Genomic DNA, 288,358 nt, shown 5'->3' with positions numbered 1-288,358 from the left:
CATGAAATTTTAACACAGGACATAAACATCACATGGATAATGCCAAAATCGTGTAGTGTAGAAATCATGAATTCATAGGCTATTAAAATAAATTTAATTTAAAAAAACATATCTAATAATAATATGAAGAAAACCATATATTTGTGTATACCAAGAAAGCTTTCACCTATATGGAAAAATAATTCATGAACTCAAGAATAGATATATAGATGGTGGATAGAATTTGGGGGGAAAATGAAACAAGCTTGGTAAGAGCATTATAATTCTACCCAGTAGACAAGAAATGTGGAGGGAGATATGGCTTAATACTTCCATGGTTTGAATTCATATGTAAGGAAAGTACTGAGAGAAACTGCTGTTCTGAACTAAAATTGAATGAAAAAGTAAGAAAGAGTTATTGATTTAGACATACAGAAAATATGAGAAGAATGGGAGAATGTACTCCTGGAGTTGAATTTAATAAAGGAAAGAAAAATTGTACATAGTCAATATAACTATGACATTAGTAGATAGCATTTTAAAATGCAGAAGTTATGCCACCTTTTATTTAGAAAATAATAGGTTTAGTGGAGGGGGAGGTGGGAAGGGACAGACTGGGAGTTCGAAATTTGTAGATACTGACAGGCATATCTAATACAGATAAACAAGATTATACTGTATAGCACAGGGAAATATATACAAGATCTTGTGGTAGCTCACAATAAAAAAAAATGTGACAATGAATATATGTATGTTCATGTATAATTGAAAAATTGTGTTCTACACTGGAAATTGAAACAACATTGTACACGGACTATAACGCAATAAAAAAATTTTTTTTAATTAAAAAATAAATAAAATAGGCTTATCATTCAAAGAAAAGAAAAGAATAGGTTTATTTATTTAAAATTTTGAAAATTATATTAGGTTAAATTTTATAAAATTTTTACATTTGTATTTCAAAAATAGTCAAACATCAACAATTTTATTTTTCAATTTTTTTACTGAAGTATAGTTGACTTACAATGTTGTGTTAGTTTGTGGTGTATAGCATAATAATTCAGTTATATATATATATATATATATATATATATATATTCTTTTTAATTATAGGTTATTTCAAGATATTGAATGTAGTTCCCTGTGCTATATATTAGGACCTTGTTGTTAGGACCCATAGATATATAGATATATAGATATTTTATATGTAGTAGTTTGTATCTGCTAATCCTGAACTCTTAATTTATCCTTCTCTTCTTCTTTCCTCTTTGGTAACCATAAGTTTGTTTATGTCTAAGTCTTTTTCTGATTCATAAATAGTTTATTTGTATCATCTTTTTTAGATTCCATATATATGTGATATATGATATTTTTCTTTCTCTGACTTACTTCATTTAGTATGATTATCTGATTTTCAAAGAAATGCAAATAAACCTACAATGATGTATCACCTCACACTGGTCAGAATGGCCATCATTTAAAGAAATCTACAAACAATAAATGCTGGAGAGGGTGTGGACCAAAGGGAACCCTCCCTATGTTGTTGGTGGGAATGTGACTTGGTGCGGCCACTATGGAAAACAGTATGGAGATTCATTTAAAAACTAGAAATATCAACAAGTTAAAATGGTTCAACAAAATACCTATGGTATGGAAATTAATGAGACAAATAGATCCAAATTTGAGATGTTTCAAATATTAATGAGTTCTCAAAAAGAAGTTTTCAAAAAACAGTCCTACTCGGCTGTCCCTGGTCTCCTGTCCTTCATGTGATACCTCAAGACCCAGGAACAGAGCTGCTTCTACTCTGTAGCTCTCTCCTTTCCTACTGCTTCACCGTGGGATGTGTCCTGTGCCCTAAAAGGGAAAGAAAGCGTGAAGGATCCTACCTGCCTGTTGTAAGCTTTGGCCCAGAAGCAACACATGCCACTTGTCGCATTTCATTGGAAAGAACTAGACCCTCACTCTGTGCTCAAGGAGAGTAAATATATTTTTGGCAGCACCTCGTACTCTCTCTGTCTCTCTCTGTCTCTCTGTCTCTGTCTCTCTGTCTCTGTCTCTCTCTCTCTCTCACACACACACACACACACACACACACACACACCCCTAGGAACTTTTTAAATGAGAATTCCATTTTCATATATAACACTTTGATGTTTTTATCTTTGCTTATTTATACATGGAGCTCAAAAATACAATCCATGCATTGGCATGGACTGTATTTCAAGTATTATGTAGTTGAATGGGTTGCTTAGTTGTTCTGGCTTAATTAAAAGTTCTCGAATTATTTTTGCTTATGAAAATGAGTTAAATGAGACTTTAAAGATGGTTTATTATTCCTACACTGCAAAATTACTTGTTTGATATTATCAATAAATGTGTCCCACCTACCAAAGTAGAATAGCAGATATATTTTTTAATATCTGCCCACCACCAACAACATAATGAAAATAAAAGAGTTGATATGTTTTTGTGAAAACAGTAGAAAACTTCAGTTCTATTCCAACTACTTAAGTAATTTTAGAAGAACTTCTTTTTTTTCTCTTTGTTTTTTTTTTCATTCACCTATGAAATGTTATTATTTGAACTAAATGATCTAAAATATTCCTGCCAACTCAAGTTTTTTTATTACAGATTTTAAAAATATGCAACATGCTTCACTTGTAGGAAACAACATGAAGACCTTGGGGGAAAAGGAGCTTTCGGAAAAACAAAATGCAACCTGAGAGGTCTATGTACAATGCAATTACAGTTAGAACTTATTTGGTTATTGAAATGAAAAGGCAAACAACAACTGTATGTATATGACACTAGCCCATTTCTAGAGCCAATTCTTTACTCTACAATTATCTAATGTATAACTCTCCAAGTGTTAAGTCTCCAAAAGTTAAGAATGAGGATTATTTGTACCATTAGCTCTCTTCAAGATAGCCACAGTCAAAAATTACATTTCCTCAAAGCAAATGCAAAGCGAATTCATGTTGCAAGTAATATAATTAATTTCATTTTACTAAAGCACATTCTCTTATCACAAATATAATAGCAAGCTAGAGAGATCACAGATAACACAGTATCTGTGCAACACTTAAAAATGTAAAAAAGTTCATGGAAATCTATTAATAAGCTACTCTATTTGGCTGCAGATGGGACCTCTAAGATACAGATACTGTTCTTTATTTGCCTCTGTTTTCTCTCTTTTAATAAAAAAAGTATGAGAAAATAAATTCCATTTCTAATTTTAAACCATATTTTAGTGAGACTATCCAGTGACTTTCCTTCATATATAATTGCAGAGTTTGAAGTCGCTAACTGGCAAACCAAAAAACTGTCTGCTTCATTTACACACTACTGAGAATTTGTTCATCTTCAGTTGAAAAGGAAATATTGAGCATAGTACTTTTGAAGCTTGATGACTTCTCTTTTAGAAATGATTTATACACTAAAAAGAAATATCTCATATGTCATCAGTCATGGCATATATCTGCATTTTTAAATTATACTAGAACAGAAGCACAAGAGTAGAAAGGAATTTCTATGTCAAGTTCAAACATACTTATGCATATCAAGAGAGTTATATTGAGTCCAAGAGTTTAGATCTATAACCAGAAGATGTTTTGAGAATCTTAGAGATCATGCAATCAATTATTTGATTTCTTTTCCACTTTCAGTAATTTTGATTTATATTTAAGAAAAATAAGGATCAAATCAGAGACTATAAATGGAAAGCATGTTTAAGTAATAATGCTCATCCATTCATTCAGTAAACACGTATTTATTGAGTACATAACACCAGTCATGTATTTAACATTGGAATGAAAGGAGGAATGCTAATTTAAAACATTTCTGTGGAATAAAAATACATTTATATGGTTGCCAGAATTTTTAAATCAAATTTGTCAGTATGGACACACTGAGTACACTATATATGGATCAATTTCATCTGTAAGAAATTCAGAAACTGGTCAAGAGACTCCTGCACATTGGGTAACTGAGAAAATACCTCCATCATAACGGGTAGGAAAAGTTGACAGATAATCTTGCCATAAGCCCCCCTCCTAGCACAATGCCGTACAATCAGAAGGGAACACCTAACTTTCAGATTTTCCCTGAGGACAGAATGTTTTGGAACACACGTCTAGTGACCACCCCTACAAGGGTTTTTTTTGTCTGAAGACAATCTATTTTTCCAATCTAGGAAGTAGTGATGATCCTACACTACTTGTTTTCTGTTTCTGAGAAGAGCAACATATGGGTGTGAGTTTTAAAACATGCATCATGTGTATTAAGCTACACTAGACTAATAACTTCAATTTTCTAGAATTAGATAGCCTATATTTTTTGAATAATAGTGAAAATAGATTGCTTTTTCCCCTTACTAAGAATAATGCTAAATATATTCTTAATTCTGTGAATTCAAGTGAAAAAAATGAGCTGAGGGGCTAGAGAATGACTCCAGAAGAAGACTGGGTCAGGTCTGATCATACACAAATAATCAGACTTTGCTCTGCCTTCCTTGAGCTATGTCCTCTTGTCCATCCTGATAAGCACGGGATGATGCCAAAGACTGCAGTGGAAAGAACACTGGACTTAGGTCCGGATACAGTCACAGCTTTTATGTGATCTTGGGCAAGTCATTTCTGCTCTCTGGGCTTCAGATTTGGAATCTTCAAAATGAGGAACCAGGTCTGAGGTCTCTTTCAGCTTTAACTATCTTTGCAGCTGAGTATGGTATGGTAGCTCTGGAATTTCAGGTGACAGAAGGTATGGTAGATTCAATTATTGGCCACAGTCCTTCATCCCTTCCTGCATCCTTACTCTTGCCAAAGCTTCATTGTAAGCAGAGAGTATTCCTCTTCCTCTTGGTGTTGGGCTTGGCCATGATGACTTCCTTTGACCAAGGGGTTAGAGTAGACATGACACAAGTAGTGACTCAAAATGTGTATTATTTCTTATTCCCTTTTAGTTAATTAGGACATCTTATAATGTTTAGTTAACTTAGAACATTTTATAAAATAAATGTTTACAACAGAGCTCTCTAATAACTAGGTCATAACTGGGATAGCCCTACATCCCAGTTTTCCTAGGTTAATCCTTGTTTACATCTGTTCTTCTGGTGCAATGATTTATCTCTCTTCACTCTCAAAAGTGGGGAGATTTAGGTTATAAATTATATAGTCACCATAGAAAAACCCATCAGTTCATCTTGAAAACTCTCCTGGTTAATCCACAAGTTTGCTACAACAACAGGGCTACCTTCTTGCCCAGCAGCCATCCCCACAGGGCCTTCTTTGGATCACGAGGATTCCCAGGGTGAGGAAAGGACAGCCTGTATCCCTTCTTACTCTTCAAGTGGTGGACCTTCCAAGGACCCCCTTTTCCCTCAAAATCTGAGAAACCTTTTTGCCCTAACTTTTTTGACTGCTGCCCAAGGGAATGACTCCATCTCTCCTGACTCTGGAAGCTAGTGGCCCAGCATGCACTAGACTCCGGGGGCCACAGAGAGAAAAGAAGGGGTTTTAAACGGGTGCACTAGCACGTCCTCCGTCTCCTCACCCTGGTCAGCAGAGAGCAGTAAAGTCCAGCTCCTGGGCGCTTCCTAAAAGAACTACACTGCACATCCACTGACCCAGCTCTCTAGCTGCTGCCCAAGAGTCTGGCGTCTAACTAACCTGTCTTCGGGAGTTGACAGGGCAGGTGAGCACAAGTTCCCTGGGAGTCTGCATGAACATGTGGGTTCCCCATGGCTTCTTCCCCCAGCTCACGCTAGAGATAAAACTAAGACTCCAGCTTTTCTTGGAAGGAGTTAGACTACACATCTGGCACCTTGACTTTCCCAGCTTTTGCCTGAGGTCTGGCTTCTGACTCTACTGTCTCTGGGAGCTGATGGGGCCTGGCATTCACTAGTGTCCTTGGGTCTACAGAGAACAAAGCAATGGTTTTGAACAGCCCTGTGGGTTCTTCCCGTGACTCCTCTCTTCACTCACTGCAACAGTAAAGCCCAGCTCCGGCTTCTTCCTGGAAGCAGTTAGACTGCACATTTAGCGCACCAGCTTCTCTGGCTGCTGCCCAAGGGAGTGACTTCTTACTTAGATGTTAGAAGATGATGGGAGATGATGAACAGACAATCACTAGTCCATCCCAAGGCCCCTCTCCTTGGTTTACTCCAACAATAAAACCACAGCTCCAGCTTCTCCCTACATGGGGTTGGACACACATTTATAGACTACCAACTTCTCTGGCTGCTACCCAAGGAACTGGCTTCTACCACACCTGTCTCCAAGATTTGATGGAGCCCAGCATTTACCAGGCCCCTAAGGGTGATAGAGAGTGAAGCAACAGTTTGGAAGATCATGTGATCTGAATGGGTGTGCAAACATTTGCCACAACTCTTCTCCCCAGCTCAATGAAGAGTGAGCAGGTGATAAGCTCCACTTCCCAGCTTCCTCCTGAGGAGGGAAGGAATTGGACCATATAACTAGGACCCCACATCTGGCTTCTATTGAAAAATGGGCTGTTATCTTACCTGTCTCAGGGGCCGACAAGACTTGGCACACTCTAGTCTCCCGGGAACTGCTAAGAACAAAGACAGTGATTTGGATGAGCACACAGGTTTGAGATGCACCCAGAATCTCTGGCCTATCTGATAGGTGAGGGCTATCTCCTGTACAAGTGCAGTTTGTGGAGACTGCAGAAGTGGCTGTTTCATCTAATGTGCAGAAACCAACACAGAGAGTCAAGGAAAATAATGAAACAAATAAATATGTTCCAAATAAAAGAATAAGACAAGTCTCCAGAAACTGATCCTAGTTATATGGAGGTATATGATTTACTAGACAGAAAATTAAAAATTACAGTCATAAAGATGCCCACTGAGATCAGGAGAGCCATAGCTGAACAAAGTTGTGCACCTTGAATATACACAATTCACATATATCAATTATACATCAATAAAGCGGAAAAAAATTATCAATGTAAATATTTTTAGGGAGATTCCACTGTAATGTCCTCTAGTATAAAGCTAGTTATTGAAGAGTCAAATCACAAGTGAAGTAGGCTATTATTTACATTGTTCACTAAATACGTACTGCTCAAGACATGATTTCCTTCATCTAATGGACATGTCTTTATATTAGTGCCTGGTTAATATCTTTAGCTTTGCAGGCAGCTAAAAAAAAGTTAAATAATCATCATCACCGTAGAATCACAGCAGCAATATTTTTCCTTCTTTAATAAATAATTTATGTTTCTGCTGTAATCCTTACCAAATAATAGTCTAAAGTAGATTATGATGATGTATTTCTCACAGAAACCAGCTTAGCTAAAAATACCCGTGATACACTAAAGCCGTGCAGAGAAATCGGGTCAATTTACTCTCAGTAAACAGAAGACCACCACTGCTTTCCGCAAGAGCTGAAAGCTCCTAAAGCATTTAGTTAACAGTTAGGTCATTCTTCTATTGACCCTATTAAGGTTACACTGATGCAACCTATTTTAAATACCATCTATTACTACACCAAATATATCTTTTTATACAAATTATTTAGCTATGACTCTTATAAAAGGAATGTTCCTTCCCACATGGGCCCAAAATAATAGTACAATTCCATATTTTAAAAAGCACACATGGTTAGTACAGTTAACTACACTGATTTGTGTTTTGAGCAATTTTTATTCACTGAGATATCAAAGTGCTTTGAAATTCAGCAAATTTTTATACAAAACATATTTAAAAGTACTTCACACTTCAGTGAACTTCCCTCAGCTTCAGGCTAAATATAGAAACCTAACAGTCTACCACACTCGTGTCAAAGCTGGTTAAGTGGGGGAAGTGGAAAAGGTAATCCATTCAGTCAAAATCTCCAGGGAAATAGAACATGCGTGGAACACACACTGGCCCTTCTGGCACACTGCTGCTATTATTTTATTTACATTTTATGGAAACTTCTTTCTTTATAAACTATCCTGGAAAAGAATAACATGCTTTTTAAATGACTTGAGCCTTGTGTGTTCATTGATTAAATAGCAAGACTGAGCTACAGAGGGATTTCAGCTTCTCTGACTGGCCTTGCAGTATAAGAAATTTATGTCTTTTCTATTTTAAATTCCTAAATGGAAGTACACTTTTTAGGTTGTGACTTAATACAAATAATAGTTCAAGAAATATAATCTAGTGGTTGTAAAAATGGGTGGTAGACCATTTGAGGGTCATTTCAACTAAAATAATCTTTGATTTAAAAGGAAAAAAAAACAGGCTAGGCAGGGAAGTTTTCACTCTCTTCTAAGAAGCTGGAAAGTACTCCCTTTGGGGTGTGTTACTTCATGTATTCTGAATAGTGTCCTGGCTCTCCTGACTAACCTGCCATGAATCTCATCTAATTATCCAGTTTAGCAATCATTTTTAAATGAGGATGAGTCCAAAGTACAAAGTATGATAACGTGGTTTCCAGTCTCGGCTCCTCACTCACAAATAGTGCAGCATTGGTAAATTATTTTACCTTCTTCTGCCTCATTTTTCCTTATCTGTTAAATGTGTATAGTATTGGTTGCTGTTCTCAGAAGTATTTTGGGATTAATAAAACAGTACCCGGAGGCTCTTACTATTGCCTGGCCCAGACTACACGCTCAGCCGAAGGATGGTAGCTACAATGATCTCTGTTTCTTTTCTACATTAGGTTATGCATTTCCAGCTATTTTTAAGAATTCTTCATTTCAGTTGTGTCACCAGTAGTGCATACTTAAAAAAGATCAACATTGAGTACAAAATGGAGCAAAATACATCTCTTGCCACAAACTGTCTTTGTAATGTCACAACTAGAGTCTCATTCACCCAGGATGGAAATGTGAAGTTATCTTTGTCTTCCCTGTTTCTACATGTGCAATTATTATATCCTCTGTATTTTCCTTCCCCAGAATCCTTTTCAAAGGTTATTCACAAATACTAGTTGTCTTCATATGTCTTACCTACACTATTACCTCCCAGACTTACAGTCTTCATGCTGCCGCCAGTTATTTCTACTCCATAAGATCTAATTTTTGTGTTACATTGATCTTTCTAAAGCATACTTCTTGTCGTATTACGCCTCTGGCCAGGAACTTTCAGTGGCACTCCGAAGCAAAACAAGTCCAAATTTCCTCTTCTATCATTCAGTACCAACCTACTGCAGAAGCCAATACTGTGTGCAACTTCTTTACCCACATCCTTAACAAGCTTATGACTGTTTCCAATAAATACTCTCTTTTCCAGTCTTTTGCCATTTCTCACAATTTCTCAGCAGTTTTCCTTGAATACAGTAGACAGTCATTTTTATTGAATGAAAGCAAAGTTTACAATATAGTGCAAAATAAGGACTGAATATCAAATAAAATAAAATTCTAAGAAAGAGGATGTCTGGAAAGTATACTAGTTTCTTAGGACTGCTGTAACAAGTACAACAAACTGGGTGACTTAAAAGAATCGAAATTTATTCTCTCACAGTTACAGAGGCTAGAAATAAAAAATCAGGATGCTAATAAGGTTGGTTCCTCCGGGAGGATTTTGTGAGAGAGGCTAGTCCATGCTTCTAGCTTCTGGTGGTTTTCCTGGGCTTATAGATACATCACTCCAATTTGTGATCCATTGTTGTCACATGGACATCTTCTTCGTGTGCGTCTTCACATGGTGTTCTCCTTTGTCTCTTTCTTTTTCTTATATGAACATCATTCATATTGGATTAAGGGCCCACTGTTCTCAGCATAACCCCATCTTACCTTTACTAATTATATCTGCAATGACCCTATTTCTAAAAAAAAGTTTACATTCTGAGGTATTGAGAGTTAAGATTTTGACCTATCTTTTTAGGGGACATGATTCAACCCATATCAAAAGGAGAATTAAAAATCATGGATGCTGGATGCTGGATGCTGGAGCTAGACTCTCTGAGTTGGTTTCATCTTCCTGAGTTGGTCTCTCACTACCTGGGTTTTTCCCTCACCCCCACTACTTACAGAGCTCTGTGGGGTTTAGCATCTACTCAACTTCCTTGCACTGCAAGTTCCTCATCTGGAACATAAAACTAATAGTAGTTCCCACCTCAAGGCATTTTTGTGAAGATTAAAGGATGTTGCCATTGAAAACAGTGCCTGCAACATAGCAATCAGTGCATGTGTTGTTCTGTTTATTATTGCAGGCACCTAGGAGGTGGTAGCCCCAGCGCTGGCACGGAGGGTTGGACTTCTCTTTTTAATTCTTTTAAATGCAAACTCCACTTGATGCCTGCCTCTTTCTCTGACTTCTTTTCTTGATCTCTTCTGGTTTTTTTTTTTTTTTAAACCTTCCTCCATTAAGTAAGGTTGCTGTAAGAACATTCATAAAATGTTTTAATTAAAGGTATGATGAAGGTACCAAGTCTTATCTGCCTGAGGCAAATGAAGTCATGGAGGAGGAAATGATTGACTGCTTTACCCCTAAAGGTTGGAATGCCCCAAGAATGAACAAGGTGCCTCAGCTCTTCACTATCTATAGCCCTCACCTTCAGAGTGACTTCTAGTCCCATGTCTTTATATACCATCTATATTACAATGAACTCCATTAAAAACAACTGTACATATTATGAATTAAGCATTACAGCTACACAAAATTTTCTAATACCTTATTAAAACTGTTAAAGCCTGAAAGAGTCAAACTCTCACTAAATGAAAAAAAAATTTAAATCAATTTTATAACACAAAATAATTACAGAGGAAGAATTATTCTAATACTTTAGATAGTTCCTTACCACCCACCCCCATCCAAATTTTAACTGTGTATGCTCTCTGATACCTGGTTTGGGAGATATTTGGTTTGAAATTTGCAATTATAGACTATCTTTTCTTTTATAATTTATTTTTTGCCAATTCTGCATATGTATACAAATTATGAATGAAAGTATGGTTCTAGTATAAGTAGACTAATTCCCATTGACGAGCCACCATACCAGCAAGCCTAGTTTTAGTTCAAAATGAGAATCTATATGTAAATTCAATTCCATAGATGTTCAAGAAATTGTAATCATTCCCTATCACATACTTAGTTTTACACTTAGGGGACTTTCTAAAGAAAAAGCCATATTAGATGGTAATATTAAACTAATTAGCAGTACATAGAATATTATACAATTCTTCATGACCAGGTATAGAAAGCTAATGTATCTGCATTAAGAGTTTATGTAAATCCCAGTAGTTCATAACCTGAAATATCTCCAAAAATTACCTACATGTTTATTGTAAAGTAAATGTTAGTTTTTACAGTGGATTTAAATTTCTATGTTTTATTTTATAGTTGACATGATGGAAGAATATTTCTAATTTACATAAAGCTCAGTTTTCTGGATTGCACTGGTATTTTCAAAATTACTTTGAATCAAGTATATTGTGATTTTTACAATCACCTTAAATATAAAATAACATTGAGGATTTCCCATAGAATATATGTAATACCTTTAATAATTAAAAGGATGTCAGGCAAAAGTAAGTTCTATACAAATGTTTATTAAATATTAAATGCAATGACTGCATTTCTATACATTCTACTGATGGAAAATAATATGTACTAGCTTGTGGACACTGGATCAAAAGAAGTAAAACCTGAAATAGGGAGCTGAGAAAAATTTGTTGAAAATCTTAATGGCTATTTTGTAGAGAGCTTTAAATAGTTTCTGAGGGTGTATGAAGTTGAAATAGACTCCACTCTTAGAAAACTGCTCTACAAAAGAAAATTAGACTTATTTGTAAGTCATTATTTAATATAATATTAAATATAAGAGTAATGGGAAAAGAACAAAAGTGATTATGCAGTTTTAGAAGATCAGCTTTCAAGGAGGGTAAATTAGGAAATGTTTTGATGTGGGGCTTTCATAAACATAAAATGGAAAAGTGGAGTAACTCAAGTAGTGTATAGTGAAGAGTTTAATTGGTTTGCAGTTTGAAGCAAAATAAAACAGAGATCATGTAACAAGAAATATGATTTGACAAAATTGAAAAGTCAGCTTGGGGACAGATAATTCTGGGCTTCACATTAAAAAATTAAGGTACATTTCATTTGGTAAGTAATGAAGACTCTTTAAAAGATTTTATGCAAAAATGTTAACACAATCAGAGTGGCTTTAAAAAAATTAGTCTGAAATGTTGTGCCATGTGGATTGGAACAGGGGTTAAGAAGTCCATCAAAGTTTAATGCAGTAGTCCAGGGAGGTGGAATGAGTGTAAAGACAGTTGAAATAGGGCATTAGTTATAAAGTTGGAGGAAAAAAAAGAAGAGGATAGTGAGTATAAAGATGTTATTAAAGGCATAAGAAATAGAGACAAAAAAAGGATGCTTTGGAGACTGATGACTCCATTTTGGACATGTTATATTAATATGCTGTGAAAACAGCCAGATCTAAGATGCTAGGCAGTTATTGGAAATGCCAAATGATAATCAGGCAGATGTCCTAAAATCTACATCTTTTGTTATGATTTTCTCTCAGTGAGTTGCTTGGTCAGAATTTTGGAAGTAAGTATTTTGACCGCCTATATTGAGTGAGATGCTCACTCAAATGCAGATTCCAAAGCCACTGCCCAGACTACTAAATCAAAATATGTATTTAAATTCATTAACCTTATAACCTTACTGTATATCTTTATACCATGACCTATCATTGACTTATAAATATTAATTTGGGCTTAAATACCATTCAGATAAACCTTGAATTATAATGAACAGTAAATTATGAGAATAAAGGCATACTTCTGGACACTTCTGTTTAACCTTGATGCGTCAAGGGGAGACTTCACTTTAAGTTAATGAGTTACAATAATCTATAGAGACTGCAATAATACTTAAATTAATTTTAAATCACAATGCAATATTGTTGATTAATGGATACAGGAATAGCATTTTTATCTGAAATTGTTTAATTATAGTCAGTGCTCTAAATGGCCATGTTTTATTTCAAAGCAAAAGTAATGTAGATAATTAGCTTTTATTATTGTCTATTTCGCTACTCATCTTTTGGTGTGTATTTTACTCATATTTTTATGAACTTATCTTCTGTTTTGATTAAATGAGAAGCCCTTTGAATTCATAGTGCATTAATTTTCTATTCCTATCACCTAATACGTGGCATTAAATTGTGTAGAACCATCAAAATGGTTGTGAAACTTTTTAGTTTATTAAGCAAAATACTGGTAGAGAAACTGTCTCTTATTAGTTAAGAAACATTTCGTCATAAAAAATAAAGACAAAAATTCTAACAAAAAGCTATATTTCTTCCTTGGCCAGTTCCTCAACTATTTATGTGTGGTTTTAGGTGAAGAATATAAAATATTGAGAAAATTTGGAGAAATTTAATTACTTGTATTTGGGATCTAAACTTTCTACCTTTACATACCTCAAAGAGCAGACAATTTTATAAAAATAGTCTGAAATTCTTTTCAGAATCAATATTAATGTTATTATATAGAATTAGAATAAGAAAACCAGATTCCATGTATGCAGATATAGAAGACAACACTAAACCTGGTGCAATGATAAATTCTTTCTGATTGGTCAGGAGTTTGATAGCACTGAGGAAGAAGTTGATTGCAGACAAGGTCACTAGAAATGCAATAATGTTACAGAGTAGAATCATGTAAGTGTGACTCAGTAAGACTTCACGCCTAGAGATTCATTAGAAGACTAGAGGGTCACAAATGAACAATGGGTAAATAAGATTACATTAAAATGAAAAATTTTTGTGCATCAAAGAACAAAATCAAATTGAAAAGGCGACCTATGGAAAGGGAGAAAATATTTGCAAATTATATATCTAACAAAGAGTTAATATCCAGGATACATAAAGAACCACTACAACTTAAAATCAAAAAATCAAATAGCCCAATTTTCAAAATGCGCTAAGGCCTTAAGTAAACATTTCTCCAAAAAATGATTGTGAATGGCCAGCAAGCATACGAGAAGACTCATACCATCACTAATCATCAAATCAAAACCACAGGAAAACATAAATATAAACCACAGTGAGATATCAGCTCACACCCATTAGGATGGTTATTATTTAAAAAGATAAAAAATAACAATAGAAATAACACTTGTTATTCCAGATATTGGGATTCTTGATCACTGCTGGTGGAGTTTTGACATGGTGCACCTGAACTAGAAGACAGTGTGGGGTTCCTCAAAAGTCTTAAAAATAGAACTACTTTATGATCCAAAAATCCCACTTGTGGGTACATATCCAGAATAATTGAAATCAGAAACTCTAAGAGATACCTGTGCTCCTGTGTTCATAGTAGCACTATTCAAAATAGCTGTTTTATTCAGCCTTAAAAAATAGAAATAAAAAAATCCTGTTATTTGCAACAACGTGGATGAACCTGGAGGACATTATGTTAAGTGAAATAAGCCAGTCACAAAAAGACAAATACTGTATGATGCCACTTGTGTGACGCAAATAAATGAGTCAAATTCATAGAAACAGAAGGCAGAATGGTGGAAAGCAGCAGTTGTTTAATTGGTTTAGAGTTTTAGATTTGCAATATGAAAAAGCTCTGGAGATTTATTTTATGACAATGTGAATATATTTAACACTACTGAACTGTACATTTAAAAATAGTTTAGATGGTAAATTTTATGTTATATGTTTCTACTATAATAAAAAAAAAAAGCCCTCTTTGAAAAGGCAGAAGACCATGAGGAGCCAACAGATAAATATTTATATGCATATGTATATATATATACATATAAACATATATATATAATAGCATGAGATTAAAGAAAATTCATGATATAAGAAATCTGCAACAAAACTAAGACCACAAAAAATAAAAATAAACCTACACTGGAGGAAGTAAATGCAAGTTTTATTTTGTAGAAAATGGAATCAGATGTGCGAAAAAAGAGAGGGAGAAACCGTCTCAGATTACAGATGAGAAAACCAAAGAGATTTACAAGATAAAAGGATAACATGATGGAGGACAGTAGGTAGACAGCTAGCCTTCAGATAATTGATGCTAATAGAACAATGGAATGAAAGAGAAAAACAGAGTCCAGAATTAAAGTTTTCATGAAATAATACTTCCCTGTGGCAAAGCCAGTATATGTAAATTTCTAGAACAGAATGAAAGAGGGTCATAGCTTAGAAATAACTACAAATTATTCTGACAATAATAGAATTTGAAAAACCTCTTTAGGAAACCTGAAAAGAAATAAAAATTGGAGTTTTAAACTTATGCTTCCTCACGTGTGCTGGGCATACAGAACAAAAAAATTGCATTGGAAGAACAGCACACCTCTTCCGGTTCTTTCCTAAGTGAAGGTTAAATAAAAGCTTTTGCAAATATGCAGTTGTTCTGCCAAAGTTTCACTCATGTAGCTCTTCTTGAAAAATATTTCTGAACATTTCAAATTACCCTTTGAATTTTTCCAAATTTAGGGCTTCATCCCACACACAGTCCAGACTATAATTTAAATTCTGTTAGCTCTTGGTAAGGTGAGAAAGAAAAATTTTAAAGATACAGATTTGTCATGTGTTTTCCCATAGGCTTCTTATATTATCAAGTTCAGGGGCAGAGTATATGCAAATGTCACCCTCTGCTTCAAGCCCTCTCCCTGAAGTGGGATTGTCCAGTCATCACATAGTCTTGACACAAAGAACTGGCCTTTCTTACTTGAAAAAGTAGAGCAGAAGTTGAAGAAGTTATGTCTGTGGGCAACAGTGGAGTTTTGGAAAAAGTATATTATGAAACTTATTTCCAAGTAAGGCTTTCAGGGGAAAGAGAGAGTTGTTCTTACACTTTTTCTATTTTCCTTCAAGGTTAGTCATTCCATACCAATTCTCTCACATACAAAAGACATAAAAGGGTGGTTTCTTCTTATTCTTTTATGGAAGTATGAAAAATAGGCTAGTATGATTTTAACATAAAAAAGGATTATAAAAGGAGATTTGTAGGCATTGTGTAGTCTTGCTTTCATTACAGAATACAGGCTTATATTTTGGTAAGAGCCCAGAGACCTTTGTATCTTGCTTAAGACAAACAGAACCTATTAAATCTGTCTTTCTATTCTGCTTTCCATGAAAAAAGGAAGAAAATGATCATTTTTAGTGATGTTAAGGAATCTTAGATCTGGTTTGGGAGGGGTTTTTTTTGTTTTTGTTTTTTGTTTTTTTTTTCTTTTCTTGAGGGTCTTTATAAGCCAGAAGGGATCACACAAAATGAAAAAGTAATGAACATGGCAATAGTATAAGGAAAAGACCGTGAGGAGTAAAGCCTGTAAACCAGAGAAGTCTAAATTAAAAGACTTTTAAAAACAGGTTTATTGAGGTACCATCTACATACCATTAAAATCCATTTAATCATACAGTTTAATAATTCAAGCAAATTCACAGAATTGTGCAACCATCATCACAGTCCAGGTTTAGAAAATTCCCTCACTCCAAAAAAATTTCCTTTTGCCCATTTGCAATCATTCCCTTTTTCCATACTCAGCTCCAGGCAATCACTAATTTATTCTCTTATTCTATAGATTTGAATTTTCTAGGAAAAAAACTCTATTCCAAAAGTGAATACAGTATGTTTTAAAAAATATTTTAGGGAAATGTTGACTGAACTTCATATTCCTGATTCTATTGTCCAGAATTCCAAATCTTTGAATTATCATGAGAAGCAGCCCTGTCTGTGTTCCCAGGGAAAAAAAAAAATCTGTAAACATACTAACTAGTTGTTGTAAAGGCCTAGCCTCATTTGTTGTTCTTAGAATCATCTAACTCTCAGCACTGGGCTACAAAGAATTGAAATTTTTATTTCTACAATGTTGCATTGCTGCTTATCAGACATGATTCCAGTGCCACAAAAACCCTTTCTATGTAGCTATTTGCCCTGCAGTTGTTGATTGATTTTTCACCCAACTCTGGCTGGGCTTTATTCGTATTCATTCACTCTGATCTTATCCACAATCCCAGGGCTTCACTATTTGAGATACTGTAGGTGGACTCAGTCTAAGGGACTAAGGTCTCTTTCTTACGAAATGTCACATGCTTACCTTCATGAATGGACAGCTGTAAGTGACTAGGTCTTTTTTTCTTGTGGATACATGTCCTACATGTCAAATGCTCACTGTCATCAATGGACAGCCATTGATGGCTCAGGGTAGTAAATGCACACCCTGGTTATAATCCTGACAGCTCACCATCACCACCCTAGGTTTCTCTGGTAGGCATGTCAATGAATTATATGTGAGAAATCTTTATCCCCTCCATACTGTTTTAGCTGGTCAATATCTACTCTGCATTCATTCCTTCAGAACCTTCTGGGAAGCTCTCACACCAGGTTCTAGATTTGTCTTCTGGCCTTGCAGCCTTCATTGCAGTGCAGTTAAATTTGTATGTTTTAACTTACATCCAAGATATGCCAAGGAAGTTTATTTACACTTCCTTAAAATGAGGACAAGCAAATATTCTGTACCCTAGCTTAAATGAACCACACTCATTTTCAATTTCAACAAATCATCTGGTAGAGGAGAAATTGGAGTCATTCAAAAGCCACCTGCAAGAGACCTGGTGATTCAAACAAGTAATCATGACATTTTGCACAGATGAGGAACTGTACCCTAAAAAAAATTGTCAATATCTTTCTGTTTTGTCAGAAGACAGAGAAATATACAAGCTGTTGTTCAAGAGAACTCAGCATTACCGGGGAGTGCAGTGACAGAATGACAAGGTTATGAAGGGATCCATGTGGACTGTTTTCAATTTCTCTCTCTCTCTTTTCAAAAAAATTTTAGTTAAGTTGCAAGTCATCAGATCCTGAACTCGCATGAAAGAAAATACCAACTGGTAAATCAAACTCACTGTTGAGAACATCTGGTACTGATATGACTAGTTGTTTTGAGGTCACTGAGAGTTCAAATGAATCAAAATGTGAAATATGTTTCTCCTTCATCCTAGATTTTTTAAAAAAAGGTTTAAGCTAAAAATGATAGATAATTGTTGATTCTTTTCTACTGATGCTTTTTGATATACTATTCTATAATAATTTTCCTTAACTTCTATGGTATGCAATTCTTCCTTAAGAGAAAAATCACAGTAGGAGACAATATGATCTAAGGAAAAACTGTGGGCTTTAGAATTGGACACAGATCTGATTTCCAGATATGTGCTCAATATGCATTGGAACTTTTACATTAAAAAGAATCAAGTACCTAATAGTTATTACCTAAATATTTATTTTGCACCATGAGTAGTTTGGTCATTGTTCTTAATCTTTAAAGCAATTTTATAATGTAGGTGGTCCAGACTCATTTCCCCATCCAAAACTTGAAAACAACTTAAAGTAAAACTAATGATACATTTGGACCTAAACCTAAATGACTCCAAAATATATTTTACTTTCATTTAGCATTTTTTGGGTTAACTGAAATTTCAGTATAGATTTCAAAACAAAGTTCACAAATCATAAATGTACAATTACATTTTTTAACTAAAACTTAGATTAAGACGCAAAATTACCAGTCAAAATTATCCCCTCAAACCTCCCCTTCTAATGACTTCCTCTGCCAAAGTAACCACTATCCTAACCCCAAACCCCAAAGTAGTTTTCTTTGTTTTTGAAATTTATATGAAAAGATTCATATAGCATAAATTTTTTTGTGTCTGCCTTCTTTAAGTGCAACATTATGTTTTTGAGATATTTTTCTTTTATTACACATAAGTCTATTTTGTTCATTAGCATTACTGTGTAATATTCCATTGAATGAACTTACCCAATTTTACATATATATGTATATGCATACATACAGATCCTGCAGTTGTGTTCAGGTTTGGATATCATGAGTAAGTCTATGGACATTTTTGCATATAAATTTTGGTGAATATTAGTATATGTTTATGTTGAGTATACATCTAGGAACAAAATTGTGGATCAAGGAGTATACAGATGTTCAAATTTGATGTTCAAATGCCAAAAAAGTATTTTTGGTGTGCATTTTAGTTTTTTGTGCTAACATGTCCTAATTCTCTGCTTTCTCCTCTACCAAGATATTTAACCTATCTGAATATTAAGTTGCATATCTGAAAAAAAAAAAGAATAACCTTTTGAGCATGAGAGTTAAATACTGTGGCATATTAAGAGTCATCCATTTTGGCCTACTGGAAGTAATTGGCCCACAGAAAATAGCTTACCCAGTTGGATTTTCTCCTTTTTCATACAATATCAATTATTTCAAATATTCCATCTGTTGTTATTAATTCTAATGCTTCAAAAACTCATATATTTACGTGTTTGAAGAGTATTTACAGGAATAAAAATTATATGTAAAATATGTATGGGAAATACCTTTGATTTTTCATATGTGAAGACGTCAACATGATGCCAAAAGGGCAAACATACCATTTAAGATCTAGGGAGACGATTTCAAATAGCATTATATTATTGCTCCTGGCTCAGCGTAGTAAACAAAACACACTCCTTGCTTTCATTAAGCATCTTTATCTTCATGTGTTTATCTTCATGTGATAGGTTTATTGATAATTACCAATTTACATCTTTCTTCTCTTTTAATTTGCTGCAGAATCATGCTCAGTACTAGAGCTATGAGTGAGCTAATTATGATTGGTGTGTACACCTCTGACTTAAAATGAAGAGGCATTATTTTGGGATAGAAAGTAGAGATAAACACTATAATCTTAGGATCTTGAGAACTATAGTTCAATAAATATTTATTGAGCAACTAACTCAGAACTCTGATTGATTATGTAAAAGTATACTAAAACATGATCACCCCTAAAATAAATTCACAAATTATCTCAGAATTAAAGAGCTGCACTGTGAGTACAAGTGTAATTCATATTCATGTCCAACTGAAGTTTTTGTTATTTGGTTTTTGTTTGTTTGTTTATTATGGATAGTCTGATGGTTTTAAATTTGAATGACAAAGATACTGGCCTAATGATTTAATTGTATTTTAAAGCTACTAAAACAATAAAACAAATCATAATTTTTTCAAAGTTTTCAGAAGGCACATTTCAATTTTAAATACACTCAAAACAATATTTCTTGGCCTTTTACTATAAAATAAAAAAAATGGTTATTGATAGATAAGCTTTAAATTGTCTTAGTCAAACTCAAATAAAAGGATTAAAAAAAAATAAAACATGAACTAAAAAGAGTTTTACCAGAATATTGAACTCTTCTTGATATTCAGAGAAATCAGTACAATGTCCATTAGTGCAGAATAAAAGGCATAAAACAATTCAGTGTTAAAAAAAACACCCTGCATTAATGGAACATTAAAGTTATGATTTCAACCCACAAAATTCAGGAAATTCAGAATTAGAACTCCCAAGGTAACCTTAACTGTGACCTGTTGTGCACGTACACTGTTTAGAATGTTGAAATTTTTGCCTCTTCCTGATCACGTCTCACTGTGAAGAGCAATTTTGAAGGAGAAAAAACAAGTGCTTTTCCTTAGAACCGCTATGTATGTTTAAAGTTTTATACCAACTTGGAAAATCAAATGATCAATCATATGCTACCATATGAGCTAATTATGGAATAAGAAAAAATTTTTAAATATACTATAGAAAGCTTATAAGCTACGACATTACGCACATCCACTTGAAACATGATTTGAGCTTTCTTTTCGATACAGCCGTTAAGTGCCTACCATAGAAAAACACACTCACACTGCAGAAAGACAGTAGGGAACATTATTAAAATTGAATAGCACATAAGGAAGAAGGGTCAGGGAAATAATTGAGCAGAGAGTCAAAAGTAACATCCTTCGTATTTTTAAATCCACACTTTCCTGGGAAGATACTTTATCTCTTCAACTATGGCTTCTCCAACTTTAAAAGGAGAGAATTGAATGAAGAGACATAGTTTCTTTGAACTCCAAAAATATATGACTTCATATAAATTAATATTCTAGAGGAGAATCATAAATTTGACACCATATTATTCCTTAAGTAATCTGTATCAGAGCTTAGTGAGATAGGCCAAGAAGGACAATGATGTTGATAAACCACTGGGCTTCTCTTACATCTGATCAGCCTGTCTCGTTGATCCTGCTTTTTTTTTTTTTTTTTTTTTGGATCGTTTAGTCAAAAAAATGTTAACTCATCCATCCATCCAAATGTTAGTCCAGTCTCTGTGACTGGGGCTATTGGTAAATATCTTCTAGTAAATTGAAAAACATCAGCCGGCCTCATGAGATACAGTTCTCAATATCATGGCTGTGAGATCAAAAGGGACTGTGGAGAAAGGCAGTCATGTAAGAAGGCTCCATCAGTGTCACAATGGTATGTGGCTCTTCCAAGCAAAGTCACTGTGGACTTTTTTTTTTAATAAGGAAATACAGTTATTGGAAAGACGACTGAAAAAACATACATGCCTCAAATATATAAACTGTGGCATAACAGACATTATCACAGTGCCTCTGCTCTCCCAGCTGCCAGGACTTGCGTCTCTGTCGCAGGGCTGCTCCCAGATTGTCCCAGCCTTGTTTGCCTACCTGCACAGAGAATACGTACATCCCAGAAGTGTCTGAGAATTTAGAAATACTCCCTCGTTTCCTATGCTGTGATGTGAGCCATCTTCACAGTTTCCCTGCAGGGCTGAGGCAAAGTTATCTACCCTTCAGAGGATTTACTTGAATTCACATCTAGTCCTAATATGCAGCTGGGTTAATTTGGGGAATCCTGGAATAAAAAGAGGCCCAGTTTTTCATGATGTGTGAATGCCTTGGAAGAATGTTGAGGAAACCAAAAGGCTAAGAGAAGTGGACATGTGAGAAAAGAACTGTTATGTACAAGCAGGGAAACTCTTGCTGGGAAATCAGCTGAAGTGAGAGTGGCATCCTGCTGGCCCGGTTCTACGTGAATGAGTCCTATGGGCCCTGCACCTGCTGGCCACCAGCACCACCTCTCCCTGAATCAGCCTGAAGGATCTCTGGACCTGACGCCAATGCACTCCAGCCTCCAGGAGTTCAGCCGGAACATGGGCAGCGTATTCCTCTTGCAATTCACTTTAACATATAAGTTAGTCTGATGCCTTATCTGTTAAAGGCCTATTAACTAAACAATCCATTTCTAAAAGCAAGCAGCAACAGCAACAGCAAAACATTCGTGACTTTTAGTTCTATTTAGATCAAAGGAAACAATTGCACTTTGTTTTTAATTGCGTGTGTTTGAACCCTTTGTTGAGTGAAAATACAATTAGTTCCAAATATAGAGTAACACAGAGCAACATAAGGATTCTGTCTCAGGGCAACTCAAGTCTAATAACCATCTGTGAAGTTGGACTTTGTGCCCAACAATTCCTTCACCCAAGAGCAGAATGCAATCTTCAGGAAAACCAAAATGTCTTTGGATTTTATGTCATAGATAAAGAATCACTGAGATCACTTGTGTAATCCTAGAAAGAGAGGTTCCTATAGCCCATTTATGTGGAGAGAAATGTTACTCATTGGTCAATATACTGTAGAGAAAATAATAGTACAATGTTACCTGAATATCATTTACCAAAAGCCAAGAAACGTCTTGAATTCAGGTGTTGTAGCTTTAATTGCTGACACTTTTTCCCTAGCTTTCTTGTATGCATTTGGATAAATTGGGAGAATAGCAACAACGGAGCCGAGGATAAATTCTTTTCTTAGAAAACAATTAAAGTGAATTCTAAAGAAAGTAAAATATTCTGTAAATCAAAAGCATTTCTCAGCTATTTTTATATTTGCATATTATCTTTCAAATATTGTCAATAGGGACATGCATATTTTATGGCTGAAAATAATGATGACCACATTATTCTATAGTCTGCTTTTTAATGGTACTTTATATCACATGCATATGTTGCAAAATTTTTCATGATTATTTTAAAGACAGAATAATATGCTTCCAAGCTAATGCACCATCATTTACTTAATTTCTTTATTGTAAGACACTTTAGCTATTAGAGAATAGACCTCAGGGAATAACCATGTGCATATTGCTTTTTTTTCTCCTCCTGACAAATTTCCAACATGAAATATTTATGACAATACACAAAGTGACATTGTAACTAGTTGAAGGTGAGGAAAGGAGTGTTTAAAAATTAGACTGCAGTCTTAACGGAAGTGACTGTCAATGATAAATTGTCTATTGAGGTACCAGGACAGAAATCCTGTCTCCTAATGCTATGTAGACGTTTAATAGTGAGCTCCCAGTGGCATGCATTACCTCTTCAGCACTCCAGACTAGCTGTTGCTGGAAGAGTCACAGAGATGTTTTTGATTTAAATATCTATTCAATGTCACGAAATACTTTTAAGTACCTATCGAACCAATTTTTATCATCTTAACCTTCAGATGAAAATATTTGGGAACAAATACGAGAACACTCATCCTGAAACAAACATATGGATGGTATAAATTTTAGCAGGGCAAGCATTCATATTTGTAGAGTGAGCATTGTATACATGTAATAGAATTGGGGGATATTGTTTTATTATGGAAAACATAATTGTTTTTACTCTGAAATAATACTGGAATTGAGCTAACATTTTATCAAACACCCTTCCACTAGCTTGACTGCCTTATAGTGCTTTCTTTCTCTTTCCCAACACAGGTACATTTCTCCATTGAAGAGCCAATCCTCTAATTAACTTTTTTCCTCACAATCACCCTCAGCCTTTGTGGTCTGGTTGCCAGCCCTACCATTTGACTGAAACCTCTCTGACAATAGGCAGCAATAACCTGTGTGTGTTGAAATCTAACAAACACTTTTCAGTTTTTGTTTGATTTGACCTCCCTACCACATCGGATATGCTTGATCACTTGCTCCAGATTTTATTTTCCCTTGGCTTCCATGTAAAAGTCTCTCCTCCTTGTCCTATAACTTTTCTTAGCTTTTTTTTTCCCATTCCTTTTGGGTTGAAGCTCCCCTGAATCATGTCCTATCCAATTCCCTCTCATTTTATACTTCTGCCTGCTAACAGCTTGTTCATTTCATTACTTAAAAATTATCTCCTTTATACTGATTCCATAACAGATTTCCTGTCCAAATCTATGTAGAGAGTAACAGATATATTGTAAAGTCCATTTTCTCTCTAGGTGAATAGCTTAAGCCTGTTTAAAACTGGACCTATTGCCTTGACAGGCTATTCTTATTCTAGTAGTTGCTCTGATGAAAGGCACCATCATCTACTTAGTTAATCAGCCAGGATCATGTCATCCTCATCATCTTCTCTCTTCCCATACATCCAGTTAATTATTGTACACCATCTAAATATCGCCGTAATCTTTTACTTTCACTCCATACTCTCTAGTAGTCCTCCACAGTGTCCTTTCATAAACTATTAAAATATCCTCTTAAATCATAGTCTGATAGTTGTTCTCTAATTCTGCTTCTTTGCAAGTTTCCTCCCCAGGCTCACCAAAGAGAATTTTCTAAAACATGCATTGGATGGAGTCACTCCCCTGTTGGAGCCACTAAATTTGAATCACCTGCAGAAAGGAGTCCAAACTCTCATAGGATCGATGTGTTTTTCATTCAGCCACCCTACCATTCAGGACATCATTCATTCAGCTGAGTCCCAGCAGTAAAGAAATATGGAGCTGCTCATCTCATGGACTTTACAGTCAAAGATGGAAGACTTAAGTTTAGCTAGCAATGACATGTGGAAGAAATGTGTGCCACAAAAACAGAAGCAAGTTCCCGTACAGGCCCATAAATAGAGGACCCAGAAATGCTTCAGAGTCAGCCAAAGGCTTTGTAATCAACCATAATTTGAAAGTGGCATATGAGTTTGCCAATTGAAGGCAAGGAGAATGAAGGCAGTAGGTCATGGAGAACGTTGGGTGAAATGTCCCAAATAAGGGGAAGAGCATTAACCAGACTCTGAGGCAAAGGAGAACATTTAGCTTTAGAAGGACCTTATGGTGGCGGTGGAGCACAAGGATTTCCCCTTCAGTAAAAAGGGCAAGGGAGAATAGGTGCAGACAGAGTTTAGGAAGACTGCTGGGACAAGAACTTGGTAGGCCCCACTGTCACACTAAAGAGGTAACATGACCACATTTGTATTTTAAGAAAAATAAGCAAGGAAGCAAGCAACCAACAAAGCATAAACTTCCTGGTTACAGGTATAACTGTAAGGCTCTTCATGATCAAGCTCCTGCCTATAGTCCCTGCATCACCTTCTTCCTCTCATCCCGGCAGCTCCTCTCCTCCAACCCCAAACGTCCCCCACCAAAGTCAACGTGGCCTTTTCCTAGTATCTACTCTTTTGTGCCTCTACATCAGTGCAAATCCTTTCTCTACTTCCTAAAATTTGCTTTTCCTCTTCTCAAACCATCAAAATCATCCTCATTCTGAAGAGTCAGCTCTAGAATATTCTCTTCCGTAAAGTCATCCTTGACTCTACTTTCATGCATCATTTACAGAAGTCTATTTAAAGATATGCATACCCACTTTTGGATTTCCTGACCCTACATGAGAATTTTAGTACCTCGAATAACATGAATGTATTTTTAACTCTTTATCTACTGCAGCTAGCACGGTACCTGGCACATTATGAAAAGAAGGAAATAAAAGAAGGTAGGAGATGGGGAGGGAGAAAAATAGAGAGAGAGTTATTTGATAAATGTGTGATATTCTCCTACTATTTCAATTACAAGGGTAAAATACCGGAGTGGTAAAAAAAGACTTCCCATGAAAATAAGTAATCTCTACAGAATCGTTGATAGATGATCATACAAACTTTGAACATCCAGTGTCTTGTGGCTCATTCTTTCAAAATTAAACCATTGTTTAAAATATTGAAATTTTAGAGCTGGCATTTACCTTGTAACTTCTATCCTTTATAACTAGTTCTTCTCCCTGAGGATATGTGAAGTGAAAGAATGTGTCTCTAGGTACTTGATATTATTCGGTACATTTCTCCAGACAGTTGCTGTTTCATAATGGCTGGCATAGAATACAGCACTGATTAAGCATAATATGAAAGCCATATTCAAAGTTAATGCTATCAGATTATTCCATTGACCATTTGATCACGTTGGAGTCATCTCCATTTGCCCTTATTTCTTGAAGATTTGGGCCCTTAGTTTGTTGACATTCTTTCCAATATTTCTGTCCTGAATGGTGATAATTTTAATATCTCCATAGGTAATCTTTTTAATATTCTGGAGTTTATATTTTCTACTCCAATGGATTATCACAAAAACTTCCCCGCCATCCACACTACTCATGATCACGCGTGAGACCTTTGTTACCAATAACTGATAATCCGCCACAACCTCAAATTTAAGAATTTTGTTGTCACAACTACCCGCTCCTCTTATTTCTCTAAGAACCTGGACCTCAGTAATTTTTTGACTCCAAAGACATCAACAATCCATTAAGTTTTAGAGCCCTTGTAACAAAAGACACCAAAGAGCTTGCTTCCTATCTTTCTTCTGCCATATGAGCACGCAATAGAAAAGTCTACCATCTGCAAGCCAAGAAAAGAGATTCACCAAAACCTGACCATGGTGACCCCTTGAGCTTGGAATTCCAACCTTCAGATCCACAGGGAAAGCAATTTCTGTTGTTTAAGCCACCCAGTTACGGTATTCTGTTATGGCAGCCAGAGCTGACCAAGACAGTACTGCACTTCACAATATGTGAGGAGATGATTTTAAAAAATGTATTATGTTGTATGATAAGGCGTAACTTTTCTTATTATGTCACCATTTTATTTTTATCAAACTTGTTAAAAAATTGCTTTCATATTTTCATACCTCTTTCTTTCTTTCTTTCTTTCTTTCTTTCTTTCTTTCTTTCTTTCTTTCTTTCTTTCTTTCTTTCTGTCCTGGCCTACTTCCCTAAAGATTTTCTCCATTTTGTCTCGAAACTCTGCTTCCCTTCTCAAAAACTGGAGCATATGGTTGTTTATTTTAAGAAACTTACTATTTCTTATCTATTCGTGTGATAATTCTGCCTTTATTATTGAGAACTTTTTTGACAGTATCAGACAGGAAAACAAAGATAGTGTTGATTGAAGGTCACTTATTGCTTTCATCAGAATCTATACTTCCTGGATCTCAAATTGAACAATGATTTTCTGGGTCCCTTCTGAAAACAGCACTTGTAAATTGCCACTCCAAATTATCTGTACTTCACATCCTTTTGTCAGTAAATTCATGCTGAAGAAGAATTCTGATATGTACCTTTATGCACTGATGTATTATCTGATTCATTTAACAAAAATACTTTAATACTTATCTATATCTAACAATGGAAATTTTGTTGTTATCACTTTCTCTTATTAAAATGCAATGTTTATCTACAAGTAAGGATCAGTAATTCACCAATATTTCATTTAGTTCTGTGTAACTAACCAGCAATATTCATGGATTCTCTCCTTGTCCTGTCTTTATGCTTTCTAGAGCTAAAAAAATAAGATTCACTAAAAAATATAAGATAATATACTATGGAAGCCAATATTTATTTCATTCAGTGCAGTTCACCAGGATGTTAACATTAATTTTATTTTTAATTATTGTATTAAACTACTTCATTCAGTGCTTCAAGGTTAATTCCATCCTATTCTATCACTTATATTTTTTTCAAGGGGTTTGGGCACTATTAAAAATTTGAAAAAGGTAAATATTTTAAAACATCCACTCTCATTCACTCCATTTACCTTATGAATGAATTCAACAAGCTTTAAATAACATTATTTGATGATTCATTAGATTTTACTCATTGATCAAAATTTATTGACTAATTAATCCTACCAAGTGTTGTTCTTTTCTTGTCCTCAAACAGGTTAGAATACATTGAGTAAAAAAATGTAGATAAAGGTGGATTTAAAACAGTGAAATAATATTAGGTTGAAGTAATATAGGATAAATAATATGAATAAACAGAGCTTTAAGGAGCACTGCCAATATTCAAGTATGCCTATTCCATAAAGTGTAAATGGAGAGGAAATAGAGAAATGATAAGAGATGATGTTGAAGATATTTTTAAAAAGAGAGACTTTGAAGAGACATTATTCCATAATCATTTCTAATGTAACGCTAGGCCATAGAATGTTATATTGAAAGCAGTAGATAATTATTGAGTGTTTTCTAACGGGGACATAGCATAATTATATGCACATTTTAAAGAGTCACTATGACCATAATGTGAAGAATATATTATAGACAAACTAGCCTAGATAAAAGTCACCTGCAGTGAAAATAAAATTGCAATCAGTAAAAAGTCATACCTAAAGGTGGTGTGAAGTCTGCTGGTGGTAGTGCAGATGGAGAGAAGTAAGATGTAAGGAATATTAAAATGCAATAAATAATTTAGCAATATTGTTAATGATTGAAGAGAAAGGCAGTTGCAAGAGAGCAACTGAATCAATCTGAATAACCAACTGAAAATTTCAAAACTGAAGATGACAATGTAGAATATGAAAATTTTACTGGATGAGCATAACAGCGAATTGGAGACTACAAAAAAAAAATAAACTTAGGGGGAGATTAATAGAAATGATCAAATCTGAAGCATAGTCAAAAATGTAATGTTTTGAAAGCAATGAACAAGGTTTCATTTTGGGTGAGATCAAGCATTATAACAAAAGTGGAATCTCAAAAATAAAATTGTGCAGAAAAAATTTTTTAAATATTGGCTAAATAATTCACACATTTTTTTAAAAAAACCATAAACCTACGTATCCAAAAGCTTGACCAATTCCTAAGGATACATTTTTTAAAAAAGATATTAGGTATATAATAATTAACATGTTGGAAGCCAACTTAAAAAAAAAAAAGGCAAACAATGAATAAGCCATACTAAATACAAGGAAACAACAATTTTAATGATAGCTTCATTTTCATCGAAAAAGGTCAGAAGACAATGAGATAACATCTGTAAAGCAGAAAAAGGGGAAAAAAAGAGTCGATATAGAATTCTATAAAAACCTTAAATTTAAATTTAAATTCATTATATTTCAGATGAGTGAAAGCACAGAGAATGTTTTCCCTACTGACATGCAGAGGAAGAAAAAATCAAAGTAAACCCAAAGAAGTAGGAGGAAAGAAATAATAAAGGAAAAGAAAAAGAAAATGAAAGAAAATCAATGAAACAATAAGCTTATTTTTGAAATTATTAATAAAACTAATAAATCTATAGATACATTCATCAAGGCTAGAAAGAGAAAAACGTAAATTGGTAATAACAGGACTGAAAGAGGAAACATCTTCATGAATCCTAGCATTATAAAAAAAATAATGTGGGAATGTTACAAAGATATTAATGCCAATAAATTAGAAACACAGAAGGAATGATGCATTCCTTGAGTACACAAATTATCAAAATTGACTCCAGACGGAAGAGTAAATCTAAACAGTCTTGTATTTATTAAAAAATTAAATTCATAATAAAACACTTTCCTCCTACAGGAAAAAATGTGTATTTTTCTATAGATGGCTTTGCTTATGAATTTTTTCAACCATTTAAAGAAGAAATACTATAAGCCCTATGGAAATGTTTTGAGAAAATGTAAGAGGAAGAAATTTTTGAAATTAATTTTAGGAGGGTAACATTACTTTGATACAAAAACCAAATGAAGAACAGAGAAAGGGAAAATTCATATAAGTTTTGCAAAAACATGCATCATATAGGTAGATGTTTGTGGGTATGACAGAAAAAGAATTGAATCGGGGAGATGGAATAATGTGGATGAAAACAATTTAATAATAATAAGAGTGAATCCCCACAGATTTTGAGGACAGTGTTCTCTGGGAGGAAGAATATGTTAACTCTGATTCGAAGAAGTGCAAACAGATTTAAATAAACGACAAAACTGAAGATATAGCTGGCACAAGTTTGGAGGTCAAAGAGGAAAAAGAGAGGTGAACAGCAAGTCTGGGCAACAAATATCCTCCTTTACATAGTCCAAAGTCAAAAGAAATTATCTTGATAGGACAAAATTAAAAAAAAAAATAGAACCTTATATTTTGAGGAGAGAAGAACTAGAAACAATATCCTATTTAATAATATATTGGATGAAAGAAAATATCAAATAACAAGTAATGCCTAAAATGAATAATTCAAGAGTAATCAAAATAACATCTATAAGAATTAATAACAAACTGTTGAATACATTTGCCTAGTGGGAGTGCTGTATGTTTGAAGAGAAAGAACTTTGAAATTACTTTTAAGACATTCTAGGATAGTTGCCTTTTTCAGGAGAAAAAAAAAAGCCTATATTTTAAGATTAAAGAAAACAATGAAACAGGATTCTGGCAGAAACTGAAAAAAATGCTAGATGATACCAGAATGAGGATATATGCCAATCAGCCAATCAGTCAACTGTTAGAGTAGCACCTGTCTTTTATTTTCAGGGGTTCGTGTTAAAAGAAAAAGAGCATAACACAATTACTTGTTGAACAGTTATTTATTGAAGAAGCTTTCCACCTAACCCAGCAGGGCATATGCCTGCACAGATACAAACACATACATGCATATCCTCACAAACCACATACAAGTTGAATATACTTTATGACCTCTAAGAGTATATTGCCCTGAACAGAATCAAATGTGTTGCACTGTGATACTGGGATATTCTCAATGAAAAGAAGAGAACCCCAGAAGCTTTCTGCTGAACAGTTGTGTATTTTTTAATTATACATCTTAATATTAATCAACATTTAAAAGGTTTGAATATAAACATTTAAATTACTACTCTAAGTGATAATTTCTAAATAACCTGAAAACAGTAGCTTTTCAAGTTTCACAAATACTCACATAAGATGCATTTCGAGTATGCCCCTCTTCCCAGCCAGCTGTGCCAAAGAGTACCAATAAAAAGAGCTGCTTTTCTATTTTGATAGGTATGTTTGTCCATTTGGTCGGACCAATGTTCTCATGGTTTATTTTATTTTTCAAGGACATCTCAGAACGTCAGCAGACACCCTGCAAGACTCAGGAAACCTCCCACACCCAGCTGCTTTCCAAAGAAATTCTTACAAGAGTGAAAAAGCAGCTAAACCTTAAACAAAGGCTAATATATTTTTTGAGAGCCAAGATATGAATCAAGTGCAAACATATATGAGAGCATTTTTCTTTATTCCAAAGAAATGAATGATTCCATTATACTTATTAGACTGTTTTTAGACAGTTGCTATTGTTTCAGATTAGACAGAAAGCATTTCATAAAAATGAGGGTTATGTATTTTGTCTGTTTATCAGATAGCTAACAGATCAGTCCAGCATCGCTTTTGTCCATAAAATCTCCCAGAGTGATTTTTCAGGTCAGTTCACATCATGAATCCATTTCCATTCAGCACCTCCTCATTGCATTCAAGTTCATACTTTTAATATGACTGTATGTACTTCATGATCTCTTACCTGTGTTTCACTCTTGTTCTTGCTTCTAGTCTTACTTTTATGCTCTCTTTTCATATCTCTGACTTCTCCCCATCCCTGAGCCTAATAACTCTCTAGCCCCTCACATAAGCTGGATGAAACCCTTAAACCTTTCTAGATTGGAGATGGACACAAATGGTGAGGTCCAGTAAAATCACTGTCTGTATGTTTTAGCAATATCTAACCAACTAGATGCCCAAATGATGAGGGAAGCAAGGACGCAAAATAGGAGATTGGCACCCTATGGCCTCTCTCTTTCTAAGCAAAGACCTTCAGACATTTGGTGATTATGGTGATTGAAGTAAACAGACAGAAGAATTGGCTTTTTTGGAAAAGCCAAGATGACTTTGCGCAGTCCATTAAATAAATCATTTATTTACATCTACACAAAGAACTTTACTGAATCCCTAAACAGTTCCAACTAGGTATTTCTTGTCATAAACAAATATTTAACTGTCTACTTTATCAAAGTCCAAACTCAATGAATGGGAGGTGAGGTTACCTATCACGCTATCTAGCAGAGTAACCAGCATTAGCAACAGTTATTCGTTCATATACCCTGCGTGTTTCTCAGAGACCTACTACATATCAAGCTGTTACTGGAAAATGAACAGAGAATAAGAGGCGATATCTTGGTAAAATCCTATCTCTCACAAATTAAAAAAAGAAAGAAAGAAAAATCCTCTAGGCAATAACAACTGATTACACATGAGCAAGAATTAAAGAAAAAAATGGAACCCTCATGTGCAATAGAAGGCGGGAGACAAAGGAGGAACATCTACAGCCTACGGAGAACTTCGGACTGTGATGCACCTATCATGTCCCCAGCTGAAATAGTGCACTTTTGTCAGACAGAAGAAAGGCAATTAGAACAACAACAAAATCAAAAGAATGCAACTTTCTGGTGCCTATCTGAAGAAAATCATCAGAGAAATACTCTTATTGAAAATAGATTTGAATTAAGAACATGGATTTCATCAAGGAAAATGAAAGGGGAGGAAAGCGATGGTGGTAATCAATGAGTCTTGAAAGGTATTTAGTTAACTGTAAACGGATGAATGTGCAATATAAACGGGAGGCAGGATTCTTGAGGAAAAAAAAAAGCATACAGAAGAGAAAAACTAGTAATACCCTGAAACTAAGATAAAATACGATCCTAGCACAAAATAAGAAATTAGAAGAAGGGCTCCTTTGGTAAGGAGATGGATGAGATTGTTAAAACTAAATTTCTCTAAAGGCTTTATCTCATTTCATAGCATTTCTCCCAATAATTTTTACTCCTCATTAGTCATGCATGTTTTTCATTGCTTCGTATGTGAGCAGAGTATTCTTGTCAGAGACAATAAAACTAAATAGTAGGCACAACTTCTGCTGCTGAAAGGTTGTCAGATGATGGTGGGGAAAAATATATTTTTAAACAAAGAATAGAGAAACATTCAGGAAGCCGTGAACTTTAGAAGTGGCTTTGTGCATTCCAAAAGGGAGACCGAGAAGACAGATGTTTTCCGGAGAGGGATCGGTAGAAAGTGGGGAAGAGGAATAATTTGTTAATAAGGTTGAGTTTATTGTTTTAGGTTGAGTCTTAGCTCTCTGCCGTTTCCTGGAAGCATGGCCATGAGAGAAGCACTACCAGCTGCCACCGCAGACTCCTGAAGCAACTGTGGAATAGCAAATAGCTCAACTGTCCCTGAGAAAGTGCCAGTTTGCTTCTCTCTCCAACCTCCCTTACACACACACACACACACACACACACACACACACACACACACACGGCAGATTTACTGAATTTTTTTTAAATTAGAAGAATATAAATGCACTTTTTTCCTTACTATATCAAAGTCTAATATGTATCTGCATAAGAAAAAATAATTCTCTCTTTAGCTAGATAAACTGAACATATCTCTGCATCAGAGAAAGGATTTAGGTCTCAGTGCCCTGCTGCAAACATAGTCATTAGAATCCAAGGATAATTAAGCAGTTTTCAAATCCACTGGGAAAGAGTGGGATCAAATGTACCCCCAGCTGGCATGGGGAACTGGGAACTGGCATCTGTGGCTTATAATTCCACCCGTTATGTTGTAAGGAAGAATGCTCATACTCTTTTAGGGTCTATTTTCAATTGATCATTGTCTCTTTTCAATTGTTTCATTTAGAAGCCTTGTAATTAACCTTCACCTAGAGGTTTCATTTGCTGAAATGGATGGCATATTTTTGGCTGTGTTGTGTTGAGGAGTAGAATAGATCAATATAATCAATAAGATTAAAATAGAATGTATTCAAATCGCTCAATGTAGTTGGACATATTTGACATGTCTTAGCATATTAATGATGAGATTGAGGAAATAAGTTAATTTCAATTTATAATAATAATGAAAGAGCAAACTAAATGAAAAACAAGCTACCCAGGGGAAAAAAAATCGTGCAGAGCTTTCTTTTGCCTCGCTAAATCGAGGTGACAACTGTGCTGGGACCTTCAGTACACTTGTTATCACTGCCATCACTATCACTGGGTCACCTTGTTAAACATCACATTAGTTACACACATTTCTGTAGAGACTGCAATAATCAGTATACATCCAGACAGGTTTCACTGTCATCTCTCCAAAATGCTTATTGACAAAATGGAAGCAACTCAATGCATTGGCCAAGCTTAGAACCTTCACAGTTCAATCAGTAGGGGAGAAAAAGAGATATTCTTGATGCTTCTAAGCAAACTTGGATAGAAGAAATAGCAAAGCGACTAGTAATAACTACCTATGCAGCTAATAAATATTATGCACATTTTCTGTGCAATTTGTCCCCATAGGTAACGGAAGTGAAGTTGGAAGATGCAGGTCAGTTATTTCACTGTGAGCCAGAAAAGAAACCTACTGAGTACTTACAGTCTGTGGACACTTCCTCCTGTGGATACATTTTGGTAAAATGAGGTTCGCCCACCTAGCCCTCTTGTTCTCTCCTTTCTCTGTTACTTGGGAAAAGGTAACGTCAGAAACAGTGAATCAATCAACGGATAAATTAAATGAACCAATATTAGGCCAATTCATTAATTTTGCAAAATATTCTTCTCTCATTTGTCATTTTATGGTAGCATTAGAGTTGATGCAATGGAGAGAGAAAAATGAAGTAATAAAAATGGGGGGAAAAACAATGTATGGCTAAAACAATGTATGGCTAAAATAATTCTGGCTATAATTTGGAAATAACCCTCATCAAATAAGAGAGAAATTTCCAGATAAATCATCAGATGTCTTAAAAAATTCACCATTTCTCCTCATTTATAAAGTAATAAGACAAATGCAAGTAAGCACAAAAATGAGAAAAAGAAAGAAAGGAGTAAAACCTGGAATGTTCTCATATTTTTCCTGCTATTAGAATGAACTGGTTTTGTGTTATTAATAGACCCAAACAGATTTTCCTAGTATCACTCCCATGTCAACAGTGTGTTGACACATTATGTATTTTCTAACACATTTGGAATGCTAGGTTTCCCTGGTGAATCTTAGTGTCTCAGAGGATGAAAACAAAGTCTGAACACTGTCAGAATCATCCAAATCTGCTCTAATTTAGAGACTCAATGGACTACCCAATTGTCTTGAGATGTTCACTATATGAGAAGAAATAAACCTTTTTTTTTTTCAATTTTTACTTATTTAATTATTTACCTTTCCTTTAGGCATACTTCTGTTACATTTGCCTTTGCTCTTCTTTCCTAGGTCATATAACCAAAATAAAGAACAGGAAACAGGAGAGTTTAAAAATCAGGGAAATACAAAGAAAACACTTAATTACATTATAGAATATTATATTATTTACTGCTACTAGTTTTTATGAACTTACCTCCATTGCTGTCTCTCTGTGCATACATATAGAGGGAAAACAAATGCATGTATATATCATTAAATATTTTTGAATACTTGATTTTCAATAGCTACATATTAGCCAGTATTTGGATTAAATAATTCTCATTAGTTAGATATTTGAATTGCTTCTATCTTTTTGCAATTATGATTGCCAAATATATTTATGACTATAAAATACTGTCTCCATTTCTTATTATTTCCTTAGTAGAGGTTCCCACAAATGAAGAAACGTGGCCTAAATTAATGATTTTTTAAAGTTTTTTTTTTTTTTGCCCTACTTTTGCTTTAGAGAAAGACTTAAAGGCAACGTGCCAAAGTGGAAAGGGCATGAAACTGCAAGAATTTGGAATTTCACACCCAGTTTTATTGTTTGGCAGCCCTGTCAACTTTGGAAATTTACATAAACTATTTGAGCTTCAGTTTCCTTGTCTAGTCCAAAAAGAACATAAAGTCTAGAGATAATTTAACATGCCGTGTATAACTGATTACCATAAAGTCTTGCAAAATGTAATGTTCATAACTGGTAAATATTATTGTTGAAACTTACAAGTACTGTGTTGTGATTGAGAACTTGTCCTCTGGAATCAGCTTGAAAGTGAATAGTGACTCTTCCACTCCACTGATTATGAAAATTTAAGCAAGTTTTGAACATCTCTGTGCCTCTATTAACAATGATAATGACACCCGTTTCATAAGGACATTGTGAGGATTAATTGGTAATACAATATAACTAAATTCTAAGAAAGATGTCCTGCCCATAATGTATGCTCAGTAAGTATGAGCAGCTACATTACTTTTAGTACTGCCATATTCACCATTCACCCACTTAAATCTGTATCTTACTTTTAAAATATAAAATAAATTCTTTCCAAATGTCCTAGTTATGAAAAGGGTAGTATTTTTAGGTCTTTAAAGTTTTGTTGAATATCTTTGATTCTTATTCTTGGAACTGACTAACTGTACATTTTTCCCTAGGTGTAGTAATTTAAAATGCTTCTATACTATGAATTTTAACCCTTTCCCTTTCATATTTTCTTGCAATTTTTTCCTAGTTTAAACTTTGTTATTATTGTATTTTCTTTGTAGATTGTCAGATTCAACAATTATCCCTTGGTTTTGCTTTTCTTCTTTGCAGGCAAGTGGGAGTTTGTTGATGTTCTGTTTAGAAAAGTTTACTTATTTTTAATAGAGATCAGAACACAATATTTTGTAATTTCATTGGCCATACTTAACTCTTTTAACTAGTGTTCATTTATGCACTTTATTTCTTTATTAGTTTGATACTGAGTGCTTGGACTGAATATTTGTGACTTCCCAAAATTCATATGTTGAATCCCAAATCCCCATTTAGAGCTGGGGCCTTTGGGAAGTAATTCATTCATGAAGTTGGAGACTTCATTGGGGGATTAGCATTTTTACAAGAAAATAGGAGAAAAATGATTTCTATCTCCAACATGTGAGGATATGGCAAGGTGTTCATCTGCAAGCCAGTAAGTAGTTTCTCACTAGAAATCAAATTGGCTGGCACCTTGATCTTGGACTTCCCAGTCTCCAGAATTGTGAGAAGTAAATGTTAGCTGTTTAAGCTACCCAGTCCATGGTATTTGTTATAGCAACTTGAGCTGACTAAGACACTAGGGAAGGCTTAATATAGAGATTATATTACAAAGATTCAATTTAACAAGAGGCACTTTGAAACAGTTACCTTTCTCTCATTTATGTATAACTCCTTAATTATATCAACCTATCTATTCCACTCCACTGATTCCTCATGACTATTTTCAACAGTGCCACACTAGTATGATTCTGTGACTTCTATGTTTTCACAGTAGAGAAGACATGTCTCACAATTTTTTCTTCTGTTCAGAAAGATTTTAGCTGCTACACTCATTGTTTTATAAGAATTTAGAAATATATATGTAACATAGTAACATAGTAATAATTAAACATAGTTACTTGTATTGCAATGGCAAAATCCATTTTCTGTCTTTTAATGTAATGATATTTGTATTAACATTAGTGATCTTGAAGATAGAGGATATTTAAACTTTTTATTGGTAAAATTGAAATAACTATTAAACTTCCACAAATCTTTAAAAAAATATACCAGATGGTTAAAATAGTGAATTACTGGTTAACTGTTTATTACATAACTCTCATTTTGAAGAGTATATTTATAACATTACAGAAATTAGAGAACAAAGCAGAGTAATTTGTGCCTTTTAAACAGTACTGTTAGAGACCCTATTGGATTATATTTGTAGTACAAAAGGGTTAAAACCCTACATACCTTCTATTAAACTAGGAAGATTAGTAACTCACTTAATTAGCCTAAGTAGAAATGATAAAAGTAGGGAAAAAAACCTTCAAATGTAGTCAAACTTCGATACAGAGAAGTGTACAAATTTTGGCAAAAATACATTTTATCTAAGCTCTTCTGATACCACCTGAGGCAAGTATTTCAGTGGTCTCAAAATCTCTAAATAATTATCACTTATTCACTTTTCCTAGGAAGAAATATATGAGAGCAGCACATTAGATATAAATGAATTTAAGGTTATTCTTGGATCATCTCATCTATAGTGTTTTTAAAAAAAACATAATCAACAGATAAGATTTTTGCTTCAATTAATACTAATTTCTTGCTGAGAAAATATATTAAACAATTATCTGCATAATGTCACTAGTTTGCTATATAATAATATTTAATGGGAAGAGTATATTCACTAGACACTTACGAAACACCTATATTGTTTTAATATTAATGAACACATCTTCAAATGCACTATATAGTAGTAGAAATATTCAACATCCTATGTATGTTATTTCAAAATATATGTAATGTGTATATATATGTACATCTACATATATCTAGTACTAACTTAATTAAACAGTGATTATACCATTATCTATTATAAATGTAATAAATTAAACTAGAGATGAGGTACGTTTCCTTCCAGAAATAAAATATACAATTTGTTCTATTTAAAAAATATTTTTTAAATTATAATTTTAATCTTTTCATGGTTAAAAAAACCTTAAATCTATTTTTCCTCTGTACATAAAAATTTACTTCAGGAAATTAATGATAGCTCAGCTAGAAAAATTAGATATGTGAGATGAACATATTTGAACATACTCCAAAGATTTCATTTCCTTTTCCTTATCTGAATTATAAATTGTATTTTTTAGAGATAAAAGTTTAATTTCTTTTGTAACTATTTACCAAACAATATGATCATTCTGTATGAGTCTTAATGTTAGAGAACTTTGCAATAGCTCAAATCATAGCTTCATGTAAACATGTATTTCTAGTATTGTTTTTTGAGTCAGTCTATGGGTAATGTCTATATGCTGCTTAAAATGAATGAATACATGAATGAATTACAATGACATGAAATAAAACCTAGTGGATATAGTTTACTCCAAATTAAATTAAGTAATGATATAAAATTTGTTTTTATTAAAGCATAATTTTAATTTTCAAAAGGAAATAGGTGAATAGTGTGAAGAAAACATATCAACAAAAATTATACAACACAAACAGGAAGAAACTAAACAAATTTATATAACATTATATGTAGATAAAATGAATACAAAAATCATGGAGAAGTTGTGTGTATGTGTGTATGTGCATTTAAAAAAATTGAAGACTCTAAGATAAATGTAACAAGAATTTAAAAGAGTAGCAATATTTTAGCAGAAATGACTACAAAATTTTAGAATTAAGAAAATACAAGTCCTCAAATTGAGTGAACCCTCCAAACCACTCAAATAGACTCATAATCTGTGAGCCTTAGGCTGTCAATGGGAAAAGTTTCTAATTATTATTCAGAAATATCAAAATAGTGAGATCCAGACAATTGTTCCAAGCTTTAAGTCCCCTTCTGTGATATAGAAGTAGATCAGATATCACAAACTCTTTTTAAAATCACAGGAAGTACTATGTTGCAACTTTATAGCAGGGAATTTTATCTTCCCACATTTAGAACAAAGTTCTGAATACATTCAACATTAGAATTCAATTTGTCAAAGACCATTGCATTTGAACACAGTTATCATTAGATGGTAAGAGGGAGACTTATTAGGGGCCCTGCCACTTGAAATTTATCCTGTTCAAGGAAGAGGAAAATGTCGTCCAAAAAAAAAAAAAAAAAAGAAGAATCTGAAAGAAGAGAAATGCTCATTGTAATCTGTCAAGCTATATACTTCACATGTCTAAATTACTCTTCTTTTAATGCTTTAACAACTTAGGCAAGTTTCAAAGCTGCAATCACTATTTAGGACCACTGGAGAGATATTTATAAAGAGAGCAGTAACAAACTTGAGTAAATAATATCCATGTGGCCAGAAGGAGTTAATATAACTTCCAAAATAATTAACTTAGCACAAGTCATACCTGAGGCTTTAAGAACTTCTAACTTTCCTTTCCATCCTGATGAGGGTCCCCAAATCCCATTAATGTTCCCGTTTACCTCATATTACAGCTAGTTCAGATTATTGTGTTTTGGGCAAAGGGAGAAATAAACAGAAAATACAACAAAGAAATGATCTACCTTAAAGCAATTTGTCTCAAATATTTAATGTGCGTCTTATCTTTCTCTTTTCTTTGCACGGATCTATCCCCTTTGAAGATATATGTTTTGGATATTGAAATTAAATTGAAGGAAAAATTTAAAGTGTAAACAATTGTAGGATCATACATTAGACTTGTAATCAATTATATTCAAGTGTGAGATGGTTAACTCACTGGGAATAAAAAAGGAGAATTTTCTGAGAAATCCACAGCTATGTTTTTTCTGATACTTAAACTGCTGACAGGACCAAAAACATACCTGGGAACATCTCTTAGTACAGCTGGCAAAAGTCAAGGGAACAGATATTTAAGTGGTAAACAGTAAAAGGTCACACACTAGTGATTACATACACATATGCTAGAAACCAACGGGGCGTCAGGGGGAAACATAAAGTTCAGTTGAGCTAATACAACAAAGAATCTATACACAAGCATAGCATTTAGCCTAGATCATCAACACAAAATTTTTACCAGTCCCTGTCTTTAATTGATCTGTCCTTGCAAGCAGTGAAATGGAATGTAAAAAGTGACATTTCCCTGATATGACATTATTTGCAGTATATGAGGGTCACCTTACACTTAAGCTGTACACTTTAATTCCCTGTCATAAGGGAATATTTTTCATATATGCAAGTATTTACATAATGACTGTGCTGTTTTAAATTCTAAGCCTTTAGCCTTGTTAGTTAACCTGTGGAGGATGCCGACTCTATGTTCTTCCCTGGAAACTGATCAAATCCACAAATGAGAAGAGACAAGAATAGGGCGCTAAGGAGGCAGAGTGAGAGCTGAGAAAACAGAGAAAAAGGTTACTGTGATGATTCCCTGCTGGGAGCAGAGTACAAATTCTGAAGAGAAGACACTGGACAATCAACGCTGTGCCAGTAAGTGATGTTCTGACAGATAAGTTAGGAGCATCAGTTACTTGTTCTTTACATGAAAAGCCTCATATACCCAAGTCTCATTTTGTATTTTGTATATAATACTTTGCATCTGCTGAGTATATTATAAATATGAAGTATAAATTCTTTGTAAAGCCATGCAACACAATCGAATTATTTTAAACGAATGGGCATGCATGCCTCAGCTTACCCTGAAGCAGGACCATTATCACCTCCTGGGAGCTACACTCCCCATTTGTACTCCCCATCACCGAGCAGAACCCCACTCCAGCTCATGTGAAGTAAATGTTTAGATCATTAAGCCATTGGCGGTAGCTCCTGATGGATGCCTGTCTCCCTCTGAGCCTGACACAGAGCTGACTTTCCTGGTCAGTGCATCCCTCCAACACTCCTCCTTGCTGCTTTAGATCCTTTACTGGCTCAGCAGAGGAAGACGTAAAGACAAGTCTCCACTGAGACTGTTGCTATTGTTACTGCTCTACATCAAAGCATAGGAGCCTCATTGCAATCTAGGTGTATCCCTGCTGATACACTCAAAGTATGCGTTATCAGGGAGTGTATGCGTTACCAGGGAGTAAATACATTGTTAAGTTCAGCACTTTTGAGTATCAGTTGACTGACTAATGCCAAGGGAAGACATTTGAGCTCCTTAGGTCCTCTACTAGGCTTCTTGCTAACCCTTTTGTATTTTCCCACATTTCTTGAATTTGGATTATATTTACTCATTTTTGTTCCTGTTATTGTCTTACCTCCTTCCATATTTTTCTGCCCAAACTTCACTCATTTTAAGTTAGCAATGAGATTCTGTAATAGATGAATTTACAGTGATATGTCAGGGACCATTGATGTGTTAGTGGAAAACACTAATCTTTGTCACTCTTTTTCCTACAGATAATAGATGTGCATTTTAAAGGGGACCTTATCAGGGCTCCACCTTTGCTGTTTAATACACTGACGTCGTTTTAATGGCAGAGATATTGATTCAAGTATTTCTAGTGGGAGATATTGCTGGATATATCTCCTTGCACTGCTTCTATCTCCTCCTATCCCAAGTCAGATCGTACTGTATTCATGGATTTATATTCTACTCCCACAAAAGATTATTGGTTTTAATTATTTGACCACTAAAATAGTGTGATTATACACACAATATTTCTAGAACAAAGGATCCAGGTACATAGTTGAATGTTTATTAGAAACAAACTTGTTGGTTTCTTCAGTTGGTGCTCTCATTCATTCATTTACTCATTCATTTAATTAAAAAATGTACCAATTACCTGCAAAGTACTGTGTGTTTCTAAACACTAGGTATCATCTAGTGAATAAATTTCAGTCTCCTCCTTCTGGGGCTTATAATTTATTGGGGTGGTTTGGGGGTAGAGACTAAAGGCAGGGTCAGATTCAAAGGAAATTGTAATAATGGGGCTATTTCAGTGTTCCTCACTCAATTCATATCTCATATCCACATTCCACCTAGTTCAAAATCACCTTTTTTTTAACTTGAATTATAGCTGACATGTAATTATATTAGTTTCAGATGTACAATATAGTGATTCAACATTTATATACATTATGAATTGATCATAAGTCTAGTAACCTCTGTCACTATACAAAGGAATTGCAATATTCATATGTCCCCTGTGCTGTGCTGTATATTACATCCCCATGACTTATTTATCTTACTATCTGAAAGCTTGTACCTGTTAATCCACTTCACCCATTTTACTCAATCTCTCACCCCCAACCCTTCTCACCAGCACCAGTTTGTTTTCTGTATTTATGAGTCTGTTTCTGTTTTGTTTTGTTTTGTTTATTTGTTTGTTTAGACTCCAAATATAAAGAAATTACGGAAAGACAGTATTGGTCTTTTTCTCTCTGACTCATTTCACTTAGCATAATACCCTCTAGGTCCATCCATGTTGTTGCAAATGGCAAGATTTTATTTTATTTTATTTTATTTAGCTGAGTAATATTTCATTGTACATATACACCACATTGTCTTTATCCATTCATCTATCTATGGACACTTAGGTTGCTCATATCTTGGCTATTGTAAATAATGTTGCAATGAACATAGGGTTTTTTTAATTAGTATTTTCCTTTTCTTTGGATAAATACCCAGAAGTGGAATTGCTGGGTCATGTAGTAGTTCTGTTTGTATTTTTCTGAAGAACTTCCATACTGTTTTCCAGTAGTGGTTGCACCAATTTACATTCTCATCAAGAACAGAGCAAAAATGTGGATTTTCTTTTCTCCTCATCCTCACCAACACTTGTTTTTTTTTTTTTTATCTTTTTGATAATAGCCATTCTGACAGATGTGAGGTTATATCTCATAGTGGTTTCAATTTGCATTTCCCTGGTGATTAATGATGAGCAAATATTCACGTGCCATCTGTATATTTTCTTTGAGAAAATGTCTATTCAGATCCTCTGCCATTTTTCAATTGGATTGTATGTTTTTTTAATTTTTAGTTGTGTGATTTCTTTATATATTTTGGATATTAATACCTCATTAGATATATAATTTTCAAATATCTTCCCCACTCAATCGGTTGCCTTTTTGTTTTGTTGATGGTTTTCTTCAGTATGCAGAAGCTTTTTAATTTGATGTAGTCCTTTTTGTTTATTTTTGCTTTTGTTGCCTTTGCCTGAGGAGATAGAGCCAAAAAAAATATTGCTAAGACTGTGTCAAAGTGTATACTGCCTATGTTTTCTTCTAGGAGTCGTATGGTTTCAGGTCTTACACGTAAGTCGTTAATTCACCTTGAGTTTCTTTTTGTGTATGATGTAAGAAAGTAGTTCAGTTTCAATCTTCTGTATGTAGCTGTCCAGTATTCCTAACACCATTTATTGAAGAGACTGTCTTTTCCCCACTGTATATTCTTGGTTCCTTTGTCAAAAATCAATTGACCATATAAGCATGGTTTTATTTCCTGGGGTCTCTATTCTGTTCCATTGATCTATGAGCCTATTTTTGTGCTAGTGCTTTACAGTTTTGATCACTATAGCTTTGTAGTATAGTCTGAAAACAGGGAGCATAATGCCTCCAGCTTTGTCCTTCTTTCTTAAGATTGCTTTGGCTATTTGGGGTCTTTTGTGGTTCCATACAATTTAGGGATTATTTGTTTTACTTTTGTGAAAAATGTCATGGACCTTTTGACAGGGATTGCAGTGAATCTGTAAACTGTTTTGGGTAGTAGGACAGTGCAACAGTATTAATTAGTCTATAACATGAGCATGGTGTATCCCATTTATTGGTATTATCTTCAATTTCTTTCACCAATGTCAAAATATCTGTTATCTCCAGAACCTTCACAGTAGGTCAGGTGCTCTGAATCAGGGCACTAGTGCACTAGCAGGAGCTGTGCTCACACACTTTTCCTTTACTCTCCACTATGAACAATTCTATAACTAAGGAAAGAAGTGACACCAACTATCCACATCTCCATTATTCAACCCACAGTGGGATTGTTCCTGAGGAAGAAGGTCACTGCTGGTACATTGGTACTGGCTGCTCTGGAACCACTGATTCAGTCTTATAAGTCCCTATTTATTTGTTGTCCAAGAAGAATCAGAGCAATTCATTTAGGTCTTACAATATTGTACAAATTGTAGGAGCTCAAATTTGGAAAAGTCAAACCTAAAAATCACCTCACTGCTTGTCTTGAAATGGTGGACTTTTTTCAGAAGCCAGAGCCCATGTGGATTGGCCCATTTCCTTCTAAATCCTGTCATAGAAATTGGAATTGAATTATATTGGTGAAGTTGATAAATTATAATGTTTTTATATTCAACATATACAGAACTCTATTGTGTTATTCCTGATTTATTTTATATTTTAAGTTAAGGTGTTATCCATGATTAAGCTTAAGTTCACTAAAGCAGAGGCCCTGTGAGGACAGGATTTTTTTTTTAATTTATTTTTTTTTACATTTTTAGCACCTAGAAAAATGCCAGGCACATAATGAGAGCTTAATAAATATATGTTGAGTGAACAAATACATCTAAGTATTTTTTTCCCTCTTCCATGAGAGACAGACAACAGCTTTCTGAAGAAAATTCTCTTGCACAGATTTCTACTTTGTTTCGTTTCTCTTCAATTGCCTCAAAATGAGAAAATTAAAAAGAACACTTTAGGAAATGTGGGGTAAAATTACCACCACTGAGATTTTATAAAATCCAGAATGTTTAAGGACTCTTCCAGCTGTCAGTAACAAAAATCCAACTCAAAAGACTTAATAAGCAACTAAATGATTGTTTCATCAAGCTGACAAAAACCCAATGATATATTCCTCAGACATGGCTAGAAAGATGCTCCTATTATGTCCTCAGGGATCTGAGTCATTTTTATTCCCTCTCAGCAATGTTTTTCTTTTCATTGACTTTATTCTCAGGCAGACTTCTGCATATGGATTCAAGATGCCAGTGGCATCTCCAGACTTACATGACATTATAGCTTAAATATTTCCTAATATATTTAACGTATATTTCCTAATACATCATTCTGATAAATCTCCGAAGAGGAAATAATATGGTCTTGTTAGAGTTTATTTGCACATCCCTGAACCAACCACTGGAATGCTAAGCCAGGGTCTCCTGCTGGTCTCTGGGCTGGAGGCAGAAAGACAGGGTACGATTAGCTCACCTACAAGCTGGGTAGACTGAAAAAACACTCATACTCCACAAGACACTGCAAAATCCCATTCTTGCTCTCTTCTCTGGTCACATCTCACCTCAATTCTTTTTTATTTCCTCGTGCTCTATGTTCCAGGGAGACTGATAGTATTTTTTTTTCCTTAAGTGCATCAAAGAACATTTGCTCCTAAATGCTTTTACACGTGCTGTGCTGTCCATCAGGACTATTCTTCCTTCTGTCCTCTTCATTCTCACTGGCTCATATTTATCCGTCAGCCCTCATTTTAGTGATGACTTTCTCATGGTAGCCATCAATGGTTGTATAGTTTAGGCAAAATCCCCTGACACGTGCTCCCTGCCAAAAAATGTATATGCTTTTACCCAGAATTTGTCATTATTGTAATTACTTATATTCTAAATATTTGTTAAATGGGTCCTTTTACCTGCAGGAGGACAGCATTCTAGAGTGTCATCTTCCTCAGTATTTCCTCAGCATGTAACATTTCTGGAACATGAGAAGCACTAAAATTATTTATTAACAAGTCTAATAAAATGACTCAAAGTAATGACTGGATTAATTAAATATTGAATTACTGACTAGTCTAGTGGGAGAACAATTTTTTTTTCAGTAAAAGACTAGTAAGTAAATTTTCAGGCTTTGCAGCCACGTATTTTGCTCCGTATTCTTCTTTGGAACTTGCTTGTTTGCTGGTCTCTCAGTTTCCATTTTTACAGTCATTTAAAAATGTAGCAACCATTCCTATCTCATCAGCCACACTAAACAGGTCACTGGCCAGACTGGGGCTGTGGGTCCCAGTTAGCCCACCTCTGCATTAATATACTAGTAGTTATAATTATTTCTACAAGTGCATAATTACAACGAAGATTCTGCCTCCCACTCTTTATCTTTTGCTTTGCTGTTCTTTCCGAGATGTGCACTTAATTTTTTACCCTGTATAAATACTACTTCTGTTCTCAGCATCCAAACCAGGAACGTATTGCTGTGTTCTCTTTTCAACCCTATTTGTTACCAACTTTTTCTCCCTATAAAATGCCTGTGCATTTCTTCTAGTCTCCCACTGTCTGTGCCACACTGTGTCTTTCCCATCCTTCAGCCAAGCGCACCTGCTGCCCTGGCTTCTTGTTGCTGTTTCACAGTTTTATGCTGCATCATCATCCCTTCTGCTTTCTGTGGCATGTAGTGTAATATTTCAGTAGAAGGAGAAATGTTTATTTAAAATAAACTCAGTAAAACAGATATTCCTAGATTCTGACACCAGGGAAATAGGATGCCATCTGCCCTCCACAGGAGCTCTTTGCCTGAGGGACTTAACCGTATCACCCAGGTAAGCTCTTACTAATGTGTAAATTGTACTGCAACCTACAAATCATGGTTGTCATTCTAGACCTTCTGTCCTTTTGCTGCCCTCAGTTCTATAGTATGTTTTTAATCCTTTCATTTTCCTATCGTATATACTTTGACATTTCTTTCTCGGGAATGCAGCAAGCATCAGTCTTGTGAATGGGGAGCTTAGAACATCTCACCCGTTATTTTCTTGTCCCTTCAGTTTCTCAGTGTGAATTGCAAGATTTTTTTTTAGGAAAAAAAATAGCACATTTCAAGTACTGCTGTGGCATAACTAAAGAGTAATAAGACAAAACTCAAAATATATACATTTACAGGTATTTTAAATGCCATCCCTTGTAAATGCATGGTTTATAAAAATAAGTGAGTCTGCTATGTCTTGCAAACTTCAAAAAAAAAAAAGAAATCTGTCGTCAACTTACTCAAAAAAGAATCAAGTAAACTGTGGCAAAAATAAACTGCTTTTCAATATTTACCATAGGCATCTATAAACAACACATAGTTTAATAGCTCTTCATCGAATATGGCAAATGTTATATTCAGATAAATTTTACATACAATAAACTGCAGAGAACTTAATTTGATGAGTTTCTATAAATGCAGACACCCATGTGAGGACTGACACAATTAACATAAAACATGTTTTTAATTCTCCAGAAAGTTCCTTTATGCTCACTTCTAGTCAATCCCCCTCTACTCATAAGTAAACCTATTTTTATTTCTATGTCCACAGAATTTGTTTGGCTTGTTCCTGAACTTCATATAAATTGAATTAGGGAGTACGTATTGTTTTGTTTCTAATTTTTTGGGTTCACCATGATGATTTGAGGTTCATCCATGCTTTATATGTTCCAAAGGTCCATTCCTTTCATTGCAGACGATTATTCAATTGTCATGTATATACCCTAATTATTCGCTCATTACCATGTTGAAGGAATTTTGAACTGTCAGCTTTCGTTCGTTATTAATAAATCTGCTATAAACATTCATGAGCAAGTCTTTCTGGTGGACCTAGGTGTTTATTTCACTTAAACACCTTGAAGTGTTTTTGCTGCGTTACAGGGTAGGTGTGCTTTTAACTTTATAAGATGTTGCTGAACACTTTTCCAAAGTGTGGCACCATTTTACATTCTCATCAGCAATGTTTGTGGGGTTCAGTTGCTCCCATCCTCTTAAAAACTTGTCACACACAGTATTTTTAATTTTACCCTTTTTATTAGGTATAAGATAGTTTAATATGCGTTTCTCTGATGACTAATGATGTTGTGTTCTTATTCAGTTGCTTATTGGTCTTTCATATAACCTCCTTTTGACTTTTCATATAATTTTCTTTATGTGTTTTGGACAACTTTATTATTTTTTAAAAAATAATTATTATTAGTTTATAGGAAGTCTTTATATATCCTAACTATAAATATCTGGCATACATATTCTTGGCATGCTTATTCATTTACTTAATAACGTTTTGAAAAGCAGTGAACATTGTTTTAGACATTTAGCTTTTTATTTTAGAATAACTTTAAATATACAGAAAAATCGCAAAGGTAGTACAAATATTCTCATATACTCCACATCCAGTTTTTCCTATTAATAACATCTTTTATTAGTATGCTTCATTTATTACAATTAATGAGCAATATCAATGCACTGTTGTTAGCTAAAGTTCACTTTTTTTTTTCAAATTGTCTTAGTCTTTCCCCCTAATACCTTCTTTCTGTTCCAAGATCCCATGCAGGATATTTGATCACAGGTAGTAGCTGTCGCCCTAGGCTCCACTTGGTTGTGACAGTTTCTCAAGTGTTTTTGATGACCATGACTGTTTTGAAAAGTGCTGGTCAAGGATTTTGTAGAATGTCCCTTAAGTGGGATCTGTCTAATACTTTTCTCAGGATGAGACTGGAGTTCATTCCTTACTGTGTTTTTTGGAAGACACTCACTATTACACAGCCAAAACTGAAAGGATGAGAAGTTATGCACCGCCCTGAGGATAGAGTATCTACATAAATTATTTGACATTCTTTGGCACTAGAAATTTGTGTCTTCTCCTCCACTGTTTATTGATTCAATAATTTATTTTTATCAGTATGAACTCACGGACATATAGTTAATACTTTTGATTATAATACAGTGATACTTTATTTCATTTCTCAAAATGTTCTAGCATTGGCTCTTAGAAATTTTTCAGTCGACCTCTGTGTCCCTTTGACGTACTCCCTCATTTGTTTGTATATATATGTGTGTGTGTGTGTTTATGGTCTATTATTTATTTATTTACTTAAAATTAACAGAATTTATTTTTAGATGGTTTTAGAGGTACAGAAGAATGTACAGAAACCACAGAGAGTTCTCATATTTCTCCTTTCCTCCTTACTCCATCTGCCCTATTACTAATATTTTGCATTAGCGAGATAGATTGTTATAATGAATGGGCCAATCTTGATACATTATTAACTAAACTTCCTAGTTTACGATGGAGTTCATTTTTTATGTTGTACATTCTGTGTGCTTTGACAAATGCGTAATGTCATGTATTCATCATTATAGTTTCATAAGGAATAGTTTTACTCTCCTAAATATCCTCTGCGCTCCAACTATTTATTCGTCCCCCTTCTCTGCCCTGAACCCCTGGCAGATTGTTCTCTTGTCCCTACAGTTTTTCCCTTTCTTGAACATCATATAGTTGGAATCGTACAGTGCCTTTTCAGGCATTCTTCTTTTACTTAGCAATAATCATTTAAGATGCCTCTGTGTCTTTTTTGACTTGATAGCTCTTGTCTTTTTATTACTGAAGAGCAGCATTCCATTGCATGGGTGTTCGACAGTTTATTCATTCACTTATTAAAACATATCTTGGTTGCTTCTAACTATTGACAATTACGAATAAACCTGTTGTTAAGTTTTTTATGCAGGTTTCTGTGTGTACATACATTTTCAGCTCATTTGGATAAAAACCTGAAAGAATGACTCCTATAGCATATATTAAGCCTATATTTAGCTTTGTAAGAAACTGTAGGACTGCTTCTAAAGTGGCTGTAATGTTTTGCATTCTGACCAGCAATGAATGAGAGTTTCTGTTGTTCCATATACTTGCCAGCATTTGGCTTTAAAAATATTTTAGAGTTTAGTCATTCTAATAAGTGTGTGGCGACAATTTCATTGTTGCTTTAATTTGTAATTACTAAATGACATACGGTGCTGAGCATTTTTTCACGGGTATATACATGCTTTGCACACTGCCTTACTTTCCCACACTACAGGGTATCTCAGGGTTTATCTTACTATATTTTCTGCCTCAGTTCTAGAATCAGCCATTTCTCCAAGGAGCGCTGGTTCTTCTTGATGGAGAATGGTGTTAGAAACCAATTATAGGTGTTAGACACGCTTGTTACTACTGGGTGTCATTGCTTCCAAGCCATCAGAGCGGAAAGAACAAGAGACTGATATGTCTACACTAACCTGTACAGATGCATATCTGTATTTATTGTTATATGCAACCTTCTGTCTGTGTAATAAGCGAACTGTGAGTTCATCCTGAAGTCTCCAACTCTAATGCATTACCACATGGATTATTGTATCCTTCGTCCTTAGTTTACCAGTAACTTCCCACTTCATCAGCTGGAAACCTAGCTCCTACAATCTGCAACAGAATGCTGTTCAATTGCAGTATACTGCACAGGGAATATCAGAATTATGAACCATTACTCCCAGGCGAAACAACTTTATCAGCTAGAGTGAAATGCTGATGTTCCGTTGGTTTTGCCTTGAATGTTACAGAATCTACTCATTTCCAGAATTACTTATTAGTCCTTTTTTTCCTGACTCCCTTCAGTGAGGTTGTTTCATTTATTTGTACTACAACCAGACTGTTTGATCACATTCCAGTTTTCATTCTCAGATGCCCAGACCTTCTAAACATCTTTTAAATTCGCATACATAAATGTTTTACCTTTGTGCTGTAAAGTTCTGTGGTTTTGAAAAACGTATCCTGTCATGCTCCCACCATTACAGTGTCAATAGTTTCATTATTCGAAAAGTCCCCTGTGCTCCAGTTATTCAACCTCACTTCCACTAACTTCCAAACTCGTAGAAACTGCTGTTCTTTTTACAATCTCTATACTATTGCCCTTTTCAGAATGCCATAGAATTGGAGCAATACAGGCTACAATGCACTCTTTTCAGACTGACTTCTTTCAGTTATCAATAGGCATTTAAGATTCATCCAAGGCTTTTTGTGGTTTGATAGCTTATTTTTTTTTTATTGTTAAATAATAGTCCGTTGTATGGATGCACTTCAGTTTGTTAGAAGAATGTGTATTCTGCTCTTGGTGGATGGAATATTCTTTAAATGTCAATTAAATCTAGTTGATTGATGGTGCTGTTAAGTCAACTATCTCTTTATTGATGTTCTGCCTACTTTATCTATCAATTACTGACAGAAGACTGCTGGCATCTCTAATTATAATAGTGGATTTCTCTATTCCTCCCTCAGTTCTATCATTTTTGGCCTCATGCATTTTGATGTTCTGTTGTTAGTTGCATAGATGTTTAAGACTGTTACACTGTCTTGGAAAATGACCCCTTTATCATAATAAAATGTCTCATGTTTTTCTTGATAATTTCCTTCTGAAGTCGGCTTTGTCTGAAATTAACAAAGCTATTCTAGCTTTAAAAAAAAATAGAGGTAACATGGTAAAGCTGTCTCACCCATTACTTTAACTTGTTTGTAAGTTACATACAGATAACAAATGATTGGATCTTATTTTTTTCTATGCATTTGGCAGTCTGTCTTTTATTTGGTTTATTTAGAAAATTCATATTTAAAATAATTATATTCCATTTATCTTCTCTCTTTGCATTACAATTATATTACTTTAAAAAATTTTAGCAGTTGCTCTGAAGTTTCCAATATACATTTTAAACTAATCTAAGTATATCTTCAACTAACACTATTCCACGTCCTAGGAAGTACAAGTACCTTATAACAGAGCAAAACAGGAATTCTTGATTCCTTCCTCCAATCCATTATGACATCCAGTCCCTTATGACATTACTCTCATTCATTTCACTTGCATATACTTTAATCACCCAATAGTTTGTAACTATTATTCTTTAAACAAACGTTCATCTTTTAGGTAAATTAAGAATAAGAAAAATAAAAGATTTTGTTTTATCTTCATTTATCCCTTCCCTCACATTGTACCTTTTCTTAGGAAAATGTGATTCTCTGACCTATGTTGTTTTCTTTCCCCCTGAAGAATTGTTCACATTTCTTGCAGACAGGTCTACTCTCCATGAAGTCTCTGAGATTTTGTTTGCCTGAGAAAGTCTATTTCTCCTTTGCTTTTGAATAGAATTTTTCTTGACACAAAATTCTAGGTTGGCATTTTTTTGTTGTTGTTGTATTTGTTTTTGTTTTTCCAACAGTTTAAATATATTATTCCATTCTATTCTTTGCATAGTTGCTTAGTTTCTGGTGAGAAATCCATTGTAACTCTTACCCTTGTCCCTCTTTGGATAAGGTTTTGTTCTTCCCTGGCTTTCAAGACTTTGTCTATGTTTTCTGCCGTTTGAACATAACATATCTAACTCTTATTTTTTGTTTTTGAATTTGTTTTGCTTGATATTTTCTGTGCTTCCTAAACTGTACTTTGGTGTCTGTCTTAATTTTAGACATTTCTTGGCCATCATTACTGCAAATATTTTTTTTTACTCCACTCTCTTTTTTCTCCTTTTAGTATTTCAATTACACGTTACATTTTTTAAAATTGCCCCCTCATACCTTGAATGTTCTCTTCTGTTTCTTATTATTACTTTTTCAATTTTTATCTTTCCTTTCAGTTTAGGAAGTTTCTATTGAACTATCTTCAAACTCACTGATTCTTTCTTTGGCCAAGTCTGTTCCACTGATGAGTACATTCAAAGCGTTTTCCAACCTGTTATGGCACTTGTAATTTCTAGAATGTCCTTCTGATTCTTGCTCAGTTTCTGTCTCTCTGCTTATATTACCCTCTATTATGTGTTATATTATTGCCATTACAGCCTTTCACATATTAATCATAGTTATTTAAATGCCTTGTCTGAATAATTTCAACATTTGTGTCATATCCAGGTCTGGTTCCTGACTTGTTCTGTTCTTCAGATTTTATTTTTTCTTGTTTTTTTTTTTTTTTTTTTTGGCATGCTTTCCAATATTTGTTGAAAGCCAGACATGTTTAATGGGTTCTAGGAACTGAAGTGAATAGGCCTTTAATAAGAGAATGTGTGTATTCTGGCTGGAAGTTAGACTGTGTTTAATATTTGCAATAGCTGTAGGTGCCAGAAGCTTCAGATGCCTCCAGTGTTCTATTTTGTTGTTGCTGTCTTAACACTTGGCTTCCCTCAGTACTCCTCTTCAGAGACAGTCTGCTTTTTGACCCTCTTTCAGCTGAAATACACTATTATTTTGCTGGAGCCCTGCTGGTATGGTGGTCAGGTGTGGGGGAAAGCATTCTAAAATCTTATGATGAAATCTCAATGTTTCAGTGGGCTTCTTTGTCTGGGTTGTGACTTTAAGAAGCTTTTCTTTTTTTTTTTTTTTTTTTTTTTTTAGGTGGTATAGCTTTTTCCCTCCCTTATCTGAGAGGGGAAGTCTATGGGAGATGGAATTGGAGGAAAGAAAAGCTCTTCTCTTGCGGGAATAAAGCTCTGATGAAACATTTTTACCCTGGAGAATTTTTTATTAATTGAGAATGCTCTAGGCATATTTCATAATGACTAATCTTTTTCCACTGCCAGAGCTATGAGGGAATCTTCGAGAACTTGGCACATTTGCTGAAGATAAAAGCCACAAACTCATGGGGACCCCCACTCCAAGACTATAGCACCAGGTGTTTCTCACTCTCAAGCTAGTCCACATTTAGTTTCCAAAAATTTATCAGAATTACCTTAAAATGTCCTTCAAGATTATGGCTCCAGTGACTGTTCTGCAGGTAAGCAGATCTCAGCTCTGAATCTCTGGATCTGCCTCTCCTTCCAGATTTCAGGGTGGATGGTTCATGCTGCAACCTCAGTTCTCTGATGGGTCCAAGAAAAGTAATTTATTTTCAGTTTATTAATTTAAATCTTGATATAAATACAGATTTGATAACTAATAAGGTCTTTACATATTGGGACTAAAACCCAAAATCTGACTACTTTAATTTTTATAAAACCAAATCTTCACCCTTTTTCTTTAATGTTTTATACATTTTTTTCTTTTTATTCTAAGAAATCTTTGTCTACCACAAGGTCATGAAGATTCTTTTCTGCATTTTCTTTCAGAAGTTTTATAGTTTTAACATTTACATTAAGGCTTACCATCTGTGTCAAATTAATTGTTGTCTGTGGAATAAGGCAAAGATTTAGGACCATCTTTTTTCCAACATTTATCTAGTTGATGTAGTTGATGCAGCATCATTTGCTGAAAAGACATTCTTTCATCCTGAACTTCTTGCACTTTTGTTGAAAATCAATTGTCTATATAAATGTCATCTATTTCTAGTCTCTGTCTTCTGCTTTGTTGATCAAGTTTACAAACCTTAGCTCAACACTGCAGTGTCATTACAGAATCTTTAACACATTTTAATGCTTGCATTAAACAGTCATTTATTTTTAAATTTAAAAGAAGCAAAAATATTGTCTTTCATATTTCCCCATTTATTTTACTTTTTTGGGTATTTTTCATTTTATCTTATAAATCCAAGTTTTTAATCTTGTCCAATTTCCTCTTTATTCTGAATAATTTTATTTAGCATTATTAGTAGTGCAGGAATTTCCTCAACCTTTGTTTATTCCAAATTGTCTTTATTTTGTGTTCATTTCTGAAGGATGTCTTTACTGGATCTTGAGTTCTGGGATGACAGTTACTTTTTTGTTTTGTTATATTGTGTACTTGTTTATTTCCGATTTTAAAAATCTACCGTCTTTCTTATCATTTTTTCTTGTATATTATGTGCTTTTTTTAAAAAAGTCATTTTTAAATATTTCCTAGTTATGGTTTTCAACAGATTGCTTATAAGGTCTTTTCCCCCTCCTATATGAGCTTTGCTGAGCTGTTTAGATTTCTAGTATAATGTTTTCATAAAATTTGCAAGACTTTCAGCAATTATTTTTTTCAGATAAGTTTTTATTTTATTTCTCATTCTTTTTCTCTACTTATTCTGTTACTCCAATTAGATATATGTTAGTCCAGTTGACAGTTCTCACAACTCACTGATGTTCTGTTCCTTTCTACTTTTTATTTTTTGGTTGACTTTCTCTTTTTATTTCGTACTGGATCTTCATTCAAATTTATAGTCCTTACTTTTGCCATCTCCAATCTACTGTTGAGTCCTTACCTTAAAAAAAATTCAGATATCATAGTTTTCACTTCTATAATTTTCATTTGATTCTTCAATATAATTTCTACTTCTTTTCTGAAATGGTCGGTTTATTTATTATGGCCACATTTTTATTTAGTCCATGGTCTTAAGAATTTATAATACCTGTATTGTATAATTTTTCTACAGCTCCACAGCAAATTACTATAAACTTAGCTAATTTAACTAACACCCGTTCATTTTCGCATAGTTTTGTATGTTATCAACCGGGGTATACTGTATTAGTTTCTGTAGATGCCTAGGTCTTACAAAATTGAAATCAAGGTATCTGCTGGGCTTTTATCCAGAGACTTTGAAAGAATCTACTTCCAAATTCATTCTTGTTTTTGGCAGAATAACTTTATTTGTGGTTGTAAGACTGAGGTACCCACTGTTTTCTAGCTCCTGGCCTAGGGCTACTTACTGTTTTTGAGACCTTTCTCACATTCTAGAAGCCACTCAAGTCTTTTTATTTGGCCCCTCCATCTTAAAAGTGAGCACTGATATGTTAAATCCTTTCTGTGCTCCAAATCAAGCAAAGAGAAGTTTGCTTTTAAAAGGTGAATTTGCTTAGAATAGGTCCAAACAATAGAATATATATATATATATATATATATATATATATATATATATATATATATATATATATACAGAGAGAGAGAGAAGCAAATGAAGAAATTTATTGCAAGAAATTCGGCTAAATGATTATGGAAGCCAGCAAGTTCAATTCTGCAGTGTGGGCTTACAGTAGAGCTGATGATACTGTTTCAGTCTGAAAGCCAGAAGCCTGGGACCTAGAAAAGTCAATGGTATAGATGAAGTCCAAAGGCAGTTTGCTGGAGAATTCTCCCTTGCTCTGTAGGACCATCCTTTCATTCTAGTCAGGCCTTCAACTGATTGGATAATGCCTTCCCACATTATGGAGGATTATCTGCTTTATTCAAGGTTCACTGATTGAAATATTTAAAGCATAAGAATTTCACTTAGTATGCTGCTTTTTTCCCAAAAGATTGCCTTTACTTAAATATCTGATTTTCTTTCTCTTCCAGCACTTTCCTTTCAGTGATTTTCTATTTTCTTCCTTCAAATAGTTACATTTTATTTGTTTATTCATTTAATTAATTTTATATTTTGTCCAGAGGTTATCATTTCTCGCTGTGAGAAGAGTTGTCTGATAACAGCTGATACTGAGCTGTGTTGCCATTACTGATAGCTACCTCCCATTGGCATTTTATTTATAATGCTATCAAATATTTAGACAATGATGATAATAGGATAATCATAACCCTTTAATTTTGGTTTGTCCTTAAATTTCGGAAATTCATTTAAGTTTATTGAATTTCATATATACACACTCATAACTTGCATGTGTATTCATATATATATGTACATATACACATGAATACATCTTAGTAGAAATGGAATGTCATAGTACTGCACTTGGAGGAAGTATTGGAATTATGATATGCCATTCAATTTGCATTATTTAAAATAAGTACAGCTGGTCCTTGCCTAATCATGCATTCTAAACTATTCAAGTTGCTTACTTCTTTAAGATCTAATTCAATTTCTATCTGCCAAATAAAGAATTATTCAATGACTGTTAACACCCACTGATATTTGAAACATGATTTAGCATTACTTTTCATACTGGCTTAGCTTTCTCACTCTTTGAATCATATATATTACTCATGCCACCTCAAGTTGAGAGCAAACTTCTTCATAATAAGTACAAAATCAAAGGCGATTTTTTAAATGGTTCATAGCGGAATTGAAAGAGCTTAAGATTTATACTCAGATATAAGTTGCAGTCTGACTCAAGGCTTGACTTTGTGACCTGTCACATTTTCTAAATTTTCTGGCCTCACTTTCCCCTTCTGAAAAATTATTCTTGAGAGAGTTCTGCAGATTGTAAGTTGGTCTATCTATGTTATTATTTTTCTAGGAGCATGTATTAATGTTGCAAATATATTTTACTCCCAATAGCCTTTGCTGATTGAGTGATAATCCTATTATCTTATTTTTCCTAGTGTGCTGTGGGTACCAAAATCTAATTAGACCTGTGTGTTTCTGTTTAGTGCAACACTTTTCAACAACAAAAATTTCACACTTTTTGAATAATATTCCTAAATGATACATCTCTGATATCAACAATAAAGATTGCATAGCTATTTTAAGACATGCACAGAAAACCAAGCTGGATAGGCTACTGTGGCTGAAAAATTTCAATGCGAAATGAGTAGGATGGTGAGAAACAGAATTTCTAAAAATTTAAATTTGATTTGAAATAACAGGCTTTATCAGTTTTGTACTTGGCCTCAAATATATGGATGAAATGTTTGTCTTTTAGTAAACAGATTGAGCATTAGAAATTTTCCCTTGGAAGTGGGGGAGAGAAAATAAGTCCTCTTTTTTTTTCCCTAAAAAAACAATTAAATATTACTCAGACCTGTTTAAATTGTGAAATCTCTAATGATAATAAAGTCAGAGAAAATGGAATGATGCTTTATTTAAGTAACCATTGTAAATAAGCTTATATATGATGGTTTAATCCCTAGATGCTGACTTACCCAGCATCTGAGAAGTGTGAAATAATTTGCATAAATGCCATATTACATTTAGCTTATGACTTAAATGAGACGTTTGAATATGTAATTGACTTACTTATGTTGTCATAATATCCTTCTATATTTTTCCATAGCTCCCTATTCACTCCAGCCATCTTATTGATCTTTTTTAGGTGGAAAGAAATCTGGAAAAATGTGTAGGTCATATCTTGACAATTATGGAAAGATAAAACAGATTTTTCATGGTTATATTTGTACTTATAGTGGGATAATGAAAGCATGTTTTTTGGATTAGTGCATCTTTAATTCTGTGAAATTATAATCAAATAGAGATTTGCAAAGATTCAGAATATAACTAAGTGAAAACTGCAGGGAGATATACTAGGGTTTGATCAATGTTTTTAATTGCTAAAAATCATGTGGGGGATAATTGATAGAGTTAGAACACATTTTAATTTGAAGTTATTAAATATAGAAACTTTTTCTCTATTTTCTTTTTTAAAAAAAGGTATTTTGTGCTACTGAATATAAAAAAGTGATAGAAATTTTTTTCTTGTCTTCTTATTTTTTGTTCCAAATTTTTCTTTCATCTAAGATCAGAAGAAGCTTAGTAAATTTTTCTAAGGAGACTAATGACTATGATGATGATGATGATAAAGATAACTTTTATCAATTAGGTTATTTGAAGAGTGTTACATTATACTATAGTATGAGTGGGAAACAATATAAATATAGAACCATTTTTTGTCATTATTCTTTGACAATAGATTGCTAATGTTGCATTTGAAAAGAAGAAAAATTAAAATGTTAATATTTATAACAGGATAACAAGAAATGTCACAATTATTTAAATTTCTTTGCACATAAGTTGAGTTTTAATCTTTGGTTCTATATACAGACAATTCCCACATTTTTGTGTGTGGTAAAAATCGATTTACATACTTCCCTTTTATTTCCATCAATTACCTTATTATGAGTACAAATTAACTCTTTTAATTTTCAAAACAAAGCTATGAAGTAGGGACTATTATGTTCCCCCATTTTACAGAGGAAGAAAATGAATTGCCGAAATGATAAATGATTTTCCCAGTGTTTCATAGCTAGTTGATGCAAAGCAAATATTTGTGCTGTGGAATTTTGGCTACCAGATTCACGTTTTTCACCATTTAACTACGCTTCTTAGGAGTAAGTGGGCTTTTCGTAGACAAGAGCTCCAGGAGTACAGGTTGCTAAGCATGAACAGGCAGGAAGCTGAAAGTGGGAACAGCCAAGCTGGGTGGTGGTGAAGAATCTCTTGTTTTCCTGTTCCACTGGGTTCTCAGAGACTTCTAGTCTGCTAAAATGATTGAAAGAAAATAAAGAATGTTATTTGATTCTCTCTCTGAGTGTACGTGTGCCTTAAACTACTAACCACTAGGATAGATAGATACACAGGTAATTTTTTTTAACCTACTTTTACCCTGGTTAAAGTGAAAAGATGTATACAGTTTACATAATAAAGAAGGAAAAAGAAAGGGAAAAATGCAGCTAAAGAATAAGAAAGACATTTTTGGATAGAGGAGGATCAAGAAGGTCAAGGGTTTATAGGAGTAGCTACAGACTGTGAGGGCAGGTCCTGGAAGAAAGAGGACAAAGTAATTTAAGAAGTATTTCTGGGGAATAGAGGTTTATTTTGGTTTTGATATGTATATCTAAAAGAATACAAGTGTTGATAAATTATTTTGCATCTTATAAATGCACTCTGATTTTGAACTACATGAAGAAAACACACACACATTGAGAGTCAAATATGGCATCCTTCTGGCTTAAAAAACTTCTATTTCTGCTTCAAGCCAGTACTGGAGTGTACACTTCAGTGTTTTACCAAATGAAACCCATTCTACATGGCATTACTGAAAAATGTGGACTTAAGTGAATGTGTTGTTGGGTATCTAGGAATAAAGTTTTACTACACAAGAGAGCATTTCCTACTGAAAATCTCGTTAGACATTCACTTCATACCAGCTCTGTCTAGGGAGACTTCCCCCAAAGAGATTTAAATGGGAATTCTTGCTTACATTTTTTTTTTTATACAGGTCAGCTCACGCTAACTTCCTCAGACTTAGTTCATAGCTTACAACGATAGTCATCCAATAAAATTAGCTCCATTCCTGGAAAGAAGTGCATTATTATTAAAAATATTACATTTGGCCATATTGATATGTAGACCTAAGTTAAATACATAAGTATATATATAAATTATTTTTCAAGGAATTATATATGAATATAGTATTTTTAATCCAAATAATTTAATTATGGTGATTTAAGGGCTTTTCATCTGAAATGAAGTGTTATGTTTCTATATCCTTTAATTAAATCATTGATTGTATTAAATGAAATACTTAATATTTCAAATAACTCTCTTTCATAAAATGAAGCAAATCTAAAATCTTTTTAAAATACTAAGACAACTGATTTTCAGTGATTAAAGTTATGTTTGATTCACTGATAACTAATATTCATGTAGTCATTTCTGAAATCAGAAATAAAAATCTATGTGTGTTTTCAAAGATAATACACTAGTTTTTATTTTCAAAAATTTTGAAATGAACATGAAGGTATTTTAAAGTAAGACAAAATATTACAAAGATTGTACTCTATTACATTAAAGCAATGACTTTCAGGAAGACTGGATGAGATTAACAAGCATGTTATGAAAGCAACACTGTTTTGCACTAATGAGGAAGATTACCTGGCTCATCCCCATAAAACTTATAATGATTTCAAATATGCTGTCAGGCTGTTGTAGTTTTTTAAACTGTATTTTATTGAGATAAGAACACTTAACATGAGATCTCCACCCTTAGCAAATTTTTAAGTGTGTCATACATTACTGTTGACTATAGGTATTATGCTGAACAGCAGATCTCTAGTGCTTATTCATCCTGCATAACTGAAACTTTATGCCTGTTGATTAGAAACTCCCCACTCCCCCTCTCCTAGCCTCGGGCAATCGCCATGCTACGTGTGATTCTATGCATCTGGCTATTCTAGGGGCCTCAGCTACGTATCTTTCTGTGATGGGCTTACTTCACTTCGCGTAGTGTCCCCCAGGTTCATCGGTGTTGTCACATACTGTAGAATGTCCTTTTTTAAGTCAGAATAACATTGTACACATATAACACATTTTTTAATATCCAGGTAGGGACATTTACCCCTCCATTTTATAGATGAAGAAATGAAAGTAGAGGGAATTTAAGTCACTTGTACCATGTCACACAGCCGCTGAGTGACAGAGCCCTACTGCTAAGACAAGAACTGTCCCACACATCCTCTAATGTAAAGTAATACGGTAAAATATTTCACCTGTTTTCCCATTGACATGATAAATTCCAATCACCACCTTTATATCACTATCACTGATCCCAAGATAAGAGAAAAAGGAGGCATGAAAAAATAACATACAGGGCTCTGCATAACATACTTAGCTCTCCAAACATACCAAGATTGCTATCTTATCTCCTAAACGAGCATATCTCAGTTTAGACAATATCAGTTAAGCACCAAAGACACATATAAATGCTTCATTTCGAATAGACTTTTCTAAATGAAACCATGTTTATTCTGCTGTCAGAAATAATGCAGACCTAGTCAGTGTCTACATTAAATAAAAATTTACAGAACTCAGGACTAAAAACCAGTAGAGTTTTTCCAAAAGCTTTTAAAAATATTATTTAACATTTTGAAAACAAATTGACTGCATTTTTTAAAATTTCAAGTAGTTGTTGCACTGTTTTGTTGATTGAGCCACACATATAAAAGCTGATATATTTTAAAGCTGCAAAACATAGCTTTATATAGCATATTTTCTACATATCATGTTATTTTATATATTCTCTTCAGTACCCTAAATGTGTCACTGAGTGGGTAAATGCTTGTTTGGTAGTTTTACATTTATAATTGACCAGTAATGAAAATGTAAATGAGAGAAAAAATATAAGATGTTGTCAGATGGTGATCAATTTATGGTAGAATTTTTCCATATAATGTTCTATAAATGAAACAGTATTCGAAGAAATTATCTTAGAAGAAATTTTTCCTGAGGGCAAGCATATGGACCATTTTCCAAATTGCCTTTGCTAAAATTTTATAGAGAACAAATTATTTAAAAATTGTATTATTATTAACCCTTCAGAAGATGAGTAGTACTTTATGATAATAATATTGAATACACAAACATCTAGAAATAACTTTATAGTTGAATATGGTTCTGCTATAAAATATGGTACCAAATAAGAGTTTCATGTAAATCTCTTTCATTCTTAACTCTGTGTTGATTTGCAAAACGGAAACGTGGGTAAAATAAACAAACAAAAACCAACAGTCCCTGAGCCTCGAAAGTTTGAATTAATAATCTCCCATAGGTCTTCATTATAGCTCCTACCTGCATTCAGTCCAACACATTAGAAACTTTTAGAACCTACATTTGTATGAGGCAGTGAAAGTAAAGACACTGGAGTCAAACACCCTCAATTGCTTTCCAGCTTATACATGAAACATAAAGGCCACCGTCCTCTTAAAATCTTCATTTGGTTTTGCTGTTGTTTGTGTGTGTTTTTTTTCCCCCTTGGAAAAGGAAAAATATGTTACCTTAAGCTAAAACTCTGTATTATTTTTGTTTCTTTATGGAGTTACCATTTTGTACTGTACTGTTTGTACTTTAAAAGGTAGAAATTTCTTTATGGAATTGAAACATACTCTGCACTAAAAATAATATTTCAAAGCTCTAAAATTCCAAAACTCTAGCTCAGGGAAAAATTATTGTGGTATCATGAAGAAAGCTTCTTTTTAGTCTACACTGACCCATATGCCTTAACTTTTGTCAAATAAGTTACAACCTACAAAGCTACAATAATTCTGCATAATACATGAAAACTGGTTTTTCAATTGGTGAAGTCATAGTAAATCAAAACAATACAGCCAAGTTCATTTGTTTGGTTTCCAGTGTCCCGTTATTTCCATCCATTAGGCATAGTTTGGTACCCTAGCCTTGAAAAGTGAGCTTGAAAATGTGAATATTTATTTCCTTAAATTTTGGGAATGAGGTAAGAGTGAAAATGGAAGTATGCAAATAGATCACCAGTCTTTCACTTTAAAAAAAAAAGAGAGAGAGAGAAAACTACAAAGTCTACAAAAGAAGATGATGAGGAGTGTCACCCAAAGGACTCTACATAAATGGACATTATTTGCACAAACGTGTTCTTGAAAATTTAATCCTCTACTTCAAATACACAACTCCAAGTTAGCAAGTGTCTTGAACCCAAAAGACATGTGATTCAGTGAGCTCTAACTCTGTGTTAGGATGCACAAGAATAAATAAATCCAGTTATTTAACAGGTCTTGATTTGGCTAAAAATCAGCATTTTAATATCAAGCAAGAATTAATATTTTTCTAACTTCACTTACTCAACTCAGACAATGACTTTGGAAAGGCTTATTCCCAAGGTTCCAACTCTATCTAAGATTTTATGATTTAGTGAGTTAGTTAACAATCAATATGTTAGAAAGGAAGTCACATGATGTAGTCATAGATTAAAAGTCAGAAGAAAACGTAATTGTGAAGGACACTTAAATATCACAATTAGTCCTTTCTCAAATGTTTGCTAAAAGACATCAGAAAAATTTTGTTGGGTTAAATTGGTAGACAAATACTAAGATAAAAGTTAGTGATTTAACTTATAAATATAAGCCTTGTAACAAATACATGGAATAAATTAAAATAAGTAACTTTGTGATTTAATTTGGTGAAAAAAAATAAGACCAACACAGAACAATCACTCTTTAAGTATTTGGAAAGCAAAACTGAACATTTTAATTTTGACATCACTAAATTTTATTTACAGAAGGAAAAAAAAAAACTCTTTTGACTAGTGATGATCTTAAGTTGGAGAAAATTGTAGCCTCCCTTGCATAGCCATTGATCACATCTCACTTTAATTTTCAGAAAAACAATGAGGTTAACAGATGCTATTCTGGGTCAGTATATTTTTAGATGATTTCAGTAAATTAGCAGAATAGTGATTTAATTCTACTGTTTATAAAATTCTGAATTTTGTGGAATATCCATTCTTTATTGTAAAACAGAAAGAAGTATTACTTTTCACATAAAATACATTTTTCTATTTAGATATAAATTAGTATTAAGTCATGACTCAGCTGGTACTACTATTTATTATAAACTATTTGCTATTTAATAGAATATTATTTTCTCCATCTGTATGGTGCTCTTCACCCTAGGTACGTATAAGAATTCATCCAGACATGCATGCCTGCATGACAACATCAAAGGTCAGTATTAACACAACAAATCTTGTAGGATTATGCTTTTTTCTTTACAACTTTCTAAACTCTTCAAATATTCGATGATATTCTACAAAATGTATAATCAAAATAATTTCATTACTTGCCAATAAAATTATTTTCTCAGGTGATGATTTAATGGGCACTTATGTTGATCAGTAAATGTTTAAAATACTACTTTGCTATAATATAGTAAGATATATACACATTTCAGTTAAATTAAACTAAATATTTTATGTACAATTTTTAATTTATATTGATAAGTTTAGGTGCTTCTTACAGGTTTGGAGAGAGTTTATTGTTGGGATCTACTTTTCAACAAGATGGCAATCATTGTACGTATTTTAATTAAGTGCAAATTACTTTTGACTTTTTCTGATTAATTCATTGTTTAATTTAACATTAAGTATACAAACCTATGCCTCTCATTCCTAGTACAGTGTCTTTATAATATACAATGCTGACATTTTTTAATTAATGAAACAATAGTAGTTATTTTTAATGTTTGAAACCTAGCACCTCTTAGACCAACAGTGCTCACTCCCACATCATATCTCCTGGGAATCAGTTGCCGTGGCTGAGAAAATCAAAGAGCAGTACTTTGCAGTTCTGAAATTTCACTGCAATGAATTTGAATATGCCTTCAAAATATCATTCTTATGTTGATTTTCAAAGTAAAGTTCTATCTAAAAAAGCATTGACTGGAAACTACTCAAGTGAAAAATGTATAATTTGCAGGATGGTTAGGAAGATGGGTAAGAATAAAACACTGACACTATGAACTTCTGGGTGAGCATCCAACATGAAAATGCTGATGGTCTTCTTCTCTAAAGTATTATTCTGAAAAGTTTAAATTAATGAAAGCAATAATAGTCATATGCGGTGGTGAAGGTAGAATAAGAGACAGAAATGCAACATATTTGAGGTGTAGAAAATAAATGTTTAAAAATCGCAAAACAGACATTTGCAGATATTTTGGTTGGCCCCAGACCTATTTTTCCTTCCATTTTCACTTCAGTTTGACAACTCCGTTTTGCAGTTGGAGTCATCCTTCATTTATTTTTCCTAGCACTAATTGTAACTCATCAGCAAGTCCTGTTACATTTAACTTATCTCTATAATACATACAAAATATAATTATTCCTCCATGATGTCATCATCTTCTACATGAACAAGTCTCTTTGTTGGTCTCTCAGCTTGACCACTCCTACTCTTTCCCTTCCTACAGTCTGTTCTCCATTGGGTGATCAAAATGACCCATTTTAAATCTAAATCTGCTGAGGTTTTTCCTCTGCCCCCAACCTGCAAGAGTTCCCTATCTCAGCTAGAATAAAATGCCATGATGAATCAGCCCAGCAAGCCGGGCTCCTTGATGCCAGGACTCATCTCATTTCAGAATTCTCTGTTTTTGATTTACTGCTTTTCAGTCCGGATGGTATTCTTTCTAGTCCTCAAACAACTGAACGTGTTTCTGCCTTAGGGCATTTGCACTTGCTGTCCCCTCGGCCCGGAGAGTTCTTTCCATATGTATGCAGGTGGCTGGCTTCCACACTTCATTTAATTCTGCTTAAGCATCACATCATCAAAGACTCCTTCTCTAATCGTGTTATGCAAAAAGGCACATACTGATCAGTCTCTCTTGATCTCCTGTATTAGTTTCCTATCACTCCTGGAACAAATTACCTCAAATGTGAGGCTTAAACAACACAAATTGAATATCTTAACAGTTCTATAGGTGAGCATTTTGACAAAGTTCTCACTAGACTAAAGTCATTGTGTCAGCACGGGTTGTGTTCCTTTTTCTCTGGGGGAGTATCTGTTCTCCTGTGTTTTCTAGCTTTCAGAGAATGACCAAGGTCCTTGGCTTATCCATCTCCTCATACTGACATCTCACTGGTTCTCTTCTATTTTCAAATCTCTTTGTGAGCTGAGAAATGTTCTGTGCTTTGAAAAACTCATGTAATTATGTTCAGTTTGCCAGAATCATGCAGGATCTTCATCTCAAGATCCTTAACTTAATCCCATCTGTAAAGTCCCTTTTACTATGTAAGGTAATATATTCACAGGTTTCAAAGACTGCATTGTGGACATCTTTGGGTGCCATTCTTCTGTTGACCACACCTCCTTACCTGTTTTGTTTTTACCTGTAGCACTTATCACCATCTTTAGTACTATTATATTCTTGTTTATTTGCTTACTTTCTTTCGCACCTTAGTCAAAAGCAAGTTTCTTGGAACGAAACTTTCTATATTTTCTTCACTGCTCTATCCCCAAAGCCTAGAATAGTCCCTGGGATAAAAGGCACATTAAAGAAGTATTTGTTCAATGAATAAATAAGCCAAGTTGTATTGGGTAACTAAAATAGATAATTATAAGTAGGAATAGTGTATATGATACTGAAATTAGACACACTACTCAAATTAATTGTGATTTAATTTGAATATAAAATAGAATTTTCAGGTATAGTGAAATAATATGTCACGTTTTCATTAGAGTGATCTGTCTGCAAACCACCACATCTCCCATGCACATCCAAGGAATAGTAGGTTAAGTATATAAAAAAGAAACAAATCTCATATTCAATGTTCATAATCAGATAACAATTTTATTCTTTAAGGAAAAACAAAATACACAGCAGCATATTGCCTATTAAGCTAGATAGTGCCCCAAAGATTCCAAAGTATATGTGGGTGGGTGGTGGGGTCACTGGAGAAAACAAATGAAGTCTAAACACTTCATACTAACAGTATTAACACATCAGTATCTTCTTATTGAAAAGAGTTCACAATCATCAAAATAATTATCATCTGAATTTATTCTCTGTTCATAAATCTGCCCTGATTATTATCATTTAACTTTTGATTATATCTTATTTTTGAGGAATTATGTATAAATAAAAATCTACACGTTTATTTCTATTGGCTTCAAAAATGGGCATGTGCAATCTTGCACCATAGACTGTAAGCTAACAAGAAGAACACAAAGGATAAAAGGTAATAATATCATGATAAAGATTTTCAAAGCTCTGGTAGTTAATATCTGTAATGTATTTCCCTTTATGATATCAAATAGCCATTTATATGTGGCTGTATATTGTGTTAAATTTAAATATATCCACATATTACATATGGTTCACATGGCTGTGTCAATACTGCTAATAAGATAAAAATTTCAATTTTCTGATCTGTATGTGGTTATCAGTTTCATAAATTTTTAGTGGATTCTATTCATGTATAATTTTCTTCTCTAACCACCCCCAAAAAAGAAAATTAATTACCTGACAGATTTTATTGATCAGAGAGACAAAGACTGAGAAACTTTTAAGACTGTAGGTAGAATTCTAAGATTAAATGCTGGGATAGTGAATTATAAACCCGTATTTTAGAAGAGTACATTTTATCCTACATCTTGGTTTTACGGAGGGAAAACAGCCCACTGTTGGAGTAACAACCACCTGCCCCAAGTCAGGACCAGAAGCCTCCAGTGATGAAGCCAAGCTTGGAGGTCTCTCTGTCCTGGGCTATGATTCAAACTCAGTTCTTTCCCACTTCTAGGCCCCTGCATATGCTCCTCAATTCAGGCCTTCTCTCCTTGCTATGGTCCTCTCCCAACCCAGAGCAAGATGTAAGGTGCTGAAAACATCTAGATTGACTAATATTAGAGTGATCATGAACTTACTCAAAAAATGTTAAATAGGTCTGGAAGACTTACTAAGGGAGGTGTTTGAGAGAGAGAGAAAGGCATCTCAGGATTAAAATAGAGGAAGGAATTCTTTTGATAAATGAAAAAAGTAAAAAATAATTAGGTTTGAACATAAGATAAATCAAAGATGATTACAATACTGTGAGTATCATGCCTGTACAAACATTTAAAAAGTTTTAGGGTTTATTATGACGTTACTTGATATGTGTTAATGTTGAAAGTCACAGATAGTTCTACAGATTTAATCTTTCCCACTGGTTTATAATTTTAGGTTTAGCACTACTTATTTTGTTAAATGATGTTGTTCTCTTGTTTTCCTTAAATGTTAAGTATTTTCTTTTTACTTTGGAGAAAAACCATTTTACTATACTAGAATGATGACAAAGAACAAAAATAAAGTTAATAAAGGACACACAAAAAATTTCCACTCCTGGAGTAGTATTTATAGAAAGCAACTCAGGAATTTCACAAATGATCATTCCTATGCTTTGATTTATTTTGTTTCTTAAATTTAAATTTAACATTTAAACTAGGCAGTGATTTAACTGCTAATAATTTTAATAAATCACCTGAAGTTTTCTTTTGATTGTGTATTATTTGCAAAGACTTTTAATCCATTTGCATTAATTGAGTTAGAATAAGAAATGCATAATGTAAACAAGTATACTTAGCTTGAGATCTTGTATCTAGTTGAACAGTTGCTGTATCAATTAAATGAAGAAATTTGTGAAATATAAGCCTTTGTCTCAAAATAAAACTCCTGTAATTAGAGTGCATTTATTTTGGCCTAACCATGAGCTGATTCAGATTATGTTTAAAAAAAAATCTAAATACTTGATAAATCTTGGTTTATCAGCCAAATTATAGTTTGATGCAGATATTATGATATAAAAATAAATAAGTCTTCACATAAAATTAAACAATGGCATAATTCACTATATAAATGAATGGTCTCAACATAGATTTTTTTTCCTCTATGATTTTCCTAAAATATGGTCTGGTACCAAAGAATCAACAAATGGTTCAATGGTTGTTGTCTTCCTCCTGTTATTGTTTTGTTTTGCTAGTGCTGAAAAGTGGCTGAAAATCTGGCAAAGATTAACCCACTTTCATGGGGCTAGATGTAACCTTTGGTACATTGTAGTAGTTGTTTGTTTTGCTCTATTCCAGTGACCTATAGCATGAGCAAGATGTTCTTAGGGCAACAAAATGATACATGTATGCATAACATGTCTGATAAATTAGGTATCCATTGTTGTAGTGGTTACAGATACCTGCAGCAACAAAAATGTTTTGGCCAATTAGGTGGTGACAGAAGGGCATGATTTACGTGTTATCAGGTAACACAAAATGATTTCTTCTAAAAATACTGGAGTAAAGGGCATTCCACCATCTTCCTAATTTCATCTCAAACCTTACCTCATCTAGGAAATTTTTCTGACCCCATTTCTAGCCCCTCCCCACTTTGGCCAAGACCCTTATAAGATGCAATAAGTGCTATGTCTTCTTTCATAGCACTTATCACAGTGAATAGTAATATAATCATTTGTGAGATTAAATAATTATTCTTTTCTCCTATCAGAGAGTGAGCTTTGTGCAGTTAAGGACTGAGTAAGCTATTGATCACCATCATATCCCCAGCGATAAGCAAACTATACGGCATTGTCACAGCTCAATAAGCAGCTGGAGGATGAATAACTGAATACATGGATGAAGGAAATTCTACCTTCTGATATCATTGAGGCCTGATGCCAGTGACTTGATGCTAGAGATCAAATGTTCAGAGTCAATTCCAGCTTAACAGGAGTCAAGCACACTTTATTGTCCTTGTTTACTAATGACAAATAGATTTATTGATGTGTTTGTCTGTTAAATGTCAACACTGATTACTGTTCAAACACTCACCTGTGATGGGAACTTCTCAGTGCATGAATGACATCATAATGCATCAGCATCATAAGTAGTTCAGCTATAAAATCACAGGCCCCAGTGCAAAATGAAAATGCGGAACCCCTTATTCAAAAATTAAGAAACTCAAGACTGCACAAGCAGCTCATTAAACCAAGGGTAGACTCCTTCTAGGCACGGGGCCCTGTGTGACTACACAGAATGCAAACCCACAAAGCCAGCCCAGTCTATAAAGAAGAAGGTATTTTTGGTTTCCTTTAGTTTGGGAATCTGATTTTATGAAACTCCTCCTCCCCTCCCTGTTCCTTCTCGTTGTTTCAGTCCCCTTTCCTTTTTCTCTTCCATGTATCACGTGAAGGGTTACACAGGGCTGCGTGTCATCACACCTCGGGTAAGAACAGACATTTGAATGTGCAGTGAGCTCCCATCATTACTGGAGATTGTAAGAAAGGAGTTCAGAACCCCTCCTCCCTCTTGTTCTCTTGTCAAGCTCTGGTGCGACTCTGTCTAGTCAACACGCTGCCAGGTGGAGCACCATCGCCAGGCCTTTTCACTGCCATCGTCCCCTAGCGTGTTGACTGCTGAAATTAAAAACGAAGCTGACGCTAATCAGAGTTGTAATACTATATTTTGAAACCTCCAGAGTAACTACTTCTACGTTCATCTACACTTGGCAGAATTCCCCCCTTTCTTCCCCTTCATTTACTTTAGTGTTTCACTGGTCTTCATTTCTGTCTCTCTCGTTAGATGGTTAAATCCTTATTTAGCGAGCTCATGGTTATAGCTCTCCCCCACAATCTCATAAATAGCACCATGCTTTGCAGTGCTTCTGCACATAATATATATGTGTTAAAATAATATGTGATTGCGTAAACAAGTCTCTCATTTATAAATCGTGAGTTTTAAGTCGGGGTTTCTTACTTTTCTAGATTGCTTTAAAGCAACTGTAGGGCACTGATTCTCAAATTTCAGCTCTAGGAACCACTTCGAGACATTTGAAAATAGGGTGCTGACCACCCCCATAGTTTCTGATTCAGTAGATCTGAGAAGGTCCTGAGAATCTGCATTTATAACAAGATCTCAGGTGATGCTAAAGTTGTTGATCTAAGACTGCATTTTGTGCACCATTGTTCCAGACATTTAAAGGAAAAATTACTGCTTTTTTCTTCAGTTTTATTGAGATGTAATTAACGTACAGCACTAAGTTATAAGTGTGTAGCATAATAATTTGATTTACATACATCATGAAATTGTTACCACAATAAGTTTAATAAACATCCATAATTTCATATAGATGCAAAATTAAAGAAATAGAGAAAATATTTTTTCCTCTGTTGAGAACTCTTAGGATTTGTTCTCTTAACAACTTTCATGTATAACACACAGCAGTATTAATTATATTTATCATGGTGTACATTACATCCCTAGTACTCATTTATCTTATAAATGGAAGTTTTTACAGAAAAAAATATTCAGTGATACTTGCCAAAGCATAGTAAGGAAGACTTTATTCAAAGGGACCATTGAGATGGGGTCTTCTGTGGAGAAGGGAGATTGGGCTAAACTCTGATTACAGCATGGGTAAGTGGGAATTATAGTCCAGGAGCAGGATGGGGTCAGTGGATGGAAAGCTAAGAGGAAACGTCAGGGGTAAGGGGGGAATTCTGGCTAAACTGACCTACCAGGATTCTTACTGAAGGTCAGACATCACCTGGAGGATGGTGGAGCATGAGGAACTTGATAAAAAACTGAGGGTGTTCAGATATTGAGGGTGGGGATTCTGATTAAACTGAGTCAGTAGGATTCTCGCTAAAACTGGACAATGCAGAGATGAACACAGAAGTCCAAAAGTCAGGCCTCGTTGTCAGGGGAGCTTGAGTAAAGTTTGATCAATGAGAGAGACTGTCACAGGCCATATCATTGGTCCTATAGGTAGAAGACCCAGTCATGTTCAAAATTTTCCTAAAGACTAGAGTGACCATTTTCTTGGTGTAAGTGTGTTTCCCAGCTGACATTTCTCATTGGATCAACAAATAATAATCTTGGGAGACAGTTTTCCATATGTCTCTCTCACATACTAACCCCCCTTTTGTTTAAACTATATTTTCGAGGGCATTTGTATAGGAACAGCCTTGGATGATGACTTATTGTCTCCATCAGAGTAGGGGGATTTATATATGGTACAACAACATAAAAGTACTATCTCTCCTTGGAGTTCAGGCTGTTTTGCTCACAGTCCATTATGTGCTCCCTAAGCTTGGTGTCTCTCAAGTATAATGCAACATCGACATGAGCCCATCTCAGGCAATGCCCAAAGGAGACGTGGGGACAAAGAGAATTGACACAGATGTGATGGCTGTACTGCTTCCTGTGCCTTTTGTCTCTGACTTCAGAGTCCCAAGTCTTCTGCCAACATCCACCAAGCTAATTTGGGAGTTTCCAGGTAGGGTAAATTATCACAAAATTAACCATTATTGACAAATAATAAGTGAAGGAAAGGAAGAAGAGGAATGAAATGATATTTTAGAAAGAAGAAATCAAGTAACAGTTGTGATTTTTCTAGTCTTTTATAACAGATATTTATTTTAAAATATTGCCTTTTCTGAAGAAGATTCTAAGAATTCTTAGAATGGATTTTCAGAGTGATAATATTAATTAAAATGTTGATTTTACCATTCAGACCTACTCTCTGTATTAACAATACAACTTAAAATAAATATAAACATGAGATTATATTTTTGTTCATTAAATGTAATTAAAAATATATTAGAGTTATGATTTATTATTTTCCACTTTTTTATTTGAAAGTTTTTTCTTTTAATCACTTTCTTAGGTGTAAATTTAAATCATCACCAAACAACAGAAGATTCAATCTTGATTACTTTCACTTCGCCAATGTTTCAAAATTTCAAATAAGCCACTATCCTTATTCAGGTAAAGATGGAAGCAGTCAGATTGAATAAGAATTTACTTTTCAATCAATATGAGAATTATTCAATCTATTTTATGTCTTGCTAAGTCGATAAGATTCAGTTTACTTGTGAATCTTTTATATATAACCCCAAATTTTTACTTTAAAAATAGAAGGAAAAAAAATCAAGAGATGTGATTCAGGTTTGATCTAAAAAAGAAAACCAGCCCTGACCTTTATACCTAAAGTATACAGAACGCGGTGGCTTATGAGGAGAAGGGAGCAGGAGGATCCAAATAAATGTCAGATCACACGTTCTTTCATCAACTCTTGATTGTTTTTCAAAATAATTACATTTTTTGGAAGTATAACTGGCGATTTGATATTTTAATTTTTTCCTGGCTCGAGCCTCCCTTGTCCCACTCCCAAATCACATGGTCTAAGAAAAGTTGAGACAGGGCTTATCAGTAGTAACAGAGGGTACTGTTACAAACAGGTTTTAATTCAGTTGCAGATAACAGAAACCCCTCCAGCTACTTCAGGCAAAATAAATGAAATAACAATAATTAGTGATAGATGGTAATTTACAGCATTAATAAAACAAGAGGACTAAGTGAATATCAAGAGCGCTTCTAGCTCCAGAATCACACACCCACTGCTGTGATGCAAACGGCCGGCAACAGTGCCTCAGGTAAGGGTGATGGCAAAGCCATACTTCTTCAGTTATTATCCGTGTGGCCACATTGATGCTTTTCCCCTTGACTTTCTCTTTATTTAACTTGATTTCTAATTCAAAGATGATGAGGACATCTGAAAAATGGAATATGAATTCCATTGGAATCTCATTCGATTCCACTTTCCCCTCCTTGACCACTCACTGCTGGGGCAATGTACTTTTACATTTGGAGATTAGAAAAAATGTTGTGTCAAACAAGCTATGACAGGTGTTTTTTGTTTGTTTGTTTGTTTTTGTTTTTGTTTTTTTGCCACTGTATTTGAGGAGGGTGAAGCAGAGTAGACTTTCTCCACTCTCATGTCACAGCCATAAAAAGAGAACCAGATTTGATTAACTGTTATAGTGGAAAGTGATATAATCTCTTGTACCATTAAAAGAAAGGCTGGAAAATATGCCTGAGGAGCTATTGTTTTAAAACAAGTATGTAGCTGTTTAGCAAGTGACACCTTAAGGACTAATGATTGTTGTTTAGCAAGAGCGTGACAACTTTTAGGCATATAATTCCACATGGAATAGAAAGTTCATTTATTTAATTGATTTTAACCAAATTGCCTCTTTTACTTTTGCAATGAAGGAGGTAGCCTTCAAAGGGTCCCATTATTATAATGAAAACATCTCTTCAATGTCTTGAATGTTTTATGATTATGGTAAGGCATTTTCTGTGCAATTTCACATTTAGCTTTAAAAAGTATGGGAATGTAGTTTTTAAAGTTTTCATCAGCTTTTATTTGCTTATAATGGTCATGTGGCCTTTGCTCACATTGAGGGACACTTTTGTGAGGCGTTGATCCATTTGTCCCATTTACACAGAGCCCACTGTTCCTTTTACTGACTTTCCATGGGGGTGACAGTTCCTTACATTGGCGACTATAGGGATGCTTTACCTAATTTGCAGGACTCACTTACACAGTATTTCTGGAGAAAACTCAAAAGAAATAGAGAAATTAGCAGAATCCCAAGTTAAACCATTTATAGAATGAAAGAAGGAACTGAAAAATGATGTTGCTTAATAAAACAAAAATTATCAGAGGTTTTAATTTTTAGCCAATTTTTTGCTTGTTCTGTATTTTAATTTTTATTACTAAAGTTTTTATTCAATAGGGTAGCATTTGAATCTCATGCAAGGAGGGCATTAAGAAAAATGGGATAAGTTTTCATACACTCATTGTTCAAATTCTCTGTCACTCTCATATCTGTATCTACATATTGTGAATTTTGGAATACATGGATGTCTTGCTGTTTTGTCATTTATTTAATACACTACCTGACCCTAAAACAGAAAATGCAATAACCGGCAATACCATTGTTTCATTCTTCAAAGTTTTAAAGTGTGATTAAAATTTATTTTGCATGGATACCATTCTCTAACATCATGACAAAATTTTAATTTTAAACAAGAGGAAATTTTTGGTTTTTTCCCTAAACAGTTATAAAACATGCTGCTGTATGATACATAGAGGTAGTGGCACTCCTGCTATTTCTATCCAATTCTGTCATCTTCTCTAGCAGCATGAGTGATTTTAGCTGAGCAAATGGCTTTCAAGAGTAAAGACTACATTTCCAAGCCTCCCTTAAAATAATTTGTAGCCAAGTGTCTCATTTCCATCTGATGAAATCATAGAAGATTCCAAGGGAAGGGAGCATCCTTCCCGTCTTTATTTTATTCCTCTTTCTAGAAAGCTGATGTGGGGTGATCACTCATACCATCTATGAGTTCAACTCCACAAGACTAGTTGAGCATCAAGAGAAAAGGAACCTGAGTTTCTGATGACTACAGGGAGCATAGCAATCACACCAACTCAGAAATGTATGTAAGAGAAGAATGAACTTCTATCTTGTTAAAAAAAAATGCAATTATTATTTGGGGAATACATCATTGCAACATGTATTTTCATTCATAAAACAGCATTTTATATCTGATCTCAGCCTTTGATTATTTTCTCAAGTGGACCCATTTAGACATAATGTAAGCAACTTCTCATATCATGTCGTTTATCCTGAAATGAACAATAAACATACAAAAATAGTTAATCAAATAAAAGTCCATCATCCATGTGTGCACCTGACCTATTACATTTAATTGAATGCTGTATAATTTCTGTATAGAGACGATGAGATTCTATACCTTCTCTTGACAGCCAACTTTAATATGTCAACAGCAGCATGAAACTGAACACATATTTCATATTAACACAAATACATTACAGAAAAAAAATAGAATATTTATTTTACCTGACTCTAAAATTAAGGTACTCTGTTAAAAACAAAACAAAACAAAACACTACAGATACGCAAACTTGAGATAAATGTAAGAATTAGCACACAACTCTAGCAGGGTCATCACAATTTTCCAGATGCCCTCGTCTGCAAAATTAAGAGTCTCAAAAGTCCCTTTCGGCTCTACATATCATTTTATTGAACAGAAATATTTGGTATTTTAGAATATAAAACTAGCTGGTAACATTGGTCATATAATAACCTTGTGGTATACTAAAACTTTTTTTGAAATCTAATTTAGAATCGCTGCGCCCTTTTTCTCTCCCAGATTGAGCTGCTTTCTTTTCCTGTTATTCTGTCTGTGTGAGGGGCCTACTGATGTTAGAATAATCAAATATGTCCCCAGGAGGTAGTGTGACGTCTCAGAACCAGAACTAAACTGGAACTGTAAATGCACGTAAGTAGATATGTCATATAATTATAGAAATGTGTTTATATAAATATAAAATATGAACTGTCATTTTTGTTTTAACTCTTGTCAGTAGTTAGCTCTGTGATCTTAACTCATTTAACATTTCTGAGCAGTATTATCTATTTTTTAAAAAAAGTCATAGACAGGCAAGATTATATTCATAATTCCTCCTCCAGTTTTACAATTATTTTTATAGTATATTATTATTTTACAGTATGCTTATGTAATTCATTTATTTAAAAAAGTATCTACATGTAGCCAGAAAAATATAAAGGTGTTCATTATTTTGTGGAGCTATGCTGACATCCTTTGGTAAGGTTTTGGTTGATTCCAACCTAATGGAGAGATAAATAAATAGGGAGACGAATAGTTAGATGGTAAAGTAAATAGAATCACCTAGATGTATTATTTGCCTCCCCCCGCACCACCCCCTCCACGTGGACGTTTGGGCATGACACTCATATTTCTGAGGAAAAAAAGTTTAAAAAAAACCAAAAAAGGACATTGTATCAAGCCCAAAGTCTAAATATTTCAATAGCATTAACTGCATATTTACATTATGAATAAAATATTTTATCTATGAAGTATCAAAACGCAAAGCAGCTAAGATTAAGCAGACAAGACTAGCTCACGGACATTCCAAAACGATGAGCAAGGTGTGTTCTCCTATGACAATGAGCAACAAAAATAAGGTATTTGGAGAATCAAGGAGAGAAAAGTTCACGGAAAGCAAAAATAAATAATGTAAACCGCAGCGAAAATCACTCTGGTAACGTGTCAGATCTGGTTGCGATCTGACTTGGCACTCGGTTCGTGTATTTCGGTCGTCTGGCGTGAGGATGGTGCAGGAATATATCTGTCAGAAGAAGTATCTATTTAAAAAGAATTGCAAGAAGCAGTGCCGCTCCTGAGATTGCGTTACGGACACAGCCGGATTAGATCGGGTTGATTACCTTAGCCTTGAAACAGAGAGGCTTTCTGCCCTGCGGGGGAGGGGACGCCTATCCGCCGAAGCCCTCCTCTCGGATGCGCCCTCCCCTCGGATGCGCCCTCCCCTCGCATTCACTTGCAAATCGCTGTGTGCTAGCAAAAGCCAGCACTTCCCCAGTCTCCAGCCTTCCCATGGCGAGTGCTGCAGCTCTATCAGCAGAACCTTTCTCTCCGAGTGAGGAAGGGTTTTTCCCCTCCCCTCCTTCCTTTTCTTTTCTTTTCTTCCTTTTTTTTTTTTTCCTTCCCCTTAATCAGAAGCACTGAATGAAAGCCAATCAGAGAGAGCTCGCCCCCGTTTTCTTCGGTTCCCTGCCGTCCAGAGTTAAAAGTGATGCTGAGAGAAAGCTTGAGTTAGATTGAAGTAGAATCAGTGATAGAAACTAACAGCCGAAAACAAACAAAAAAAGGGGACATAGTGACAATTTCTCCAGGGTTATTTTGACTGGACCAACTTCCATTATCCAGAAGCTGATAAAAAAAAAAAAGGTAGGAAGATTTCCTCTCTCTCTTTCTCTCTCTCTCTCTCTTTTTTCCCCCTCCTAACTCCCTTAAGGTCTCTTATTTTCTTTCCCTGGGGAAAAATGTTTGTTTTTAAGTTGTATTCAGCAGTTATTTTCAAATAATTATTTTTAAGACATAAAAATTTACTAACCATAAACCTGTATTTTGGGTTCTAGAAGCAACTGCTTTGACTATCTGGAGAGGTAATGTAAAACTGGATAAATTGCGTATGCTCAGCAGTGGGTCATGTTGTTAGAGTCTGTGAATTCACTCACTCTGAACAAATGCTGAAAGTATATTATGGAGTGTCCTTTGTCATGCCTGTACTTGTGCGTCTTAATTTTAAAAATCAGTTGCGGAGAACATTGTTGCTGTGAAGTCTAAGATCATCCAGCATTGCTTTACATTCCGTACGAATGGATCCGCTCTGCACTTACTTACGGTCAGAGTTCATTGTAGGTTCAATATAAAGAGAAATGACAGGCAACAGACAGATTCCTTGAACCTGCCAGTGGTCACAAAGCATCTACCTAAATAAGATAGATTGGCGTTTATCGGGAATAGAATAGGCATAATTCCTCGATTCACATTTCATATCTGAATCAGAAGTATAAGGGGAAAGATGAAGAAGGGAGATTAAATGCATGTAGTCAGCAGTTGCAGCATTTATTGTCTCTGCTGCAATAAAATCCATATTTTATGTGGTGTTAAATTAATGCAGCACATTGCAAGACTAAATGCATGTCCCCAACAAATAACTATTGATAGCACTGTAAGTACGGGCAAAAGCAGTAGTCTGAAAGTGTTTTTATGCCACTGCAATAAAAACCTTCCAGCTCCTTATCATTAAAAAGGGAAGGGGTGGTCTACAGGTGCAATCAAAGACACACATCATTCTAAAATTGACCTCTCATCTTTGCTTCCAAAAAACAGATCTATTTCCTATAATGGTTCTTCATTCCAGTAAAAGCTTCTGTTATCCAAAACTGCATATCCATTACTCTGAGCTGTTTCGAGGTGCAGGGTATTTTTTTTTCCTTTTTTTTTTTTTTTTTTTTTGGTCTTGAAGTCTCTATAATAAAAATAATCAGTCCCTCTGATGCTGACAACTGGTATACCTCAATGTATATGTTAGTAGACTTTTTCCCTCCACACCATCCCCCTCTGTATCCTTCTTTAAAATGTAGCTACAAGAGCTTCTCTGTGGTGAATAACGCTTGGCAAGAGGGTGCTCATTTTTTAGGTCTGGTATGGTGAGGATTTTTAATTAGTAGAACTTTCATGAAAACATTATGTCATTGACAAGAGCTCTAGGTTCATTTTTAGTTAAAGTGATGAAGAAAAGAGGAAAAGGTTTGTGTCACAGAAAAATAGGTAAATGATAAGTTGCATGGATAATCTGCCTGCCCCCTTCCCTGAAGCATAGTCAGTGTGCCATGTATGTATTCAATGGGCAATGTATAAGGAAATAGTGGTTACTGGGGATGGGGGGAGCAAAGGCATTAGAGAGTGCACAAATCTAAACAGAGTGTTTGTGGCTTAGGGATACATCAAATATAAATCCATTCTGATGATAAAAGCATAAAGAAATGCTTCTTTTATTTGCTTTCTTTTTTTTTTTGGATGTGTTTTTAAAGTATGAATCAATATCTGCTTTCATTAAATCAGGTACTTCTTGGGTTTCAAATACTTGCTGGTAACAAATTGACTTCCTTGGTGAATGTATATGCCTTCCCTGACTCCAATCAAAGAATAGAATTCCATACACTTAGATGTCTGAAAAAAGAAAAAAATAATAATAAAAAAACAGGGACATTGGAAAGGAGCACATAATCTGTATGACATCCACATATACATGCATATGTGTGAGGTCAGTGGTAAGAATGTTTGGAACCTAATTAATGCTTCAGGTGATATTCCTCGATGTTTACAAAAACTAGCTGTTTGTTGATAAGAACAGTACAGGTATTGCATTTAATATTACACAGTTAGATTTTCACCCACACTGAGCTCTTCCTTAAAAATAAAAGAAAAAAGGGATAGAAAATTGATACTCTGTTTAGAGAGATATACATTTCTGGCACAATATTGAGAAAGTTGGTGTACTCTGAAAGAGGTTTTTTCCCCCTGTTGAAAAAGAGTGTATTTGAAACTGAAAAGGTTAATTCCAAAATATGGGAATATGAGTTCAGAGTTTAAGATGCAGTTTTTGATCTATACCTAAATTCATATTTTAACAAATGAATGATGCAGAGTGTATATTATCTAGGGATTTCTGAGCTTAGGACTTATTTTGTATATTTCTTAACCTACTTTGCAGCAAGTGATAACACAGTGCTCCTGGAATATGTCATTTTTATACCAAATCATTCCGCTAGGCTGCAGCACAGGAACAGTATTAACTCTATGATGCTGATTCAGCAGCAAAGTGAACCATGTTTTCGTTAAGTGTTATTATCAGTAACAGTGTTGCATAGTAAGCAATTCATACAAATCAGGGGTTTAAACACAACTACCTCTAGTCCAGCCCTTGGGTTTTGAAAGCACTGGCCAAAATATATTATTTCTGCTATGCAAATTGCATTCTAATACTGTTGCCACGTTAGAAGTGCTTGTAAAATACTGAAACAACAAAGTATTAAGTCAAAAAATATAAAACTTATTTATGCTAATCATAAGTAATTTTATGCAGATGTTTGGTCTCCAGATTTCAGGCTGATGTTTGAAAACTCTACTTTTGATTATCCTAAAATATTATCTGGAATAGAGTTTCAGAAAAGTCACTTTACTAAGCATATTACTTTTAACAGAAGTTAAAAACTAAGTAACGTAAAGTGAAGAAAGGTGCCCTCATTCTTGTTTGGCTAATGCTGAGCACTGGTGGCATAGATTAAACATTATACCAAGTGTATATGATCCCTCTTATGAATATTTTGGAAAAAAAAAAGAGTCCAAGGAATAGCATTTATGAACTGATATTTGAGAAATGAAACTTAACATGAAAAATCATTTTCCTTTTCACATTTTATTCAGGCCAATGAGTTCATTGAGAACATTTAATTTTTTGTGTGATTACAATATCCCAAAATATGCTGATCGAAGAAAAATCCTGAATTTAAGCATTTCAAAATCTGCCTTATTTTTTTTTCTAGTTAAAGCATTTGAATTATGTCCACAGAGCAGTGTTATAACAATCTCTGCTTTTACCTCCAATAAATTCAACACTCAAAATTGTAGACCTTTTAAATCACACATCTGAATGAGAAAATCTCAAACAGTCGACAAGGAGTGCCTGTTTTCTGAGATAACAGTATCAGCCAGGGTCACCCCTGGCCTCCTCTCTTGTCCTATAGCGGCTTCATCACACTTGATATTTGAGTATGAGCCCTCGAGCCCTTTTATAATCCAGCTGTGCTGTCCTTTGCAAGGATGTCTGAAACACATGAGGCCATTTTTGCCTTTGCCATACCTCCTTTGTCCAACTAACTCAAGAGGCACAAACATCATAAGAAAATCACACCTATCACAGAAAGTTGTAGATTTCTGGAAATGCAATATTTTAATGTAATATTAGCATCGATCAGTTAAAATCATCTGAGAGTTTCAAAAAGTGTTTCAGTATAACTTTTGCTTAACTCATTATCAATGCAATTTCTCACAAAAAAAGCAACTTTTTTTTTTAAACAATAAAGGTGCTTTGTTTCCACCAGTGTCTTTTTGTTTTTATCCTATTCTCTCTTGCAATGTATGTGATGTTCCATCCTCTCCATCACTAAGAAACATTTGTTAAATATCATCATACCAGTAGTCGATTTAAAGAAAGGGAAAGCTGAAAATTGAGTAAAAATGAGTAAAATAAAGTTACATTTTATTTCATTTTAGGAGGTAAAGCGAGTATTCCTTGAAAACAGTAACTGTCTATAGGAAGTTGAAATGCCTTCATATAACAATGTTCCTAGAGGGACATAGAGCCTTAGAGAGTTTGTCAGTAACAGAACGCTTTACCAAACCATGTGATCTAGATTTTAAATCACTCTCACCAGCTTTTTTTTTTTTTTAAGAAAGCAGCCTTGATTCTACATACTCTATATGATGCAGAAATATAAAAGTTAAATAACATTTCCAGTTTCAGGATGGGATTAAGCCACAGGCTATAGGGTATAATACAACAACATTGCTTCACAACAGGAAATTCCTCTTTAGATGACATATCTAAACACTTCAGAGTCCTGCTGATCTAGCTCTCCCTCTCCCTCACCTTCTTCCATCCCTTCTTCCTCCCTCCCTTTTTCCTCCCCTCTCTCCATTAGGACAATGACAAAAGTCTTTGAATGAATTTCCCATGTGCTTTTTTATATTCCCCTATATGAAATAATATTTCTGTACATCTTGTGACTTTTATGGCCAGTATTCTATCATCTGCCACATTATACATTGGATTTACGACATTATCCTTTGCATTATAGCATAAAGTATATGACAATTCAGTTGACTAGAGCGTGTCCTTTCAAATGAAAGCAATTCCTACAAACATTATAACACCTAGGCTTTTAAGGAACTGAAATTGATGCCAATGTAGTTTACTGCACTAGTAAGCCAGGTATGGGGAGTCAGCATTTATTAATGAAATGACTTCTCCGAAGTATCAGAATATACAGTGCACAGGTATGAGTTATTGTACTCAGGACATCAGTTATTGACTGGGAATCTTTGTTGATTTACTGGAACAGATGATACTGAAATAGTCTGACAGAGCCCTGATTTTAAACATAAATTGAACATAAATTGCATGTTTTCAGAAAGCAGCCTTTCATCAGACATGTTTATTCTTCTTTGTTGCAAAATACAAATATTATGAGTTTGTAATCTAAAATTGTAAACTCATATAAAATGAGCAAATGTCTATTTTAGATATTGTAGCATAAAGAATTACCATTGCTCTTTCTTGTTTCCAGTTGAAAATTTGGAAACATAAACTGTAACAATAATCCAGTTCAGCAGAACATTTGGGGAATTATTTTCCCTGGGTTATTGAGTATATTTTTTGCATAATGCTAATATCACAAATGTGGCTGATTCTCCTTTTTCATATAATTCTACTCCCAAGTTAAATCAAGTCCATTTGAAAAACCATGGTAACTCCTGTGATTTTTAAAAGTAAAGAATATTTCCATAATTCTTGGATCAGACCTCAGATCTAGATGAAGAACCATAATGTTTCTGGATGATCTGACTTCTTAGGACCAGCTTTAAACTATAGCCCCACATATAGGTTGATTTGAAAATATTTAAACTACCTGCAGGCTTTGTGTTTACCATGTAAATCTTCCACCCGTATAGTATATTAATTATTTTATTTGAAATATTTGCTTCAAAGGAAGTAAAAAATTAAAATTTCACTACTTTGAACTCATTGCCTTCAATCTATTGCTAATAAAATAAAGATTATGAATTACATATTATTTTCATACCAACAGCATGGTATTTATTTGCTTTGGCAATGGCATAGAGAAAAGAAACCATTGTAATAAAATCAAGTGTTTATCAAGTTATTTAACCAAATAAGCAGAAACTAAGTACATAATGACTAACCATTAGGCTAGTGAAGTGTGTATATGTATATATACTATACTATACTCTCTCTATATATATAGTTTTTTGGTTTTTGGTTTTTTACTTCTTTCTGAAGCATTGTAAGTTGGGGTTTTTCCTGCTCTGTAGTCTTGAACTGTATTTTGTCACCAGAGTGACTTTTCCATGTGTAGTTTCTAGAGAGTGAAAGCTACCAACACAAACATTTATTCTGTCTGCATCTTGCTCCTAAATTGGAATAAAATCCTTCCCCCGTGAATAAGTACCTATAAGAAAGTCTTTCTTATTTCTTTATCCACTCCCTTTACCAAGGCTTTGGTTATTCTTTTGGAGATTTGTTCAAAATTGAATGCCAAGCACTCTTCTTCCCCTTTTCTTCTCTTTTAGTTCTTCTATTTTTACCCCCTGCTAGAGAGAAGAGTGGAGACTTTTCTGTAGAATTTCTACACTAAATAAATGATCTGTTTACCTATGGCCATAAGGACTTGGGATGGATGCAAAAAACAAAAAACAAAAAACCCCCTACATTTTCCAAGAATATCTTCTAACTAATACATTAGTCTTTAAAAATATGCCCTAATTTTTTCAACATTTAATAACCAGATAGTTCTATGTAACTTTTATTGTTATCATTTTGTAAAATATCACTGTGTTGGGAATAGATACATTTATTTTCAATACTAAAAATATACTGAGGAAATGAAATCCCTAAAATCTAAGTTAAGAGAAATAATTGCTTGGCTAAACTTTTTTCCCTTGAAATTGAACTATCCTCCATCATTGAGTATGAAATCTGAACAAAAGAGGGGAAAAACATGTTTTCTTTTTGGGACAAGGACATGTCGGTGTTAGGTATACGCCTCTGCTGGGCACCCAGCCTAGTGGAGATGTGGAGTTAGAGAAATAGCGATCACAATTTTGACTTCAGAGTAAAGACATTAATTCACCACTTTATAGGTGGGGGTTGGATCAAACCCGTTTCTGGGTGGATCCAAGATGAAAACCGTGTGAATGAGAAGAGACGTCCTTTCTAGAAGCAAACTAAAACATTGCATATTAACCACTGTTCCCCCCCAAAAAAACTTATGGAAATTTTCAATTTTTAATACTGTTCACAAAGTGAGTACTATGATAACACAAAATTCACAGTCATTAATTTAACTGTCTTTAGATTTGGGGCTGTCCTATATAGCTGTATATTTATTCCTTTACAGGTATTATATTTTCTTTTGCATTTTACTCAATAAATTTGAATGATCCCCTGATATCTAAACAATCACTTGCTCAATTTTTTCTTGGCTTCTGATTAATTTGATTCATTTTGGGAGAAGTTCCTATGAGCCATTATTGCCTTACCCAGAGATATGAAGATGAATCTAATATAAATTTTATGCTTGAGGGGGTAGTGTTTTTAATGTGAGATATTCTCAATTAAATATCATGTGATTTATAACACAAATATTATTAGTTATGTTCTAAATGTTTCAAATAACCTGGAATAGTAGTGAATGTCATTGGGAAGTTACTTTTTCACCTAAAAGATTTTTCACTTTTGATTTTCTATTATGTAAACTACTGAAGAAATTTCCCAGTATCTTGTTTAATTCACTCATTCATTTTTCTATTCACTATTCCTTTTTTGGGGGGGGTTACTAGGTTTAGTTATACCCTCCCCCCCAAGTCACTATTGTTTTTGTATCTACCACAAACCAGACACTGTACAAGCAGCCAGAGATACAAGAATGAAGAGAAAGACAAAACAAAGCAAAACCTCTGTTGCACAGAGTCAGTAAATGAATCACATTACTTGCTATTATATTCTAATTTTGATTAATACAAGAACAATGAGTGTTAGGTACTTTTCAGATGTATAATATGGGGCTCTAATTTCACTTTTTTTTATAATTGTATTCAAGTTTCCATGACATCTTTCAAGAAACTATCGAAATAAGTTAGCAGATTAGTTCAATTAGGCATTTTTGTGTAGCCTCAGATTTATTCAGCTGGAGTCCTGAGAGTGGGTCCTGAATTGGTGCGTCAGTTAGGAGCTGCCATCTTGGTTGGTGATGTATGCACTTCACATGTGCAAGAGCCAGTGGTCATCTCACAGCAAGGACTCAAATTTGAGTCTAGTTTTCTGATCCCAGACACAAAGCCTAAATGAAAAGTACATATCTGAAGACCAAGTAAATCCCAAAATTGTATTACTAAAAATGCTTATGAACAGAAGTTTCCACACCCCCACAAGCAATTAAAATATTCAGTCCATAGAAGCCACTGAGTTTCAAACTTGGTCACTCTGTCAGAAAGTTTCTTCTATGTAATATTCTGTTTTTGTGAGGACACCTGAAAAAGATCATGTTTAATAGGGAGACGACATGGTGATAAGGCTACATGCCAGAAACACTGAGACTGCCTTTCTTAATGAATGTAGTGACTCTGACCTACGTATACTCACAAGGACTTTTGATGGATAAAACATGGACGATGGCACCAAACTGTCTGGGTTCAAATCCTGTGTCACATGCCATGTATTTAATATTTAATATTGCTGGTAGTTTTTTTCATCTGTAAAATGGGGTTAATCAATGTCCTTAAATGATAGTGTGGTTGTCATGATTGAAAGACACAGTTCCTATAGAGTTCTACCAATTCCAGATGCACAGAGGTGTTCTAATGCTATCTATATTGTTACTGTTGCCTGATATTTTTGTTGGTATTCTTATTTGTAACTTCATATGACATGCTTTTTCATGAATATTTAGTATGTTTTATTTTAACCATAGCTTGTGATGCAGATTTGGCTACCACATTAAGATTCAATTTGTGTTGCAGTGAAAATTTAATTTAAATTTAAAATTTAATTTGTGTTGAAGTGAAAACTACATGGTGTTTTAAGTCTCATTATGTCACTAATTCTACTATCAACATCATAAATTTCTCACTCCAATTGTTTTGTTTATGAAAACGGGAGTTTGAATCATATCATTTCCAAGGACACAGTTAGTTTATCTGTTGTTACAATTGGAAAGGGCTAATACCATCCATTACAGTAACTGGAAAGGACTCAATATATTCCTGTTAAAATATAATTATTCCCTAATGATTGTGAAAATGTCAGTTGCCTAAAGAGAGAATGTAACCTACAGACTTAAATTACATTCTCAGAATCACATCTAGTTAATTACATGAACAAGGGAATTAATGGATATGAATTCTGAAAATGATGTGAAGGACCCAAAAAGGCAGAGACAGGAGAAAGCATTGGAAAGATGGAGACTAACTGTTGTGAGTTCCATAAGCCTCATAAACTCATTCAGGTGAAACAAGTACCATTTTTGAATGTAGTGCAATGATGGTTCCTTTCACAGATTCTCCTTCTTGAGGTCAGAGTAATGAAAATTAGAACAAGAATGATGAACAGAGCCAGTGCATTACAGAAATAATCCCATTAAAGTTTTGGTACCTATAAATCTCAAGGATAATTCTGCAGTCTATATTACAAGCTGAAAGGTCAGTGGGCTACCGCTTTCTTAGACAAGGTCCCAAAAACTGATGGAGACAGAAGCTGCTGCAAATGTGAAAATTTTAACAGGTTTTCCTTAGATAATTCATTTTTTGATTCTTCACATTTTAAAGTGATATGGAGATCAATTAAAAGTAACTATTCCTGCTTTTTTCTTCCTCTTTGTGGCTCTATTTGATGCTATATTGAAAAGCATCTGAAATGACTTCTATGGACTTAACATAAACAAACCAAAACATTAAGGTTACAAAATATACATTTCTATGAGTCCATATGAACTTCCTTTTTAAAACTTCTTTTAAAAGTTCAGAATTATATCACAGTTTTAATTTTCCAGTTTTATTTATAATTCAGGACTAGTGAATGTATTTATGTTATAAATTCACATATTTAAAGAAAATGCTTAACACTTAATCTTCCCCATCAATATGTAAAGGTGAGGTGTCATAACAGAGACTACTAAAACTAACCGACAAGTACAATTTTGTGATTATAGTAAATTCCATTTTTTGTCATAGCTCTGTATTTACATTTGTTATCTGTTTAATTATTTATTATTTGTTTAATCAAATTCATAATCTCTTTCATAAGATCTTTATTAATGCTATGATCATTTAATAAGATTCTTTTCTTTTTTGTCATGAGTACACTATCATATTTGGCTAAATGATTAAACTTTATGGCTGACTTATTACCATGGCCAATTTAAAATATTCAGTTAATATTATATACTTTAGTTACTTGATTTTCTAGATATATGAACTTTCAGAATGAGGCCTTCTGAGGGCTAAAAATTAGACATGCTTTCTCTTTAGTTTTAAAATTCTTTAATTATGCTAGAGAAAAAGTTCATTAAATTGCGTATGTATTTCCTTTCATTTAATTGAAAAGCAAGTGAGAATAAAATTGTGCAAAACTACCAGAGAAATTAATTTCAAAAACCTGAATGAAATCTTAAGTAATTATGCAGACTAAGTAATTTACTTTCAAAGTCTGTCAAAGTCTTCAAGGTTTTCAACCACTTGATGTGTTGTGTTGACTATCTGCATTTAAAAATAATATAAATTATACTTCAATACTTAATCAAAGGGTTGACATGAGTTTATCTTTCTGAAGTATTGACCCACTTAGAGGGTAAATTCTGGTATTCACTTGACAAGAGGTAAAATAACATATTTCGGTGTTTGGAGCCACCTTGTGGTCATCTTGTAGTATATTAAGGAAAGCTGCCTCCCTTCAGATTCTTGTCCAAGTGAACATTGCACTTGGAAAACATTGAAACCAATGTGAACTTACATTAAGGGCTATCAAATGGCACTAAAAATGGATCATGTTTAGATTGAAGCGATTTACTATTTACATGTTGATATGAATTACGAAAATACTGTTTTGCAGAAATCTAAACAAAATACTTTAAACAACACTTTTGAGGCAAGATATAATTTTTAAACTAAAATATATTTTTACTGTGCAGCTGCATGTCAGCTTTAATGGCTCCTTAGCCATTTAACTTTCTCAAGGCAAAATTCCTTCCAACATCCTCTGGTGTGCAGCACAAATAAATCAGGGGCTGCATTATTGTGATTTTTGCATCTTGTAAAACTTAATTGTAAACATATAGCCTGCATAAAGAGCTTGGAACTGGTACCAGCAACCCCTAGTCATTGAAAGTGTTTTTCCATGGGCTCACTGGAAGTTCAGACAAATTGTTTGCTTTCATTTTTTTCATAAATATCAGAATAATTTATAATTTACATAGTGTAATGTACATATTCGCCAAATGTCAAGTCTCTTTTGCTAGGTTTTTTATAACCTAACAACACATTTGCATAAGAGCAGGGCCCATTGTTGGTTACTGCTTCTCTTGCAATTTCACAAGAAAGAACCTGCACTTAAAAATGAAATAATTCTTTCCCAGAAACCAAAAACAAACACTTCTAGATTTTGAAGTCTGAACCTTCATTGATTCCTTGTGTGATCTTCCTCATCCTCTCATTATCTACCCTCATTATTTAGCTGAAGGTAAAAATAAAGAAATTTGGTCAGAATGAATTTTCTTTATACATTGCCTATAGCAATAGATGAGCAAAGTAAGTCCACTAATTTATTGCTTTATCTACAGCTCTCTCTCTCTTTCTATCTCTTTCTTTCTCCTTATCTACCTCTCTATCTATCTATCTATCTATCTAGCTAGCTAGCTAGCTAGCTATCTATCTTTCTATCTATCTATCTCTATGTCTGGAAACATTTATGTTATCATCCCAAAGTATCATCATTAAAACTGAGTAAGGCTTCAATGCCGAGACTGGACATGAAAGAGCCTTGTCACATTTAAGGGCTGCAGTGTGAACAGCTCCCAAGTTGCCTCTCTTGGGGCACTGGGATGATTCCTTTAAAAGATTAAAGCTTCATGGGAACTGAAGACAAATTTATAAAATAACAAAAAAATCTTGTGAAGATTATCTACATGTTCTGTATTAAAGCCATGAGTTGTCCATCTTTATAAAGCAAACCATTTTCTCTCTGTTTTGAACATGCCAGGCTGCCTCTTAATGTAGAACAAGTGGTCAGGGCATGTCATTTCTCATGCACAGCCCAACAGTCTGACTACAAAACAAAGATTACTTTGCTTCCCATTAAAGCATGTTCCCTCTGTCAACAAAAGTGCTTCTATTCTAAGAGATATTACTATTGATTTGCTTTGATTCTCAAAAGACTGCTAGGGTTATTTTTTTTTTTCTATGCAGTGCTGCACACTGTGTATTTTAAATAAATATACAAACAAAGTATTTATTTCAACTCCAAAAGGGAGACAGAAATTGAAATGGTATATTTAAGAGTTTAGAAATGTTTAAAATTTAGAAGAAACCTTGTGATGATGTCACAGCCACATTTAGTGCTGTTGTTGAGAGCAAGGTTTTTTGTTGTTGTTTTGGTTTGGTTTTTCTGCAGAATGAATAGTAAGTGAATAATTATAAATATAAAAGGAAATGAATGGGAGCATCTCCCCTGGTGAGTAAAAACCAAGAAACAACCCAAGACATTTTTAGCTAGAAATTTCTAGTTCCTTCTCAATTTTAGTCTAAACATACCTGTTTGCCCAAAGATAATTTAACCTCAAGTGATAAGGGAGATTTTGACAATTAACCATTATCCTGAGACCATTTTTAAAATTCTTTAAAATTTCTTCACTGTCCTAGGGCTAAAATGCATTGTCTATAATCTTACATTTTCCTCCTCAAATACAGTTATTTGACAAGTTCTTTTAATTCTAACTGTATAAAAACTGTACAATTGGTCCTTTTAAAAAAAAAAATTCCAACTCAATACTAGAGAAAAGGTTCAGATTACATCCTTCCTTCACAATTTAACCACATTTTTGAGTTCTTAATATATATTATACAACCTTCTAAGAGTTTGAGAAACAGTGGTAGATAATATGGTCCCTTCCTCAATGAGAAGAAAACATAGTTGGAAAGAGCAACATGTAACAGTAAATACATTATAAATTAGTGTTTTGCTTGTAGGATGAACAAAGTTTTAGGGGAATTTAGGTGAGGGAACGTGGAAATTTAATCATGGGGAAGGTGAAGGGGGACTTGAAAGTATTATTTTATTGGTTATTTTATTGGTTATTAAAAGGTGAAATTAATGAAACAAGAGGTTTGGCTCTCTGTACATCCAGAGCCCTCCTGGCTGATCTCTCTTTCCTCTCTAGCTCTTTCTAAAACATATTTTAATTCATTTTTTTTCATACAGTTATTCATTCAATAATATTTATTGATTTTCCATTATGGGGAAGGCTGTATGTTAGGCATCAAGATGTGATGGAAAACAAGTCATATTCAAACGTTTTAACCTCGAATGCCTTTTGGTGTTTTACAAGAGACAGTCAGCACAGAAAATAGCTGATAATTTCAAGGAATTGCATGTGAATTTAACTTTGAAGTTAAAGATGAGTTGCACATGCCAGTGTTTGAGTCCAAGAGGGGGCTCCATCAGGGATGAGATTAAATCTAAACCCTTACTGCTGTGACACGTTGTGTCACACACTAGCTCAAACACTTTTCTGCATAACTCCATTTTGAGAGATGCTAATACGTAGTGCTAAATTATTCTCTACTCAGAGTCGGGCAGTAGAGTATTTCTTCTGTCACCAAGGGGCTTGGGGATTTTGGCCAAGATACGTAATCTAGCTAAGCCTCAGTTTCCTTGTCTTGAAGGTGGGACAATGTGGCTACTTCTTAAACCTGTTACAAGGGTTAAGTGAAACGATGCTTACAAAGCACTTAGCAGAGTTGTTTTAGTTTTTGTTTTGTAATTAATAACTTCCTAATAAATATTTCCAGCATTATTACTGCTTATGGGCAAAATCCAAATTCTTAACCTGATATGATCTTTAAAATCTTTGTAGTTTCCTCTGTCCAAACCCCTGTAATTTGCCTCAAAATACAGACAAGTTGACCAGCTCTCAGTTTCAAGTGAGTTCTCCTTATTTTATGCATTATTTTATTATTATTATTTTTAATTTCTCTAGCTTTGTTTATTGGCCACTCTGCCCCCAGACTCTGCTGGTAAAACACATACCATTCAGGTTGACTTCAAAAGTTACTTTTTCCTTAAGGTATTTCTTGAGTTCTCCTGCTGGAAGGGCACTCTAGCTTTGGAAAACTTACAACTTTTTATTTATACCTCTCTTTTACCATGGGCAATCATCTCCCTTGAATTGTTTTTTTTTGTATGTGCCTTATTTCTTTTTTTGTATGTAGTTATTTTCTTAAAACCAGGATCTTGTTCATTTTTTTCTACAATCCCAGCACTTAGCTCAAACTGCCACATAGTAGCAAATGTGTGATAAGGAAATTAATGCATCAGATAAGTAGAGCATATATTATGGTTTACTTTTTACAGATACATATACTACCATAGAGTAATTGAAAGATTAAATATCATTAAACACACAAAAATAGTCTTCTTTTCTACTGGATAATATTCTGGATCTCTCCATTAACCTAAAGCTTTTTTTTTTTTTTTTAATAAGTTCAAACTCTAAGGCAGTTTTTTTCTCAACCTGATTGATTGATTGGTTGATTATCTTATTCATTTAGTATTCAAAATTGGCCCACCCTAGACCTACTGTATCTGGAGTTGTTGTACGGCCATATATATTTTAAAATTCTTGCTAAATGATTTGAAAGCACACACTAGATAAATAATTGTAACTAGAAATTATTGTGCTGTTTTTGTGTCTGAGCCCATACACTGATTCTAAAATCAGTTTTAACAAGGAAAGTTTCACAAATGCATTTAAAATTTATTCTTGAAAGTAGATGCATTAAAGGGGACATTATTTAGTTTGAAATGTGTGACTTCCTCGGGGAGGGTATAGGTCAGTGGTAGAGCACTTGCTTAACATGCATGAGGTCCTGGGTTCGATCTCCAGTAACTCCATTTAAATAAATAAATAAACCTAAATTATGCCCCCCCCAAAAGAAATATGCAACTTTTTGATTTTTTTTTGACTCTTGCTTTATAGTTATTTATTGGTTTAAGTACGTATTATGTCCTGAACTTTGTGTTATACAGTAGATAAATACAATAGAAAAATTCAGAGACAGATTATGTTATTGAGAAACAAAGTGGCACAGGCTGTGGTATATAATTAAGCATTAAAATGACTCTAGACCAGTAAGCACCAGGAGTCGTTAGTATAAGTCAGAAAGCAGAAATAATGTGGGAGGGTAAACTATTACTTGACGTTGGCCTGGAGGATGTATCGAGTGTATGCAAAGGGCAGTTATTCTAGAACGTGAAACGAGTAAAGACAAGAATGAACATGGAAGTTTGGTTCCACTAAGGAACTAAGCTGAGTTTATGCTAAGAAAACTGTATTTATGAAGAAACTTGAGTAATAGGTTAAGGGGTTAAACATGGTTACAAATTTTATAAAAAGGTACCATTTTAAAAGTTCATCAAAAATTAAATTCTTTTACTCTGAACTCCTTAGGACAAATAAGGTTAAAAAGAAAAAGACTCAACCATTATTTTTAGCATCTTATATGCCTCAAATAGTGGATTAATATAAATCCAAATGCTTCAAAATTAACTCCAAGCTTTTGTCTTCCCAAGGAGACAACACTGAGAGTGTCAATGGAATTATGCTAATAAATACTGTGTCTGATTCTGCCCGTTCTCCATCCCCAGCTATTTCCTCATGTGCTCTCGAATGCATACATGCTCTGAGCTACCACTTGATGTCTGATATTTTCCTCCACTTCATAAATAGTTCCTCCTGGTGGTCGTCATCTAGCGTTTCTCCCACTGATGAAAGCATAATTACCTCTAGTCTATGCTTGCTGATAGTGTTCTGATGTCCAAAGCTATTAAAATTACCGATGGTCACACTAATGAATTAGCATCTTCAATGTGTCAGATAATTTTATTTAAATTCTCCTTCAGTTCAGGTTCATTTGTGTGACTGGGGATTATTTATTTCAAGCTCTGTTGGTCTTTTCCTGAGAAAACAACTTGTTCTCAATCTCATAGCTAGTTATTGGCAAAATATGAAGCAGAACTTATATCTTAAAACTCCCATTCCTATATTATTATTACACTATTGTAAGAATAATCAAAGCTTTCCTCACTGTCAAATGGAAACTCGGACAATATTAACTTCATAACCTTATTTTTTAATAATTAACTAAGATAATACATGTAATGTACTAGTGTTGTGTGGTATGCAGTTCATATTCAATATAATAACGAAAACTTCACTGTGCTTTTACTAATACTGATTATTTTTAGATGTTAATTCTGTTATTATGAAGGTTTGAAACAAATGATTAAATATTGATGGTACCCATAATAAAGGACACTATCATTTACTGACAACTTATTAGGTGTTAGACGCTGTACAGAATGATTTACATCTAGCATTTCTTTTAATCATCATATTAAAGGAGACAGGTAATATTATCATCTTCATTTTTTAAATTAAAGAGCTGAGCCACAGAGAGGTTAGATGAGTCTCATAAATCACAAAGCTAGTCTGTGAAAGAGCCAGAGTGCAAACTTTGATAATATGGTCCCTACGCCTCTGTTATTAACCTCTACCCCCATTTTTATGTCACGTATGTGTTCCTAAGAGGAGGAGTTGGATGATCATTTCTACTCCTATTTTCCTTTTTATAAAATTTCTATTTATTAATGACTTACTGTTTCTTTCTCAGTAGGATAAAATTGGCCCCAAATAAGTAGATTTTAGGATGTAAAGGTACAACAAATGTGCCATATTTTAATGCACTGTTCTAATAATATGCACAACGCAGGTGTCAAAGTATATGAATAATGAAGAGAACACTTGCCTTGTAGGGAGGAAAGGTTCACTAAAACCACTTAAAAACTTAAAGTAGCCATCACTTACAAAGTAGTTATAAATTCCTCAGTGGACTTCGTATCATTCTCTTAGCATTATATAGCATTATTTTTTGTAATGCTCCCAGTTGGAGAAACAAGGCATATAATGATATTTTTAAAGTACATAGAACATTTTTCAAGTATTCATAGGAAAATAGTCACAACGATTGCCTCTGGGAACAGGTAAGGGACTCATGTGTCGACAGAGAACCATTTTTATCGTATACATATAATTTCATTAGAAATTATTATCATTAATATGGATTAATTTTTGGAAAAAACAATTTAATTTTAAAGAAGTGGTCACTCATCATGAACCCAATTGAGCATATGGAAAATGAAAAATTCCAAACTCTCAAACTCATCTTTATAGCATAAGTTGATGCCCTCATTGTCTCTTTATAGAAAACAAACAAAAAAGCTAATAAGTTCTTCTGTATGCAGACACACTACTCACTGAGTTATTATATATATAATAACTGAATAGTTATTATGAGAGAAGCATTCAATAACAATTCTTCCCCATGTGGCTCTAATCATAAGAGGGATTTTATATATTTTTAAAAATTCACTATTAGAAAACCATGTGGAGGCTGTGACATAAATCAGATTTTCTCAAATCTAATTCAGTTTACATGAATTTGAAAACAGCAAGCTTTCATATGATAATGTATATAATATAGTCACATATGAAGGCCAATAACTATCTTGTAGCAAATAACTCTCATGTTGTTTTGAGATCCACTTTTCCATTGTGACCATTGTTGCTTTCATGCCACCTTTCAGTTTCTAAAAAAGGAACAAAGGTGGAAACATTATGTATCTTATAAGTTTTTGCCAACTGAGCTTCAGATGATGTTACAATGAATTATATGAATTATTTGAAAATTTGGCCACCTAGAGAAAAGTGAACTAAGAATTTACTTTGCTCTCTCTATATTAATCTCCAAATAATTTTCATTTTATTTCTCAGTTCTGTATTCACACTCATCCACCACTTAGTTTTGTAAACCAAAGGAATCTATTATGTAAAATTAATATTAATTTGAATGCTATTGGTTTTGAGATTTTTGCTTAGTTTTTGCTTTTTATGTTGCATTATAAGCACATGTATTTATCATTTTACAAACATGCAAATAAGCTCTTATTCTTTATGTATACATGTTCCAGTAAGATTATTCTACAAGTCATTCACATCAATGGAGCAGCAAGATAAGAGAACATGATTCAACATAAAAGCCCTTGATAAATCTAAAAGGATCCCTCAATAGTCAGTAAAAACGTTGCAAATCATAATTGCTGAGTGAGAGTAGTATATAATGGTGGTATTTTATGCTGCAGCTAAGATTAACATTTTAAAATGTGAAGGACCTCATGGTATGAGAGAATTTTATAGATCCCAAACACCAAGAGAATAGATGCTTCAAAACAAACCGATCTGTGTACCAAAATCTAGAATGCATATCTGGTAGAGATAGCCTTTATTGCATTTTTCTATTTGTGAATTTGTGAATATATAGTACATCTCATCACAGTTTCATCATGGTCATTTGGAAGTTTCACCTCGGCTGCAAGAAGTTAATTCATTCAACACTCAGCTACTGAGTCCCTGTTACGTGTAGAGCTGAACCACGTCAGCTCCTGCTACTTATCCCATGGTACCAAGACACTTGGTTCTTTAATTTCAGTGTGAAAATGTTCAGGCTCAATCACTTCAACGATAACGAAAGAGCAAGGAGAGCCCTGTACTTCGGCAAAGATAAAAGCAGTATTAATGGTACTGTGGGCAACTTCCCTTGAATAGTCCAGAATTGATTTATTGTATGTTTCTTATCTAAACCTTTTATGAACCCATTATATTCTTTGGCTGTGTTACTTCCATGAGCACTCCACCTAATAAATAAAGAAGCATGGCACTTCCCATTATTTGTCTTAAATTTATCTCTTTTAAACTTCAGAGAGTGCCCTCAGACCTGGCATAATTGAAGTGTGTGGAGAGCTCGGCTTCCACACTTACCCACCTTCTTCATGATTTAATAGATGTCAGAGTTTCCAGATTGAAGAATCTAATCTTTCAGATCTTCCTATACAAAGCTCCTCCGTTTCTTTAATGATAGTTTAATTGTCTTTCTGTGAGAACTTTCTAGCCTTATTGTACTTCTTTGAGTTCAGGCAGTCGCATTGCGGGAGAACACTCATGCAAGTGGTTTGTAGAAGTCACAACAGAGGGAGTAAGCGTTTAAGAACATAGGTCCCCCCACCCTGTCTTGCCCTTTTCACCAAGTGAGGTCTTTAATACATACCCTGATACCTCGTCAGTGTATTTTGCCTTCCACAAAAACTTGGCATTCAAAAGAGATGGCTTCTAAGTTCCTTTCCAAATCTATTATCTCAGAAATGAAATTGCAAAATAAATATTTTTTTAAAAAAGAGTAAAAGAAACTTTTGGATGTGGTTAATGAGGCACAGAATACAATGAAATGATTCAGACTTGAGCCTTGTGTGGTGATTAATAGGGAAATAGCCACGCAGTTTCATAAACTGACCTAGGAACTGCATACCTCCGTGACCACCATTCCTGGTCTTTAATGTGTCGCCTCATCATAGCTGTCTGCATGTCTCTGAGACTTTATGTTTTCCTCTCTCTTTGTTTATGTTGTTTACCCACAATTTGATTAAACTATTTTCAGCAATATTTGATTTTTAAAAATTGATTCATTTAAATATTGATTGAAGTAGTGGTAAGAAAAAACATGTATAAAATAGACTAAAATCTATGAACTTATGGAGTTTACATTCTAGAGTGAGGATAAATAATAAAAATCTAAATAACAATTTAAAAAATCTAAATTTAATATGGCTGATTGTAATACATGCTATGGAGGAAACAATGCAGAGAAAGAGGTGTTACTGGTCTAAAAGTGATTTATTTCTCACAGCAGGATGCAGCTTCTTTATGGTTGGATTTTTGCCCCTGACTGTACCTTGGGGCACTAGTGAGTTCTCCAAAAAATGATTCCTGTGTGGGTATCTGGTTATGTCCTGTTTTTTTCCTTCAACCTGCTTGATAGTGGAGAAACATTTCAGAAATGTATTTCTCAGGAAAAAGGGGGGGAGAGAAATTTCATTTCTCACTAGATAAGGTGCAATGCGGAAAATGCAAAAAATAGTTTTGAGTGATACATTTTTCATTTTCATCACTGATAGAGTTGACAGTTGTGTGAAGGAAAAAAAAAAAAGACACGAGTCGTGAGACAAACCTCTAAAAACATATATGCGGTTATTTAAAAGTACAGCTCACCCTGCAGTTGCATTTTGGAATTCAGCACTGCCTTCTGCTTGCTTTGATTCTGTTAGCTTTCCTTTTCCGCAAGGTAAGAGATACTCTGAGCAGAGGGTTGTAGCCTTTCATAAATATTTTTGTTCACATGGTGCTTAAATGCTACTGAAAAACTCCTGCCAGCTCTGCAAATCTGTTTGGGGCTCTCTGATTCTCTGTTGCAAACTTCATGTAAGTCTGAGGTGACTGAAAAGAGAGAATTTCTCTGATTGTTTAAATCATTTCTGATTTGAAAGAAGTATCCTGCTATAGGAATGTACATCACAACGACAGCTCCCTTTTAGAATTTGTTATGCAACTTACACAGTTTGGACTGTCCCCGCACGTTTGTTCTGTCGCATATTGTTATTACCTTTTCTCCTCATTGCATGTCATATTTTATATGCAATCATCAGACACTTTCATGCTCAAGTGGTCTTTAGCTGTGTGCTCTCCAGCTGTTCAAAACTGTTAAATACAACTAGTCCCCCTGTTGGGAGTGTGCCTGACTGGCTTCCTGCATCTTTAGGAACCGCTGGCTTGGAATTGGCTGCGAATGAACACTGGTGCTGCCCTGAGCCACAAGCTCTGTGTCCCAGTCCTCTGTCTGCTTCCTGTGTGACACAAAGGAAAGGTGAAATCATACTCATTTCTGGCAGAGGCATACCCTTTTTCTTCTCTTCTTTTCTCTGCACTTGGTATTAGAAGCACAGCACTCTTTGAAGCTACCCCACATTTTTTTTTATGTCCTACAAAGTGCCAGAACCAAGGTCAAATATGCAAGTGACATAACTTTATTTGGTCTCAGAATCTTTTTTTTTGAAATGAAAGAATTAAACTGGATGATTTCTATTTTTTTCTGAGTTTTACAAAACAAAAGCATTCCAAGTAAAGACTTTTAAAAATATGTGGGTAACATATAAACTTGACATTGGAGGGTATTTTTTTTCCCCTAACTACCTGTATTTTTATTTGTTTGTCATTAAAATACATGAAGCAGTGTTTGGTGTCTTGTAAATATTGAGAGATGCCATACTAGCACCACCAATAAATGCCTCTTCAGTTTCAGCATTTTTAAGTGCTGGAGACCTGAAGAGGAGAATGACAGAGTCTGTACCCAGAAGTTGATAGTAGCAGATTTAAAGTGCTTCATGATTATCACTGCCAAGGCTGGCGGGTTTGGAATGGTGATCCATTCTCTAATCAGAGCTAGAGCGACTTGGCTAAAGCACGTGTTTTGCACATGCTCATCCCTCCTAACACATTCCACGTTCTGCAGCCTCCTAGAGCCGAGCCTTTAGTCTCAGCAGCACTAAGGGATCTGGCATGGCTTAGCTGGGAGAACGTCCCTTCTTCCCTCATGCTCCTTTCCTCTCCCTCCTGGCAAATTCTTACAACCCACTTGTGATGAGTGTATCTTTGACCCACTGTGTGTACTCCTGCTCACAACATTCAGAAGCTGAAGAAATTTGGTCTCCAGTCTTTCACCAAATCAAGTGAACGGGTTTTGTCAAAGGGCAGCTGTGACTCAGGAGTTTGAATTTGTGCCAACATTTTCTGGAGTCTTCATCCTGGCTCCTGACTTGAGTAGCCTGGTCTCTGTGCTTGTCCCACCTCAACCTATTCTCAGCACACATAAGTCAGATTGTTACCCCCCAAAAAGGAAAAGACCCCAGTCCTTGTCTTACCCAACAGACAAGATTACAGGTGGGAGACAGAGTATGTTGTGTAGCAATAGATTTTAAAGGATTTATTTAGGAAAAGAAAAGTACTCCTTCAAGAACAGGAGGCAGGCTGATCCAAGGGAGGAAAAGTGGTCTTTGTTTTGCCCTCTCTCTTACACCCTGGCTTAGAGGCGGTCTTTTGATTGATTGACGGCTCTTGCGCCTGGAATGCCTAGTCATGTTTGTTTCCTTTGTGCATGTCCTTACCCGTGGTGCACACAGAAAGACCCATGGGGGGCCTGAACTGCAATGTTAATTACATTACAACCAGCTTTAGGTCGTGTCCAGTTACGTTTGTTTTTTGCTACCACACAGTTGCAGCTGTTGGGTTCTAACCAGTTTCTTGCTGGTGCTCATTTAGAAGAAGTGAAGTCCCTTTATGCTGGAGGCGGGCATAACATCATCTTCTAGATCATCCTCCCTCTCCTCCACCTGTCTGCCCAGTGCCCCCACGTAGCTAACTACCTAACAAGATGATTCTGGGCAAACATCTCACTTTCTGTTGCAAGAGTTGGTAAGACTCCTCTCCCTTCTGGTCCCCGTTCCCTCGTCAGCCTCATCTCTTTCTGCTCCCCCAAGGCTCACACCACTTTTGCCAGCCTGGTTTCCCTTCAGAAGCGGGAAAGCTTCTGCTTTAGGTGGGGCCTTTGCATTTCCATGTCTCTTCTGCATGGAAACACTTTCACACACATACACATACACATTTACATATATGCCAGGCTCACCCTCCTTTCCTTCGGGTCTTTACTTGAACATGACCCCTCCTGACAGGCTTTCCCTGACTCCCCTAATTAGAATAGGAATCCTTCAACACTCCTTATGCCATTTTCCAGTTTGGGTGTTTCTTAAGCACTTCTCACGCTCAACATACCATGTATTTAATTTATTCTTTCGTTTATTGTTGATAACCTCCCAATGAAATCAAACTTCTTGATGACAGTGAATCTGCTTGTTTTGTTTCTGCTGTGTTACTAACTTACCATGTTTTCTGTTTGAATCCTTCCAATAAGATCTAAGTACTGACCCAGAATACTGTTTGATTTGTTTAGTTCTGTGCGCTCTTAATCCACGTGCATTGGTTGAATTTTTAAATAAATAAATAGATATGGGGGTTCTGTTGGGTTTCTAGATGGCAACCAATCCTAAAGATTTCAAAGAGACTCGTTCACCATTTTGGTGGCTTTCTCCCCACTGCTGCTCTGACACACGTCAGTAGTCTGGACGAGCGGTGAGAGGCCAGGGGACTGACAGACACGCTAAGGAGCAGCTCCCCTGACCTGGCCATTCCGAGTGCCCTTCAATAGAGAGCTGGTGAAGGAGGTCCATCCCTGAATTGAATTCATCAGAGTGACTGATCTCGGCTGCATGCTGTCAGATCTTTCCCACGTTCAACCTTAAAATATTGTCAAATGCTGATCAGTCCAAATGTCTTGTATATTATGCTGGCAGCTAGACCTTGAGGACAAGATGAAACTATTAAGAGTTTTCCAAATCTTCACAAGTTGAAACAAACTGTCCAGAGCTAGTCACTTGGCTGAATTGATTGCTGCTTTATGGGATTTGTATATTTTGTGCCTCTTCTGTCAACATTCTTTATGTCTAATATGAATACTGACTGGTACAGACACCATTTAGAAAACTGTGGCAATGAGAAAAGAAAAAAAAAAAAACCCTACTTTGTCCCTTAACTGTGGTAATTTATAACTGGCATATTCAGAGTTGATTACCTAGAGGAATTCACAACAATATATAAAGGTCAGAAAAGCACCGCTTTGACAAGTATATGTCCTGCCCTTACCATTGCCTGAAAAAAGTTGGATTTATATGATTTAAAATCAAATGCAATATTAATGTGCTTCTTCATTTTTAGAGACCTTCCTTTATTCGGAGGCCCGATTTTGAGATGATCATGTTTTATAATGTCTTACGCAGAATGTTTTCTTATCTTAATTGCTTCATAAATAAGTCTTCTTCATTTTAAACAAAATGAAGAACTTTACTTTTTAATACTGTGCTTTCTCAGTGTACTTGGAGACTTGACTATTGAAAAAGATTATATGTATCTTACAGGAATGTGGACTCTTCTTGTAATATACATAATTTTTTAAAAACGTAATAGGTGTAAATAATTAAATGCTGCATTTTGGGCTGTCTGACAAAAGGACAACAGGAAAAAAAAAATCTAAATTCAGGAATATTAGAAAAACTATTGCTATCTATACTGTGATAAAAAATGTAATATATTCACATCTGTGAGAAATAAAAGCTGTATGTCAGAGGACAGCAAGGTAAAACTGAAAAGGAAAGGATTTATAGTATATTTTTGGAGAAGTGTCTATGTTGATATCTGCAAGTATACTTTATTCATTTTCCTGCTAAAAGTATACTTCTTAATGAACCAACCTCAATGGTAACAAGGATAAAAAAGCAAACACAAAAAGATAAGCCCAGTGTGATACCATTTAAGTAGAAGGAATACAAAATAAAATTATATGTTGTTTTTGGATACACACATTTTGGCAGAAATAGAAAAAAATGCATAAAAATGCACACACACCAACTTACTGATGGTGTTTACTTATAGAAGGAGAAGAAAAAGAAGAGTTGGAGGGGGTTATTTATTATGAATAATGAGGCTTCTTTGGTTTTATCAGAAAGAGACTTCTGAAACAAATATGTTGCTTTACTAACATATCAAAAATCTGATTTGGGTTATTTGAATTTTTGTTGCAGTATTTGCTGTATTTTAAAGGACAGGTATTAACAGTGTAACCATACTCAAATGCATGGACAATATTAAATTGCATTTCTAGAAGCTGTCCTGAAATTTTAAACCATTTTCAGCATTCCAGGTGTGTATAACTTTTTCTCCATGAATATAGTTGAGAAAAAATAAAACACCAGCTTTACCTTTTTCCAAAGTACTTATGATTACATATACAAGTATACTATACAATTTTATTTCAACATGAAACATAGTAATTTACTTTCTATATATCAATGCACATCCATATGTTAACACACAATATTACCAATATTATAACCTTTTTGTTCTGATATACATATTAATATCAAGACATATTTTTCTTTTTTTAAAGACATGGGGAAGAAACATTTATGATTTTTAAAGTTGTGGACAGTTTTCATCTAGGAAAAATTCAGATGCTTAAAAATATTAATTCTTTTGGTGAATACTTTTGGGAGGGTAGGGGTTAAAATCATTGACAATGGAAGACTACACTCTTTGTATTTAGTGAAATTTATTTGAATTTAACATGCTCAGTCTTCTCCTCCTTGGATGTGGGAGGAAGTCAACATACCAAAGTTCCTGTCAGGATATGTGAAAACTGTCCCAAGTTGCTATAATAATATTACACTTTGTTTGGTTGTTTTTAAGGAGGTAGGAGTCATTCAATCCCAAGTCATTTACTGAGGTTATATTCTGTCTTAGATGTGGAAATAGGCAGAGAGACAGGTGGATAAAAAAATAAGTAAGAAATTACAATGAATTTATAGTCTAGGTAAGAATTTTAAAAAGCATATGCATATAAAGTTATTTATAAAGATATAAAATAATTGAGTACCAAATGTATGATTCAGATTATAGGAGGATTTAGAACATTATGAGAAGATTCATTAGAACACTGCTTATTTCATCATCATCTGTGGACCTATAAACCCATTTTGGCCGCCTTGTAAAAGGGTTCTTAACCGTAGAGCCATGCAGTTTTAGAATTGTAACATAGCTGCTATAGAGTGACTGTATCTCCCCCAAATTCCTGCTGAAACCTAACCTCTAGTGGGAAGGGATTTGCAAGGGGGGCCTTTGGGACGTGATTAGGTCATGAGGGTAGAGACCTCATGAGCAGGGTTTGAGAGACCCTAGGGAGCTCCGTTGCCCCTTCCCCGGGTAGGGACACAGTGAGAAAATGGCCACCTGTGAACTAGAAGGGGGCCTTCCCAGCATCCAGAACTGTAAGAGAGAAACATTTGTTGTTTAAGTCACCCAGTCTGTGGCATTTTTGTGATAGCGGCCCAGAAGCACTAAGGCAAGATCTTAGCAGTTAGTCTGTCTCCAACCCCACCTCCATTTTCTATACCGTTTTCAAAAATATTTTGATTTCACCTGTATCTCCTTCAGCTGTTGTCAGGGTAGATTACACCCCATGATTCATCAGTGTCCAATCTCAGTGTTTTTCCCCCCATTATGTGTAGATCATGAGGTGATTCATCATCTGTTCATTCAAGAGCACATCTCAGAAAAATAAACCATTAGTATAAGCGTAATTTTGGATAATATTGGGTTAAAGTAACTTAACATGGAAGGATGGCAATAATCTCTGGGTCTCTGGAAACTGCACTCTTAGGAATGTTTACTGAAGGCTGATTAGTTGTGAAGCAAAAGTTCAAGCCAGTTTAAGCGACAACTGCAGTGAACACGCAAACTGTAAACCTGGTCTCTGAGAGCTTCCTTTACCAGCTGTTTTTGAAATCCTTTCAATTAACATGCTATTTACTTACTAATTTAAGTATCACTGTTAAAACTCACATGACGATCCTACTTTAATGCGCAAATATTAAGTGAATATCATGAAGCCTTTCGCTTTTCTGAACTTTGTATTTTCATTAAAGTTCTCCATTTATATTAACTGTATCTTTTAAACTCTGGCCTAATTTTATTCTGACATAGTGATTTCAAGGAGGTACTGGTTCCATCTAACGGATAACCATCTAACTTATAAAGCAAGCGGTCGATTAACTAGTGCTGGCCACTTTACAGAGTCATTGAGAAAAAGAAAAGGTTGTAATGTATAGTTATCTAAGTAATGCGTGAATATTATGGTAGTTTAATCATATGTTTATTCTTGACCATGGAGCTCAGTATCTACTTCCTTTTCTTTAATTAGGTTTCTTATTTCTTTGTAGAGGTTATCTTATTCTGAAATTAAATGACATATTTGGAAGTATTTAGAGGAGGTGTTTTGTAGGGTCAGTGATAAATTTCCTATCATCTTAATCATTCTCAATATGTGTTTTATAAAATAATTACTTGGTTATTTAATTTTAAATTGTTTGCAAATTTTAAAGGCTCTGTCAAAATTTTAATTTTCATAATTGTTATTTATTGTTTTAGTGTGTTCTGTTGGATTGTTCAGTAGTATACTAAAGCAGGCAAACTTAAAAATAACTCAAAACATGAATTAATTTTTGAATTGGTGAGATCAGTTATATAAAACAGTGATGTGAGTTTCCTAACTCTTAACATTAATGCGTGTTAACTTGTATTTTTAGATTGAAAGGGCAAGAACACAGACATGATAACTAAGCACCCATTTACACATTTTAGCAAGATGTAAATTACACTGTCTTCTATGAAATTAAATATAAAGTATGTGTGAGCATCTTAATTTTAGGAAGAAAATGTAGGCATAAATTATTTAACTTAAAATACTTGGCATTGTATATTAGAAATATGAATTATATTAATGAAGTTATAGGATTTAAACTATTCACTGGATAAAATTTGTGGTTTATTCAAATACTCAAATGTTTAAATCCTTATTTATGCCTTTTTAAAATTATTTTTAAAATCTTCAAGTAACAGGTAAAAACTATGGTAAAATATTAATAAATAAGTAAATTAATAAATAATTCTATTGATAAATTTTAAAACCTTCATGAAATGTTTTGGGAATAAATCTCAAACTTGCCAAGTTTTTAATGGCATTAATAAGATGTTTTTTCAAATCCCAAGTGCTATGTGAAGATAGCCAGCATTCTTGTTGTTTAATGAAAATTGCTTTCTTATCAACAAAAAATTTTGAATTTTTTGAAAAAAGGGAAGAATTTCATAAAGAAAATAATACATTATTCTATATATGGAGCTAAACCAACAAAGACTCTTTTATTTCCAGTTATACCTCCACAGATTGTCACAAAAAGTGAAAATGATTTTGCTTGCAAATTTTAGTGAACCTCCAGTTAGTGAATCTAGTTAAATAATTAAGTAAACCTATTGGTTCAGTAAAGTCAAGGGCCAGATATGGGGCAGCTTTAGAGTTGCCCAATACAGGGATTCTATGCTCTTCATGGACCCGGGTTCCTTCTGGCTCTCTTCTCTCCATTCAACATTTTGAATTCTGCCAGTGATAAGGCGTCTTATAGTTGTAAAAAAGTAGCCAGGAGGAATCTAAGTTACAGGCTTTCTTGCTTATGACTAACAGGTGGGAGAGAGAGGAAGCGAGAGAGACAGAGATGTCACTGAGAACTGAAGAGATCCTTTGAGAATCCTTAGCTTGAATCAGTCTGGAACGAGGCGCCTGGGATTCTGGATGTGGTTAAGTCTCTGCTTGAGGCACGTGACCTGACATGGTAGGAGTGGAATATAAAAATCTAAATATGGCAGAGGAAAAAGGAATGAATCCTGGCTAGCTATTGGGGATTTTCTTCCAGTTTCTGAGCATGTTTCTTCCAATTAACATGCCTAGAAATTGTGGACGTTGCTACTGGGTTAGGTTTGAAGCCTCACTGAGCTGATCATGAAGTGAAATTACATCAGAAGTCCGTTTTAACATTTATTTGGCCCGTTCCAGCCAGTGGGTCAGAAAATATTTCGGGTCCCTAGGTATTTTCATCAGCTTGAAACTTTTATCCGTATTTTCCAAATGTCCATTTCTCTCCCCACAGTGCACAGTTAGCCCAGAAAATGTCCACAGTCTCATTTGGAAAAGCTAGAGCTAGAGAGAAGATATTTGTGCTGTTTTCATATTTAACACTCAGGTGTACTTAGATACTTAATCATTCACCAGGCTCTGAATCTTTGAAATGACTCAGGTCCGGAATTTTGCTGAAAAGCTATACATCTCAGCTGTAGCTGAAGTATCATTTTTCCACCTGACCAACCACAAGGTTTTTCAGTTATATAAATCGTGTAGACCTTAGGGTTCTGTACATCTATTTCAGTTCTAGAAATGTTATGATCACTTAGCTACTGGAAAATGTTCTCCTGTGGCACCACTACTAATTATACAGAAATTACATTTTGCATCTGATGGTTCATTGATATTATTTGGTCTCCACACCCAAGGATCTCATCACGCCCAAGGAAAAAGGAGCCTCTTACTGCAAACTCTCTTAACAGCAGTTCTAGCTAACAGGAAACAGCCTCTACAAGACTTTTAAAAGGTGCTGATGTGCCGTCATCCGCGTATGTCTCAATACAAAGGTTAGAAAGCATTTGCCCTCCACTCTTAAGAGAAGTAAAGAATAGATTGAGTGAGTTACACATGATAAAACCAGTCTACCATTCTCATTTCCTTAATTAAATGAATCTTTTTGTACACATAATACCAAAGAGTTTTGGGTATCTCAGAGTCCCCATTAAGTCCATATTTTAATTAGCTAGCTAAGCAACAAAGCAAACCCCATTATCATGTGCTGAGGTTAGCACAACAATTCTAAATTTAGGGGAAGGGCAACCATATTAATAAATGTCACATCCTAAAATTCTGTTCTGCTATCCTTCGTTTAGCACCTTCCAAATTTATTCATTTACGTATTTTCTAGATTTTTTGTTAGTACAAATCCAAAAATTATTACAGTGTTTTCACGCTTAATCATCTCTTCAAGAATTTAAGTTTGTAATTGTCTCCCTGGGGCATGTTGAGTTCTGATTCCAATTTAGATCAGCAGATAATTAGAAATGGTGGAGGATGGGAGTGATAAGAATAATTTTCCCTGGTAAGGTTACTCTCTCAGATGAAGTTTTTATTGGATTTTAAGTGAAAGCAAACCAGGCCTTCTTGGAGTTGGAAGGAAGGCCTGCTTCTGCTAACAGTGAAGCCTTGGAGATGTTGGGGAATTTGGGGGACACAGAGCCATCTGGATCCTACCACACTTTTCTGCTACAGTATTCAGACTCTTAAACTTGTTCTCAATTAATTTACTAGCTTTCATATACTGTGGTAGTAATGAGACTGTATGCAACAAACTTTAAAATTTTAAAATTATTAGGATCAAACTTCTGAGTTTGGAGCTCCAAGTCTGCAGTTGTAGATGACACAAGATTACTTCATCAGTCATGAAATTCCCGTGGATTCTCTCTGTGCCCTGAGCCAAGACATAAGGCTTCAAGCTTATTATTTGTTTCCTTCAAGCTGTCAGGACAGTTTGAAAAAACCAACCCACCTTCACACTTTACACATTCCTGAAGTCTTTTAATACTGTTTTCTCAAAACAGCCAACCTGTCCCCCAAAGTCTTGTGGCTCAGTGGGCATTTTACTCTACATCATAATTTAATTAGCTGTTTTGCTACTGCCAGCCAAGGGATGATAAAATTTCATTTTTAATTTCAGCTGGATTTTTGTTTTGAGCCATCAGCTCTCCCTGGTCTTGTAATAAACTGAACATTTCTTCTATTGCCCTGAGATTCTGTTGCCTGCAGTCACTTCTACCAATTTATGTATCATTCAGGATTGTGATGTATCTCGTTTGTGGAGCCAAATTCACAGGTAGGTGTCCTAACTGCAAAGGAGGCTAAAAAAATCTGTTCATTGGAATTCTTCCTTGGGAGTCAGGACTTGTAAGTGAGGACATTCAGTCAACATTGGAAGGCTATTTAAAATAGAATCATCAACAAAAATAATGACAAACATTCTTATGTGATTCTTATCTTTCTGTTGGGAATTGCCTATTCTTTTTTTTTTTTTTTTTTACTTTTTTTTTATTGTGGTCCTCGTTGTTTGTTTCTTACTAATTTCTCAAAGTACATTGTACAAACAAAGTCCCTTAGAGGTATTAAATCCTTTATTATATAATTTGCTTGTGTTTTTTCCAAATATGCACATTGTCTTTAAAATGTGTAAGTTTATTTTTCTTATAGCTTTTATAGTTATTATCTCCTTAGTTAATGCATTAAACTTTTCTTTAAATACCTTTTTAAAATGTCATATCTATAATTGTGATATGATATTTTTATAATTTTTATAAGTACCTTCTGATTTATTTTGACTTTAGATTCCATTAGGATCCTAAGTTGTTTTTTAATTCTCCAAATGTTTTCCAAGAAGTACCAAAATCGTCTTTTTTCTATTAATATGAAATTAATGTGTATTTGGAAATATAGCCAAAGCTTATATTTGTCAGTTATTCCTTTGATGTTTTTATGAAAACAGAACAAACAAAATCCTAGTCGTTTTCTTGCTCCGAGGTCTGCCAGTTAGCTAGCCTAAACAAGTTACATGGCCAGGATGAAAGTGAATGGGGTGAGGACGTGGGTGTCGTTAACTCAGCAACTTCTCTTTGGAGGTACATGGCAAAGGGTGTAAATGTGTAATCCTAATAGAAGGAGCAAATGGAGACTTAGAAATGCTTGTTTAATTACTCCTTTGTAACATCTTCTATTCATTTATACTTATTTATCTATTTTTTGGTTCTGTTTTCATTCTGAAATCTGAAAAATATTAAACAATATTTTCACTTTTCCACTTACTCCTTTTCCTTCCAGTTTTAGTGAAATATGATTGACACACAACACTGTGTAAATTTTAGGTGTACAGCATAGCAATTTGACTTGCATACATTATGAAATGATTATGACAATAATTTTAGTGAACATCCATCATCTTATATATATACAAAATTAAAGAAAAAGAAGAAAAGATTTTTCCTTGTGACAAGAACTCTTAGGATTTACTCTCTTAACGACTTTCATATGCATTTACTCTTTCAGTCATTTGGAATTTATGCTGACAGACTATGAGGATCCAATTTTACTTCAAATAGTCAATTGATTACATCAGCCAATACAAATGAATATATGTATTTTTCCATGTTTTACATTAGTGTCACCTGTTTCTGTTTTAATTTGGGGAAGTACTGTGGATATTGAAAAATATCAAATAAGCCATGATCAGTCATCAAAAAGACTACAAATGCTATTTTATTGTCATTATTGCCCAAAACAAAAACTGAAGAAAAGGTATGTTAAGTTAATGCATTTCAATGAAAACCAAAGTGAAAATGAAAGATAGATGGTTAGACAGACTCAGGATACAACCTGTAATAAGTATACCTCTGTGGAAAGTGACTTTCTGAGCTCCTCCTAACCTGAGCATCCTTGCCTCTGCCTTCTCCCACGTACCTCATGTCAATTTCTCCAGCAAGTCTCTATGCCAATTAAAACGGAATAGAACTTATTAAGCCATATCAACCACACACTTTAAAGCAAAAGGGCTTTACAATATTTTCCTGAGTTTCAGCTCAGTGTATTGCTAGAGGGTGCCTAAATTTAGGCTTGAGAATATACACATGTTTTGGGGAATTTGGTGTGACACTGGAGTCTAGCATTTTGGGTTATTGGATCAGCTATGCTAGTATGAACCCTTTGGGAAATAATTTACCCCTAAAATGACTAATTTTTTGCACTTATAAAATTACTTATATCGATTAGATTAACTCCGAAGTCATTTTGAACTTTAAGCTTTTTTGAAAATAGCTTAGAAATGGGAAAACAGAAAAATATCTTACAGAAAACTTGGCTTCCATTGTAATCTTGCATACAGATTAATTAGCAAACATATGCTTTAGGCCTGCTTCTGTTCAGGACTTCAGGTCCTGATTTCAGCCTTCTTTTTTTCTTTAAATGTGCACATTTTGCTTAGCATTTGCTTTCAGTGCTTAATTAAATTATTTATCTAAATATAAATATTCTAGGCAATGTTACAATCTTGTGGTTCTTAATTGAAGGTGGTTTTTCCTCCTCACCCCCTAGAAAACATTTGGCACTGTCTGGAGACATTTTTGTCCATCGCAGCTGAGCAAGGGGCATTGCCACTGGCATTGGATGGACAGAGGCCAGGGACGCTACTTGGCGTCCTACATTTCACGTGCTGGACTCCCACAACAAAGGATTACTCAGTCCAGAATATCAACAGTGATACCGTTGAAAAGCCCTGATTTAAGGGCACTCTGAATTCACAACTTGATGCATTTGGAAGAGGCTGGATTTGTCATTCTTTTTCATCTTTCATGCAAAGATTTTTGACTAAAGCGACTATGTGTTTTAAAAGGATGAGATGTTAAAGTAAATGGAATCATAATATGAGAGATTTGTGTTTTTCTAAAATCATTATCTTGCTTAGACCTTCTTGAAAAAATATGAGCTATATTCATAAGATAGCTGCTAGAGGGGAAAAAAAGTGCGTGCACTCTGAGCACCAGTGTGATCTTTGGTCACACCACAAAGTGAATTTAGCTGACATACAAACGGTAAACACCAGACTTGGGCCTTAGTCCAGTGGTCTATTAGATATATAAATTTGATACTCCTGTTTATCTGGAATCAATGAAAGCATCTGAATGCCTACCAAAACATTCTGGAGAATAAATTTCATTTTGTTCCACATCTAAATTCTCATAGAATAGGAACAATTGATTGAATGATTTTTTTGATTAATATGAAGAGTATTAGTTATGTTCAGGTTTTCTAGTTTAATTCCAATCTAGTAATAGCTCTTACTTTGAACTGACTTCATTGATATATATCAATGCTACCATTTGTTTTTATATCTATTTATTTTGTACTTTAGTCGCCTTTGTTTTGTCTTTCAGCTTTAAAAAAAAATCCCCAAGTGTAAGACCCATATCCAGTGTTCCTCCCTTAAAATGCAAAAAATCTTGAAAACCATAATGCTAAACATAATACAGATTTACTGCTGAGAAAACAAATTATTGATTCTTATTATTAGCCTTGGGAAACACAAAAAGTTATCCTTCCTTTAATGACTTACATAGTGAACATTTAAATATATAAATATTACTTGGTCCTTGCAGCAGAAAAATTGGATAACTAAAGTCTACTTTTTTTTTTTTTACTAAATCTGGATACATATTAAAAATTACTACAAATATACTCCCCTCTCTTTTTTAACCTGCCAAAAAAAAAAAAAAAACTTAGTCCATGTAATGTAATAGAATATATACTTTTTTTTTGAAAAAGCATAACAGATGAGATAATTATAGATAACACTGCATAAAAACTTAGAATTCTCATGGGTATAATTTGGAGTAATTAAAAAACAAAGTGTACTAGTACCTTGGCACTATGAAAAGATAAATGAAAAACTCTATAGTCAAATCATAACCTCTAATTGCCCGGAGATTTGGGTAGTGAATATCTGCTATGGTTGATCGCAGGAAGGACCACTTTATGCTTCAAGGCATAATTTCCAAAAGATTTAGCATACTCAACCTTGATCACTTTGTTGAATTACATAATTAATTTATGACATCATCAATATAAAGAGAGTCTTTCATTATAATGGGCAGGCTTGAAAGTGAATCCAAATTTTACCTGGAAATCAAATGAAAATTAGAGAGGTCTGTTTATATTATTTGGGGCATTATATTTACCAGGAGAAGCACCACCCATGATAAGTATATAAGGTTTCAGGGAAGCCCCTTTGTCTTAGAGAAGACTTAAGGTATTCATTCATTGTTTATTTCATTCAGTTTATTGCTAACAGAAGATCATTCCACAAATGTGCTAAGACATCTCCATGCATTGTGGCTGCAACTGAAAAACAATAAATATTGGTTTCCTGTATTCCTGTAGAATGTATTTTAGGGAGAGACGATATAGTTAAGCAGTAGCCAAAAATAACAATTATATCACCCTGTGATGAAATCTATGAAAGTAATGAATGAGGTGAAGTGAATGAAAATGTCTTTGAGGGATAGTTTTAAGTAAAATAGTCAGAAATTTCTGAAGAGGTGATATTTGAGTTGAGACTTGAGAAATGTGAAATGTGAGCAGAAGAGCTCTCCATGCAGGAGGAACAGCAAAGATGTAAAGATCCTGATGCAAAAGTGGGCTTGACGTGTTGGGTGCAATGAATGGAGGCCAGTGTACCAGAAGAAAATCAATCAACAGAAATAGATGAGATGAGTGTGAAGAAACAGGCAGGGACAGTATCGTAATGCATTGTGAGTACTCGTGCAACTTGAGAAGATGGAGGGGAGAAGACAATGGGGAATTGTTTCATGGGTATAAAGTTACATTCATACAAGATGAATAGGTTCTAAAGATGTGCTGTACATCATAGAGCTTACAGTTAACAATACCGTGATGTGCATTTAAAAACGCGCTAAGAAGGCAGAGCTCATGCAAAATGTTCTTACCACACACACACGCAAAGCAAGGAGACACAGGAAATCTTCTGGAGGTGATGGATAGGTTCATTACCTTGTTTGTGGTGAGGATATCACGGAGGTATGCATATGTCCAAACTCATCAAAATGCATATATTAGTTATGTGTAATTTTCTGTATACAAGTATAACTCAAGTTAATTAAGAAGACATAGTTAAGAATATATTAATTATTTGGGGAGGTGGTCACATTCACCAGTGACATCAGAAGATGCGAATACCTCCAGGTACTTCTGTAGTTGAAAAAGGCATGATGGTTGAAGCCAAAGCCTGCACGTCTTCAGCTATTGTTCTAGACAATAGGAAAGCAGAGGGGCACTGGGTAAAAAATGAGCCCTATTCTCCTCAATTTTCAAAGGACAAGCAGGTGGCAAAATGAAAAATAAAAACCAAGGTAAACATGAGTTTTATACTATGCCCCAGTTTAAACAGGTCCCCAGGATTCATCCCCAAATATCATATTTTAGTCTAGTAGGCTGAGGGAATTATTGAAGAATTGAAGACACCATTAGCCTACTGGTTGTGCCTGGTTCTCTGTTTACCTTGTTTGGAAAACAAAATTAAATTCTAGCTTCATCAGATGGTGGCCCCAACAATAAGAAGGTTGTGAATGGCAGCGGCAGAGAAAATACGGTGGGATTGATCCCTGACCCATTGCATTGGCTTCTGCAACTGTCATGCTGGTTGCTTTCCCAAATAATTTATTTATCAACCCTCTATTATTTAAAATTTAAAACTTTGGTATATATATCCTCAACTATAGTGATAACAGCAAATACAATTTCACGATTCTTACTTTTTCTGTTCTAAATTAATAGTCTCCAAATTCTGTACCATGGGATCAGGAGGAAGGGCTGCTACCATTGCAAGGATTTGAGCTCTAGAATTAAGTTCACGACAATAACAGATATTTTTGTATCTCTCTATAATTTAGAAAGGGACTACAGAACATGTTGTGTTGTGTCAGTTCCCATTATTAAAACATACCTTTCATTTATACTTATTTGCATTTTCCTACTTCATACATTTTTATTGCAACAGTAGGGCCTATCCTTGTATCTCACCGAGTCTGTCCTATCAATATCAAGTCATTTTTTAACACTTTCGGATTCACCATGTTTGTTTTATAGACACATAGTAATACTGACCATACAATAGGACCAGAAAGCTTCTTATCAAAATTTTTATGAGACTGTGTTCCTTAGCTGTCTGATCTGACTTTAGTCATACTCGTCTGGAATACATATTTTTACTCTCAAAACCATCTGTTAATTTTGGTGTTTAAATATCCCTTTAGACAGATAATTTCTCAGATTTAAAGTTGCTTTTGCCATTTTTCTGTTCTTAAACGCTTCGTTCAACATACATCTATTTATTGAATCATTAAGTCAAGGTGTTTTCAGAGGAGGGAGAGGTGCAATCAAGACCCCCTCGCAGGAAAGGCCCTTCTGCTATAAGTCTTGCTGCTCAGAAAATGGTAAAAGAACTGCATCGGCCTTACGTTTTTTATCTTCATAAGAGACTGGTCCTTTAATGACCAATAAATTACGTGCACCCAAATTAGTTTATTTAAAGCTTGAGACAATTGCCAGAATTTCCCATGTAGCAACATTGTCCAACTCCTACTTACTGAGAAGGTCTTCTCTCGCTGCCCCAAATACTTCCAAGGACATTCTTTCATCTTTATAGTAGATGAAAGCTGTCGTTTCCTTTTTTTTCAGTGAAGAGGATGCCTGCAAGGCAAACAAGAGAGCGAAGAATACAATGAAAACAATGGACAAAATTCGGAAAACTACTATATAGAAAACAAAGAGAATACATAGAAAATAAAGATGATTTAGTCTTTCTTTTTGCAGGAAAGGCTATAAAAGTGAATCATACTGCTGCAAAAATGAATCTTATCGAACCACCCATTTATTTTTACTTGCTTGTGGATATATTAACAGCAGAGAGTATACACATGCAGTTTTTCCTGAGTTTTTTAAAGGTCCTTTCACTAACTACAGCTGTAGTTAAACAAAACTTGAAATAGTGAAGGTTCAGTGTTGATACCTAAGCCACTCTCCACAGGCTTTCTACTGCGGATTTGCACTTCAGTTATCCATTTTCAGTTTTAAGAAACAGATACTTCCAGTAAGGGTAGACTGAAAATCATTGCGTTGTGCTCTAGGATTATCCCAGATGGTGGCAATGATTCCCACAATCAGTTATTTGCAGTTTGTCTCAGAAACAGTAGACACGACTTGTATCTCTCAGAGGGGTGTGTCCTTATGCTCTGCAAATAGGTGCTTCACAATCCTGATAAAGAAATCCAATCGTCCTTTAAAACAAACTCAAAAATATGATAGTAATATTCCATCAGAGGCTGTTACCACATACATTTTTAGATAGATCAAAAACCTACCTTACTTTTCCCGAAGTTCAGTTTGTTTCACATCAGTTTCACTGTATTGATTAAATGGGACAACACCAATAAATTTGAACAGATAAAAAAAAATAACTTTTTAAACTACTGTAAGAAATATGTGTATAAAATTGAAGGGCTATATATTTTCAGAAATTGACTTCTGAATTTCTAAGGACTGTGGTTTTCACGAGCCTTGTTTTTTTATACCAAAATTACAGAACAAAAAACATTAAAAATGTGTACCGTTAACACATTTGTAAGTTATTGTGGTTCATCAGTTATTTTATGTCAATAAGAGAATAAACTTCTTTTAATCCAACTATCATCAACTGAAAAACATTTTCAACATTCAAAGATGGTAAAATGTGAAAAAAATGCAACTTTGAATGAGATAAGGTCATAAAAAGTGGGGTTTACACCAAATAATTTTTAAAGCTTTTGAAAAATTTCCTTTTTAAAATATCTTATTGCAATTGGAACCATAGTAATTATAGCATTTATTGTATTTTAAGGAATTATTCTTACTTCCAGTGGGCCACTATGACACTTAGTCTCTTTCTTACATGTATTTGCACAATCATTAGCAATTGATCATTGCTTCATTGATAATTGCAACTATCAATTACAATTAATTACAAATTGATAAGCAATCTGATTTTGTAAAAAATATATTTGAATATTATTGTATTAGTTACATATTAACATGTATTAAATTATCAAGAAAATTAGTTAGTTAAAGCAACATACATTTATTATCTTACAGTGGCTGTGGCTCATGAGTCTGGACATGACTTAGCTGGATCCACTGCTTTAGGATCCTTCAATGGTTGCAATCGAGGTGTCTTGAGAGGGACTGAATAGATGGTTGTTGGCAGGATACAGTTCTTTATGGTTATTGGACTGAGTGAGGGTCCCAGTTTTTTGATGGCTCTTGGCCTTTGGCCAGGGTCAGTCTCCAAGCAGAGAAGGCAATAGAGAGTCTCCCAGTAAGATGTAAGTGGCAATCTTTGAACTGAACATCACTTCACCTTTCCTGTATTGTATTGGTTAGAAGCAGGTCACTAGGCCAGCCTACATTCAAGAAGAAGAATGGATGTGAATAGTAAGAAGAAATCATTGTGAACCATTTAGATGCATACCTACCACAATTGTTAAAAAGAAATCTGCTCTAAAAAATAGGAGACAAGAATTTAACAATTTTTTAATGATCCTGTTTATTCTCTCTCATATAACTGTGTTCTTATTGTTTTATGTTATAAACAATCTGTTTTTAGAAGATAGTATAATAAACAAGTAAGAGAGAGAATGACTGTTTTAAAATCTGAGTGTAGCCACTTACCAGCTGTACTGAATTAGATTTGTTACTTAACTCCTCAACCTTCTTTGATTTATCAAGTAAATCAGATTAACACTTAATATAACCTAGTTGTAGGTATCCTGTAAGGGAAAAATAATATATTACTTTCCAAGAATTTATTGAGTGACTATAGATACAAGGATCCATTCTAGGTCCTAGGGGTGAAAATCAAAACATTGAGTAATCTAAGATAAGAAACTATTTAAACTATATAGAAATGTGTCTGGCATATAATAGTCACCCAGCCAATGCTGGCTCTGCAGAGGCCTTTGTGTGCTTTTTTCATTTTCTCTTACTGAATGCTGGTTGTCGATCCTTCAGTGACAGCAAAGGAGCAATTGTTATATTCTTAGGAGATCATTTAAAGGGGCAGCATCCCTCTGTGTCCAGCCCTCTCACCTCAGAGCTTGCATTTCTTTACCTGTTTATCATTTCCCATCTTTGCCTCTACCCTCTAAATGCAAGCTAAGTACAAGGCACTTAAAATCTTACTGAAGATTTGGACAAAGGAAAATAAAACAACGAGGATGAGAATATTGCCAGGAAATATTTATTGATGTTAGTGGGAAGATTTCACCAGAAATAAATTAAATCAATATATAATCTCTGTATTCAGGGATCATAATTCCATTTGGTAGATCTATTCAACTTTGCCATTCAGAGGAAATGTAATGTTTTATTCATAAGTGTTTTTGAAATAGAGTCCAAACATTCATATTTATAATATGAAAAAAACACATTAATATTTAAATATCTATCTCTAAATTTAATCAAACACAATTAGCATAATGGAAGCAAAAGTACAGATGACCCTAGTCAATACAATTTTTAAATGGACTATAAAATGACTGTTTATTGAAATTAAGATTAAATAATTCAATTTATGTCTAAGAAGCTATTTAATATGGTACTATTTTTCTATAGCCCAACTCATGCATCTTGAGGATTCTTTGCCTTTTTTTCTGATTTATGTAATTAGAAATCTGATTCACAGTACTTTAAGAATTAACTTAGCATTTGTGAAAGTACCTTGCTCAATGGTTGGCTCATAACTGGTCATATAAAAGTCAATTCTCCAGAACTGTCTCAAGATAAAATTAGACCCTGCAAGCAAAGATCAACTAGCTAAAAATGTCTAGTGTATGTACATTAATGTAGAATATTTCTGGGTCCCTGGCCCCCTTAAAATATACTGGTAAATTTTACTGCATTCCACTCCCTGTTCCTCTTTCTACACCCCTGTCTTGTACTATAATCATAACCTGATGTTATAGCTGAATCCTGGGATTCGTAGGGGAAGAGATGAATAGATATCTGACAGAGGCAGTGAGCAACATGATCAGTAATTCTGATGGGTGCCTGACCACAGATGCAAAGCTAGCTGATGGCAGAATTAGGAGACTGCTGGTAGGTGGTGAGGATGGCTCAAGCCAGGCTGGGGAATGTGTTTGCAGGGAGAGATCTCATAGGGAAGAGCAGAAATCAGATCATTGCAAGGAAGCTCACATAGCCTCCTGGTTGTGGCACGTGGTCTTTTGGATTCCTGTTTTTCCTGTTGCAAATTAGCTGGTCGGTCCCTAAAAACCTACACTGTAGTCATTTGAGGGGTAATCATTTTGGTAGATGGTCCCAGAGTTGTGCTGGCCTCTAGCAATGTCCTGTGGTAATCTGCTGCTGAAGTCTGTGGTCCTGTTTTCTCATCCTTTCATCTCTGCCATCCAGTTTTTGTTCTGGGTCTGTTGGTTCACAACCTTGGGAATTTACCAGGTGTGATTTCAAACTGGCCTCCATACACGGAGGGCAAGCAGGGACCAAAGAAAAGCAGATCACTCCAAAGTGGTAGGTAATGGTTTTCATAAGGAAGGGATCTGACATACGAGGCTTGTCTTGGGCAGCCCACAAGATGAGTAGATCTCCGCTCCTGACCTCCAGAGTCTTAAGAGTTTGTAGAATTATAAGTTTTGTATGCCTTAAGAGTGTTCAGTGATATATGCCGTCCAGATGGTCTTAAAAAACATTGCTCTTTCAAGGATGTGTCCTTGAAGTAGCTCTTAGTGCAGGAACAGTGGACATAAGGTACAGTCCAAGGACAGGGTAGAGAGTAAGGAGTCACTGATTGCCTAGGTCCGGCTCCTGGGCCAACCTGGTCAAAACCTGTGTCACATTTTCCTAATGACTTCCTCCAGCAGGTTCTGGAGTTGCTTCCTCACAACATGCTTAATTATGTGGGGCTCTGTGAGGCTAAATGCACTCATCAGTCATTTTTAACCTACCACCCAGTCTGTGCTTCCAACTTTTCCTCCCCACCCTCAGCCAAGCCTCAAGGATGTTGGCTAGAGGTATACAAGAAGAAGAAAGTGCCAGGAACCAGGGGACTGATGCAGTTTGACCACTGGGCAGTCTGTTTTCTTTTTTTGAGAGCCCTTCTTTGGAATCCATAGTGATTTCTCCTTTTCCTGTGGTATGATAATTCACCTACACTTTATCCTTGGTTCCCTCCATACTGAGGTTCTTAGTAAAGCTTTACACACTTAACAATTACTGACTTTCAAGGCACTTATTCTACAAATGCCTATGCTTTTGCTGAAGCAAATACAATGTAAAATTTCATGCTAAGTAATCACAATCTTACTCTGTCCAGATCCTCAGAGCCTAATACCGAAAGCCTCTAGCCCAAAAAATAATGTTAAATCAGTCAGGGTGTAGCAATGAGAAACGTGTAATGGGAATTTTTAATGCACACATTTTAGTAACTTTAAAAATGCTCTCATTCAGTTTATAATGTTAATATCTCTATTTTCTCTGATGAATTTTAAGCTTATTTAAAAGGATATTGTACCTTTAAATCCTGATTATCACAGTATCTGATTTATGCTAAGTATTAAAGAGGTGTTCATTCAATTGGTTAGTTAAATGAAAGGATGATAAAAATTTTAATGATTTCTTTTCACTGAGAGATTGGAATAACACAATTTGCACTATTATGTCATATTTAGAAATCTTTTGCTAAAATATTCCAAACATAAGGGCACTAAGCAATTAAAGAGCAACATATATGGTATTGCCAAAGTAAGAAAAGTCAAGAGAGATGGCTCAGTTTGCTAACAGAATCCATTACTGCTCCATGTCTTTTCTCATTACCACTGGTTTAAAATGGGATAATTGTTTGTAATCTATTCTATTTTATAAGAATGTGTCTATATTAGTATTACAAAAATACAAACTATCACCTCACATACAGCTTAGTGTCCTTTCTCCTAATAGTAACATTTCTTGTCAAAGTATTTTCAGTAGCAAACTGGCAATTCAAAACATTATCAGGAAGATAAAAATGTCCATTTGATGTTATCAAGTAAAAAAACAAATGAACAAAAATAGAGGATTTGCTTTAAAAATATAAAATTATCTTTGCAACAGTACTGAGTAACTTTTTATCAACAGATAATATTCAATATTTAGGTCAGGCTATGAGATAAAATATTTAAAGTATTAAAATGCTTTTACGAAAATCATCACAGAATATTTGCCTTTGCTTCAATATGAGCAAAACTTTCACTTGTATGCTCTTAGATGAAAAGTCCTTCCCAGCTTCCTTTGAAAAATCATTTACTTGACTTTTTGGAATATAATTATGAAAGGTAAAACTAATGGCCATCCCTTGACAATAAAGTGTAAACTACAACATGTAGAATTTCAACTCATAGCTCTTGCATTTCTCTGGGATTTAAAAGGGATTGTTGAAAAGCTTAGCATGTAAGTCCTAAAAATATTATTCCTTATTTATAATTTACATTAGAAATTTGTGTGTGAGTAAAGTAGGAACAACAGAAGCCTGGTGGTATCTTTCATAACTTTTGTTCTTATAAATAATGCAACTCTGTTGAGTTCATTTCCTTAGTTGGCTGTCTCTAAAGTGTGCCCTTCCCTATTTTTGTTCTAGTCCATCAGATGCTTGCAAATCAAAAATCCCTTTGAGAATAACTCTCCCACCTTTGTGTCTATCTCCAAGGGAGATGTAATCTTACTTCAGTCATCTAATTAGCAGTAGGAGTCTCTGTGCTGCAGGCGGCAACATCAGCACAAGTGTGATGAGCCAGTGTGCTGACATCAATGAACACTTTATTAAATTACACACTCCCCTAAGCAGGCACGGGCTTTCAGAGCCCTCATATTTTATGCACTATTGCACTGACTCCCTGCTTTCTGAAACTGTGAGTATCTGGGCCAAGCTGAGGATATGAAGTCCTGATGAGATTACAGAGATTTTTTTTTTTCTAAAAGATATTTGGCACACTCTTAGGTATTAGGTTTAGTCTGTGGGGTTTTTTTTTTTTTTTTTTTGACAACTGATAACTAGCTGGAGTTTTAAAGAACAACAGGAAACCAGATTTGGCATATAATTTAGGGCATCTTTTTCTTTGGAACACCAATGTGTCAGAGTGAAATAAAGGATTCACTGATCTGAAAAAAATTTCAAAATGATAATCTTTTTCTGGATACTGCGTACTTAGATGTATACATAGTATGCAGTAGCTTTTGTTTCCTGGATAGTTTATAAAAGCACACACTCTTAAATGCTTTTAATCATTAAAATATTTAATATTCAATAAAGGAAAGTGCAATGGAGATAAATATCCTTTTTAATAAAGGACGTTTATAATTACATTTATCTTTTTTGTATACAGCCATCTTGACAGGTGTGAGGTGAGATTTCAGTTGTGGTTTTGATTTGCATTTCCCTGATGTTTACTGATGTTGAGCATCTTTTTAGGTACCTGTTGGCCAGTCTTATTGAGAAATAATTGACATACATCACTGTATAAGTTTAAAGTGTGCAGCATGATGGTTTGATTTACATATAGTACAAAATGATTACCACAATAGGTAACACTAATCCATCATCTCATATAGATACAATAAAAAGAACAGAAAAAATATTCTCCTTGGAATACTACTCTCTTAATAGCTTTCGTATACATCATACAGCAGTGCTAACTATAGTCATTGTGTTGTGTGTTACAATCCTCTTCAGTTTTGTTTTCTCCCTCTTGTATTGGTTTTGATCATTTTCCAGTCAGGGTAATGTCTTCCTAAAATGTATTGGAAATTATTCTTCTAGTCTTGCACTTCCTGAAATACTTTGTGTAGGACTGGTAAATGTCTTAAATGTTTGCGCAAATTTGCCAGTGAAACCGTCTGGCTCTTGGAGCATTCTTTAGTGGCGGTTAACTATAGATCCAATCTTTTAAATATTTATGGAACTATTGATGTTATCTTTTTCTTCTTGACTGAGATTGGCTGTTTAAGTGTTTCATGGAATTTGTCTGTTTCACTTAGATTTTTAAATTAATGAGCATGGAGCTTCTAGAAATAGCTCTTTAATAATCTTTTAATATCGATATCTATATCTACATTGATATCAACATAGATATCGATGTAGATGTAGGTATACACACATGTACACCTTGACACCTTGACTGCTTGGTTTGCATTGGAGTCCAAGTTGAACAGAACGGTCTTTACAACTAATGCTAAGGAGGGCAGACGCTGATAGCTCTAGCTGTACAAAGTCCTGTACTTGCTTATCACGCTGTGTCTTCTGCTCCTCTGGATATACCACAGATGTTTTATTTATTCCTCTGTGGTTTTCTTACTCCTATTTAAAAAAATTGAAATTGGCTAGGTTTTAGGGTTTCATTATTGAATGAAATTGCAATAATTCAGGATAAGTTATGAGAATGATTAAAGGGTTAACCTTAAAAGATTGAATACACCTATTTACAAAAGAAATCAGGAGAAATGTTGAATGAATGCAGGAGGCTCTCATTTTAGATAATTATTACTTGAGACATGTCACTCCTTTATTCTTATTCCAGAGCTGATCTATGGGAGAAAGAAAGTGAGAAAATACATTCTAAATAAACTCTTAACTTCTTTTCTATATCCCACTCCTACATCCTCATCTCCATGTATCTGGAATTCCATCTCCCTCTGTGATGGTAAAAGGCAGAAAAAAACTTAAGATGCTTTCAAATGGAAATGCATGCTATATAATACTGCTTTTGATTAACTCAGTCCATCAACACATACACACACACCATAAAGCAATAAAAGGATGTGTTTCACCAAGATGCAGAATGCCTTTTTAGAAGAATGATTAAAAACTCAGGATATAACACCATGTAATAAGTATCCCCTTGAAGAAAATCAGAAGGTATCAGGGATGTGTAGACAGCGGTATAGACAGGAGGTGTATCAGTTATCCAAGGGAGCTAGGAAATGCTGAACAGGGCTCTGCCTGAAAGAATATTTTGCAATTAACTGAGTGGATGGTATTTTATGGATTGAGTCTTAATGGTCCATTTCTGAGGTACTACTTTTTTCTTGCATCAATCTTAACCCACTAAATTCTCACTGAAATGATGAGTCCTTCGGGTTCCCACAGTGATTGTGACTAAACATATGTCAGGTCTATAATTGTTTCAAGGGCCAATGCATAACCTCTTTTAATGTCCAAAAGCTTACGAATCTGACTACCTTCAGTAAGTATAGGTTTCTGTTGTAGTGATTTTTCACACTGGATTTGGGTACCAAATGATTCAGTGAAGCAGATTTATCAACCTTAATGCTTTCTAAAGGTTAAAAATAATTACATAATAATTTCCCCATTGATTTTGTACTACAAAAAATAGTCATACACACATATAAGAAAACCAAGATTTTCTAAAGTGAGTGGTCGTGAAACTTACTATGTTAAAGATTGCACGTTGTATTTCATTTAGAATTCCAAGAAGCCGTTGGTAGTGGTAGAGCCAGGATCTGGGTGTGGGCTAGTGAGAATATGGGCAGAAACCAGCAAATGTAACCATACTTTTAAAGGAAACTTTTAAAATCCCATTTTTATTAACTAATTCACAATCTTAACAAATTCCAGTTCTCCTTCCAGAGACATAATTCCTTAAAAAGGAAAAATTAGCTACAGAATCTTTGTTCTCAAGGGGACATGAATATCAAATTTATACACAAAATTCAACATGTTAATGGTATGCTTCAAGTCAAAAGCAATGTATGGAATTTACATGTCTAAATACATTATTAATAACATTTTAAATAAATATTCTTTACCCAGGATCTTACTATATGTGTCCCAATACTTCTGTGGTCCATAGTTCACACATTTCCTGCAGTGTCAGAAATCCCCCATTCCCCATGGGTCTATCTTATTTGTGCTCAGCACTGGAAACTAGCCAGGATGTCTTCTAGATAAGAGCATTAAAGTGTAAGTTTTAATCATAATAACATCTATTCATTATTAAATTATGCAGGACATTTCAGAACAGTGCAAGGGGAATCTGGTGACCTGAGTTTCTTCTTATGACACTAACTGAGACCGAACATGCCACAAAACATTACTTTTGACACTGTTGCTTAAGTTATAGGAGGAAAAGTTTATTTCTAAAGCTCAGTGTAAAAGTGCTTGATGATATGTTTGCTGCTAAGGTCAGGGCTGGTTTCTCCATTAGGCAGAGTTCACTCTGAGCTTAGGACCCTCATTATTTTTTAGGGAGGATCCCATGAAAATGTTTGTCTTTTTAAATCAGAGGAAAAAGTTGAATTTTTAGGTCAAAAACAATGTTTTAATATGTAGTATTAATATACGTGTCTTTATATGAATGTAGTTGTAAAATATATTTTCTAGTATTTTATTAACAAGAAAGCTCATGAAGGCAAACTGTGTAGAGCCCATAAAAGTCATAACCCAGCCCTGGTTAAGGTAGAGAAAATTGCAGCTGAAAAGTTAGAAGATTTGGACTTCACATTGTAAAAATTCTGGACCTAAATTTCGATTTGAACTTAATTGTCTTAGAATCATGTCATATAGTCAAGGTGAAATAATTTCATTCCATCAGTACACTTGCTTCTTTTTCCCCCTGAGCCTTGCACATTCTTTTCCCTGTTTATGACACATTATGTACTTCTGACCCATTTTTCCAGTTCATGGAACACAATTCCATCCCATTGTGTTACCATAACTCACTTATTTGCACACTTGTGCATATATGCACACACAACATGAACTCATGTGCACACATGGTGGCACCCTGTCTCCTCTCCCCTGTGTGTCAGCTGGGACATGGTATTCTCCAAAAAGATGTCCCGGACCCCCCCATGTTTGGATGAGGTTCTCTTTCACCCAGCCACACTGTTCACTCTTAAATGGTGTGAGCATCTTGGGTCTCACCAAAATCTGACAGCTTTCACATAGCAAAATGTAGGGCACAGAGACGCTACTCCATAAACATTGCCCAGAGAGTAATTCTGAACCTCAGTAGCCCCAGCTATGGAATGAAAATTCTAAACACACTCCATGGAGACATATGAAAACACACATACAAACAAACTACACATACAAACTAGTGATTTGTACCACTAGTTCATTGGGGAGCTCATTATAATATAGCTTATTACTCCCAAGTATTTACAAAACCAATACTATGTATTAGAGTCTATACTTAGGCATTGATACCTTTAAAATTTTTAATAAGTAAATATTAGAAAATAAAGAAATAAACCTTGTATTCTCTTTTTAGTTCAGTTGAAGACTGTGATGAAAATACTACTTAGCACTGAGCCAAACATTAGGAAAAATGGTGACAAATTATAACCTAGTCACTTTCTGCCCACAGAAGATGAAATTTAGCTAACACGATGCTATTCCAGTTGCATGTTTTTAGCTATAGACACATAATTTTGGAGTTAATCCTTTTTACGTAATGAGTTTCCATGAAGAGATAATATAGGGTATCTACAAGTGGGCTTTTCAGTATTGTGCAAATTCTGAAGCATAATCAGAGTTAAAAAGTAGTGCTGATAAAATTTTCTGCTTCCTTTATTTAAGCCTGTCTTATAAATGCCACAGAGATCTGTCTTATGATCACAGTGCTTATCCTCATGTAATGACTATACTTTTAAGTATATTTTAATGGCCAATAATATATCTCCATGTTTGCACCTTTGACTAATTTTCACAAATGAGTGTCATGTATAGTTTTGCATTTGCAGGTATAACAGCAAGAACACATTTTGCAATACCCATTTTAGTGTATATTTCACACATCCGCACAGTAGAGCTAGCTAGTGTACAGTGACTGTTCACGCACTATTAGCGCATGCGCAGGTCTTCATAGAAACAACTTTGAACGGAAATGACGTTTAACGGGTTCTTTCTTCCAGCTGTGGATTTTTTTTCTTAATGGTCTACTACTAATGCAGTAAATGAGGAATTACACCCATCTTGGATAGGAATTCCTAATAAAACTCCCAAACTCTCTCTGTCTCTTCACTCACTGCTTTTCAGAACAGTTCAAGTCCTGGATCAAAGAAAATTGGGTACCAGATGGCTTTTATCCTAACATCTTTAATTTACCTTGAGAACATTCTTGCTACCGATTTCCACGTAATGAAATAAATCCAACTGCAGCAGAACGAGACTTCCAGGAAGCAGCAGGTGTAATGTCACAGCTGTATTAGCACTGCTGACTTGATCGTGGATCAAGTTACTTCTGGGACTGTCACACTTGCTGCTGAAGTTCAAAACGGCTGCTGAGAGAGTAGCAAGAACTCTTGGGCACTTTTCTTTAGCCTATTAGCAGGAATCAGAGAAAATGACCACACCGCGCTATGTGTCTCACTCACCAATGCTTCTTACCCCTGCCATATGCTTTATCCACCCGCTGCCCAGAATTTATATGGGTTATATTTGGTTTTGCAAATTAACACGTTAGGATGTTAGCATGTAGCATGGCTGGAGAAGTGTATTACTGGTTTATGTGCAGGTCACATTCCTGGAGAATACAATTAATTTCAAATGGTTTTGCTTGAAGGGGAATTTGAATCTGAGAGGAATAGCAAGGATCAGAGATTCTTGGAATTCTATCTGCATTGGTAAAAATCCTAGCAATGTTTGATAACTTATCTGAGACTAGGAAACCTTCGCGTTGCATATTTCATTCAACCATGATATATTGATTGCTTGTTTGACGAATGTCTTGTGTGAGTGCTGTGATGTTGTATAAATAGAATATAAGCATAAAGTGGTATAAATGGTCCTCCATCTGTTGTACTTTTTTAGGGAAAGGAACCAGGTTTCCTTCTCATTGAAATATTTTAGAAAAATGATAATATTCAATCCAGTTCAAAATGTATTTACTGAACACTTTGTGCAATCCTATGTTAGTAACTTTGGATGCAAGGCATAAAGCCTTGTTTTAAACTTACAGTCTAAACAGAGATACATATGCAAATGCATACTTAAAATAGAATGATAAATATTCAATGTAGAATTGAATATTTTCTATGACATTAGAGCACAGTAGGTAATGTGTAATGAACTCTTGGAAAATATGATCAAGCATATGGACTCATATTCTTCGAGTCCTTCGTGTAATGCTTTGATTCAATTATCTCACATAGTGCTTTATACAAGATGCATAAAATGGTATCAGCTGTATGAAAAGGAGGTCTTTAGTGTGCACTGGCTCATTTTAATTGTATAAACACACCTGAAAAATGTTCCTTTATTTCTCAATGTTGAAATTTCATTAGATTGTATTGGTGCTATGAAACTCTAAAAGGATTAAAATTGTTCATCCATAGAGGCTTGGGTTTGGTCTCAATAATCTTTAGTATTTTCTATTATGATTATAAATGGTAAAATTAAAGGGAAAAAAAGCTGGTACATTAAGATTCTAATCAACATAATCAACTGACTTGAAGAATGACTTATTCCTTTCATTAACCAAGGATGGATTGCAGCTTAATTGATTTACCTGTTATTTGTGGAGATTTAATTAATAATGAGAGGTGTTGAAATGCCTGTTATACTGTATTTTGTGATCTGCTTTTCTTGGCTTCCTATAATAAAATTGACAGGCTATAGAGAAAATAATGATAGTGATAAGTATTTCAAAATAATAATGAAGACTCTGTGATTGCAGAAATAGAATAAGGTTCAAATGTTTTAAAATGTATGAAAAAGGAAAACAGTTTGTAGCATAAGAATATAATCACTGTAGTGTGTGCTGACTTGAATAAAACAGATTCTTCTAGTTTAAAAAAATGCAGAAAAAGATTGATTACTTAGAAAAATGTTCTAATCTTGCTACAATAGTCATCTTATATTTTATTTCCCCATCAGTGTAATAGGCAACATACCAGGGCTGTGAGGCAGTAAACAGGAAAAAAGTCATAAACCTATTCTGAAGATGATTTTAAGTTTGGAAAGGTCTCCAGCTTTGCTATTCAAAGCATGTGGTCCAACTGAGTGGCCTTACAGGGGAGCATATTAGAAATACAAAATCTTGCACCCCACCCAAGACTTGCTGATTGAGAGCACAGATGTTTAATAAAAGCCCCAAGAGATGTGAATATACATTAAAGTTTGAGAAGCACTGGAATTATGGGACTGCAGAAATGCTAAGAGGTGGTTTAGTGATTCTTAAACTTGATGTGTTCATATTAAATTATCTTTGAGGTTAAAAATAGGAAATGTGGTTTTGCAAGAATTTCTTGAAAGTTAAATTTATTAACTGAAAATGACATCATCGAAATTCATTACCCTTGAGCATTTTCATTTCAGGGGATAGTTTAACTGTGGTCTCAACCCCGTTGATTCCTTCTGATTATAACTCTGTTTACAATTTCAAACAAGTACAGCCCCTTTATGTTATATTTTCATATTCTAAAATTTAGCTTTTGTTTTTCACCATAAACAGTTCAACCTGTTCAGAAAGATTCTTTTACAAACATATTAATTGCCTAATTCAAGAAATGTTTACCACTACACCTATATATACATAGCAACATGCTATTCACCAGTGAGAGAAGTTAAATAAAGTACAGTTACCTGGACACCTCACTGACACTTGTTAATGATCAGTCATTTTAGTTTGCATCTCTCAAATAATGAATGATGTTAAATATCTTCTCATGCATTTATTTTTTCCCTCTATCTTCTTAGGTAAACTCAAATATTTTCCCACCATTTTTAAATTGGGTGTTGTGTTTTTTTTGTTTTGTTTTGTTTTGATGGTTGGATTTTGAGAATTCTTCATATATTCTAGATACAGGTCTATCATCAGATATGATTTGCGATCTGTTATCGTATATTCCCGCTCGGCTATGGTGTGTCTATTTCTTCTCTTAACAATATCCAAACTCATCAAGTTATATACATTAAATATGTGCAGCTTTTTGTATTTCAATCATACCTCAGTAAAATGGTTACAAAAAATAAAATGATACCATTAAAATATGTCAACTATAACAAAAGATGAGCAAGTTTTGATTACTGACATCTATGAAATATTATTGAAAAGAACTTAGTAATGGAAAGCCATACAGTGTTTCATAGGTCAAAAGAGACATTGTTACTATGCTGTCGGTTTTCTTCAAGTTTATTTAAAGATTCAATGCAATCTCAATCAAAATCCTTACAGGCCTTTTTTAATACATTGCAAGGTGGTTATAAAATTTAAATGTAAAATGCAAAAAGTTCTAAAATAACCAAAAAATTTTTAAAAAGGAGACCAAAGTTGGAGGACAAACATTATCTGATTTCAAGACATAAATTATATTCATCAGGACAGTGTGCTGTTGATATAAAGATGGGCAAATAGATGAATGTAATAGACTAGAGAGTACATAAATATACAGGCACAAAAATATATAGACAATCGATTTTTGACAAAGGTGCAAAGGCAGTTCAGTGGAGAAAGGATGAGCTTTTCAACAAATAGTGTTGGAGCAACTGAATATTCATAAGCAAAACATAGAACTTCAGTTCAGATCTTGCTCCAATACAAAGCTTGATTCAAACTGGACCATAGACCTATTTACCTGTTAAGAATTAATCTATAAAGCTTCAAAAAGAGAACATGAGAAAATACTTTTGACCTTAAGTTAGGCAAAGATGTTTAGATGTGAGACCAAAAATCCAACCTATTAAAGAAATTTATAAATCAAAATTATCACAATTAATTTTCTATTTTTTAATCTTACTGTTTGAAATGGTTTTATAAGATACTTATATAAAATCTGTTTTAAACATATTTTAGTGATCTTAAATTAGTGTTAAAATTCATTTAATATCCTCCATTATTCTGGGACATAATAGCAGTCAGGTGGACAAATACAATAAAACGTGTAAGTAAAATTAAATATTGTTGTTATTCTTCCTAATAATAGCAACTGTAACATCTAGGATGCATGCTATGTTCGTTTAATGAAAATGAAGAATGTAAAAACCTCTAAAGCAGACTAACAGTGTTACTATAATGAATTATTTTGTAAAAATTTACCTTGCTAATACCAATAAATGATTTTAACAATTAAAAAATACATTTAACTGTAGACTCTTCAGGAAATTTACCATTAAACTATGTGAATTAGAACGAATGAAGAATGAAGAAAAATCATTCCAAGCATGTGTGAAGATCCAATTATTTACTAATAACTTTTACCAATACGATCTCCACCTACTCCTTCACCAAAATATTAGTGCTTAAGCTCCTAAAATTATAGGTAAGGTTATAATTGTATTGAAAATGATCACCAATATAGCATGTAGTTGCTGGCAAATATTTTTAAATTGAAAAAAATAGAGATGAAATGAGAATGGCTGTTGCTACATTAAGTTTTAAAACATTTATAGAAGAGTGCAGAAACCCTCAGTTATGCAGATTCTCTCCTAACCTTTAGGAACAGTGTAAGTTTCTGGAGAATGTCCTGATACATTTCAAAAGGCAAATATCATTTTGATAAGTGTTCCTTTTACATAGAATCCAATCAATTTGAGTTTCTGTAAAATCATCCGTGCTTTGTGATGTAAAACCATTTTATGCACCAGATAATTTCTATACTCCAAGTATAGCGTTAACCTGACAGATTTTAATATAGGCTACATCTGTCATGTTGAATGCTTCATGCGCCTTGGAGAACTCCACTGTCATTTAATACCCTCTAGGGAGGTACTGCTCACCATTAATCTTATTTCTAAAACATTTTTGCATTAACCTTTAAATCATCCTAATAATAAAACAAACAAAAAGGTAAACAGACTGCTTAGAAATCCTTATGAATGAAAGCATAAATCTATGTGCCGGAGTACTTAGCATGCGTTGTCATATTACAGAAGTAGAATTCAGTCCTTTTGGTCCCCCAACCACCTTTTATAATAAACATTTTATCATATCCTGAAATAAAATTCATACCTAACAAAAAACAAACAAACAAAAAACTATAGAAAAATTTTAAATAAAAATATCCTAGCAATAATATAAATAAAAAACAAAAGTTACTATAATTTTAGAATATTATTATTTGGGCGTAACTATATAGAGGAGGTAATGGTACTCAGATGTTTGAGTCAATTTACAGTTCATTGATTCATTCCTTCAAACTGGTTAATGAGCATCTACTCTGTGCAGGATTCTGTTCTAGTCACTGTGAAAACTAGCAAAAAAAGCAAAATTACCTTCTTTCATGGTATTATAGGAAGGAGAGTAAAGATGTACTTAATAAGTAAATGAAACATATGTAGTATATTGGGATATACAAAATATTAGGGGAGATTTCAAGAAAGAACTGAAGGAAGCAGGGGACCTACCCACGTGGATATCTACAGGAAAAGCATTCCGGGTGGAGGGAAGTAGAAAGGTCCTGGTTACAAGGAGACACATATGAAGTGTGTTGCAGACTGAAGCAAGAAGTACACTTTGGCTGGAAAGAAGTCAATTTTGAGGAGCACCCTGGGGAATTTAATTTCAACATGAGAGGGGACCAGCAGTCATGAAATTGACAACAGCATTGTAGGTCTTTGTGAGATGTTGGGTTTTAATCAAAGTGAAATGAGAAGCCATCAGAGTGTTTTAGGGAGAGAAGTGACATGATCTGATTTGAATTTTAGTGGGATTATCTGGGACATGTTGCTGAGAAAAAGTAATAGCAGAGTAGTCCGGAGTCTGGGCGTCATGGAGTCCTAGACAGCGGCAAGGGGCCGGTTAGAAGTGGACACACTGTGCAATTGTATCAAAGGTGTAGTTGACAACGTGATTAAATCCTTCTACACAATAGTGTAAGTTACATCATAGGCTGATTTACTATAGTAGTGAGTTTTTTCTACTCTAGGAACCTCCACAGACCAACCTAAAAGGGATGAAGGGAGAGGTCTTCGGCCAAAGACACTCAGATTTTTTGGTCTCGTTTTTGGCTTAACTTTTTACCTTTGAACAGGATTAAATTTGAAGAAACTGTGCTGCTGTTTAAAAACCATTTAAATATCATTGAATTGCATGACAAATGCATGTTTCCTGTAGTTTATTAAAATTACCATTTTGTTTTCAAAATTTATGTTAAATTAATCTGAAAAAGTTGACATGCAAAATTAACTATGTCTGCACTTTGTATAGAGGTCACAATTCTTGAAAACCGGTAAAGTGCCAAGACAAAAAAAGAAATAAAAGCTTAATATGACCTTTCTTTAGAATTTGAAAGAAATTATTTATAATTATTTTTCTTAAATTGTAGACACGTTACTAGACAAGTAATGTTTCTAAAACTAAGTTATTTTATGTAAAAGAGGGAAAGTAAATATTTTGGTTTCTTTTATTAATTAATCTTCAAGTTTACAGTGACTTTAATCTTTAACTTTAAAGTTACAGGTAACATTCGTAATGTTGTTAACTGACTTTTTTTATTTGTTTGTTTGTTTGAAGCTTTTGGAAACATGTCCAAAACATTGATGAAATGTTGGAAACCAGCTGAAACACAGTAAAATTCAACCCAATAAAATAGGACTGCTTTTTCTTCATCCACGCTGGGAATTGTCAAGAAGTGAACTATGACAATATATCAATTTTTGCTACTGTTTCTACTCTGGGTATGCCTGCCACATTTCTGTTCTCCAGAGATAATGTTCAGAAGGACTCCTGTGCCCCAGAAAAGAATTTTAGGTGCACGCATACCTAGAAGTGATGGCAAAATTCTGCATCGTCAAAAGCGTGGTTGGATGTGGAATCAATTTTTCTTACTGGAGGAATATACAGGATCTGATTATCAATACGTAGGCAAGGTAAGTCTGTATTGAAATGGCAAATATTTACATTCTTTTTTTATACATCTCAGTAAAGAAAATTTGAAGCTTGTCAACACTGCCATTCTTTCAAATTTGACTCTCTAAATATCCCTAAAGAAAGTTTTGCTTATGGAATACAAATTATAATTTGAAAAACTATGTAATGAATATAACATGATAAATGTAAGAATTCATTGACTAGAATTAATTCTGCCTACTACCTCATGAGTTAAAGAGGTACTAAAAATTGCAGTTTCAGAATCTGTAGTTAGAAATCAATGATGGTGAGAAAATTATATGTCAATTTAGTCATTTAAAGTGATAATGCATGCATATAATACACACACATATATGTAAATTTGGCATTGCTGTTGACTTTTGTGAGGAAGGAAAGATGTATTTAAAAATTGTTTAATATTCTATAGAATGAGAAAGCAAATGTCATTAAAAATATGACCTAAGGCCAAACTAATGCTTATTTATAGGAAAACTTATTCCAGATATGAATGTTACTTATTTTTCTGGGTACATTTATATAAAGGAAAAATATATGGGAAGACAAGCAGGTAGGAGTTGTTTCCTTATTGCAATACGACGATATGAGGAGATTGCACGCTGTTGAATTGTAAAAGTTAGTGAGGAAGTTGAGTTGTGGTTGGGAGTGGAAGGAGAAATGTGACATAAGAGTAAGGATGACTGCTTTTATACACTAGATTTTATTAATTTCCAATTTTCTTTCTTGGCACTATCTGAATCTAATCAAAATTAGGTAATGTCTTAAGAAAATTCATTTAAATAGTCAGTATCATTATTTTTACAGATAGTTTATGAAAATATGTCAAAGAAAAAAGAAAAGTTAAGCATACTCACCAAAGGGAAGCAGGTGTTCATTTATCAATGTTAACACTATAAAATTATGATAGATCCACTATTGCATTGGTGACTTTGACATCAACCTAAACTTTAATAGCTTCATTCACAAAATTAAAATTGTGCTTGAAGTTTTTGTCTTCTAAAAAGAACTGTTTTTGAAAAAATATATGTTCATTGATTAAAAAAAACACTTTGATATGTTTTTTCATGTTCCAATTATTTCAGTCCTTTTTAAATGTCTGGCAATATGAGAAAGATGACATTAAAGGTTAAATGTCATATTGACTAGAAGGAGAAGAAAAAGAAACAGCAACCTGAACAATTTTACCAGAAGGCGCACGGTAGTGGACTTATTACAGGTGTCATCTGATTGAAAGCATGAGGTCAGACGTTAAGGGAAATTTTATGGTTGTTGCAAGAGCCAACTTTCAGCTTCTGAAACCAACCACATGAAATACATAACAGAAATCTGGACCATAGAAATATAAATAATTTCCTTTGGTTCTTCTTGGACATAGTGATTATTTGTTAACTTGCATACATTTTCCTTCATCTAGTCCTTAATGAGGATTTAATTAATGTTAATAAATTGAATTATCATTACATTATGAACTCTTTTGATAGAGTCAAGCTACTTCTTACGTACTTTCTTCTCTCCCCAAAGAATATCAATAACTTGAAACCAAGAACATAACTTTGTATCTCTATTTCTAGCTCTTACAGTAGATTTTAAAATTCAGTGAATTAAATGAAGCTGAGTTGTATTGAATTGAATTCTCAGAGTCATCTGATACCTCTTGGCTCTTTGGTAGGGAAAAATAATAATAAATATCACTATGGAATATTAAAGCTGGTAAATACTTAAGATATATGCATTTTTTATATATAACGTTTATTTTATTTTTCCTCACTCTGCTCTATGAAAGCAAACAAGAAAATTCTTTAATAAGGAGGGGCATAAGGAATTTATGGAATATGTTCACCAGTTTCTTTCTATAAGTATGTCCTGAACTACCGGATCAACAGAAATATATTAGATGCTGTAGCTCTGAGTTTACCTCTAGCATCCAGAGCATCTATTTTTTAGCATATATTTAAAGGTCGTTTTGTATTTCTATCATTTCTTCATGTCAAGACCTGTGAAATAGCTATCTTTAACTTTCCCTTGTTTATTGTACAGTATGTGTATTATTTACTTATATTAACTATTTATATTGCATTAATTATTTATGTAATTAAAGATCTTATTTTAGATGTAAACATGTAGATTAGTATATGCAAAAAAGGCAATAGGCAATATAGAATATTTTTATAAACATATATCATGATGCATCTAATTTAGGGCTAATATATATTTTCTTTATGAAATCTAAAAAATTTAAAATTCCCTAGATATTCTTTCCAACATGACTTATACTGAATTTATTACATATTCATCCTTTCTTTCAGATACCTTACTCCCAGTTTTTACTTTCTTTAAGGTAGGCATGTGATACTGATGCTAAGTGACTCAGTGTCTCTAGGTTAGCTTAGATGCAGGAGTAACACATGTCCCAATTACTAGACATATGGGAATACAGTGATAGACACTCCACTGTTGATGAAAATGCACTGGAAGCTCAGAATCGGGGCTAGCGGCTGAGGACCAGCTAGAAAGCACATACTTGAAGAGGGAGAGCATTTTTAAATACCAGATAATTAGCCAGCTAAACCCTACAAAGAATGGATGTCATATAATTTCTCAGATAAAAACCCAATACTGCTCAAAGGGATATGGCAAAGGGAAGAAAACCCTGATTTCTCATTGTGTTAAAGCAGAGGAAAGCTTAGGAAAAGGATAAAACTGCCGGTCAGAAGAACTAGGATGGAACCCTGTTTCCGCCACTATTTTTCTCTCATGGTTAAATCAATTAACTTCTCCTGGCCTTCATTTTCTCATCTATAGTATTGATCTTGTCAGTGGTTTTATATATTTACACATAGATACATATTGATATGTTTAAGGTACATTATATATTTAAATTTTACTTATTTTAATATGATTACCTTATAAATGTGACATATATGAACACTTAAAAACCCACTTTAAAAAAAGGAAGAAGAAATAAAGAGAGAGAGAAAAAGAGAAAGAAAGCCAGTGGCTGAATTGTCACTGCCATGACTATTATTAAGAAACCAGCTAAGCAGTGATACACTCAAAGCATTTCTTTGTTCAGCTCCCAATGAACAAAAAACACTTTCCTCTAAATTATTCAACTAAATATATTCCAAACCAAAATATATTTGGTGTAAATTCTTTTTTTCTTTTCAGTGAGATAATCACACTGAAATATCCTATGCAGGATAATGCCTGCTACCTTTTCTTTACCTTCCAAAGCAAGGGATTTAAAACCTGAACTTCAAGTATGTACTTTTGCCCTATGTTGCTTTCGAATCTCAGCCTTCTATAAACATTTTAAAATTTCCCAAAGTAATATTTGAGAAACACTGTGATTGTAAACTATTTTTATTAGTTTAATGTCTTTTTACATGTAGCTTATCACAAGTTCTCATTGCCTGATTCAGTCACCCTAGATAATTTCTAGGATTCCAAATATTCAAACAAATAATGACGTTAAACTAGATAGTCTTGAATTCACTTTTAGCTGTAACAAGCATACAGTTCTGAGTGAATTACTAATTTTATTTACTGTACAAACTTTGCTCTTTATATAATAATTATTCTCAAGTGGAGAAAAACATGTTAAAAATAGATTTTTAATCAAAACCAGAGATTGAGAAAAATCCCAAAACATCAAAAAATCAATAACATAGTTGGTCAATGATAAACCTGATAAGCATAGTAAAATAATTAACTATTGGAAGTAAAAACATATTAATAATCTTTAGAAAGTAATCAGGGCAACTGTGTCTATCTTCTTGATATAATGAAAACATACAGTGTCCACAGTTATGAAAGAGATTCTTGGGGCCACCAGGCCATTTAGACCTAGTGGTACCTCACTGATACCATTCTTCTCTAAACGCAGAATAGATTTGTCACATATGTTCTTAAATTGGTGTTTGTAAGTCTTGTTGAGTTCTCAGTTGTCTAGCATTCTTGAAAAACAGAAACCATGTTTAATTATTTCTTAATTTTATATCCCTTTTCCTGAAGAAATGATGGCTTCAAAGAGCTAGAGCAATAATGATGCACTCTATTTTAGGAGAGTAAAAAGACCACAGGTATTTACTGTTCTTCTGTCCTCATATGATAACCTAAGTTCACTTTCTACCAAGAGATACATGGTTCCCCGTAGTCTGCCATGGCTTTGTCTTCCCATAGTTTTTAACCCAATATAAACATCCTCCTTTCTGAGTAGCCAATGGAAACTTTCTCCCTGGAACCAACTGCTTTTATTTGCACAAGCATCTTTCTAGTCACTTGAATTTTCAGCATTTCAGTTCACTTTTAGGTATTTCAATTTCTTCCTCTAACCTGTCCCACACTGAAAATGATGGAAGCCATGCATTTTGCTAGTTCATCTCAACTCTGTACCTTTAGTACTGCCTTATTTACCCACATGTCCCCTCAATGGGCATGATGAGTTCAAAATACCCTACATCAGTATTTCTAACTGGGGAGTTATTTTGTCATCCAGGGGAAGTTCATCCATGTTTGGAGACATTTTTGGTTTTCACAACTGGTTAGGGGAGATGCTACTGGCATCTAGTTGTCAAAGGCCAGGGATGCTGCTAAAATCCTACCATGCATAGGACAGACCCCCAGTCCTAAATGTCAATAGTGTTGAGACTGAGAAATCCTGTCCTCAACCTCCTTAGTTTGCCAGAGCCTTTTACATTTTCCTAAACAGCTCAGTCCTTACTTTACTGCTTTCTGGGTTCTTGCTTCTGAATATGCTCTCAACTATAATCATGTTTCTTTTCTTTGGAATTGCTGTCAGAATTTGCTTTTCCTAACTTGGATTTCTTTCAAAACCTGCTTTCCTATTCATATTCTGTCTAATTCTTAAAGCATATATTTGACTCCAGTCTCTTGATCATTCTTTTCTGTAGACTTGTGGGCTCCACACACCCACCATAAATGAATTATTTATTCATCCTTTCAACAAATATCTAGAAGACCTTCTACAACTCAGGTACTATGCTGGTGTTAAGTATAGTGGTGAAAATATAATTTCTCTGCTCACAAGGTATCTACCTTTAAGAGAAGGAGAAAATAATAAATGAGGATAACAGGAAGTTATGAGGCTCTTTTTGTCTTAAATACAACACCGGCCCCCAAAGTCAAGAACAAAACAGTAAGTGCGAAATATTCCCATGTTCGATTTCTGCAGTATTTGTAAGTAAGGTGGAAATGAAATAGTTTTGGGATATGTGTTACATGGATCTATGTTATTAAATGTTGGGACTGGAGAGTCAAAGTATATACTTTTATTTTTTATTTATCAGTTTATTTCTTTGGAAGAGGCTTTTGATGTGCAATACTTTATAATGAAGTAAGCATTGGAAAGTTCTAGAAGAGACATCTCCCAGAAACTGAAAAAATGTTATTCATAAGAGAATAACGCAACATTAAACATTTACAAAGTCTGGAAATACCAGTTGTGCCTACCGTATTAGATCGTATGCGTTTTGCCCTTAAAAATTTGGGTACAATCAAGTCAAACCTGGTTGCAGCACAGGAAGGAGTAGTTAGAACCAGGATGGAGAGAAGACGCTGTCTTCTTAGGGGGAAGCAGATCTCAAGTGAGTACGTGGAAGAACTTTATATTATATGAGAGTTCCGAGAGTTGGAAACACTCTCCTGAATATTTTAAAAACTATAATGTTGAGACTAAAAACTCCCAGGTGACTTTTTTTTTTAAACAAACATGATAAAGAGAACCTACATAAAACACATACACAGACACATTTAGCTGTTCAATACCCATAGACCTGCTTTAGTGGTGGGATGGGAGTACGCAGGCTCTTGATATATAATTGTTTTCTATTCGAACCCTATTAATGACAACTATAAAAGCTTTGGGCACAAAACAAATTAATATGTTAGATGATTTTAGTTAGAAAAAGTCCTGGAAGAAAATAAATCAGGATGGCTTGATAGACATTGGCAGAAAATCTTTCTTAATATTTTTAAATTTTTTTTTAGTTTGTTTTTGGGGGGAGGTTATTAGGTTTATTTATTTATTTTTAATGGGGGTCCTGGGGATTGAACCTAGGACTTAATGCATGCTAGGCATGCACTCTACCACTGAGCTATACCTTGCCCCTGAGAAAATCCTTTAGATTTAATGATTATAAAGACCTTCCTGATGAGGAGACATTTGGACTTTTTGGATGAATATAGACATGTTTTTCTGATAACAACTACACGAAAAAGCTGAACCTAATTTAGAGTTTATAAAGATTTTTCATACAAATTCTCAAGCAAGAGGTAATAAAAGCATTTTTAGATAGAGTTATGTCCTAACAGAACTCTGATAATATTTTCCAGGGAGACCATCTCTTGGTTATTAACTCTCAAAATGCATACAACATCTATTTCCATCAGAAGTTATATAGAAAAACATATACTTACATCTTCAAAGCTCCCTCTAACACTTTAACAATGCAGTATTTAAGATCCTGAGTTGCAGTCCAGGTACACTTGGTGCTTTGAAACTATCTATAGATAGTTTAATAACAAAGGTTTTCAAAAAGAATGTGCATCTAAGATTTTGTAAGCACTCTGGGAAGCCATGCTAATTTCACTGTTAACCTTTAAATGATCAGGTAACACTGGCTTAAACACTGTATATACTGACATTACAGCATGTTATTCGTATTTAGAGATTTTACTGTGTTTTAGTTACTTTTATAGTAAACTGGTTTTGAATTTGGGTTTAATGTGTAAGCATTATATTTATTTCCCATTTAAAATAATGGGAATAGACTCCTTGTTAGCATTTTAAGCAAAATGTCGAATGTTGAATATTTGAAAAAAAAAAAAAGATATGGGGCCCCCTTATATATAAATAACAGCCAAAATTACTCTTTTACTTAAAAGTCCTTACTGGTAGTAGTGATAACGTATGTTTAATAAACTCTTCCATGAAGTTATTTATATAACATGATATCAAATATCAAGATTATTCATGTATAAATGTGAGAAGATCACTTTACAACCATCCCAAAACAATACACTCACAGCACTTACACGCATGTACACACTCCATTCCCCTCACTGTACTACAGTGACTTGTGGGCACTCCCCCCTCCCACTCTTCTTTTTTACCCCTTGAATTAGTAACCCAGAGATTCAATGTTTTCATCTTTTCTTTCTCACCACTGTCTTATTTTTGTATATGCCTCTCTTGTATTCACCATTTTATAACCCCCTCACGCAGAAGCTTCTTTTATCTCTTTTTCTTGTTTCTTCAGTTTTTCACATAACATCTTTTAAAATCTACCTCCCTAAGTTAAGTCCCTTGAATTTATTTTTATTGCAATATGTTTCTGATAAGAGATAATTATGGATTTATTTTCTAAAAATATTATTTCTTTGGTTTTAGGCCAATGAATTTATAAGGACTAGTAATAATTGGTAGTAGATGGCAGGACTTTGATAATAATAATAGACTAATAATAATAAAAAGTAACTCAAAGAATTTTTCTATGCCAAATTAACTTTTAAAAACTTTATCTCTTATTTAAAAATAATAACATTCAAATAAAAAATTTAAATCTACCATTTAACCCATTATTTTTTAAATATAGAACTTTTAAGAAGTATAATCTTAGAATGAAGATTATGTGAAAATTAAGACTGTTGGCAAAAGCTGGGGAGAAAACTCTGTGAATGAAAAATAACTTGATACCTCACATTAATTTGCTCTTCAAAAAGTATCTCGGTATAATTCATCAGTTACAGGTGCGCGTGTAATGGCCATGAAGCGTGGGGAATTATTATTATGGTATTATGAATTTCTACCAAAGCCCTCTCATTTTCTTTCTTGGAGACAATATACAATTATATATTCAATTAAATATCATCCCCATTGTTCTGAAGAATAATGTTCCTTTCCAGAAAGAAAATGAAAAAGTGAGCTGTATGCTATTGTGTTTGCAAGGCAGTGACTCATACTTAGAAAATGTTCATATATTCAAATTCTCAGTTGCTTCTTATGAAAGCATGAATAGAAAAGGAGGGAGCACTTTAATAAATTTTCTCAAGTGAATTCTTAAATATTATAAAGCATAATATAGTTAAACTTCTGTATTCATTTTACCGAAGAATATTATTTAATCTTAAATTTTTATTATCATCATTTTTATTATTGTGTTGGTAACTGGGTGGCTGCATTTCATAGCTCCTGGTAATTGTAATTAAAAGTTAAAATAAAGAACAGCATGGAAGCTTCCAGGTAGATGGACTAAGTTTAGAAAAGGGCACAGTAATTTTGTTGGGATATAATATAGAAACCTTTGGTTCTCTCCTGAGTACCTTAATTCTAAGGAGACAATACTTAACAATAGGCAAAGCACTTTATGCAAATATCAGATCCTCTCTTTAGTAAAATTCTTTTACCAACCCCACTTTTAAAACTGTACCTGATACATTTATAGATTACATAGAACTATTAAATATAGAATTTTAAATGAAGATGTTAAATCTCAGCCCAGGATTAATGTTCTTCTACCAAGTAAGAAACTGAGCTGTGAGAATATGTACTAAGATAGCCATTTTTCTAAAGGAACATTTTCCATTTTGGCTGACGTTTAGCTTAAATTCTGCCAGTGACCTTCTCAATTCTGTGTTGTGTCTTCCAAATAGCCCACAAGAACTCCAAGACCACTGAAGTTTTCAGTTTTCCTTGATACCTATGCTGTCACTGTGTACAAACCAGCATCATAAGCTTAGCCCCAAATCTAGTTTGTGTGAGTTTTGTTATCGTGAATTCAACAGATCAGAGGGATTGAGCTGTGAATTATGAATGGACTGAGTGCATGAATTTATGGTACTCAAGTTTCTGAAGGGAAATAATAAAGAGATAAAGCAGAGATCAAAGACATGAGCTCTGATGATTGTCAAGTAGCACAGAGTACAAGTAGAGAGCATCCAAGGAGAAATAGAGAAGGGAGGAGAGGGGAAGCGTAGGACTATGATAGAGGCCAACGAGAAACAGACTCCAAAGAATTGATGACTAATCGTGCTGAGTGATGTAAACTCATCAAGGAGAGAGGTGTAGCAATTTGGAGATCAGTGGGGACCAAGGACAGAGCCATTCCAATTATCTGAAGTAAATGGAAGTCAGATAGCTTTGGTTTAGCCTGGAAGGAAGTAACGCATCAGTTTCTCATAGGCATGTTATCAATAAGATAAAACAAGTGAAGAGAGGTAGCTTGAAATGATGAATAGTAATAGGATATTGTGATATGAACAGAAAGAGAGGATGTGAATGGACACAATTTTGTTAAAAATTAAAATTAAAAATATCTCTATTAAACTAACAGCCAGCATCACACACAATCACTAACCAGAAAAGGTATTCTCATTTAAATCATCAACAGGAGTAGTACAATTAAAAAAAAAAACACCCTTTTCACCACTAACATTTGACACACTTCTGGAAGCAAAATAACAGTGTAAAAAAAAAATCACATCTAGTTTTATGTGAGAATCAAATGAGATATATAATATTTTGAAACATCCTGACATATCCTTGATAATGATACTTCTAAAATTTATTTCATTATTACTTAATAGTCCAACAATCTCATAAGGTAGTTTTTTAAAAAAAATTATCCCTCATTTACAAGTAAGGAAGATATGTCCTTATTGTCTAAATAAATTGTCTAAGGACACCAATCAAAGTAGAGATGGGATTCTAACTTAAAAAGATAACTCCAGAGTACTGTATACTAACCAATGTTACACCTCACTGCACCATTATTAATAAATAATAATAATAATATCATGTCTGTTGCCCCAGCAGCGGCAATCATACTGTTTAAGCAATACAGTAATGAATGTGTTAGCTGACTTCCTTTTCTGAAATGATATCAATATAAAGCTAAAATTGCATAGGTAACAGGGATATTTCTACTATTTCGTAGTGATGTCAAACTTATTTTTGTAGCTGTTACATGCATATTACTTGATTTGTATATGAAATTAATGACACATGCACTTAGTATAAAATTTAAAAGGCAAAGTAGGGTATATAGTTCAGACTAGGACTCCTGCCGGGATACTTAGGCATCCAGAGTTCTCCTAAGACACAACTGCATTTACCAGTTTTCTTTCATTTTGTTTCTGGTTTTTGTATATATGCCAAGAGATATTCTAGAATTATTTAAACAAGTATCTGTGATTTGGTTTTTGCATAAATGGTGGTGTAATTTAGGCTATGGTATAAAACGTGGTTTGTTTATTTTTACTTAAAAATGTAACTTGAGGACATACTCCATTTCAGGACCTAAAGATATGCTTTACTGTTTAAAAATGTTTAGTAGCTGCATGGCATTCTTTCCAGTGGATATGTCTTAATTTGCTTTGTCACTTTCATTTTGAAAGGCATTTAGTTGTTTTTAAAAATTATTTAGTAATTTAATAACATGACATTTTATTTCACATGGTGCTGGTATATCTTTAGGAATATGACTAGAAGGGAAATGCTGATGCGAAGTCTGGAGAAATTTAAAGTTTTCATAGGTGTTGCTAAATTGCTCTCCATTGATGTTGTTTGAGTTTGTCCTGCCAAACAGCAAGGAATGAAAGTAACTGTCTCCATAATTGTATCAAATCTCTGTATGATCATCATTTAACATTTTTTTATCCTGTAAATGAAAGCATATATCTCTTATAAGGGAGAATGAGCATTTCTTCATGTATTTAAAACATTTTTCATTTCTCTAAGTGTTCATATCTTTCACCAATTTTTCTATTAATAAAGTAGTCTTTTTTTGATCCATGAGTTTTCCTGCTTAATCAACCTTTAATTCTTTTTTCATTTTCAAATGTAATACACGTTGAAAGTTGAATAAAACACATGTATACTCTTTAATGAATAAATAAGTCAAGTGGAATGACCTCAACGTGGGTCAAGAAACGGAAAATCGGTAACCCCTAAGGAACTCTCTCTGTGGGTCTAATAACAATACCACCATTTCTCCTTTCTAGAGGTGACAGTCAGCTTCATTTTGGGTTAATAATGCCTTGCTTTTCTTTATAGTTTGAACATCTATGTAGCCAGTTAGAAATGACATACTAGAGTTCGAAATAGTTCATATATTCTTTTATGTCTTATTTCGCTCAAGTAAGTTTATGGAATTAAATCATGTTGTGCAGAGGCTCTCTGTGTATGCATATGTTTGGATTTAGTTATACATTCTATCAATAACAGATATATGATGTTTTCTCTTCCCCTAACTTTGGCTATTACTGACAATGCTTCCACAAACATTTCTGTACATGCACCCTGATGCATATGTACATTGAATAACTTCTGAGTATATAATTAGGAGTAAAATTGCAGATCTGTAGTGTGTGCCTCGCTTTCAGTTTTCCAAATATTGCCATTTTAGTTTCCTAAGTTTTAACTACTACGAACTCCCACTGGCAGTATAGGAGAGTTCCTTTCATTCTGCGTTGAGACCTCAGTTTGTTATTTCTGGAAATTTTATTTTTTCAAATCTGGTGATTTAATTTGCATTTTCCTAAATAATAATGAGCTTTCATTTCTGTGAACAAGGTTTTCAAGTGTTTTATTGATTGTTTCTTTAGGTCATCCACTCTGATCTTATTGGTTGCTTCATTCCCAAACCTGCAGTAGGTGTGGAGCATGTGTTATTTTTCAAGCACTCTATCTCTAGGGTCCCAGGTCACATCCTTGAATAAAAGACAACACATCCTGGGTCATGAAGCTTACATGTTTAGTAGGAAATTAAAAATAAACATAACAAATAGATCACTCTTATGGTATGTAAAATGATGAAGAGTGCTGTCAGAAAAGAAGAGACAAAGAAAGGAGAGGAATATTGAGGGATGGAGCAGAGCAGTGGTGGTGGTCAATGCTTCCTCACTTAGAAGTGATATTTGAGCAAAGGATTTCAAGGAAGTGAAAGTGGAATTTTTTTCCTTGAAGAAGAAATTGTTACTTCAGACGCTCTAAATGAAAAATGGAATTTTGAGATTATACAAGTTCAGTAAAGAATTCTAAACTAGGACCTCTTAAAAGTCATCAGCATATAGATGGTATTTAAAGTTATGGGACTGTAAGATATCGAGAAAGTGAGTGTAGTGAGAAAAGTGGAAACAGGGCTGTTTTCAGGGACAAACCCACGTTGAGACATATGTGTGAGGTGGAGGAGGATGTGGGAAGGAGGAAGAAAAGCCAACAAATGCAGCTGAGAATGAATATTCCTTGAGGTGCCAGGAAAACTAAGAGCTGGGGGTGTCTTAGAAGACAGATGAAGAAAATGTTTGGAGAAGAAAGTGTATTAACTGAGTCAAAAGCTGCTGAGGCAAGTATGTAGAGAGTTTCGACTTGACTATTGACTTTAGCTTCATGGAGATTCTAGGTGAGCTTGATGTTTATGTGATATAATGGGTCCAGAATTCTTTCTGTAGTGGATTTAATAGGGATGGAGAGAGAGAAACTGGAGCAAGTACACACAGTCTTGCTGCAGAGAGGAGCAAATGTTTGTAGCACTCTCTGATGAGGAGAGTGGGAGTGGGATCAAGGAAAAAATACATTTTTTCTTGTCTTTCTGCATTCGTAAAAATGCCAATAGAATATTGAATAGATGACATGAGAGGGAGCCGCTTTATTTTGTTCTTAATTTTTAAAAAATTTTCAACATTTTATCATTAATTGTGAGGTTGTTTTTAAAGATATTTTTATCAGACGAAAGGATTTCCTTTTAATCCTAGTGTGCTATGTTTTAAAATCATAAATGAATATGAAATATTGTCAAATATATGTATTCATCTATTGAACTGTTTATTTTCCCTTTAATATGTTAATGTAAGGGTTTACCTTAAATGATTTTTCTTATTTGAACTAAACTTGCAAATTTGGAAAAAGTCCACATTGGTAAATGATATATTACCAAATTCCATTTGCTCTTTTTCTTTAAAATTTCTACTTTATAAAATCATTCCTTTTAATGCAAGTTATCACTAAGTAAAATTACTTTTTTTAACTGTTCCTCCTCTACTTAGATATCAAAGTTATAACAGCCACATAAAATGAGATATGAAATATTAGCACTTTTATTACCTTATAAAACTTGTGTGTGCTGTTGAATTATTGATTTCATTAATGTCTGGAATTCTTTAAAAATATCTTCTGATACAACAGTTTTATTACGGGAAAATTTGGATTATTGACTTCCTTTAATGGTTACAGGGCTACCTTTCCTTCTCGACTCAGTTTTCGTAAATTGCATTTTGGCATTTATTAAATATTTTTTGAAAGAAAAAAACCAATAATGCATAAAAGAGTCCCAATGAGATTTTTTAAAAACTATTTTATTTTAGAATCATTTTAGTTTTGCAGAAGAGTTACAAAGAGTTTCTGGTCACCCCATCCCCAGTTTCCCCTATTGTTAACATTTTAAATTATTACAGTACATTTGTTGCAAATTATGAACTATAGGCATACATTACTATTAACTAAACTCGATAGTTTGTTAGGATTTTATTATATCTTCTTTAATGACTGTCTCTTCCGGGAAACCCCATGGCATTTAGCCTTCATGTATTTTTAGACTTCTCTGTGCTGTACAAGTTTCTCAAGTTCCTTTTGTTTTGATGACTTTGACATTTTTAATGTTTACTGATCAAGTATTTTGTAGATTGTTTCTCAGTTGGTTTTCCTGATAATTTTCTCTTGGATAGACTGTGGTTCTGGGTTCTGGGGAGGAAGACTGCAGAGGTGAGGTGCATTTTCAACATCATATCATGCACTGGGCACATGCTGTCAGTGTTACTCATCACTGATGATGTTAACTTGATTTGATACCTGGGTCAGGGCTCCATGTAGCATCACTTTCCATACCGTACTCTTGGGAAACTAGTCACTCAGCACAGCCAACACTTCAGGAACAGGTGATTATGTTACAACTCCTTTAAGGCTAGAATTTACAAAATTACTTGAAATTCTTCTATATAGGAGATTTGTCTCTTCTCCCCTGTTTAGTAGTTATTTATTTTTATGTAGCTACATGGAGAGATATATATTTATTTATATACACATATATATGTCATCTATATATTTATATTGTGTGACAATCTAATACTACTTGGTTTAATTTGTTGCTCAAATTCATTAAGCTTTGACCACTGGGAGCTCTATCAAATTGGCTGCTGTGTTCCTTTGACATATGCACCATTTTATTTTCTGAGTACCCTTTTATTTTCTGGCACTATAAAATATTTTCTGTTCATCTCCTGTTGGGACAGGATAGTTCGTATCCAACACTAAAACAAGACATCGCTCAAAGAGGACTTTGTTTAAAAATAGAAAAGCAGTGAGGATATTTAACCTTCCAAAGTTTAAATCAAATCAAATAATCCGGGAAAGCATACAGCTCTGAGTTTAAACAAAAAGAAAAAAAAGAAACAGTGCAAGAAGAGGTATTTTAAAAGGTAATATAAACAGTTGTGAAAATTAAATATAAAACACATCAGGAATATATCAGTAATAGAGAAGTTATCCTCACTTTAACTGCTGTTGGAATTACTAAATATCCATATATGGAATTTAAATTCAAATTATACCTGATATAATTGAAAAAAAATCTCATCACAAAGAATCCTTCAAATTGTTATTAGAAATGAGAGAAACAAGTATCTTAAAAATAAAGTTACAGAAATAAATAAAAATGTCACTAGCAGATTAATAAGAAACAGGCATGCATGAATGATATCTATAGTTTGATTCAAATTATAGTAATTTCAAACAAATGTAAGAAATTGTAAGTTTTTATGTCTTTGATTTGATAACTCAGATCTGCAAAATTTAGAAATTATTAATTCCAAATAAAAAATAACATTTACAGACACACTGTTTATAAAACTACAAATTTAAACCTATCCAAACTTCTAATAACAGGATAATAGCTAAGCAATTAAGATATCTGAACACAATGTAAAATTTGCATGGGTCTTAAAATAACAAACAGACTATGAAAGTACATGGAAATGCGACTGAGAAAAAAACATTTTTGTTATTGAAAAAAATGTTACAAAGTAGAAAGCATGTACTATTTAAAATTTAGTGACTGTATATGTGTGCTTATTCACAATCACTTACTCAGTCATTCAGTAAAAACTTACATTGCTGGAGCATCGTTCATGTGTTAGACGCGGAAGATGTAGCTTGTAGTTCTGGCCTTTCTAAAACTTACATTGTGACAAAAAGCCCAAAACATTGAAAACAATGCAAAATATGCATATAAATATAAATACAAAGTCAAATATTCATTAGGTGAACTTTTAGCCAAACTGTCTTAAATTAACTCCTAGAAAGATGGAAGCAAGAGTCTGTTCCAAAATTTCAGACTGAGGATGCCAGAGGTACGCTGAGGTGAAGCTAACCTCCTTGTCTCAGATCAGTATGAGTGGCTGTCAAACCTCTTTACCTGAAACAGTATCTTCTTTTACAATTAGTCTTGGTTCGGGTAGAGAGACTTTCCTGGTAAAACTTCAAGGTGATTAACTTCACTGCTAAATATGCAGTGGTATTTAGACTATTTACATTAAGATGATTATTGATATGTTTAGGTTTGACTCTATCATCTTGCTGTTTATTTTCTATTTCTGTCACCTGCTTTTGTTGCCCTTTTTTTCTTTCTTCCTACTTTATTTGAACTAATTGGATTTTTAATAAGCTTGTATCATTTTTTGCTTTTGCTTATTAGTTGTAACTCTTCGTTTTATTTATTTATTTATTTATTTATTTATTTATTTATTTATTTATTTATTTATTTATTTATTTAGAGTAAAAGTAGGCTTATTAACTACTTTTTACTAGACTTCACTCATTACAAGACAAGGAGGTGGGCAGTGGTTAAAGTAAAGAGATACACGCTCCATAGACAGAGTGCGGGCCATCTCAGAAGGCAAGAGACAGCGCTTCATTTTGTTTTCTTAGCAGAGGAATTGGGCTGGTGTGGGCTCAATCCAGAAGCCTTTGTAGCTCATGATCTGAAGAGAATTTGCATATTTTTTTAAGGCTGGATTTAAGAAAAAGAAAGAAAGAAAAAGAGGAGCGAATATGGTGTGGAGACTACGTGGCCCTCAAAATTCAAAACAGTTACTCTCTGCCCTTTACACACACACAAAAATGCATCCCGAGTATACTGACCCTGTGTTTGTGGCTTCTTTAGGATTAATAGTACAGAAAGTCTTCCTTTTGTGTCGTCATATGGGACCATAAAAATGTCTGTGCATGCTGAAACCATGCAGCTTGTTCTTAACATTCATTGGGGAAAATTAAACTTCTGTTACTTTAGAATTTTTTTTTTTTGGTCAAAGCTTCAAAACACTTCTAATATTTGCTCTAAACTTATAGGAAATAAAACAGTATAAAACTAATATTATTGAGTGTGCTGTCACTTAAAAGATTAGAAACATTGGTAATTAAAGTATTTTATTTCAGAAAAAAAGAGTAGTTTGAATAGTGCTTCCATTCTTCTCATCCAATACATGACACATTTTTTTATGTCTTGGCAAATTCTCATACTCCCTTCTAAGTTTTGTTGTTGTGAAATATCTCTGAGTTCCTTTAATGTATAATGTCGCCTAGATACTGGAAATCACCACAGAATATTTTAGCGCTATTCACCTCCACCATGAATTATACTGTCACTGTCTTTTATGTTCCTTGGTTGTTCAGATTGATTCACACACTTTGCATTCTCTTCACTATTTCTTCTTCCATGTCAGACTTTCAGTTAGGGAGGACTTGCTTGCCTTTGTTATGAAATAAATGTTTTCATTAGTATGTATGCTGGTGGTGATATCTTCAGCTTTTTTTTAACCTGAAGATATTTTTGGCCTTGTGTCAAAAAGTTAATTTTTGTGGGGATAGAATTTGAGAGTGACAGCCACTTCAGGTAACATTTCTCTGTCTCCTGGGTTATTAGTGGATTGTTGCTACTGAGAAATCAGCTGACAGTCTGCCTCTCCTATGAAGATAATTGGCTTGTTTTTGTCTGACTGCTTTCAAGTTTTATCTTAAGGTTCTCTATTTTACTTACACACTTTTAATCTAGCTCAAAATATTGGTGAAGGTCAGCGTATTGTTACAGCTTCTTACGGTGAGTTTTTTTTTTTCTTTACCTTTAATTACTTATGCATTTTCTTTCCCTTACTCCTCTACCTTTGCTTATGGTAAGGTAATTTTCTCTCTACGTTCACAGCACGAACAAAACTGGGTTTAACTATTTAATATTTGCATTTCGAGTCTATGTCTTTGGCCTTGAATTGTGTACCTGTTACCCAAGGAACACAACAAAGCTGTAAAGCAAGCTTTCCCTTCTAAACATATTCTCATAGAAAAAGCAACTTCATGATCTGCTGAGTTGTTTTGTTTTGTTTTTGTCTTTTTTTAAATTTAGGTATTATAGCACAATATTATAAATCTTCCTGAGTGTTATTATGAGTTGCAAATATATTTTCCCTAGCATATATTGTATTTTACCATTTAAGTAGGTACCTGTAAACAAATTATTCAGTTAGTTTTATGAAGTTAAATTATTTATTTTTGTCTTCTCAAGTTGTTTCCCTCATTTTTCTGATCTCTTCTTGAAAAATGCATTCTTTCATTTTTCTTTTTCCTTGCTAAATCAGTTCACAATCATATGTTGCATTTATTTGCCATGCCTTCTTGGTTTCTTTCTGTCTTCTGACAAAGTTCTCAATATTTCTTTGACTTCATGATCCTGACACTTTTGCAAATTACAGGCCGCTTACCTTCTGAAATGTTCTTCAGTTTGTGTGTATCTGACGATCTCTCCTGATCAGATCTGGGTTATGCGTTTTCAGCAGGAAATCACACAAGGGATGCTGTTCTCATTGCATGCAGTCAGGGGGCACAAGATCTCAATTTGTGCCATTACTGATAATAACTGTGATTATTGGATTAAAATGGCATCCTCACTGTAAAATTATTCCTGTACCTTATTCCTTTTTTATTTAAATTTGCTCATTAAGATTTCTTTTTAGAGCAGTTTTAGGTTCACAGAAATATGATGAGGAAGGTACAGATATTTCTCAAAGATCCCTTGCCCTTTCACATGCCTACCCTCCTCATTATCAACCTCCCCCACCAGAGTGATGCATTTGTTATGACTGATGCACCTACACGGATAATCTTTCAAAGTCCATAGTTCACTTTACAGTTCACTGCACATGTATGTGCTATGGGTTTGGGCAATATAATGACACGTATCCAGTAGGATGGATCATAGGGACCACTCCACTGACATAAAATTCCTGTGTTCTCTACCTATTCATCCCTCCCCATCTCCTAACCCTGACAACCAATAATCCTTTACTGTCTCCGTAGTTCTGTCGTTTCCAGAATGTCATATAGATGGAATCACACAGTATGTAGCCTTTCCAAATTGGCTTCTTTCATTTTACTCTCCTCATTTTTTCCCCCATGAATTCTATTTATGTTTTAACCCCTTTCTATGCTATTAAAATATCTTATATCAACTTTTATGTCAATGTTTTTACTCTTGTCATATAAGACCCATTTTCTTCTTACTTTTTTTTAGCAGTTCATGCCTACTCTCCTGAATATTGTGCCCATAATTCTTATGTGGTTTAAAACAATTTACTATATAAATAATTACCTGTAGAATATTTTGGAATTCCATATAAATTCTTTTATCCTGTAAAACAAAACAATCCATACCTGTTTTGTCATAATTTTCTGATAACCACTTTTTGTATATATCTATTAGTCATATTGTTTGGCTTCCTTTTTTCCTATTCTAGTACAGTTATACAGATTACAAGCTGGTCCCTTTTTACTTGCTGTTGAAAACAATGTATTAGTCCAGTTATTTATAGGCAAAGGCAAGAATGCAGGACAGGAATTCTCTGTATATGTGAACTAAATAAGAGGCAAGACTTTTGTTTGTTTGATTTTACTTCTTTGCAGCCAACTCAAATTACTGACTTTCAGACTTTTTAAAATGTAGATTTTTCTCCTCTTTCGGTCTCATATTAACATAGCTTCCTGCAAATATGACTTTTCTGTTTGATTCATTTTACCTGCCATTTTTGGGCTGAAACTCATCCTATTTATTTCTGTGATCAGCCCACATAGCTATTTCCTGTTTTTCTAAATAAGACGGTCTTGATTTTTTTTTTTTTTTTTTTGCCATGTAATATCAAATAGTTTGTCAAATGGAGCTCTGCCAAAGTTTTCTTAGATCCTTTGCTCTGAGTATTGTCTCTTAGTGTCTTTTCCCCTTGCCATTTGAATAAAAATTCACTACATGTGGGTGTTGCTTGGTTTCTTGTAAGATGGGGCTGGTGTTTTTCCTTCTTGATTTCCTAAATTCCTTTAGATGTTTTAAAAAAGAGGAAGAGGGAAATCTTCTCCATACAGTGTTATTTTTAACTAGAAGTTTAAGCCATGTTTCCAAAGCTCCATTCTGGATGCCCAGAGAATGGTTGACTTCATTCCTCTAACTCTGTCTCTTGGATTTCTCAGGTCCTTCTAGACTCCAAATTAATTTTGATTTCTGGCCTGGCTAGAGCATGAGACCAAGACTGACTTCTCCATAGCCATCCAGACAATAAGTTTTTTTGTTTTGTTTGTTTGTTTTGTTTGTTTTTCCCAAAGACTGTTTAGTAAAAATATCATGGAGTTTTGAACCAGAAAAGCTTTACATAAATTTGAGTCAATCTATTCCTGGATTTATGATTTGTGTTAATGTCTTCATTATTAAACCAGACATATTAGTAGTGGTGTGCTGGAGCAAGTTCATGCCTGATTGCAAGAGCCCATTTAAAATTTTCCAGGATATGCATTGCTCAATGCCAGATAATGCCATGTTAGTAGTTTAAAATTGAGTAAAATGTGGTATTTATATCATAGAAATTGACGGACAGTACAAATCAGGCCTCCTTCCCCTGGAGAGTTAATTGTTAAAGATTTGCCAATTTAACACTGTACAGCAGCATTTTTTTTCACAAAGATATTGCTAGAATTGAACATAATAATTTATGGAACGCATTAAGTATGTTTTCTGGCATATTGTAAATACTCAGTAAATGTTAGTAATTTCCTTCGCTTCTTGCCTTCCTACTACTCTACTCTAACCATCAATGTCTTAACTTCCTTCAGAGTTCATGGAATTTCTTCTTAATTGTTTCATTGTTCTTGTACTGACCTTGACTCAGAACTGAATAATAGTGCTTTCCTGGCCTCTGACTTAATTTATTTTCCTGTTGCATAATTTGCCACTCATTTCTTTCTTTGAAGCACTTTCTTACTGCCGACCCCTGTGCCTTTTAGCATTAATCAGTCTCTTCTTAGTTTAATTGAAGCTGTTCTATTTCTTACATCTTATTTTTTCCCTTTGTCCAACAACTTAAAATCTGTCCCTTTGTCTCTACAACTTCAAGATTCATCTTGAATCTCACTAGTAAAATGCACTAAGGCATTTAAATGATTAATATATTTACCCTGCATGTTCAACCCACTGCTGACTACTGAGATGCTGATTATGATGAATGCCACAGTAAAGTGAGAAAGATCGGTTCTCCCCCTAAATTCTTAAATTGGATCTCTACTGCTGCAAAATTCCTTAAGTAATTTTCAACTTCTAAGAGAAGAAATGAGATTAATGGGCACTGTTTCTTTTCTTTTCTCAGAACAAATTTTGAAAAAAAAGGCTCTATCGGGAACAAATCTTTTTTTTTTTTTTTCTAAATAGGTAATAAGCCAGAGAGACTTCAAAACCAGTGGCTACTAATAAATTCTTCATCTCACACTACAATGAACCTGACTTGATTACAATTTCTTTGGGGAAAATCAGAATGATTTCAAAGCTTTCACAAAGTAGCTTTTTTCCTTCTTGGTAAAATTTAAATGGTTCCAAAGCAAATTAGATTAAAAATGAGCCATGCAAAACTATCACAAGCAGACATTTTTAGATAAACTCTAGAGACAGTCTTTAAATTTTGGATCTGATCAGATAAGAATGCAGAGAACATTTTACCAGTATAAATTTTAACAGTAGTCAGGTAACAAGCAAATAATGTATATTTGGGGTATTGCATGATGTAGCCTTTCAAAATACATATTAGGTGTTTGTTTGTTTGTCTTTTTTGTTTTGTTTTTTGCGTAAGCATCTGTGGAAGGGAAATATAAGAATCAGGATTGAACTAAGAGAGCGTTAGTTAGTGATGCCCTATGGCTTCAGCCCACCTCAATGGGGCTCTGGAGCTTAACTATCCTGCCAGAAACTTCTTTCATTGAAATAGTCAGGCCCGCCTACCTGTCCACAATTCTGCATGTGAGTTTCCCTGGGAAATGGTGACTTTGGGTGAGACAGCTCTCTGAAACTGAGACAATCCATGAAGGATTTCACACAGCTGGGGCAACATTCTGTTCTTCAGGGCAGAACTGGGGCTGACAGCTCTGCGCGAATCACAGAGAAATGTTTTTAGCCTTATTGTTTTCAGTTAAGACAAAATTGAATGCAAAGATTTTATCACTGTTAAAAACATAGGCAAACGTTTCTACAAATTAATATCATTAAGAAAATAATTGATTCACACTGCAACAGAAAATTGGAACATTTTCAGGCAAAAATATATCTCAAGAAAAGCTCACACCTGCCACACAAGTACATACATATTACAATATCTTCCCAATAAAGAATAACAATTTGAAATACATATATATGAAATATATTTACTAAGTATACTAAAATTTTTAAATGTTTAAGTTTTAAAAAGCGTGCAGTCATTTTAAATAATATAAATATGCACAAATTATTCTAGAAATTACATTAATGGTTCTGAGGCAAAGCTAGGCTTTTGACAATAAAATTATTTTAAAAATATCTCAGTGAGTCTTTAGGGGCATGCATTTATTATGTTTCTCTTCACAAAAGTATAAAAGGCATTGCACATCATGTATATTAAAATATGCTAATCAAGTTTCTAAAATAATTTATTTTATTATTGTGCTAAAATATACATAACATAAAATTTACCATTTTAATCATTTTTAAGTGTACAATTTAGTGGTATCAGAAACATTTATATTTTTTAGCAACTATCATCAGTATCCATCCAGAGAATTTCCATCAGCCCAAATTGAAACTCATTAAACAATTATTTTCCATTACTGCTTTACCTGTGCCCCACTAATCTATTTTCTGCCTACGAATTTGCCTATTCTAAGTACCTTATATGAGTCACACAATATTTGTCCCTTTTTGTGTAGCTTATTTCACTTAGCATAACGTTTTCAAGGTTCAAGCATATTGTAGTATGTATCAGGAATCCATTCTTTTTTAAGGCTGAATAATATTCTGTCGTGTGTACACACCATATTTTGTTTATCTAGTCACTTGTCAATGGACATTTGGTTGTTACCACTTTTGGCTATTGTGAATAGTGCTGTTGTACAAATATATGTTTGAGTTCCAGCTTTCAGTACTTCTGCGTATAGACCCAAATGTGAACTTTCTGGATCATACGGTAATTCTATATTTAATCTTTAGAGGAAACACCATACTGTTTTCCACAGGGGCTGTACCATTTTACATTCCCACCAACAATGCAGAAAGGTTCTAATTTATCCACACCCTTGTCAACATTTGATTTTTTTTCTGTTTTGCTGAATAATAGACATCTTAATGGAATCTCATTGTGGTTTTGATTTGAATTCCCCTAAGGACTAATGATGTTAAACATCCTTTCATGGGCTTAAAGGCTATTTGTATATCTTCTTTAGAGAAATGTTTATTCAAGTCCTTTGCCCATTTTTAATTGGAATGTTTGTTAAATTATTTTATTTTGAATGATTTTAAAATGTGAATTAAGAATACATTCTCTATGCCCAATCTTTCTTTATAGAGGTACATTCAATATATTGTTTTCCCTTTGATTTCTATTCTATATTTTTAATTTATTTTTATAACAAGCCTACTTTTTAAGAATTTTTTTGAAATTGCTTATACTAAGCACAAAACTGAAAATACACAGTTAAAGCAAACAGTGTTGTAAATTATTCTGGGGGGAGAGTAGATCACAGGACTTGTGTTGAATTCCATGCTCTGCCACTAACTCTGTATGACTGTGAGAAAATCATTTAATTCCTTGTGTTTCTCATTTTGTTATCCCTAAAATGAAGTATTTAGGTGACCAAATTTGAGATACCATTACATTCTGTAATTCTATATTAACACAGCTGATAAAAAGCAAAGAAAGAAAGAAATACACACAGAGTTAGACAGTTATAGGAATAGGGAGATTATATTTGTTGGCATATTTAAACTTTCTCAAAAAAATCTCTTTATGAAAAGCATTTTTAAATTTTAAAGTATAATTTACTTACCTATACGAAACACACTGATCTTAGGTATGGTCTGTGGTGTTTTGACAAATACATCAACCCCTGCAATTGCATGAAAATATAAAGTGTTTCCATCACCTGGAAAGTTCCCTGTGTGCCTTCTTTGTCAGTCTCCTACCCACATCAGGCAACCACTGTTCTGACTTCCTTCAACAGAGATGGATATTTTTTCATTTAGAATTTCATGTAAAGGAATTTACAAAACAGCTATTCTTTTGCATGTGGCTTCTTTTTCTTACCATAATATTTTTTTCAGGTTTTTGCATGCCTTTGTGTTTATCAGTGGTTCATTCTTTGTTATTGCTGTGTGGTGTTCTATTGTATTAGTATGCCACAACTTGTTTATTCAGTCTCCTGTTGGTAGGTGTTTGGGTCCTTTCGTGTATGTGTGTGCATGTGCATGTGTGTATGTGTGTGCATGTGCATGTGTGTGTGTGTGTGTATGTTTGGCAAATGCATAGACATGAAGTTTCCCATCGTGGATTAAGTATATGGTTAACTCAGTGAGAAAATTCTAATTTTCTTCTGAAAATTGTATGGTTGTATGTACCATTTTAAACTCTCACCACGAATGTATGAGAGCTCCTATTATCCAGTGTTCTGGAGAACATTGGTGTTGGTAGTATCTTTATATTGAGCCGCTCTGCAGAGGGCATAGTGAAATTTCAATATGGTCATCCATTTCCTTGATGACTAAGGATGCTGAGCATCTTTAATGTGGCTGAATAAAATGGCTAATGGCTGCTGTATAATATATATGCATATAATCCCTTCATGCAATGTCTTTTTGACTTTTGCTCAATGTTTTATTAGGTTGTTGAGATTTTATAAATTGAGTCATAGGAGTTGTTTACATTTGGATATAAGTTTTTGTCAGATATATAGTTATTACAAATAATTTTCCTCCCAGTCTCTGGCTGGCTCATTCATTTTCTTTATGTTGAGGAGAAGTTTTTAATTTTAATGAAGTCCGTTTTATCTTTCTGTTTATCTCTTTTTATCGTTAGTGCTTTCTGAGTCCTAGCTAACAAAATTTTTATGACCTTAAGGTCATAAGGTTATTCTTCCTTCATATTTTCTTCTGGTAAATTTATAGTTTTGTATTTTACATTTAGCTCTTGCATACATTTTTGTGTACAGTGTAACATAGGAAAAGGGTTTTTTTAATCACTGTTATTTTTTCCATTTAGAGAACCAGTTGTTCTAGCATAATTTGTAAAAACACTTTCCTGTTTGAAATGTTATATGCCTTAGTCAAAATGAGTTGACCATATATATTCTAGTCTAATTATGAATGATCAATTCTGTTCCATTGACCTATTTGTATATTGTATATGTTATCTTGCTTATTGTAGCTTCAGAGTAAGGTTTGAAATCAAGTAAGTGCACCAACTTTAATTCTTTCAAATATTTTTGACAATTCTATGTCATTTGCATTTTTGTATAAAATTTAGCTTCATCAAAAATATATTTAAAATATACTGGGTTATTATTTGGTTTCTATCAAACGTATAAATCAAGTTGGAGAGAAGTGACATCTTATATTAATCTGCTTGGGCTACCATAACAAAATACCGCAGACTGATGGCTTAGGCAACAGAAACTTACTTTCTCATGATCTTGAGGTTAAAATTTCCAAATCAAGGTCCAGCAGGTTTGGTTTCTGTTGAGAGCTCAACTTCTGGCTTGCAGGTGGTCAACTTTTCACAAAGTCCTCACATTGGCCTTTCCTAGGTGTGTATGTGCCCATGGAGGTGGAGATAGGGTGGGGAAAGAGAGAACTCTCTGGAATCTCTTCTTCTATAGGCACTAATCCCATAGAATCAGGGCCCCATCTTTATGACCTTATTAACCTTGACTGCTTTCTTAGAGGCCCCATTGCCAATTACAGCCAAACTTGAGGTTAGGGCCTCAACATATGTATTTGGGGGGACACAGACATTCAGTCCAGAACACATCTTAAAATTGAATCTTCCAATCTATGAACATGCTATATCTTTTTATCTATTTAGGACTTCTTTTTCTCTCAGTAATGTTTTGTAAATTTAAGCATAGAGATCTTACATATATTCTGCTGTGGTTTTCCCTAAGTGTTTTATGTTTTTGAATGTTATTGTAAAAGGTATGAATTTTAGAGTTCACCTCCTAAGTGTATTTTGCTAGTATGTAGAAATACAAATTATTTTGTATTTTGAGCTTGCATACTGTGGCCTTGATTAATTTATCTAACTGTTTTAGCATTAAAAAAAGTAGATTGATCAGGATTTCCTACACAGTTAGGTTGTCTCAGTAAATATAATTTTATACCTTTTCCTTTCTTCTTCTCTTTTCCTTCCCTTTCTTTCCCTTGCTGAACAATTCAGTTAAATCTTTTTGGGACAGAGCATCAACTTCAAGGGCTAAAAATGTCTCAGTTGCACAGAATGAACAAAATCAGGATAAGAGGAATTTTTAGGGATGGCAGCCAGAGGTGGAATGTCAGAGACTGAGCACAGTAAAGGAAACTATATAGGAATTTGGACTGATGTGGGCCGACTGAGTCAGAAAAGGATGTGGTGAACATACACAAGGTGGAGTGTCCCAGTGTGAGAGTTAGAGTGTGGGCTGAGGAGGGCATCTATTCACAGGAAAGGCCAGTATGACATATTGGAACCTGGGCATGTAGCCAATGTCTCCTGAGAGAGAAGGGATGGTGGCAGATATGGGAGATTTGTTACATATAGAGGGATTGATCAAATATGAGAATAGTTTAAGGATCATCATAGCAAATATTCTTTCTGTAATAGAAACGAGTTAGAAATAAGGAAAGGAAGAAAACTAGAATACTTCTGTGCTGTTGGACTGCAATTAAAAATATGGGTGTGAACTCATGGTTTTTAATATATTTGTATGTATTGACATAGAAATATATCTATGTATATGTATAGTATGTGTTATAGTGTGTGCAATATAGTAGTGTACAAATATTACTGAGTTGTATCCAATGAGACAGCCTGGGGAAAGCAACATCCCAGTAACAATGAGTGTGCCAAACACCCCAGATATTTTTTTCTAAATAACCATTTTTGACTAAGAGGAACCAGAGATCATTTAAGAGATGGATGATTCCACAGCTGGAGCAGTGTGTGTACAAGACAAACCTGCCCTATCTTGTTGTGTCAAAAAGCAAGCAAGTGCCCTAAGAATGACAGAAACACGTAAATGACAGAGAAGCACCTTGAATAGGATCCCTCTGGACAAACTGAGGGCTATTTGAACATCCAAATAAATAATGTTAGTAAAGGATTGTAACCTATTGGAGAAGATGGAAAGCATTAGTTCATGAAGGTATAATTTATTAAGTACCTGATTAGAAAATTTTATGATGATTGGAATATTTACATAGCATTTTGAAAGCTTCCAATAAAACATGTATTCATTACAAAGGGAAAATTTATAATTTTCCAGTTGAGAAGACTGAATCAGTTGATCAAAGTGAATACTGTCAATACAGAGATAAACTGAAATTTGTCCTTTGTTGATGGGATGCAGTAAAAACGTAAGACCACTTCTGTAATAATCCTATCAAAAATGCCTGACCTAAGTCACAACATGAGGAAACATCAGACAAACCTAAAGTGAGGAAAATAACGACACAATAACTCAAGTGTGATGATCATAATTGTTCAAGTCATCAAGTTAAGGAAAAATTAACTGTTCCAGACTCAAAGATACTAAAAAGACATAAGCCTAAGTGCAGCACATGATTTGAGAGGAATATTTTTACTGCAAAAGATAGTATTGGAAAAATTGGTGAAATTTAAATGGAGCCTGAGGATGATAATATTGTATCAGTGCTACATTAGTGATTTTGATAGAAAATTTGAGATGTGTAAGATAATTTACTTGGTAGGAAATGCCAACTAAAGAACTCAGGAATGATGGTATCTCAAGTTAACAATTTATGCTCAAATGGTTATGAGAAAGATAAGTTTTTTTACTGTCATTCCAAATTTCTATTTTTATGAGTGTTTAAAAATTTTTAACGAGTTTATTTCTCCCATTGCAATTAGTACACCTGTGATTGTATTTTTATTTACTAATTGTAATGGTTAAGACTGTCAGCATTATTTTAAATGGAAATGATGAGGATGGAAAATCTCCCGTTTTGACCTTATAAGGAAATCAATTTGCCTTTTTACATCTTACATGATATTAACCAAGGGGATTTTGTAGAATAAATAGAAAATAAAGTTTTGAAGTTGCTTATGATGAAAAAATAAAATAAAAACACAATTAAGGCTTACAGTCTTGTAGATATTTTTCTGGAGAGTGTATTATGATACGTGTTGTATCCCATGCTCTGCCATAATTATCATTATGATTCTGGGTAAATTATTTAATCCCATGGGGTTCTGGTTTCATCATAACTAAAAGCAGAATAGTTGGGTGAATTTAAATTTGAGACACCTTTACATTCTATAATTCTATATTAGCAGGGCTAATAAAGCAAAAAGAAAAGAATACATTTCATAGATATAAAAAGAGTGGGTAATAACTCTTGAATTATTCAACTTTCTCTATAAATCTTTTCAAGAAAAGTATTTTTAAGTTATTAAGGTGTAATACATATATGTTTCATTATAAAATTGTGAATATAGTATACTTAAAATGTTAACTTGCATTTTTAAAATTTATATAAGTGGTATTTTGCTAAACAGTTTCTCTTTTTTCTTATTAACATGATGTATTTTAAAGATTTATAATTTTATTTCTACACTTACAGTGTTAAATTTAACTGTTGCACAGTATTTCACTATATGCATCTACCAAACTGTAAACAAAAATAACAAACAATCAGCCCTACTCAGAAAGATTCTGATTCAGTTGGTCAACAATAAGAACTAGACGTGTTTTTTGTTGGTATGTTTTTGTTTTTATTTTTTAGATTTCTGTGCATGGTCCTTGCATGGGAATAGAAGCATGAGCCTGACTTCCCCTTAAGTTCTGAATCTTTGTTTTTAATTAATTACTGTGGTCATTGTCTCTTGGCTTCTTTAAAATATTGTGATTTGTTGCTCCAAGCTTAAGCTTCTTCAGGATGTTTTAGGGTGACCTGATCTTAATGTCAATTGTTTTATGCTGGTTTTGATTTACTCTAGTTTCGCATCATTCCAAACAATTGGTACTTATTCTCAAAATGTAGGAACTTTACAAAAACATTATAATTTCCATTCTAATACACCACAGCAGCTTGATTCATTAAAAACATAAGTATAGCCTATTCTTTCATTTCCATCTAATTGTTGGAGAGGGATGAATAAAAAATGGGAATAGCCTAAAAAATTACACAGGGAGAGATGAGGGGAAAGAAGAATGCAGTCGGTTTACTAACAATGGCTTGTTTTTAGCTGATCACCGAGTTACCCTTAAATTCAGAATAAACTTACTATAACACCACTAAAAATGTATAGAGTATTGTGTTTTCTCTTTGCACTGAAATTTGTCCTCATAACTTCCTCATAGAATTGTTTATTACTTGTTCATTTATTTATTTAAATAGACTATATTTTACAGTGGTTTTAAGTTCACAGGAAAATTGAGGGTAGGTGCAGTAGATTCCCCACATACCCCTCCCCTGACACATGCACAGCCTCATTATCAGAATCACTCACATGGTGGTACAACTATTAGAGCTGATGAACCTACATTGACACATCACTATCATCCAGTGTCCAAGGTTCCATTACAGTTACCCTTGATGTTGTATATCCTCTGGGTTCAGACAAAAGTATAATGACATATGCTCATTATTATGTTATCATACAGAGTATTTTCACTACCCCAAATTCCTCAATGTTTCACCTGTTCATCCCCAGTGCCCCCAGCCCCTGGCAACCACTGTCTCCATAGTTTTGCCTTTTCTAGAATATTATACTGTTAAAATCTTTATGTATCCTTTTTCAGACCGGTTTTTTTCACTTAATAATGTGCATTGAAGGTTCCTCTATGTCTTCATGGCTTCAAAGCTCAACTCTTTTTAGTGCTAAATAATATTCCATTATCTGGATGTACCACAGTTTATCCATTCATCTATGGAAGGACATCTTGGTTGCTTCCATGTTTTGGCAATGGCAGTTGCCATAAACATCCATGTGCAGGTTATTGTATAGATGTAAGTTTTCAGCTCCTTTGGATAAATACCAAAAAGCATGATTATTGGATCATATGGTAAGAGTTTTGTCAGAAACCTCCAAACTGTCTTTCAAGTGGCTGTACTATTGCGCATCCTGACCCACAATGAGTAAGAGTTCTTAACTGCTTCACATCCTCCACAAAGGGTGTTGTCAGTGTTCCAGATTTGGGCCATTCAAATAAATGGGTAGTGGCATCTCATTGTTATTTTAATGTGTATTTCCTGATAACATATGGTTATGATGGATGGTGGATGATCTTTTCATGTGCTTATTTGCCATCTTTGTATCTTCTCTAGTGAGATGTCTCTTAATTTAAATTGAGTTTTGTTTCTTTATTGTTGATTTTAAGAGAGCTTTGTAAATTTTATCAATGTCCTTTATCAGATGTGTCTTTTGTAAATATTTTCTTCCCGTTTGTGGTCTGTCTTCTCATTCTCTTGAGGTTGTCTTTTGCAGAGCAGAAGTCTTTGATTTGAATGAAGTTCAGCTTCTCAATTTTTTTCTTTCAAGGATTATGACTTTGATATTGCACCTTAATGTTATTCACATAGCTGAATTCCTTTACATTTCCTCCTATACTGTCTTCTAAAGGTTTTATAGCTTGTGTTTTACACTTAGGTCTCTGATCCATTTTGATCAAATGCAAATTTATACCAAACAAATATTTCTGAAGTGACTAATATACAGTATGAAATTTATGTTAATCCCCCTGAGATTTCTACTTTAAAATTCCATGAACATTCAGTTCTATTCACATTTTTATCATATATAAACATAATACTAGCATTATATTTACAAAAATGAAAAATATGTAATACTTTAAAACATTAAATAATAAAAGGAATACTAGTTACTACTTACTGGCATAATGGGTGCCAGTTATTACTAGGCAATTTAGATGCTGTAATTTATACAACACTATTGTAATACAAGGATTGCTATTCTTGCTTTACCAAGAGGAAACTGAAGCTTAGAGAGGCTACTTATTATATCTAGTTACTTAGCTACTAAATTTTAGAGCAAGGATTCAAATCTAGTACTATCTTATCAGGAAACTTGGATTAATTCACTGTAGTGTACTAGGCATATCAGTAAATAGGTGTAAAACATCAGAGAGAAAACACAACTTTATTTGATCTTATTTTCGTGGGTAGAGCTCTTATTGAATACATAAATTTATCGCTACTAAATTTCTACCTAAAATTGCTTTACTCTTAAGATAGTGACAACCACTTATAGAGGAAAAAACCCTGGAGTTTCAACTTCAGCGTGTATTAACAGCCAAGATTCCTTAGGAACATGACCTAATCTCTCAGAGTCTCAGTTTCCATATTTTTAAAGGAAATAATAACATCTATTGATACAAGTTGTAATTCTGGATATCGAAATAGAAGAGGAATATGCAAACCCTTTAAAATCTAGCAAGCCCCTTCTGAGTGCATTGCATTATTTTAACTTAGGACACACATCAGTGGAAAAGGACAGCAGCTTCTAACAAAGAGCACATTTAATTCAACGCAGTTTTATTTACATCAGTGCAAAGAGGAATCTAAAGGAAATACTCAGAAATGGAAGTGGCAGCGTAAGTAATAATTACTTGTTGGCCACATGCTACATTGTTGACGAGGCTTTCTTCCCAACATATTTTCCTGCTGGCCTGTTTAGTATGCTGGAAACATGTGAGTCAAAGGAAACATGTAGAATATTAAAACACACACATACAGAGAAGTGGAAATATTTCCAAATGAAACATCATCATCTTGTCTTTAATTTAACCAACATAAAGTACAGAAGATCTTGCTTTTAGTTGAGCAGCTGGGATCATGGATTACTAATGTAACATCATCAGTAAATGTTAAGTTAAAACAAGACAGAAATAGTTAGATGTTCATAAATTTGGAGATAAAATAATGAAAACTGGTAAGTAAGTTCTTTAATGGCAATGATATGAAAGTAACACAATATTAAAAAGTCATACTTTAAAACATGACTTTAAACACACTTTAAAAACATGAAATAAATTTGTGACCATTCATTTAATTTGTTGTCTGGCCAGAAACAAAATAGCAACTGAAATCTGGCCTATACAATAAGTAAATTGATTTTTTTCTATTTTAATCAGTTAAAACAGTTCTAAATTTTTATTCTCCATTTTTTTAAATAGTAGTTTTAAACTAGATTGTAATAGTTCTTTCTTATGAAAATTGGGCCTTGTTTTTTAAGCCTCACTTTGCAACCAACTTTTTTTTCAACCTTTCAATTTACTGTTTTATAACTTTTCATTGTCCGTTGCATCCATTCTTTGTAGTATCTTAACCACAATTTTCAGAACACACTTTCTTTTACCTGATATGTTTTCAGTCAACCAGTATTCTGAGTTTTCTCTTCCAATATACACAACTCTCAACATATTTTTAAGATAAAGAAAATACTCCAGTGTGAGTCAGCTTAACAGTGAAATGTCTGAAGGAAGTGTCGTTGATTGGATATTGATCTAGGGTCAGTTTGTGCACATTGTAGCTCTGCACTCAGTTAGTTTAAAAAAAAAAAAGGTAATTCATTAAGGTAGTTTCTTTTATGTGCCCAGATATACATTTGTATACACAAATGAATAGCTAAGAAATGTCACAACCAAATAATAAATTTCAACAGATGTCTATATTATTACTAAAATTGACTGTGATTTACACCGTGGTTAAAGTACATTAGTAGGATGATTTGCCTGAAGAGTGAAACGACCACAACCCATTGTCTTTACCTGTTTATTTCTACTAAACAAGAGGAAAATAATCCCATTAATACCTAATGGCATGTTTATTTGTGTGCACTAACAATATGAAATGCGAAATCAAATGTACATTTTTATGAGAACTGTCCTGCTGAAAAGACCAGTTAAAACAAATAATTCGTACTAGGCAAACCCTCCTGGCCATACTGCCCCAAGCAAAATGTTTGCTTTTAAAGGATGAGATTAAAACTTGCTAAAAAATAAATTAACAGAAGGATGCTGAATGAGATAGAACTTGATTCATGAGAAAACATACTGGATCTTAAAACACTACATGTAAAATATTTTAATAATTAATGCGTGTTAAATTTCATATTGACAGGTCACCACAGGACAAAAACAAAATCTTCTTTGTCACTGAACATCTTGATTCTGACAATGTGTACATGCTTTGTGTTTGTTGAACCAAGCTGTTATATGCTGTAATAATCAAGATATCTCTTCTTACAATATTTATTTGATTTTTTACTTCCCTGTTTCTTTTTCTCTTCCAATTTTTATGCTGACACCTTTATTTCTTGACTCTGATTTTGCTATTGTTGTTCAGTCTCAAAATCATACCCTGAGAAGGGTCATGAATTTCAATATCTCTTAAAATATATATTTATTAATCCTTTGGGGATTGAATAGAATTATCCATATAAAGCGTAGTCATATAAAATAAAATATATTTTTCTAAATTAGTCCTCCAGACTAATTATGATTTTTAAAATTTCATCCCAATAGCTTTTATTTCTTTACTTAAATTCTTGTAATTATTTTGTCATAATATCCTTGCTTGTTAAATGTAAATAATAATTTAGGAGAATATTTGAAATTTTGAATGTTCTGGAAAATTCTGAATCCTGATCAAAGCTTATAATAGTGAAGTTTCAAACAAAATTAGTGATGTGAATTGTATGTCATTGCTGTATAGCCAAATATCCTGAGATGATAAAATATACTAGCTTTAGTTACAGAAAGTTTGCCCAAGAACATAAGTAATTCTCAACATTACTTACTAAAAATGCTACAGATTTTTAACACTTAAATAATCTTTGGCTACATTGTACTTATTTCTTACTTTCAGCTTAAAGTTATAATTTGTCTTTTTTTCTTTCTTTTATGCTTATTTTGCTTAATATCACATAAATTATAATAGGCACAAAAGTATTTTATTCTTATACTTTCCCTCTTGTTTCAAAAGACTTGAATTCTGTGGCTAGTTATGTTCTAAGTGAAATATAAAATTCATGTAATGATTTCTCAAAGGAATTGAAAATAATTAAATTCAATTCTTGCTTGAGAAGATTGCCAAGCATCATTTGTTGCATCTTCAATCTATTCTATTCATCGTATTTTGTTTAGTGACTATAACAATTTTTAAGTAATTGTTAAATTCATCAGGGAAGGTTTAGTTGGAACCTCATCCAGTTGCTGCAGAAGCTGTAGTTATTTGTCCTTGTTGACACATATGTTTATTTATTGGCAAACTTGGGCCTTTTTTTTTTTTTAACTGACTGGAAATAAGCTCTGTGAATTTCTCTCTTTCTCTTTCCACTTGACTGATGACTAAAAGATGCAAGCAAACAACTTAGCTGAAAAATGAAATTAAGGTATAGAATCTTAATGGTGTATAGTCTTTATTTTTATGTGAAGAGGATCACAAATAAAATTAAACACAAAATTACATGGAAATATATGGAACCTCCTTTTTTTTTTCCAACCAGCATTTGTTTCTATTTTACTAAAATCAGATTGGCTATAAATTGAAAATGACACAATGAGAAATAAGAATGATTATTTAAGGGTATTAAAATAGGAGAAAAAAATATCAAACCTTTCATAGCTGGCAATAAAATCAAATTACAAGTAATGCGAAAAAAGCAGAAAATTTCAGCTTAAAATATTTTCAAGAAGATATTAATGGTAAATTGAAAGCCTCTAAATTGAAGTGTAGAAAATAAAATAACAAATACAAAATAAAAAAGGAATTGATTTTAATAACCTCGGTTTTGTCTATGTTCAAAGTTGTAGTATGTAGTACTAACAACAGAAAGTTATCCACCATGTCACCACATCACCACCACACATACACATTAACATTTTTCATAGAATTTACACAAAAGAAGTGAGGTACTTTAGGCAAACTTGAAAAGAAGAACACCTTCAAATATAGTTTATAGTTATGATTTTAAAGAAAAAACATGAAAAATCTTGAGATTAAAACTCATCAACTTGGTTTTAAATTATTTCAAATGTTTGAGAGCATATATAAAAATATTTTTGTGAATTCTAGAAAACAAGTGAATGTATCATAATTATCCATGAGTAATAAGAAGAAGAAATTATGCTCAATTAGTATAGGTTGTCATATGTACAGTCATACCTTGGTCTCTATTATAGACCAATGTGCTGCTTTGTAATAAGGATGTATTAAATATTCTATTAAATTGTATCAATATTTTAAATCTATTCCTGATAATTTTCTATTCATTAAACTTTAAAAAATCATCCAAGTAATTACTATTTAATGGATAGTTCAATCAAAAATTTTGTTTAACCATTAGTGATAGAACTTCAAGAGATTTTTCAGTAAGGATGAAGCTTAGTGATTTAATTCAACCTTATGTAAAAGACCTCTTGAGCTAATGATACAAAACAACTACATTTAATAGATTTTAAATATCCCTGAAATTTGGAGACTCGACAGCAAAAAATAAAAACATAGTTAACACAACCTGCACAGTTATGTTTTATTTGGTAATGTAAGTTAAAACACAATTATTTGTGGTGCAATTAGAGCCTACAGGTTTAATTTTACTCAGTATAACTGCACTATTTTTTTCTTTAAAGTAGGTTTCAACATGGTAGCCTAAACACTCTTGGTTGTTTCCTTTCCCACCTAAAGAAGAAGAAAATAAAATGATAAGTATAGATGAGACCAAAGGGAACAAACTGATGAGCTTTCAGATGAATAAAAACTCTGAAGACTTTATGGGCAACTAAAAATGTAGTGGCCACAGTGATAGCTCCTCCAATCACCAGAACAGAAGTGGGCATTAATGAGAGTAGGACAAAAGAAAGCTGAGACAGAAGTGAGTATTATTTGGAAGAGAGTATTATCTTCAACTTTAATTTGGACTCATTGGTTATTTAGCTTATTTCCTCCTCAGCAACGTGCTGCCTTGAATGTCTTCTCCTCCCCCTCCCACCTCTATTAATAGCCTAAGCAAAACATCCAAACAGGTATCTTCCTAGAAGTGATTATGGTGTTAGTAACAATTTGTTTGTTGCTAACACCCAATGTTTGTGTACAGCAGTGGAGATGGGAGCTCATCGCCTTCATGCTCCCCATGTGCACAATTTACTTGAAGTTCTCAATCCTGATAGACAAGAGTCCATCCTTACTGGAAGATGATTTTTCATTAGTCTCTCACATTTCTTCACATCCAGATACTAACGGTCATTTTGCTTCGGTTAGTTTAATTTGAGAATAGTACAAATAGAAAACATCTCATTCCCCAGTGATATTCCAGGGTACTAGATAAAAGCCTCTCCCTTTCCTTCCTGATGAGGATTTGCTTGCTTCCCAGGGAAATAAAGGCAGTGCTAGAACTTCCCCTGGGGACTCCCCATTGTAGATCCGCTATGTGCACAGTGGGTCTGTGATGCCCATCAGCCCTGGGGACCTGGAGCAAGGGGAACTGAGACAAACATGCTGCCTGCTCTGCTTACAGTAATAAACTGTCTAAACTGGTTTTGAAACTTTGTGTCTTTAGTGGCCAAATCTATGGAAGTGTGGCAAGCTAACCTAGCAGCTGCCAACATGCTACTGCCTGGCTGCTTGACAGCCCCATTTGGACAGCATGTTGTCCTCATGGTTATTTAATGGTCAGGCTTGTAAGGAAGAAGAAAAGTCATTTAAGCCTCTAATGAACCTTTTACACAAATGTAGAAGAATAACAAAGCATTCACTAACACTTTGGAAAATCTTGCAGCATAAAAAAAGAACTTCATTTAATAAATAGAGCATCACTCTCTGGTGGAACAAGAAATAAGTCAGAGAAAAGTAAAGAACTTTAGAATAATGAAATTACATCTTCTAAGAAAGAGGGAAAATGTAGGATATTTATAAGAAGGCTTATTTGAAACAAACAAAAATTTTATTTCAAATTATAAATAAGCAAAGCAAATTTAAAAGGGATGGTCTAAATAAAACAGTCAAGGATAAATCCAGAAGGTCTAATATGTTTTCTAATAGAAAATCTAGAAAATGAGGAAAAGAGAGAGAGAGAAAAGATCAAATAATGCAGAGATAATCAAATATTAAACAACATAATATTTTTTCCCAAAGCTGAGGAAAGTCATCAATAATCATACAGAAAGGACTCCATAAAACATTAAACTGAAGGGGCTTAAATTTCTATCATCACAAAATTTTAAAACAATAAGGACAAGATCTTCAGTGTAAATACTGTATAATCAGATTTTTATTGTTATTATTATTATTATTATTTTACTAGAACCAAATGAAAATCAGTTTCTGAGTAGACTTTTCAATAGCAATATTGGGTGTTAAAAGAAAATGTCATAATTTCTAAAATTTTCTGAGGAACATCATTTGGAACATAGCATTATATATCTAGTTAAATTATCAATCAACACATTTGAAGAAAGCTGTTACTGTGAATTACAGGGGAAAAGAATAGGGAGAAAAAAGCAACTAGAAGGAATTAGAGAATATGCAGAGGAAAACTTGTAAACAAAGCTCTTATTTCCAGGTGTGCAGGATTAATATATATTAATATATAATTCAATATAAATTAATGTATGTTCCACTCATCAAATAAAATAGGTGACTCTTCTGGTTAGCCATTACCACCTATCACCATAAAATGTAGTGATGTACCACAACAACAGTTACTTTATCCTTTAGCATGGTTCCTATGGTTCAGGATGTAGGGGAAGACGTGGCTGGGTGTTTCTGGCTTAGAGTTTCCAATAAGGTTTCAGGCAAAGGTGGGTGAAAAGCTGGAGTAATTGGGGTGGGCTGGACCTCTCTCCCTCTGTGTCTCTGTGCTTCTGTGTGGTTTCTCCATGCCTCGTTGGGGTTCCTTGGAGTTTGATAGCTTCAGAACAGCTGACTGCTTACACAGTGGCTCAGGGATGTAGTCCAAGGGTTACAGCTCCCAAGGCAGGTGTCTCTTCACTTTTTCTGACTTAGCCTCGAAAATCATACATCATCACCTTGACTACATTCTGTCAACTACAGGATTCTAGAAGAGAGGAACTGGATTCCACCTCTTGTTGGGGATTCAAGATGAGGGCTATTGAGCAGGTCCTCTTCTTAAAAAATTTTTTTTATTGAAGCGTAGTTGATTTACAGTATTAGTGTCAGGTGTACAGCAAAGTGATTCAGTTATACATATATATATATTTTTTCTTTTCAGATTCTTTTCCATTATATGTTATTACAAGAAATTGAATATAGTCCCTGTGCTATACAGTAGGTCCTTGTTTATTTATGTTATATATAGTAGTGTGTGTCTGTTAATCCCCAACCCCTAATTTATCCCTCCTCGCCCTTTGGTAACCAGTAGTTTGTTTTCTATATCCATGTGTCTATTTTTGGTTTATAAATACAATTTATTTATTTTTTTGGATTACATATATAAGTGATATCATATGATATTTGTCTTTCCCTGTCTGACTTACTCCACTTAATATGATAATGTCTAGGTTCATCCATGTTGCTACAAATGGCATTATTTCATTCTTTTTTATGGCTGAGTAACATTCCATTATATATATATATATATACACATACACACACATATATATATATACACACACACACACACACACACACATCTTCTTTATCCATTCATCTGTCAGTGACCATTTAGATTGCTTCCATGTCTTGACTATTGTAAATAGGAGCACTTCCTCCTGATTAGAGAGTAGCAAGTTACTGAAAGAGGATGTAGACTGGAAATACTGTTGCAGTCATCTGTGGAAAATACTATCTGCTATTTACACATAATTTTTTTAAAAAGTGAATTCACATAGAAAAAAATAGTCTTTAGAATTAAAAGTTATAATAACAAACATAAAAAGCTCAATAGATGATGTGGAGAGTAACATTTGGAAAATAATTAAGAAAGGAAAGTAAGAAGACAAAGAGATAGAAAATCAGAGCTAAAGGAGAATGGAATTAAAGGGAAAAACAGTGAGAACCAGTGTCTGAATAATAGGAGTTCTGGAACAAGAAAAATGGAAGAGAAGGCATATCAATGAAAAATTAATTAGAATGTCCCAGGAACAGAATGGTATGGGATTGCAGAATGACAGTTCTGCCCGGTGAGTATCCTGCAATTTTGGCAGAAATATACAAACACCAAAGAACAATACCATACATTTTCAGAAATCTGCACAAACAAAAGCTTCTACTGAAGCTCCCAAAGAAAAATAGATCCATGGGTCTCATGCAAAGATCAGGTATCAGAAAGACTACAGATTTCTTACCAGCAATACTAATATGAAGAAGACGATGGAGTATTATATTCCATATTCTCAAGAAAAATGATATCCAGCCTTGCTTTTCTTGTCCCACAAGAGAATACTTGTACATTCAATAGTTGGATGTCACATCAAAATCAAAGAGTGAAAAACAACAAAAATGGAAAACATACTGAAGATTGGAGAGACAAAGGATTCTGATGAAGAAAAATCAGCGGCTAACAGTTGTAAGCAAAGTTTGGATCTTAAACTGTCTCCTTTGGAACATGTCAGAAGGTATTGAGAGGTCGTCTTCAGAAAAAAGATGAAACCTGTTTAGCCTTAGCAGCTTGAGGAAATTAAGGCAGTTATGGAAGAGTTTGTGGTTGAAATAAAGGGAAAGAAGCACAGAAAATGAAGAATTTAAATAATTTGTATTTGCGAGGAAAGGAAAAAGCAAGAGTGGTGTTAAAGATATTTTGTTGGAGAGGAAAATTAATCATTGTGGGGCTGGAGGAATGGAACCAAAATCAACTCTTGTTTTTAAAAATCGACCTTAATCATATTTACAAAGAAAGATTGAAACTAATGCTTAGGGGAAGAAAACTTTTCCCTTCTTCCCTTCCAGGTTCTTTGGCGAGCCTAATAATTAAATTGAAATAAGATAAATTAACAGGAAGAAAACAAATTTAATTTTGGACATGCCAGAGTCCCAAAGAAGTAACCAAAGTAGGCAGCCTTTATATCTTTTAGACAAAGAAACAATACTTTGTGAAGAATTGGCAAAAAAAAAAAAAAAAAGGAGGAGGGCTTGGGCTTGAGGTAGTAAATTAATGAAAAAAGTAACAAGTTTTGTTTATACAGCCTACTTGGCCCTGAATTCCCTGTCTCTGGCGATAAAGATGCCTTCTACCCGCCAGGTGAAGGTATGGCAGCCTTCACATGGGGAATTTATTTCCTACTTTCAGGAGGACAAAGGAGGGTCAGAAAATCTTGGTTGCACCTGCTCTTTCTAGAGTAACTTTAATTCAAAATAATTAATATGCCAAAGTGACATATTTGGGGGCAGCCTTCACTGAATCCCATAAGGTCCCTCCTCTGAAAATTTCCTGTAAGTTTCATGTATTTAAAGCTGAGCTGGTGATTATGGAGAACAGAACTGGGTTAGTTGCTGAGTGGTAAGAGATCTGCAAAGGGAGGAAAGATTAGATTGAGAATGAAAAACAAAACAAAAAAAGATCAAATCGAAGCACATTTCCTCATATGCCATTAAACCAGCCCCCCAATCCTCGGAATAGACCAATCCAATAAAATGGCTCTGCTTCATTTATCTGATGGAAAATATTAATCTTCTCTTTTAATAGATGTAAGGTAGACATTATTTGTTTCTGTTTGATTTACATAGAAGTGGCATTTCCCCCACTGGTGGCATAAGCTCCTCCCTCCTGGGCAGTCAGTGCACCTATTAAGGACACTCCAGTTTAGAGTGCGACAGAGGCTAGGCTGTTCACTTCTGCATGGAGCAGAGCTCAAGTTCACATAGTGGTATTGAACTCTTGTTCTGTTACCATAAAAAGATTCAAGACTGCCTTTTCCCATTCATAAGTTCTAAAGCTTGGGACTATGGTCCTCAACACTGAAAATAACTTGGGGTGGTGAGACACAAGTGTATATCCTGTGATTTTTCATCCAATATCTTTATATGGCATGTCTTTATGGACAGAGGAGCTTATGTTTGTAATTGGCTGGTATTTAAGGTATAGTTGTCTGGTGACAGAAGGAGCCAAGTGTTGGAGTCCATAGGTGGGAACACTTTATATATCTCGTTGTCACATAACATAAAAAGACTGGTGTGACTCAAAGACAAGGTCAGAGTGGAATCTATAATTTTGCAGACCTGGGGATTCTGTGCTGCTGGTAATGTTAGCATCCACATATCTCCACTTTCCATGTACTCCTGTCAGTTTGTAAGATTTCACCAGTTGTGAAATCTTGGCAATTTGGCTTGGCAGCTATAAGGTTTAGTTTTGTCATCTAGTCCAGATTTTCGGTCCACTCGTGTGTAGTTTGGGGTATTGGGCAGTCTAATTAGCAGAGCAGTTGAGACACAGCCCAAGTCGTGCAGGGGTGGGCTGTGAACCATCTTAAATATTTGGTGACTTGGCAAACATGTGTGCATAAAAGGCAGTGCTAGAGTCACCTGACAGGTTTGAAGGTGTCATTTATGGACTCAAGCCAGAGTCTGACTGCAATATTGCCCTGGTATGTCACCCAGGAAAGATCCAGGGACATGTCTGTTTTTAATATAAAGGGAAAATTTTCACCAATTGTCTTCATCTGGTGAAGTCCCTGAGTTTCTACAGAGATTTTCCTGGGCCCACATAACTCACTAGAAGAAGAGGCAGACTGATTTTTTTCTAGCCATGGGTACCATGCTCTGTCGTTCCTTCATCTTCTGCATTTAGTCCACTAGGTATTCACATCGGCAGAAGTGAAAACTAGTTCAGACTCACAATAGACGTTGACATAACCAACAGTTAGTCTGATTAGTTAACATGACCAGGGTTTGGCAAACTGGCATAAGGGGGTGTATGGCTTAAAAGTAATAGTTAATAAGAGCAAGACACAGGTTGAGAGAGAGCCCATAGTGGAAACGGGGAGTAGAACTGGGAAACAAGTGACCTCCAGTCGGCGTTCTAATAAATGATTAAATTAATGTGGAAGGAAAAAAAGTGTTCTTTAATAAGAAAAGGTGTTTTTTGTTTGTTTTGTTGTATTTATTTATTTATGTATTTATTGGCTTGTGTATGGGGAGTCTATAAAGGAGGTGGAGGGTAGGTGCAAGTGAACTTTCTTGATCCCTGTTCTAGGGCAGAGTTGTCTGCTTTGTGGTGCCATCTGCTTCTGGAGACTGGGAACCGGCTCTGGAAAAGCTTCCTTTAAGGTCACCTATAGAGATTGTCTTCCAGTTATCTTGGGAATGATAATCTGGGTCCATTTTGGTGTGGGTGTGTGAATCCAGGAGGATTTTTCTTTTATTTTGATGGCAGAGTAGGTGGCTAGCAGTACCTTATAAGGTCCTTCCCGGCAAGGTGGCAATGCCTGTTTCCTTCCAAAGACCTTGATGTATACCTGGTCTCCTGGTTGAAAGGGATGGCAAGTATTGTCAGTCTGTGGAGATCATGCTCCTTTCACCTGCTGGCAACATGCTCCAAGTATACCAGTTAGTTCTTGTATATAGCTAGTCATGGCTTCAGGCCATTCATGTAAATTTCACAGTATTCACTTAAGCCAGGAATGGAAGGTTCAGTGATGCCAGTAGGCATAACAATTAGACATAAAAGGGATTTTAGGAAAGACCCATCAAGAAACTGGACTTCAATGGACAGAAGCATTATTCCTGGCCCATATATAGTTCTGGAATACTCCAAATAGGTGACATGGATTAAATTCTTTTGAAGTAAGTTTGGACCCTGATACCACAGGGTCTAATTGGCATGAGTAATATGTTATAGGATGTCTCTAAGAGGCAAAAGATTGTCCTAAAATACCTGCAGCAATCCCATTATTTTCGTGGCAGTAAAGATGAAAAGGTTTGTCAAATTAGGTAAGCCCAGAGCAAGGGATGTGGCTAATGTTAATTTTAAAGCTTCAAAGGGGATTAATGCCTCTGAAGCTCAGGAAATTGGCTTTGGGTAGTGTCCAGGAGGACGGCATAGAGTGGTCCAGCAAGGGCAGAAAAATCAGGAACCCACTGGCTGCAATAGCCAGGTGCTCCTAGAAATGTATGTACCTTTTTTTTTAATCTGGGGGAGCAGGATGGACAAAATTGACTCCAGGAGCTTTGGAGTGAGCCTTTGAATGCCCCACATCTCAGTCTCATGTCCTTAGTGGGCAACAGTTGTTTATACTCATGGACTCCTTCAGCTAGTGCCTTTAGGTCTTTAGAGACCTAACAAAGAGTCTCACAAATTCAGGTGAAAAAAATGAGCTAAATATCAAAAAACAAAATATAAAATTATACTGAAGGGCAGCTATATGTCCTTAATAAATAGAGTTACATCAATTTTTGAGAATAAGAAGTGTTCATGTATAAGATGATACTCTTCCCAATTTAATCTGTGAATTCATTGCAATTCAAATCAAATTTTTAGCAAGATTTTTGTTCTTTACTATTTTATTTTAGTTTTTTAATAGAAAGTAACATGCTGATGTAAAAATATGTATGGGAAGGACTAATAACCCCAAGACAATTTTTTAAAAGACAGATAGGGAAGGTACTTATTTGAACGGATATTAACAATCATTGCAAAGTTTCAGAGACTGAGTGTTATTAGTAATAATGTCAATTATTGGTGCCAATAGACAAATAGAGCAAAATAGAAAGCTCTAAAATATACCCTTGGTTACATAAAAATTTTTGCTTTTTTCTTTGGAGAAGCATCAGCTTTATTGGGCACTTATGCTTAATAACATGAGGGCATGCACCCCCAAAGAGGGGATTGAGCCCTGCCCAGTCACTACTGGTGGAGGACATGTAAGGGCCCAAGACCAGGCTGGCCAGCTCCCTCACACAGCCATCAAGCCCAGTTGTGAAGCCTCAACCAATGGCTACTGCAGTGAATGTCCAGTGTCCTGGGTTAGGAAGCAGCAGAGGTCATGGATCACCCAGGGTGGGCCACACAAAAAGCCAGGGTGCTACTGAGTGGACAGAGGGAGGGGCGTCTCCCTGTCCCTCTGGAAATATCCTGAGACCCAAGCCAGACTGGCCCCTTGGTGGCCCATTCTCAGGCCTGCCCCAAGTTCCTGGGCAGCCACAATTCTTCTCTTTAGGGGCTCTCCAGTCCTGTTACTAAGTCCAAACTCATTCTGCTCGCTGCACAACAGGCCAACAACTGGAGACAGGTGTTGAGGCAAGGAATATTGACTTTATTTGAAAAGTCAGCAGACAGAAAAGATGACAGACTAATGTCCTGGAGACCCATCTTCCCCAAGTCAGAATTCAGGCTCCGTTTATATTAAAAAGGGGAGGGGATGTGGTTGGTTGTTGCAAATTTCTTGGGGTCAGGATCCTTTGTTCTTGCAGCTGTCCATGTAGATCAGGTCATGATGTTCCTGAAAACTTCCAACAAGACAAATGTTATTCTCTGTTATACAACTATTTATCTCTCTATGAATGCAAAAGTGTTCTACCCTCAAATGTCAGAGCCTTGAGAATGGGCTCTCCTGTGTATTTGAGACTATAGGCAACATTCTTTTACAAAAGGAGCAGAACCAGTATGACTAAGCACGAGAAACAGAGCACATGATTGGAGCTAAAGGAACAGATCTAACACGGAGTCAGATTTGTTCTTCCCGATTACAGTCCTACCTCTGGGCCTCATTGCCCCACCATCCAGGAGTGGGAGCAGGCTCCAGGCTGGCCGGCGTGGCTGACCATATACACCTCATCCTGGGAAGTAGTCCAGTAGGGGCCAGGCTGCCCTGGCAAGTTCAGGGAGTGCCAGGCAGAAGGTAGGCTCCAAAAGTGAGGTGGCTTCTAGGATGTGGATAACTGCAACCTGGCATGTTCTGGGGACACCACGTCCATTGTGGACTTCTGGACGCCAAGGGCCATGAAGGAGAGTTGACTACAGCAATGCTGAAGACCAGACTGGTGGCCATGTTGTTGAGGAAGCCCAGCTTGGCATGCTTGGCCAGGTGGTTGACATTGTGCTTAACCCATGAAGATATGCAACACCAGGGAGTTGGGGAAGGTGAGCTGGGGCCTTACTCGATAACCACCTTCACCTGGGAGGCATTTGTCATCTGCATCATGATGCAACACACCCTCCACACTGCCCTTATTGTTAGCCTAACAAATCAAAACAGATAGATAAATAGACAAATAAATAAATAAAAATACCTGTAATTACATAGAAATTTTTAGATGAAAGAGTTGTAACTAAAATCAATGCTTTGTTAAATAACTGTTTTAAATCCTTATTAGAAAATGATCCGTTGCTAACACCACACACACACATGCACAACATTCAGATGGTAAAAGTGAGCTAAATGTCAAAGAAAAGTTTTAAAAATATTAAAAGTGAAGAGACTATATGAAACCGTAAATGTGACTTTGGGTTAGGCAATATTTCTTGATTAAGATACAAAAAAGAATAACCATAAAAGAAATGATTAATAAAATTAACCACATTGAAATTAAACATTTTTTAAGACCAAAGAAACTATTACCAATGTTAAAGGAAACATCCCAGAACGAAAGAAGACACTTGTAATGATATAACAACAAATTAGTAATATTTAGATTTATGAAGAATTTCTTACAAATTGAGAAGACAATGACAGAGCAAGAGAAATATAGGAAAGAAAAGATTTGAATGCACAAAAGAGATACACAGAATCGCCTGTAAAAATTAGGTGAGGAAGTGTGTCTCATTCAAAGAAACAGCAAATGCAAAAACAGGAGATGAAAATAAACTTAGCATGTTTAAGAAACAGGAAGGCATGTTTCAAAAACAGTGAGTTGAAGTGGTTATAGGGAGAATGGAAAGACATGAGATCAATATAACATGTCAGGGCTACATCACAATGTTGTTGTAAATGAGGGTAAGGCATTTAGACTGTTCTAAATGTGATGTCGTGGGTGGGTTTGGAGCAGAGTAGTGGCATGAAACAATTTGTATTTTTAAATGACTTCTCTGGCTATTGGGTGGAGAGTAACCACAGAAGGATGGAAATAGAAGTGGGGAGACTAGGTGGAAACTTCAGTGACAGATTTCAATTACTTGTGTTAGAATGGCAGCAGTGGAGACTCTGAGAAACAGCTGGAAGTACACTGGAAGTCCAAAAGGATTTGCTCATGGAATAAATGGGTAGAGTTGGGAGGAGAAAAATTCAATGACCCCTAGGATTTTAGTTTGAAAAACTGGCTTGATAATCATGCAGTTTACTAAAATGAGAAGATTGATTTCTGGAAAGGGCGGAGATGAAGCATTCTGTTTAGGACAAGTACTATTATGCAAATTGTAAAAATATAAAATATAGGAAACAAAATGCACCCGACTTCAAGATGATGCTTTGTAGAAGGTTACAAGACAAGGAATGATAGGACAGAGAAAGCTTCAATTGATGAATTACAGTTTATTTTCATTCTTAAAGCAGAAAGGATCCAACATCAATTGGACAAAATTTTGACATTTATGGAACCCTGGCACTCACTTGTTTGTTTTATTATTCTCTATGTTTTTCTTTATATTCCATTATATTGGCATCCATTTCCTTTGGGAATTATAGCCAGACTTATAAGCCTGGAGTTGATGGGCGGTGAAGGGGTGGGGTCTGATGAAGGGTGGGATAGCTTCAAGATAAATTATGCTAACTTTGTATTGAGGAATAATAATCATGCAGAAAAATGTGCATAACAAAACTGCACAATTCAGTATATTTTCTCATTTATTTGCACAAACCAGCTTAAATTAGAATACTTCAAAATTGTATCCCCTCTTCTTTATTTCTATTGTGTTATTGTCATGTGCTTTCTGTCAGCATCCAAAGATATTATTATTATTGTTTTGTATATTCAGTAATCATTTATATTTACCACATAATTGCAGTTCTGGGTGTTTTCATTCCCTTCACAGGTTTTATTTGGGATCATTTTGTTCTGTGAAAACTTCAGTTTAATATTCCTTTTACTGAATGCGTAAGGGGGTAAATACCCTTAGTTTTTGTCCAAGAAAATACTTATTTCACCTTCCTTTGTGAAGCCTACTTTTGCACAGTGTAGAATTTCAGGTAGCTAGTCATTTTCTATCACTGCTTTAAGATGTCATTCCACTGTATTTTGACTTCCATCATTCTGTTGAGAACAGACAGTCAGACAAATACTTGCTGCTTTGGAGTTGATGTATCCTTTTCTTCTGAATACGTTTACAGCTTTCTCTATGTTTTCAAATTTCAAAAAGTGACTATAATGGGGATAGTTGTTGTTTTACTTCTACTTATCCTTTTGGAATTCCTCAGATCTTACAGAATCTGTTGGTTGATATCTTTCACTGGTTTTTAAAAATTCATACCCATTTTTCTTTTAAATATAATTTGTGTTCCATTCTCCTTTCTCTTTCTGGGAACCCAATTTCATGTGTGTTGCAACTTTTGATTCTGTTTAACAAGCATCCTATGATCTTACCTATTTTTTTCTCATAATGTTTTCTCCCTGCATTTCAGTTTATGTATTTTTTATATACATAACTGCATGTTGGCAATCTCTGTTTATGTTCCAGAAGGCTAATCTTGTATTTTATCATATCCAATCTGCTATGAAAACTTTCTATACATTTATGAATATCAGGCACTTTATTTTTGGTTTAAAATGCTATTTTGATTCTCTCCTCAGTCTTTCTTTTTCATCTGTTCTTTCCATCTTTTTCTTACATTTTCACATGTATTATGCATGGTTGTATGGTTATCTTTCAGTTTTGTCTGCTAAATACAATATGTTAATCATATATAGTCTCTTTCTACTCGGTTTTTATTCTTATATAGGTCATATGATCTTGCCTTTTTGCATGGATACTTATTACCACGTTACTATGTATAATGGGTTATTTTTCACTGGAAAGTTTTTGTTGTTATTGTTTTTGTTTATTGGATTATTTGCTTATCATCTGTAATCACTAATTTTATGTGTCAACCTAACTAGGATGTGGTGACCAGTTGTTTGGTCAAACACTAGTCTCACTAGTCTAGATGTCGTTATGGGGGTATTTTTTTTTTTAGATGAACCTTTATAATGAATCTTTATAATCAGTAAAATATAATTAAAGCAGGTTACTCTCCATAATGTGGGTGGGCATCATCCAATCAGCTGAAGACCTTAAGAGCAAAAACTGAAGTTTCCCAAAGGAAAATGATTTCAGCCTCAAAACTGTAATATAGAAACCCTGTCTGAGAGTTTCTGGTCTACTGACCTGTCCTGTGGATTTATATCTCAGGATTGCAACAGCTACTCTAACCTGAATTTTGAGATATTTTGCTGTCCTTTCCTATGGATTCCAGACTTTGTAGCTTCCACAACCCCATGAGCCAATTCCTTAAAATGATCTGATCAATAGGTAGATATAAAGAAAAATAGATATAGATACAGACATTAATATAGGTTCTCTATTGGTTCTGTTTCTTTGGTTATAAAGCAATTAATATATCACTACAATCAATCAGAGATTGAGGAAGATCAGGCTAAATTGCCATTTGGAAAGCTTATGTCTACCACTGTTCATCCTTTTTCCAGGAGGGTGAAACCTTTTCTATCTTTCTGTCTCCAAATTCTTCAGACTATTTAGTTCCTCCCTTCAGAAATTCCCAGCCTCTTTTTCATTTGCTTGATGCTGCTGCAACGACTGACAGAAGTCTCCAGGAGGGAATAAGCTGTGTGCTTTGCCACTTTGCATGAAGAACAGCGCATGTCTTGCTTTCTTTTCTCTCCTGCAGTGGCCATTTTTCAAGGGACCAAGTCTGTATTTTCAGCCAAAAGAGGCACTGAGAATTGTTGAATACCCCTAGGTGTGAAGTCCCTATAGATCCTCAGGCTCAATGTGACATTCTCTGGAGGGCTTTCAGATTTCATCTATTCATGAGTCTTTTTTTTTCCTTCAACCTAAGAATCACAAATCTCTGGGGGTGTGACAATTACATTCTGGCTTTCAGAAGCTTTCAGCCTGGCCCTTAGCCTCTACAGAATCATAATTCAACAAATATTTTATGGAAAGACTGGCAAAGAATTTGAAGACCTTCACTTCCCCAATATTTCTACTCCAATACCATGTGAACTCTAAAATCTTTTCTGATCTCTTTTATTCCAGAGGTACCTTCCTCTTGGGCAATCACAGATTCTTACCTCCAAACCCAGGCTCAGGACTGGCAAATTGCCCTGGGGAGAAAAAGCAGCTGCCAGTCCTCAGGTCACCTTCAAACAACCCTCTCCTCCCAGGTTTTAGTCCATTCAGTTCCTGTTGTCTACACAGCAATGTGGCCTTGACAGTATAATGTTTTTCTTTCTTTCTTTGTAAGTCCAGCAGGATGTTCTATATGTTGTCAGTGGGAATGCCATCCTGCTATTATTACCCAACAACCTCATCCTACTCTTAATTAAATTACAGCTGTCTGCAATGACTTACTATACAGTTTTAGAGAGAAATTAGGATTTGCACTTCTATCCCTGGCTCCTCACTGAAAAATTTAAATATGTCTCCTGGTAATCCGTGTGTGTATCATCTCCCACTGAGCCAGTCTCATAGTTAACTGGAATTTCTATCCAATTTATAGGCCCAATCTTTTTCAATATGAAGAATAAGAATTTATTTACCTAAATTCGTGCTTTCAATGTAGAGCAATTGCTGATCCCCACTTCTCATTATGGACTTCTAATTCCATTTCACTCCATTCAGAATATTCAGACTTTCCATAGCGGTAGCACAAATGGTGCTTCTTTATTCCTTATGTCAGTGACATTTGATTCTGATGTCCATTTTCTCCTACAAATAAATAATCCTTTATTATGTACTGTGAAGTGTTAGGAGTCTGTATGAATAGAAAAAACTTGCTTCTCATCCTCAAAATAGATTTGTAGTTCCATAAAGATTTATAAAAATAGTAGTTCAAAATTTGTAGTTGTTATAAAGTTTTATATGTTTATGCATATATATAATTTTATGTGTGTGTATATATATATTGAACACAGACACAAATTATAATTGAGGCACAGAAGAAGGAGGTCAATTCAGCCTTATAAAGGACTTTGAGAAGTGCTTTATGTAAGAGATAAGACATAAATAGGATCTTTACTGGGGGTAAGAATTTTCAGACTGGATACTTCAAGATAGTGGGGAAGGAGACAAGTTGTATAGACGCGATATTTTCAGATTTTGGGGACCAGGTTTCCTCATTTGATGAGGATATGAATGTCTCTTAGCCAAATGAGCAACCTCCTGTCCTGAGGAGAACATTTCTTTTGATTTCTCATTTCCTTTTTTGTCTGTGTATGGAAAAAAAATATAAAATCTGCCTAGAACAGGGGTTGTTAAATTTAGCGCTCTATGGCCGTACTTCAGGGGCTATGTATGCTCCCTGACACCGCATATAACATTGTTTTTGTATTTTTTACAACACACACAATTTTTTTGATAACATTCATAGACCTTTTTTAGATTCTCATTTCAGTCAGTGCCCCCCCCAAAATCCAATAAAGGTAAAGATCCAAGCTCTTGTTCATTTTTCCCCTCCTTGACCATAGCCCCCTAGAGACAGCAGGCAGCCGCCTGGTCTTTCTCCTTTGGGCATCCAATTACATACTTGTCACTCTATAGTTTTTAAGATAAAAGCGTCTTTGCAAGCCTTAGAAACCCAACAGCTTCAAATACTGCCTCTGTAGCAAAAATCTCCAAAACTTGTAAGTCCTAAAATACCACACACAGAATTCTCATCGCTCTCTTCAATTTAGTTTAGTTCAATCCAATTCAAGAAATACTTATTTAAATTTACTCCTTCAAAGCATACCCTTCCCTGGCTGTCTCCTTCCTTTCAGACCTCCTATCATCATGCCTTTCTTGGTGAAAATGAGAGAGGAAACAGTCTCTGCAGCCTCTATAGCCCATAGAAAAAAAGAGATGATTGTTCTTTATTATTTCTTCTCTGATTTCTGTAGACGTTATTAATCAAAAATGAATCCCTTGGTTTTAAATATTTTGCATTTACATGGCAGTTTTTTAGACATGAATTTGCACATATTCCTATATAAATCTAAGATGCTTAAGACTTCTCCAAGTTATGGGGAAAAATAAGGTGTGAAATGTTCAATGTCACTTTCACACCGCAAGGGAATATTCTGCATAATTTATCAATGTTGAAAACTGTAAGAAGGAAGATGACAGGCTTCTAAAAGAAAATGAACCTTCTCTAAAATATCTCCCCAATAACTCTCTTTGGAAAGGAAAACTAATGCAACAATTAGAAAGAATGTGTCTACTGTGCATTGTACATACTATTTAAAGTCTTGAAGCAGGTACCACCCTATAAAAGGATGTTTATGGAAAATTTAAATCAATGTCTCCAGTGTAATCTTGGTATCTTTACAGTACCAGGAAAGAAATGAACACCAGCTGAGACACTGTAAAATGTGAATTAGCAGCAGTTCTGGAAGGAGATAGCTTCCAGAATTTTATAGCATTTTCTGGTAAGAAGTCTGACCTGCTGCAGGGTCCTGAGTAATCCCTAATGGCTTCAAAGAAAGCTCCTTCCTCCGTAAGCTTCACATACTACAGTTCAAGATTTGTAACCCTCTCTTCCTCCCCCACCCCAGGCTCAACAAAATGAGTAACTACTTATTTATTTCTGACCAGATTGTGTTTACTTGCTTTAACACGCTTTCAGCTGCTTTCTGGTGCTGGGCCATCTTTACTAGTATTTTTTTTTTTTTATTGGATGCAAATTTAAAGTTGCTTGACTCAATGCCTTATTTTCCATTTGATATTATGGGACTCACTAGAGCAATTAGAGCAAAATGCTGATGGTGATGGTACCAGAACAGCTTAGCATATTTGCCACATTCTGGATTTTTTAAAAAAACAAATATGGAAAATATAAGCTGTTTGAAAGATCAGCAGGCATAAAATTATCACTGTGCGTTAGAAAATCTATTCAGTAATTTCTGATATTTTGAAGTTAATGAACACACACCCAGGAGAAATTGTTAAACTCAGTGCATCTTTTTGTCTTTTAGATTCATTTATTAAGATGTATCCTTCAAAGAATTTGTCTAAGCATTATACATCTAATCCCAGCAGAACTCTACAAATACAGTTCCAATTTTCTCTACTGCCTTTTCCCTGTTCTGGATACCAAACCAAATACCAATGATGATCAGTAACCAAAAAGTACCAAATGGTACCAAATGTGGATGAGAAAGATTCTCACACAGCAATATAAAATCCTCTGAACTAGTAATCAGACTTTTTTTTACTGGCATTATTGATAAATGCAGTTTTTTACTTTATAATACTTGTTCATTTTCTTTAAGCCAAGGGGAAAAATATAAGCTAAAATATTTGATCAGTTATCCTTCTGGTAACAAATTACTTAAATTCCCTGTACTTCATAGATTAATAATTTGATACTTTTATAATATTCCCAAATTTAATGTGAGGAACTGAAAAATAAAAATGGACTGATACTAAGAAGTGAAAAAATTCCACCAACAAAGAACCACCTATCCTGAAGTGTAATCTTAATTTAACTTCTGGGTGATAAAAATTGATTAGATCTCAGTTTCTTCCTCTTAAAAGTCAAGATGGCCTTAAACTAGATAAGCCATAAGACCCCTTCTTGCTTATAAACTTTGTTTTAGACCAGTATCTTTGAATGTTTATATGAAATGTTATAAAATTATCAAAAACCTGTCATGTTTAAAATTACCAGGCTTTTATTAAATAATTTGTTGTTAAAATATTTATTTAAATTCAGTGGATTATTTACTTTTAATTATTAAATTAATCAATATGAGCAAATGAGTTATAATTAACCACATCTAAATATAAAAAGCTAAATAATAGGAAAGTGACTTTTAAATGTGCAACACAGTACCAGTTGTTCTGTTTTCATTAATTGTCATGTATCTTGCCATGTCCTTTATCTGCTTGTGAATTTACAAGGAACACAGCAGGTTGTGAATTTTTAATAAGCTTTCTTCAAGAAAAGGAAAGGTCAGAATTAACATAAAATTCTTCTTAAAGATTTGTGGCACAAATGTTTCACACCGGAGAACAGGTGTTACTGAGGAACTAAAGCCACAATAATCTGACATTTTTTCTATGTTTAAAGAAACCTTAATATCTCACATAATAAAATAGCACAAGGTCAAATGAATATAAAATTTATTGCAAAGTCGATGCTGTAAGTTATTTGGCACACGACCCATAATCTCACTTCTCAGTCACACGAACAACTGATTCTATTCAATTTAATGTTTAGTAAATCCATGTATTGATACCTAATATCCAAATTAGAAAGGGGAGAGCAATGTGATGACAGCTACAGACGTAAGGACTAAGCCTGTCTGATCATTACGTAGTAGATGAGTTAGGATGTAAAATTAAACTCTTAACACACAAGAGGTGAGGGAGAGAGACAATACCAGGGTAAGGTGGGAAGAGTATGGGAAAGAAGAAATAAAACAAGAAAGAGAAACTTCAACAGAAGAGGAGGAGCTTAGGTACAAGACTATAATTAAAGAACTTTGTCCATTGGCATCTTTCTGTAGCTTACAGGAAATCATCAATGTCATCATGCCTGTTAGTTTTCTTGGCTCTCACCATGTCCATCTAGCTGGAGAAAGCAGTTCCCCAGGTCAAGATATCTAGAAATGCGTCTCTCTGCCTTACAGTATCTGTTGTAGTCTTTTTACTTGTCCAGTTCTCAAATATGTTTATTTTAATAATATTTTGATAAACTTCAACTAATATCAAGTCCCTACATATGGTCATTTTTGTCCTTTTATTCTAGCATCAGTGTTCTGTTGTCTCCCTCTGCGAGAGAAGAACGTACTTTTCTTTTATGCAAGCTCTAATGGTTCAAGAAAAAATTATTAATTATAAGTTTGGTTTCTTAAAACCAGCACATAAATCCATAGGTCTAATTTATGTCTCTTAATTATGAGAAGGTAGAAAGCCTTTCATTTCTGACTCACAAAGCCACAGTCCATCTTCCAAACCTCATCTCTTTGAATCCTTTACTATCATGTTCAATTTTCTAATCCAGCGGAAGCTCCCACAGTATGCGGTCCAATTACAAGATTTAATTTTCACTCTCTGTAGTATCAGTGGAGGTAAAAATCCTGCTGTGATTCATATTCCAAAACTGAGCTTTATGAAAATTAAAACCTCATACTGGCAACTTTTTTGCATGTCGAACTGATTAGAAAAGCAGAACTCGTCTTAATGATTCTCATTTTGCCTTATATCTGTCTCCAGTCTGAATCTATGTTCTATATTCATCCAGTGTTCTTCATGAGTTGTAAAATTTGTAAAATGCAAAAACTTTCCCAGGTTTCAACTTCCACTCATCCTTTATCAGGAAGTTCCGATGATATACTGAAGGAATCCCACTCATTCCTGTGGGCTAGTGTAGGTGCTATCGTGTGAATTTCCACTACACAGTGTGTTTGAATCTCCCATAGCACTGGAATGGAATTGATTTACTTTTAGAACTACCTGATTCTTATGAGAATAAATAAACATTCCTCAATTAAATTGTTGAATGAATAGACAATAAACAGCATAACTGTCTGACAATTCACCAAACTATCTGATCAGATGATTGATATCAATAATCTTTTCTTGAATTATTTTGATTCCCGGACAGAACAGGAAATATGCAATGCTTATGTCTGTCATTTGGAAAATTGCCACTGGATTGCACATGCATATAATTGGAAAGTTATGTGCATTTTCAATTACTAAAAAGCTTCAGTCTTGTGACTTTTTCAGAGTGGTTCCCTGGACAACACAGTCGTATGTTACTTCTGAGAGGGTTTTAGTTAAAAAGCATTTATTTCTTGTTTCTCAGTCTTACTTTGTTGTTTATGAGTAGCTAAAAGTCCGGTAAAAACTATTTGTTACCTGACTTATATATCTTTTTCTCCAAGGTACACATTTATTTGGGGTTTTCTTTTTCTGTTATATCTGTCATAATGAGTTATTTGTCCAGAAATCAGAAAAATGGAGTTTGATCCAAATTTGATGGCTAAATTCTAATTACTAAAAACCATTAACAAAAAATAGACTGTTTTTGTATACCAGCAGTAGCCAGTAGTATAATATACTAGGGTGTGTGTGTTTAAAATATTTATTTAATGTAAACAGTTTTGATGTCCACATAAAACTGTTTTCACAGCCAAATTCATTGACATAAGCTCCTATGAAGAAAAATAAATTTTCATGGGGGAGGGAAATGGGTATAGATCATTGGTAGAGCACATGCTTACCATGCACAAGGTCCTGGGTTCAATTCCCAATACTTCCATTTAAAAAAATAAAATAAAATTCTCAAGTAAAGAAACATAATTTTACTTTAAAGAGAATGCAATCCCTGTGATATTTCTACAGGCAATTAGATGAAAATTTTTGTTAATTTAAGTAATCTAAAGAGCAAAAATCAAACATACTTAGATAAATGTCTAAGTCTATAATTTTTGCATAATTGAAGGATTTTTTTCTTCAATTTTTATTTGTCTAGGTTACAGATCAGTGTTCCTATTCTAATTAAGACTAAATTTTATGTGATATTAAAAAGACAGCATGTTACAAATGAATTTATTTACAAAACAGAAACAGGCTCACAGACATAGAAAACAGATTTATGGTTACCAAAGGCAAAAGGTGGGGAGGGATAAATTAGGAGTGTGGGATTAAAAGATACACACTACTGTATACAAAATAGAAAAAACCACAAGAATTTTCTATACAGCACAGGGAATTATATTCAATTTTGTAATAACCTATAATGGAGAAGAAGTTTAAAAAGACGTATCTATACTTCAATAAAAAAGGAAGACATAATGATGATGTCTAAGTTATAATATATGTTTCATCAAAACTTAGAAGATCTACACATTATTTTTATAGTTCTTATTAGACAAAAAAAAAACCCAAAAACTTAAAAGCATAATCTCTTAATGCAAATAATCAAACTGTGATCCTAGTATAAAAAAATATTTATTAGTTAGGTAGTAGGTACAATTAGAGAAGAACTTACAATCCTTGTGTTTTACAAATCCATGCTCTGTCCTTCCTATGGCTAAGCCTCTCCCTTCAAGGTAAGAATTCCATGACAGGCAGGGGACATTCTCATCTGGAACCCACACATCCCTTTCCAGACCATCCTCAGAGTACCTGGGGACCCATTATTTCCTGTCCGAACATCCTTGAACTTGCTTCTAGGGCCTGGAGAATCTCTTCTCCAGGTCAGTCTCCAAAAGGCCAGATTCACCATTGTTGCATGCACCCCTAATCCTGAGGGCTGGCCAAGTGGGCATCTGTTAAAAAATGATATACCGTCAGCCCTCCATATCTGTGGGCTCCGCATCTGCAGATGCAGCCTCAGATGGTAAGTATAGTGCACAATCCAGGGCTGGATGAATCCACAGGTGCTGAACTCATGGATACTGGGGGCCGCCCGCCCAACGCCATTTTATGTAAGAGAATCAAGCATCCTCGGGTTGTGGTATTCCTCAGGGTCCTGGAACAAATGCCTGCAGATACCATGGGGCGACTGTAGATGGCATTTGCCTATGACACATGGGCTCCTGGACAAGCATTAGCACTGGCATGGGGTGTGCACTAGGCTGAGATGTCCACACGAATGTATGCAAAGCTCTCTGACGTTACGGTTTGATGCTGGAAGATTCGTGTTGTGGGCACAGGCAAGGAGGCGGGAGACAGGCTTGCCCTGCGTTGTCTTGTGTCTTCACAGAACTTGTCATTTACAATTGTTAACAAGATCAGTTTGACAAGGTAGGAGGCTAGATAGAGCATATTATATTTATAGTTTAACTGATTTATATCTTTAAAATATATAGACAGGCATTATATAGACATATTCATTCTCTTGTTCTGAGCCCCACAAATACCTGTGGGGCAGTTGCTGTCTTATGTATGAATCGAAGAATGATTGATTGGGCTTCTGACATAGAGGCCATGTCTCACACAACTTTGCTTGTCTTACAGTTCTTAGGATCTCACATATTCCAGAAACACAGCCGAGGATAAGTTTATAGGAGAGATAAATGCATAATATGAGAGTAAAAGAATCTTCCACTCACAGAAAGAGATGAGAGAAGCGATGTTTACATCCAATATCAAGACTGATGACTTATATCTTTGTCAGGAGCTGTTTGCTTACGGAAATGCTTATTCACCAAGCAAAGCAAAGCAAAGAGCTGTGTTGGTTTATTTTATTACTTTTTTTCTATTTAGAATAAAAGTCACACTGGTAAAAAGCTAGGCCTATTGTTTAAAGTACATGGACGAGCAGGATCATCCTTACTGAGCTGTCATTTCAAGAACTAAGATAACTGACCCCATTATTCAATGATGGGTCTTGGGAGACCTTCTTTGAGTTCCTTCCGCATTGTGTACCTTTAGACGTTATCATGGACATGCTTTTTTATTTCCCCTAGCTTCATTCAGACCAAGATAAAGGAGATGGATCCCTCAAATATATTTTATCTGGAGATGGAGCTGGTACTCTTTTTATTATTGATGAAAAAACAGGTGACATTCATGCCACAAGAAGAATTGATAGGGAAGAAAAGGCCTTTTATACCCTACGTGCACAAGCTATTAACAGAAGAACTTTGAGGCCAGTAGAACCAGAGTCTGAATTTGTGATCAAAATCCACGATATCAATGACAATGAACCAACGTTCCCAGAGGAAATTTATACAGCAAGTGTTCCGGAAATGTCTGTCGTAGGTAAGTTCACTTACAACGTTTATGACTGTATTCAAAATGTATAAAAAATAATTATTAAGAAATGTTTAAAATATGATCAATTATTGAAATCATTTATTGAAATTTGATTACCTGCTCAGAGTATATATTTCATTTTGTGAATTACAAATGAGTCAGAAAAAAAGATTAATGCATTTTTCACTTCCTTTGGATTTGTACATTTTTACAATACAGTAAGTAGACACTTTCTTCAGAAATCCCAAAATATACCATTGAACTTCAGTAGAAACCTATGGAAATACAAATTATTGTCACATGGATTTGGAGCACAGCTGTGTAAAACTGTGACTCTAAATATATTATAAGTACACTTAGAATACCATAAATGTTATATAGAGTCATATATACAATCTAATCATAATCTGCCAAAGGAGTTTGTCTGAATTATATACACAATATGAACAATGAAATGAATTAGATTTTCTAATTACTTCATATTAAATATTTTAAAACATCCTTTCATTATAATCATTATATATAAAACTCTGCTGATATAAATCTCTTATTCAAATAAACCAGTTGAAATCAACAGCTAATTATAAACTGATACAGAATTACAGTTCGATTGCAGAAGCTGCAAAAAAGAAAGCATGAAGAAACTAGAAGTATAACATTTGAGAAAATAGAATTCCCTTTTCAATGTAAATAAATAGAAATTGTAATTGCAGGCAAAGAAAGTTAAGACTGCTTTCATTTTTTTCGTTAAATAGAGAACCATGGAAAATTAAACATTGAGAACAGTGATAACACTTTTAGAGATATGCATTTGGATTTAGTAGAATAGATTCATTTCTCAAAAGTGGGAGAAGTATAAACGGACGAAAAAATTCTGATACATTTCTCCCTTGTAGCAGTTATAATAGCAAATTTTCAACTGTGTTTCTCAAAAGCATTGTTCTGGGATTGTTATTTAATATTTACTTCACTAAATCCCAAAGACTTTTGGCAGTCACCTTAATATAAAGCCCTTTTATATATTTTGAACTTTATTAAATAGCTTTTAATAGTTCATGGGACATGGGATCATCTTGGATTGTTTCTAAATTTAGAATTTAATCTATTCATAAAATTGTATTCTAGAGCAGATGTTAATTATTTTTATAGTTAATTAGTGGAGAGGGGAAAGGAGAGCCTACTTACTCCTTTGTGATTAGATATGCCCTTTACACGAAACAAATCTATTATGTGAAAATGAGTTTAAACATCAAACCTGAGGGTTTGTAAAGTGACTGCACTGATGATAATCAGATACACTGTAGCATTATCTATAGCATGCATAAAAATACACCTATTGGCCAAATAAAATAAGTTGCTGAATTCAAAGTTTACCTATAATAACTCTACATATATGATTTTCATCTAAATTATACATAAATGTTTCTGTAAGAGGTCATTATTAAAGCCAAAAATCATTCAAGTCTTCCATGAAAACCAGTGCTTTTGCTCCTCCTTCTGGTACTGTGCAGAACTAAGCTGAATTTGGATACTTCAGGTACTTCTGTGGTGCAAGTCACAGCTACAGATGCCGATGACCCTTCCTATGGGAACAGCGCCAGAGTCATTTACAGCATACTTCAAGGGCAGCCATATTTCTCTGTGGAGCCTGAAACAGGTCAGGAATCATGAATCAGTGTTTATTAATAGTCTTTATGATCTTTATAAGTTAAAAAAAGTGGGACAATAATGACAAAACTCTAACATGAATACTCCAGAAGACTAATGATGCCCAGTGAAAGATTAAAGAACTCAAAGTTGGTTGATTGAGGGAGCTAATGGAAATATATCTGCTTTTATATTTTTACATCTGGATGTAGGTCCCTAGACCGTACATATGATATTTTTTAGGAAATAGAAAAACAGCACAAATTGTAAAATATTTACATCAAATCATTTTTACAATTTCTAGATTATAAAAAGTAATATCAAAAACATTTTGTCTTTCAAAAATCACTACTTTAGATATACAATTTGTGCTTAATCAATTAGTAGTGGAGATTTTTTAATGAGCATAATAAAGGTTTTACGTCTTCTTCAAGGTATCATCAGGACCGCTTTACCAAACATGAACCGAGAGAACAGGGAGCAGTACCAAGTAGTAATCCAGGCCAAAGACATGGGCGGCCAGATGGGAGGCTTGTCGGGGACCACCACGGTGAACATCACGCTGACAGACGTCAATGACAATCCACCGCGTTTCCCCCAGAGTAAGCTGCCTTTAATGGTCTTTCTGCAGGGCAAAAGCTTTAGAGTTAAAAAAGAAAAAAAAAAGAAATGGAGAAAAAAGCAATTGCCATTCATTTAATTTAAAACAGATCAAAATGTGTTACAAGAATGGGGAAAAGGGATATAAAGACCGATGAATTCACTGTTGTTAAAAGAGAAAACTTTTCTATTTCAGACATAGTTCATTCAGCGACAGAGGGATCTATGACCACAGAACCTCTCCATATAGGTATATACGCTACACCTAGGATTGTCATCTAAGAATTCTTTCAGTTAGCAAAGGAAATAATTTTTTTTAACTAAGCTAAATTTCTACTTATTTCTGCTTAGAATTTAATGAGGATTCTAATTTAAGAGTAAAATTTTTCAGTAAAATATCTGATTTGTCATATTATAAAGGACTTGGCCAGAAAGAACTACATAGGGGGAACCTTACAGACTGTCAGACTACTATTTAATATCACTGTCGGTCTTGTATGTAATATCTGTGTTGGAATGGCAATCATACTAAAACATTTTGTATTCCTGGTTTATAGATTTATTGTGTGTTTTAGAATGAATCCTTCACATTCTCAGAATAGGTCATTAGGAATCATTAGTTTATGACATTACATTTATTTAGTCTCCTTTTTTAATATGAATTTAGTAGACATGCAGCTAGAGAGGATGGTATTAGGTCTCAATGAACTTACTGCCAAGACCCAGCCAATTTCCTGCTAATCTAAAAGAGCCTTTATTTCAAAGTGGAATTTCATGTTGTTAGGAAATGTGGCATAAAACACAGTCTTTAGTATGATCTATGTCTTTAATTTTTAACATTTGCTGCATATTAACTTCTAAATTGATCTCCCAATTTTAGTTTGTTTTCTGCCTTAAATAACTTTGTGATAAAGTATTAAAAGGTAAAAAGCAATTTTTTTATGATATTTATGTCTTTCCGGTAAAGACTATTACACAGAAGGAATTATGGTCTAAGAATTCACTGTATTATTGTGACTCTTTAAAAGCATTCACTTCTTTTCTTATACTAGTTTAATCTAACTTTGATTATTAATAGGGTGTGATTTTAATTGAATTGTTTAAAATCATGTGTGTGGAAAGATTATAAAATTCAGAGAAAATACTCTTGAGCAGATTAATCATAAGTTTATGTATTTGTGATGATTTTTTGTCAGATATTTAAGGTATAGGCCCTTCAGGATTGTTATTTTGGTGCTCGGTCTAAAATCCAGAGAGAAGGGTGTTTGCTTATGCTGTATTCAAATAATCAGGTTTCAGCTTCATGTTGCCTTTAGCATTGTCTGGGAAAAGTAAATCAAGAATAAATCTGTATAGTTCTATTAAAACAGGGCTAAAGACATGCCTAGTGAAATAAAATTTAAATTTCACATTTTATATGTATTCCTGACCACCTCTTAGCATGAATCTGCAAATCCAGGAGAAGAAACAAAAACTAATTGCATAGTCACAATAAGCAAAAGTATTTGTGAAACAATGTATTTCATAAGTAATAAATGACCATTAAGAGGATTATTACAGTTTAAATTCTCAAGAGCATATATACACATGTGTCCAAAATACAGTCCTTGACAAGGGCTTCATTTCTAAAATATATGAACAGCTCATATAGCTTAGTAACAACAACAACAGCAACAACAACAAAAACAGCCCAATCCAAAAACAGGCAGAAGACCTAAACAAGCAATTCTCCAATGAAGACATACAAATGGCCAACAGGCACATGAAAAAATGCTCAATATCACTAATTATCAGAGAAATGCAAATCAAAACTACAATGAGATATCACCTCACACCAGTCAGAATGGTCATCATTAAAAATTTCACTGAACGATAAATGCTAGAGAGGGTGTGAAGAAAGGGGAACTCTCCTACACTGTTGGTGGGAATGTAGTTTGGTGCAGCCATTATGGAGAATAGTATAGATATTCCTCAAAAAACTAAAAATAGACTTACCATATGATTCAGCAATCTCACTCCTGGACGTATATCTGGCGGAAACTCTAATTCAAAAAGTACATTCACCCCAACGTTCATAGCAGCACTATATACAATAGCCAAGACATGGAAACAACCTAAATGTCCACTGACAGATGACTGGATAAAGAAGATGTGGTATATTTATACAATGGAATACTACTCAACCATAAAAATATAAAATAATGCCATTTGCAGTAGCATGCATAGACCTGGAGATCATCATTCTAAGTGAAGTAAGCCAGAAAGAGAGAGAAAAATACCACATGATATCACTAATATGTGGAACATAAAAAAAAAAATTATGAATGAACTTATTTACAAGACAGAAACAAACTAACAGGCATAGGAAACAAATTTATGGTTACCAGAGGAGAAAGGGGATGGAAAGGGATAAATTGGGAGTTTGAGATTTGCAGATACTAACTAATATGTATAAAATAGGTATACAACAAGTTTCTTCTGTATAGCACAGGGAACTACATTCAATATCTTGTAGTAACCTATAATGAAAAAGAATATGAAACCAAAAAAATACAGTCCATTTAAAAATTATGCATTCAATAAGCAAATTAATAGACTCTAATTAAATGGGAAAATCTAGATTTAAATGATGATAATATCCGATGAAAATTCTTTCTATCATTTTTTTTCTATTATAACACCTTTATTAACTCATTCCCTATTTTCCTTTCTTTTGTTAAGACAGAATTTGTGGTTGAGATCTGGTAGGTACATTACACAAGCCTGACATAATAACAGTAATAATAATAATAAAATAATGATAATAATAATGGAAACAAATTTCTTAATGACATTTTTATCCCACCCTGTACCAAGTTATTTATTGGCCTACTTTATTTTACCACAACAACTCATCAAGGTCCGTAGTATGATTTCCATTCTACAAATGAGAAAACGAGAGTTATAGATGTTGAGGCCAAACTGCAAGTAATGGCGGAGGTGGTTTGAAATCCATGTCCAACTCCAGATGTGCAACACAATACGTTAAGAGAAATTTTAGAGCATCCTGTATCTTGTCTCGTTATTTTTTAATTATAGATGGAAACATAATTTATGGATTTTAATTTTCTCAATTATCTTTTCTGCTGTGAATATTTGCAATCATTTCTTACTGTTGGGAACACTCAGTCCTGGCAATTAAGATGTTACTTGATAGTCTAAGTCATCTAACATGCAGAAAACCTAGTTTTTAATTTCTCATCATTTCATAAATAGCCAAGGTTTGAAGAGAGTTCCACAGCTGATGAAGACTTTCATGTGTAACACATTATTGAAACTCACAACCAACCTCTATAGACTCTTTGTTATTATTATTATGCCCAATATAGAGAAGAAGTAAAGGAAGTTCAGAGTGGAAATAGTAGAGAGAACAAACCAGTGCTGCCTAGTAGAAACAAAATGTAAACCAAAAATATGTGCTACAGGTGTAATTTTAAATTTTCTATCAGCCATATTAAAAAATTAAAATAAGCAGGAGACATTTATTTTAATCACATAGTTTAACCCAATATTATCCTTTAAACATATTGTCAGTATAAAATTTATTTAGATGTTTTACATTCTTCTTTCCCGTAATTCTTTGAAACATCCTCTTTCATCAAGTATTTTCCAGTTATTTCAAGGCTCAAGTCGGACTAATGACATTTCCAGTCAATAACTGCATGAGAATTAGAGGCTTGGCTAGTGGCCACCATATGGGACAGCTCAGGAGCAGACTGTGGAGGCATCCTCATGAGCCCCAATGCTGTCTTCTTCACTCAGTAGCTTTTTCACCTTGGTCAATTAAACTGACCTCTTAACGGAAAGCTACCATTTCAGTGCCACTCCGTACGACTGGATGGCAGTCCATACTCCAGGGAGTGATGTAAGACTAAATAGTTTGAGGTACATGAAGCACTTAACTCAGTGGCTGGCACTAGTGTATTTATGTGCTCAATAATATTGATCTGTGCAAGTACTGCTCTGTTATTATTGTTATTCAGTGTTCCAAAAGTAGGGTCAAAACTTAAAACTTTCATGCAGATTGATCCAAATTCAACATTTCCCACTATGGTCCATCTCTGGAAGATAAAAATCTCAGTCATTTGGAAGGGACACAGACAGATGAAAACCCACATATCCTCCTTCATTGTTTAGCTTATTTTATTGTGTGGATCCATAACAGCCATTCTCGATCAGGGACAGTTCTGTTCCCCAGAGGACATTTAGCGATGTCTTAAGACATGTCCGTTTGTCTCAACTGGTGGGTACTACTGGCATCTAGTGGGTATAAGCTCAGAACACTTCTAAACATCCCTGTGATTCACATGACAAAGAATTACCTGACCTGAAATGTCATCCATGGCCAGGCTGAGAAACTTTGATATTATGTGATGATCTGTTCAAGTGAAATCAGAAATTCATTTATCTAAAATATCTGAGAACAGCATTGTGCCAAACACTATTTTTAAATCAAGATATTATGAATATTGCAAAAAAAATTACACGTTTTTTGTCCCCATGATCTTTCATTAAAGCAGGGGAGGCAAAATATACGTAAGAAAAAAATACTATACAGATAAGGTATTGGCTCAGTTCTAGATAAAAAGAGGAACATGAGTGTTCCAAGGGGGAGGATAAGGGAAGGTCTTGCTGAACAGGTGATATTTCATCCAAACACTGCAAGATGGAATAGACCCAGCCATACAGAGAGATGGGAAAGTCCTTCAAGCATAGGTAACAGCATGAGGGAAACCCTGAGTTGGAAGTTTGGAAGTTGAACGGTGTTGAATGGAAGTTGAATGTCAAGAAAAGAAGACCAGCATGGTTGAATCATACCAAACGACGAGGAGGTTGGAGGGAGATTAGATCAGAGAGCCCAACGCTCACAGGAACATTGACGATGGTGAATTATTATTGCAATGAGCAAACTCATAACTGTGTGCCTGATCTAAGTGATCATTATGGTCTTGTGTTTTTTGAGGTATATAAACACATGAACATTAATAGAACATGTGTACCTTAGTGTGATTCTAAAAGAGAGACAATGGATTAGAAGGTTTTTGCACCTGAAAACTGAGTTCCAAAAATATTTTAGGTTCTTTTGCTTCAGATACTAAATTGCATTTTCACTACCAAAACTGTTGAAATTATTTCAGAATCCTGGGTTCTTTCAAGTGATTTAATTTAATTTTTAAAACAATTAGTGTAGAAAAAAAATCTGTTGCTCACCTTCCAGTGATAGGCACTGTGTTTGCATTTAAGCACATGAAGATTAAGAAGTCTTGACTCCTGAATACAAGTGGCTTACTGTCTAGCAGGAGAGAGAATATTTCAGTATGAAATGATGAGTGTGATAGGACCGATGTACGGAATGTAGCAGGTGTGCAGAAGAAGGAGAACTTTTCCAAACATGGGGGAGGGGGGTTGAGTGCATCCTTTACAGTGGAAGATATTTTGGAGGATGTATCCCTTGATCTAAATCCTTTCTTAAACTGCTACAAGCCATAAGATTAGGAAAAGAAGGAGAATTCATGAAGTTTGAAAGTTAGCCAAATTACCCCTTTATGAAAGGGAAAATTCTGTGAAGATAAAAAAGCAAACAGTAAAGGATGTGCTTCAAAGAGGTGGTGAGGATAATCATTAGTGATGAAATAATAGATGACTGTAATGTTTGCTTTTCTGTATTTTCTATTTTCTGTCTATTTTTGTAACTTGATAATGCTTAGAAAACCAGAATAACAAAGAACAGAAAGGACAAAAATGACAATTGCTTTGAAGAAGTCAGATGAAATGAGTGTTGAATAGCAGCTATTGGAATTTACATAATGGGGGGTAATAGTGGATGATCTTTCTCGATTGGTTTTAGTAGAAATCATTTCCGAGAAGCTGAAGGGTAGTAAACTGAGGAATTAAAAAAAGGCAGGAAGAGGATAAGAGAAATAATGCCTGCACTTTAAGAAGCTGAAGTGAACAAGGAAATAAAATAGAAAAGGAATATGTTGTAATAGTTGGAAACAAATCCTGGATTAAGGGTGTTCAGCAGATAATTTTTGAGAGCCTCCTTTACCCCAGGCTCTAAGTAGGAACTGGGGCTACAGTGGCCAACCAAGGACCTGAGCTGCTCGTTGACGGTGTAGAAATGTAAGTGATGGTCCCCTGCACAGATGATGTCTGACTGTGGAGCATATACATGAAGGACACAGGATAAAGGACTAGAAGATGGCAGGGTGGGGTTTTAGGAAGGATGATAGGGGAGCTCCTCTGAGGAGGCCTGAATAATTTCAAAAGTTGAAAATGCATAAAAGGAGGCAACTTCTCTAGATCTCAGTTCCTGCATTTAGTGTTAGAATTAAGAAATAAGTGGCATATATAAAATACAGTAACTGTGACATACAAAAGTTCTCCATATATATGGACTTTCCTCGCCTTCCTTCTTCCTTCTCAAGTATTATGTCCAATGTTTCTAATCTTACTGTTTTTCTTGCTCTGATGCTATGCTGCCATTCATTCATGGCCAACCCAAGATTAAATAAAAGTGCCTTAAGCCTGGAAAGACCTATAACCTCAGCGACCACTACAAAATGAATGTACTTCCCTTGTATGAACAAATGAACACTGCCACAAGTGAGGCCTCCAGACCAAATGTTCCTGCTCTGCGAGCACTCAAGCGCTCTGTGGTCCTTGAATGTTACTGTGTTTCATTGTGCTGACATAGACAAGCATTATACTCCCCCACCTAAAATCTAACCCCCGGGTATTCATGCCTGAAAGTTTCAGTTTCTTTTACCCCATGTACTTCCTTCTTTCCCTAAAATCAGAAGAACAAAATAGGCTCATGGAAAAGATCTGTGAAAAAATTAAACTGCTGGAACCTGATTATTGTCCGGCTTGGCATAAACACCCAGGACAATGGGATTTGTGCCCACGTGGCCTTTGTTTTAAAAGCATCTCTGGGAAAATAGTATGAGACTGATTTTCATCTAAGACCAGAGTCAGCGATTTAGGGATAGCTGATCAGCAGATACTCCCGGCATCTTTGCCTTAATGCAACAGAGAATGTTGTAGAATAAGACTCTCAAATCCATTCCAAAAAAAGAAAGAAAGACAAAAGGAAAATTAGACATCAGACAGGAAGGGATGGGCAGCAGCAAGGAAGGTCCAGGCCTTGAGAAAAAGCCATTATGCAGATGGTCAGGGTTCCAGCCAACCAGCTGGTGCCTTCGACTTGGCTCTGGTATTTGGATGGGACAGTATTTCACTAGGACTCAAGAAGAAGGAAGGAAAATAAGCATCTGAGATCAGGCAAAAATTCCAGCCCACAAAAGAACCAATTCTAGAACATAGTTTAAGAAGACCACAGCTCCTTACTCATATGTAGCTGCTTTTCCACACGTTGCGTTACAAGGAAGAAAAGAGAGAATAGGTTATTTCTCACTTTACTTAGCGGTGGGCATGGGCTGCAGAGAAACCCAGGGCTCGCAGAACCGTGCCCCTGGTCTGCTCAGCACCGAGTCACAGATGTGTCTGCACGAGCTCAGACGGACCAGTGGGAGTCAGGAGCCAGTGGTAAGCACATTTATGTAATAGCTGAGCTGAGAGTTTATGAAGAGGTAAAAGTTACAAACTGCACACAAAATATAATATGCTCGAGTAATGGTCTTATTTGTGCTTATTTGTCTTTGACCTCTTAGGTTTCAGAGTATTAGGCAAATAGGTAATCAATGCCAAATTTATGAGAATTTGATATATTTATTATGCAAGCTTATAGATCTATCCCAAGTGCACGCAAAACAGTGAATTTATTGCCACCTCGTATATTTGTGTCTTGAATTATTGAGAATAGTAATAAAAATCAGTAATTTACCATTTGATCATTAGTTCTGAAAATTAACACAATTTCTCACTTATAGGAAAGGTTTTTTTTTTTTTTAAGATAAGTTATAGGTGATGGGACATGTGGGTGTACGGGTAAACTTAATGAGACTCTAATTTCCTGACTATTTTGAAGCCAACAGTTTGTATTTACCATCAGATTTTATTCAAAGATTATATACACATACAGCCAGTTCAGATGCAATAGTATGCAATTCCAGAACCACTCAGAGCCTAGAAGAGATTTCATATCGATATTTGTCCGTTTTAATTGTGTGACCTTTATTGGCTACTGACTTTAGCTCATTTAATTACATAAATATGGATTGTCTGGTTTACCTACATTTAAATAAAATAAAACAGCAGTATAAAAATAATACTAACAGGCACAGTGTTGCAGCATGTACTAAACACTATAAAACGTAATACAAATTAACTCATTTAACTTTCATATCTGTATAATTATAAACATAATAAATTTATTTACCCGTTTCATTAGTCAAAAGAAAATGGAAATATGAAACTTAAGTCACTTGCCCACGGTTCTACAGCTGGAAAAGAAGTAACAGCTAGGTGAGCGCCCAGGTGCAATAACTCAGGAACCTTTCTAACCACTATACCAAGAAAGAAATTGGTATATCAGAGACTTCCTTTATCTTTCCTGGTGCATCTTATCTTTAGTTAATTCACTGATTCAGTACCTATATGTGGGTATAACTTCAGGTAGAACATACTGAATTCTTAAAATGTCCATGCATTTTGATACAAACCCAGGAAAATCAAGCCTTTATTTGTTAGTGCTTTTGCGATACCTAAGGACCGAACAGGAGTGACTGCTTTGCTAAGATCCTCACTGCTTGGAGGATAAATAAACAAGTTGCATGAGACAAGGTCTTTCAAGGAAGTGTCGGTATGATATGCATAGGGATTTAAGACACGTGCTTGCAGTGAGTTATGAGACTACCATGATCCCTGGCTGGTGCAAGGGAGGTTTGATTTAATAAGCGCTGATTTTCGCTTTGTAAATAGAGTCAACCTCTCCTCTACTGGGGATTCGAAGGTAATGTAGGCCCCGGGCTGATCTGCATATTTTAAAATTATCAAGCACATTTTAAGTAGAGCAACAGGCAGATTTGTCCCAAGGAAGATGCTTTAGCCAGAGAAAGAGGAGAATGAAATTAAAAATGCCTCTTTTCCCCTATTTTATTATCTAGAAAAAAAATGAATATTCTTCTATTCAAAAGCACTGTTCTACAATTTATATAGGTTAGATATAGCTCGATTTGTACCATGACCACCAAAATATCCTCAAATATTTATAGGATTTCCCCCTATGGCTCCAGTACCTAGAGTTTGTAAGAATTACAAAAATGATTGTTATTAAAGCATACATTGTTTTATTAAATACTGATTGAAGCCCCGCTCTGTGACAAGAAGTATGATAGGAAATAATAAACTAATTATCCTATAGGGAGAAATAAAGAGACAGAATGCATCCATAAATGGTTTGCATTTTGAAAGTTAGACACAGTCCCTCTCTCTCTCACAAACACACATACACACACCTTTATTTATGACACTGTAGTTTCTCTCACACAGTCTCCTTCACTCTTTTACTTGCTTTTGTGTAGATATAGGCTGTACCATAGGTTGCATAAATCTAAGTATATATGCACATATATGAATATATATACACATACATATGTAGAATGATACAATAACATTCATCCTATCATTGTCAATTGAAGTCCAAATCATAAAATGATGAACTCTTTAGATATCAGGGGATCAGGAAAGAGAAAATTCTGTACACGTTTTCCAGGCAGGAGGAGGGGCACTGAGGGGGAGAGCGTTTTTGTCAGGGAGGACAGGATGAACACAGGTGGCATTTGGGGACATGTGGTGATTTGGTGCGGCTGGATCCCAAGGTTTGAAGCAGGGGCTGTGAGAGATAAGAATGGAAATGTAACAGAATCAGCATCCTGAAAAGGATGGGATACAAAAATAAAAAGTCACGTACATTATCTAAGGGGCATTCTTTAGGAGAGTGCCAGGCACAGTTCTTCATTTTATGTAATTATTCCTGCAGCGACGCTGCACACTGCTTGAGTCGGATGCTCAAGAGTCAATAGGAGCCTGAGCTACATCTGAGGAGAGGCGGGATCTGAGATCTATTTAAGTGCGTAATCCGCAGGGCTCAGTAATTAGGTCGATAAAAGGTTTGAGGGAGAAAGGAGAGCAAAAGATACTTTCTAGTTTTCTACCCGAAGAGCCTGTTTGAAGAGAGAGACAGGGATTTCGGTTGATTTAAACATTTTGAATTAAGATGCCTGCAGAAAGCTAGTGGGTTTTAAATACCTAATAGTGAACATGTTGATCTGAGGTACACACATGACATGCAAGTGGAAACGGACACGTGTGATCTCAGCGAGGTGAACTGTTTAGAGTAACATAACTAGGAAGTGTGCAATTTCCAAGTGTGATGATATACATTATTCTCTAAGAGAAATACGCGTGTGTGGAAATTGTACAGAAATCCCCTTGGAGCTCTCCAGTCCTTCCTGTGGAAAGTTGCCTTAGACTAAACTACTTAGCATTTTTCATAATGGGAGTCAGAGTCCCTCTGTACTGTGGCATCCTCTAGAACACACTTGGAAAAATACCCCTGAGTACGTATTGATATAAATAAATAGGGACAAGTGTGGCTGTGCAAATATGTTTAGACTCAGTTAAGTCGCTGTTACAGAGTTTTTAGTAAGCCTACAATTTCAGTCGAGACACATTGCAAAGAGACTGAGTACCTGATACAATGTAATATGTTTATGAATGAGTCGTTCCAGGTTATCCTAGCTTCCCCCAATTCTATACACCTTTTATGTCCCTACACATTGCTGTATCTATTGATGCCAATTAACTTGGAGACAATTTCAAAGAAATGGATCAAGATGGATTCCCCAGTCTCTGGGACTCAATGGCAACTTCACTAACAGCTTCGTTTTGCTGCTTTCTTCAGCGACATGAATAGGAAACAGACATCTTGCAGCATCTTGTTTTGCTCTAATTTAACTTAAATGCCCAAAGCTAAGTTGGTGATCATGTCTCCAGTGCTAACAGATTTAGGTTTCCGCCTTTCCTTTGGTGAGAGTCTTCAATTTCAAAGCCTCAATCCTTTGTCAGTCTCTGGTGTGACTTTCAGCTCTCCTCCTCTTTCTCCTAAATGCCCACTTAGCATTGCATAATTTCCTTAACTACTCTGCAGTTCCCTCTGAGGAGCTTTATCTTGTTTTTAATTTCTTCCTGTTAAGCTCATTAAAAAATGTCTTTTAAACATTATACAATGGAATGGTTTATAAACGTGCATAATTGTGTCATTTTTCTTAAAGCAAGTATTGTTTGAGATTATTATACCGCGTAGAGATTTTACAATAAGATTATACACAAAGCAAATAAAAAAACTAATGTTAAATTATTTTGTTGATTCACGAATGTGGTGCTTTTTTTTTATAACAACTCTGTAAAAGTTGAGAGTTCTTAATGTAAATGTGAAAACAGAAACAAGGGCAGGGAAAAAAGGAAAAAAGTCAAATTCTCTCTCTTTGAGCCTTATTGTTTTTTATCAACAAAACAAAATGGCAGCTATTTGTTGCCAAGCTTCCAGACCTGTGTTTACCCTCCTTGCTCTTCCGTTTGTTTTCTGGCATCTGTTTTGCTGTTCCTGAGGAAGTCACCGTCACCCTGTCACCTCTCTTACTTTGCCTATCATATGCCTTACCTTGAGCTGTCAATTATTTCTAATTCCAGTACACAAATCTGCAGTGTTTTTAATATTCAAATACAAAGGTCCTTTTGATCAAATTTTTGGTAGAACAAGTGACCTAGAATATTTAGTTTGAATCCAAAACAAAACAAAACAAACAAAACAGAAATACATCAAAATTGTTTAAAATATTTAATAATGAAACTTTATGTGAGGTTGTTGATAAGAGTCTCAAAGTACACTTATTTAAGTAGCCTTATCTTTTGCCCAGTCTTTAGGGCGTCCTCTTTGCAAAATTACATTTAGATTTTTAAATATAACTTTGCACAGGTGATACAGAAATGGCAATTCCTCGTCTCCTCCTCACATTCATGCCTTTGTGCTTAAGTTGATAACCAAACTCAGAACCTACTCACCAGGAAGGAAGAAATATTTATCTACCCTAAACATTAAAAGAGAAGCAGATGATTCAATGTGACACCTGGGAATGAATTTAAAACGACTATAAATTGGAATTGATAGGAAAGCTCACCACATAATTAAAGCTTCATCAACTCTAAGATAAAAAATACGGAGCATGCAAATAGATGTCTTTGAGGAAACAGGAAACGTACGATGGGTGACAGGTGCTCCTGTGCCTTTGTCAGTGTGCAGTACAGCCTGTCTCCTCTGTGAATCCCCTCCTGCTGCTCCCCTAGATGGTAAACACCTTGCAGGCTTTTAATTAAAGCAACTTCAGTTTGCTTGACAAACTAAGATACTTGTGCTCAACAGACTAGTCTTGAAAATAAATTGTAAAGTATGAATGAATAGCCCTTTCACACCTTTAAAATATAGAAAAGCACTTTTTAAACTTCGAAATAGACCCAGTAAATCTTGTCCCCAAATAGGTTTCTGAGCATAAACCTAAATCCAGAGAAAGGATTATCCAATTATGGATCTTGGGCACTGAATAAATATCTGTTGAAAGAACTAAGAACTAAAGCTGCCATAGAATCAAAACGATCATGAATGTGTGTGTTCTCTGTGTGTCTACAACATACATATCTTTATAGTATAGCTAGCTGAATTATTCAACAGAAGAACAACATCTCTGCTATTTTGATGAATGAGCTCAATTTTAATCATTGCTTTTCTGGAGAGTGTGGAACTCCTTGAAAACATTTACATTAGTGTTTCAGGGAAAAATAAATACGTGCATGTATATACACATTCACAACTCACCTCCTGTGCGTGTGTCTCATATATAAAATAACTTGGGCTTATTATAATATGAACCAGTGGAGCATGATCACTGCCTTGCTAACCCTCAAAAAGTACTGAAAATTAACATGGATAGTGCTTACTCTCATCCAAATGAGATAAACTTGGTGATAGAGATAATCTTTGCAGCAACCAAGAAATGAAATGAAGTGATAAATGATTTTGGATCCCTGACCAGAGCTATAATGACAAGTTCAAAGCAGACAGATCCTTAGAATCTAAGCATATGCCTAAAAATACAAGCAATCTCAAAAAAAAAAAAAAAAAAGTTCAAGCTAAAAATAAAAAGTGGGAGAGCAAATTCCCAGAGACAATGCTCAGTGAAATCTATGTGACAGTAAAATTAATGAAACAAAAAAACATTTTTTTTTCTTTTGTTCTCTCTCTCTCTGTTAAAAGATCCATGATACAGAAACTTTTTACCGTGACCTGATAATCTCTCATATTATCAGGACAATTTTCTGTTCAATTTTTTAAATAATTTGCATCAAAGTATTCAATTTACAGATAATTTTTAAAGTGGGAAATAAGCCTCCTCCTCACCCATAGCTCTAATCATCACCGAAAACAACTTTAAAGTGTTACTCTTTTTAGTTCATCTAGGTTAAGCTGCAATTCTCTAAGTATTATCTTCTTCTTGTTATTTTTAAGATATTTTTAAATAATACCTCTTGAATTCTTTTCATGATTCATGGAAATGGACCTTAGTAGCACCTCAATCTATTCTCCCCCAATATACTTATAACACTTTAAAAATTTCTCTATCGGTTATCTTAGCAAATTTAAACGTATTATGAAATTTACTTTACATCCACCATTCTCAGCCTTCCTCTCTGTCTTTCTGTCCCAGCAGCATTCTCACTGAAGCACTAAATATATCTAAGAATTTTTTAACTGTCATTAAAAAAAAAACTATAATTTTCAAAATGCAGTTATCAAAGTGCTATGCCATTACCCGTAAAAGTTTGATCTTCAGTCCAAAAATTTATAAATGAGCATACACTGGTTCGCAGAAGTCTAAGAGGAAGAACTCTAGACATTTTATTTCCCATGTAATGATTTCAACTATTGAATATTAAAGATCCTCTTTAGTAAATTTGTATTTCCCAAGATGTTACGGGTTTGTGCTTTAGATGTGCTGTGTGTACAGCTGTTCAGAATTTGTTAGTGGGAAACCCTTACAGCACTCAGCTTCATTTTGGCAACGTTCAGAGTTGCAAACCTAGATTCCTCAGTCTCCCCCTTCCAGCATGAGCTGGTTAATCTCTGTATCTCGGGAAAATCTGCCATTCCAGGCATTTCTTTTTCACTTTTGTAACTTGGATATATAGGTCTCTAGATCTCATATAATCCTATATCTTGATTTAGCCCCTTCTTTTCCTGGAATACATTCTTAATTAGGTTCTTTTAAAAGGCCCAAAGGGAAAGAAATTTGCTGAGTCTAAAACTATCTTTGTTGGGCTATCCTACTTGATTAATACGGTAGTTATAGTGAACATTCAAGGTTCAAAATAACTTTGTCAGCAAATTTTGATGACATTGCTCGATATCTTTCTAGGATCAGGGGTTACCTTGACAAGTCCATTGACATTTTGATCCATGCCATGTCTTTTCTTTTTTTCCAATCTCACAATTATATATTAATTTTTAATTGAGTGTATTTCCTTCTATTTGTCCTCTAGCTCCGTAATTCTGTCCTTTGGTGATTTTAATTTCCTGTTTAACTCAGCCACTATTTTTAACTGTTTTAGCTTCTACTATTATATTATTAATATCTATTCATTATATTTGGCTTCATAACAATATAGCTAGCCACTTTTTATAGCTATTCTCTAGTTAAAAAATCTTACAACTTTTACTCCTTAAAACACATTGAATATATTTTTAATATTCTTCATGTGATGACTCCACATTAGTAGCTTTGTTGATAGGATTCAGCTAAAGTGTTTCATTTGTTTTGTTTTTTGCTTTTGAATTTTATTTTATGGTTGCTTTTCAGTGTTTTTTGTTTTTGTTTTTGTTTTTGTTTTTTCCTGTTGACACTCACTTATGTTTCCTTTTGTTGTTATTATATATATTTTTAAAGTTATAATCATTGAAATTTGTGACATTTGATGTTGAATTTTAAAAAGAAGATGTTTACTTCTGTCAAGAGCCAAGAACACTAACACTTTTAAGTGATGCTTACTTTGACAATTATTTATGGCGTATTTGGGTTTGTTTGTTTATTCTGTATTTTCATGGAGGATGTAATAACTATAAGAGAATATCAGTAGCACCACTTTAAAAGCATTACAAGGACTTTAAAAATAATTGCATTCACTGCATGATCCTTGAATTTTGTACATATATATATTTGAGAAAGATTATTCACATGTATAAATATATATATAATACTAATCTATTCCTAAACACATTATTATTAAGTTTTTCTTGTTGTTTATGGTTTATAAAAATAGTATCACACTATATATAATTTTCTGAAATTTGCTTTTTTCCACTTAATATGATACAACTAAAATTCATCCATAATTTTTCCAATGTAACTACAGCTCATAGTTTTCACTTTTGTGTTGTACTGGGATGTGTGATAATGTAACAGTTTAGTTACCTATTCTCTTTACATTTGGGTTCTCTTCCTCTTTTTTTAAAAATTTTTCTAACAATAATTCTGTAGGGCATTTCTGCAACTATGCTCCCTGTGCACATTGCTGGATTTTACTTATGCTAATAGTTAACGTCACATCATATAATCATGTTATGGGTTGAATTGTGTCCTCTAAAAATATATTTTTGAGGCCAAATCCACAGTATTACAGAATTTACCTTAAATGGAAATAGGGTCTTTACAGAAGTGATCAAGTTTAAAGGAGTTGATTAGGGTTGAGGCCCTTTTCCGATATGACTGGTGACCTTTATAAAAGGGGAAATTTGGCCACATGGAGGGAAGACAAGGTGAGCATACAGGGAGAAGATGGTCATGTAACTGCCGCGATGCATCTACAAGTCAAGGAACACCAAGATTGTTGGCAAACACTAAGCTAGAAAAGGCAAAGAAAGATCTTCTCTAAAGCTTTCAAGGAGAGAATGGCCCTGCCAGAGACCTAGATTTCAGACTTCCAGCCTTCAAAACTGTAAGAGAATAAACTTCTATTGTTTTAAGCCTCCCTGATTTTGGTACTTTGTTATAGCAACACTAGGACACTAACACATTTCCCAAAGTCATTGTGCCAAATTTAACACCCATCAGCTCTGCATAAATAGTTCTTTTTGGACCACTTTTAACACTTGGTTTTCTCAGGCTTTATTTTTGTTAATTTAGTAGGTGTAAAATGATATCATATCATGTTTTTTAATCTTAATTTGCATTTGTTTGATTAAGATCCAGTGTCTCTCTCTAGTTGCCTTTCTTGTTTCTTCTTCCTGTAAATTGTTTTCCATTTACATCCTCGACTAATTATTTTCTACTAGCTTATTTCTCTTTTCTTATGGATCCATATGTATTTATATACACATATGTACATATGCACGTGTGCATGTATATATGTGTGTGTATGCGTGTGTGCATACACCCCAGCAGGCATGTGCATGTTGCTCTTTACCTATGACACCTGACTCCACTATTTTCCTTCCTTTGTGGCTTTATGAGCCAAGTATTTACGACTGTATTTTTATTGAGCTGTGATACATATTTCCAGGGCTATTAATGTCTCACACTTTTGCAAAAGGCACTTGAGGGAGAAAGGTATGAAGGGAGGCGGAGAAGCAGGGTCCTCTCAGTAGCATTATCTCAGTGGTTTTCTCGTCCATATACACAGTGTCCCTGAAGGCACTGTAGACTGCCCTGTGATCCTTCACCCCACCTGTTGTGGATGCCACAGCATCATCTTTCTCCCCTAGCAGTTAAAGCTGCCTATGTCTGTAAAAATACAGCTCTCCAGGGTCATCTGAACCCCCAAGGTGAATGTAAATGTTATGAAGGGTGCCTTGATCACCCTTCCATAGAATGCAAAGCACTTACTAGTCCTAGATTATTGTGGAAACTATTCACTGGTGTGTAACTACCCTGTGGATAATCTGGGCTTTGATATTATTCTCCATGCTTCAAGGGGCCGTCAAATTAAAGATCAGTTTTGTGAAAATGTCACATATCCTCAGACTGAAAAGGGGCTTCAGCTTTTACTTACTTCTCTAAGTTCTCATTTTTCTTCAGTTTGGAGCTCATACTTTTTTGATACATTCCAATGTATACTTCTGTCTCTGTGATCCATAAGTATTGATTTCCAGCTAGAAAGTTGAACTAAATGATCTAATTTGCATTGCCAGAAACCTAATCTGATTTAATGTGTTTTAATCAGCTAAATAATTATTGACTTATCAATGTTCAAATGTTTTAAATGCTGAACAGAAGAAGCAAGCTGATTGGTTTCTTTGCATTTTTCTATGACCACAATAATCTCTGATATCTCACTTAATTTCTGTCTCAAGGGATCCTAACCTCGCTTACCTTTCCATTCCTCAGACTTAGAAACAGCAAATCTCCAAAAAAGACGTAGTTTATATTATAGAAAAGCACTGTATTAGTGACCAGTGTTTGGGCATTCAGGTTTTGTTATATTCTGGTGGAATGGAATTCTAGGCCTTTTTTAGTGACTATGATTTAAAAAAATGTACAGATACTTTACAAGTATAAATTAATAAATAAAGATTTGTATAATCAGTTCTAATATTACGTTTCTTTTTGGATATTTTTATTATATTATACTACAGGTTTTCTTTTATACTGAAAAACTTTAAATACTAATATTATAAATCATAGAACTCTAAATTCCTCTTGAAGGGTACAGATATCTTATATCTAAAACAAAGACCAGTGAGGGAGGGTATAGCTCAGTGGTAGAGTGTGTGCTTAGCATGCACAAGGCCTTGGGTTCAATCCCCAGCATCTCCATTAAAACAAATAAACAAACAAACAACCCCCTCACCAAAAAACAAAAAAGTTGGACCAAAAAAGGCAAAAAAAAAAAAAAAATCAGTTACATGTTAAAAGGTAATGACTTACTGTTATTTAAACTTTAAAGAAAAATTTTTTAACTAAGTAGGCTAGAGTTGATGATGTTTTGTCTTTCATAAAGAGGAAAAGTGTATCAAGCTGAAGTAGGAAAAGCATATTGGAAAAACCTAAAGGAGACCAGTGTTATGGAGATTATTAGTGAAGGGGGAGAATGAGAGGGAAGAGGAGCCAGTCTCTGCAGCGCCAGCCTATGTATGCTTTATTTTAAATACAAATGGAACTACCGAAGAGTTCTGAAGCTCTGAGTGATTACTGATAAAATTACTGTTTTCAAAGAGGCAATACGGTTGCAGTGTGTACTGAGAGTATCTTAGATTTGATTGGATTTGGCCAAGTGTAGGAGTTGGTAGATGAGTTAGGGTGTTTCTTGGTTATCCAAAATACAAGTAAGTGTGTAGTAGCTACTATACTCCAAAAAATACAACGGGATTATGATGGTGAAAAAACTACAAAGTCATCTCTGTTCTGTGTAACATCTTCACGGTACATACAAATAAACAAGTAAATAATAGAATGCCTGGCAGTGGCAAGTGGTATGCAGAGTGCCTGGGAGTGGTATTTTCAATAAGGTTATTTTCAGTATGGTTTTTGCTGAAAGCGTTTGCAGAGTTGAGCAGTTACCTGAAGGAAGTAAGCGAGAGTGTCGTCTGAATAGCCAGAAATAGATGTTTCTAGGAGAAACAGCAAAGGCAAAGAGAGCCAATAAGACAGACAGTAGCCAAGGAATGAACGGAGAGTTGCTTTCAGTAGTGTGGATTGGTAGAGAAAAATGTAGAAAAGGAATGAAAAAGTACACATTAAGGGACTAATTGGAGTGTGGTGGAAACTCAGTCTTAATGCTGTCTCCTGGGAAATGACTTCAAACAGAGCAGAAAAGGTGCCTGGACTAGTTAATTAGGGCGGCCGTAACGAGGTCCCACAGGCTAGGTGGTCTAAACAATAGAAATTAATTTTCTCACAGTTCTGGAAACTGGAAGTCCGAGAGCAAAGTGGATTCTTCTGAGGCCTTTCTTTGGCTCATAGATGGCCATCTTCTTGTCTTCCCATGGGCTTTCCTCTGTGCCTGCCTGTGTCTAAGTCTCTTTTTTAGGACACTAGTCACGTAAGACTAGGGATCGCCCTGATATTTTCATTTAGCCATAATTACCTCTCTAAAGACTCTGTCTTTTAGTACAGACACCTTCTGAGGTACTGAGTTGGGGCTGGGGGCCCAACATAGGAATTTTGAGGGCTGTTACCCCTTGAACACTCGGCCCATGATAGAGCCGTTTTCTCCGATTTGGTAAATTGTGTTATGATTATTTGAGGGTAGTGGGGGAAGAATTTTATGTGAGAGAAATAAGATGTAAAGAATGTATAGAGAGATGTAGGAAATGAATTTTTGACAAGAAAGACTTTGGAAAGTCCAGTTTGGTACAAATCTTTCCTGGAAGTGACTAAAGGAAAACACACATTAGGAAAGATGTACTCTGGCAAGAGCATGACTGGCTAAGAGGTCTAGACTTAAGTATGTGTATTAAGGAGAATGACTTAAGGTTTATGAGCAAGAAGGTGCTCTAATCAGAAGTGTGCTTCAGGTCGATTAATCTGTCAGTGACATGTGGTTTACGATCAGGTGCTGAAACATGAATCTCATTAGCAGTAGAGGTTGCTCATGCTGGAAGCACAGCTAGGTGCACTGGGGGCTTAGAGAAATCCTTGTTTTCCTCTGGAATGGAAGGGGATTTGTCAGAACTTAGTGTTTTTTTTAACTTTTTTTTTTTTTTTATTGAAGTACAGTCAGTTTAGAGTGTTGTGTCAATTTCTGGTGTACAGCATAATGTTTCAGTCATACATATACATACGTATGTTCCTTTGCAGATTCTTTTTCATTTTAGGTTACTACAAGATATTGAATACAGCGCCCTGTGCGATGCAGTAGAAATTTGTTGTTTATCTATCCTACATATAATAGTTGGCATCTGCAAATCTCAAACTCCCAATTTATTCCTTCCCATCCCCTTTGCCCTGGTAACCATAAGTTTATTTTCTATTCTGTGAGTCAGTTTCTGTTTTGTAAATACGTTCATGTGTGTCTTTTTTGTTGTCGTTGTTGTTCCACGTATAAGTAATATCATATGGTATTTTTCTTTCTCTGACCTATTTCACTTAGAATGACGATCTCCAGGTCCAGCCATGTTGCTGCAAATGGAATTATTTTAGTGTTTAACTTAGTGTTTTTTACACTGACGCTGTGAAGAGCAACTTTGTATTTAGACTGTCCTTTGTTTCCCTGTCACACACTGAAGTAGGATTTCTCCCCACTGTGTCTGATTGCATGGAATTTTGTAATGTGCTGCCCTGCAGTTGAAATAAACTGATTAGCAAATAACCAAAAATAACAAAGGGAAAACAATAAAAATATATTCACTGCAATGTGTAAATATTCACCTTGTATTCTGTGATTTGTTGTGACTGTATAAACACAGGCAGGTGCATATCTGCACTCAAAGCTAATCTCTAGTTATCTGTGCAAATGAAAAAAAAAAGACAACATACTCATTTTAAAACCAGAATTCCTAATACAATTAGGGGTTGGTACTCGCTATTCATAGTATGCACAGTCCAAATCCCCCACATGTTCACTTGTTCTGTTCCTAGACTTTATCTTATCCATATTACACATATTCAACTTATTAATTAGTCAACATCTAATGTAGAGTCAAAGATATATAATATTCTCTAATACACATTTTCCCTTTGAATCCTCTGTTGAGAAATCTCTCTCTCTCCCTCTTCTTTTCTTTATTCTTTGCAGACACCATCCATCTTCGAGTTCTGGAGTCGTCCCCTGTTGGCACAGCCATTGGAAGTGTAAAAGCGACTGATGCTGACACTGGGAAAAATGCTGAAGTAGAATACCGAATTATTGATGGCGATGGGACTGATATGTTTGACATCATAACGGAGAAGGACACACAGGAAGGCATCATAACTGTGAAAAAGGTACAAAACACCAGCAGAAATACTGATCTGGCTGTTTAGAAAGTGGAGATTTCCATCAGTATTACCCACTCATGCATTGTCCATTAAGAAATATAACTCTCATGTAAATGCACATATAGGAGGCACGTAAAGCCAAAGATCTCCTTAGACATTTAAAAATTTTTCTTTTCTTTTTTTTTTTTGGAGGGAGGGAGGCAATTGGTTTGTTTGTTTATCTTTTAACGGAGGTACTGGGGATTGAACTCAGGACCTTGTGCATGCTAAGCACACACTATCACTGAGCTATACCTTCCACCTCTCCTTAGACATTTGGTCTAGTGTTTTTGCTGATTGAAACATGAAACCTGAGATTTTATAAAATTTAAAAAGCAAGTTAATATATGTGTGATTGTATTTCTGAGCCATGTTAATAAAAGCCCTTCATTAACATTGTTTTCTTAAAAAAAATAGTTAATAACTAGTAATAGCCATAGATCTTCACAGTTGGAGGCATAAAAAGTAGCATGCCATCTATCCAGATGTATGAAGCAATAATTAGAGTTGCTAATAAAAAGAGACAGCATGGATGGGAAGGTAATTTCATTGTTCACATTTTCCCTTCTGCTCCATAAATTAAACTTTACTCCTAACATATGCTCAATGATACAATTCGAAGGTAACTAGTTTTTTATTGTAGACTCAGTACCATCATTATAAGAAAAAATAAGGCATAGGTCCTAGTGAAATGTCCTGAACACTCTATTTGCATAAAATAACCACATGCTAATCACAAAACTATCCTCAGATTCTACTGCAAAGCCCATGGTACACAATCCATTGTTTTTATGTTTGTTTGCTTGTTCGTTTGTTTTAATGGAGGTCCTGGGATTTGAACCCAGGGCCTTGTGCGTGCTAAGCATGCACTCCACCACTGAGCTAGTTCCCTTCCCCACCAATTGTTTTTCAAATGAATAGTGACCAGTATAGAGTGACCAATTCAATATTTCAGTTCCTTTTTGTTTCATAATGTAATCTAATTATCAATCAGCTCTCAAATTTTTTCTCTTTATCCAAGGCTTTTCTTATATTCAGTGTTTCATATAACTGCTGAAAGTTTTATATTAGTCTTCAAAACTTCATCAGGTTTCTGTAGTGCCATGAGCCAGCCGATTAAACTGGATGGAAATATCACAACATAAATTTTAAATGATAACTGATTCTTTGCTTAGAAAAACTTTACAGTAGCCAATACCGCAGCGCACACACACACACATACACACACACGCACACACACACAATTCACCAGCCCATGTTTTACAATGAGTTACCTCTGTAGGAGACAGGTCTTAATACCCTTTTCAATTTTTCTGACATTTAAAACTTCATCTTCTTATGTTCTGGAATATTACATTTTAAGTACATAAAAAGTAAAAAGTAAGTTCTATATGATATGTAAAGAGTATGTATTTTTATTACTTTTAGTGATTTACAGTTAATGAACAACTTGACAGAACTCAGCTAGGCTTTAAAAATCATACTGTAACTTGGAAGGACCCTCTAATCCAATCTAATTTGATGATTTATTTACTTACTTATTTTTAATACAGCCACTTGACTACGAAAGCCGAAGGCTTTACACTCTGAAGGTAGAAGCAGAAAATACCCACGTGGATCCACGCTTTTATTACCTAGGACCATTTAAAGACACGACAATTGTGAAAATCTCTATCGAAGATGTGGACGAGCCTCCCGTTTTCAGCAGATCCTCCTATCTGTTCGAGGTTCACGAGGATATTGAAGTGGGCACAATCATTGGTACCGTGATGGCAAGGGACCCAGATTCGACTTCTAGCCCCATCAGGTAATTATGCTTCTGTTTAAGAAGAAAAGAAAGGGGAATTGAAGTAAACATAGAGATCATGAAATTCTATTTAAAGCACTTAAATGCACTGAAAGATAAGAGAGTGTCTCCGTACGGTGCACATAAATTTGGTGAGCACAAGTGTTTATAGTAAATAGTCTGTTCTGGGGCAGCAGGTGCATGGATCTCATCATTAGCTTCGGTTTTAATCGTGCCGTTTAGCCTGACACTTGGCTCGTATCATCTGCCTGGCTCTTTGAGGTATCTGTTGTCCTGAGCCCTGGTACAGGTAAAGGGCACCATTTCAGCTGTTCATTTGCGGTGTCGCTGAATCAACTTATTTGTGCTTTCAGGTTCTTAAATAATATGTGAGGTTGAGAGAGGTTTTAACAGTAAAAAAAAAATCATAACTATGTTACAATGTAGTTATGATTGTAGAAACTCTTCTATACTCCTATCATCAAAAGGGGACTTTGTTGTTTGGGCTATATCAAAAAATTTAGAACATTCCAACAAGATCAGAGTGATTTCAAATTTTTTTTTTTTTTTGCTTTGTTTTCTTATGGCACCTAAAAATATATGAAATGGGAAAAACACATACAAATGAGAAAGGGTCAAAGTTTTCATTGACCTTTGTTCTCTCATTTTAAAAAAGTACAGGTATCTATGTGTAATATTCACCATTAAAATGACTGCCTTAGACCATTAGTCCGTCATGTGTTTTGGATTTCATTTGTTTCCTTCATCCTCAGCAAGCTGATTTTGCTTCTTTTTTTCTATGTTGGCCAGTCAAGTAGGAGTTCAAGTGGTTGTACAATTTCCAAGTACACACTCCTAACTATGCTGCAGTGGAATGTCAGAAACCTCTAATTTTATGGGCCATGCAACTAACTCAAATTAAAGTTAAAATTTCTGTAGGTTCTATCAGATCTTCAAGTAGAGTCATATTATATATATACATGTATATATAAATTGCTATTTGATTTATATTATTTTACCTAAATATTTTCTTATCTTCACATACAGCATGAGGTTACATATGGGCAGCCAAAACCTGCATATGGCACTCAAGTACAGCTCCCATCTGCCAGCATGACTTCCCCATAAATGCCTCTTCTCCACCACATTTATCTTCAGTGGAATTGCTGCATTCCTTGGATTTTTTTCCTTTGAAGCTTTTAAATAACCAATATACGTGCTTAATTTTCCTCATTAAATACTTACCAAGCACTCCCTTGGCATGTATTCCTGGTTTTAAAATGGCCTTTTAAAAATCAAATACAATATTTTTTTTAAGTTCAGTTTAAATCTAGTGACATTATTAAGTGACAGTATAAAAGATATTTTTCCACACAATGAAATCAATTTTGCATCTTTTTATAGACTGATGGTTGTTATACATCAAAATGTATCTGTGAATTTTTTAAACAAAAAGTAAAATATTCCATCAGGATGCAAGTCCTGGAGACCAGGAGAAAAGAATCCATTGCGTGCACTAAATGCAACAGAATTAGTGACATCATTGCTTATTGATGACAGAGTCTACACCATGATTCTTGTTGCATATTTAAATTTATGCTAACTTGATGTAGAAGATGGAAATGAATATTATTGCATGTTAATCTTGATAGAACGCGCAAATCAAAAAATGTATATATATTATCAAAGGAATAAAGTAGCTTTACTAAAGCAACGTATTTAGGGATGGATAATTGGATAATACTGGTCATGTTATAAACTGTTTATGTCATATACTGTGGCTGCTAATGCAATAATCAGACAGGTTTACCTAAAATATGTATTCTGGAACTGATTTAAAAATGAAAATCTTAGGTAATAACATAATTTGCCATAGAGAACTGGAACATACAGCAGTAGACTCTTGAACAACTTGGGGATTAAGGGCACAAATCTCCCCCACCAATGCAGTTGAAAATCTGAATATAACCTCATAGTTGGCTCTCTGTGTCCACAATTCTGCATCCAAGCATTCAACTTCAGATTTATTTATTCAACAAATATATACTGTAGTTTATCTTGTCAACTGAAGAAAATGCACAACCTAAACGTTGAGAGTTATATTTTATTTGGTGGACATTTCTGAGGACTTAAGCCCAGAATAACAACTTTTCAGATAGCTCTGAGAGACTGCTCTGAAGAGGCAGGGGAGGAGCCAGGATATTAGTTTTATGACAAAGACCAGGTTGTCAGAACATCAAAAGATTACTGTTAATTAAAGAAAACCAGATATCTCAAGTTAAGGAATTTAGCACTTTTCTATGTATGGGAAGATGCAAAAGTCTGCCATTGAAATCATTCCTTTGATATGCACCTAAATATGTAGGTCTCACACCCTGTTCTTTTCCCATCCTGAGTTCCCTCAGGGTGCACCGCTGTGGGTGGTGGCAGAGGCGGGCTGCCTGTTTGTCTTCATCCTGAGTTCCCTCCAGCTCACCTTCGGGGGCTGTGGTAGTGACTGATGACTTGATGGCCGCAGCATCCTTTGTTTACTGATATAGCAAGCAATATTTTTCACTTACAATATTTATTGAAAAAAATCACTTATAAGTAGACCCACAAAATTCAAACCCATGTTGTTCAAGGGTCAACTGTAATTATATCATGTTTGAAAAAGAATCAGGATGTCTCTGTATCTTCAAGGTAATTTCACATAATCCTCTAAGTTTTATCATTATTTTTTAAACTGAAGTACAAGAAAAAAGACAACACAGACATAAAACGGATTTGGCTAAGACAATGATGCTTTATATTGATTTACATACTGCAACTTCCTGTCATATTTCTATAGAAATAAGTACACATCATTTGCCAAAATGTCAAAGAGGTCAGTTATACTTTCTTCCATTCAACGAATATTTGTGGGTCACAACATCATTATTAACATGTTTCTCAAGGAGTTCTCAGTCTGCTAAGGAAGAGGATTTAGAATGAAAAATAATATTCGTTGAGTACCTACTAGATTTTAAGTATGATGCTTGCCATTTTCATGTTTGATTCTTGTTTGAGATGTGAGATGAAATGAATTGTGAATACAATGTGATAAATGACAGAGATAAGTGGTACAAGGGACCTTAGGATGGAAGGGGACAAATAGCTTCTACTTCAGATACTCACGGAACACTCCAAGGAGGAGGTAAAATTTATGTCGGATCTTTCACTAATAAAAGAATTTTGTCAACTTGGGATATAATTTATGAATTATTCCAGATACAGAGATACAAAGTTTTGTGTAATTTGTGAATGGCTAAAACAGGTAGTTTGAATACAAAACTAAATTCCTATTGTGTTAATAGAGATGGCTGGGGTTTATTAAGGAAATTTGTAAATGACTGGTCTGTTCTATTTAGAACTGATTTAAAGTAAAAGTCTAAAATAAGCAGTCCTCAAAAATAAAATCACATTAACTATTGAAATGTTAAATTATTCTTCTAATGCAATTTATTCAAAACCCAATATAAAGATCATAAATTTCAATCGATTTTTGGAAATATTATACACGTTTGGAACATTAAAAGAAAAAAAGCTTTATGGCATTTTAAAAATTATTTTGTAGTATTATTCACAAAATGCAATTTAAAAATGCTATTTCATATATTTTTCCTTAAAATAAATAACGGTTGTCTCTTAAGAAAATATACGCCATACCTGAATAATATTCCTGGTTTTGTCATCTTTATTTTGCTCTGTTTTTTAAATTTTTTAATAGGGAACATTAAAGATGCTTGCTAACTCAAAAATTCTAAAACATTTGTAAACCACTAGGATTGTGAAGTGACAGGAACCACCAGTGAGGGGTACAGTTCTTTTAAACCTTGGCTGACAATCCCCCAAATAATGGGATTTATCCCAACTACATCATCCTAATTGATAAACCTGTTGTTAAGTTTTAGAATGACACCCAGCACGATGCCTTTAATTAGTTTGCAGAATACTTGTTTTTTTAATACATGTACTAAGACTTCATTTGCTACAGATATATAAAAACTCTTATGCCAAACTTTTCTATTTTTAAAATATATCTAGTTAAAATGTATAAATTTTATAATGATACACATGGGTAAGAAAATGAAGCTACCTGTGTATTGTACTTTGAAGCGACTAAACACAGTCATCAATTGATGATCTACACTTTTGAGGAAACTAATGTTATCTCCAATATTCTTACTAGAAGACTTTACTTCTGGTGATGATGTTATGCATTCGATCTTTGTGATAATTCTTTAGAAGTCTCGATCACTAGGCAAAGTTAGTTGGTAATGTAAAACTTGTATTTCCAACTCTTTTTTTGGAAAAAATACATGAAGGTCAGTTGAATGTGGCAATAGATAATGATTCGATAATGCAAGGATTCAGAAGACCAGCATTTGAATGCAGAACAATGGTCGATTCAGGTCTTGGAACGAGGTTTCGGGGTGGGGCTGGGGGAGGGTCAGCGTGTGTGTGTGTGTGTGTGTGTGTGTGTGTGTGTGTGTGTGTGATTAATTGATGACACAGTCTGCATTCCAGTTCAGTACTATATACTTTCCTGAAATTATTATTTATCACTCTATGTGTGTCTTTGCATTTCACTGTTTTCTCCTATAAACCTTCAATAATACTGCATGTATTTTTCTCTGCCCTCGTGTTCAGATTTTCCTTGGATCGCCACACTGACCTTGACAGGATCTTTAACATACATTCTGGAAATGGATCCCTTTATACATCAAAGCCACTTGACCGTGAACTATCTCAGTGGCACAATCTTACTGTTATAGCTGCTGAAATCAGTAAGATGAATTTTATGTATATAATATTGAGCATATTTTTAGGTTTCATTTTATATTAAGAATAATTCCTTCTCATTGCACACGTGAATTGTAATTTCAATCTAAGGTTTTAAAAGGCCTCTCAACACCTATAATTTTTTAAATAGTTTCTGTATATACTGAGAAATAGCTATAGTCATCCACAAGTCTACAGTTAATACTAACTAATAAAAATGATCTAGAATTGGGAACTAAAAATATTCTCTTTGGGAGAAAGGGAAATGTATTAAATTTACTGCATGGACACTATGAATTAAAATCTATGCTAAAATGCTGGGAGTCCCTGAATTAACAACAAACACATAGATATTATTACTTCCTTTTTATAGGTGAAGAAACAAAGGTATTGGTAACAATAGCTAACATTTAGCACTCTGTGCCAGGTATTATTCTAAGAATTTTAAATTAATTTTCACTCCTAATACTTTTATTGACCTTATTTAACAGAGAAGGAAATAAGACTCTAGAGGTTTCAGTAACTTGTCCAAAGTCACAATGCCAGAACTGGTAAAACTGGGATTTGAAACTAGTCATTCTGTTTGTAGATCCAATACTAAATTCTATACCTAATTTACAAAATTTCATCCAACTAATAATAGACACAGCCAGTATTCAAAATCATACCTGTCTCTAATTGCAAAAGTTCTTGCCCATACACAGGGCTGGCTATATAATTTTTAGAGCCTGTTATAAAATGAAAGTGTGAGGTCTCTTGTTAAAACATGATTAAGGAATTTAACATAGCAACAGCAGAGTGTTAAAACAAGGGTGAGTGGGGCCTTTCTAAGTGTGAGGCCCTGTTCAACGGCCCGTGCCTCTGAAGCCAGCCCTGCCCACACACTCTAACCTGTTGATGGTTTCAGATCCCTGTATTGTGATACGTGCATGGAATAGAACTTTTTAACTGTCTTAAAAAGAAACACTAATTAGGGTCTGAATCACGGTGAAAAACTAAGCCCCCACATTTCAGATCTGAAAAACTAAGTTGAATCCACAAACACGTATCAAGGTCGAGTTATTTGAAGTAACCATTCCAGATTTGGAAGGCAGAGCATTGGGACTGAATTACCAAGCGCCTCAGAAGGATAAAATTAGGCTAGACAGATCATCAGCAATGACCTTAACGCCTCAGAATAAAGATTAGTCCTACCATCTAAATGATCCACTTTTTCTTTAGTGAGATAAAAATGGCTGTGCCTCTTAGGGTGAACTGAAGGGTGGTTTTTTTTTGGTTTTTTTTTTTTTTTGAGTGTTTCTTAAGGAAAGCTTTTATTTCTATATCAGTCTCCATATCACAGTGTTTAGTTGTGCCTGACAGGATCCAGTCTGATTATTCTAGAATCACGGTTGTGTGTGCTCTCTGGCTGATTCAAGATCCTTATTCAAGCCCAGTGAGCTAGGAACTGCATTTTCCATTTCAGATACTTTGAGAAATTTAACTTCTAAAGCTAGTCGAAGTAATTACAATTCTGTAAAAAGCTAAGTCAATTATGTTCTTCTTTTTAAGAACTAAACCTACTTTCTGCCCTTAAAGAAAATCAATCTATGGAGTAACTGCTGGAAATGCCTACCTGCCAAACCACAAACAGTCAGGGGTCCATTATGCTGTGCCGATTATTAAATGGAATGAGGGTTAGAGGGAAACAGCGTATAAAGAATTGTTTTTACTAGATTTTAAACACTAGGTTTATGGTAAGTATGTCAGACACCAAGCCCAAAGCAGAACAGAATGATCTATAAATGTACTTCTTACCAGTGTGTTTCCAGACCCTGCGTCCAACAGTTCAATTCTACATCCTATAGCAGTAGTCCCTCATACTGCAAGGACCCCTGCTCCAGGCAACCGTTTAGGGCACTATACCATGGAATAAGTCCTCTTTTTCTTCTTTAAAAAATATTTTTATATGTCATGTGAAGAATATAAAATCTAAAATTAAGATCACAATGAGGGATGGTAAAACACAGTGTTGTAGAAACCAATGAGTTCCTATACCCACATCTGAAAATTAAACTGTGATCCCTGAAGTCCCTTCTGAGAACAATAGAGCAAAGCTGATGACCGAAGGTCTCCTTTTTCTAAACCTTCTTCCTCATTGGTGGAAATTCTTGCCCTAACCAGGAACAAAAGGTATCTCTCTCTGAAGCCTGGGATTCCTGGATAATGACTGAAGTTTTCTTCTTCTTGAAGGTATAGAGAAGGCTGTGAATACATGGCATGGTTTTATACCTTAGGACACATTCTGAGACCCTTTATGGCTCACACATTCTTGCTACCATGGAGCTTGTTGGTTGACTGACAGGCTCAGGTGGTAAATGTGTGCTGGCTACTTTTCAGTCTGTTGCTTCCTTGGAATGCTTCCTATTTTTATTTATACACAAGCCTCCGCATTTGCCAGTAAAAAGATTAGTGTAAGCACTGTTTTTTGAATAGGTGCCTCCAGGCCTGATGCTTTACAAAGCGTGTTATCCCTGTGGATTTAGCTTTTGATTTGAAGAGCTTTGAGTTATGTGTATAGAGGCTGGAGAATCTGCACATTGTGTTAGGGAAGGGACTGACGATGCAATTTTTTAGATATGAAACTTTCTGTCCTTCTTGGTTTCTGTGGCATAGGTAAAGTGAATAAAATAAAAGAGCTATTTTTATGTCAAGGCTTTATACTGAAAGAAAACATTTTGCTCATGTCCACTAACTATAAAAGTAGGTTAAAGAGCACATTCTAGAAAATACGGAAGAATCAGACCGCCCTTCTCTTATACGAGGCAACAAGTAACTTTGGGTAGTTGAAGATTGACTTGTAGGTGAACATTATGCCTCTGGGTGTTAGTAAATGGTTTAGGAGTGGGGGATGTAGGAAAATAACAGACTAGCATTTTTCTCTTTTTTCTCTTCTCTCCATTTTTTCCCAAATATTCTCCTCTTGAGACCCACATGAATTGTAGGAAAGCTAGTTAACATGTTTTTATTATGTAGATGCTTTGTGTGGAGAAAGGTAGCATAAGGTCTTAAGTAAGGTAAGGAGATGAACATGATGTAACAGGGATAGTAAAGGTCCTCTTAATAATAAAAGTCAACATGTGTTGGTAGCTGGTGTTTACCAAAGAACTGATACTTTGATAAGACGTTTTCACGCATTAGCTCACGTAATTTTTCAAATCATTTTATAAGATTAGAAATTCGATTTTGATTCATGTGGAGTAAAATCAAGGCATTAGAGAGAGTATGTAAACTGGCCAAAGTCACATGATGAATGAATGGTGGGAATCAAAGCAGCTCTCTTTGACTCCAGGGTGTAAACTCTAAGCACCTGACACACTAAGAGGTGAGCAATATGCAGCAGTAGATTAGCAAGTATGAAATAAGACCTGAGAACTGAATGCATATGGGTTAAGAAGACCGAAGAAAGACTGAACAAGAATGTTAAAGAGGGAATGGGTTTTAAAGTTTCTCTTGAAGAGAGGAAGGAAAGGTAAATACACTTCAAGTGGATTTAGAATTCTGTCTGCCTTCTTTCATATTATTTCAGCCTTGTAAACGTCCCTGCCAAGTAATCAGTTCTTACATGCTATTTTTAAAAAGTGCTGATTTCATTATTTTAGTAACATTATAATTACATGGAGAAAAAAGAGGAGAAGTAAATTTTTTTTTGAGTAGTGATACTCTCTATTTGTACCTGACAATATTTTTTAACACTGTATCTGAAAAGAATTTAGATAAAATTGGAAAGTTAGATAAATTTCCCAAGGGTAAATATTACTCATAACCCATGTTGGTAGAGGCCATTTAATAAGATTGCTACTGTCCCTCAGCTCATGTGCTATTTTTTGTTTGTTTGTTTTGCTTTGTTTTTAGCTAATTATCACCTTTCTCTTTTTATAGTGATCTTCAGCTTGACTTTGTCAAAGTTCACATAGAAGGTGAAACATATCCAGAGACTGAGATGTTAATATCACTAAGGCTGATGACTATAACCTGAATTTAAGATGCCAAAACACTCTCAGATATCAGTACACATGGCTAGAAAAATCCATGGTAGAGATAATACAATTATGACTAATATGAGGTTTTTACCCAAGGTTAGGCTAAATAGACATTTATATTTTAAAGTTCCATTTACAAATCAAAACAATTTTTAAATGTATACTTATATGTGAAAACTTTGAAGCTCTTGATTTTTAGCAAAATAAAATCATGATTATTATACTACATGTTACTATTAAGCTAATTTTGCTAACAAAATTGAGCCTGGATTGTTGAAATGGTACCAGTAATAATTATATTAATGAGATATTTTAAATCTTGTATTTCATTGTTAATTTCCATCCAATTTGTAAAATTAGTAGTTATATATTAAAATTTCCAAAAGGAGAGTTGAGAGTAACTGTTGGAATACATTTTAGTGATAAAAGTAGTAGTCAGAAGGGTAGATTGTAATTCAACAACTATGATTTAGGGGATGACCTTGGGCAAGTTACTAATTTATTTAAAACTACTCTATCCAAAAAAAAAGTTATAAATTAAGTAATATTATGACATATAATAAAGATTTAGTAAATATGTTCTTATTTTACATATTTGGGGAGTAAGGACTCAAGTATAGTATGAACTCAATTACAGTGGATTGTTCTTTTAAAATTATTTTTCAAAATATTATTAGTACTCTTGAGCCCAGTAATAACTGAATTCATGACTATTTAATTAGGCTCTGCAGTAATTCTCTTTATTGCATTTGCTCATTAAATTAGTAGAATGAATGTGATGCTTATTTGTATGTGAGCACTTAATATCCACAAGATGCTTATATAAATTAAATCTGGTGTACGAATGATTTTCATAAACACATTTTTCCTTTCCTTTTTCTAGACAATCCCAAAGAGATGACTCGGGTGGCTGTTTTTGTGAGAATTTTGGATGTTAATGACAATGCCCCACAATTTGCTGTGTTCTATGACACTTTTGTGTGTGAAAATGCCAGACCAGGACAGGTAAGTACTCAAAGGATTTTAAAGGGTAAGAAGATTTTAACAGGCACGTTAATTTTTGTCCCCTCTTGAGGGGAATGAGTAAAGAAATAAAATTGTTCATATAAAGTCCCAGCAATTATATTAAAAATTAATATAATTAAAAACAAACAATCAGGACCAAAGCCTGATGTTTTTAGGGTTGAAAACGTTTTAAATAACAGTATAGCACATTTCATATGTCCTTCGTAAAGCTCTAATGTAAATATGAAATTTTACCGTAGCCATGAAAGTTAAGGTATAAGAAGAAACAACTTTTTAAACTTTCAAACAAAAGGAAAAATAGACCCTGCTGTGCCATTACATAAATATTAGTAAGTGCTTGAGAGATGGGAAATGAAAATGGGGAAAACAGAGACAAATACCGGGGATCAGCAAAACATCCCATCAATATCCCAACGTATGCGAATACGATTTTGAAGCAGGACCGCAGAGTTCACGCCTAAGACTTGTATTTGCTTTTCATCATTATGGCAACACATAAAGTGCTTAATGACTTAGTTTTCATCCTTTAAAACATTCTTCCTACACCAGCTTTGTTTATAACTCTTTAAGTCTTTCCTCAGTGGACTCATTTTGTTGTTTGAAAAGCTCCAGCCTGTATGGCTGAAAGAAATGCTCTTAATTGGTTTGAGTGCTATCTTCACAGAAGGAAGCTGCATGTTATAAATAATAATTGGGAGCCAAATGTGTTTTATTAGAGAAAGAGAATCCATCACGAAACTGTATTGTGTTTTGACATCATTTGATGCTCTTTATAAACATCAATGTCATTGTTACATTTTTATGCAAATTACACTGTGGAAGAACTCAACTTCTCCCTTCAGAAGATTCTAATAGGAATTCAATAGCCTGTCTATTGTTTGAAGTGGTAGAATTGCTGCAATGGATTCATTTTTTTTTATTTGAAAATGTTATGGAAATGTTTAATTTGGAATGTTTAAATGACTTAGCTACTTCCGACCTACTTCTTAATGAAACAGTGTGCCCTAAAAATAGTGTTCCAAATAGTCCTCTGCCTGGCAGGCTCAGCATGATATAAGCTGAAGCCTTTTCTCTACAAGATAAATTATCCATTTGGCAACTGCTGCATACATTGCTTCCTCTATGGTTATTCTATTTGATTTTCAAGAGATATATTTTCAGAGCTTTTGAGTCCTTATAAATATTGATTTCCCAATGTATTCAAAATATACAAAATAAGGGATTGTGCTTATTTTCCTTATGCTTTTTTTTTTCTTTTTTTACCTCTATCTGGCTCAGTAATTATATACTTTTTGAACTATTAAAAACAAGCTGGTATACTGAGGGAACATTATAAAATCAAAGATGATTTTAATTTAAAAAGTGGTTAGCCTATTTTGACAAACTTGACAGGAAGAGCATGACTAATAATTTTCTTCTAATTGGCTGTAAGTGTAACAGCCTCCCATAGTCGTTAGTTTTAGTAAGACCAGTTTGTTAGATGTCCTTTTGGTCTCACAGGTTGAAAAAATGTTTGTTTGAACTAAATTGTTGTATACTCAATAATGTAATTCTAGGTTATGACATCCTAGCTGGCAAAAGCCAAGTGGTTATTTAATAAAGCACCCCTTCACTGAGCCTTTCTTGAAATTAATTTAACTGTTGTCTTCCCTCCTTCTAGGGAAGTGGGAGATTTGGGGGGACTTCTGGGTGTGCTTTCGTTATTGATAGAGTAGTACTCCTCTGAATTAAGTTCTCTTTAAGAGTAGCACTTAGAGCAACGTGGAACATAATTCCATTCATTTGGCGTGTGGATGCAATGAGACAGAAGTAAAGTTAATTGCTGCCCCCTCCTCCTTTCTTGTCTATTCCCTGGCCTAAGGATAGACTTTTCCTGGGGAAACATACAACTGATGTGATATTAATAGTCCTTTCTTGTGCCTGAACTAGGCAACTCGACTCCCATCTTTTCCATCTCAGAGAGAGTCAGGGGACCTTGGGAAAGGAGAGAAGAGAGGACTGGCTGTTTCTCTTTTCTTACAATTCCCCTTATACATGCCTTACTCCTTCAATAAAATATGTTTTAATATATATTTTTAATTTCTGTGAGAAGGCAATAGCATTTCAGTCTCACAGGACATCTCCCAGGGAGTCTCCCCAGGGAGAAGTGCAGCTTATGTTTACCCATCGATAGTATCCAAGCTCCAGGCCCTTATTAACCCCCGAGATCTCATTACATGTTTTCCATAGAATGGTGTTTAGTTACTTTCCTAACAACTAAAAAGAGTGCTTTTTACCAGAACAAAGGGAATTTTTTCATCAGCATAAACTACGAGTCTTTTCACTGAAAAAGCTGCAACATTAGAACTTAGTGGCTATTTTTCTAACTAAATATCTTAAACTCCTTTCTTCATCTCGCACTCCCTTATAATACGATCACTGAAACACCTCTCAAGCTGATTTAAGATTATTTTAGAATTGCCTTGTGAAAATACAAACCAATTACATAATTGCTGAGGAGATAAAATATAAATGACTTGTCTGTCTCATTTTCATATGCTCAGAATGAATACTGGACATCACCTGTATTTTTATTTCCCTAATTGTGGAACCTCTTTTATTTGAAGTGAGTCAAAATGAATTTGTTTCCAGTAGAAATAAAATAGTGAGTGCTTATACAGGAAAGAGAGTTTTATCTCCTTTTTGTTGCCAATTTTTCAGTGGAATTGCAACTTTTTATGGTACATATGCCAAAACAAAATGTGATTTTTTAATGTCTGACTGGAAATGGAAAGGAAGGCTATATTGAAAGGTGACTGCTGGATATAGAGAAGTTGGATGCTAAAAGCCAAGTTAAGTTATGTCTCAAAGAAAAAAATCTATCTTGTAAAGGAAGTGCCTCCATCTGCATAAAAAAAGTCTTCTGGTCATAAAAATATGTTGTGATATGATATTGATTTACAGCATGTGATTCTATTTTGTCTGTATTATTAAATGAGTTTTACTTATTCCCATTATAATATTTAATGAAAATATACTAATGAGTCACTGACATATTGCTAGCGTATACAATGCTACCGTCTTTCATTAAAATAGCACATTTTAATTGAGAATTTTTATGTAAACCTTTATAATTTCTTATAGAGATATGTAAAGATGTGGGTCATTTTGTTCTCTGAATTGTGTTATTTTGGTCCATAAAAATGAACTGGAATTGTAATTTGTAATCACAGCTGCAAATGTAAATTTATTAGGAAAATTGTAGTTTTTATTTTAAAAGACCATTAGCTCTACTCTTACATTTCTATCATTTTTATGCATCTGTATGTGAGAGTTAACATATTAATCTTTCCATATAGGAACATAAGAATTTCCATTAGCCTACTGTCTTTCTTGATATGTTGTTTCCTTTATGTCATTTTCCCCTCTTCAACTTATTCCTGTAAGTTGCTATTTGAAAATAAAATCCTTGAGACTGCTCCACAAACAAAAGTCAGTTAAGAAATATTTTTGTAACTGAATAGATACCTCTCCAAGGGTACTGGCTAAAATTATTTTAACATTTTTCTCTTTAATTCCTTCATATATTTACCATCCTTTGGTTTTTTATTGAATGGATATGCCATTAGCCATAAATTCTTGGTTCTATTTAATCTTAAATCAATACTAAAAATTTCATAAAGCAGTTACGCTGTATTTTTAAATATATATTTTAAATGATTTAAAGTTTTGAATCTTTTTTTGCTACTTACTTCTAGACAATCAGCATTTATCTTTGGTCCACTTATATTTCTTGTATCACTTTGAAATAAATGATTAGGGAGTACCTCAATTTTACCACATTTTTATTCTTATAAGACACCTATAGGAAAACTTAATATAGAATAGTTAAAATAATTTCTTATTTTTGAATTATTTTACATTATTTTTCAAGCTTAAAAATCCCTTTTTAAATCAACACCAGTAACAAATATTTCCATCAAGTATCAACACAATATTGAGTTAATGCAGTAAAAATATATTCCTTTCAGTTAGCATAAATTTGACCACTTCTATAGGTATTGATACACATATTTAAAACTTCTGAAGCCTTCCTGAAAATTAAAATATGCAAAAATACATAAAATGTTATTATACATATAAATTAAAGATGAAATTGATAAATATGTAAAAATACATACTTGTTACATATATGAATAATATTAATTATATAATATGTTCAAAGCAGTGATCTGATTATAGAATAAGGTGTTAAATTTTCTACTTTGTTACGAGAAGGCTTCTTATATTCTTACCCTAAAATAAACCCAAGAGTTTACCCTTATAAAATAACCATCCCCATAGTATGTATATGTGGAATTTAAAAATACATAATTTGATTGAAAGTGCAGATGAAGTAAACAGTTAACCTACTGTTAAAGTAGGTAATGTTTGTCTTTCCTTAATAAAGTAACATATATTGTTTATAGAATCTACATTCTTTGATTAGTTTTCACTTTACTTTTGATGAGGAGAAAAGCCTTAATTACAATAATTTTCTAAATTTTCCTACATTAAGTAACTCTTCCAGGTCAATGTTTAAATGAAATAACCTACTCAGTTCAAATGCTATATCTAAATAGAACTGTAAAGAATACAACATTATTATTTATTATTTTAATACAAATAATGGATAATATTTAGGGGAAATAGAGAGAAGCAGATATAAACAGTGGGGGAGACGTTAAAATCAAAGTAATAACAAAAAGATGGAATAACTCAGGTAAAGATACATGCACAAGGAAGAAAATCAATTGCCTTTTAAAAATGTTAGACAAAGTGGATGTTAAAAATTACATATTATAAAGCAGATTATACTCAAGGAAGTTTGATAACTATACATTTTTCTCTCTTCTGCAGCTAATACAGACTATAAGTGCAGTAGACAAAGATGATCCTTTAGGTGGACAGAAATTTTTCTTCAGTTTAGCTGCTGTCAATCCAAACTTCACAGTACAAGACAATGAAGGTAAATTTTAGAACGTGTTCACTGTGATTTAAGGTGACGTTAACCAGAAATTTTCCCCAAGGTAACAACTACCATATACATGATATATTAATTTATAAATGTGTTACAAATTTTTGTTTTCATTAGATTTTTAATGAGATATTACAGTAATTGATAGTGTTTAATCTCTTGAATTTTAAAATCATAAAGTATATGAATGAAGTCTCTATGTGGGTACTAATGAAAAGATTGAGTATTGCAAACATTAGAAAGGCTGGGAATAATCATTTCCTATAACAAAATTGTAGGACACACCTATAGGGAAATGAATGACTCAGTGAGACTCTTGTGTAAACTTCTGTGAGATTTAGCAGCAGCTGATTCACCAAAATAAGAGAAGCATAAGAAAGAGAAGTTGCCACATTAACCTGTGAAAGGGCTGAGTGCAAAGGCCTAACTGCAATGGCAAACACTATTCTCCTGTGTAATAGATGACTTTTATAATATCTCTGTGATCAAAAAAACTAAACATATCTCTTGCATTCTTAAAAAAGGCAGAAACATATTTTTGAGGAAAAATATGAAGATGGCTACTATTTTTTAAAAAATTGAACAGCTTTATTCTTTGGAAAACGTGTGGTAATTATTCTAGTCTAAACAAAAGTATGTAATTAGAGCTTTTTGATAAATTTATGTTAAAACTAATTGTATCATCTAGCTCTTGTTTAAAAGACATACTTGTTTTAGAGCGGCTATAGATATAGTTATTCTTAAAATAAATCTAATAACTACACTGGCATACTTAAAATAACTCCTAACTGTGCATGTATGCTGGCAGAGTCAGGTCCCTGTACCTATCTAGGAGGCTTTCAGAATGTCAGAAAGTAGTTTCAGATAATGGATAGTTTTACACTGAGCAACTATATTTGGTATTGTGGAAACTTTGCACAAATCAGTTGAAGGGACGACATTGGTTGGTAACATCTGTTTACCAAATCTGAGCTTCTGAATTGTTAATAATTTCCATCCCTCTGGACACCTAAAATAATTGTGATTGGAAAAATTAACAGAGTTGGTAGATAAAATACAAAATGCCCAATTACATCTGAATTCAAGAAAAACAACGTCCATCATATGATTTTAATTTGCTGCATCTGGTAACCTAAACATGGAATTTAGATTGGACATTCTCAGTACTGAATTGACAATATTGTACCTCTTTTTAATTGTATTTTCACTTGTTTTATGTTCCTGTTAAACTGAGCCCTGGATTTCAACAAGCCACCTCTCAATTTTAAAAAGTAATAGAGACCCAAAATGGTGTTGTCTTATCACAGCATTTCACAGTTACTGGGGAAGCAACTCAAGGATGATTGTGGGAGCCCATGATTGGGTTAACAAATTGTAACAGATCCCAGCCACTTACCTCCTTAAAAAAGATGTGCTTAGTAACTGCCTTGAGGTTTTAGCAATGACCCAGGCCCCCGGCTATCAATGGCTATCAATGCTGGGTGTGCCTGCTGTTAGTCTTCTATCCCCAAAACAGCCTTGGGCTGGAATGGTAAACAACTTATAGAAAGCTGCAGACTCAGAGGTGAGAAGGCTGGTTAGCCAATGACGGGTAAGACCCTCTGAGGGGGCAACCTGAGACAGGCATAGCCACCTGAGTCCAAGAAAATCTTGTCAAGCAGCTGATTCTCATACATTCTGCCCTGATAAGCTGAAAGGCTCAACACGATTATGATTCACCAGAAAGGGTCTTCTTACCTTGAGCCAAACACCAACAATAAACAAAACCTTTGTACGCATTGTAATCCCACCCTGTCCTTCCCTAAATTCCTGCTTCAACTGTACTCAACAAATATGAGACATTTGAGAGGCTCATGGAGTTGGCTCCCGACTCCCTCTCGCTCTCTGGACTTTTCCCCAGAGTCTTAAGTAATTCATTCCGTCTTGGTGGGACTTCTGCTGGCCAGAACCCACAACTGGTGACAAACCCACAGATGATCATAATTAATTTTTGATAAATAGTGCCATTTTTGATATTAAGAAGAGTTCCTGATCCTATTTAAGTTACTCAAAGCAAGATCTGAAGCCATATGAATATAAACCCGAATGTACATTAAATAGAATACCACTGAAGTGTGATGGAAGTTTGATCTAATCCTGCACAAATTCACTATTTTATGTTATTGGGTGAATTTTAAAAGAAATTCCAATGACAACGTCACCTTAAAGCTGCTCTTCCTGCGTAAACACCCTTGCATTTATCTATAATTTCACCTTAAAATCTTTAAATTCTACATCATTCTTTTCTCTCTTTAATAAATCTCCTGCTTCTGTGATACCACACTTCATATCCCATTAAGTTTCCCTCACTTTTCACTAACTCACAGGTCAAAAATATTATTAGATGATGACTTTCTGACTGTTTAATAAAGTGATCTAAATGAAATGGTTAGTTTAGGGTAAAACTTCTTTTGATTCTTTAATATAGCAAAGCTGTTGCAGGCAAAGTTAAGAATTAGAAACTATTGAAAAAATTTCAAAGTATAAAGCAAGAAGATTCTGAAAATACTCACATATATATAAATGTTCATTTTAGCATAGGTGTGAGAGAGTATTATATCCTAATACTTCTTGGAAGAAAGTAAACATTGCACAATTATCAGGATTACATTTTATTTTTAAAATTTGCTTATGCACATCTTCTATTCTGTTACTTTCCCTAGCTTATGTAGTTACCTGATGTAGTGAGATTTAACTTACTAATAATTTAGGAAATGATTATTTTATGTTCAACCACTATACCTGCAAAAAAATTGTTCCTTTTTTTTCCTTTCTGGCTGTCCTGTTTGATTTAGCAACTGACTAACTCACTCCCTTCCCTACACTGGCATTTTTAATAGCCCTATGGCATTGGCTAAACAAGACTAATATGCACATTGGACAAACAGAGCAGGAAATTATCATCCAAGTGTATATTGATATTATTTTTAAATATTTGCTATATTGAACTAGAAGAAACTTTTTTATTAACCCCACAACCTGCATTTAAGGATACTGGGTGAATTATCAGATAAAGGACATATCAGCAGCAATACAGTGGGCAGTAGGATGCTAGCCTGTATTAAGTCCCTACTTCTTTCTCTGTGTCCGTTAGGCGCTCCACATTAGCTGTCTTCCAACAATACTTTGAATTACACATCGTATTCATTTTAATGAGTGGAAATCAAAGTTCAAAAATATTAAGTAACTTCCTCACTGCTTTTTATGTATTGGGACTCAACCACATTTTTCTTCATGAATATTAGGTTCATGTGGGGTTTGTGTGGGCACACATACATTTGTAAATACAAAACGTTTACTATGATTTTTTTCTTGGTATGTGTAGTATTTCCATTTTCTGAAAACTTCAAAAAACAATATGCTAACATCTCTGTAGTCTTGATAACTGATTCACTCATAAAAATTCACCATTTTGAAAACATCTGAGAATTCATCAAAAACCTAATAAATAAGTAATCGTATATTAGATTCCTCAAACTATCTCATTTATCTTATCTGTATTTGAATTGCCATGTATACAGTTGATACGGAAATTGATATCAGTTTTGTATTTTACATAAACATCTTTTTATTTATGTGTCGAACCCTGGTGATCCGGATGAGACAGGTGCTCTCCTAAGCCCTCTGTAATATATTAAACTTTATTTTAGATAATACTGCCAGAATTTTAACCAGAAAAAATGGATTCAACAGACATGAAATAAGTACCTATCTCCTGCCGGTGGTGATATCAGACAACGATTACCCGATTCAGAGCAGCACAGGCACGCTGACCATCAGAGTGTGCGCCTGCGACAGCCAGGGCAACATGCAGTCCTGCAGCGCCGAAGCCCTGCTCCTTCCCGCCGGCCTCAGCACGGGGGCCCTCATCGCCATTCTGCTCTGCATCATTATTCTGCTGGGTAAGAAACTTTAGAGGAAATGGGACTATTTCCTAGATGGCTTCTCCACGTTCGTAAGGAAACGTTGCTGTGAAAATACTTCCCCCAAATCTAACCCCAAATTTAAGACAGAGATAAATTAACTGTGGAATGTTGTTTATAATGACATATTTTACCTGATCAGATACTTGTTACCTTCCTTTTATAAATAATGAAACTCAGACGTTAGAGATGTTTAAAACATTTCCCAAAGTTACACAGTTTTGAGGTGCTAAGCCAAGGCAAGGCACCTTGCTGTTAATCACTGTATGTAGTTTTTCAATAAATCTAAAGTTTATTTTCACTTTTTTTCATATTAAAGCTGGATGGACTCACTATCTTAACTCTTCACTGAAATAAGGTTAAAATAACCCTTTACTTGGTTCGCTCGTCCCTAAAACAACAATACTTGATTTTATAACCCAGAGTAAATTGCTTTTCAACTGCTTTTAAGTTAAAAATCAGATAAGGTTTATTCTCTAGTTGTGTTATCTTAAAACTATTGTGAGTATTCCTGTGACCCTAATCAAAAAACACTGTATGTGACATTTCAAGAAGCAGTGAAATGAACTAGGATTTTGAAGCCAATCTTAGTAAATTGCACTGTCCTCATTATCAGAACCTTCTTTACTGGGTAAGATCATTTGGTTGATAATAAATAATCTGAGGTTTAAAATATTTATGTCACAAGTTTCTTTGTCTGCACATATACATGAATTTAGCCAAAATAAAAGGTCACATTTTCTCAAAAACTTAAGAATAAACATTTTCTTTCTCTTGGTAAGGGCTTATTTATTTTTTAATCACTTTGAAGGTCAAGAACACTTATCAATGGATGAAAACGTTCTTTTTTATCCCACTAAAAAAAAGTCCCTGGTTTGCCTTCTCACACAAGCTTGAGGATAAGTCTTACAGTTCTAAGTTAATAAAAAAGAAAACATAATTTAATACCACCTTACAAAATAATTCAATTGCCTTAATTCAGGCCGCTATAACAGAATACCATAGGATGGTAACTTAAACCACAGAAATTTATTTCTCATAGTCTGGAGACAGGCAAGTCCAAGAGCAAAGCACAGGCAAATTTCGTGTTTGGTGAGGGCATGCTTCCTAGTTCGCACACGGCAGTCTTCTCTGGTATCTTCATGTGGCAGAGAACAAGCATCTCTCTCCTGTCTCCTTTTATAAGTGCACTAATCCCATTCATGAGGTTTCCACCCCCAGTAACCTAACTACTTCCCAAAGACTGCACCTCTGTATTCTCTCATACTGGGAATTTACCTAGGCTGTGACATACGAATTTTCAGGGGATGCATTTAGTCCATACCAGTAAAAAATCCTTTATCTTTTAAATGCCTGTTCTAATGAGACTAAATAAATTTAGATATTTCTTCATACATATACCTAGTAAGATGTTTTCCCTTCCTTTCTTTATCTAATTGAATTCAAATGTTTCTCCAAATCATCATTTTTAAAGGATCATGACCAAAATGTTAGGGGATAGTGAATGAGACTAGGAAACTAATAGAACCAGGAGGAATTTGATTTTAACTTTCTCCTGCCTTTTATGCTATTTTCATTATTATGATTATTAAAGTAATTTTATTATTATTATTGATACCTTCTCATGGAAGTAGGGAAATGTCCTGTCTGAGTGGTGTACATTTCTACTTGTGGGTCTACACCTGTAAAGATACACCTAGCTGAAATTCATACATGGTTTTTGTAGTTAATTCAATGTAGTAATTTGAATTCACTCTTGGATCACTCACGTGATTTAGCAATTTTTTTTTTTTTTTTTTGCCTCATGAATGATATATATTTCCATGGAAAATCTCATAAATTTCTAAACCTTAATGTCTAAATAATGTGGTCTTTTTTTCTCTCAGTAATTAAGGCCTTCCAGTAACTTCATAAGTTAAAAGAAAAATCTATGCAGCTCTATCAGCAAAGCTATTTAACAGAAACAAATACTCTATATCTTGGGAAGAAAGCTGCCTTTTTAATATTGCACAAGAATGTAAAAATTTGGGCATATTTTTGCCCTTCTTGTTTCATTTGAAGCTGAATTCAGTTTGAGTCTATTTGTTATATATCTTATGTCACTATTTAATGCAAAGTATAATGTCTGTACAATCAGGAAATATCTTTAAACAGTTCTTTAAAAAAAATAGGTAAGTCACTGTATTTGAAAAAACTTTCACACTGCTTTAAAAATAAATGAGAATCAGTGTTCTTAAACTCTACCCATCTTCTCTCACCCCCTGCCAAAACAAAAAAGAAATCGATGGAAGTCCAAAATTAATCCTAAATTCCAACTTGTTCCAGAAAACCTAAAAAACTTAAACCCCTTTAGAGTACTTCCACTTGTTATTTATGTGGTGTTTTTAGATGGCCCTCTAATGAATCTTTTTTTCTTTTTTCAAGTTATAGTAGTACTGTTCGCAGCTCTGAAAAGACAGCGGAAAAAAGAGCCTCTGATCTTGTCGAAAGAGGATATCAGAGACAACATCGTGAGCTATAACGATGAAGGTGGTGGCGAGGAGGATACCCAAGCCTTTGATATCGGCACCCTGAGGAATCCTGCCGCTATCGAGGAAAAAAAGCTGCGGCGAGACATCATTCCGGAGACTTTATTCATACCGCGGAGGACGCCTACAGCGCCGGATAACACGGATGTCCGGGATTTCATTAACGAGAGGCTGAAAGAGCACGACCTGGATCCCACCGCGCCTCCCTACGACTCTCTCGCAACGTACGCCTACGAAGGAAACGACTCCATCGCGGAATCCCTGAGTTCTTTGGAATCAGGCACCACTGATGGAGACCAAAACTACGATTACCTCCGAGAATGGGGCCCTCGGTTTAATAAGCTGGCGGAAATGTATGGTGGCGGGGAAAGTGACAAAGACTCTTAACCTGGGATGTATGCTCAGCTCAAACAAGAGGAATTAACTTCACCGACACCGTCTCCGCTTCACGAGATTTGATATTCAGGAGAATTTTCCTGCCACTCAGCACAATTTTGTTTCCCCATTTACGTTTTAATTTGTTCATTAATTACATTAATTCTTTCCTGTAGAATGTCTCATGGAATATATATGACATTTTATTTAATCACTTCCAAGAGCCAAAGCTATGGAAATTCAGTGTTGTCCATCTTAGGAAATAAAAGATAATTTCAGAAACATGAACAGGATAGTTCTCCCTTAAGCAGCCTCACAAACAAGCCGCTTCTGTTAGATACACGTCCTGCCCTTGCAAATGAAGCTTTTCAAAAGGTGAAGAAAAATTTTAAAGTATATCCTGTTCTATACATTAAATTAAACAAAAAATGTACATGTGGTGTTAGTAGGTGTGATATGCAACCTGGTATACAAACGTTTGTGCAATTTCATTTCATCAAATTCTATCTGCTAATGTTTTATATTTATATTTTTGTATTTATTTTTAAAAAAATAAACCAGTTTTTACAACTACCTTGTCTCTAGCTTCTTTTTTTCCCTAGGAAGAAAAAGTTTCTCCGTGGACCAAACATCTTGGTACGAAATTACACTGAATGCAGGTAAGAAAACAAAGTTATCACAATTACTATAAAGAGCTCTAACCAAATTAGAATGATTTAGGGAAGAATTATTTTTCCAGTGAGTCCTGCTATGCTGTGATATGTGAAAAACTCTTCACATTAAAAGTGATAGTCATTTACAGATCGCCTAAAAATTTACCATATAAGCGAATTTAAAACATGGCCATCCTTATGCTGAATATCCCAAAATCCCAGCAATGCAGTAATTTTGTTTTGCTCTTATTGACTAAAATAATATCTGAAAGAATAAAACGTTTTCTTATTTTTGTATGATATTTGTGCTATTCAGGTTTATGGGCAATAATATTTCAGACAGATTTCATACTGAAATAATCTTTTAATGGAAAATATGCTTACCTCCCATGGTGACTTTGAAATGCCTAGTAATGACAGTAATAATGCTGAATATTCCATTAAGATACAGCATTGTGATTATGTAAAGTTTCCAAAAATGCATTGCATATTATATGTTTGTAACAAAGTCTGTTTTTCTGTCAATGAATGATTCAATAGAATGGAAAAAAAAAAAAAAGAGTATTGGTGGTTAATTATCTGAAGTTCCTGAGATTGAGGGAGGCCAACTGCCACTAACTGATGCCTCTTTTCTCAAGATCCAAACATGATTTATTCATAAATGGAGCACTTTGTTGGGCCTACACTAGGAAGTCACATCCCCTGCTGAATATATCGTCAACAATACCAAAGATTGTGTGCTTTTCAATTAGCAAAAATGGTATGCTTTTGGAGTGAGTCAAAGGGCAATATTGACATATCCTTAATGCAGAATTAATTTTTTCAATCTTCTTGCATGATATTTTTACCCCCAGCTCCCAGGCTGAAAAGACACACATCCCTCTGACCACAGACATTTTAGTTTGCATGGTATTCTAATCATGAAAGAAAAACAACCTTGTGTGGTCTAATTAAAATTACAGTCACATTACAAGGCTAAGTGACACATCAGACCATAGTAAATCTAACTTGGTCAACTTCCTGTATTCCAAGAATGGATTCATGCTCCCAAAAAGTTGACTGTCAAAAGGACAAAATTTAAGGAGAAAAAAAAGTTTGATCATATATGCTGAATAAAGAACAAGAAAATCCTCAATATCCTAGAAGGTTTATTCATGCAAATAAAAAGAGCAAAAAATGGAAAAGATAAAAGAAGGTATATCTTATCAGCATTTCATGTTAGTTATGATTCAAACTATAGGATTCATTTGACTGAAAATTAGTTTTACAATGTCCAGCATTAGTTATTTTTATTAATATTAGATGTCAGTAATTAGAATTCTTACTTGAATATTTTTAATTATCCTCATTCAGATAATTTCAAACTGACATTAACTTGCTCTGTCATTTATTTTATTTGCCATCCAACTTTTATATATTTAAAGGATCTGTGGGCCCTAACATCATTCAAACCAGGTTTCCAAAAATTCCCTTTAAGGAGATTGATTGGCAGACTTCTTTGGCAACAAAAACGATATTATACGGAAATCATTTTTCAGAGTACTGAAACAGTCCTTGGAAAGAGATATCCTAATATTGTTTGATAATGAAAGTAATATATAATTAATTCCTTGGAGACTCTGAAATTAAAAATTACACAGATAAAGACCTGCTCAGACGGTGAGTTTCCCTTACATTATGCTCTTGCAAAGGAATGCCCAATATATATTTTATGTCCACAGTTTCTTTTCTGGGTCAAGTGGGGAAATGACTCTCATTACCATGTTGATTTTATCAGACAAATGTTGATTTTATCAGATAGTTTATATATCCATGTATTCGTTCATTCATCAGATATTTTGAGCAACTATTATAAAAATCAAAAGATATTCTAGATCCTACACATGTCATAATAAATCACATATAACTTTATATGTGTATGTAATGCCTCTCTTAGTGAAAGTGAAAAAAAATGACAAAATAGTTATCAAAACACTCAGAATTTACAAGAAAATTCCTAACTTTTACTAACTTTTTTTAAGCACAGTGGAAAGAAATTATTCTGTCATCTTTTTCATGTTCTAAATATTCAGATAAGTGAAATAAAATTGTAAATGTTTGGTCATTAGAAATGATGATTAAGTTAATTCTCATTGCTCTATTTTCAACAAAATATCAAAGAAAGTTTATGTAATGAAAATTCACGCTCTTAGTGTGTTTCTGTATGTATGTAAAGCAGATATTGTCACAGAACTGCAAGAGTTCCAGACATTTTTTGGTATAATTAGACATTTAAGCTGTGAGTAGTTAGATGTGTAGAGTATTCTAAAATAAGGAAATTTAGGGTTTAGAATTGAGAATTAGCGATATCTATATATTTGGATTCATTTATCAACACATCTACCTAAATATCTATATATAATGTCTTCACTATGCCTTCACAAGCAAAACTCCTCTGCTACCCACCCCCCACCCCTGCCAAGGCCCCTCCCTTCCCCTCCACACAGCCACTCACCCTGGCACTGGCTGATCCTGCAGGGAGGCCCCTCACCCTGTGGACTTGAGACTGGGAGGGCACCCCTAGGGGGTGTTGTAAGACCAGGAGAGCTGCAGCTGCTGGTGGCAGTGAAGGGAGCCTCCCTGGCTCCCATGCTGCCCCTCCACATCTGCTAAGAGTACTCCCCGTTCCCGACGTTGAAATAAAGTTGACCGATGGTGTCCTGTGCCTGGCTGGGCAGCTGGACGTGCCCATTACTTTGAAAGAGTGCAGTATTGGTCCAGGGAGAGGAGCTCAGGGCTCCGGCTTGGACACCGTGTAGGTTGTAAATAGTTCAGTCGTTTATTTCGCTGAGCGCTCAGGAGAGAGCCGAGGCTTTGCTTACTTACTCCAGCGACACGCTCAAGCCCAAGACTCTGGACCAGACATTTTCTTGCAAATCCCCTTCTAAGAAGTTGGTTCCATTTCATCTTTAAAACATATGCAGAATCCCACCACTTCTCAGCATTTCCATTGTTGAGCCCAAACCGCCGACACCTGTTTTTTGGGTTATTAAACGCAGTTCACTTAGGCTCCCTGGCCTCCCTCCTGTCTCCTTGCCCCACTTACACTCTACCGTCAGCACTGAGATCAAAGAAATTCTTTCAGCATGAATTTCGCTTTTGATTGTTCCGTGGTTCTAAACTCTACTCCTTCTTCATTTTACTCGAGAGCAGTAGGCAAACTCCTTACAATGTCCTCAAGGCCTCTCCAGACCCCTTTGATCTCTTATTTATTTACTTTGCTCCAGCCTTTCACCCTTTGCTCTCCACCCCACCTCTAACGTCGTGTGTTTACACTGACCGTTCCTTCTGTCTCTAGCTGTGTCCTTACTTCCTTTGAGTTCTTTATCAGAGGCTATTTTTTAAATTGAGGTCCACTCTGTCCATCTTACTTAGATTTAACAGTATTTCCCTAGACTGACCCGTTGCTCTTACACTGAAGTTGTTTTCTTCTTAACACGACCACAATTTTAACATGTTACATGACTTCTTTGTTTACTATGATTATTTTCTGTCTCCCTCAAATAGAATGTAAAATTCATGAGAGCATGGATTTTATATTTTGTTTTTCGTGATGCTGGAGACACAGAAGAGATAAACACCTGTTGGAAGAATTCGTAAATATTGTACTACTTGATTTATCACACATGATACTTAATTTTAAATATAGATGTATACATACTATGCATATGCTATTTCTGCCTCCTCCTTTATTTAGATAGTGAACTATTCAAAGTAACAGGAAAAAAAAAAAACAAAGTAATAGGAGGAATCTTAGTGATTTCTTTATTCATTTATCAGGAACCTTTTTTTTTTCCAGACTGATATAGTGCTTGGATATTGTTTTAAGGATAAATGTTAATTAGCCAATAATTATTTTGGCTGATTGCTTTAGGAAATTAGAGATACATCTTGAAGGACACACAAATCTGAGGAAGTCCCATTTTACATGAAGTTATGTGATAAATGTGTTTGAGATATTTACAAAGTGCCGAGAATTATGATAATGGTAATTGACATAAAATAAATGCTAGAGGCAGAGAGAGACTGGCTTTTCAGGATCTGTTCTGGTGTGGTTGAGGTCTGGGTCACGACTTTCAGAAGCTTAGTATTGTGAAAAGGCCAAATAAAGGGACAGTTGATCAGGGAAAATTTTGAGAAAGAGTGTGATGGAAGGGAACAAAAGACGGGAGCCCCAAGGAAAACTCTCCTGCTTCCTGGCTAAAAGGCACTGGGATTCAGTGTTTGAATTTATTTGTTTCTTGTATTTTTTTTCTTATTTGTTCCCTGTAAGTTGTGATTACTAGGTAGAAAGAGTTAGATTTGTATTTTCTTGATTACTTTTAAAAAATCCCACTTGTTGAAATTGACAAAATATACCAAGTTATTGATATGCAAAGAGAGTAGCCTGCAAACTTACCTAGGCATGGACTTTAGAGACAACCCTGAATCAGGAACCGACAGCAAACCACAGGAATTGGATTCCTTTGAGAAGATGGATGTGAATGAACAAAGATGCTTGGAGCCAGAGGTACATTGATGGTCAAAAGTTAAAAAACAAATATATATGCTCAAAAAAAGTCAATAAAACTCTATCTATCTATCTATGTATCTATCTATGTATCTATGTATCTATCTATCTATCTATCTATCTATCTATCTATCTAGTTATATAATTCATTTTCATCCACTCAAACATTTATTATACATATTACACTTTAAATCCAGTTTCCCTGATAATCTCATTATTTCTGTAAGGCTACACAGTATTTACTTCCATGCTGAACTAGCTACTTTATTTCCAGACGTGGAAACCAGCTAAGGAAAAAAAGAGGAGGAAAGGCTCTTCTCACAACTCTAATTAGCAAGAGCAAAAACAAACAAAAAAGACAAAGAAAGTTACTTTATTTAATCTTACTTTCTACCATTATTATAAATGGGATGATTTTAGGGTATGCATAAATTAGTAGCACAATGGATATTCTTTATTCAATTCAAGGATTTATATAGGAAAGAATTAGCGATCAATGAGAGCATAACGGAAAACTGGTAGACAGTATGCGAAAGCTCTTTTCCAGCTGTGGAATTATCCTGAATTTGGAACATGACATTTACAACTCCACAGGAAGGATGGCACAGCAACTTCTTTCCAAAATTTATCTGAACAAACCTCCTACACATTGTGAAATATTTAGAAGCATTCCTAAGACTCTTGCCATAATCTTTGTCTCTTTCCTTTTACAATCAAGAGGATTTTAAATGAGTTTTTAATCAATATGTAAAATCTATGCTGTTGTGTAACAGTTTACATTTATTTCCATTATCCTTACTATTAACATAGCTTAAAATAAATCTTTCTTAAATGATTTTGTCAGTGTCAGTGAATCTGTGTGAAAAACAGCCAAAGGGTGATTGATTCTACTTCCAATATATTCTACCTTTCTTTTAGAAGCGCAGAACATTAGCATTACAAAGTTATTTGTTTGAAATTATTATTTATCTTTTTCCATTGTTATTGAGATATAATTGATATATATCAATTAGATATAATTGATGTATAAGTTTAAGGTGTACAACATGATGATTTGATATATGTATTCATCTTAACTATATAACTTTGATATTCATTTCTTCAAAGAGTTAAACTTTATTATGGGTAGAATTTGACTCTACCTTTGTGATAACTCTGAGCAGAGGAAATATTCATTCAAAAAGGTGTAGGTACTTCAGTAGCACCAAAATGAAACATTCTATTGGCAGATCTATACAATTAAAATGAAAGCAACTCCATAATTTTTAGGTTGCGTTTGGTTAAACACTTAAATCTGGTAAAATGCTAGTTCCAAGAAATGCATTGGACACCTAAGTAGGTATTACATAAATACCTGTTGAGTGATTGATTAATCTTGGCATTCTAATACTTTGTTTTCTAATTTTGGCACTGCGGAAAATGTCAGGTTCCATGCCTTCCCTACCCTCAACCAAAAAGGCAACATGTTTCATTCATATTTGAAAAAGCATATTCTAGAAATGTCACAGTAACCTTTTAAGATGACAGTCTCTGCCTAGGAATTCTTGACAGCAGCTATGCACAGTTATGCCAGCTATATACTGAAACTTTCTTACATCGTCTTCCCAAAAGTGATAGCCTGAGCGGACAGGATTTAGATGATTGGATGGAAGGAACACAAACTCAACGCACACTTTTATAAACTTCATTTTTGAGATGGGAATAGAAAAAGTAAAATTCAATTTCTGGTTTATTTACTGTCAAAAGTAAGTAATTCAAGTTATTTAAAGATAATTATAATATGTTTCAATTTCCCTATCTGCAAAGCTAATACCTCAATGCACTGTTAATATAGAAAACTGAACACAATTAATGTTGTACCTTGATACTTTCATTAGTATACATTTTTCAATTTTGTTGAAAAGTAAGAAAAGTAAAGATGAACACCAAAGTTATTTTCCAAATCACTTAAAATATAATGATGCATCTTTTAAGTGGTAAACATAAGTACCTAAAATGTAAGTCTGATTGTTATGTCCTTTTCACTAATGAGAATATACAGGTGAGGATTAAGTAAAATTGCTCAAGGTTCTACTCTTTTTATGCAATGGGGCTGGGAAATGCAAGTGGCAAGTGGCTAAGCTCTTAACCCAAGCCTACTAGTGGTAAGGATAAAACAATAAATCGTTATATCTCAGGGTAGTCACGATAGTGAGATTTCTATGAACTGTGTCATTTATAGAGAATGAACTTTTTAATTTAAAATTATCTAATTTAATTTAAAAATATGTAGTTGTGTTTGAAACACACATTTGGCCTTAGCTTCACGGCTGATACAATCCTGATCTCTCAGTTTGTCCCCTGAGCTTTCCAACATAAGAAGGTCGTGCTGTCTACTCCACCCTTGATCACATCACAAGTGTGTGAAAGACGGGGAGACGTCTAGAAAATCAGAATGGTAAAGGGATAAAGGGAGCACTGATCCTGTGAGTGGATGTGAATGATGTCTCTCCAGCATCAGAGGAGTGGGAGTTCCCTGTGTGTGCTAGCGAGGGAGTCCTTGGAGAAGGCTGGTCATAGTGTACGTGTTGTGGGGGCGGGGGGTTGGAGATCTAAGGGCCAGGAATTAAGTAGTGTTAGAGCTTAGGGTAACATATCTGTCCATTTGGGGAACCACTTACTGTTTAAAAGCTTGAGGAGGGTATCTTAGAGTAAACCACTGTGCTTCTCTGTAAGTCTGGGCACTTGGGACCTGTAAGCTAGGTGGAAATTCCACAAGATTCCATGTTCTATAGCCCGTGGCTGAACAGCTTGGGAGGTATCTACAATACCTGGTGGGTCCTGCCAACTAAAAACTGTCACTTGCCACCTGCCTCTCCAAGGATTGGATACATGGGCACTTGCCATCTACCTCTGCTTGGATTAAATCACGAGCCGCTGCAGCCGCTGAGCTCCAACATGCGCGGCAAGGAGTTCAGGGTGGAGAGCAGGAATGAAGTGCTCTGTGCTCTGGGAACACTGGCAGAGCAGGGGTTCTTCAGAGAGTTAGATATTTTCAGGAGAAGATTTTATAAGCCCAAATTCTTGTTTCTCCTCGTATCTGGAAAAGTACTAAATTCATTAACGGTGACATCTGCTCCTCATGACTAGCAGCAGCCTCCTCCTAAATGTGTGCTTGACTGCACGTGCCCGCTTCACTGAAATCATATATAATACTGAGTCCCCCCACTTTGGAGCAGTTCCTCAGAGCTCTCTGAGGTGCTGTCTCCTGGGCTATAGTCCTCATTTTATCCTAAGTGAAACTTAACCCACGACTCTCATGTTGTGTGATTTTATTTATATCGACAGCCCAAAGGGATGAGCACACACCTGGTAAAGAAGCAGGCTGCAGGGTGGATGTAGCATTTCTGGAGGAAGCAGCCAGCAGGAGCCCCCTGCCAGTATCACTGATGGTGATCACACAGCTACCATCTCCAGTAGAGAGCAGCAGTGGTCCAAGAAAATCAGTGTGCCTTCCTGAATAGGGTCTGTCACCCAGGTTGTCCCGACGTGGGAGCCTTCTAGAATTCTATTTGGGAACAAAGAGAGTACTTATTTACCACCACTTTGGCTAGAACTGTGGCAAGGGGGAATTCACACCTGTCTGCTCCGTCCGTGAGCACTGTCACTCCCCCGTGGCTGGGGGTGACATGGGCCCACTGTGCTAGTGCGCGTGGTGTCCCTGCTGTGTCCCTGCTGTGTCCCGGCTATGTCTGGTACTCCAGGAGGTGGCCCATGTGGGGCCTTGGAGCAGGCATGGAGACTGGACAAGGAGTCTGCCGTGTGATTATAATGTGCTCCTGGTGTTTGTTGCCGTGTGTGCACAGAGACACACGTGACCACGATCAGCCTAGGTGAGCTGGCTCTCTCTCTCCAAATGGAAATGCGCCACAGAGACTTTCCCTGAATCATGAAATTATCCTTTTCCTTTTGTCCAGACCAGATAGCAAGCCCATTTACTGCCTGGTGTCAGGAAAAAAACATATGTCCTTGGGAGTCCCACCTTTAAGACTCTTGTAGAGCCACAGGCACTGCCACCACTCTGCCTGCTGAGCCAGCCAGGAGAGCCCTCCCCAGCTAGGGACACGCCGCTAGCAGGAAGAAATGCTCAGCCTCCCCTGGGCTGCACTGCACACCGGGCTGGCGCTGCTGTCTGGGAGGAACACCAATGCCCTTTGCACGTCAGACAGTGGGTCCCAAGGGGGCCCAGTGGAGGAGCCACCAGTGGGGGTGCCAGTAGCCGTACCTCGGTGTCAGTGGGCAATAGGCTGAGCACGCAGGCAGGGGGGCCTCATTTTCCTATAATCTGCAAAGGCCCTTGACTTCAGTTTAGTCCTTCCCTGCAGGTACCCCACTGCCTTTTAACAGTGAGGCCTCAGTGGCCATGCAAGACTCTGCTGGATTGAATCCCTTCTCAAGGCAGGACAGGGAATCATGTGGGAGGCAATCCGGGCTGTGAGCCCTATGATGCCTCTGTCTCTAAAGGGGCCCAGTAGGCGTCAAACATTTGACGTTGAGTGTCATGTCCCAGGCTGCTGTCTGGGGCAGGCGTTTGGTCCAGAACCCCACGCTCAGAACCCCAAGTAAAGCCGTGCTTAGTCTAGCGACTCCACGAGGTGTTGCAGTGACTCAGCTGGGAAGTCTGAGCTCAGAGGGACTAATGGCAGGACCCACTGTCTGGTTTGCTGGGCCAGTGGCAAGGCATCCTGCTGAGGTTCACCCCAGTGGAAAGAAGCCAATTTGCATATAAAGCACACATAGGCTTAAGGATAAGTGTGGACTATGTTGTTTCCAAAAGGTGAAGCTACCTGCTGTGTGCTGGGCCTGCCTTAACACGAGGCTTGGTTGTGAACTGATGTTTTACAGCAAGAGGAATTTTGAAGCCCTTGGCCAACCTCAGCAGCTCATCCTTGGCTCATATGTGGGGCCATCGTCTGTCTTCTCTGCTGTAAATATTGTGTTACTAGGAGTAAATCTTCCTGGGATGCATCCTCAGAGAACCACCACAGTAGAATATTATCCGTTTAATGCCAAAGGTGGCAGTGGTTAGTTCAAGTGAATTTAGATCTTGCTACGTGGGTTACAAGCTATTCAGATAACCCATGGGCAGCTGGTTAAGTTATACTGGATGCCCTTGAAACCGCAAGCAAATTGAAGTTGTGAGCCTTCAGTCATCGTGACAAAGTGAAATATTTTGGCCAGACCTAGGGCAGCAGAGCCCAGGCCCGGGGCTTTTGGGGTGTCATTTATTATCTCCATAATATTGGGAATGGGAGCCTTAATGGCGGAAAACATGATGCATCGCAATTTCCCATGATATTCATGGGATTGGGAGATGATATGGGACAGCAGCAAGGTATGCAGCGATAGAGGGATCTGGGTCCAAGCCACATCTGCCTTTGCCATGGGCCATGACTTTCCCAGTGACGGTGTCCCAACCACACAGTTTAGAACTCAGTGTGCTGGTGCTGCCTGAAAACACAGCAGCCAGGGGAGGAGAGCCTCCCTCTCCTTCTTCTGAGTCATTGCCTGGCTCCTTTGTACAGTAGCCCACACTCCTTTGTACAGTAGCCCGAAAGTGGGGGTGGTCACTTTCCTGTCCTGGCCATTAACTAATGCAGCTGAACCTTCTGAAATCTTAGCCAGTTCCCCTAAGAGTCAGTAGCTGGGCTCTTGCTTATAACTGGGAAACACACTAAAAGCCTAATGCCTGCTGGAGGGCTTTGCCCACTTCCTATCAGTATTTCTAGGTGGAAAACACATCCAAAGCAACTCACACCAGCCCCAATTATTAATGCTCTGAGGTTCAGGTGGATTCTGGCCGCTTTTTTCAGAGCCTGAGTTTTGGAATGGGAAGCCAAGGTAAAACTCAGCAGAGTGAGCACAATGCACTGAGAAACAGCACAACTTTCAAAGGCCAGTAAGTGGCAGTGGTGGTGGACCTTTTCTGGATAAATGCATCACATGCCTCTGACTTGCTCTTCTGCTGCTATCACTCATTGTTAAGAACCTTAATGATTACATTGGGCCCCTCTAGAAAATCTAGGATAACCTCTTATTTTTAAGATCAGCTGATTCGCAACCTCAATCCATCTGCATCTTAACTCCCTTTTGTCTTGTAAGGAAGCATATGCATAGTTCTCAGGATTAGGATGTTTTACCTTTAGGGGGCCACTATTCTTTCTACACAGGTTTCACGTTCAAAAGCATCCACTTCTGTCAGTTTAGTGAAGTTTATACTATTCAAGTGAGACCTTGTCAATGTTTGATGTAATAGTTGAAGGTGAGGAGTTAGATAATTCTACTTCATTTCTGTAGGATACTAATCCTCCACTCTTATTTCTTTTGCCCCTTCTTGATTATCTTCTCCAGAGAAGCATTTCTTCATGTCTCTCACTTCTGGTCCTGTTCCCTTTCAAACTACGTTCTTGCGGCTGGTATTGTGAACTACCAAATCCCAGCTGTGTGTTCAGTATTTTGGCTTTTAGTCCTGGAATTTATCTAACTAAAGATAATTTAATTTATGATTTATTGAAGTTCCTCTTTCCCTTTTGCTTTTTTAAGAAGTCTCTTAAATTTCCCCTTCCCACATAATGACCTTTGCTCTCTGTACCAGCAGGCTGGCAGCGGAGTGGGAGCACTATGAAAAGTTAGTGTTTGTATCTGTACTTGGATGTAATGCAATTTTTATGGTATGCCCTGTTTCTTAGTAATGCTAAGGTGTGGAGCGTGTGTGCCTGTGTGTGTGTGTGTGTGTGTGTATTTCTCCACCCATTGGCCTTATGCTTTTGGGGGGAGAATACATGGAGAAAATCAGATTCAAGCAAATATTGTTATCTTTTAGAATCAAAGTTCTCCTGTGTGTTAGTCTTTACAACTAAAGAGCTAACATTCTTTCTGATTAATTCTTCATTTAAAACTATAATATATGAGTAAAGGTAAATTTTAACAGGGTTTTTTAATGTTTTCCAAGTAACAGATCCTTCTATGCTGTCATCTTTCATTTCTGTAACTATTAAATTAGCAAGAATATGTTTCTTTAGAACTAAATAAAATTGCTATTACTGGAATGTCTCAGAAACAGCAAAAAGGCAAAACAAAATATGTCATATGCAAATTCACATTTTCATATATTAATCAAAAGAGCATTCAGAGACATGAAACAATTATTCCCCGTCTCAGTTTCTAGTCCCAATTTATCTTTGAATAAGAGGGCTTTGCACGAGATGATCTCTTTTTCAATAATTGTAGTTTTATACCTAACATCTTTGATTGCTTTCTATTATTAAAATTGCGTTTTATTCCTGCTTCATGTTTTCAATATGTTCTTTTTCCTTTCCCTTTCCAGTATCACACACACACACACACACACACATATTAGTTCTGATTCTCTTTAACTGATGGCTTACCTTCCACGTGGGCTTTCGCTGTGATTGTCTTCCTCATATGTCAGGTGCTCCTTTTTAACGCTCATGGATTTTTGTTTTGCTTTCCCTAATAATATCTAACTGGAGCCAGAGGAGGGGTAAAAGTCTAAACCCTGTCTTGTGCTTTTTTAGTTAAAAATTATAGCATATTATTTCAAACTTGTTTTATTACACATTACCATGGAAATATATTTTTCATAGTGCATTTTAATAAAGTGGAATATACTTGTATTTAGTAAAAATGTTTATTGAATGCCCATTAAATATCAGGTATTGCTGTAATCTGACTATAGGTGTCAGGGTTGAATAAAAGACCAATATCTATGTTCTCAGGGAGCTAATATTTTACCCAAGAAAATAAATATATATGGTGCCCTCCCCCTCACAGAGACATGTTTAGGTTTGTAGATAGAAATAGATCTATAGATACAGATATAGATACACACACATTTGAAAAGTTTAACTTACAAATATTTTAAGAGAACATACTTAGCGCTACTCATGAGATATACCTTGATGTTTCAATTTACTTTCATTTTATTTAAGCACATTCATTGTGATCCACTAAAATGATTTTGAGACCGGCAAATAAGAATTTCTCCAACCTGTTCTAACATTAACATGTGGCCTCTTGTCCTGTCCCACTTCAGGGCAGTGATTTCCCTGGTGCTGGGCTCCATTCCTCCCATTCTTCTCACATGGGGTCCCTCTATGTTCCCACAGAGTTTTCAGAGTTCCATGGCGTTGCTAACTCAAGTTCCTTCAATCTCATAATTTCTCACAGCTTCAGGGTAGAGTCTGGGAGCTGATGCTTGTTTTTCGTTTGGCCAAAATCTTCAATCCTGGCTCAAGTACTTCTTTAAAATTCTGTATCTTTCATCTTGGTTCATAGCTTCTCAATTATTTGAGAAAAGTGGGTTTGAAATTATAGAAAAATAGTAAGTTTGAAGGAAATATTAGTTAATACTTGTTTTTTGATTTTTTCTTTCTTTTTTTTTTTTGCAAAATAAGAGAAACAAGAAGCAAAGACTTATATTTACCTACCAAGGTTTTAAGGCATTAAGTATGCTTGTGATTAAGACTATAATTATTAAGAATATGTTAGGATTGTCTCACAAAGAAGGCAAAAAATTATTCTATTATTATAATAAAGAGAAGAAAAAGAAACTGCTTCTAAAAAATATTAAATTAAAAGTATAAACCAAATCTATCTTCTTAAAATTATCTGTATAAACAAAATCATCAAGATATTAAAAAATAATATTTAAATTATGTAATTAGATAGGGCTGAGCTAGTTGTGGAGGAATAATGGCTATAATATTTAAATATGTAAACATGTTTTTTTAAAGATGTAGTTGAATATATTGGTTTTCAAATGACCTTTTCAGCGTGTGGTTGGATAACTGGAGAACATCCAAGCTTTAAAATGTATTTAAATATATATTGAATTTCGTGTTGATTCTTAAAAATCTTTTTATATTTATTGGTGTATTCTAAGAAATACATACACATATTACTCATCTTTATATATGTATACACATACAGATACATAATTACATATGCATATAAGTTTCAAACACATTTTATTGCTGTTATATATACATATGAAACTGTTATATACATATATGAAATTATATACTTATATAATTACATAGATATTATGTATGTGATTTTATAGAAACTACCTCTTTGTAGCATTTTTTTGGTTATAGATCAGTATTCATAGATTAAAGCCATTTATTTGCTTTGAGGTAGACTATTTTTTTAATAAGGTGTAATTTAAGTATAGAAATTTTGGAGTTTTGCCAAACATGTGCAAAGTATAATCCCCACCTCAACCAACCTATGGAACATTTTCATCATTGCTGTAGGTTTCTCAGGTTCTGTTTTAGTAAATCTACACTCCCAAGTTCCTCCTGTGCAAAAGAGATTTCTGATTTCAATCACCATCCGTTAGTTCTGCCTGTCTAGAACATAATATAGATGTAATTACTCAATATGTATTATCTTGTAATTGACTTCTTTCACTTACCACAAAATTTTGAAATTCATCTATATCATTGCATGCATCTGTTGTTTGTTCCTTTTATTGGATCTGAGTTACATGAATGCTACAATTTCTTTGTCTATTAATGGATAAGATATTAATGGATATTAATGTCATTTCTTCCCTTTCAATTACTATGAAAGAAGTTTTCGTGAGTATTCTCTGGAGAGTAATTGCTGAGTCATATATTTAGAAAATGATGGTTCATAGTGTAGGTCTTGTTTGAAAGGAAAAAAACACAAAAACCTGCCAAGTTGTGTTTTGATGCGATTGTAACATCATATACTCCCAGAAGGAACGTGTGTAAGATCAAATTGCTCCACATACTAGCTAACATTTGATACCATCGGATTTTAATTTTAGTCCTTAAAGTTGAGTATGAAGTAATTTTTCTTAATGGTTTTAATTTACATTTCCCTGAGGACTAATATGTTGAGCACCACTTCATGTGATTCAGAAGTCTTTTGCACATTTTATAAACAATGCTATTCTTGAATTATTAGACATGCACACAAACATAGACACACACACAGATTCTCCAGATACAAGTCTTTAGACAGCTTTACATTTATTGTTTTCTGCCATACTGTGACTTGCACTTTCGTTTTCTCAGTATACATTTTGAGCAGTTGAAATGTACAATTTTGATAAAGTCTAATTTATCTTTTTTTCTAAATTTAATGATGTTAGTGGTTTTTATAAGAAATCTCTAATTAAAGGTCACAAAGATATGATCCTAAATTTTCTTCTAAGACTTTATAGTTGGAACATTAATGTTTAATTCAATTACCCGTTTCAATTTAACGTTTGTGAATCATTTGTGGTAGGGATATTGATTCTCATATCCTTCTCATTTCCCCTCATACAGATATCAAGTTGTTGTAGAACATTTCTTGAAGAGAAGAGACTTTCCCTAGTTAATTATGTTAGTACTCGTATCAAGATTTAATTGATCTTACACACTTATATCTACTTCTGGGCTCTCTATCCCGTCTCATTGATCTATTTGTGTACCCCTACATTCTTCTTATTACAATAGATTTATAGTAACTGCAGTATTAAAATCAAGTAGTATAAGTCTTCTTTCTGGGTCCTTTGCATTTTTATGCCCATTTTAGAATCAACTTATCAATTTCTACTAAGAAAGTCTGTTGGATTATTTACAGGGATGACTTTGAATCTGTATATTATTTTTAGGAAGATTACATAATATAATGTTTAAATTCTTTAAATCTTTAATTTCTCTCTGATCTATTTTATAGTTTTCATTGTAGTAGGCTTCCATATTTATTCTAAATAGCTTTTAATTTGAAGTTGCTGTGAATGGTATTCTTTTAAAAATGTTAATTTTCAATAGTTTGTTACTAGTGTACTAAAATACAATTAATTATTTCATGTTGATTTGAATCTCATAATGTTGCTAAATTTATTTATTAGTTATCTTATTTTTTTCCCCTGATTTACTAGTATTTTACATAAAGCAATAACATTTTCTGGAAACAAAATTATATCTTCTTCTGATATTTATTGAAAGACTTTTTTTCTTTCTCTTTTGCATTGGTTAGGAACTCCAACACAATGCTGAACAGTGCTGAGAGCAGACATCCTTGCCTAGTTCCCTTCTTAGGAAATTTGTGGTCCATAACTAAGTATTAAGTTAGCTATGGGTTTTCATAGGTATCTTTTATTATATTAAAGGTGTTCCCTTCTATACATACTAAGTTACTGAAGGTGTTTCTCATGACTGAGTATTGAATTTTGTCAAATGCTTTTTCTACCTTTATTAATATGATTACATTGATTTTATTTTTTATTCTGTTAACGTGGTAAATTGCACTGATTGATTTTGAATGTCAAACACATCATTCTAAGTCATTTACAGATGTCAACTCATTCAATCCTCATAATATCTCAGGGAGAGAGCTCTTATTAATTTACCCAAGGTCACTCAGATAATAATTTGTCCAAATAAGATTTGATATTGTAAGTTTAACACCTGAATCCATGCTCTTAGCCAATACTATATTTAACAATAACCTTTTCTGATCAGTCACATGAATACAATCATTCAATACTCTCATAAAAACTATGTGATACTAACTTATATTACAAAAAAAGTTATATGGGCATTTTGAAACTTTCAAGTGATATAACAATATACTAAAGGCTAAAATCTTTATAAAATCTCCTCTAAATTTGAGTATTTAGGGAATTAAGGTGTCTAATCTCTATTACCTTCTTAAATAAGAATAAACAAATGTTTCTTCTTGGCAGAGATCCTCATTCTTGTCAACTTCACTTGGTTTAATGATGAGAAAAACAGTAATATTTGAAAAGACTCACTGTCAGCTTGGCAAGCATTTAAACATGTGAATACATTTTTAAAGCCTAATAATCATTTTTTCAAAATGGAAAGTTAAAAATTGTAACAGGTTAGCTCTCTTGAGGACTTTCATTGAATTTTTTAGTTTTTGAACACTTTTCTTTAAAAAATACCAGAATATTACAGAAAATATGAAATTGAAATAAATAAAGACATTTGTATTTTCATATTAAATGAAATCATTTTTGAGGCTTTTTCTTGTATCAATCTCACCCAATAAAAAATATAAGAATATTCCTTAATTAAACTGTAGTTATTTAAATTATTTTCAAGGTATAGCAGAAAGATACTTCTTTCTATGATAAATAATACTTTACAGTGTATAGCATGTTATTTCAAAGTAGAATGATATACAATATTTTATTTCATCTCTAATTATTCCTATAACTGATACATCCTATTTCATACTTATTTCATTAGTCGTATTTCAATGGCATCTGTCTTCTGCTGATTTTGAGGTGTTTATTTCCCTACTGATTTACTTTCCTGAGTACTTTTGGTCAATTTTTAACCCTTAAGGATTTTTTATATATCAACTGATTTCTGAACAGCACTGAGTGCTTCTCAACTTCCTTAAGAATTTTGTTCAAAGTTCAAATTTTCAAAGACAGGATAAAACTGAGATGAAGGAGTCCCTTCCTCCAGTCAAAATCCTGTGCCTTGCTGATTTCTGTCATCTCTGAGGTCTTGTCCCTAACAGTAAGCACCATGTGTTAGATCACTCTGCTCATCTCAATCTGCCAAATACTACTTCAGTGTTGAAAGGAGGACGCCTCTCTTCCCAGTGTGATGCTCTGACAGGAGCTTCATGCCAAAGTAGATCAGGACTCCTGCAATACATGCTCTAAGCAACCTGCAATCAAATTCATTTTATGCAACCATGGATTAGTGTGGTAGAGTCCGGAAAGGTACAAGCAAAACCCACATTTTCTTCTGCCCTAAAACGTGTCTTCCCCAAATACTCAGTTCTGGTGTCTGACGTGAGTCAACATCACACACCACAACCTTTTGTAAGGTGAGTTGACATTTGGAAAGACTCTTGGCCTTCTTTCTGGTATTTGGTCTCACTTAGAGTCTACTTGATATATGCTTTAAAACTTAAGACTTAGGGTAAAATGGAGAACAAAATGCCTAGTTTCAAAGGAGATGATGAAAGTTTCATAAAGAAAATGAGAACTGCCCTCCTTCTGAATAGTGTACAAGAGTCTTCTCAGTAATCAAAAGAGGTAAAGCCTGATGGAAATGTAAAATGGCACCACCACTTTGGAAGACAGTTTGGTATTCTTTTATATAGCTAAATATGCTCTTACCATTTGACATTGCAATCATGCCCTGGATATTTATCCAAGTGGTTGAAAATTTATGCCCATACAAAAACCTGCACATGGAAGTTAACAGCAGCTTTATTCATCACTGTCAAAACTTGAAAGAAACCAAGATGTCCTTCAGTAGGTCAATGAATAAATAGACTGGTACATCTTTACAATGGAACATTATTAAGCACTAAAAAGAAATGAGCTATCAAGTCATGAAAAGACATAGAAAAGTCTTAAATGCATATTACTGAGTGAAAGAAACCAATCTGAAAAGGCTATATACTGTCTGATTCTAACTATATGACAAAAGGCAAAACCCTTAAGACAATAGAAAGATAAGCAGTTGCCAGGGAGGGAGGGAAGAACGAATAGGTGGAGCACAGAGGATCTTTAGGACAGTGAAATTATTCTGTATATTACTATAATGGTAGGTAAACATCATTATATGCTTGTCAAAACCCTGTAGAACATACAACATCAAGAGTGAACCCTAGTGTAAAATATGGACTTTGAGCAATCATGATGTGTCAGTGTAGCATTATTGATTGTAACAAATGCCCCACTCTGGTCAAGGGGTGTTGACAGTGGGGGAAGCTGTGCTGTGTGGGATAAAATGTATACAGGAACTGTCTACTTTCCACTCAATTTTGCAGTGAACTTAAAAGTATTCTAAAAAGTAGTCTTTTGAAAAGAAGTGGTAGAGCCATTTCAGATGAGAAAATATCTGTTTCAAATACACATTCAGGGGTGGACCAGCATGTGAGGTGTCTGCATATCAAATTCTGAGCAGTACCACATCATCACTGGAAATGTAACAAGGTAGAGAAAATTATATGTGCTAATATTTTCTAGAATTTAATACTGTACACGTTAGGTTAAATCACATCAAGTTGCCAAAATCTGACTTTTTTGACCAAGAAAAAATGTTATCTTTTTATGGCTCAATCTAATATTGACAAATTAATGTTGATTTGTGGTGTTATAGGAGGTTGTGGTCCCAATACAACTACTTTAGGTTGGTGCTCAATAAAATGATTCAAAGGAGGGTGAGTCAAGTGAATTATCTGTGCTTTGCTGAGAGAGTTTTGGGTTTGTTTTGGTTTGATTTTGGTTTTGGTTGCTGAGGAGCCAATGGAAGACTAAAAACAGAGGTGAAATGGTTGGAAAACAAAAAAGAAGGGAATAGTTTAGATAATGGCACCAAGAATCCACCTGTCTAGCACATGGTTTCTGTAATCAATATGTCTTCAAGAAATATTTAGAGAATATCTTTCTGACGAGGCACCCATTTGTATACTTGGGTGACCAGATGTCTCAATTGAGACTTAACGGTCAAGGATACTAGAAAGAGCATGGGGAATCAGAGGGAAAAAAGACTCCAAATTTAATGGATTCCAAGAATCAGAGAGAGATGAGCTGAAAATAGTGAAGAATCTTGTGCCCCATCTAGGACGATAAGTTATTTCCCAGGGGCAATGGGGATTCATGGGAAAATGAGACTTGATTTACAATTTAGAAGTAATATTGTATAGCATGAAATAAATTGATTAGTTGGGCGTGTTAAAGAAGGCAATGGACACTAATGTGAATGCAGGAGGTCAGTCAAGAAATGATAGATGTGGAACCAAAAGTGTAGTGGAAATGAAGGCTGAGGGAAATTTTGAACATTTTCTAAACACATTATCAGGAAAAAAAAACAGTTAAAACAGGTTAAGAAAACCTCAGTGGGAAGTTTCCACTGAGGGAATAGGATAGAAAGAGAAACCAAAAAAAGACCTTGACATTTTTGGGTAAGAAATGGGGGAATGTTGCTACCATTCCCTGAGGAAAGGAATCAAAGAATCAAAAAGAAGTGCATTTTCAAATAAAAAGTCTCTGATTAAAGTAACAAATTGTGTTAAAAAAAAAGAGTACAGTGCTCAGGGTATTGAAAGATAAATATGAGCTTACAGCACGGACAATAGGAAGGTGGAGATTGGTAAAATATTGAGACAAAAAAATGAAGTTAGAAATACATACAGTCTCCCAGTTAACAGCCCATGAATGGACCAAAAAGATTATTTCACAAATAAGAATAAATTTAAACATGTCCAACAAAATAAGAAAACGTGATATCACTTGACCAAAATACTAAGGGAAACCCTAACATTTGGAAAGCAGACAGGCCCAGATCTCAACCAAGAAGCCACCTCCCAGAACACGTACAGCAGATAATCACTTCAAAAGTAGGAGCAGCATCAGAGAATGCCAGGCTGAGCCAGTGCATGCAAGATGCAGTAATGAACCTGGAAACATCTGTTGTCAAGGCAACTAATGGGAAAAACAGATTTGGAGTAGCTCGACCACTCAAGTCCCTCCCATTTCTGCTCAGACTAGCAGTAGTAGCACTTGATCTTCAGCTGGAGCAGTGAGTGTCAGCCTGGAGAATGAAGCGACAGAGGAATGTTCTTGGAAGCTAATTATACCCAGGACAGCAGGAACAGCTCATATCCAGAAGAAATGACCCTGGCGTATACCTCTCAGTAGTATCAGTATATAATGTCCATTTTATGTAACAACCTGGAAACAACCACAGCAAATCAGAAATGAAATAGGATTTCCAAATAGTAATTAATAATAATAATAATAATGATAATAAATGAACCACCAAATACTGAAAAAAAACAGTATAGTGAGACTAAAGCAACAAATTAAACCAAAAAAATTAAACAGAATCAAGATAGGACTTTAGGATGAATATAATGAGGAACTCTTCAGAGAGATAGCTTTGGCTATTGTATATATAAAGAGAAGCAACCAATGAACTTGGAGATTACATTTTTATTTTCAAAATAATATAAATTCCCATTATGTATAGCATATTGTATCAGTTTAAAATAATAATCTTCTTTTAATGCACAACATTTATAAATTACTTTGTAAAGCAGTTCTTTTTATCTTACAGTTTCTTGAAGTTTCTTTTCAGTTAGGAGCATGCCTAAGTATTTTCAAAACAATGTTGCATAAGAGAAAAAAATGGACTTTCTTTATAATACGCTGTCAAGACACCCAACAAAATTTTTTCGAATTTGAATTTTTTTTGAAAACTAAGTATATTTAGTTAAAATGAACAAAATCTTGGAGTACATGCTGTTGATTTATTTAATGTGAAAATTGCCTAAAAGTGTAAGAATGGGATATGAAGTTTTATATTGGCACTGAGATTCTGCCTTTGCTGATTGAGTACATAGAGTTCACATCCCAATTTGCATTTCTGAATATGATTATGATGTTAATTTCTCTCTTGCTAAGTGTAAATTCCTTGAGGATAGACATTTTTTTTTTGCAGAAATTGTGCACAGAACCTACCATATTGAAGATATTCCAACAACGTTTTATGAATAAATGAAAAAAGTATTATTTACAAACGTCTTTAAAATATTTTCTACTGTGTGAACAATGCAACACCTTCTACAAACGAGTCTTTAAGAGAGTAATTACCTTATTGCACTAATTTGTTACTCAAAGCCAATTTTTAAATAAATAGTGTTATAATTAAATCAATTGTAAAGTCAGCTCCAATTGGGAAGTGTTTATGAAATAAGCTACCTAAATATTTTCAAAGAGAAGAAAGCAGAAAATCACCTCTCTCTCATACCATCCTCTTGCTTGTCCCATTCTTTCCACTTGTGTGAAGATAATTTCTCTTGAAATTATTAGGAGATTGTCTGACACCTAGTGGACACTCACCAAATGCTTGTTATGTTATGAAGATACAAGAGAGAGAGGAATGAAGGCAACATCAGCAGAATATGCAAAGCATCTTAAAATGCCTGAAGCTATAGCTGAGGTGGGAGGAGGGGCTGACACCTGGAAGTCTCCTGGAGGCATTCTTCAAGAACGTTCTCCTAGAGGTTAATACAAATCTCTTGACTCTTTGAAACTAAAAGGAGATTAAGAATAAGACATACTAATCCAAATATGCACATTCCTTTGAAGAAGTTGGTAAAATAACCCAATTATAATTTGTGATTTATCCACATAATTTAATGATTTAACACAGTAGAGAAAATGTGAGGTTTTGATCTGAATAGAAAATAGTTTGTGTTTCACAGGTTATTATTGAGTTACCAATTCTGTTTATTTAGAGGCTTAAAATCAAGAATACTCCTGTTACACAGGAATCAGTAAAAGAATAGAAGAATACAGACACAAAGATTTCACCTAGAACAGGCTAGGTCAAGTGTAACAAGGTCAGTAAAGATCTTAACATTAGAATAAGCTGCATGCTATTTTAAATTAAAAAAAAAATCCTTTTATCTGAAAAACTATTTTTCTATGCTTCTTTAAAGTAAGCGTTTATAGGAGGTGGGTATAGTTCAGTGGTAGGATGTGTGCTTAGCATGCAGAAGGTTCTGGGTTCAATCCCCCGTACCTCCACTAAAAGCATAAAATAAAATCAGTTTTTATAAATTAACATATCTATGCATTTTCATTATTTAAAATGGATTGATCTTTTAATGAAAGTTAGTGAGCATTTTGTTTCTTTTTCTTGGATTTCATATGTCAACAATATTCAAATTTAAGGCCTTTATAAGAGATAATCCTATACAAACACCCAATGTGTCAAAGTCACTGCTCATCCCTTCATTTTTGGCCTGAAACCATATACAGATGCAAACATCACAAATCAGAAGGAGGCTCAGAGAGGAGAGACCTTGCGTTCAGTCACTGATGTGTGTACCCACTGTGCATCCTGCCGGGCATAATGTTACTAAACACCTACGTGCCCCTGAAAGATTCTGACCTACAGGTGATGTGGCCCAGTGCCACAGAGGCAGACGGAATTTCAAGGCCTCAAAGTGAATGTGTAAATCAGCTTTCATATGGGTTTGTTCTTCCTTTGAAATAAATTAATGTACATTATATAGTTTGAGCAGAGTACGTACTTCTAAAATCGCCATCATAAACTAAATTTTAATGATTAGAACTGGCATCAATTTATATGATTATAAAAATTAAAGCTGTAGCACAGTGTTATATAACTATATCACCATATTAGAGAGCCACCTGATTTTCCTGAGATAAAGAAATACAATGGAGGAACACATGGATAAGATGTCAAAAAAAAAAAAAGAAAAGAAAATACATAGGCTAATTTGTTTGTCTGTTTCAATGTAGAAAAATTAAAGCCTTTTTAAAGCTGATGTAGTAATGTATATACTGATTTCTTTTCCCCTTAAGTGTTTATTTTTAGATTTTGTTCAAGTTACACCATAATCAGCATTGCTGTGTATCAATGGTATTTTTTTTTTCTAGCACATCTAATCATGTGAATGTACAGGCATAAGAATGATATATAATTTGGAGTCAACATCAAAACAAACCAAGCTGGAAAAGATATGAATGAGTCCAGGAATGAGGCTTTACAAAGTCAATTTGCACTTTTTAGGGCAGTCCACCTATTAGTTCACACTTAAGCTGGATATTTATAAGATCCATAAATCTGTCATAGTATCTCACACTCCAGCTCAACTGTATGCATATTTATAATAGTGAAAGGAGGAGACTAGTCTGTATTCATTCAGCAGGGACTTATTGCCCAGTGAGAGGAACCAAATATTTTGTTAGCTGCAGACTGTACAAGGCGGGGTCAGACAACAGTTCTCACCTCAGGAAGTCACTGTAGAGTGTGACAGCGCTGACAGAGCTGTGTCCTATAAAAGCACAGGGAAGGCTGGCCAAGTGTGCCTGCAAGCTCACAGAAGGCTTCCCAAGGAAGACTTGAGTCCATCCGAAACCTGGACTAGCTGGCTGTTGTGAGTGGATAAATGCGGAAAGACATTTCACGCAGCACGGATGACATTTGAAAAGGAGGGAGGCAAGGACCAATGACGATTTTTTTTCATGGAAGACTTTTACTCAGGGAAGTAACGTGTTGCTCTTTGCTTAATGTCCTGCAAGACAAAGACTTACCGGATTCAAAACAGACCGTTTCTTCGTCCTCCACAATCACGTCTTTTCAGAGTCTACCTACCAGCCCTGCAATGATTTAAAATCAACCATAGGAAACAATTTTCTGGTTCCTCTTCTCTCTTATTTCCCACATACGGACATGGCTCTCACATGTTTTCTCTCCTTCATAGCTCCTTCTATTAGGAGCTGGTGCAGCGTATGGGTGACATTCTGAATATGGAATCAGATACCCTGGTGCTGAAGTGCCAGCTTCACCTTCCACAACCTTGTGGACATCTCACATGTTGTCAGTGGAGTGTATTCAATCTTGGTCTAATCAGCCCTGTTGTGAGGCTTAATTTTGTGTTAACTCGGCTAGGCTACACTGCCCAGTTGTTTGATCAAACACCAGTTCAGACGTAGCTGAACCATTTTTTTTTAAAAGATGTGATTAACATTTACGAGCAGTAGACTTTGAATAAAGCAGATTATCCTCCAAAATGTGAAGGCCAGTCAGTGAAAGGCCTTGGGCACCAAAACAGGTTTTCTGAAGGAGAAGGAATTCAGCCAGAAACTCTAACAGAAATTCTTCCTGCGTTTCTAGCTGGCTTGCTACCCCACAGATGGGAGACTTTCTAGCCCCCACAATCGAGAGAGCCAATTCCTTAAAATAAATCTCTCTCCCTCCCTGTCTCAGGTCTCTGTCTTCTGTCTGTCCCTTTCTATCTGTTTCTGTCTTCTGTCTCTTTCTGTTTCTCTGTCCTTATCTGTCTGTCTGTCTGTCTCTTTCTCTCTTACTCTATATATTCTATTGGTTTTGTTTTTCCGGGATAAGGCACTAAATACATTCAGATAATGTTTTGTTTTCAATATTATTATTATGCTGACTTTGTTCCGCACACAGGATGGCTGTACCCTATGAAGACATTTTCTAGTCTGCAGTCTCTTCCTCTCCCAGCGAGTCCTCTACACAGTGGCTGAATGAGCTCCCTACATGAAAAAAAACCCTAATAATATTAATAGCAATACAAGTAACAACAGCATAGTAATTGAAATTTGAGTAAAATTAGGCACCTGTTCATCACATAAATTTTATTATTTTATATATTTAAACCTGACAAACCCATAAAACATATATATTCCCATATTTCAAATATGAAAACCAAGTCTTATAGCTGTCAGGTCATTTGTCCAAGGTGAAACAGTTATTACTGAGGTTGAAGCAGGATTCAAGCCAAGTTCCGCCTTACTCCATTGCCCACAGTTCATCCATATTTCAATTCCCCTTTCAAATTTCACATTTAAAATGTTTTCTGCAGCTAAGCCACCTGGCCCATACCCTTCACCTTCCTTTTCCTCAAATTAAATTTTACTTACTCCGCTTGAAAAATCCATGCCCTTTAAGATACCTGATTTTTTGTGTCTTTTCCCATTTCCTATCTGGTACATCTGGCAGACTGTTTCAAACACTGTAGAATCTGATTAAAAGCAACCTTCTCTGGGAAAGCTCCCGTGACAGCCAATCCACCTGAAGTTGGCTGTGTCCTCCTCTTCCTCTGTGTTATGGAAGTAACACACACACCTCTATTATGGCATTTACTATAGTCTGTTTTTTTCCCCTGCTCCTTTAGAATCTGCAATACATAAAATCAAAACAAGGACATGCCCTATTTCTCTTTCTATTCAATTATATAGCCAAATATCTGACACAGATAATGAATATTTGATAAATGAATGCAGGAATGAAGTGAGTTTGGGAACAAAAGGTGTAACATAAAAAAAAAGTCTCGCTTCCTTAAATGCCAGCAATGTAGTAATTAAAATAAAAATTTAATTAATTATTTTCTTAAGCATGTTGATAATAAAAATTAGGTTAGGCAGAGTAGAACAAAATATGATTTCTTCATTGAACTCCATCTGAAGAGCTTCGTATTTTCCTGAATTTACAGATTTTGAAGAAAGAGAAAAAACTAGTTCGTGACTTAAATTGATTAGACATTCTAGAACTTTTGAAATACAAAGGATAATTATACAAATTTCTACTTAGCTTTGTCTCTCTGACCCACCAGTTAAAAAGGAAGAAAAATGAAAATGCCTAACTTCAGGCAAAAATAAGCATGCCACTAATTACAATGAGTCAATTATATTACATAGGCATAAAGTTCTGATATTAATGAGCTATTTTATGTAAGCCTAGTTATTCCAAAAAATGGAAATTGATTTGTGCAAATACAAGGACTCCATAGCAGTTATAAAAGAAAGTGCAAAATTCAGGTTGTTATCAAACAGAACATCAGCAAGTACAGACTAACCAATTTGGTTATTTCTTCATATGATACAAACATGTGAAAAAATGCAGCCTTCTTCTGGGGTATGAATGTACATAGTGATTTGAGATTCGGCAGGCAAATAAACTGCTAACTTTCTTTTAATTTCAATTGATTAGTCGAAATATAAATGCATGGAACAGCTAATAATAAAGGAAAGCCCTATGGGATTTTGTCAAGAGTATGCTTTTTAAAAAAAAGTTTAATTAAAAAATCCCCAATTCAGCCTGACCCTTTCTTTTAGTGTTTCTGGGTTAAAGGACACACTATGTCCTTAACATACCTCTGTTTTCTAATCTGTAATATGAGGATGAGAATAATTCTTTTCAAATCTCAAAGGGCTGATATGAATGTCAAATATATTAATCCCTATGAAAATGCTTTGAAAATAATTAAATACTACACTTATATTTCTAATGTTGCTAACAATGTTATTTCTGTGATTTTTGTCAAAAATGGGATATTATCCCAGAGTACTTACCCCAGAGTACAGTTACTTATATGAAAAAAAATCATGAAAGAAAGAAAATTTATTGAATGTCCTTGGAAAATGTGTTTTTTTTATTTTCCTAAAATTAGGTTTAGAGGTATATGCGATGCTAAAGTTTTAGAATGGTATAGTAAAAAGTATGCTTGGAGGAAAGACTTTTTTTTTGGGAGGAGAAAAAGTCATCACTTCCTCAGATTGGCTGATGTAATCCACATATCACTAAATGACCCTGCAAAGGCTGAGTCTAAAGCTGTACCTTGTAAAGGAATCCTGATAAGGTAACAAGGCTCAGACAGAATGAGCTAGTCATTTGTACTAGAGAAACACAATGTGTCGATTCAAGCCTTCTTGCCACCTGCAGAGACAAGACATGGGATTGAGTTGCAGATGATTCTTGAATGCAGCTGAAGAATAGAGTCAGAGAAATAGATTTTCTTGATTTTTTTCATTCAGACTCTTAAAACAGAAGGTGAGGAAATGAAGAAAGAAGTAAGTGCCTTCAAGTAATCTTCTGACCATTTCTCCACACTTGTTCTTTAGGCAACTGATTCTTAACAACAGTCCAACCTTCCTTCTTGGGATACACGTGGCTCATGATATGTGTTGGATGTGGGTCCTCCTGTGCCACCGTGTGACTGCCTCTGTGCTACCCACCACAGGTACGCTGGAGGAGGAAGACTTGATTTTCAGCTGGATGATCTGAAGAAGCAGGATGCTATGGATTCAACTGTGTCTTGCCTTCCCTAAATTCCTATGTTGAAGCCCTAATCTCCAATGTGATAGCATTTGGAGATGGGGCTTGAGGAATGTAATTGGACTTAAAGGAAGTCATGATGCAATTTGTGTCCTAATAAGAAGAGACTAGAAAGATTGCTCTTAATTTTCTTTCTGCCATATGAGAACATAGAAGGTGGGCATCTCCCAGCCAGGAAGGCAGTCCTCACCAGAACCCAACCAAGCTAGCACCCTGATCTTAGACATCCAGCCTCTAGAACTGTGAGAAATAAATATAAGTTGTTCAAGCCAACCAATCTTTGGTATTTTGTGATGGCAGCCCAAGCTAAGACAAAGGATATCCAGTGAAGCAGTCCTAGGCTAGATCTAAGATTCAGAATATTTAGAATACTGTTTCTGACCAGAGGTATCAGAACCAGGGATCTTCTCATCACCAGTCTCTTTTCCTTTAGTTCATTGTATAAGAAGTGATGGTGTCACTCTTAATTGCCTTATTCAATGACAGTTTTAACTCATCAGAAACAAGATCATTTGTATTAGTTTAAATACTTGGCTAAATAAAGCAAAACTTAGCAAAATGGGATCAAAAGTAGAATATTTAAAACTGGAATCTTTGGCTACATCATATAGTTTAAATTTTTTTTATTTCATTTACCAATTTGAAGGTTATATCATAACAAAATGAAAAAAAGAGTCATGTAAAAACACATTTGTTATGATAATATTTTTAAAGGGAATTGTTAGAAATAACAATAATGTTTGGAGAACACAAAATTATTTACTAATTTTATAGAAAAATTCCTCAAGTGGAATACTATACAACTATTAAATTGTATTATGGGAAAATTCCATGGAAAAGGGTCACATGTAAATTATATGGATATATATATAAATTTAAATTTATATATATTTACACAAATGTACATTATGCAACTATAAAATATCAAACTTTTGTCTAGAGTTATTTCTGGGAAGGATAATTTGGTGTGATTATTTTTTTCAAATTTCCTCTGGTTTCAAAATCTTTACAACTAGCACCCAGTACTCACATAATAAAAAGTTATTCTTATAAATAAAGTTATGTGAAGAGAGGCACTGTGTGACTATGAAACATGTCATCAAATGGGAAGCCAGTTTCTCTTAATGTTTATGGTGAAGAATTCCTGTATTCCATAAATGTTGAAACATGATAGATTGCTTGTATTTGGTTACATCCAATTAGGGTACATGAAATTACGTGTTTGCAGTATCCACCTTATCAGATGCTCTAATAGAAAAGCTTAGGTTATTTCTATTACTATTTTAAGACTAATAACAATTTGAGAATTGCATACTTTTTCTTTTGCTGAAAGTAAGTCTCAGGAGTTTAGTGATTATGAAATGAGACATGTATAAATATATTTAAATCAAAAATTTTAAATAATGATAGGCTAATAATTACATTGTAGAAACCCAAATATAGGCACTATGTTAATGGTAATAAATATTAAAATAAGAGGATTATGTGATGATGAAGGAGAAAGAGGGGATGAGGGAGAAACTGAATTCTTCAGTCTTCAGGACTCAGCCTATATCTCTCTTCCCTGATCTTTTAAAAACTGGTACCCACTGCTAGGGAACCACCAGCACATGCTTCATTGCATTGTATTCGTTCGTTTCATTATTGTCTGTTGTCTCCACTGTAGTGTAAGCTGGAAGAAGGAAAGGATCTTGTCTCTGTTGCTCAGACGGTATGCTCACTATGTAGCACATTGTCTGACATATTGGAAGTAATCAATCAATATTTTAAAATCAATTATTGAGGAAGTACAGGCAAATCAAGCAAAAATAAAGTTGGGGGAAAAAGAGGAATAAGAGAAAAAGAAAAAATCTGGATTGTTGGCATGGTTTTCAATAGAATTGATAAGTTGGTTTTTTTTATTTTTTTATTTTTTCTTCTTTAATCAAAAGCAGTGTTTTTGTTCTGTGTGGATATAGACATGTGAGATATCTGTAAAAGACTTTCAGGGATTATTAATAAAGTCTCTTAAAATCAGACTGAGATAACAGAAAGTAAAAAAAAAATCTAATATCTTATAAATATATACCATGCAGATAATAGTTATTTTAGCAATATAGATATCAATCCACCAAAAATTATATCAGTATTTATTTTCAGAAATTGAAACAAAAAATACTTCTGTTCTCAATATGAGCAAGGCAACGTAGGGATCAAGGAACTACTAAAAAACAAACAAGCACACAGAGTAACAAGAGTGGTAAGTGGCATTTATTCAATGTGACAATTTGCTAAGAAATACTTGTGCCAAATATTAAAATAAGTGAAGTACCATAAATTCTCCATCTGAACCTCTTAAGAAATAAAAAGCAAATATTTTTCTTTTGCTGATTGTACAGTCAGTTAAAAAAAAAAAGCAGGTGAGTAGAATATTGTTACAAAATGTTGGCCATAGTGGGGAGAAAAAGGAAGCCAGAGGAACTTTCAATTAGTCATGAGCTGCCTGAGAGGTCCTGCTCGATTGGGACAATGGATTTGTTTCACTTTAGGTCTGTACTGTTAGGGAGAAGGAATTACTGTTTGAGATATTGTACACTGTGCCAATTTCAATACACCAAGAGCAGAGTGGCTGTAAATTTTAGAAAATCTATTCCGGGGAACTATGGGGAAAAGTTACAATAAGGCTGATGAAGGTTAAATAGACCATATATTTTAGCTGGGGCTACAAATCTATAGCAAACTCAAGCCAAGAAAAACAGGTAATGTCTCCAGTTGAAAAGGAAAAAAGAGCTTGTTTTGGACTATTGTAAAAGATAAAATCTTTTTAAAAAGTGATGAAATCTGTGACTTAATAAGAACTTGTTTTCTGCTGCATGTATTATATCTGTATCCTTATTCTGTGTATATTCTTTAATGTTTATGTCTATCTACCAGTAACTGATTTTTTTTAAAGAAAAATAAAAGTCCTTTGAAAAATGATTGAGCTTAAATTTTTGGCTTATAATGGCACTATTAGCTGGTAGGCAGTAGCCACAAAGTATTTCAGTCATGATAAATAGTGTCTGTTGATAAAATATTATTAATGAGTTAAAAGGTCAATAGTGCAGAATAAACCTCCCTCGATATTCTGGCAATGGAAAAGAAGCAAGAGCATTTTTTTAAAAAGGCGTTTGATAGGAAGAGACCTGCTACTGAGAAGATAATGATTACCATCAAGTGTTAACCGGCACATGAAATGCTAAAGAGGGGTTAGCGTTCTTCTTCTATTTGGTTTCACATTTTTATCTGGGCTGTCACCTCTACTGCTTTCTCTAGTAGTTAATTCTCAAATATTTTGATTTTTGTTTATTTTGAAGGTAATTCTCCATGATATTTTTACATGCCATAGCTTTGTTGCCTACTCTATTTTCAAGGATGTTTGTATAGCAAAGAGCTTGGAAGACAGAAATAGATAGAAATATGTTTCCTGTTGAGTCTGAAAAAGATATGTGAGGCATCCACCTGGGGCAAAATTTAGGCAGGTTTGCTAGTAACTCCTTTATAAAATAGGGATTTTCTTAAGCTTGGATTTCCTCAGCTACCACACAAATCTACTGTAAGTACAGTGTACAGTTGGGCCTACTTCTGGGTTGCCATAATGGAACTCGGGAAACAAGTAGAAGCCAGCGTCAATATAAAATTATGCTACCTGTTGTTCAGGAAACAATAGACTCCTTTGTTTGTGGTCCAGGAGTCTCATGTCCTCTGCCAGAATCTGTGAAACTGTGGGAGATTCACTTCACCATTCTTTACATGTGTAATGGCAGATTCTTCTTGTGATTATTCATTTCAAGGAATGACAAAAGTAGAACATATACAGGGTACATTTATGACCTGCAAACCCAATGACAAAGAGCAGAAGTAACAGCCTTTTGAGTGTGGCTAGTAGAATGCTTATATTAAATATTTCAATATTTTCCTCTTTGAACTAGAAAAGTCCATTTTAAATAAGTAGATACTTTGGGTAAATAAGATAATAAAACAGAAGTACCTACTTTTGTTGGGACAATGTTTGTCAATGGCCAAAGATGAACAGAATTCTATTTTTCTAATAAGGTGAGAGGTGTTCTTTACTGTAGAAAACCTAAGCCAAGATTCAACTGATCATTTTCAGGGATTGCTGCAGAGTCGGCTGTTTCAGATGACATCTTAAAATAAAAATGTCCTCCTTATTTCCCCATTTGGAAAAAGCAACTGAGGAAGAGTTCCCTGTGGTGGTCAAAACTACTGCTGAGTATCAGTCATTACCATCTGTCTCCAGCCAGATTCATCATGAAGGTCAATATTCAGAACATGGCAGCCTTCTGCCCTGAGGAAGGAACTGGTTAGATGTTACCTGTAATTCTTTCCTTAGGTGCTGTGCATAACGAACAACTCCACCCCCTCTATTTTTCACTGTTTAAATTATCTTTCCAAAACCTGATATCGAATGATCATTCTTCATGGCACATTTTTGGGTTAGGGGAAAATCCTCAACATTATTCAACAGCCAACAAAACTGTTACGTCAACATTTCTAACTGTATCTTCTGTTTCACTGCCCTGCTTTTTTCCGATTTACTTATTAAAAGATACTGGGGTCATTTTATAAGAAAGGGCCACATTTATAATTTAAAACTACAAATTTTTTTGCAAAGACTAAATTCACAGTGGTTTATGATGAGCAGAAGCTTATGTTTTGTTGTGTATTATGGTCAGTAGGATTCAGTCATTTATTTTCATGATCACAGTGATCTATCTACTCTGTGTGTTGTGTGATTCATATTGAATGGACCTAGAATATTTTGCATGTTTCTTTATGCTCATGGTCTCCGTTTTGATTGTCTCTGATAATTAAACAATCAAATGATTGCCCTTTAATTTATCTTCACATATTAATCTTACTTCATCCCATAATCAAAGAAGTCCTCTATCTAACTAAAAACAAATATGCAAGGCAGTCATCAACTATTTTTCTACAGTGAAACTAAGTGGAGATGCTGTGACAGAATTTCCAACTCTGTTCAACTCATCTCGAGTATTTAAATTTGTTTCTCAACCCTAAATATATTCCTTTCCTCTCCAACCAAAATGAAGTAAATGTCAGACTTTGGATTTGATTTAAATTTACACCAAGCTCTTTCATCTCAAATGCACACATCTCATCTGTGACTACTTATCACTGAGATGACTGAAAGCAATTGCTTTAAGTGCCTAACTCTATATATCTACATCCATCTGTAGAACTTTGGTGCCACACTCATATATATCACCCTGCTCTATGCTCTGTGATTCTGTCTATGGAGAATGTAAGTCTCATAAGGCATACACTTGGCATTTGTCTTGACTCACTGTATTAACTTAACTCCATTGTCATTCCCTCACAAAATTGGATGAAGAAATTATAGTCAAGTGTCAAAAATTGAAGACTCAGGAGAAGAATAATGAAATATTGAGTATTTGTTATGCGAATGAAAGTTAATATGCACTACTGAAGAAAAGATGATTTTTGAGCGGAATTTATTCCCTTAAGTATTAAAATGTTTTCCCTGGCCCACTAATCACCTTTCTCATTGGTCAGTCAGATTTGACCCAATATAATGTATACATTTAATTTTTATCTATGAAAATATAGGACAGGGAGTATGAATAACAACAACAACAAAAATCCAAGATTCTCTTATAATTATAAATCAATTTCAATGTGTGAAACCTAAATAAGAATGTCAAAGATCATTTTCACCCTAACAATATTGCGGATTAATATTGTCACAGCGATCTGGAAGCATTTTCATCTAAAGTAACCATATCAAATTTAAACTTGTCAAATTCCTTCTTATACACAGAAATTTCACCATATAACACTTTCAGTGGTCTGCAAAGTAATCATAGATTCTGATTCAAACTAGAAATAAGCAAAATGGGCTATTTTTAAAAAAAGCTTGTCTGTTTTTCTCAATAAATTTCAGTTACTCTGCTATAAAAAAAGTTGTTCAGTAGTCTAAAAAGACTATACAGAATTTTACTGTGTTTACAGAATATAATTATCATCTGTTATTTTAATAAGAATTGGATTAGCTTAATATCCATTACAGCAAACCAAATACTAATTAATTCCAAATTTGGAGAATTCTCTCATAAGTTTCAAACTTTAAAAGTTGTTTAAATGATTGAATTAAGTGTAAACATATGTCACTAAATCTTCCCATAAATCAGTTCCAAGCAAGATGTCATTTACTGTTATGTTATATTTTGATATATTTCCAAACATGATCTATTACCAAGTGATCTTTAAGCCATCTCCTGGTTTTAATGTCTTAGCTAAATATAGCAGTATTTCTTACACTTAAGGTCATGGGATCAGGACACACGCGGTGACATGAGGGGAGGCAGGGAATCCAGAGATTCAGCGCATGTGCGCGTTCAGTAGTGGGTCTGCCTTGTGTGCCTGTGAAGGGTGGAGAAAACTTCCTTTTTGAGGGAGCCCCTCTAGTCTCCAGTCCTGCACTTGGCTCCTGGAGCTCTGGGAGGCCAACTTAAAAGTCTTTCTTCCCAATTTGGGTGTTAGGGTTAGCTGCAAGTGTTCACCAGTGTTTGGTGGGGCACCTTCAATTCACCTGCAGAGAGTTGCTTCACTACTCATTTATTACAGCTGGACAGTGAAATGCACAGAAGTTATTCTCAGGTCACTTGTTCTGTTAGACTGCTTCTGAATTTTCAGTCTGTACCTGGAACAGCCCTAAAGGAAATGGAGATTCATTTTCCTTGTTACTTTGTAAAGGTTTAGTCATTTACAAAGTATTTCATTTATGAATGCCTTTATGAATGGCATATTCTTGGATGTGGGGTGTTATATATATATATAAATATGTATATATATACACATATATATATATCTTTAAGGAACAAAATACTATCTCCTAAGTAAAAACAAATAGACACAAATAAGCATAATAAAAGGCAGTGTGTGATCAGAATCACCAGTTATGGAAGGGGATGAAGATAAAAATTGGTGTCATTCAGGCCTTTGACAGAGACTGGATCTTGACCAGGGATGGGATTCAGCTAGAGTTCTAAGGAGAGGAAACAATAAAAGTAAATACTTTAGTGGGAGTATGGAGAACTTACTGGTTTTTAATGGAGAACTTACTCTATGTTATCACAGTTCCCAATAGTGGAAGCTATCTAAAGACCCACATAAGAATCAAGATGCTATCCCATGGGAAGGAGGGGAGTCTTGAGCAGAATCACAATTTACATAGAGTGAAAGCTTAGGAAGTAATGTTTGGGATGAACTGCAGGGAATAAGGAAAACTAGAGGTGTTAAAGAAACCATTGTAGGAATAGAGGTGAGAAAGAAAGGGTCATAAGAATACAAAGATTGATATAAAATGCAGAGAAAGGGACATTTTGAGAAGGAACTAACTTTTTTAAGATGTGATATAAAGTGAAAGAATCTACCAGAAAGAATGTATTGATTTTAAATCTATATGTTACATAATAGTACTTCAAAATTTATAAAGCTTTAATTGGCATAGCTAAAAGAAAAATAACCTAATCCATTATAAATGCCGGAAACATTAATTCTCATTAACTTACAGATCCAGCAGATGAAAATAATCAGTAATGATATGGAAGATTTGCAGAACACAATTAAAACTTTAAATGTGGGTGGACCTGGAGATAATCATTCTAAGTGAAGTAAGCCAGAAAGAGAAAGAAAAATACCATATGATATTACTTATATGTGGAATCTTAAAAAAAAACAGACACAAATGAACTTATTTACAAAACAGAAACAGACTCACAGACAATAGAAAACAAACATGCTTACCAGGGGGAAAAGGGGTGGGAAGGGATAAATTGGAAGTTGGAGGTTTGCAGATACTAGCTACTATATATAAAATAGATAAACAACAAGGATCTACTGTATAGCACAGGGAACATATTCAATTTCTTGTAATGAGCTGTAATGGAAAAGAAACTGTAAATATATACATGTATGTATGTATATGTATAACTGAATTGCTTTTCTGTACACCTGAAACTAAGATTGTAAATTGACTAAACTTCAAAGAAAAGTAAGAATTAAAAAAAAAATTTAGCTACATGTCAGATATAAACATTGTGCCCAGTGGTGACAGAACATACATTATCTTCATGTGAAAATAAAATACTTACCAAAATTGATCATATAATTGATTATTATACATTAGTTTTCGAGATTCAATATATTTCAAAGATGTAAAATCTATTAGAGGTTGTTCCCTAATCTTGGTAGATTTAATAATTACTAGAAATTTTCTGTTTGAAAATTAAGTGATACAGTTCTAAATAACTGTTAGATAAAAGAATGAACTACAAAATAAATTGAAAATAATTTAAAGTGCATGACCATAAGGATATAACATCAAAATCTGAAGATGCAAATAAAGTAGTGCTTAACTGGAAGTTTATTGTTACAAATAAATGTTTTAAAAAGGAGGAAACCCCAAAATCAGTGATCTAACATCCTTTCTCATAAAAGTAGTAAAAGGAAAATAAATTTAATTCAAAGACAGTAGGAAGAAATAATTAAAGATAAAAACATCAATCAGACAAAAAACTTGTAGTAGACAAGAACCACCTATTTTGAGAAGATTATAAAACTTGATAAATCTTCATAGTTATAAATCTTATAAATCTTCTTATAAATCTCAATTCAGTAATTCTAATTCTAGGCTGATATTCCCTAAATGGAAATACATGTTCACTAAAAAACTTGAACCTGAACATTCACAGGAACTTATTCTTAAAGGCTCCCAACTGGAAATTCACAAATGTCCATCAACTATTGAATAGATAAATAGATTGTAGTATATTTATATAATTGAATACCTTCCAGAGATGCAAATAAATAATATATAACTATACACAACAACTTGGATAAAACTCACAGATGTAATGCTGAGCAAATAACCAGCACAAAGGCATACATTGTGCACTATTTCATTTATTTGAAGTTGGAAAGCCATGCCAAACCAAACAATATTGTTTGAGATAGAATAGTGGTAAACCTGTTGGGCTAGGAAGTGACCACGATGAGGAAGTAAGGGCAGAGTCTCTGGGAGATTGGTTGTTTTTATGACTGAGGGCTGATTACAGTAATAGGTTCATTTTGTGAAGCCTGGGAAGTAAATAATATGTGCATTTTTTCCTGTAGTTAATTTATTGAAAAAAAAAAAACCAACAAATCAGTCATAAATTAAAAAAATCACATAAAGATATATGCACTCCACTGTGGATCATATGATAGCATTCTATTCAATTGAAACCTTTAATAGCATACTTTCTAAATATGCCTGTTTTATCTTTTTGAAGTTGGAGATGTTACCTTTAGAATGAAAGTGAACACAATACTTAAAAGTGACTTAACACGAAGATCCTAGCGTAATTTCATGTTGTAGATCACAGTTCTTTATTAGATAAAGACTAGATTAGGTTAAGCAAAGACTCTTTTGAGCAAAAAAAAAAAAAATAGTGTGATAGGTAATTTGGTTTAGATAAAATATTGCGCAAAAAAGACAGAAAGGACTAGCACTTTAAAAATAGTTTATTTAAAAGAGACTATTTTTGTTTTATTTCGGAAGTCTTTATTCATCTTATAGTGCTGATATAGGACACATATCTTCAAATAATATTGTGTTAAATTATTTTAGCACTGCTGAAATTAATATGCTAAAAATTAATTGAAAAATGTTTACTTGAGAGTGTGCATTTATGCCATCACTGTGAGATTAATAAAACCTCCAAAAATGAAAACAATACTTCTTTAAAACAAGAGAGACTGACCAGCCTCTTGCTACAAGTCGACTATATTGGGCTCCATCTGACCTGGACAAGCCATAGGTTTTTCCTTACATAGGTTTTGCAGATCCTGCCTGCAGAGCTGGTGATGTTATGACCATCTAGGGGCTTAGAAATTGCCTGATCCACACTCACTTAATCCACACAGCCTAGCACCTGACCTGGGGGACCACTTGACAGCAAAGGAGTGATGGAAATTGCCTGCACTTGTCAATCCATATACAGAACTGTCCAGAAGAAGACTGCCTTACAGAGCAGTAGAGCAACCTTCCAAAGGCACAGCTAAAACTCCATACTATGAAAGGACGTAGTGACTGTATTAACTTAGAGATCTTAATGTGTCACTGCGTCACCTGTATGAAGAATATATGGGTCCTAGAAACAAAGTGGAGAAGCAGGAATGGTTCCATTTATCCTAACTCTGTGGCATTTTGTGCTCTGTGTATCTGGAATTGTCTTCTCTACAAGGTCGAAGTCTCTGGTCCCCAAGAAGGCATCCTATTAGCAAAGGACACTGCACAGGTCCCATTAGACTATAAACAATGCTTGCTGCCTGAACAATTTGGGCTTCTCATGTCCAGGGACCAGCAGGTGAAAATAGGAGTCACTGTCCTGGAAGGGTGACTAACCCTGATCAGCAGAGGAGGTGAGGCTACATTTCTGCGATGGGGCAATATATGCAGAAACCAGACGATCCACTTGGAGCCTCCCGGCACCTCTTGGCCCTGTTGTAAGCACACTTGGCCTGACAAAGGTATGACTGCTAAGGGTTCAGCCCCCTTAGAAGTGAGACCTTTGGTTACACCACCAAGTAAGCCATTAAGACCAAGGAGGTGATAGCTTCAGGTAGGTGGGGGTTTGAAGAAATAGTGGAGGAAGGCGAAGGTAAGTACAATTACAGCCCTGAGGCCGACTTCAGGAAGTTTCCTCCACTCTTCTAAATTTCCTCTGCAGGAGGGAGTCCCACAGGAACCAGGAAGAAGCTGCTCTCTGCACTTATGTGGAACGGTAAGCAGTTTGGACAATGGAGGCCATGAAAATGCATTACTCAACTCTCCTGCTGTGGGATCCGAAGTGACTGGTGACGCTGTGTCTTCACAGCTGTGTTTGGGCCATGGCCACACTTCCTGTAGCCTGCCATGATGGAGAAAGCAAAGGCACTAAGGTCAGCCCACAGAGACAAGCACGACAACCTCGCGGGGAACACAGTCCTTCTGTGTTTGTGAATTTGTCTTACTCAAAAGGAAAGTAAACTTTCTCCTATCTTCATGACAGGAGGTAGTTTGACAATTTGGGGCACAGTGCCAAGGAGTGAGGTTCCTGTCCTCCCTCAGAGATTGAGAGATAAGGACAGTATCTTCCTGCATGATTACATTTCTAAGGGATGGCTCTCAAGTCCTTGAGAAAGACAGTCCTAGGTTGTAAAACTGGCAGGAGACTATTAAAAAGATTCACATCTCAGAGGAGCGGACAAGGAAATTACAATGATACATTTTGTAAAGTGAATGCTCAAAAAAAAAAAAGGTGGGGGGGAAGAGAGTCTGTAGTTAGGCCATATAGATTCTGTAACGGTCAGGGTGAGAGGGAGGTCAGAAATCTAGAGGCAGGAAGTGAACTATCTAAGGTGTAGTCCAGCTGAAGGGTATGTCAAGGCCATCTTGGTCACCCCCTAGGACTCATCTCCCCCACTCCTGCCCCCCCACCCCCCACAATAAATCTCTTGCATGTATATCCCTTCTTGGAGGGTTCTTCTCAGTGGACCCAGACCAGCACAACACAGTATTACATGCATCTATCTCATGGAACCAGCTATGTATCTCACTTTAAATACTGACTGTTATGCAATCCATGAGAGTGTGAGAGCTTGTTGGCATATACGTGCCATGTTCAAATAAAGCTTGCTCCAGACCTGACACAGTTCCTGTGCCGAGGCATGAGCCTGGAGAACACCGGGTACTGAATTTGAGTTCCCTCCAGTCCCCTTGTTCTGGAGCCCTTGGTTAGAGCAAAAGCCAGTAGATTTATAGCTACTGCGGTTCACTCCATTGCCACTATTCCACACTACTATCTTATCTGGTCAATTGCAGCGGTCTCCTTGTCTTCCAACCTCATCCTTCTTATCTTTTGCGTGGAAACACACACATGCACACATGGGCTCAAACGCTCTCTTTTTAAAAAAGAGTAACAGTATGTATTCCCTTAAAGCATCTATGGGATTTAAACAAAGGTGATTCTACAGATGAATATTGTATTTACCATAAAAAGCAGATGCTACCTACACAAAACTGGATATATATTTTATTGATTATATATTACCATGTGAGCAATATATGCATGAAAAATTATAACTTCTCTCAGTATTTGTATCATTTTGCAGGTTTTATTTTTAGGAACTTCATTTAACACATAATGATATTAATGATGACTTATAATAACTGCTAAAACCTTTAGTCAATCATTGGTATGCTTTCAATTATTTGAATATATTGGGACATGAATAATTAATTTTTTCAGTTCTCATTTTAATATTTTTCATTATCTGGCCTGCAGAAGTTTCTCATTCCTACCCATCTCCCCCCACCCCAACACAGAAGCAGGGCCATTGCTATCATACTTTCTATGTGTAATGTGTAATGTGTAATGTTTAATGTGATGTTTGGAATGACTTGAAAGGAACTTTATTTGGGGCCTATAATATGCCAGTAACTGGGCTGAGGCTCTCATGTATGTCATCTCATTTAGTCCTCCAACACACCATCCATAGTTGTAAAGAGATTAAAAGCTAAATCTGATTTATCCCTTCTCCCTCCCCATCCCTTTCTCCTTTGGAAATCATAAGTTTGTTTTCTATGTCTGTGAGTCTCTTTTTGTTTTGTAACTAAGTTCATTTGTACCTTTTTTTTTAGATTCCATAAGAATACACACACACACACACACATATGTATGTATAACTGATTCACTATGCTGTACACCAGAAACTAATGCAACGTTGTAAATCAACTGAACTTAATTTAAAAAAAAAAGCTAAATCTGAGAAGTTGAAAAAACTCACTCAGGTTCTCAATTAGAAAACTGCAGAGTCAGGAATTAAGTTCAGGCCTGATTCTAAAGGCATGCCTTTCCCTCCATAACTTATATCCTTTTCCATTATACTATTAAAGTCATCAACCAATGAATGCATATGAACTTAGCAGTAGATATTATAGTGACATGTTTATATATTTTATTAGCATTAAAACAAGCTAATGGTTATTGCCAGTTTACTGAAATATATGTTGCATAGTCTTAATGGTTATTGCAATATTAATAAGATATGAAAGAGAATTTTTGTAGTGGTGATTGCCATTTTAAGAAGATATATGAAGAAGTTTATAGGCTACAAAAGGAATAAATATGCTGAAGGAAAATGCTGTCATAATGCATATTCTAAGAGTAGCACTGCTTGGATGGGTATGGATTACAAAAGTAATTTCAGTAGAAAATTTTAATGTCCAATAAATTTAAAGTTTAAATGATACAGAGAAGATATACTTAAATGGCCTCCATGTCTTCAGACTCCCTCTGCTTCAGTACATCTACTAGAATCCTCTTCCTAAAATGCAGCTTTGAATGTATTAAATCAGCCCTCCGAGTTCCAGGAGTTCCATTTCCTTCAGCACTGACAGAAAAATAAAGTCCTTTTCTGTAACTTGAAACCATAAGTCATTCATGACCTCTCATCTACATTTCTACTTTCTAACCTTATATTGTTTTCCTTTTTGAATAAATCTGATTTACTCACTGTGCATAAACTTTAGTTACACATTATCTCTTCTCCTAAAATGCCAGTGTCTGCCTATACATTAAAAAAGTCCTTCTGCTTTTAACCTGTTTGAATTATACAGATTGTTAACAGCCTGTTCCTATCTTAATGTATTTTGTCAACCAGCTTATGTTAGAAATACGTCTAAATGTTCCTTGAAGTCGTAATTTTTTCAGTATACATTTTAATTGTATATTACTGATACAGAAGAGTACGAGTGGCTTTCCTATAATAAATATATATGGGAATCTTTGGTTATATTTTATGGTTTTCAGACTATATCCAATATATTGTTAATATAGTCTATCAAAAAGTCAGCCTCGTTTATTTCTTTCTGATTCTTGGGTGTATCACGAGAGTATCTGTGTGCATGTGTAGGAGTCTGTAGGGGGTGTTGGCACAGTGGGGACAGAGGGTTATCCGACCGCACCGCCAGGATGTCCAGTACCGCAGTGAACAGAAATGAGGGGAGAGGGCTCCTGAACAGTGTTGCCTATTATTCTAAAAGGGAAAGGCTTACAAATACTCACTATTAACTATCTGCTCTAAGGTTTGGTAGATTCTCTTTATTAAGGCAATAAATTTTCCTTTTATTCCTAGCTAATAAGATATTTTAATTTAAATCATGGTTTGAATGTTTTAATGTCTTCATTACATATTTTGAAGTGATCATAAGTTATTTTTTCTAGAGACCTGCTAATGTGGTAATTCGCATTACAAGATTGTTCAGTGTTAAATTGTTCTTGCATTTCTGAAGATAAATACAGTAAGATGACCTTTGTTTTATAGTTATTGTTAAGACTTTTGTATCAAAATTCATAAGTGAGATTAAATCATTACTTTTCTTTCCCATTCATATCCCAGTCTGGCTTATTAATAGAATATAATACTCTTTTGCTTAATAATGCTTGTTAAGGTAATCAAACAAGGAGGCCATTAGACTGAAGTGGCTGTTACTCCTTGGCAGCTTTTGGAAACAAAACCGAAGCCAGAGTTAATGCACTAGAATCCCAGGAAACGAAACTCAAGAAAACTAATACGAACAGCCAACTGGGTTTCTCCTAAATAGGCAGCTGCTTAAGCAGTAGCCAATCATATAATTTATTTGCTTTGTTTTCTCCTTTTCTCTGTAAAAGCCTTCCTTCTAGCTTCTGTTTGTGAAGTGCTCCTAACCAATTTTGCTTTGGCTCTGCCTGACTAGAATTATGTTTGCTCAAATCAACTCCTGTAAATTGTAATATGCCTTGGTTTGTCTTTTAACAGATTTTTGCTTTAAAGTCTCTTTTTCTAATGATATTACAGCAATGACAAACATCCTTTACTTGGAATTTTCCTTGTATAATATTTAAAAAAAAATCTGCCTTCTATGTGGCAATTTAAACCATTTTAGTGCTTATGGTTGTCAGTATATTAGAACTAATTTCTACCATCATAATTTGTGTGTTCCTTTATTCAGTCTTTTATGCTCCTTTTTCTGATATCTTTGGACTGTGGATGTTTCTTTATTTTCCCACTCATCCACATACTGGTTTAAACTTTATACACTCTTGTTCTTTTCTTTAAAAGTCTACTTTTGAAATTTTATTATGTGTCTTTGACTTAACAAATTTTAAAAATAGTATGTATAGTCATAAAATAATCTACTCCAGGGAAGCACAGATTTGGATATAATAGAGTTGGTAACCAATTTCCTTCCAGCAATCCTAAGATACTGTATTAAAGTTTCAGTAACTACCTACTGATATACCAGGATCTAACTGCTTCTCCTTTATTTAGTTACTTGTATCACTAAGACATGCCCACATACAGATTTATCCTATTGATTTCTTATGCTTTTTGAATCTGAGAAGTCATTTCTTTCAACACATTATTCCTTTGCCTTCTCCCCATTCTGTCTCCTCCCACTTCCAATTACATTTGCTAGACCATCTCCTGGTTCATTATACATATTATTCCATTTTTCCTTCTATCAGTCTGTACTGTAATACACATCATAATCTCAGGTCTTTCTGATTTTTCAGCTGAGTAGAATCTGTTGATTAAAATTTAATAAGTGTCTATGTTTTAAACTCAATAACATGCTTAGAGATGTCACAAATAATTTAAAAATGATCTTAATCTCTTTTGGCTTTTTATATGTTTGATTTCCTCATATGTTTAATTAATTACATTTTTAACTGGTTTTAAATCAATTGAACATTCTTGTTTAAAGGGCTATCAAATATTTCTATAATCTGTAGCTATTGGGAATTTAATCCTGTTACTTATTATATTTACTAATTCATTTTTTATTTCTGTGAGAAATTGGGCAACATATTTTGAGGAGGTTTATATCTTTTCATTTTAGTATTTATTGGGATAAGTATATTATTATTTATTTAGTAATATTCTTTTATGTATGCTTTAAAAATGTATGCCTACACATTTTTTCTTGATTTTGATTGACCAAGTTTTATGCATGTTATTCAAAAATTTCACTATTTTTTCAGTTTTATAATTATACTTTAATAGTAATTTACTTCTTCCATTTTAAAAATAACTTCCTGAGGAGAAAACTTAGTTGATTTGTTTTGTACATTTTCTAGCAAAAAGCTTTTATACCTTTTGGATATGTTCTCTTTAAAAAGTGTCTTTCATTTCATTATTATAAAAAAAATTTATAATTTAGCATTAGTTTTTTTGTAGATGTCTAATTTTATTTCATTGTCTTTAGGGATTGTGGTATGCAAGACGGTGGATTTTAAAATTTGTTGACCTTTATTTTGTGACCTCATTTATCACCTAACTTTCTTTATGATTTTTGTGTCTTTGAAAAGAAAATCATTTACAGGTTTGTTCAGTACAAATTTATTTATATGAGTACTGTAGTAAGTTGCTCAAAACGTATATTTTTGCTGATATTTTCACTTCTTGCTCTCTTGGTCTCAGAAATCAGCCTGTAAAAAAATTCTATATTTAGTTTCTCAGATGCAACTTGGCTGCATAAGTTTTTCAGGTTTTTCATAATTTTTTCTAATTCAATTATCATTCTATAAATGCTTTCAGCTTAAATTAATAGATAAAAGAACTTTTTTATTTATTATACTTACAATATTGGATATTAATTTTCAAGAAAAAATATGTTTTAATTCTTTGAAGTTTTTTTTTCATTTTCAGTTCAGGTTTACAGTTATCTAACATAAATGCTGCATATCATCAGTTTGTCACTTCCTTAATTAGTGTTATAATTTTTTTCTGCCATTACATTCTTTTAAATGATAATTGTTGGTATTCAATGCTAGTTAGAGTGCTTATTTTTCTTTCAAAATTACTATATTCATTCAATTTAGCTGTACAATTTATTCCAGAAATTTCTCAAAGTTTGAGTGTAGGCCTGTATTACCAGATAGATCCCAGTTTGGTGACTTGCCAAATGAGTATGTTAGGAAAAGGGAAGGAAAAAGCAGTAGAAAATATTACTAAGTGATGGGTTTTAATTATGAACAATAAAATTAAGTTTATAGGAAGATGGGGGATGCTAGGACATGAATGTGGATCAGAGTCTCAAAGAGATAAAAAGAATGTCTGTGAATATAGTTGATATAGAAAAAAGGAAGGAATGACTAGAGATTTCTGGGGAGAGTTCAGAGTGTCACATTAGGAGAAGCTAAGGCAGCTGGATGAAGGTAAATAAGCAGATAAGGAACTGACTGTTCAGGAATTTATTTGATTCATCCTTCTGTATGATGACGTTCCCAGGCCTGAGGGAAGGGTTGGAGGTATAAAGGAAGGCTGTCTCATGGAGTTTCTAATTGTTTGTTTCCTTGAATTATTCTCATAAGTTTTACAGACATCAAATTAATTCTTGTGAAAAAATCGTATTTCTGCATATTTCTCTCCATTTGCCTTCTATCTTCTATATTTCTCTGAACTAATTGTACTGCAAAATCTTTATCACCATCATCATCATTATAATAATTAAATATCTGTTGTTCTCAATAGAAATAGATCTACTCTAATGTTTGAGACTTGAGAATTCTAATCACATTTCATATGGCTTTATTATTTTTCATAAGGAGAAAAATTTATTCAGACTTGTATATTTATTTCATAATGTGTTACTGTGTCTGGGAAATAAATGAGTAAGTATTTATGATGGAACAGACTGAGGACTGATTTAAAGAATAAGAATAGTTTTTACATTTGCTCACTATATAAATTATATATGTATAAATACACATATAAGTAGCTTTGTATTACACATATATGTGTGCATTATGTCCTCTACTCCAATGTTGTCAACTCTTTTTTAGATGTGGAGCAATTACATAAATATACATGTTTACATATACATATAGAGATAATGACGTGACATAAATATGCATATGCATAATACATACATTATATTATATTGTATATATATCACGAATACAAAACCTGTATTTCTTAATCTGTTTTGGCAACAGATGTCAATCCTCAAGAGAAGTAAAATGGCAGGTTGACTGTGAGATAGTCTAACATAATAATGTAATTCACCAAATTGATTGCTGTTCAATTAAAGAAGCTATCACTTTGAGCAGCTTATTTTGCTAAATTGTCACTAAATTGTCAAATTGTTTGTTTCAATTTGCTCATTTGAACACTGTTAAATGGATGTTTTCTAAAATTCAGAAAAATTAGAAACCAAGGTCTAATTATCATTATGACAACATAAAAGACATTAGTTTTGTAACTGGCAAAACATCTCTTGCACTGTCCTAAAATAAAACTCCATGTTACAGATTGTGAATTATCTTGGAAACTGGGGATTTGGAAGTTATTGAAAAATAACACAAACATCAGTAAGCAAAACGCAGGAATGCCAAATTATATCAACAAGCAAATACTACATACAGATAAGTGAAATGTTTAGAGTGGTTAGTATATTTAATTTCAAATATTTCTGGTTTGGGTAAAAAATAATAATAGTAGAAATGTATACAGTATCTAAATATAGAGCATATCTTTGATAATTTATAGGTAACATCTTTCCATAATTTTCTTTTAAAATAATGACATGAACTAAAGATAAAACATCATTCAGAGCCTAATGAGGATAAACAACATGTTCCTTCTCCCCTACATTGCATCTGTTTATCCTACAAGGCTCTCAAATAAAAGATTCAGGAATACAAGAACTGTCCCCTGATTTTGGCTCTGAAACACAGGCTGTCAGGATGAAAGAGGATTCAGGTTTTAGCAAAATCGGCACTGTACTTGAAGATTAGCCATTAGCTTCAAATACATGCCAATAGCAGCAGCTGGCCTTTAAAAGTCTCACATGTTCATTTCATTTCTGCTCATTGATTTATCAAAAATGAGTGAGGAACATTAGGAAACAATAGAAAAAAGAGGGCATCAGTATCTTTATGTTGTTTTCACTGTACTGGAGTTAAACTTAATTTTCTTCGTCACTCAAGGATCAGTAAATTTGAATTTGATAGTGAATATTTCAGACCATATCTCAGAAACTTCCTTAGACAACAGTCTGCATATAACATATACTACATGAATGTGGGTATATATCTGCATGTATGTATACTTGTATAGGCAAACAAGTGCACATGCATATGTACACATATATCACAGTTACAGTTAATTTGAAAAATAGAGATAGTATGTTAAATGCATAATTTACTGTCCCTCTTGACTATATATCAAAATTATATAGCATAACTATATGCAACTAGAAGAGCTGGCTGTCAATGTTTTATGTATATATACATAATAAATATACACAAAGTATATATACACACACACACATATATATACATATATATGAAGGCAATGAGGATTTAGATGTGTTCATTAAGGTATCTCTCCATTCCTCATATGCCTTATCAACATAAGATTCTTCATGATTTACTCAGATGGTCAGCAGTAATTGCTCATAGTGGATAAAGGTCCATTTATATCATACAATGTGATAATTCATCAACATATTAAAATAAGAATTATATGTCTAGATTACCACTGAGATAGTAAAGGCATTAAAAATTCTTGTTATTTCAGGAGCTGCAAAAAGGGTTAGAAATGTTTAGTTTGGGAAGTAGTTCACATGGTTGATGGACCAAGAGGTGAAGGAGGGTTTGCTTTAAGATATATTTCCCAAGAGTTTCAAATTTCAGCATGAGGAATGGGAGTTCGGAATGAGCTTTTGATTCACTGTTAGGTAAAATCACTGTAGCAATGGGGGGAGGGCATAGCTCAGTGGTAGAGTGTGTGCTTAGCATGCACAAAGTCCTGGGTTCAATCCCCAGTTCTTCCATTAAAAATATTAAATAAATAAATAAACCTAATTATCACCCCCCCAAATCACACTAGCAATGATAATTATCCAAAACTGGATTGAAATCTTGGGATGTGAGCTCTAGAGGTCTTGAAAGACATGGCTGGGGCTTCAAGCAGTGCTTACATAGCTGAATGTGTTTAGAGGATAATCTATTAAAAATGTGTAGCATATTATAAGTTTACAAGAGTGGGAGTTCACTCAATTTTTGTTAATAAACCTAAACACTTTTTCCCCCATCTCCCTTTTACTTAGTGACATTTGACATTATACTTCCAAATAATATAGTTTGATTTGCCATAAAAGTTACTCCAAATGGCAATGTGCTGTCTTAAGCAGAAAATATGGAAATTCAAGAAGATATCTGCAGTGTTTTTTGTAAATCTGTGAGTTGAATAAATTTTGAAATCATTAAAAATAAAGTGAGAAAAATTCTTCTTCTCAAAGGATTTATGATTATGGGAACATCTGGCATTTGGAATACAGATATTAAAATAAAATTCATGAAATTTTATATTATACGCATTATACAATTGATCTTTTTTAGTAGGTTTTTCAAATTAGCTATTCTTGCTTTCCTTTCAAAACACATTTTATATGACCAAAACATTTTATATTATATTAAAATATATATAAATAAGAGAATTTTAGTATGTGCCTTTAAAGAAAAGTAATAGTAACTTCATAGTATAAGAAAACCATTCAAGAAAAAGTAAAAAATTATATCACATTCCCAGGAGGAAAATATACTAAACAAAGTATCTCCAACATATAAAATCTTTTTTCTCCATTCTTGGAGAAGCAGCTGTGTGGCTGTCATATATCTGTGCTGTTTGGAAAACAAAACGCATAATTAGTGGTCATTAAGACAGTAAGGTCATTCCGTGCACATGCCAGTCTTCTCGATGCCCTCATGCTAGGGAATTCTTGACTAATAGCAAAAGTGGAAACACTTATATTTTGAGGGCCAGGAAAAGACTGTGTCCAATCATAATTTAGCGTGGATTTTCTTCAAAGTTCTTAATTACAGGTCACTTCGGTGATGTGGCAGATGGTAGAATGATAAAGCGGATAACAAGACACAGAGACAGGCGGCAGAGAGGCTGAGGGAATTTTTCTCTAAGATGTCAGTCTTAGCACTGGGTGACATTGGGACTCCCAGGGCAAGATCATGGGCGAAGTCAATGCTAATCTGAAATCATTTAAGAATTGATAATTGCCTTAAATGAAACAATCAACTCTGTTAGTTACTACCTTGAAAGAACATGTTAAAATTACACTGAGTTGTTTTTTGTAAACAAAAGACTATTTCTCATTGCCTTTAAAAGTTTATTTTATTTAGGAATGAACAACTTAAATTATATGTCAAGTGAACCAAAAATAAATAAATAAAGCAGGAACTATGTGGAGAAAGTAATTTGTATTAGCCTGGAAATTTTTAGCACATCAACATAAACCAACATATTTTTAAAAAATTCATATAGGAAAACATCTCATAATCTCTTTTAAATCCATCTCTGTGGCTTGACTATACTCAGAGATGAAAGGAGGATAGAGGCTAGAATGTCCTGCTGACCTTGAGCAGAAGGACCCAAGTGCCCCCGTGAATTGGTGACAGCTCATTTTAAAGGACTAGAACTGGGTGAAAGGCTTTCTGGAGCAAAAGCAGCACCAGAAACAACCAGAGCAGAAACACAGTAAAATACTTCTGTTGAGATTATTCAGTAAATATTTACTCCACAAATATTTACATAAATTTCACATTTTTCTTACTTGCTGCAGTGGATTAAATAGAGTTCCATTAACTAACCGTGTCTAAAACTTTGAGAATAACCCATTGTCTGGCATGATTTAGGAACTTTGTAATGCTCCAAATTCCACTAGAGTAGCACTCAAGACTTCAGCACAACAGTAATGTAGAAATATGGACTTCAAAAATAGGCAGTGCTTCTGTGTTTTAGAAACTAGAATCCAGACCCTTTAACATGTCCATTTTTATTTAAAACTGTGCTGGGCTGCACCCCGCAGGCCTACAAGGCCTGTACTCACCCAGCTTCGAGACTGAAGAAAGGGCCCAGAGTCCAGCAACAGAGATCTCAGAGGTTTAATGGATCAGGGGAGCTTACACATCTGAACCCCACTGTTTGCAGCGGATGACGAGCAGGACATGGTGGCAGGCTTCACTGCAAGGGGCAGAGGTAGGTTAGCGGTTACAGGTGGAACTGACATCAGATTGGCTTATTGTTACCAGGGAAACCAGCAGACGGGCACCCCCCTCACCGCCCTTCTGGTAAGAACAATCCCTAGCCTGGGGCTGGGGCAAGGATGTAGGAAAGGTCAGTCTTAGTGAGCAGGGCACAGGTGAAGCAGGTTGAGCAGGGGGTGTACAGAGAGCGAGAGAACACCACCTCCAGAGGCCTGACCATACACACTGTGACTTTTCTTTCGAAGCAATGAGTAACATTACTTCTTAACAATGACAACAACAATAACTACAAAATGCATTTATAAGTTCATGATAAAAGCAACGAATAATTACTTGGATATTTTATCACTAAAGGTGGTATGGTTGGGCACAGAGAGGTAAGGAAATTAGATATGGGCCAAATAAATACTGCCAGCTAAAAACTTGACATTTGCCATCTGCTTCTACAAGAATCAAATCACACTGACACTTGCCATCTACCTTTACTTGGATTAAATCATGAGCCTCTGCAGCCTCTGACCTTCAGTACAGCCTGCAAGGAGCTCAGGGTGGAGAGCAGGAATGAAGTGCTCTGTGCTCTGGGATAACTAGAGGAACAGGCCTTCTAAGAGTTAGATATTATCAGGAGAAGATTTTATGAGCCCAAATTCTTGCATCTCCTCGTATCTAGAAAATCACTAAAATCATTAATGGTGACATCTGGTCCTCGTGACTAGCAGCAAGCCTCTGCCTAAATAAATGAGCTTGACTGCATGGAACACCCCTTCACTAAAATCATACACAATATTGAGTTTCCCCCGCCTCTTCAGAGCAGTTACTCAGAGCTCTCTGAAACGCTGTCTCCTGAGCTATAGTTCTCATTTTGCCCTAAATAAAACTTAACTGACAACTCTCACGTTGTGTGATTTTATTTCAGTCGACAGTGGTATAGTTGGGCATCAAAAGGTAAGAAAATTAAATGGACCAAAAAACTACCTTTACACAGACAAGAAAAAGAAAATCTCCATTTTCTACTTTAGACATATATTAAATTGACTTTAAAACAAGCAAAGGCATTATTGCATTTTCATTCTTGAGTAACATTTATTTAAGAAAAACACAGGGCAAAGGATAAGAAAAGTTTTTTTTCTTTATTTACTTAGGAAGAAAATATTGCCTATTAGTTTATTACTAACATTTTCTATAGAGGATATTTATAGACTTAGGACCAATCAAAGGAAAAAAAACTATCTTGGCAGACTACATTGCAATTTATCTTTTAAAGTAAGATATATCATAATAATTTCTTTTAATATTCAAATTGCAAATAATGCAAATGTCATTGAACATATTAGAATAAGGCTAACTTGAAACAACATCCTGGCACTGTTGTCCTGGAAAGGCTCAGGAGTGTAATAGAGATTGTAAGGGATGAAAACTTTTTCTTCTCTTCTAGTTTCTTTGGCTGGTCTAATAATTAAATTGACATAAGACAGGTCAACGAAAGAAATGTAATTTTATTTTGTACCTACAGGAACCTCAAAGATATGAGGCTCAAAGACAGGCAATTGAGGTTCAAATGCCATCCTGAGCTAAGGAGGAGGGTGTTGGGGGCTGGAGCTTAAAGGGAAGGAAGGCGAGTCACAGGAAGAAGGGAAGAACAAATGTTTGGTGAACAAATGTTTGTTAAACAAATGTTTTTCACACCTTGCGGAAATAATGAGACACCAGAGGACTCGGGACAAAAAGGTCTTGCTAAATTCCACCTACTCCATCGCACCTAGGTCATACTCTTTGTAGTTATCTCTGAGGATTACTCTCTTCCCAGAATAAGCACTCTGTCTAAATTCTTTTCAGCAGTTAAGAGAGAGGTGAAAAGAAAAATTATGGAGTCTTCTGTTCCTTAAAAATAATCAGCCTAAAATAATCCTCTCCACAAAGAGACAGATTTTGGGGTGGCAAATTTTGCTTCCCTATAAGATTCATATAATACTAAATTTGCATGTGTCTTACTATTTTATAGTTTCTATTTTATTAACATGTTATAAGA

At 34.6% G+C, this 288,358-nt stretch overlaps 1 protein-coding gene and 2 long non-coding RNA genes across 3 annotated transcripts; 2 read left to right on the top strand and 1 right to left on the bottom strand.

The window, feature by feature from the left end:
- The first annotated feature begins 75,850 nt into the window (after positions 1-75,850).
- LOC102506546 (cadherin-10) lies at positions 75,851-236,778 on the top strand. The gene is made up of 12 exons (XM_014557540.2): positions 75,851-75,896; positions 131,726-132,081; positions 189,235-189,529; positions 191,061-191,180; positions 191,605-191,772; positions 212,555-212,742; positions 214,329-214,582; positions 219,233-219,369; positions 224,270-224,391; positions 229,291-229,399; positions 233,098-233,349; positions 235,795-236,778. Exons 2-12 carry the CDS (start codon positions 131,851-131,853, stop codon positions 236,283-236,285), a joined length of 2,367 nt encoding a protein of 788 aa, XP_014413026.2. The 5' UTR covers positions 75,851-75,896; positions 131,726-131,850; the 3' UTR covers positions 236,286-236,778.
- Positions 157,047-162,841, top strand: LOC116660608. The gene is made up of 3 exons (XR_004316180.1): positions 157,047-157,057; positions 157,800-157,810; positions 162,695-162,841. It is a non-coding gene; the product is annotated as an uncharacterized LOC116660608 (long non-coding RNA).
- Positions 214,479-248,982, bottom strand: LOC116660607. The gene is made up of 4 exons (XR_004316179.1): positions 248,903-248,982; positions 244,824-245,022; positions 241,365-241,429; positions 214,479-214,594 (listed from the first exon to the last, which is right to left on the bottom strand). It is a non-coding gene; the product is annotated as an uncharacterized LOC116660607 (long non-coding RNA).
- Positions 248,983-288,358: the final 39,376 nt, after the last annotated feature.

This window comes from Camelus ferus, chromosome 3, assembly GCF_009834535.1.
Source record: "Camelus ferus isolate YT-003-E chromosome 3, BCGSAC_Cfer_1.0, whole genome shotgun sequence".
Classification (NCBI taxonomy): Eukaryota; Metazoa; Chordata; class Mammalia; order Artiodactyla; family Camelidae; genus Camelus; species Camelus ferus.
This window is presented reverse-complemented; position numbering and strand designations above follow the sequence as displayed.

What these genes read in the sequence shown, in the direction of transcription:
- LOC102506546 (XM_014557540.2), top strand. Translation starts at nt 131,851, where the DNA reads ATGACAATATATCAATTTTTGCTACTGTTTCTACTCTGGGTATGCCTG. An exon ending in TCGACTTCTAGCCCCATCAG is followed by an intron (nt 214,583 to 219,232) that starts GTAATTATGCTT and finishes CCTCGTGTTCAG; the next exon opens with ATTTTCCTTGGATCGCCACA. An exon ending in CACAGTACAAGACAATGAAG is followed by an intron (nt 229,400 to 233,097) that starts GTAAATTTTAGA and finishes ACTTTATTTTAG; the next exon opens with ATAATACTGCCAGAATTTTA.